Consider the following 204,077-nt stretch of genomic DNA (forward strand, 5'->3'; position numbering starts at 1 on the left):
ATATAGGTTATGTAGTTGACCTTTGGTGTTGTTGCCATTTTTATTAAGTTAACCCTACACAATAGCGATATATTCAGTTTACTCCAGTTATATAAAAGGGACTCATTGTTTCATATGATAGGTTGGACATTAGCCTGCATGATTTTTCTAATGTTGCCCGTACGTTTAATACCCAGGTGCACCATACCTGAGGGGACCCATCTGAATGGCCATTGCCAAGTGATTCAGTGGAGGTTTTTGAGATGGGCATTACAACTGATTTGGTCCAGTTAATTTTGGAACCAGATATGTGTGAAAATCTACCAATCAGAGAGCCGTACAAGAACAATTTATTTAATTTATTATTTAAATGGTACTGTATGTATATATATATATATATATATATATATATATATATATGTATATATGTATATATATATGTATATTACTGGTGATTCGTTCTTTGTGAACATGAAAATCTTCTCTTTCTTGAATATTATTGAATCATATATGATTTTAAAAACATTCTCATATAAGTCAAATCAAGTTTATTTATGCCTACAAAATCACATATGATGTGTCAGTTGGCTTTACAGGCCCAGGCTTAGAGCCCTGTATTGATTTTTTGTCAAGACTCTGTTAGAGAGGTGGAAATTACAGTCTGTGGTAGTTTTTCATGTTGTATTGTGGTGGTGTTGTACTTACCTGCATTATATTATAAGGTGTATCTAATCTGATGCAACCACATAGACAAGCAAGCATTATGAGAGAGTGGAGTGGTTTAAGCTGAAAGGGCTGGTCCTTCTTTATGATAATTATTCACTAATTTATCATTTTACAGTAATGTTGAATTTCCAAATTTAAATTGATCACAGATATGAGCTAAGATAGGACATTTTAAAGCTTATCATGTTAACATGAGTATGTGCTAGAAATATATAAATCCCTTGACATATGAACAAAAACAGAGCTAACCTATAAAAGCAAAGCACCACATAGTGTGAATATAAGCCTGTCAGTTTACAGACTAAAAGAGTCCAATAAATGCTCAGAATTATTTCAAAAATGATCTCTTTGTAGTTCATGTGTCAAAACTAAAAGAAGAAAGTATCGCCTTAATTCAAAAACAATCTCTTATTCAAGCTCCGGTGTGATTTCCTGTTTTTGTAATCTTCTCATGAAGCTGCAACGCACACAGATATCAATATACGAGACTATTCTCCCAAGAAAGATATAAGTTGTAATTTGGAGGACTTGTTGGAATATACACACACACTAGATTAGATATGACTATGATCAGAGTGCAGATTTCAACACACTGCGATGAACTTATCAGGTCATCTGATCCCCACTGATCAGGTCATCTGATACCCATAAGTCAGTATCTCTGTCCTCGGTTGCTTTGTCTGAATTACTTCAGCTTTTGGGAACAAAATGAAATGTCATACGTTGCTTTATGGCTGTTCCCTAAAACAAAGCTGTTTGTTCTGCTGGTTTTAGTGTGATTAACTGTTCTCTGCTGCTTCCTGTTCCCTCCTCATATCAACTCCCCCCAGTGTGTTTTTCAGTATATGACATAAATATTCATCAGATCCATCATCTAACTTTAATAGCTAACAGGTTAACCATCTTTATCTATAACCCACAAACTAAACCTACCCATAAAACTTAACATTGTAGAAGTAAAAATAAGTCAAAGTCCAAAAGCACCCAAATTGTACACCCAAATCAATACATCAATACAAATCAATAAATGAGATAGATTCTTTGTTATTTCATTTAAACTGTTGAAATGGGAGCTTATACTCTTATGTTTTATTGTCTTTAGATTATGTAATATTGTTTTATGTTATACTGTCTTGCAGCTAAATGAACAATAGATAGTTGTATTCTTTGCGTCTCATGTGAATGTGGTTCACTGCTGGATCAGCTAATTAAAGTGAGCTGTGAGATTCGGCCTTCAATTTCTACTTCTCAGCAAACAAAGACAGAGAAGAAAATTCCCCAAAGAAGAAACGTAGATAAGGTTATAAATGAACAGTAGGAATACTGTGTATTAATTAAAAGGCACCTCTTAGGATGACAAATATGAGATGTTCTGCGATGACAGAAAATGTACAAATATGATTTTGAACGTCATACATACTTCATACTCTTCCAGCCTAGCAAACTGGGGGATCTGCATTTGCAAATGTGTATTTTGGATATTGCAATAAATCTCTGAAAGACAACTTGCTCTCTGTGAATTTATCTTAAATATCCACCACACTGTCCAATATGACCACAGGGGACACACTGAAGAAAGCATAGCCAAAACATCCCCTGTGCTTGTATTGGACAATTTAAATGAAATAAACCATCTAATTGATTTGGGTATGCAAAAGCCTTTTTGTGCTGTATAAAACTTAACATGGCCAATATTCTCTTAGATATTGTGGTGTACAGATATAGAGTGCCAAACTATGAGAAAAAAAAGAGAGAAAGTAAGATAAATTTAAAAAATAGTCAGACAGCCTGAGCCTTGTCTGTTTCATTAGCACCAGAGCCCTGACTTTAAATTTTGATGTCTATATGAATTGTATTTTGGCAAAAATGTCATATAACACATAAAACAGCAGTGGACACCACAGTGGTTGCTAACACATCTATATGGCTCCCCAGTGCTGCAGGAAGAAGAGATAAAAACCTCAAAACCCAATTTAATTTTCAGAAAAACTATTTTTTAAAACTTCCTTCTTCACATAAAATAAGGTTAAGTGAACATCACGTCCTCCATCTAAGGCTTAAATTAGATTTCATCCTGAAAATGATACCTTTGTAGTTCCATAACCCTTTCACACAAGACTACAAGTCCCAGCAGGGCTTCCTGGTCATATGACAGCAGTGTGTTTTGTCATGTGACCTCGACACGGATCAGTCACTACTCCGTTTCCCCTTTTTCGCAGTGTCACAGGGTCCCAACTGATAACACTTCAATTCTTTGCTGAACATAGTAGACAACTGACTTCATGGCTTTAAAATTACCCTCCGGCTTGTGCATAGTGCATTTCATCTGCTCACCAGGCTGTGTACAACTCTTATATGTCAGACTGTGGTAGACTCACAGCCCCAGCGGCTCACCGGCAGGCCTCTCTGTTCACCGAGTGAGCATCAGTCCTCACGCCGCGGTTGGGTGGGTCCAGCTCGGCCACAGAGGCAGCATGGGCCCGGTCCCTCGCTAGCCTCTGCTGTCGATGATTGAAAGTTACAAAAGAGGGATGAATTATATCGGTGGTGAACTGTTGAGCTTGGATGTCACTGCTACCGGAGTTGAGCTGTCAGAATGAACGGTGAGTTTTGTTGCTTTATTGTTTTTATGTTTGCCACTCACCCATACACGCTTAAAATGTCAAGTCAGGCATGCAAGAGGAGATTGAGAGGCTTGTTAATGGCTTCAATGTTCAGACAGTGAGTTGGGGATTTCTGCTGACTGGTTAAAAGCTAAGGACACTGCAGCCAGTGTTAATATCCAGTTAATGACCCTTTTGATCTTTCAAAGCTTAGTGAAGGTATAATAATAATAATAATGCTCAAATAAAAGCCATTCAACACTATTCAAATGCACTTTCTAAAGGTTTGAACACTCTACACTCAACCACATACTATTCAGGTCCAGTGTGACCACCTGTGACATAGTTTTGTTTTGAAAGTATTGCCTATTTGTTTGAGGCTGTAAACAATGTGGAGTTAATAGAAGTGGGGTCATGACAGGACAGCGGGTGAAGGAAATGACTGTTCCAGCCTCCATCCCTGGGAAAAGTGCCCATGAGCAAGGCACTTTGCCTTGTTTTGAAGACTGTGGTCGATCCTGAGAGCCCCTGGCTAATGTGTATATCAATATATTACATCATAAAGGAGAAACGACCGAACAATAAACATGAGAATACCAAGTTACGTTATTGCAAATACAAAGAAATGCATCTTTTTGCCAAAGAAAACGAGAATTGTAAGATAGGGCTGAAACTATACATTATTTCCATTATCGCAGATTACTTTTTTAATTAATCAGTTATTTGCTTGGTCAATAAAAGGTCAGACTATTGTGAAAAATTTCCAGAGCTCAAGGGGACGTCTTCAGACTAACTCTTCTGACTAACGGGCCAAAACTGAGTTCATACAGTTTACAGTGACATAAAACAGAGAAAAGTAGTGAACTCTCACATTGTAGAGGCTGGAATTAGAGAATGAAGTTTTACTTAAACTTATGATTCAAACCAAATTGATCAAAATCTAGATTATTGCCTGTTAATTGTCTCTTTATCGACTAATTGATTAATCAACTAATCATGTCAGCTGTTTAGTCCTTTGGGAAATATTGCAGGAATACTGCACACCGTAGCAGCTGAATTTATCTATAGATTACTTCATTTAACAGTGACAATGCACATTAATAAACATTACTGTAAATGCACCTGAATTAGCCAAAAGGCTATTGCTCATCTGTAGTGCCTGAATAGTTGTTAAATAATCACCTTTAAAAAAGAATAAGATTAAATTGAAACCGATACTGAAAAAGTATAATAATAATAGAAGCCTGCAGAGCACTAACAATACCTGAATATTAAAGTTTCTCCTTGTGTGCATGCTAAATACAAAATATAAACAAACTGTGGACCCACTTGTAATAACTTTGTTCCACAGCACCACTAGAAGTCAAAAACTCTGCAGGGTACCTTTAATAATAACAATACAAAAAGTCTAATTTTCTCGCAATAAACTGACTGTCGATTGTTCTAGTCACTCTGAATGTTTCTCAAGTGCCGTTGAGTGTGTTTTATTTCATATATTTTTTGTTTGTTTGTATGATTACTTGCTAGGGTGGCATACAGGTGATAATTCTTCATGCTGTAGCAGTTGGAGCGAAATCATTTCTCCTTCATAAACAAACTCAAACAGTGTTTTTATGCTAATAGCGGTGGCCCAGGATGACTTTCTTCAGCTGTTTGTTTCCTTCCTCTCCTCTTGGACATGCATAATTAATACAACAACAAGCAATGACTGGGGAATTACAGTTTGTATTACAGTCATTTTCTCAATCCTTCATCACATTGAATTTGTATTGTGTGCTTTGTTTATCACCTTTGCAGGCACTCAGCAGAGTGATACCAAGAGGCAGAACCTCCTGGAGAGGCTGCTGGATGCTGTCAAACAGGTAAATATATAGTTCACTGTTATTTGTACATTCTTCACTGTATTTGGGAGATAAACTAATTCCAAATTTCATCCCAAAATCTCTTCACTTATTGACACTTTTGACACATTGACACATTTAATCAGCCATGTACAGTAGTAGAGAACTATAAAATAATATGTAGCTACGTGCCAAATTTCATAGCAGTCACCTTCAAAGTGTTAGGAGTGATGCCCTTCTCTGCCAAAGTTTGTTGTGCCTGAGTGTGTGTTAGTTCCTCTCTCTAATCTGTAGAGTCTACAGTACACCAAAACACACTGGAGGAAGTAAAACCGAGCACTATGAACAACTTGTGAACAAAGTGATTTTTTATGAAATTAAGTGCTGTTGTGTTGGGTGGCAAAAAAAGATTAGAATTCAAATGGTATTAAAGGCTCATTTTCTGTTAAATTTGTGTTTTTGGCCACCTTACAATGAAACAGGTGGTCTGGACCATTGACTGCTTGGACTCACTGATGTTAAATTTAGATTCGTAACATGAAATAAACACCGAAACTGAGATCAGTGCTGCAAATCTTAGAAGTCTGGTACCCCTAAACAGTAAAAAACGGTTTCAAGGAACAAAGCCACGACTTTCTTTGAGCATGTTCTCAAATTTCCTAGTCAAGGTGGACAAAATACTAACATCTCACTTGTTTATTTGGCTCACATCACATTAGGAAAAAGCTTACGTGTTTTGGCACAGAGCTTCAGAACGACTTTCCTGTGGTAACCCTTCATGAAAAGTGGCAGTGCCTTTGCAAATCTTGAACAGAGGATTAAAGGCAGCTGAAGGAAGCTGCAGGGAGTCTCATATTATACAAACATCCTGTGTAGTGCACCATAACTACAGCCCGTCAGAAAAAAACAGTGTCTGTTCTGTGGCTATTTCAACAATTTAGACCTCCAAATGTAGAAAATGTGCTGGCGGTGTGCACTAAGCAGGCTAACACGAGAGAAAGAAGTGTGTCAGAGGCATCTATTATCATTCCCCTCATATCTTTCCAGTGCCAAATCCGCTTTGGAGGAAGAAAAGAGATTGCTACAGACTCAGACAGCAGGTAAGAGGAGTCACTTGTTACCCAGAAATTCTTTTTCTGTTATATCTGTGTTTGTTTAGCCCCCAAAAGGTTGTTTGGTTTGTAGTTCCAGCTCACTTGATGCTGTGGTACTTTAGTCTCCGGTATGTGCTTATCTGGCATCTGGCAACACGCCAGATTGGAGAGTGAATTTCTCCACTATTAAATTATCTCAAAATGAAATTATGAGATCTGTATAATATTTCCTTTCATATCCAAGCAGTAAGAAAGTTCTGTTTTTCTAAAGTTAATGAAATAAAAAAAGAAAAAAGGGATATGTAGGCAACCCTGTGCTGCTCAGATCTAGTATTAATATTGTAGCTACAGTTTTTGAACATTAATTACCGTTCAAAGTTGAAGTAGTTCAGCGCATTATAAACAAAAGTTTATAATGGATCTCATAGATTGATATGCGGAAACATGAGCACAGTGTGGAATGTGGGGTTCCCTTATGGGTGGAAAAATCAGCTTCCTTATTGTAATGTACATATATGTAAAATGGTACTTCTAGTGGAGCTGTGCATCCATAATTTAAAACGAAAAACACTAATAGCTCTTTCATAGCGCTTGTATCCTGAAAACTAAGCCGTCCTCTCCTTCTCTCTGCAGGGTGATCTGTCTTTGCGCCCAGTTTGAAGCGGTGCTGCAGCATGGTCTGAGGAAGAGCAGAGGTCTTGCCCTCACTGCCGCCGCCCTGAAGCAGGCCGCGGGCTTCAGCAGCAAGGTTGAAGCAGGTACAGTGCTCAACTGGCTGTGTGGTCCTTTAAACTCGGGTCTAAAGGAGGAAATCGGGGGAAGCAACTTAACATTAGCCTCCAGTGTTTACCTTGGGGAAAAAAAGGAGACCTGAGGAAGCTAACCTTGCTACGGGGTAGCTCGGCTCAGCTGGAAGGAAGCAGATGTGTCAGTGGGGAGCTCCGAGACACAGGATAACCACATACACACACACACGCACACAAAGTCTGGCTGTGATACCAGATGGTTAGGGCCTATAGTTGATGAATGACACTTATAAGAAGGTCTCTGCTTCCTTGTTTCACTTTCTCTGCTGTGCTGCCCTGTCTGTCTGCGGTGGCACCTGCTGCACACACACACACACACACGCACACACTTAAAAAGTACATGTGCTGTCATTATAAATGCATGTTGTAGATTCAAGCGTTGTCCACACCCACTTAAACGCATTTTAAATTCTAGTCAAGATCTCAAACAGCCTGAGGCATCATGAACAACAGGGACATAAAATGACAGCTGGTACAAAATAATGCACATCTGTTGTAATGATGCAGCCATAAAACACTTTGGATTGAATATTTCATACAATATAATATAATTAATTTGTAGATGTAAAGACGTGTTGGGAAATGCAGACACCTTGCAGTATGGGATTTTGTTATACAGTGTGTAAAGAATACCCCTTTTTTCCCTTTTTATTTCTTATTTTGAGGATTTATCCTTCAATACTTGGTGAGAAATGCATTGTAGATTTGGAAATATTTTCACTTTTTGCAAGAAAGGAGCTTCCAACTGTCCTTATGCTGCTGTATAAGTCTCATATAGTCTTTATTTCTTGGTGCTGAGCGGCATTTCATGAGGAAATGTACTTTATGAAAAGCTTCAGGATTCAGTTTTAGCTGCAGCCATCAAAGCTGCAGAGACATTAGTTTCAAATTACACTAAATAGTTTCTACTGTGTCATATTTAAGAATCCAGCGACTATTAATTCCAGATGGAGGAGAAATGCATGACTTGTGTAATGGCTACCAACTCATAACTATTAGCATATCTGACGGCTTCCTGTATTTCACAGTCAATTAGAAGAAAGGATTGTGGCTGAACTTGTGGATTTAGAGCTCCCTAATGAAGCCAAGCTCTCTGACAAAGCCAGAAATAGCCATAGTCATAATTTTAACACATTGTTTTGAGGTTATATGCTAATCACATGCAAAAGAGTAGCATAGCACACAATCCTATTAATTACCACACCTCAGAAAACTTAACATTAAAACAGGCTCAGAAGCTTTTTTTGTTGTTTTATGTTACATATATATATATATATATATATATATATATATATATATATATATATATATATATATATATATGTATTGTGAGCTCTGAGGTGAGTGTAAAATATGTAGAGGTGACAAGTAGGAAGTCAGGATGGAGCTGTGGATATTTGTTAATGAGAGACAGAAGATGTGCTGACTCTCAGGACTTCTTCACTGACCCTTTAAGTCTATTACGTAACTCAGGAACAGTTGTTTGTCACAGATGAGATTGAACTAATTCACCTCATCTTTGTCTCCTCTCCTCTTCCTCCCTCCATGCCACATTTTTTCCCTCTAACCATTTAACCTCACCGCCCTCCATCCTGCACCTCTCAACTCCTCGTCTGTCCTCCCTCTTCTCATCATCTCATCTTTCTCTTTTATCTCCCCCTCCCCCACCAGAGTTGACTTTCTGGTTCTATGTGAAGGAGCATCTGAACCGCCACGAGCTCCAGCGGTTCTACTCCCTACGACAGATCTCGTCAGAGCTGGGCCGGGGTCGTGCCTGGCTGCGCTGCGCACTCAACGAGCACTCGCTGGAGCGCTACCTGCACACACTCCTGGCTGACCGCCCACGCCTGGGGTTAGTACAGTGTGTGTGTTTGTGTGTGTGTGTGTGTGTGTGTGTGTGTGTGTGTGTGTGTTTGTGGTTTATGGGAGCAGCTTTCTTCTTGATGAAATCACCTCTTTAACTGTAGTTAAGTGAACTTGATGAAAAATATATTTGCATTTTCATAATACGGTTAAAAAGTTTCACATTTTTGCATATTGGTCCGAGTCTCAGTTTTAATGACTCACCCAGACTCCAGAGTTATGTTCTGTACAGCTGGTCTTTCCTCAGGTATGCAGGCATTTCCCCTTTTTGTCTTGATTAGAGATTGTCTTCACGTCCTCTCTGTTTTCTAGCACTTACTATGAAGACTGGGCTTTTATCCTCGATGAAGAGAGAGCAAGCATGCTCCCAACCATGGCTGCAGGTGAGTTTGTGTTTCAGATATGCACTCACTGAGCACTTTATTAGGAACACCTGTGCAATCTAATGCAATCCACTACAACAGTTTTACAAAGCTTATACAGTTTCAGTTTTTGTTGACATTGTCAGAAAGGTGATAACTCTACTTTATGTTTATTATTGAGGTTGTAGTGGGTGTTGGTGGTGTAGTGCATTACAGTGAAAAGTGCTAATATTTTGCAACCTTCATGTATGTTAATGGGGTGGAAAGAATATTAGGAATACTTTCCAATTTAATGCATTCTAGTACGTTCCTAATAAAGTGCTCAGTGAGTGTAGTTTGAAGGGTAAACATACTCCACACCATGGCTGTAATATTTACATTTAATATTTAGCCATTAATATTTAGTGTGGCTAAATGTTAATCAAGCTAGCGCATTACTAAATATTTATTTAGTTTGCAATTTTACTCAAAGGCACTGTATAGTAGTAAACATGCTAATACATGTTATTCAAATACAGCATGCTAACATGATAATCTTAGTGTTCTAATATGTGTAAAGTTAGTATGTTACATGCTAACAGTGAGCATGTAAAGAGCAGAGCTAAGGCGAACAAAGTGTACATAAACCATGATAGTAGTCATTTCAGGTTACTAATAACATTAACTATGTTAACAGTGAGCCAGCATGTATAATATCAAGACTCTGAAACAAAAGTAACTAAATGTAATTCGCTCGTCATTAATTTTATTATTTACACCTGCTCTTTTCCTACTGTGACGTGTCAAATGTCTTCTGTAAAAAGGCCTCTAACAACGTAGCATGCTACAATGGTAATGCTTGTGTGCTAAAATGTGTCTACTAAGTTACCATGATAAATATGCGCTGTTAGTGTGTTAACATGCCAACTTATACTATATTACTACTAACAATAGCATTAAGCTTAAAGCACAACTGAAGCTAACAATGTAGAAAGTCTCACAACATAAAGCTAATCCTGACAAGCTGAGTCTGATGGTTACTTTAGTGGCCTTTCCTCTAGTGCCACTGTATGTCAGGCCAAACTGTATTTTGTCCCCCTTTGTGGTAAGAAAAGCAAAGTTTTGTCTCTAATTTTTTTATCCATCCAAAAATGTTCTGGTGTGTAATGAGAACAACACAACAGCTAGTGTGGACGTATTAAGAAGAACTATAGGGCTGTAACTATGGGATGGGGACTTCTAGTCTTGTTCTTGTACACAAACAGAGCTGCTGTAAAAGCAGTAAATGAACTGACTTTGCAGTTTACTTGTTTAGCATGACTGTGTTTGGTTGGAATTGTAGCGCTAACCCTATTCGTGTTAATGGCCGTGCTTGTACTGTTGAACTATTGATGAGCACAAACTCAGATGAGCACAAACCTTAAAATAATAAGAGCATGTACCACTGATCTTATGCCAGATTTTTGCAGATTTTTTCTTTTCATACACAGGCAGATAGCCTGAGTTCATTTGAAGCTGCCCGCTCTCCTTGTGTGCGCCCAGAAAAGCTTACGAAGCACTTTGCAGAAGTTCAAAAGCTTCATATGATTTAAAACGACTGATCTGTAATGAATTACATTTTGCTCCTCTCTTTTCTGCTGCGCTCTTCAGGTTTGAACTCCATCCTGTTTGCCATCAACATTGACAACAGTGACCTGAACGGTGGGGTGACACGAGCAGGAGGCACATCGGTGTCACACCTCCTCAAGGAGTCCACGCAGGGCATCGGCAGCCTGTGGAAGGAATCGACTCAGGGGGTTAGCACCCTGCTCCGAGAGATCAGCACAGCCACGGCCGTGGTGCCCGGCTTCACCCCCAAAGCGGATGGAGCCTCAGACCCGCTGCCTGTCCTGCCACGCAGCACCTCTGCTGGTAGGGAACACCAACATTTAAGGCGGCACTCTACTGATAAAAAGTTCCAACATTATATTGTAAAGCAAGTTGTTTTTGTGTGTTAGATTCAGCTTTTCTGTCCACCGGAGGCTCAAAATTCTCTGGTTTGTTGTCAGCGGAATCACAGAGAAACTCAGCAGCTGAAGTTTGTCTTTCAGGTTATGTCTGTGATGTTGCTCTGGTGGTCGCTTCTTCCTCCACACTCTGTTGTTGTGTGATTTCACAGCAAGATATTCAGCCTCGTATCATGTAACTACTTTTCTTCCAAATATGCTGATATTTTAAAGTATTTAGTAGTGTGATATTTTATTGTCTGCTTCTCCCTATTGCTGGCGTAACATTGTGGACAGGAGTGTTTTGGGAGACCCACCTTTGACCATCCTTGAGGGCACCACTACAGAGAGTGTGGAAACGTAGTTTGTAGTCTAGGGGAGATCTCGAAAGTCCACCAGATGATGTGTTTTGAGTCACCCGGCAGACTTTTGCAGCTGGATGAAGAAGGATATTTTATTACAGGGTAGACAGAAGAAAGTTTAATGTGATTTATATATATGTACTACCTACATTAGAACCATAGAAATCAATTTGAAAATTGATAAAGTCGTCCTTTAATTTTGGCTTGAGACTTTGAATCTATAACAAAAAGTCTGTCTTATAAACTGGGGTTGTAGCATTTATCAGATAGGAAGGATTTAATGAAAGATGCAATCAAGTTGCATTATGGGAATTGTAGGATTCAGGATTTTGGGGGTGTGATCCGTACTAGGGACTAAAAGCCAGGACGTATTGGACTCTGCTGCTTCGTTTTTGACCATTTTTGGAAAAAAAATTCTCACAAGCCCCCCTACTTTATGGAAGAACAAAACTAAATCACAGGAGCACCTCAGTTTTGTTGCAATAAACTGGGGGAGGACAGAATAATAGAAATCATTTTCATTACAATACGATAAACATGCAATGCATACACATTTGTTGAAGCTTATCAGGTTTGATCTAGACTGTGAGATTTCTTTATTTAACTTCATGATCAATCTGCAAGTGTTCACTGTTCCTCTTTTCTAACCACAACTGACTGTAACTGAACTGTTTTGTTATGTTAAACATAGGAAGTTATCATTTCTCAGTTATTTTTCTACATGATATTGAAGTGTTGGCAACTATGATACAAAAGCAACAGCAAGTTATGAACTCCACTGATGTGATATCTGCTTTACTGTGGGGCTATTTTACTGTATTGTAAGGTTTGTGTTATTTAGTGTGGTGAGTCATAGGCCATGATACTCTGTCTCCAACATATGACAGCATATTGATATAAGCTGTATTTTAATATTGAAGTAGCAAATGTCACAAAAGCATTACAGAACCAGCACAAACATATGGTTCAGTTTAAGCGTGCATAATGAATGCACTGGTAGAAGAAATCTAGTGGATGTAACGCAAGTCGTCTGCAGCAGAGTTGCGCGGCGGTGATGAAGTCCCTTATGAAATGAATAAACGTCCAGGATGTCGGCCTCCTTGTTTGACCTCATTTAGTCATCTGCCCCGGTCGGTCCCACTGGGACAACTCGCACCGTTTTCTCTCCATATGCTCTGCTCAGTGGGATGAACGAGCTTTTAAATTTTAACTGTGCGGTGCTAAGTTTCCACTGGAATGAATGTAAATGAAATTCTAAGTTGGCTAGCCAAGGTGAGAAGAGCTATTCAGATTATTCAGCGGTAGACGACTCGCTAATGCACAGCCAGGCTTTTTGACTCTGAAAAGGAAGAGACAGTGGAAGCACATATTGCACAATTAGAACTGCGCTTTTAGAGACCTGCAGTAATTGAAAAAAACTTAAGGTGCTGATGTCTCCAATACTAAACTTTGCTGCATAGACATTTGGAGGGAGCTAGTCTGAATTCATTTGAGTTTCACTTTATTCAAGATTGTGATTGAGTTTTTTGTTCATTCCTTTTTCATCTTTTTTTTTTTTTTTTTTCCACCCAGACTCCGGGCTGAGGAAGGAGCGCCGGAGGAAAAAGAAGATCACCAACATCATTTCCTTTGATGATGATCTGGACGGAGGGGCGGAGGATGAGGAGGAGGGAGAGGAGGATTCCCAGAAGACGGGCGCGATGAGGAAGAGCCACACTGCTCCCGCTCAGAGCAGCGTGGAGGAAGGAATAGACCCTCTGGAGCCGGCCCTCTCTGAGTCGCCGGCTCAGAACGGGCTGGTTGACCCGGGCATCGTCAGCTGGGTGGGATCGCCCCATCCCTCTCGTACGCCGCCCACACCCGCACCCACACCTCCTCTGCCAGACAGTAAGAGTATAGACAACGAGGAGGAGGAGGAAGAGGAGGAGATGTATAAACCCAGAGAACAAACACAGGAAGAAGAGAGGATCAGCTCTGATCAGTGAGTTAGCTGAATGTCACATTATAAAAAGTAAACAAATTTCACATTTATTAATCTGATAAGTAAAAGAAATGAATGTGGGCTTGGAGCACAACACCCTTGGAGGTTGTTCATAAAATGCTTGTGAAATTAAAAAGGAGATCATAAAAAATACTACATTTGTTTCTCAAAGGTTTTTTATGTTGAGTTGTCAAATTATGGGCTGCTACATGTCATTATCAGGATCCAAGAGCCAGTTTCCTCTCTGGAAAACAGAAGTATTTTTTAATTTGAAGGCAAAAGCAAATACAGACTGAAAGCAGTCGAAAATCAATCAACATTATTTTATTAGTGTTTGGTTCTTTGGCCAAAATTCATAACAAATTGTAGTGTTAGTTCACTAAACATTCCCTAAAAAGGACAAAAATCACTAAAAGTTAGATAGGTAAGACTAGAAACGTAACTAAAAGAATGTGTTGTGCAGTCGGGGCTTCAATCCAAAATGTCAACACTTGACTTACGAGGCAGAACGGGACTGAAATGCGGAGATTGATTACACGGGAAAAGGCCACATCCAAACCGACTGAGGGTGAAATTGTCTTGTTTTCAGGGTGGCGGTGGTGGGGAGTCTACCCAGTGTGTCCACGTGGAGCCCCATACAAGTGATAACAGACCACAGAAGCTCAGACATTCTCATTCCCCTGAACCCTGCAGACCCTCAGCCAGGTACTACACACACACACCAAAACAAAAGCAGACTCCTTCACCTACAAGGAAGACAGATGAATATTTAAAACACTTCCTGATGTACTGATGCCAAATCTGTGTATTGAGTCTTGACTGCCTTTAGCCTACACTGCTGCACTGATTCCACATTTATGACCTACATAATACAATATACATACATAACATACATTTTTAATTGTATAAAAATATATAAATACAAGGTTTTTACAATGGCAGCTTAGTGAGCCACATGTGCGTTAAGATTCTTTTGTGTTTGTTTGTGTGTTAATGGCTTCAGTTTAGGGATAAGTTGCCAACATCAGATATAATGTAGGGACTTTCTCTATTACTTCACACCTTCACTTTCACTTCTACTTTGTGCTAGTGAGCTCCGTCGAAGACACGGCTGCATTTCCTGCTCAGTGTGAATCAACAGGACCGGTTGGAAACTGTGAGAGCAGCACATCGCAGCTACCATTCAAGTAAGCAGCTGTTCCAGTCACATCTGACGTGTTGCCGTCTGATTTATTTGCAGTGCGCGGTAACCGATCATCACTTTTAGTCACAGGGCTGCACAGGAAACTCAAGCCACTGTGCTTTCACTCTGTAGATTCAACTTTCTTTCCAAAAAAAAAAAATAATTAAAAAAAAAAGTCAGACAGTCAAAGTTTTTTCTTTCTTCATGCGTTCCAGTATGGAGTCCAGTCCACCGGCGCAGTCTGCTCCGCTCACCAACGCGCTGCCAACATCTGGTCTGCCAGAATCCATGACAGTGGGTGAGTGTCTCTCTCTCTTTTTCCATGTGTCTGTCTCTTACTATTCTTCACTCTCTCACTTACTCATCTTGTTCAGATTGTTCTCAAACCTGTTCTGTGGTATGAATCATCATGGATTATGCCACATGTGAGGCAGCATCAAGGCAATGTGCAAGCAAAATATCATATGTGAGTGATTTGAAAGTCCAGTCAAGTTTGAGTCAGATAATTTAAAAAAACAAAGCTTTATTTGAAATAAATCGAGGTAGGAAACAGTATTCCAAGCTTTGTGAGAATTAAGTCAAGTATCAAGAATCAAGTAGGGACTAATGCGGCATAAGTTGCTGCAGGTTAATTTCTCTGCTGTGCTGAGGATGAAACAAATCAAACTTAAAAATGACTTGGACATGATAGCAAAAATCATGAATCCTGTTGTATGAATCTCCAGTTCCTCTTGTGGTTTTATCAGAAGACAATCTAATTTTAGAGTGTATTCATAAGAAGTCCTGACATGTCTCTATCTGGAAATGTAACCACAGCTGTAGTCTGTAGCAAATTAAATCAAACCTCAAATCTCACAGTATTTCTTTGCAGTTAAAATGATCTAATTGCTATCAGGGGAGTCCTATGAAAAGGGAAAGTTCCCTTCTGCATTCCCATGATATCATATGATCCACCAGGTGGCACTGCTGCTCCAGTGTATGGATGTGTTACCATATATATATATATATATATATATATATATATATATATATATATATATACACACACATTCACACTCACACACTCATATGCTGCCTTCAAAGGCTTTTTCTTGTGAGAAGAAGAAGAAGAAGGAGAAGAAGTCAGCTTGTGTGTGTGAATGCCTGATTTCAGATGTGGATAAAAATTCAATATTCAAAAAGCACTTGATGAGCATTTGATGTGTGGTGTCCTGGAGAGCGGTTGATGGTCTGCTTCACTGCCCAGGAGATAGTCAGAGCTTAGAGACGCTCACACTTGGATTCAGGTTGTGGGAGTGTGTTTGAAGGAGGAGGAGGAAGAAAGGGGACAGAGGGACGGGGGAGGAAAGGTGAGTGGAGCTGGCTGTGAGCGCTGCAACTGAGCTACTGTCCAAAGTATTAGCCTTTGGTAGGAAGAGTTCAAGGGGTCACAAAGAGAGCTGGTGATCTAAAAAAAATCGCTGCTGCAGAGGCTGAGAAAATAGTCTTTGAGGTTCAGAGCTCCGTGAGGCCTTAGAACAATGTAAAACGGCAAACATCAGTCGAGGAGAAGGTTTTAGTTGAAAGACAAATCCACCCTGAAAGGCTGTGACATCACTGTAACATCCCTGTAACATCGGGTTTTGGTGTCAGACCCTCAGTATCAAACAGCAAGAGCTCCTCTCCAGACTCCCTCACATCCAACAATCACACAAAAGGAGAAATCCATCGCGGCGGAGGCAGAGATACCAATTTCTACGCCTACTGTCGGCTAAACGCACCAGAATGCAACGCAGCCAAAACAGATTTTTTGCATTCCGAGCAAACGCCGTGACTTTTTCTCGACTGGTAAAAGCTCGCTCTCTTGCTCTCGCTATCACTGGCTCCGTTGCTTTTGCTCTCCTCGCCTACTCACGTAACCTGCATCAACAAGCACATGCGCCTTCTGTAGGGGTTGTGTAAAGTTGGAAAAAAGTAGGAAACCACAGAGGAAGAAGACGAGGCAGGTTGAGGGAAAGTGACTCGGAAGAAAAATTGTTGGAATGTACTTAACATCACAAACTGATGATTTTGTATGAATATCTTGCTGTAGACCTTGTCTCTTGAGCAAGTTAAACACAATTAAGCACTGCTCTTATCTGCAGCTCAAACAGTATTCCTCACTAGTTCTCATACATATATCTTTATAAAGGCAAAGTTTAAAGGGGCACGCCATCACATCATTACATATCAAGTTACTCATTAGGAGGGGTGCCAATAGGTGTTGGGTTTGAAAGAAGGCAGCGTTTAGGAGGACCTATGGGTCTAATGAAAGATGCCGTTAAGTTGCATTATGGGAAATGTAGGATCCAGCATTTTTGGAGCTTGACCCATACTATGGTCTAAAAGTCCAGATATCTTGGTCTCCGTTGCCCATAACCCATTTTTAACAGTGTGAGCGTGTTAGAAATTAAAATGAGTACTTGATTGGCTCATATGCTTACACAAGAATAATAAGATGTTTTATGGAAAGGAAAATTTGTAATTTATCATTACAGTGTGTGTATGTTTGGTTCTAAAGAATAGTAAAAACAGCTAATGACAGTGTTTGCCCTTCTCGTGATTAAGGCTTTTTAAAACACACACACACACATGCAGATGATTCCAAAGCAAGCTGGATTTTTACATCCCTGCACAGGTGAGTGTGGGAGAGGAATATGGTGTTAGAGAGGAAGAAGCATAAATGTGTAGCTCAAGCTCTCGCTCAGTGATTTCCATCCAGATCTGACAGCGGCCAAGCAGTCCATTGATTGGAGAGTATGGAGTCTATAATTCACAAGGCACCTCGATTACATGGCCTAGCTCTCTGCTAATGCATCTATTATTGGAACAATTGAGCAAGAGCGTGTAGGTTCCGGTGGAGCCACTCATACACACACACGCGCACACACACACACACACACACTTCTTTTCCCAGTAAAAGGTGGCTCTTGCACGTATGAACACAAAGGTGCACGCATATGTATTTACACACACACATACACACACACACACACTTGTGCTGTAATTTGTCCCCCAGTGAGGACAGAGGGGCGTCTAGCTCTACTGAAGTCCCTAATGGCTCGTCTGTGGCACCCGCTGTGAACGCGTGGTCGGACTAAAGGTCACTTTTATTTCTGGCCTGCTGATGTGGAGAATGGAGCTGTGGAGATAATAGACTTCCTCTTTTCTACTCTGCTCTCTGTTGTGCTCTTCATCACACTCCTCCTCTTTCTCCTCCTCCTCCTCCTCCCCCAACCAGGCACTTAGCTCGGGGCTGGAGGAGACCTACTTGTGTCTGGGGCTACATCGACACCCTACATTAGTTATGAGAATAGGGTTGTGGTCTCTGCATGTGTTTGTGTGTGTGTGTGTGTGTGTGTGTGCACGTGTGTGTAGATGGTGAAATGAAAAGTGCAGGGTAGATTAACTCCTTGTCTCATGGTTGTTATTTTTGGAAATGTTGGTAACAGCCGTAGTTAAGGGCTTTGAAACCTTCATGCGCACCTCCAAGTGTAACTATGGGGATGAGTCACTGTGCCACCACACAGTCAAGCCCAAATCTGTCCTTAACATCGGAGATTAGCATCACCCAGCAGCTGATTGCTGCCAGACGTTGGCGGTGGCTGATACGGTTCGACTGACTGATGCGTTTGAGGCTGAAAATGATATGGAAAATTTTAGACTTTAGTTGCTGATATGTTGTTCAAATTTGACCTGTTTTCATATAACAAAATAACCAGTGGGGCAACTAACAATTGTGTCCATTATTATTTTTGTTATATTGATTGATCATTTTGTCTAGTCATTCGTGATAGAGTCCAAAGTGATGTCTTTTGTCCAGTCAACAGTCCAAAGCCCAAAGATATTCATGAAAAACAAAAGGAAAGCAGAAAAGTAGCACATTTGAGAACCTGGAAGCAGGAAATACCTTGATTAATTGATTGTTTACTAAAATTGTTGTTTACCAATTGACTAACTGTTTCAGCACTCATCTTGAGGGATGTCAATGATCAGTGTGGAATCAAAATGTTGATGAGCTGTTGTTAACACACCTTGAGAAAGTTAACACTCGTGAACTTGGTCAGTGTCTCATCTTCTGAGACACAGTTCTGATGAACTGTTTGCTAACATTCCAGTATTTTAAAGCAATATCAGCTCACTTCACCAAAGTTTAGTCAGAGTAACTTAGAAGAGGTCAGTCATTCTAACATGTTTGAAGCATACGGAAGAGGATTAGGGCCACATGAAAAATTTATTTGAGTTCTGACTTTAAACTCAGAACTCTTTTTAGAGGAAGGAGAAGTAGAAGTAACATCTGAAACATTACTCAGGAATTTAGGAGGAAATTCCTCCCTAACTTTGGCAAATTATATCAGAGATGTATGACGGTGACAACCAACGATATTTTCTAGGCTGGATAAAGAAATACAGTAAATATATTGATTTAACTTTCTTTACCAGCTACTGTGGCTTGTAATGTGTAAAAATCCAGCTGGTTTGAACTGAACTGTATGAGCCGAAGTGACCAGCAAGAGGAAGAGAATGGTCTTCTTTTCATGCTGACAGTAATAATAGTGATAATTATAACCCAGCTGACATTAGATTTCTGCTGGATAGAGGGTTTGGACTGAGCATGAAGGAGGACACAGTCCTTATGATGCTGCTGATCACACAAGTAGCACAAAACGGATGATATTACTTCTAGTTTTCTAAAAGCTCTACTGCAAATGACAGTTAGATATTCAGCTGACAATTCATACAGTAATTGTGTTTTTAAGTTGACATTTAGAGTGTGTGTTCGTTGCCGCCAGACACATTAGCATGTAGCTGAATTGTATCGTAATGGTCGAGTAGAGATTACTTTCGTATTTTCTTGATAGATACGATGGTTTAATATGAGTCAAACGACTGTAGTGTTTTCCTCCTCATACACTGCATTTATCTTGGATTAATTTCTTTGATGTTTTATAGTAGCTTCCAAAAAGTATATTTTAGCAATAAACTTGTCTGAACGTCAGATAGATATCGTTCTGTATAACTTCTGTCAGGGGAAAAAAGTAAAACCTGATTTTATTGAAGCAGTTTATCTTTGGGATGGAACAAAAGTGCAGCATTAATCCAGCGAGTGTGTAGTGAAAACGGGTTTATGTCATCTCCATGTCTGAAGACTGTAGGTTATTAGTTTGTGCATATTTCAGTGTGTAATGTTGGTGTGTGTTTTATGTATTTAAAGTAGTTTCAGTGCACAGACGTCTCACTCTGATCTCTCTCTTCTGCAGTGGAGCTGCGTCAGGCCATTGTAGCCATGATGAACAGGAAGGACGAGCTGGAGGAACAAAACATGTGCGTTGGGATGTATCCTCCTTATCTGCTGCTCGCAAACCCCCAAACACACACACATACACACACACACACTCAGACTGAAAGAAGATATTGGATGACCTTCTATTAAAATAGTGTCAGCTTGTTTTTTTTTTAAACAGAGACGTTTTTGTGCTGACTCGGGCCACAGACTGTTTTGTTTCTAGCAATAAGCCAACAGGGGTTGTGATTTACACTGATATAACAGCTGCTAAAAAGAATCGTTGAGCAAATTGCAAAACACAGTTTAATAGAATTCTGTTGTAATAACCAACAAAGACTGTATTACGTTCATACGCCTTTGTGATTGATCATAATTAAATGTGAATCTTCTCCCAAGCAGTTTTATTGATTTTTGTGATAAACTGATTTGTACTTAGACATAAAATTAACAGTGACACAGTTACGGATGTGTGTTTCTTAAGTGTTTTATATCAGAGCTGAATGCAGCTCAGTTTGTCAACTATTTCTGTAATTGAAGAGGCTTTGTAATGTTGTTTATCTCCTGTATATAAAAATAACAGAACAAGAACACTCAGTATGTCTAAATACAGACGATTAAGTTCATACAAGAAGTTACACTCGAATGTATTTGGGACAGAACTGCATTGTTTAGTGTGTATTTCAATCTGTGACATGTGGTCTACTTGATGTATTTGGCAGGTCTCTTCGCAGTCTGCTGGATGGAGAGATGGAGCACTCAGCAGGCCTGAGGCAGGAAACTGAGCTGCTGAAGAAGAAACTGGCTGAGCTGGAGGAGAGACATACAGCTAAGGTCCAGGCGCTGGCCAGGTAAAAAACACTAATGATAATAGAACACATATTCATGCCATCATTTCTTTGAGTTTTATGGAAGATTAAAGCTACACCAAAACCGTAATCTGAGGTTAGGGTTCTAACAAAGCAACAAAGCGTCACATCAACCCTAACTAACAGTGCTGATTTGCTCAAACTAACTTTTCATCAAAGAGGAAGTCACAAATCAAAGCTGGTTTTGAAATACACATACAAAACTTCCTCTTTAAAAGTCTGTTTAAAAAAATCTCTCCACCAATTATTGCTGAATGTTCTTAGAAAAGATTTTCTTTAAAAAATGTAAACTCCAAATAAACTACCACACATAAAGTCTGTAGGGGCTTTAATGTCTTTTATCACTCTGTTTTTGCAACCATAAACCAGTTTGAATGTAATACAATTTGCAGGTGCCTCTAAACAACATATGATAAACCTAAGACAGTTTTGTGCAAGATATAAGTAAAGAGCCTAATTTTTTGAAGACATCTAGCAGAAACATTTAGTGAAGCGGTATTATACCTCATGTCCAGTAAATGCTTTTAATCTTCAGCCTGAGGACAAAAGTTATTTGGATCACACTTCCCCTATTTTCAGCAGCTGAAAATCAGAATAGCAGGGTGATGTTTGTGAGAGGAATTATTTCAAAGCAGAGTGCTGGAGATGTAATTGCTTGGCATCATAATGGTTGTATTATTGGTCCTACAGTAATATAATGGCTGTTTTGTGCTGTGGGACAGTACACATTTTCCAAAATGCAGTTTTTTCAATTTTAATTGCCTGGCCTGTCAGTGGTCAGTCCAAGCCATCTGAATAGAGCTTTTTCACAGCGGACATTTTGACTTGTCATAGCAGAAAATACACAGGTGTCACTAATAATGTTAACAATGGCTAAGTGGGGCACAGTCGTTATTGACAATGCAATATCAGCATGGCTCTAGCAATGGCAATGACGGTCTGTTCGTTGGCCCTACACTTTGTTCCAGACTGAAACATCTTGACTACAGGATGTATTGCTGTGATATTTGGTACAGACATTAAAGGTGCCCAGATAATAAGTTGTAATAACATAACCTGCAAAAGTAATGACATTACCATCAACCTCAGCTGTGTTTAGTGCAAATTAGCTGCTGCCATACTAACATGCCAAACCCAGATGGTGAACATGGTAAACATTATACTAACTAAACACCAACATGTTAGCCTTATCATTGTGAGCATGTTAGCACGCTGATGTTAGCATTTAGCTCAAAGCACTGCTGATTCTAAACCTATATTAACTGATTTTTTTTGGCTCTTTGCAAACTTATTTACACATCCAGCAGTTACAGAGCAGCATTATCATTCATTTGGAGTCGTGTTTCTGTCCACCTGGTGAATATAAATCCAGCATTCTCTTACTCTCCTTAAGCTCTGTTTTTCCCCTCAGGAGTCGGTAGAGACTAGAGAATATCTGGCTCTTTAGCTGCTAAATGCTCCACTATAGCCCCATTTCCACTAAATGTTTCAGGTACATTGAAACTAGAGGCACTAATCTCAGGAACTAAACTTGAAACTAAAAGTCCCTGTTGTGCAGTCTTGTTTGCGTTTCCACTGCATCTTAGGAACCAGGTAGATCATGTAAATTAGTCTCATGAGGAATTTAAAAATGATGGCATTATTTGAGACACAGTATTAACACATGAAGAAACAACACCACAGATTTGTCCTGTTGTTCTTTGTATTTACTGCTCCATGAGTTGGATGTTAATGAATGAATGAAAAGGAGAAATGCAGAGGAGGAAAATGACACTGAAACTAAGAGCTACTGTCTCTACAGTGAATCATCAGCTGAGTGTTTGATGGTTATTTATTTCTGCTTTAGAACGTAACGACATGAAACAATCAGAAAATAACCTTTTATTTCTCTCATTCACTGCTTTGTTCTCACTACCGCTGCTCCCTCTCCTTGCTTTACCACCGCCGCTTTCTTTCTCTCTCTCTCACTCACTGGTGCTCTCAGCTCGCTCGCGCTATCTATCTCTTTTTTCTTTTTCTCTTTTCTTAAAATGAGTTGGGAAGCAACAATGCCTTACTTTACTTTTAATGTTAATAAACAAAGATAAATGTCCTCCTCTCATCCTAAACTGGTCTCAAATCGATACTAGAGTACCTCCTTGTTTTATGAATGAAGCGGAACACAAGTTGAAGCCCCGCCCCCAAAGTTGCTGTACTTTTGGAAAGTACTACCCCCCCAAGCAGATACTGTTTTGGGGTCAAAACAATCTCCCTGGAACTTAATTTAGACCCTGGTGCCTTGGGTGGAAACGCAGGTAGAGGAACTCAATTCCTCAAAAGGTTCTCGGTCCCTGAGGGAAAGTTCCTGCAGTTGAGCTAGTTGCTACCTGTGTCTGTTTGCCGTTTGATGCTAAGCAGGTAGTGTGCAGCAGGTTTTTAGAGCTTTTAGAGAGAAACAACACTATGAGAGCTGTGAGAGTGAACCAAAACAGTAAAGTTGCAGCTGGATAGCTAAACAATGAACTGAAATTAGCTATAAAGCACCATAAAGCCGAGGAGAGCTGTAGACACCTCTCACATTACACATTGTCATTTGATACATTATGATAAAAAGTATCGATTATAGCCTCTTGAGTACAGTGGTTGAATGGTTGTAGACTTAGTCTTGTTAACCTGGATGAGTCAAAATGTCTGTAGTCAAAGATAACAGCGCTTTAGCGACTGCACAAACGAGTCATTTTGCGATCTTTTGTTTTCCCTCCATTTATTTGTTATTGTCCTGTGTATCTACAAATTTAAACAAAAAAAACTTTTCAGTCAGCACACAGCATCAGTAAACATTGTGTAAAAGCTGTAACAGCCCAGAGGACCTTCATGGCTGTGATTAAAGCTGCTTTGTTGCTGATGATTGTGCTGGGCTGTGCTTCATATACCTACAGTAGCTGCATCACTGTTTTACATATAATCACAGTAATTACCGCTACACCAACTAATGGCAAGAGCCTTACCCAGACAAGAAAAGGACCTATATTTGTGTAACTTTCAGTGTCAAAGTCTCCACATCCAGTTCACCCAGCTCATGATTAAAAGTATTGGAGAATGGATGAATGCCAGAACAACAGAAAAAACTTTTCTCCTTGCAGACTCATTGCGCAGTTACATTTCCTTCCCTAAATCACACATACAGTGGGATCCAAAAGTCTTAGACCACATTGAAAATCTGTAATATTTCCACATAAACATGGACATAATCAGAAAGTTTGAGGATTCAGAAACATTTAAAAACACAAGAAGTTATGACATTTAAAATGAAGAAGAAATATTTAAAATTCTGCACTATTTCTTGCAAATGTTTGGCATTGACCACTTAACTTCTTTGTACAAAAGGTCAGATTTCCTTGAGTTGTATCCTTAGGAGGTGCAGCAAAAAGATGGCTGCCACTGTGTTTCTCTGAACTTGTGGCTGGTTTTCTATCTAACAATAATCTGAGGAATCCTGTCTTGAACTCAGAATTTCTGTTGCTGATTGAATTAAGAAGAATCTAAATTGTGGACATTACTAGTACCTTGTGGAGGTTTCTGGCTCTGTCCTGCTGAACTTTGGGCCTGGTAGGCCTTGAAGGCTGATGACCAAACCATGATACTAAAAGCTTCTAACAACACCACTGAGGAATATGTCACCATGGCTCAAGTGTGTGAATTGTTGGACCAGCAAAAAGACTTCTACAGAACTTTGCTTGAACAACAGGAAAAAAGCTTCAAAACTTGTGCATAGATCATAGTTGATTCTTCAAACAGGAAGATTGATGATCTGTCAAAGCAAGTCTATGATCTCAAGGTGAGTCTAGAAAAGACTCAAAAGGAACTTTTAAAATGTAAAACTTGGTCCAAGAACGGTAATGACACCAGGACAGATTTGGACACAATTTGCAAAAATTTGATCTCAATCTCAGACAAGACAGATATGGAGGGCTGGTTGGTTTATACATTATATGTGCAGTCTTAAATTTTCTACATTGTTTACTATTCTTATGACTCTTCTTTGTAGTATGCAGAGGGAGTGTATTTGCTTTTGTACGTATTACCCTAAACCTCCACACAGTAATTCAGATACGGTAATATAAGTGAGCAATACAGAGTGTATAATGCTTTATGGTCCATAATGTGCCTTGTTTTTCCCAGAACTGCATTGCTTCTTGCCAACTTTGCTCGCACATCTTCAGCACATTATTCTTTACACACACTATGGACTACAACAAATCTGAATTTGAAGGCCCTTTGATCCCTCTACAATTGACTCTTACAATTTGGATGTTGACCCAGACCTAAGGTTTTTATTCAGCATTTAATTCCTCTAAAATCTGTAGTTTTTATAATGAAACCCATTTGTTTCTATGCCTTTCTTTCTAACATATTCTAGACTTTTCATCTGAATATAAGAAGTCTTTCCAGCAACTATGACAAATTCATTCATTATTTATCTTCACTCAAACATGATTTTTCTGTTATTGCTTTGTCAGAAACATGGCTTACAGGGGACTCGAGAAATCTTTAAATTATCTAAATACACTTCAGTTCACAAGAGACAATAGATCTGGAGGTGGAGTGTCTCTGTTTGTTCATGGCGACTATGAATTTAAAATTAGGGATGATCTTTCTCTGAAGTCAGATACGGCTGAGGTAGAATCTGTTTTTTTTTTTTTAGAGCTCTCTGGTGGGATGAATGTTATTGTTGGTTTTATTTATCGCCCACCTGACTCCATCATCAAAGATATTAATGAAAGTTTGTCCAGTTCTCTTGACCTTATAAACAATGAGGATAAACTGTTATATTTTAAGTGATTTCAAATAATAAATTATCTTGTCTTGTATTCAGACTTGTCAGATCATTTTCTCATATTCCAGTACTCTTTAATCAAGGTTAACCTACCAAGGAAATAATGCACAAAAGAATTATGAGCAAGTCAAATATTTCAAATTTTAAAGACATGCTTGCCAGTATTTCATGGGATGATCTATATGAAGAAAATAATGCTGATTTTGCAAAATTTTATGAAAGTTATTGTCTTTAGTTTTAATGAATGTTTCCCGAATGGCAGTCCTACCAAAAAATACAGTTAAGACTTCAATAAGCCCTGATTTATTGAAGCTGCTGAGGAAAAAGAATAAACTGTACAGAAAATATGTCACAAATCCTATTCCTCTTACCCATGGTGTTAATAAATCTTATAGAAATAAGTATATTCATTCCATTAGATCTGCAAAAAAGAAATATTTCAGTGAAAAGTTTCAGAGGTGTTCAAAAGATATTAAAACCACATGGAAAGTAATAAATCAGTTGCTAAGAAAAAAAGACTATCCCCGAGTTACCTTCAGTCTTTTTGGATGGTTAAAATTCTCTCAACAATCCATTTGATTTAGCTAAAATGATTTTTTTTTATTAACATTGGTTATGAATAAGCTAACAAAATGTCATGGTAATCCACTGGATTTTATTCCAAGAAATGTTCCTATTATCTCTTCTTTTAAGCCCCCTGATATCCAAGAAATAGGCGACATAATTATATTATAATTATAACAAACAGGTGAAATATTGCAGCTCACATCTTTTCTTTGCCTTTGAAAACAGGTGTTGTATCAGAGGATTAGTTAGAGTTATTCCTCTGTTTAAAGCAGATGATTCATGTTGTTTTAATAACTATATACGCATACCTACTCTGTCATATTTTTCAAAAATATTAGAAAAGATTATATACAAAAGGATTGTTTTTCAACTAGATTCTAATTCAATTCTTTACACCAGTATGGTTTCTGGAAAAATCACTCCACTTATATGGCTCTGCTTCACCCGATTGACAAAGTTACCTCATTATATTGGAAAAGTTGCATAAATATGGTTTTCATATGGTTTCATGATACTACCTACAGAGTAGACAGTTTGTTTTTGTTAAGGGTTTCTGTTCCAACAAAGCCAGACTACTCTGTGGGGTTCTACAGGGGTCCATTCTTGGACCATTATTATTCCTTATCCATACTAATAATTTGTCTAATGTCTCAAATATCCTTTCTCCAATAATGTTTGCAGATGACACAATCCTTAAGGATGCTAATGTTGGTTTAACTGTCTGCGCTACATGATTCAGATTAATGAAACTATCTTTGAATATAAAAAAATCTAACTATCATTTTCAGTTGATGAGAGTTTGAGTTGGAGAAATCAACCTGACTATCAGTCAAATTTTGTTTCTACAGGAACGTTTTGTTAGGATTGCAACCCGATCAGAGTGACATCTCATCTGCTCCTCTATTTAAAAAACTCCAGATTCTTACTATTTATGACATCAATATTTCTCAAATATGCGTTACATATACATTCAAGTGAAGGGAATATTCCTGGGCAGTTCAACACTTACTTTAAAGCAAAATCACCGGTCCATTCTTACTCAACTTTTCAATCTTCAGATCTTCATCCTACTAAATTTCTGACTTGGACAGGTCAATTTTTGATGAGACTTAGGTGTACCAAATTATGGAATAGCTTTTCCCACCAGGAAAAAAACTGTTTCTATATAAGAAGAGATTTCACTGCTGTTTTGTAACTGCTTTTCCCCATGTATTGTTGTCCATGTATCCATGTTTTTCTTAATTCACTCATAGTGACACATATCATAACTATTGCTCAGGAGTAAATACAGGTGTGTAAACCAATATCTCCCTCACAAACATACACACATGCATGCACACACACTCAAATACATCACACACTCACATTTTCTGCTTTCATGTTGATTTTATTATTGTTGCTGTAATTTATATTTTGTTACTATTTGTTTGCCCTCACTGTTATGTTGTCATGTTATTTTCTGTATGTGAATTTTGTGTTCTATATAACACTATGAAATTTTAACATTTAGGTGGAGGCTTCAGATAAGCCCACTGGGTTTTCTTCCTGTAGTAGTAAGGTAGTTAGAAAGTTATCACGCTGCAGCCCCAGTAAATAGGGTTGCAGCGTGATAACTTTCCACTCTGTGAGTATAACAAACCGCTGTGCAGTGTTTTTCTGATCAGACTTTAAACGCAATAATCTGTTACTCCAACCGGACTTGCTGGATCGTATTTCATTGTCTCACTGGCACTTAAAACAACACGCCCACACCAACACAGCCCCATGTATTGTTTTACACAGGACTGTTTTCAGTCTGAGGAGTTCCTGTATGCAGACCTGGCGCCAGAGGAAAGTAACTGGCTGGGCTTTTGGTTTTTAACCTGGTCCAACCTGCACAAACTTGATAATCTATATGATTTTGAAATGAAGTTTTTGTACCATTTCATGATTTCAGACTTTTGCACCCCTCTATACATGCACTCTCTCCCAATAAGTGACCACCTACAGTTTCCCTGAAAGTGAATTGCGTCATCTCACCATCTACAATTGATTGCCTATATGCCAGAAGTCTTCAGTTGAGGTCTGAGGCCTTTAAATAGAGGATTAGTCATCAGCAGTCTAAACAGAAAGCCCCAGCAGGTCTGTTTCCAGATAGTAGCCTCCTACAGAAAGTCAAGGCACCAGCGAGGATTGATCGAGTACAAGTTAAGTGACTCACGTTAAGTGAGAAGGGACTTCTAAAGCTGATGGGTTTGTAGTTTTAAGAGGACAGTGCAGCAGCTGATGGGGTTTTTTAATATATGATGATTCTCGTGTTCACATGGAACATTTTAATGGAGTGGAAATGGCAAGAGAGGTAGAGATGGCCTCACGACTGCCTCGCTCTCCCTGCAGGTGACTGTGACATGCAATGTGCATTTCCACACATGCACACATGCGCACACACGCACGGACACACAAAGCCTATTCTATAGTCAGCCGCTAAATCTCAAGTGCTGCTTTTCCTTCTCAGCCAAATCTGTCTCGATCAATAGCGGCTATAAATACCACTGAAGGAGCAGCTAGCCACTGAATGAGGGCTGGAAGCTGTCAGCATCATTCAATGAAAGAGGCTACTGGCAACGGTTGCTATGTATCCCACAATTCTTTGTGATTCTCCTGCACTAAGGGTGAAATGGGAGTCAGAAAGCCTGACATAAAATCTGACACTGAACGGTAATATCTTAACATGTAAAAGGACTGTTATCTTGGTCACCGACCGACACCTAGCTGAAGTACTTGACCGCTGTTGAGCTAATTGAGATGTTATTTGAGGTATAATCTGCACTGACTTTGACAGGGATCACTTTGAGAGAAAAGACATTTTTTAGGTTAAATGTTTATCTGCAGCACCAGATGGTCCCGCTGTTTGAGGGAGATGCCGCCAGTCAGCTGCTTATTTTAGTCCTTTTCCTAGTAATAGTACTTTTATAGCAGAGCAGCATCCAAACCCAAGGAAGTGGCATGTGTGTGTGTGTGTGTGTGTGTGTGTGTGTCTTAAGCCCGGCTGTATATGGGGGTGGCAGAGGATGAGCGAGCCGCCATAGATAGATTTCAGCTGACGTAGACTCCGATAGAGGGGAGTGGGCTAAAACAAGCTGCTGCTCACTTAGTGAGTTACTCACACACAAAAACTGAGATATACAGAAGGACCCTTACTCACAAACCCCTCCAAATATAACATGAAGATGTAAGACCCTTGCTCACATGTTGACACATACCAGCCCACATCCTCGCTCCCAACTTGTAACAAATGCTAGAAACCCAAGAGCCCATGTAACAATCCTCCACTGTGTTGGTATACCGGCTCAAAACGTCCTTACCAGTTCTGTTCTTAAAGGATAATCTGCAAAATCCTCAATGTGTTTGTTGTCAAACCAGTTTTTCATTGCATTTCCAAAATCAAATATCACATTTGTCATTGTCTGAACACCTCAATGTCAATATTGTGACAGAATTTAGATGATGACTATTCATGCTTTCATAACATTTCTACACACAAGAACAAACCAGTCATTAGTAATGTGTATATGATGACTAAGCAGGTAGAGACATTCTCTGTTCATTTTACTCAGCTACAGCTCTGTTATAAATTTAGAACATTTGAAAACATAGAGAGTTGACTGTGTCTTTTTTCCATTCAAAAACACCAACAGAGTGGTGAGTCTTTCTTTAGATAAAGGATCTAGCTGATCCTGTCATGAAACTGTCAGACAGGCAGTTAGCAACTCAGTTTATAAGCAACTTTGTCTTGTCAGTCAGTGACACAGACACAGCTGAATCAGCTATAAAGTGCAGAGCTGACAGCATTAGGGGTTGTCAGTCACATACAAAAACTTTTACATTGTGCACCAGTGCTTGTCTTTATTACCATAAGTGGACAACTGTGTGGCAACCACCAGTAAATAAAACAGCACTTTTGAATATTAGTGTATGGACTTGCACAAGGACACACATGCATGTGTGTGAGCGTGAGAGCAACGTGAATCACACTCATGACATGGTGTCACGCTATTTCACTGGTGGCGGTAACACCAAGAGACATTGCACTATGCCAGCAAAGGTAACAAAGAAGCTAGATAGCAAACATGTATATAAACAATACAGATTTTAAAATATTGCAAAAATTGACTTTTCAAATATTTTTTGAAGAAGGAAAAACATTCAACACACCTTTTAAGCTCGAAGGATACAGTATTTTAGTGAGAAACACTGAATATTAAAAAACTTGTTTGTTTATAAGAAAACTCCACATGGTACCTTTAAATTAAAATTACATACTGGTTAGAAATATTGCAACTAAATATTTCCCTCAGATTGTTCAGCCCTGCTTTTCCCACTTGATATCTAGCCTCACATCTCAGTATCAGTATGATATCAATTTATCACACAGCAGCTTTTATTCAGATATTCTCGCTGTCAGTGATCAACACCATTTAGTCATCAATAAATAGTTGCTTTAGAAATAAATGTCTAAAACCAAAATTACTTCACATTACAAAAATGTCCAGAATGTCTAACCCTCAAACTTGTTCCCCCAAGGATAGCAGTAGAGGAAACACACACACACACACACACACACACACACAAATACACACACACTGTTTCCCCACAACTATTTCTTGTCCCCCTTTTTAGACATCAATTGGCAGTGCAGAAAGCAGGCCTCTCGCAGCAGGAAGATGGGAAGGCGGCCAGTCGAGTGGGATTGGGCTAGGAAGTGGTACCTCGTCACTGGGAGAGGGGGCGGTTGGACAGGCGGACACACACACACACACACACACACACACACACACACACACACACACACAAAAGAAATGGGAGCAGATGCCTTTTTCTTAGCTGGCAGAGCCACTGTCTTTTCTCCAGGCAGTCTGGTACGGCTGATCTAAGAAGAGGCAGAGAGAGCTGCTGTGAAGTTTGCCTAGTTTACTTGTTGAGAGTGTTTAGGCTCATTGTTTTCTTTCTTTGGGAAGTCAGTTATGTCACTTTACCCAGGTGGGCCTTCTTCTGAAGTCTTAACAACCCAGCCTTGCACCCCATAGCCTTGTTGTTCCTATGTGTGGATATATATATGTGTGTGTTTGTGTGTTTATACAGCTCTGGGCATTGAGCCTTTGGAAGTGTGACACAAGAGTGTATGCTTGAAGTGAGTTGAGGCTGAGCAGTAAATTGCACTCAGGAGCATTACCCAGTGACTGAGCTGTCTGTCTCTAAAGGCGTCTTTGTACCTCTCGCTTACTACTTCCAAACAAAACCAAACCGTACCTGAAGAACGGCCAATTTTGCCGTGTTTATTGCACATTAAGACGACTACCAAGCACGGAAATAATAAAGGAAGTGGTGGAGGGAATATAAAAGAGAGAAAAATCACTCTAGGGCCCTGGGGAGGAGCGCGGGTCTTTCCATGCCTCTATATTTTATTGCAGGGACAGTGGAATGATGACAGGAAACAAAGGGAGTGAGAGATGTGGGGTGACATGCAACAAGGGTCCGCAGCTGGACTTGAACCGCAAATGTTGTGGTTATATGGCGTGCTATATATTATATATATTATTAGTCTGTTATTTGCTTTCTCTAAAATACACTCAAACTTTCTCTCTTTCACACAAATTATTCACAATTTCTTTATCTCTCTAACGCAGTTTCACACTCTTTCACCATCTCCTTCATTTGCACACAAAACAGTAACAGTGTCTTTAAATCTATCTCTAAGGCACACAGCCTTTCTCTCACTGTTTCTTTTGTGCACAAAACTATCACAAACTCTTTCAAAAAATCTATCTTCTTATGCTCAAACACTGTTCATCTGTCTCTCTCACTTGTCTCTCACGTGGAAGAAGATGAGATGACTTCAACAGTTTTATTGACCAACGTAGTTAAAAGGCTTATCCTCTGAGCAGACATTCACACTAACAATCTTTCTGGGTCAGACTATTGCCCTTAATGAGAAAGCAGTTTGTGGCTGGTCCCATATCAGCTGGACGAATGATGCAGTTTCCGCAGCGGAGATGCCGAGCAAGTATTTCTCTTTCGACAGACTCATTTAAAACTTTACCGTCCCTTAAGGCGGAGAAGACACTTACAGTTTCAGATGAGTTTCAAACACTCACCATTTGCAGCGATCCAACATTCACTAGAAGCAAAGCATCAAACAACTTTATGGGTCACTCTCAAGTGCAAAACATCAACAGAGCTCCAAAGCTGCAGTTTCTTGCTACAGTTTTGGGGTTGAGAAAATTGTATAGTGTTGTTACTCTTAAGGGGGATTTGAACTTTTAGTTTTGTTTGGCATCCATCATTCAGGTTCTGTCCTGTGAGTTGTTGTAATGATGAGTGTTGAGGAAGTCAATGCAAGTCCATTATCCTAGGATTGCAGCCTAAGTGGGTACTTAAGATAATAGTATACATATACGCTGTGTAGGACAGGCAGGTTACTCACTCGTCCAAACACATAAATCAGAATTCATTAAGGCACAGAACAGAAAACATGTGATGTTCTCCTTTGCCATATAGAAATTGAGAACTGCTTCCAATTTCTGGAGGTTGTGCCGAGAAAAGTAGTCTATTAATCCACAGGTTCTCACCCTGGGGGTTAGGCCCCCCGAAGAGTCACAATATCAATCTAAGGTGACACAAGAAGATTAACAAGATAGGAAAAAACAAGAAAAAAACATTTCTTCTGCACTAAATGATGCCCAGGAATGTTGGTCGCTCTTGACAATCGGATGGATTGCCATGAAAGTTCATAGCAAACCTGTTCAGATATTCTGTCCAGATATTCATGGTCGCCAGACGATGTATCCCGATGACATTGGTGATCCCTGGTTTTAAGTGAAATGTCTCAAGTATTGGATGGCTTGCCATGAAATTTGGTACAGATTATCAGGATGAGCTTAAATAACTTAAATAACTTTGACTTAGAGTTTGACATCCTCAGACTCTAATTTTAATAGTAAATGATAAATGATACTGTCTTTATAAGGGAAGATCAGTCATTGGTTGAACTGCTCACAGTTCACAGAGATATTTGTGACAAGGGGTCAGAAGTAGGCATTGCTTGACTATAAATGGTCACAATCCAAAAAGGTTGGGAACCTATGGCTCTATGTCTCAGACAATTTCAATCAAAAATGCCAAACATTTGACTGTTTTTAGCATCTCAAATGTGATGATTTGATGCTTGGTTGCCTAGTTGGACAAAACAAGCAATTCGAAGACATCGCGCTGGACTCTGGTCCATTTTCGGACACTTAAAAGACAAAACGACTCATTGTTCAAATGTAAAAACAATTGGAAAAAAAAATTGTAATTAAAATACTTACACATAGAAGTATCGACCTAAGAGGATGAAATGAGATACAACAAGAAAAACATCCTGTGCCTTTGAGCCTTGATGGGAAACTTAATGCATTTTCTGCTCACAATAAAGGGAGGCACAGAGGATAGATGAAATAGAAAAGGAAGAAAATGAATGTCTGAGGATGTTGAGGCATGTGGAAAAGAGTTTGCCTGTCAGTGTTGAGCAGGTTTATGTCTTAGGGAAAACCAGAAACGCTGTGCTGGATTTACCATGTGGTGTCCTGAGCTGCTGTGCGACCAGAGGACACAGACGGTTTATTTTACACCTCCAGGTCCTGTTTTTATCAGTCTGCTCTGAATTGGATTTGAAACTGCGCTGTGCATTTGAGGCTGTTGTTTGAAGTATAAAAGAGCGATGTTTTTTCATATCCTGCAGAACACCTCTCTATTTACATTGTCCCATTGACAGCTCCAATAATATCAGCTGACAGCAGCCTGTGTACATTTCCCACTAATTTCCCTCAAGACCGTTTATATTGTACACACACGTTGTAATGTAGGTGTGATCTAGACCTGCATCAGAATTTTGTCTTGCACAGCTGTGCTTGACTCCATCATCTAGTATCATGATGTAGAGAATTTTGTCTTCTGGTTGTTGTATTTGCACATCTTTTCATATCGGAGGTGGTATACAGGGAACATGAATATCTCTTTATGCAAGGAGTCATACATATGATTAAACTCAGGGATGCTCCAGGCGATATAAGTAACTCTTAAAATGTGTCCTTGCTGTAAGCAGTGTGATTTACTTACATAGGTAGAATGTCCACATTAAAAGGTATCACATGTTGACCAAAGATTACCAAATTAAAAAAAGGTAATTGTAATAAGCCCTTAAAAAACTGATCTATTAGTTAGATCTGGTTAATTGATGTATCTCATTACCAGTAATAACCTTTTAGTGGTGAACAAGGCTGAGGCTGATACAGTATATTCCACATGGTCACATTTTTCCTGTTCAAACATTCTTTGTGTTTTTCATTTCAAGCGGTGTTTTCTGTCTTAAATGATGCAAAGAGCAAGCACATTACATCAGCGGACAACATTTCAGTTGTATCAGAGTGATCAATAATTCAGCAAAATGTGTTCATTATCAGGCTGCTGAAAATAAAAATTCAGTCTCCAGCACGGGAGCAACACTTAAATTATTGTTCCTTCAGAGAATCGTTTATTCACCGCAATGAACATTTGCCATGAATAAACGATTCTCTGAACAAACAAGGCTGAACAAACTGAAGTGTTTTACTACAACGACTCGAATTTGCAGTATTAAATTGTGATGCCCAATTAGAATGTATGCACATAATGGACTGCAAGCAATGTCCATTGTCTTTTTAAAAACACAGACTGATGAAGCAGATGTAGAAAGAGCTCACAGTAGATTCAAAGCAGTGATGGCACCGGACCGGTGGTACAGTTTTCACTCAATTCTCAGCATCTGGTGAAGTTTGTTGACATGTTGGATTGATAACCCTGTCAATCCCAAACAGATATATTGTGTTTTATTGTGCTGTAGAGTTCTAGAGATGGAAATGGAAAAGCGCTTTCATAACACAGTGTTATAAAACCAAACACTGCATCATAATAATAAAAGCAGTATTAATAATACAGATGATAGAAGCAGGAGTAATAGTAAAAGACCTTTTTCACATCAGACATTTTGACATATTATAGCAGAAAAGTTCAGGTGTAATTACTAACATTAATGAGATCCTGGTGCAGACCCATCGGTTACACCTGTGCTTTTCCTGCTCGAGTCAAGTCAAATGTCTGCTGTGACGACTTATTGAATTAGTCTTGAAGCTACATTAATGCTTTGTTGGCCAACTGGGGGCAGCAGAACACACTGTAAACACAGCAGTGACTCATTTTCACCTTCTAAGTTGATATGGCTAATGTGTTGGCAAACAGTCGCCTATGTACACATCTAGCAGATGCAGAGCAACATTAGCATTCACATGGAGTCATGTTTCTGTTCACCTGGTGAATGTAACTCCAATATTCACTCTCCTTTTAGCTCTGTTTTGGTCTCCACTATCTCCTGAGGGAAATATGTGTCTCTTTAGTTGCTAAATGCTCCACTATGTTCACCAGCTAATTGTTAGTTTTTCACTGTCTGCTGTTTGATGTTGGGCAGGTAGTGTACAGGTGGTTTTTCAGAGGTTTCTCATAGAAAACAGTTGAGGCAGGAAACGGGGCTTGTTGCAAGCAGAATTTGTTGGCTGTAAAACCAAAACAATGAGCTGAAAGATGCTGAAAAGCTCTGTAGAGCTGATGGGAAATTCAGAATTGGGTGATAATTCTCTCTGGGTTCTTCACTACAAACAACCCCTTTCTCATTACATAGTCATTTGATCCATTGTTAAAGGGGACATTAACACACAATCTTACACACTGGTCCTTTAAAGGGGACATATCATGTTTTGTACGATTTTCAGTTATTTTTTATAATGACTTGATGTTGGATGTCTATGTTAAACATGGTCTAAAACTTGAGCTGAACGTGTGTAAAATGCCGCCTTCAAGTCAAAAGCCCAGGGCTTCAGCCTGCTCTGAACGCTTCATTTGCAATGTTAGCTCAACTTCCTCCTCGTGATGACATCAGATTGTTCGCGGATACCCACAAATGGCCGTCTGTTCCGTTGTTTGCGTTGTCCACTCATATATTTCGGATCAGATTCAATGAAGTTTCTGTTTTGAGAAAAGAATAGAAGTGAAATCCTACTACTGTTCGTTTATGTAGCCTCCAGAGCAGGAGGAAGTTTCCCAAGGGGCAGTTTCCAGAAGCTAACCAATCAGAACAGAGTGGGCTCATTGGGAGAGAGCCTTAAAGAGACAGGAGCTAAAATGGCCTGTTTCAGACAGAGGCTGAATTGAGGGGCTGCATAAAGAGCCATTATAAGATAAATAAGGAGTTTTTAAACTGTAAATCATGCAAAGATATTCCACTAGAGCCCCAGAATATAAATAGAGACGTAGTAATGTGCATGATACGTCTCCTTTAATATAAAAACATTGTGCAGCTTTAATAGTGTCTTTAAGTGAACACATGTACTGTAGTTGTGTGCTCATGGAGATTGGTGTTTCACCTTTGTAAAGATGACATAATGTTTTCTCCATGTCTATGTCTGTCAGAAACTAACTGAAAGAGACACATATAACAAACAAGCTGCAATGCCATTTGGTCATTTGCATAAGTGATGGAGGTATTAATAAGTAAAAGCTCTACATTTGCTAAAAGAACATTTTAACCTGAGCGTCACGTATCAAGGCCAGTTCACTCACATTTTGTTAAAGGCTGTAATCTGCCTGCTGGTGTAACAACAGACACGTTCTCAGTAAAATGAGCCTCGTCTGAATTATCTGTGTGTCTCCCCGAGCCGCTCCACAAGCACACACACACACTTAGAGCGAGCGGCGTGTATTAGCTATAATTTAATCAGGCTGGAACAGCGTCTGGGCAGCGGGCGGTTCTGATAACAGCAACGTGGACGGCTCCTCGGAGAGCTCGTCATGTGGATTCAGGAGGTCTCCTGGCAGGCGCCTCCTGTGATGGTGGGGAATGAGGGCTGATAAGCAGGGCACCAAAAAATCACCCGTGGAGAATGAGGGGTTGGTAGGGGTGTGGAGGGGGGGGGGTGGCGGAGGAGCAAGACAAAGACTGTTAAATTTAACTGCCAAGGGCATAAAGCCACACTCCAACTCTGATTGATTTCCTCCCCAAAGTCGATGATGTTCAGCCAGTTACGGCTTGTAAAGAGACTGCCTCTGTCTCTCACTCTGTTTCTTTATCACTGTGTGTCTGTGCGTCCTCATCCGCAGTCCAAAACACACACACACACACGCCACCACATCTCTGAGCAGGGCTTATGTAGGACTGTAGCTTAACCGGGCTCAAACTCTGACCCCATTCACACCTTGCATTAACCTGTGTATTCTACACAGACTGTGTCCTTATCTGATATGTCTGGATTACATTTACAGGTGCTATTATAAAATACACCTCTGAGATATTGAACACTGAAATCCAATTTTCCAGATTTGCTCTTGCTTGCTTGCTAAACGCTGGTCAGAAGGTGTACTGCTGCCTCTTTAATATTACATGAGTGGTAGGGCGCAGAAAAAAGACTATCATGGAGAACCTTCTTGGATACTGTAGATACATTAGACTCCTTACAGCATGTGATTTTGGTTTTGATCATTATGTCGTAGATGGGGATGTGTTTGAAGGTACTACACTTTATGACAGCTCATCCAATGCATATGCAGTATTTCCATCCATTATATTATTTCTGATATATTGTTATTTTGATCTCTCATTATTTTCTTTTTATTATTATTTATGTGATATTTGCAAAGTTCCTTGGGAACAAAATGCATAATTGAATGACAAAGCACAAGTGTAATCTTCCTGATGCCATTATAAGCTCTTGGATTCCTTTTGTCAAACTTTTGCCTTGATAGAAGTCTAGTGAGCAAAAGATTGGCTTTATAATTGAATAATCTATGTAGCCAAAAGTAGGTGGACTCCCCATCAGTACGCCCATATATGATTGCTGAACACCTCTTTCCAAAACGGGCATTAAAATGCTGCCTTAACAGCCTTCAACAACATGTTGGATCCTGGTTGTAGGGATTTGCTCCTGGTTAGACACAAGAACATTAGTGAGGTTGGGTATTGATGTTGAGTTGTGAGGCCTGGCTCACAGCGGGTGTTCCAGTTCAAGGTGCTGGTGCTGGAGGTGGAGTTGAGGTCTGGGCTCTGTGCAGGCCAGTTAAGTTCTTCCATACCAAATTCTGAAAATAATTTCTTTACGGACGTGACTTTATGTTCACATGCTTAAAAACACCTTGGCTTGCTTGCTCTTCATCCATCAATATCTTGAGTTTGGGCTAATAAATAACTTCCCAAGCTGCCTGTCAACTATTTGCTTTGCATTTAGATTCACATTCAAAAGTCAATATCTGTTTTTGTAGCTCCTATATATGTATAGTTTGAAGATACATAGCTGGATATATCTCAGTTCACCAACAGAGCTGGTTTGGATGGTCGGTTCCTCAATGCACAGTTGGTGCATTTCCACCTGAAACGTGATAATAAATTGGTGTGAGGATGATCACCGGCATGACTGCACTTCTGTCACCGCAGGTTTGAAATACGATTCAAGTCACATCTCTGTGAATATATCTGTCTGACCACCTGGAATAGATTTCAAGTGTTTTATTTTCATCGTTCCTCAGGTGACAAGAAGTCACAACAAGTTTCACACCGTCTCCCTCCACCACATGCTGTTATAAAACAGGGAAAACAACTTCCTGTCACTGGCTTGTCGCAGCTCCCAGAGTTGTTGGACAGAAAATGTGGCCTTTGTCACTTTGTGCATGTCTTGAGTGTGACAAATAAAAATCTACAGATCTAAATGCACAAATCTGCTGTAGTCTAATGAATTCCAGTAAAGATATTTAGTATTAAAATTCCTCCATATAAGGTACTGTAGTTATAGCTCCTTTATTGGTTATATGATCTGTGTGTGTGTGTGTGTGTGTGTGTTTGTGCAGGGAGAATGAGGTCCTGAAGGTCCAGTTGAAGAAGTATGTGGGGGCGGTACAGATGCTGAAGAGAGAAGGGAGCCAGGGCAATGATGGTAAGCCACACACACACAGCCACACACACACACACACACACACACACACACACTCTGAATGATTATGACCTGAAATTAGATTTCATATCTGTGTCCCAGTCCATCTATTTTGCTCTCAAACAGAAACGCTCACAGATGCACACACAGAAAAATAAGGTCATCAGTTTCCTTCACATCCCAGACCGGTTCTGATGCATTTCTCAAGGGCTCAGATGACTAACCTCCCTTTTTACGGTGTGAAGTCCTGTCAAACAGAGCGAGCATCTTTCCCCTCTATGTCTCTCACTCTGACTTATCCCTCTGTTTTTTTTTTTTTTTTTTAGTTTTTTTGTGGATTTGATAACTTTGACTTTGTTTTCCCTTTGCCTGGGGAATGTAAGCGGTGCTCTGTGTAAAGACTGGCGAGATAAGCCCCTGCTGTATCAAAGGCAAATAAAATGAACATGGCAGATTATAGAGGGCCACATAATGGCTAATTGCATTTTGGGGGATAGAAGGGAAAGAGCGGTTATCTGTGACGCCCCGAAGGGTTTATGTGTTTGTGAAGGGGTTTTTGTATGGTTTTGTGAGGCAGATAGGTAAAGAGAAATGTAGATTTTGTTATATCTAGTTAATGATGTTTTCTTTTTGGAAAGTGAAGCCATAAGAACAAGCAGGGGTGGACTTTACTATTAGGCAAGGTAGGTGACTGCCTTGGGCCCCTGACTAATAGGACCCCCAAACAGCTATAGATTTATTATGATGTTTAAATTTGAAACATATAAAATTATGTTTCTATTCTAACTTATTATACCCTGATATTATGTACAAAAGGGCCCCTAAGCACTTTTTTAAAAAATCACTGTCAATGTGAGAACCCTCCCGCGCACTAAAGATTAATGAATGAAGAGCTGCAACCCCTGCACACAACTCAACTCCTATATTGCTAAGGAGGCAGAAACTTTTGGAGATAACGTGCAATTCAGCACAACATCAAACAGTGGAACAGAGTTATCACAGTGCGCATTTCAAAAGAAAAAACAAAGGAAAAGTAAAGCAATCATTGGAAAACTCCTGAAGGTGATCTGCTTTTCTGTTGCTCCCCCTGAAACAACTAGCAGTTACTGACGTTTTTTTCCTGTTGCATCGACTCATTTGTTTGATGATGGGAGCGCCGACCCTCTTCCCCCCCAAACCCTCAGGAAAACAGACAAAGAGAATGATTATAATATAAGAAAAAAACTGCATTCAAGGAAGAAGGAGAGTTAACTAGTAGCCTATAAGAAATGAAAACTGCTTACAGGATAGAAGGAGAGAGGAGTGCAGCAACACTACAACACAATACTGCAATATAGAAATACTATATTACAAGTCAGTGTCCTGCATTTAAACTATTACTTTATTGCCTTAAGAAACATTTGAATGCTAATTTGAACATAATTTGAAGTTGGTTCTTTACTGAAGGTTTACCAGCTAAGTGTAAGCAAAGCTAAAGGTGTCTAACTAGCAAGAAGAAGACATAACATGTAAAAAACAGCCTTTGAGTTAGCGGGAGACATGTTTCTCTTCTTTGGGTTGAGATTTCCCAACACCTTGAGTTCAACCCTCCATCAAACTCCTTGTAAGATGGCAAACAAACAGACTCCCAAAATGTTCAAGAAACAAAGCGGCATTGTTCAACACTGATTGTCATATCACCCAACGAAGCTGTTATGAACAGATTATTTTACTAATTGCCCAAATAAGTTTGGCAAACCCGGGGTTTTGTTTAAAACCTGTCTGATCTTCTGACTTGTCACATTTCTTTCTTTCTTTTAATTGATGTTCTCAGATTTCAGCAATACACTTGCTAAACACAAGGTTAGTATTAACAAATGGAATAATGGCCAAATATGACAAAAAGTAGATCCAAGTTGTATCAAAATCCCTTTAACATATAACATTACTACAAGCCAATCTCCCAAATGTTTCTCCTCAATGATGTCCTTCAAGACACACGAAAAACCTCACCTCACCCAGAGACAAAAAACTTTATATCTTTTATGAATGGGATTTAGTTTTTATATATATATTTTTTTTTTCATTTTGAGTTCAAACAGTCAAATAATGTTGTCAAGTCCATTGACAACCCCCACTTGTTAGGCAGGCACAGACCCGTGCAACTTCGGCCTACAGCAGCGTCATGTTTAAAACATCACAACGGCTCCACATTTCATCTCTCCGCTTCCTGGCAATTACTGTGTTCAGCCTGTCAAACAAGGCCGCCTGGCCCGCTGACACCGGAGAGCACAGCGGGGAGGAACACTGAGGATAGGAGATGATTGGCGCAAGAAAAGAAATGATGACCCCCCGCTCCACCCCAACACACACACACACACACACATGAAATCACACATGTATTATCAGGAAATAGTCATCACCCAACCCGACTCCATAGCCTTGACAAACCTGTTGGGCCTTAATGCTTTTCTCTTGAGTTTGTAGCTTTTTCTTGTTGTTTTTTTTTTTTGCCCTTCTTGTCTTACCGCCACCCGTTATCTTTCTCCTTCTTGTTGACTTTTCATTCTCCCCTCATTTGTACCCTTTCCCTTTCCTTTTTCATCCCTCCTTCCTCCCTCTTGTCTTTCCCCTCTCCCTCCATCCTCGCTCCCCTCATCCCGACAGGCGTAGTAATTCCCTCTCCACAGCGGCGTCTAAATGATTTCATCCTCCTTCGCCTCTGTCTTCTCTTGCTAATGATGTGCCTCGTTCCATCATACTTTGATGTTGACTACCAGAGTGTGCTGGTGTGTGTGTGTGTGTGTGTGTGTGTGTTGGGAGTGGAGGAGGAGGAATAATGTGTGAGCAGTTTAGGGGAAGCAAAAATCGGAGGAAGGAAAAAAAAAAGAGAGAGAGAAGACGAGGACGAATTGATACACAAGCGCCTGTTTTTCATGTGCTGTCAGCATGCTTCCCCGTGATCAGCGCGCTGCCTCTCCTGTCTAATGATAGCGCCGCAGACGTGATCTCTCGAACGCTCCTCAGGCGCTGTCAGCCCCACTGACATCCCACAAAAGACGTTTCTCCTTTCTCTCTGTTTCAGAGAAGCGATAATTATTGTTTCCTGCGTGATGCCTTCTAATTCTGTTTGTTTGGGGGATTTCCCCCTTTCCTACTTATACTTGCATACGCGAGAATGTTGTTTGTGTTACCTTGTGTTCTTTTATATGAACGTGGATTACAAAACTGCACAGACGCGTGTGACGTACGTGCACGAACCCATTTAGGAAATCTGCCGTTATAGTCAGAGACAGGACGCACGTATACCTTACATGTCACATTAGCACAGATCCCATTTGTGCGACGTCAAAGTGAGTGGTATGTTTAAATGCTTTTAAAGAGGTGTGTGTGTGTGTGTCTTTGTGCAATTGTGTGCGTATGTCATTAAGAGAAGCCATTAGTCAAACCCCACAGGACTTGTAGTGTAACAGTGACAGTCATGTTTACTGTAAAGCAGAGTCAGATAAAGAGAAATCTCCCGGGACACACACCGAGCAGCACATGCAGAATTATCACACACACACATATATATACACACACACACACACATGCACTAGCCAGTTTTACACAGTTCCTGTGGGTCTTGAAGATTCTTAAAGGTTTGTGCAAACACAGTAAGTCTGCACATGTTACGTTTTCAACATAAATCTGTGGCCGGAAGAGCAGTAAATGTTTTTTATTCGTTATATTTGTACAGATTTTTTGCTGATCCTACTTGGAGGTCAAAGCCGCGCAATAAATCTCAAATGCTCCACAATGCACTGATGTTGATGGTGCAAGTTAAGTGTGATTTTGCTTTAAAACCATTGTCAGATATGATAAAGTCACACTCCAAAATGGTTGTGTGTGTTTGTACACCCAGCTTCATCGTATGCCCCGGCTCCCTGCATCACTCTCTAATGTAGAGGTCCCAGTGGGCTTCAAACACAGTCAGACTGGATTCAATTCAAAATGAGGTTGACATCAACAAAGTTAAGACAAGTCATTATTTATTTATGTAGCCCAATATTACAAATGTATCATTTTAATTTACAATCTATACAGCAATACAACATCATCTATTCTTAGACCCTTGATTCAAATAAGGATAATAATTCTCTTGAGAGAATTTGTGAGAAAACACCAATGCAGCCCATGATCAGAGCTGATTGGATCCGCTGTGACAAATTACTTATGCTGACCTCCAGATCCATGACTGAGGTGGCAATATACTGGCACCCCGCCCGACTCAATCTGATTGAATGTAATTCGGTTCCTGCTTGGCTCTGGAACTGACTGGACCCATGGCGACCTCAAGTCCAGTCAATGATCAGTATTTCACAACTTGAAGGAAAAACCTTTGTTGGATTTTTGTGTTGATACTGCAACAGTTTCAGAATACATTAGGATTTCTTGTATCTTTAATTTCAAATTGCAACCCTAACAAACTTGAAAGTGAGTTCTTACATTTCATCAAGCTGATGTCCAAGTAAACTTGGCAACTCTGCTCTCAGGCTCTGCTGTGTTAGGTCACTAGAAGAAGGAGAAGCTATTCTAGTGTTGACTTAAGTGAGGTGAATGTTTGAGAAACAGTAAGGGTTAAGGACAGTGTGACTTGAGATAGAGTGCTGTTGTCTGAAGTCAATTGGTGCAGTAATACAGGGTCAAGACTGGTAATAAGGTCATTGACTGGATAAAAAAAAACAGTTTTCTCAGAGAAGCAGCGCCGTCTCGCTCTCGGTGAAGCTTTGTCTCTCAGGTGATAATGCTTAAAGGCATTTCATTCTCTCTAGGGGGAAGTTTAATGTCTGGCTGGTTGACCGGCGGGTGTTTGACTGACTGCTTCACCCAGGAGAGTTAATTCTCTGGGGGGAGGGGGGGTAGTCACCAAACCTGGAGAAACGGGTTTCATCCCGCTAAGATGGCTGATTGCTGCACGCCGTCAGCTGAAATTGGCCTGCAGTGCCGTATATTAAAAAGATTGGCCTGCCAGCGGGGGGGATAGGGATCAGGAGTTATTAACCTGTTAAGTGCTGGCTGGGCATGCCGAGGAGATGGACAAAGGGTCAGAGGGCAAGTTAGTCTGGCAACATGGAACTCCATCTCTTCTATTTTCTTGTCAAGAGCTCTGTGATACCTCTATTTCCTCTCATTTTTATCTATTCATTCCATTGTTCTGTTACTTTAATACTCCTTTTTTTTGGTGTGGAAACAGACAAAATGGCAAGGCATGACCTTGAGATATGAAGACAAACTGAGAATAGATGATTTATTTGTTCTAACCATTCTTACTACTTTTTATTTGACTTGATAAAAAGTGATTTTCTCCTTTATAAGGTTCTGTATGACTTAACAGGTGGGGCATCATTTTAATTCATCCTCCTGGAGTTCACTGAAAATAACTTCTTTTCATTCAAAGATTTATGTTTCTGTACACTCTGTGTTTCCATTTCCTCAATCTTTTCCACAGTTTTTATGATTCATATTCTATGTGTAAATAAACTCCTCTGTTCGTTTTTTTTCCCCTTGTCCTTCTCACCGGTGTTTTTCCCAGCAGGATCAGACGTGTACAGTGGCAGACCCGCGCCTTGATTCATTCTGCTTTTCCCTGTCACTGCGTACGTGTTTAATTCATCCATAAATAAACCTGCTGTGGACAGGAGCTTATTCATCTGCAATAAGGAAATGGATTACACGGCCATTTAAAACCCAATAAGCTTCCCTTGCTGCGCCTTGGTCTCTCTTGCTTTTCCTCTGACAGCCAGTGGCCTAATGAGTGAATGAGAAGCATTTGTCACCGCTGCCTGCCCTGATAGGAGTGTGTAACTTATTCATTACACCCATAGATCTGCGTTTATTGTCCCTGTACGCTCTCCGTTTTGTCCTTGTTGGGCCTCGGGGAGGTCAGGCATCTGCTCTGAGGTGTCAGCAGTGTGTGTGTGTGTGTGTCCTGTTTTGTTTATATGCACAAGCTTATTGAGTATGCATCAATATGTGAAGGTGTGTGCGCACGTTAATAAAAAACTTTGTTCATATTGCTTTTTGGAGCTGATATGTCTTTGTTAAACCAATAGTATAGTGTGTGTGTGTGTGTGTGTGTGTGTTATTAGGGAGGTGGATTTTCATTACTTGTTGACTAATGAGTCGCTGGGTGTGTTCGGGGGGTTAATGTAAGAAAAGCAGGTCACAGTAGCGAGAGGGGAGCTATTACTAATAAACAAATTTGTGTAGGTATGTATTTTGTCAAGGCAAATGTGCATATGTACGCACGTTCATATACTGTATTTGTGTTAATTGCGATTGTGTGGATTAGGCCCCCCCCCTGGAGCGAGTGTTGTTTAGGCATGGTGTGTATGGACGTGTGTGTGTGTGTGTGTGAGGTCTAAATTAAACTGTGCATTAGTGGCTGTAGGTGGGTATGAAACTATTGTAACGAGTGTGTAAGTGGTTTGTGTTATAAAGTTATTTAGGCCCCAGTAGGCCGACTGTAAAAGAGCAAATGATGAGTCATTCTCTATGTGAGTTGAGCTTAATTGTGCCCACACATTCAGCCAGAGCCTCAGATCATAACAAGAGAAGCCGGGGAGCAGCTTACATTGTTTAGCCTCTCAGGTCTTAATCCAACAGATTGGGCATGTTTACCAGCTCAAAGGTGTGAGGGACTTTCATTTAATCAGCAGAGGGGGGTCTGTTTGTGTGTGTACATGACAATTACTTCAACAGACTGTTTATTTACCTGGCACGAGAGGTGACATCGCATTATGTTTGTCCCAGGTGGGGCCAGGTGGTCAACGCCCGAGTGGTTTTGCGTGCGTGCGTGTTTGTGTGTTTGCGCGTGGATTTATGCGTCTACGGCGTCATATCTCACAGGCGCTTCCATGTGGGCGCAGCAGGGGTGCGTGACAGATTTCATCACCTGGACGGATCGGTGTTAATGAACATTTTAATCATCTCGCTGAATGCCAGAGCCTGCTGGGTGTCATCACGTCCGCCTTTTTCCAAAGATAAATATGGAAGAGCACGACAGAGGAGGAGATGTACTTCAGCAAGGTGTAGATTCCCATCTGATGAACTTTTGGGCTCGCTGTAGCAACCAGATCTTGGCATTTGTTTGAGTTATTGCCATTTTGTTGAAAAAGTTGATAACCCAAATATTACCATGCTTGGTTGTCTCCACTGTGACCTGTTAAGAAAATGTGGGTTTTTTGGTTATATTTGTCTCATTTTAGATGAAGTGTTGATGTGGTAATTGTCTCGTGTTGGAGATTTGGCTCAGGTATTTTGAGATTTTGAGATTTTTTTGAAAGTTTTTTACAACCTGTTGCTTAAGTACAAAGATGTATTGTTTCATATTGTGAATTTAATGCCTGACAAATAGGTCCATGACCTAAACATTGTGTCTCTCATAAACTGGTGACAGTGTGCAAGAGTTTCCTCAGTTGTCAGTTAACAGAAGTGTGGTCACATGATAACAGGTGATCGTATATGGTAGGAAGGCCTCAAAGATGGTCTTTGGCATCAAATGCGGATTTACTCCTTGATCTTTCTCCAGCCACCTCTTGTCTTGTAGCCTATGACCTTTGACCCCAACCCAGTTGTGATGCTGCGTTCTTACTGTTTTTGTTTTGTTTTTTTTTGCTCAAGCCAGATAAACAATACTATTGAATTTTCACCTAAAAGTTATCGAATGTGTGAAATTTCAGTTAATTTTTTTTTTTTTTGCTGAACCCGTGTAAAGTGAGAAGAGGCAGAAATGCATTTTTGGTGCATTTTTTTTCTCCATATGACCACAGTATGAGACCTTGACTGATTTATCCTGCACTCCTCCTTGTTCCCTGCATTTGAATGAAAACCTGTGAGCTGCACCTTCGCCCATAAGTGTCAATTCCCCCGGAACAAGCTTCCTACTGTTGTCAGGGAATCTGTCACTGTCTCAGTTTGCAAATCCGAGTAGCTTTATAAATACATTTACTGTCTTGGAAGAGCCTGGAATATAACCTTAGAGTAAAATTACTTTAATGTCCCCCTAAAATAGCAGGAATATGTGAATCTAAGTGAAAGCTGAGATCCCTTACTTGTTTCAACTATCAAATCATCTCCAAATAGGATCAGAGGAGAGCTTACAGACGTATGGGGGGATTTTTAAGCTTTCAGGCGACTGAGGCATTGAGTGCAAAATTTAAGAGCAACACAATCTAAGGAAGACGGTTTTAATATTTGTGCTTGTTCAGTCCTCTTGAAGCTTTGTAATGGAGCGAGGCGTCCGTCTCAGAGACCGGATTAAGTCAAGAGAGAGCGGCTGCGAGTCTGCAGAGAGAGGAGGGGGAGGGGGGGGGGGGGAGCCTTCAGGTGATGCATCTGGAGATTCACCTCCTCTCTCGCCTCGGGGTGTTTTGGAATTCACACGCGCACACACACACGCACACACACGTACATATGCACACACATGCCTCCAGGCCATTACTGTACCTGGCAGTCTCTGCAAGTTCCATATTGCCGCCCGCCAACCGCACAGGTTTACGCGAGTATGTGTGTGAGTACGTAGCACTCTTAAACTAGCACACATACACAATATCCCTCTTTTTTTTTTTTTTTTTTTGAATCTCTTCCTCTGTCGCCCCCCTCCTCCTCCCCTCCTCGTCCGCCACCTTCCACCTCTATCTTGGGAGTGATTACATCTGGTCCCAGCCCGCCTGCCTTGCGGCCAGTGTAGGAACTGGTGCTGTATTAGCAGAGGCCAGGCTAGCCAGTCATTTCCTGCATGACTGCCCGCACTGATGATAACACAGCGCAGACTTACTTTAGCATGCAGCCCGGCGGGTTGGGGGCTAAACGGCCCAGGTTGCAGAGAGCAGATGTCGGGGACAGAGGGGCGACATGACGGCTGCTTGTTATACCGGCTGTTGTTTTATTCAGACACATGTTTTGTTGTGGCGACGGCGCGGTGGAGCTGTGGGCGCGTCATCACTAAGTACAGAAGGAGAGTTTGAGGTTGTTCATCTGTATTCCGGGTGCCTTGTTTAAAGGGGGGCGGTTTTTAATTACAACAGCAGCTGTATGTCGGATACCTGCGGCTGTCCTACTGATTTTCACAACCCTTCCTCAATGCACCGTGAGTAGGAGGTGGAGGCTTACAAGTACACCCTAGTAGCGACGATGTCATTGGCTCGGTTCGACCGAGGGGGATATTAATCAGAGCTGATCGGCGCACTGTGACAGCCAACCTACGTGGCGTCCCACACACGGAGCTGATAATGAAATTGTTGGAGCATCTGTCTCTGTTGTCCTTCCTCCTGTTAGTGTTGTCTTCTTATGCTAGTCATCATTTTTGGTTGGGCGTTTGAGGCATTTACAGGACAGTTCTTATATCTCATTTTGGGCTTTTTGACTATATTTTCATTCGTGACTTATCTTTAGGGCAACAGATGATAAAAGGATGCCCTTTCAATATAATAATAACTGCAGTAGTTATAACTGTTGCGTCAACATGGTGGGATTGTTCTTGTTTTGTTGGAGTATTCACATCCAAAATGATCTGTATCTGAATTTTAGATGAACTATAAATTAACTGCAGCAGATGTTTCCCAATTTTCAAAAGCAGGGTTGAATATTAGTTTGAATGTGGCAGGTAATTTTAATGTTGACTAGTTTAGACAGCTGAGATGTGTGGAATCCCCATTTATATCAAATTTGCCTTTTTTATATCCGCTATTTGTGAAGCAGGTGGAATATATATATATATATATATATATATATATATATATATATATATATATATAATATGGCCTCTGCTGTGTGATATAGTGCATTTGCTTATTTTGGCTGAATGTTAAATTTCATGAAAGTGTGAGAATGACAAGGTAGACAGCCTCTGCTTTAACACACCATGCTAAAAACATTGATAAACTAAAAATTCAGTCCGTAGAAGGGAGAATAAGATGTAATCAGGTCACGTTTAGCATGTTATTCAGTTAACAAGACTAACAGCTTTTCTACAGCTAAAGCCATTTTACGCCTTTGTTATAGCCACAGTAGAGAGATGACAGGAAACAAGGGGCGAGAGAGAGCGATGGGGAATGACACGCAACGAGGATCCACTGCTGGAATTGAACCGTGGACTTTGTGGTTATGTAGCATACGTCTTAATCAGTAGCTCGTGGGCAAGCAGTGAAGCATATTTTTCATTATATGTATGTAACTACAGTAATTATGTTTTGGGTTCCTGACTGTTTTCAAAAAGTGGGTGACCTACATTCAAAAGCTGCTGCTGCTGCTGCTGCTGCTCTGCTAATACATTGCTTTCACTGTGCAGACTGTTTAGACACTGTGAGAGTCTACAGCCATGCTAGCAACTGTGATAATGTCAGCATGCTGACATGCTCACAATGATATAGTGATACATACTGATGTTTAGCAGGTATAGTATAGCGTGTTAGCATGCTAATATTTGCTAATTAGTGCTTAATGCAAACGGGTATGGTGAGTTAGTTTTGGAGGTACTTGACCACAAACCAAATTTTGACCTGATGATGGTGAAAGTCAAGGGATCACTAAAGTTATTCATCCTGAGGGAGACATGAATGTGTCAAATTTTATGGAAATTCATCCAATAGTTGTTGAGGTATTTCACTCAAAACCACAAACTTCAAACTCATGGTAGTGCTAGAGGAACAGTCAGGTGATCACCAAAGTCATTAGAATTCATTGTCTGGGATTCATGAACGTCTGAACAAAGTTTAATGGTAATCCATTCAATAGTTGTTGAGATATTTCAGTCTGGACCAAAGCAGTGGAGAGCCATGCTGACGCTGTGGCTAAGAATGGAAGATTTTGAGTGCTTTCGGGCTCGATTGTTTGAATTCCTGATTGTTGTGTTGCATTTTACTGGAGGGCAGCAGTCCCTGCAAACGTGAAGGGAGATAATTGTACATTGATGTAACTTATGATTAGAATTGATTGGTGTGGTGGCAGGAACAAGGAAAATAATGCAGGTTTGAAAACTAATAATTTATTTTATCCTCCTGGTCTTATCCAGAGTCGCTTTCAGTGAGTACTGTCCTTTCATCAGCGAGATTACAAGCAGACAGTACGAGGACTGGAAAGGTCAAAGTCAGAATGACATGTAAGAGCGCTAAGGAAATGGCAGAAAATAGAAGCTACACAGAGAAACATATTTCCAATTTATTCAGCTCACCGGCATTCCTGTTATGATACCGTAATAATAAGAATAATAATGACAATAAATTTAGTACGGTGCCTTTCAAGGGACCAAAGGATGCTGATCAACACAAAAGAATAATTCTTCTTGTCTAGTTTCAGATTTAGTCTCCAAATATGTAGGAGTAATCTGTTTTGAGTGATATGTCTCGGCTTGATTATGAGTTTTATTTTTCTTTTTTGAAGCACTGCTGGGATTTGGATATGAATATTTAGAGTCTTACACAGATAACTATCCATGCTCGTTTGGAGCCTTTTCATTTGGAACCCCATGGAGCCTTTGAGAAGCCGCAGCAACTCTCCCCTGAATATGTGCCACCAGCAAACCAGCAAATCTCTATCTGTTTATCGCTGCCTCATAGCACATTTCACCCCCTCCTCCCCTCGTTCTGAATTACCGGTTCCTCTTCCTCTAAACCCCCGCCCCCCCCCCTTCATGTATGTGTGTACAAGCGTGTGTTTGACTAATGTCTAAGTGTTTATCTTGTTAATGTGCTATGTGATAACAGCCCAGCTCTATAAACAACTTAATCCTGCTTCTTATGTGCCAGGGAGCACCGCTCTCTGCTCCTTCAAAGACCTCAAGGCTTAAGGGTATAGCTGCAGGTGAGTGGGGGTAGGTGTGCATATATATATATATAAATATATATATATGTGTGTGTATGTGTGTGTGAGAGGCTGGTGGAGTGGTGAAAGTAAAGGAAGATAAAGTAGGTAAGAGGGTAACAGTAGGTGTGTGCAGAGGAGGATGAGAAGCACAGATTGAGATGAAAGTAGCAGTCAAAGAATTTTGACTTCAGTAGCAACTTGAAAACTTAAAGTCAAACTAAAATTAAAATTCATTTTTGCCAAGAAATCAGTATATATCATCTTGTTTGTTTTGACTTGTGTACTTCAATTTTGTGATAATTACAAAATTGTAATTATCACAGGCCTATCATCATAGAGCTGCAACTGATTATTTTCATTATTGATCGCTTGATCTATAAATCATCAGAAAACTAAAAAATTCCCATCACAATGTGCTAGAACACAAGATGACGTCATCAGATGTCTTTTTGATCGACCAAAAATCCGAAACCCCAAAATATTTCACTTACTATGATGTAAGACCAAGAAAAACAGCAAATTTTCACATTTTAAAACCTAGAAACATCAAATGTTTGGCATTTTGGCTGGAAAACGATTAATCGATTATCAAGATAGTTGCCGATTAATTTTCTTTCGATAGACTCATTGATTAATGGACTAATCATTGCAGCTCTAATTATCACAAAGAAGAAATTAAACTATTAGTTATTTTTCTGCAGTGACAGTGCCCCCGACGTTAATTTGTGTTTTCCAGGGGCGTGAATATTTGGTACCAACTGACACACTAACCGTTAACAGTTAACTAACTGTTGTTAACTGTTTGAAGACACTCTGTATGTTAGTTACTCCACGTTGTGATTCACCACTGTGTAACATACAGAGTGTTGAGGTTAGGACCACTTGTTGCTGTGAGTTTTGACAGTCTCGTCGTTTGCCGTCATCACCACGTTGACAGAGAGTCTCCTAGCAACCCTGGCTCTCAGATGCCAGACAACTGCTGCCATGGACAATAACCACAGTATTAGTTTTATATTTCCTTACAAAAAGTGGAGGAGAATTCAAATTTCAGTTCAATGTCACAACCGAAACAGCATGTTATCAGACTTCAGAGAACATAAATTCAGTTAAAGACTTGATGGACTGTTTGATGAGTATTGTAGACTAGAACTGTAGATCTGCAATTTTTATAAATATAATTTGAGTTTTTCATCTAAACAGGTACGCTTTTACTCAGCATGAAATTTTCAGCTTGCAGAACACGTTTCGTGAAAGACTCAAAAGTACGTAAAATTAAATATTGAATTCAATCTTTTCCAACGGCATCAAAGTAGTATTGACATTCACAACCTGTCTTGAGGATACAAGACGGAGGAGGGTACAGGGCGGAGAGGGATTAGTGGAGATGGAAAGTGGACTGAGCGAGTAGGAAAGCGGGATGCTGCAGTGCTTGTTATCCTAACAACTTCCTGACATCCTTCTCATCATCACTCCAGAAGGCTCTTTTGTATTAGTCGAAAACCCGCACTGAGGATAAGGAGAGCTCTGTAAAGGCCTTTGCGGTGCCTCTTCTCATTCCTTCTTCCTCCTCTGGGGACAGGACACTGGCTTTACCTGTTTATCCAACCATATGTACCACCTCACACTCAGAATACTGATGAAGAAGTGAAAGTCTGCCAAGCAGGGTATTCTGCAGCAGCGCGGAGGAGATGAGTCATTTGTCAAAGGAGGACATCAATTACTTAATTGATGTCCTCCTTTGACACTGACATGCATCAAGGGTAATCAGATTTTAATTTGTGAGCTCAAGAATGAATAAGAACCCAGGTGTAAATACATCCAAGATGCATTGAAATATCAGGTTATTTGCAGCACCTGCAGCAAAAAACTGTTGGGATACAAGTGAGTGAAACATGCAGTGGATTTGACATGTGTGATGTAAGAAGTCAATGGTACATCTGTAAGAGTCAAAGCCAACACTGACATATGATTCATCTGAGCTGCTATAATCAGTTTATAAATCTGAATAGATTCTCCGCTGAGAGCACTCATGGCCCCGTGGATGTGATTGAAATAAATATAATTTCTGATTTGGTCCATGTCTGATTATGATATTAGTTCAGATGGACGGGTTTAGAGACGAGGGTTTTGAGATTAACTTGATCCCCAGTTTGTCTCTAGCATGACAATTAGGTCCACATATTTTTGGATTTTAGTATTCAAAATTAAATTACAATATTTGCTTCCACAATCTTGCTCAGCGATCTTCATCTTACATCATCTGTGTTAAAATCCACATGCATACAAATGCAGTCGTTTTCTAGTGTTATAATGTTATTACAGATGTTGTTATGAGATTGATTGAAATATCTCTAAAAAATGGAAATAAGGAAAGAAGTGGAAGAGCTTAACTTGGCACAGATATTCAAATTGTGTACACTCAAAAAAGTGAAAGTGCTTTAGTGAAACCTCTGGGGTTCCAGGCTTTGAAACTCGCTGAGGGTTCTCTGACAAACACTTCAATCAAAAGCTTCATGAACCCTGATGACACCGCACATCCATTAGTCTCTAATGCTGCCAGCCTCTTGAAGGGATCTTAGAAAAGACTTTTAAAGGAATAGTTTGACATTTTGGGAATACATACATACATCTTTTGTCAAGCGTTAGATAAGAAGATCGATACCACTTTCATATCTGTACACTAAATATAAAGCTAGAACCATAAGCTGGTTAGCTTAGCTTAGCATAAAGACTGGAAGTAGGGGAAAGTAGTAGACTAACTGTACTACATGTTTTTCCTGCCAAAAAAGGTTCCAGACTGACACTAATGACACTAACCATAACCCAGCATAATGCAGCAAAGAAGAAGACTGCAACCTAGTAAACATGCATGTAAACAATGTTGCTTTCAAATTGTTTTTTATGAGGAAGGAAATGGATTTGACACAAACAACCGAGGTACAAATACCGTAACTGTACTGTAACTTTTCACGAGTCACATATGAATGTTAAACAAATTTCCTACTGATTTCCAGCAGAAATTTGAAGATGTGTTTGTCTGTCAAGCGTTCTCACTTGCTACAATGTTTGTCTAGACAACAATCGTTCCCTGGATGTCCTCAATACAAAAGAAAGTGTTAAAAGTCTCTTTGCTCTAACTTGTTTTAGTTCTTTTAGTCCCTTGTATATGAGTTTTACTTTCACAGTTTAACACTACATCAGATGTAGACACTTTGGGTTCATTAATGTGAAATGTTGACTGAATTCAAAACCAAAACCTTCATTATGGTGTTATCCTCTACAGTACATGCCCCCTGCTAGTCACTGTTTCCTCTCAAATTGGGAAACTCTGTCGCTCTGATTAAAATGAGTCCTCAGAATTAGCATGTCCCCTGCACTCAGTATACATGCAAAACCCCTTGGCATCTTTTATCTTAGAATGAGAACAAAACTGCTGAAGATTAAAAAAAAAAAAAGAACTTTCTACAACATAATGAAGATAACTCACTTGGAGGGAATTCACTTAGTGAGAACAGATTTTTTTTTTTTCCTTCAGAGCATTTTTCGGACTTTCTCCGTCAGTGAATCCCACTGTGCTATAGCTAACTCAAAGAAATACTTGTTTTGTTAAAGTCCTTTGGAGTCTGGATCAAAAGCATTTTCATAGCAACTCAATCTATGATTGAAATATTAAATACTGGCACCGAGCCTCATGCAATCTCTTTCTCTCTCTCTCATCTTCACTCTCTCACGTTTATTCTCTTCCTCACAGCCTCTCTTGTTGCATTAATAATCTATGCTAATGCGGAGCGGATGTGGAAATATAAATAAGTCGCTGTATCTATATTTGATCATCTTCCGGACCTTTGACCACCCATGGAAAGCAGCTGTAGAGTAGCAGCTGATGTCGGCTTGTCTTTGGAGCCGCTGCCATGACTGAGCTGTTGTCACAGTCACAATAATAAAGTAAGTCGAAAGGGGGAAAAAAAAGAAACACAAGTGTACACTTTAGAGTGTTTTTGCTTCATTCCTCATCCCTTTCATTCTCTGCATATGTGAAAAGCTTCTAAAGTGATGCTTTTTTTCTTTGTTGTGTAAATATGAATATGAAAAGAAGTGTCAGGATGTTTTGGAGGAAGCTGTTGACATCAGAGAAGTTGAAGACTACTTCCTGGAAGTTCGCTACTTAATGATTGTGAGTATGTTTTGCATATGTCAGGAACGTAATGCACATCCCTTGCATCAACACAACAGCAGCAGGGGTCATCTCGCTGTTTGAACCGCTCGCAGGCTCGGATGTCGGTTTCTTCCTCGTGTTTTCTGGAGGACTACACCGCTGATTAAGCTAGACAAAGAAAAATCTTGGGTGTCTGCAGATAAGTTGGCATGATTAAAGGCCACCTAATAAACTTTGACAAGTTTTGCTGTCAGAGCTTATTAGCTACAGCGCACTGAGCCGCTTTGTGGTTATGAATGAGGCAGGCTCATGACTCACACACAAGGTGAAGTTGAAGAGTTTACAAAAACAAAATCTTAACACGGCACAGTTGTTTTCAAGAGCAGTGAGTGAGGAGCAGCTGGTGCTGATTGAAAGTTGCTCTCACCTCCAGTGATTAGCGATGCCCGAACTTCAGTGTGTAATAGCAGCCTCATCTCCTGCGTAATTGGCTCTGGTATTGATTAAATAACGTATGCAGTCGGTAATGTTTGTTTAGGAACTCAGGAAGTGGAACTTCTTTGGTTCAGGTGTTAAACGTCCTCTCGTCCGTGGCGGTGTGGTGTGAATGGCAGCTGTATGATTAAAGAAAATATGCATATGCTTAAGATATTCTCTCCTCTGTTTGATATCAGCAATTTGTAATACTTAACACATTCTGGGAGTGTTTTTTGTAATGACATGTTGTTGTTTATTTTACTTGCTTTGCTCGACATGCCTCGCTGAGTGATTTACCCGAATGGATTTTGACATTTAGATAACATTTCTGATCTTGTTTCAGATTCATGTAAAACTGCAGGTTTTACTACCAACTTTCAACTTTCTATTCAAGTCATTGTCAGGTCATATGGAATAAGTGACTCGTGTGATCATTCAGCTGTTTGCTCTATGTGTAGGTGAAGAGAACGATACCATATGGGCAAGATCATGTGAGCTCCTTTACATCAGGAGAAAATGAAACTAGCACCCAGCGCTGGACGACATGACAACAGATATGTGCAGATTAGATCACATACAATAATACAATTTTGCTGAAATCTGATAAATGATCGTATTAATTACGACATAATAGATATGATATGATAATATATATGATAATATATTTAAATCATCGTCCAGCTCTAGCTTCAGCTCCTCTGGTTGAATATGCAACATTTCTTAGGGCCTGTGTTGTATTCTGGCGTTCTGAGTCTACACATGAAGAGAAACTGGCATGTTTGAGGCAAAATGGCAACTCTGACACCAAATCAGTTGATACTTCCGACTGCTGAAATACTACCAAACATCATTTCAAATACGGTTTGTTTCAAAAGCCCATCTAGGGATGGGTATTGCAAACTAGCTTAGGCTATAAATGCTGTGGTATGTGGCATAAGATCATGCTATATACTTGTGTCTATACAACATTTACTTGATTTAGATGAGGGCTTTGGCTTGAATTATTTTGTTACCTCACAGCAGAAGAAGGGAATAAGAATAATTTTGACCAATAAAATAGATGTCTTCTGTCTTGACTCCAGAACTCTAGAGATAAAGTCAATTTCAAGTGTAGTAAAGAGAATATTTACTGTATGTCTGTATATAATACTTTCCATCAGTGACCTGCAGTTAAAGTGCATTGTTGTTTTGTTCCGTAGATGCTCCAGTTATCTTCACTGTCACCAGCAGGCCAGTATCTCGTACCCATAGATGGCAGTGTGCCCATGAGTCTCCAGCATGGCGTCTGTGTGTCTACTGGTCTGTAATGGTGCGAGGAGAAGCAGACGACCACTGACAGGCCTCCGTAATGTAGATTTACAGTAATGGCCTGCAAGGAAATGAGATGTACACTGTTAAATAGTTTGGAAAGACATCTTGCTCCGCTCTGCCGTGCGCTGACCTCGCTCTCCGAGCCGGCGAAACAGATCATTGATTTGATAAAGGCTTTGACTAATGATGCTAGTGGAGAGAGAGGACAAAGAGCCAAAAAAAGCTGTCACAGTCTGTCTTTTTCATCTCTGCTCTTTTTTTCGAGACACGGGATGAAGTGATCTGAACCTGTTGAGAAGGCCGCGGCGGCAGTGAGGTTGTACATTAATGAGCGCCAGTTTGACACATGCTCACACTCTGTCCACCTCTTTCATCCTTCTACCTGGGGACTCAATGTGCTCGGATGATGGTGATGATGAAGTAGAAAATTTCATTAAAGTTAAAGCTGCTATAGTGATTTGAATAGCAAGAATAGATAAAATGACCGTGTGATGTGAAAGGGGTCGCTCATAGTGATGAACCTACAGAGAATTATCACCAAACTCAACATAAGCTCTGATAAAACCACCACCAACCACCTGCCCAGGAAGTTAACAACTAGTTGGTGAACATAGTAGAGCATTTAGCAGCTAAGAGCCAAATATTTTAGCTAAAATGAGTGTGAATTGGATTTACATTTGTCAGGTGGGCACAAACAGGTTTCTAAATGACCGCTAATGTTGCACAGTCTCTTCTAGACGTGTAAATAAGCAACGGTGTGCTAACAAGTTTGCTATATTAACTTTATAAAGTGATAATATGTCAATATTGCGTTTACAGCTTGTTTCCACTGCCCCCAAGTGGCCAAAAATTGAAGTTAAACCTGCGTTAGTTATTCATAAACACGACAGCATGTCATTTTCTGCTTCTCTTTGGCAGTGATCATGTTATATTTTGAGCTGTTAATATTTCATCCTTTTTAGCACACAAGACCTGTGTCTGGCAACCTTTCGATGGGTCACTGGAGACTGGATCATAAAAAAAACCCAGATCAGATTATGTATTAGCATGTGTGTGTGTGTGTGTCCTCTCCTGGACTGGATGTGTTGATTTGTATTTCTGAAGTGAGCACTACCCTGGCTCTCTCCTCTTTTCTTCTTTCTTTTTTTTTTCTCATATCAGCATGTGTGAGACAAAGAAAGAGAGAGAGAGTGATCATGACACTGCCTTCACACTCGTAATAGCCCACTGATAGCATCAAAATCAAAGACTCTGCCGATCCTGATATCAACCTCTGTCCTTTTGCTCTCTCTCTCTCTCTCTGTCTTTCTTTCTGCGCCCTCCCATTTTTTTCCATTATCTCTCGTTCTTGGTCTAATTCTAAGTCTTTCATATCTCCCTCTGTCTCTCTGTCTTTCTGTCACTCTCAGTAGGCTCCCTCTGTCACCATTCCTCTGGCTTTCCCTCAGCTCTAAAATAGGAAATGTCTAAATTACACTTGCTAATAGGTTGCAGCAGCACAGTCTTCCCTCCCCCCTCTCTCCCTCTCTCTGTCTTCCTCTTTTTAATTTAGTGTTCGGGACAGAACACATTTCATGTGATACTAAATGAAAGGATTGTTCTTATCAACTCATGAAAGAAGAAACTCCTCTCCTCTCTCCTCTCCTCTGTCCTCCAGATGGGAACATCAATTCTTAATGCTCATTCTGCCACGCTGGTACCCGTCTCCCCCTCGGGCGTACAAAACCAGCACAGGGCACCGTCTCTAAGACTCAGTATCTCGCTTCGCTGTTCTCAAACACCTACAAGAAGATCTAGTCTTCTCTTTTTTGAATAAACACTCCTGAGACACCTGAACCAAATCCTCATTAAAAGTATTCCATGCAGCAGTAACACATCAACAGATCATAACAGATTCATTTTACGTATTAGAATGACTGCTCTCAATAAATGAGACCCTCATGCAAGAACCACTTGTACGAACAGATTTGTTCTTAAGATGCACGTATGAGTGATTTAAGAACATTTGTGGCATTCATCAATTTTCTCGTACTTAGACTTCATATTTTTCTAATTGTTTCAGGTCTCCTACTGTCACTCCTGAATTTGTTATGTGTTTGTATTCTGATTTCTGACAGCAGGACTTGAAGCTGCGCAATGTTTTTACTCTTTAAGAACTTTTTGTGAATGAAACTCGCCCACAAACATAGCGCAACATGGAGCCTCATATGGCCAATTTAGGGCTGTGGATTATGATCACATCTCACGAATGTGCACCTCCTCATGAACAGGTGGCATTCATTAGGCTGAAACGCGCAATTTACGACAGTTTTTTTCAGGCCGTTCGGAGAGTTTTTTGAATCCGACTTGGAACACTTGTACGAGCAAACCTCACAGAGAAAAGTAAGAGATGTTTAGGAGGAAAATACGAAAATGTTCCTGCATGACGCCCAGTGACTGAGAAGACTGGCAGCCTGTTTGGCCTCTAGTGTGTATTTATGCTGATGGCTCTGATTTTGTTGGAGCTTAGCTTCATTGCAGAGTGAGAGAGAAGGCGGAGAGGATTATTTTATGACACAAAAATAAAAAGGACAGTTTGTCCAGAACAAATGGTTGTTCACAAAGGCAGATAGTAACAGGAGGAACAGAAAAGTCAGATCTGACATGTTTGTTTTGAAATAGTCTGAAGGAAAAAAATTAAAGCTCTGACTAATGTTTATTTTCAGTGAAGAACACCTCAACTCCAAGTGAAAATGTTGTTTTTGCTGACCTCTAGTGGTTTGATGCATCAGCTTACTGCAATGTGTACTCATGGGTGTGTCGATACACTGTGACATCACTGCTGGTTACAGATGCAACACTTCTGACCACACCCACACCCATAAAGATGAATTAATCAGTTTGGTTTTAGATGAACTGGTGAATTACTTAGTCTTCAAAATGTCCACTAATATCTGGACCTCTAATTAATGATCATGTCTGACCAACAGTCAAAAACACACTAAAAAACCCCCAAAACTAAACAATGGAATTGAGTTCATGAAATGAAATAAAACTGAGAAATACAGCAAATCATCACATATGAGATGTAGCCAAGAAATCTTAAGTATTTTCACTTGATGCATAACTGAAATGGTTAATCAGTTGTGAACGGTCATTAATTTATTTTCTGTAGATCAACTAATCCATTAATGAACTCACTACTGATAGTACCTAACACAATAATAAAAATACAAAACAACAAACTACTTTGACAAACAATTTAAAGTCATTTTTCAAGCAAAAATGCCAAAATTTCTCTGGTTTCAACTTCAAAATGTGAATATTTGCTGGTTTTCTTTGTCTTCCATGACAGTGAACTGAATATCTGGACTATTGGTTGGACGAAACATGACATTTTGACTTAAACTCCAGGGCATTGTATAGAACATTTTAGTTGTAGCTCTACTACCAATATAACACAGCTGGCTAGTCATGTCTCTCCTTGCTACATTATTCATTATTTTCCACCAACAATCTTTTGGTCCCACAAATGTAGTTTTAGTGTATTTTCTGTCAAACCAGCAGTGGAGTCAGTGGAATGCAGTAGATGCTGTTACCTCAATGTATGTTTGGGTGGCGATCCATGGTAGACAGGGTGGCGAGATGTGCTCATTTATTATTACAGTATGGCTTCATGTTGCCTTTTAAGTGCGCGAAAAACTCGGCAGTACTACACCTGTAAATGTCAAGGCCAGATGTTTCCTGGTTACAGTTTTTCCTGTCATGGTGATGTGTAGCTTTTATATGCATTTTATATCCATTTTCTTCTGTCTACACAGTGACTTTTGATCTAGTTTTGTCAGAAATTAGGCGAATCACATACATGCTTTTATTCTGAGAGTTAAGTGGCTGCTCTGCCCAGAAGTCAACGTATTCATTCCTTTTCCATCCTACAAGTGTTTTAACCTTTATTTCACCAGGGGTGGCTGACTGAGCAGACTGATTTTTTTCATAAGCAACATACTAAAGCTCACATGATGATTCAGGGCACTTCGTCAGTACTTTCTGAGAGGCGAGATTGCCCCTCATTAACTTTTTCCACCCACCATTTTTCCATTTTGTTCTGAATTCAAACCCTCAAATCCCCAAATTCCTGAAGCTACATTTGTAGGCTTCTTAACGAGTCTCTGAGCTGCTTCCTGTACCTGCTATCTAATTGTGGTCTAGAGGTTTTGCTGCTGAGGCGTTACATAATGTAGGTTGTTAATAATTTGACCCCTTTAGCAATCAGTGTTAAATGGTAGTTGGTCAGTGGGCGGCTCATGCTTTAACTGCTGCCTAAACAGAGAGCCGCAGCAAAACGAATGGTCTGTGTGATTAACTTGGATGTTAGCAGCGCAGTTGCCCTTTAACAGCACAGCGACTATTAACACAATAACCAAAAAGCTATTAGATTGACTTTCCAAAATGGCAGTTAATTAGTGTAGCAATGCTTCTCTGCTGTATGCATGGTGGGAAAGGTGAGAGATACTTAGAGAGGGAAAGACAGTGCTGGCACACTGCGTGATGTTGCAGCTGCTGAACACTAACGAGAAAAGCTGCTTCACTTTTAAGTGACGAGAGGAGAATGAAGCGCCGGGCGGCTGCTGACGTCACCGGCGGTTTTTTCGTAGCCTTGGGAGTCAGGAAACCAGCTGTTCTGATGTCATGGGGAACCAGACGTCGGATTACAGCTTTTCACTAAATCATCCTTTTTATACCCACCAACTAGATTTATCACCTCTTGCTGTCTTTCGCTGGCATCGCTAACACTGCTGGAGGAGATTTGCACGTCTAATCTCACCCATTAAATTTTGTTGTCACAATTTTGTATGGTTTTACAGACATTGCTAGTCCTTTTTTCACACTTAAGAGCTGTATCGACTGAAACCTAATTTATTCAGGGACTAGACTTTCTTTGATCTACAGTATGGCTGTCCAGCCACACATTACAAGACACAGGTTGGGGATACTGCATCTGCTCTTTCAGATGTACACTGAAGAACAAAGGAGCAACGCGCTCAAAGCGCAAGATTTTTTTCATCTTGAAAGTAAACTTTACCAGACATTTTCTTATTAAGTTCCTTTGTTTGAGCCTTAATACTGTTTGAGCAGATTAAAAGTTTTGTTGTGCACACATCTGTCTTTGTCTTATGTGTACTCTCAGTACAAAGGGAGGGCCACATTGACATAGATTGAACTAATTCATTATCTCTTTAAAATCCTTAAAATTGCATCTACTTAGTCTCCCTCCAGAATCTATTAATATGCAAAGGTTTTTCATTTTCAAAAGTTTTAACCGCTGGATACAAGATGTCTCCTACTTCACTGAAAAGTTCATTCTCAGTGTTTGTGCACCGGAGGCTTCAAGTTTCCACATCACACTTGTAGAAGTTGTATACTGACCCTTGATTGGCTCCAAACTTGTTATGTCACAAATCATGCTTGTAGGTACACACCAGACACACACACATTGAACAGCCTCTTGGTGCTAAGCTGCTAACGTTAGCTCAGCTACAACATAGGAACCACACTCAAACAAACAAAGGGCCATGAATGGTCTTCTAGTGACTGTCAAAGCTCCAGCTGACTCTTATGTTGCTGTTCATCTGACCGTCACCAGTCTGTTCAGCGCCTCCATAAGGAGGTGGAGGGTAGTGGTGAGCCAAAGTAGCTGAATCAATTCTGAGTTAGTGTTGATCATCTAATCAATTCATCGAGTAATCATTGAGAACTATTCCTTATTAATGAATGAGCTTCTTGACTGTGGTCCAACATAAAAAGGTGAATGATAGTTCAGTTCCTGTTCTCTTGGGGGAAACGGTGTCCTCTCAGAATACAGATATTGCATCAGGCTGCCCTCAGTGTATTTAAATTTGAGTCTGTTTGACAAAGACCTGAGCACACCCACACACAGCACAGCAGAAACAGCAGCAGGTGGTAGCTGGCAATGGGCTAAAGACAGTAAGACAGTGTAATGACTTGTAATGTGTGAAAGATAAACCGCAGAGAAGTCGGCCTATTACTGAGTTAATAAACTCTGTGTTACTTGAACATTTTTCACTGTGCTCCTAACTTTCTTTATGTGCTCCTAAATGAAAAAATTTAGGAGTACTGCTTGGGAAAAACATTAGCGTAGAGCCCTGTGAGATCATTTATTCTTCATTCAATCTCCAAGTCAGAGAGTGTTCTTCCTCTTTCCTCACAGGATTCAACAAAAAAACATCTGAGAGAGTAAATACCTTTAATTTGCATTGAGAGTGGTTTTTCATAAAAAATTTTTTAAAGCTGTGTACTTCTTCTCTCTTGACTAACAAATAGACGGAGCTTCATAGACTGACAGGAACGCAGACAGACGTGTTCTTCAGGCAAAATATTTTCAGCCAGAAAGTCAAGTTAAGAAACTTAGTCCCCAGAGGCTACAGTTAGCAGATGATATTTATTTACTTTGCGGCATTTCTTTTCTGTGAAACTAATGTAACTTACTGTTAATAAACGTTGTACATTATCTGACTATTAAATATTATTTTTGAACGATTAGCAGCGGGGGGAAAAAAGATTAAGGTAGGTTGTAATCTTTACTCGCGCACTGTGTTCGTAAATTATTTTTCCGGTTAGCACATATTTTTAGGGGCAAATGTGAGTGAAATACTCTTAGTGTAGAGCCCTGTTTCAGGACATCGCCAGGTGTGATTGTATGCTTTTGAACATGTAATGAAGTCTCAAATTGTGGACTCTGCTACTACGAGATAAAGCCAATACTGTAGAAATGACAGGTAGCAAAAGCCAAGAAAACATCCCATATTGTCATGGGAATAGATAATAAGCTGGGTGCCCTCGGCCTTTCCCTCGGTCCTTGAAGATTGGTCGGCTCTCTGTTTAAGTCACTAACATGCCTCTTGGGTGATCTCATCACAAGTGGACATCTAATTACATGGGTGAATGCACCGAGAAGACTTTGATGACGCACTGTAGTCACGGCTGTATAAGTCTACATACAGTAGTAGTAGTCTCAACAGAAGTGTGTCACCGACCTCAGTGAAGGTTCACACACATCCTGTTAAACCTGGCTGTCTGCCATTGTTACACAGAGCGCTTGACTCTGTTACATTATCCTGCACAAACTAATTGGGAGGTTCCCAGATTAAACAGATTCTTTACTGCCCAGATCATTTTAGAATTACAGAAGTTGGAAATTGCTCTCTTGGGACAATGGGATTAATGTGGCTACACTATACATAAATAGTACATAACTGTGATATCAACTTTTGCTGCATCGCAACACGATGTCACCCAGCATGGAGCTGCGTTGGCCAATCACATACATGCAAGCACAGATTCCTGTTGGATTATTTTGTAACGTGAACTTCGTGTTCCTGCTGTTTACCACATGATCGTCATGATAAAAGACAGAACAGTTGCTGCCATGATAATATCGCAGACTTTAAAAAGCCTTTGAATCTATAATCTGTATCTTCAACTGGATTTCCTCCATCGTATTTCATTGTCTCACTGGTATCCGTAACAACACAGCACCTTGCATTGTTTAAACACAGGGCTTCGATCTGAATGCAGTCTAACACACGCTTGCATTGTCACATAGATGTTTGTAGCACAAAGTGGCCCAACAGACAGAGGAAGAAGTCGACAGGACTTTGAAGGGGCTAAAACCTGGTTTGGGGTGGGTTTTTGGGCGTTTGGGTTTGCAACGAGACCTCAAGTCTGTAGCTTTTCAAGGTATCAAAAAGCCAGATGGACATGTGATTAGGGTTGGTTATTGTTTGTGTTTTTTCCTATACCGGTGCTAAAATCATACTTTTAAAACAGATGCTTCATTAAATTTGACGCACTCGCTTTACACACAATTGTTTTTAAACATTTGTTGCACGTCCCAGTGTTGGAATCCTTTCTAGTGAAATACAACTACACTTTAGACCGTGAGCTTCAGGCATTTTGACTGTTAAGGTAGCTATTAGCCAACAGTAGGCTACCTGCTGCCATCAGAACAAGTGTAATGTTAGCTAGCCAAAGCATGTGTGGTGATGCTTCTGTTGCCTGCAAGGTCCGTTCTGAAGCACCAGAGGGTGAATATTTCAATTGACAGCTTAGGCATTTAAGTGGCACCGAAGTCTGTGTTGCGATTCGGTCTGGTAGGTACCAGTCGTATAGGAACCAGTATAGGAGACTTACAATAAAGAAATTGTGAGTTTCAACTCTCCTCACCAGTTCAGTTGCAGGTAAAGTGACGACCATTAATGAGCTATTTGAATGAAAACTAAAATTGGCAAAAAAATAAGGTCTGATGTATCAATCCAACTTGTAGTTCAAGACCTTATATTGCATTTTTGGTCCTCTTGTAGTCTTGCAGCATGGAGAGAAGGCTATACTACTTCTTTTTTACTATAGTTTCAATATCTATGACACATGATTTATTTCACATTACAGTAGTTTTGGTTTGGCACAAGCTCAGTATGTTCCTGACCTGTCTAGACCAGGAATGCAAGATGTCATCTACAAATGAAACTGTGTGCATTAATGTGCAGGCATATACAATATTTCCTGCATAACTGAATATAAATGGCTACACGCTGTGTTATGTGAGTGCTTTTGTCAGTCACTTAAACGGCTGCATATTGTGTGTTTGTGACTCACTTTGTAAGTAAACGGATGGAACCCGCTGTACGTGAGTATTGTTTTAAGCAAACTTGTTCATGTTTTTCATGTGATTGGTTCTGTAAATGTGCGAATTTTGCCATGCATGAGTGTGTGAGCGCTCTGTGAATGCTTAATAACTCTTTTAATAGGTTGCAGCAGATTGAGCTGTGATGCTTTCCAGCTGAGACATTTTTGGGTCAGAGTTTTTTTTTTTTTTTTTCCCTTTTTTCTAATAATTGCTTTGATCACAGGAATAATTAGGTTTTCTTCTTTTCCCCACCGCTCAAAACCCACACACGTTAGCACACACAAGCACCTGCTCACACACATTTCTCTCCCATCCTTCAGTGTACAATGACATACGGTTTATAATATGAAGACAGAAGATGGAAAGATTGAAGTCCTACCTTCAGCTGCTTTAGAAACAGACAACAAAACGAGTGAAGATTTAGCAGGAAGTCAATCCTCTTGGTGCACACAGCCAAGATAATGTGAATTTTAAACATAACCTTTGCTTTAACGTGCCATTATAAGCAGTAATCACTCTCTTAAAGCTCCTCCTATTTGTTGAATAGATCTGGGCATGCTGTGCTTAATGTGGAGTCTCTCAAAACCCAAATTCAATTGCGGCACCTCCTGCGGTGTTTCTTTCCCCTTGAGTCTTTTTATCTTAGAGGTACAATCATATCCTGCAAAGAAGTTGGATTTCAAGTCTTTTGTTACTAAATAAATTAAGATGGAATCGTGATCACTAAATGGAAGCAAAACGCACCATTTAGGCAACAAAAACACATTTATAGGACCCTCTTTGCCTCGATATTATTGCAATAACTTCATCTTCCGTTGAGGTGAAGTAAACACACGGCAGAAAGAAGACATTTCTATCATATTTCTAGAAATTAAAAAAAAAAAAAAAAGTTTGGACCACCATAGCAAAATGGCTTATTTTTTTGCTTCTAACAGAGTTTTGACACAACTGAGATTCCCCCTGCGGAAACTTAAGCCATCAAGGTACTAAATATGCGCCGAATGAAGAAAGTTTTTCCACAGGTTTAATTTTGTGAAATGAGATTTTTCACGGGAGAGTTTTGGGGGAGGTGAGCTGTTCTGTTTTATATTCTGCATGCATGTGTGTGTGTGTGTGTGAGCTTATGTAAATTTCACACGGGTATGAAATCATTTCATGTCTCTCTTTGTGTGAAACATGTGCTCATGCATGTGTCTGTGCATTTGCATTATTGACAGTGACACATGCACACCATAATCCTTTAATTGTTCTCCTTCAGATTAAGAGAATATTTGATTAAGCGTTTTACATGCCTTTACATTTCCCATTAAAATTTATCAAATCATTCCATTACATGTAATCTGAATATTGATTGCCAACCCCTCCTCCTACATGGACAGTGTCCCATCTTATCATTTTCATCATTCTCTTCTTGTGGCTCTCACCGCATTTCACACTGCTTGCACGCGGCTGTGCTCTCTAACCCCTGCGAGTGTTCGTGTAACGCTGAGAGGTGTGAACGCTAAACAAAGGCTGAATGCTTCAGATTAGAGCAGATGATATAATGAAACTTTAATAATCCCCATGGGGAAAAACTGGGTCACTGCAGAAGTGAAGAACAGAAGTCAAGAATAGAGCACATGGAGAATTGAAGATAATAAGTAATTACAACCGAAGAACATATTGCGCTGAGGGTAAAACACAGAATAAGTAAAGATAGGGCATATTTGTTGGCGGCAGCAGGTTAGAAATAGTGATGTTCATTTGCACAGAGCTTACACCATATGTTTAACACATATGTTCAAAGACTTAAGCCATCCTTGTTATCGTATATACAGATTGGTATAGACACATGTGACTGCGTCCTCCAGCTTGAACTGTTTCATAGAGCTGAAAAGATAATTTTGTCAAAAAATTAGACAAGTGTTGAATTCACATACCAGTTTGCAGCTTGTTCAGGTTTACTTGTATTATGCGCTTGTCCAAACAATCATCCCGTTGATTTGATCAGTTGTGAAGTGGATAGTGTTTGATTGCGGACTGAATCTCTCATTATAACCTCAGCGTAACATAATCAGATTGAATCGTCTGAGTCCTTCTAAATGTGACGGATGAACTTTATTGATCCTGGCAGCTAAATTGGGTCATTATTGTAACAGCGATTAAAGGTGTTTGTTGGAGAATGTAAAACAAAAAGATTTTCTGATTCTCTGGTGATCCCTGATGGAGAAATTGATGTTTCTGTGTGAGGAGATTTTGTATCTGTTGGAAAGCCGTGCTGATTCAAAGAGACTAACTAATTCTAAACTAAGAGAAAAGAAAATGATTTCCCAAAGATTTGATACTTCATTTTTTTTGTTTCTGAGTTCCTGGATCCTTCTACGGAGGCCAGGAGGTGAAATTGAGATGAAAAACGATTTAATGTTTTGCGCTCTTGAATTAGTAATTAGTGCTCTCGATTTAATAATTTGTACGCTTGGATTAGCACAAATTACTGTTTTTTTCTCAATGGCACCTTCCCGTAACCTTCATCGTTGACAATTTTTATTTTTCCACTTGTGTGCATCCTCTTGGTTTACAGTTCATTATGCATGCTGACAGCTTACTATATAGAGTATACTTGGGACACAGTGTTTTTTTTAAAAAGTAATTATTAGTTTAAAAATGAGTTTTCTAAGAGAAAGATCTCTGTAATCCATTTAAGATGAATTGTTTTATTGATATATTATTTCAATTTTGTCAAATTGGATGGTAAAATTATGACTTTCTGCACCTTTGTTGTGCTACAAGCTGTTAAGAGAACACTGACATATTATTACCATATAAAGTTGTTACATTCAACCTTTCAGCAAACAGATGCCTATTGATACATCTATCAAAATGGAGCAACATTAGCATTCATTCTGAGTCATGTTTCTGATGAATTTAAGTCCAATTAAGTTTGGTGCTGTAGGGAAGAAACCAAAGTTGTGGGCAGTAAAACCAAAACAATGAGCTGAAAGACACTAAAATGCTCCGCAGAGCTGAGAGGAAATTCAAAAAATTTTTCAATAGTGAAGAAAAATGTCAAGTCTCAAGCCATTCTGATGTGTGTTTTCTTACCGTTACAAATGTTCTGCATGAGTACAGCCATCTTTGATGCTGTTATGTCTCCAGGCTTGAGGCATCTTGTCTTGATACTCTGGATTTCTCTTTATTCCATTAAACAGAATTTGTTCACCCATTAATATTCCTCACCATCTGCCAATATCTGATTTTATTCTTACAATTTATATCTTCGGTATTGAGCTGATTCTTTTGAGACATTGTTGTAAAGGAGCAGGTCAGTGTACAGTCAAAAAATACAGTCAAGTGAAATCATCCACACCGTTGCACTCCTACATTACCAGCAAAAAATTGCTTTCAGATTTCTATTCAAAGGTTCGGGACATAATTTGACCCTGTGTGTATGTTGTGAAAAAGGATATTCTGGGGCAGAAGAAAAGTAGTCGCCTACTTTCAACCACTTTTCACCTTTTGTGTGATGCAGGGTTGGAAACTGGCTGCGGTTTGGTTGTGATAGATGGTAGATGGCAGTGGTTTTCTGTGATTGGAGCTATTTTGGACACTTCTAAGAACAGAGATAAAAAAAAAAGAGAAAACGCTCAATGAGCACTCTTGAAATGAAAGTAGAGCAATACACACAAACAGCCCGATGGTTTCCAAATGACAGATTTGAATGTGTGTGTGAGGGCAACGCTCTTTTTTACTGTGAATATGACTTGATGGTTCAATTAAAACATTAACAAGGTGCAGGGTATTGTAATTTCACTTGATAATCCAAATCCTCTCCATTTGATGCCTCTGAACATTTAGCCGTTTGTTCAGATTTCTCACTATACTCTGTTCAAGTGAAATTTCTTACTAAGCTCAAACTAAAAGTCGCTGTTCTTTCGCTTTAATTTTGCCCACGCAGAGACAGTCAAGACAGGCGTGGAAAAAGCTACTATGTGTGCATGTGCTGTATGTGTTTTTATGTGCGATCAGGATGTCGGTGGTTCCTCACTGGTGATAAGCAGCCCGGCACAGAGCCTGCTGATTGGAGCCATCAAAAGCGAGGAGAATAGCAATTTCCACACCTTCTGCCTCACGTGTGTGTGAGAACGAAAGTCTCTCTGAGTCTGAGCTTCTGCTGTTTGTCCCGTGTAATTTGGAGCGAGCTGGCCTGGTCTCCCCCGCTCTCTCCCTTTTTCTTCCGCAATACACATACATGGATACACAAAGGCCTCTGTTATCTGAAGGAGGGGAACGCGAGAAATGAACTATGAACGATTAGAAAATGAAAGAAGATTGTTTTTGATTAGCACTCGTTAATTAACTCAGTCAGCCGCCTGCCTGCTCCCTAGCCAGCCCATCAACAATGTATGGCCTGACTGCGTGATTAACTCAACTGTGTGTGTGTGTGTGTGTGTGTGTGTGTGTGTGAGAGTGAGAGGAATGCATGCTATTGTTCACGTAGCAAGCCACAAAGACATTTTTTTCTTTTTCTCGTGATTTTTGATCTTGTAGGTTTATAATGAAATACAGATGAACCTTGAGCCCCAATTTACTCTGACGTCTCCCTGCGTGTGTGGTGCGCACCTTTTTCCGCTGGTGTGTGTGTGTGAAAAATCTTTTTATACATGTTTTCATTAATATGCATGGTGGAAAGTGGCTGGCCTCCATAACATGCATGATTAGTGGCATGGGACCGCAGTAGCACCACAGCACGGTGCGCTGCCAAGTCAAATTGAACGGCAATGAATGATTGATAAGCAGAAAGCAGAAATTAAAGGAGAGATGAGAGAAAGACAAAGGACGAGAAGGAGGAAGATTTCAAAGGTAAAGTAGGTGAGGAGAAATTGGATGAACGGAGGTTGCATAAGAGTACAATGGAAGGAATACAGGAGTTAGAAAAGAAAGAAGCCAAATCAATACTGCATAGAGGAGAAGGCTCAAACAAAACAAGGACATGTTTTTTAAGTGAAGAGAGATGAAAGAAAGTTAGGGGCACAAAAACAGAAAGAACAAAGGACGGGAAGCAGGAGCTGGGAGGGATGGAGCAATTTCATAGGAAGATAAGATATGGAAGACGAGATTCACAAGAGCCCCAATTTCACAGTGGTGTGAGTGCCGCGGGTTTGTGCTGTTACGGCATTACAAGGAGGGCTTCACTTGATTGCGCATTAGTCCTATTGTGGAGGGAGCCCCGCACATGTTTTATTGAGCAGGTTCTCCGCGGCTTGTGGAGCTCCTCGGCTGGAGAAGGATGGACGTTTTGTTTGTTCTCCAGCCCGCTGTGCGCTCCGGGGTCGCGGATGCAGAGCCACGTCTCCTCACTGCTAATGGACGGAGCAGTATTAGTCAAGTGTGTCAGCTCCTGCCCCCGCTTCCACAACTACTGGCACCCGGTGTTATTATCACCCGTCAAAGCCTCCACTTTGAGAGGGATATTTCTAGATTTCACAGAAGGGTTAAGCTACATGTTCTTTCTAACGGGAGGTTTCTGCATTCCTGCCTTACTGCTGTTTTTGAGCGTTACATGAGGAGCACAGTGTGGGTTGTATATGAACCGGGCTGCCATATGTGATGTTTAGAAGGTCACACTGAATTAAGCTGTCTCCTCTCGTCTCTCTCTGACCTAGTCCTCCCAGTCTCTGCTCATCCACGTTTCACCCACCACTTCTGTGGTGAAGCTCTCGATCTCTTGACCTGCAGACTGCAGGCGGTTTCCAACAGCTTGCCCTGGACACCCCAGGCCAGATATGTGAGAAACACTTTGCTTCAGAAAGGATTTTTTTTTCCATAAAGCTGCAATGTACATCTGGTCTGCAAGTGGAAACAATTGAAATATGGAGGATGCACTGAATGGAAAAATCCCAATTATCTTGCACAAATATAAATGCCATACTTCCTGTCTAGTTGAAACAGATGGGCACGCTGAGCACCTTTATTGATCATGTGACCTCTTCCACAAATACTAAAGATTCATTCAAGACATGTATTGTCTTGGTATTCTCAGTATTGATGACCACCTTTTGTTGCTTTTCTGCCTCTTTAAGAGTCGTTCACTGTTGTGGTCTGAGGGGAATCCACCCTGTTTGTACAGTAACCAGTATCTAGTATGTATGATAGCCATCTCACTGCAGCTCTCACAGCTCTGTGCTCATGGGAGTCTGAAATAACACACAAGAAAAGAGAAGATGAAGGACTCTAAAAGGCTTGGACAATTGGATGTTAGTTTTCAGTAATAAACTGGGAGCCAGATTTACTTAAGCTTTTGTGCTTTTTGTGTTATTCAGCGGCAGATGTAACGCATTCAGCTCCAACCACAGGAAATGTATCTATCAGACACACCAGGCTGGAGTCTGCATGTCATTGGAGTGATTGTCTGCCTCATTGTATACGCGTTTAAGGGAGGGTCACGCAAATAATAGAATAACAGAACATGTTAAGAGGTTGATTATGTATTCCGTTGGATTTACAAACTTCACGCAATTCGCGACTATCAGTTTTGCCTGTGAAAAGCAGGCAAAGCGCTGATCGGATTTACATGAGCCACAAGGACAGTTGTTTTATGATTAATATTTTTAGTAATAGTAAATTTAACTGCAGCCAAATTATACATTTTTTATAATCAAGATAGTCACGATATTGTTTCTTTCCTGAACTTAATGAGTATGAGCTAATGAGCTCCTCCTCCCTTGCAGTGTGTGTCTTGGACGGCGGTCCAAAGCACCGTCCAGAAGCTGACTGTGTAGTGAGCCACTGTCTTAATAAATCAGACGCTGAATACACAATCAAACACATTAAAAACCATTTTCTTAGTCATTCTGACTGATTTGGCAGTATAAATTAACTTGCTCATGTTTTGATTAACATTACCTCAATCTGTGCCAAATAAAATATAGCCAGTTGCAAGACTGTGTTACTATGGAAGCATAAGTACAAGTTGATTTAAAACGTACTCAGGCTAGCAGAGAATGTATATTTAACAGAGCTTCATATTTGTTCATTAGTGTTATCTGAACTACTACGTACATAATGGGGCGGTTGTGGCTCAAGAGGTAGACTAGATTGTCCAGCAGCTGTTTGTCCCAGCTCCTCTTGGCTCTCGATGGCCAGGCCAGCGCCTTGTGTAGTAGCTTTCCACTGTCGCTGTGTGAGTGTGTGTGAATGTGCAAATAAGAGGCCAATTGCAAAGCGCTTTGGATAAGAGTGTTATAATGATGCAGGCTGTTTACAATAATCAATTTAATTAATATTATGAAGGGGCCATATTATACCTCTTTTCCACAAGTTAACACAGTTCCCTGGGGGTCTTAATAAAATGTATCTGAAATGATTTGGTCAAAATACCACAAGGATCAAGCACTACAGCAGCCTTCTCATCCTGTCTGAACAGCCCTGTTCAGAACGGCCTGTTTGAGTGCCTGTCCCGCCCACCTCAACCCCTCCTCTGCGGGATGTGCTAGTTGCCATGGCACCTGTTGAGCTTGAACCCTGGAGAAACATGGCTGCCGCGGGGTCCATGAGCGGTTCAGCAAACACACCAAACGCCACGTGTTACTCGAGCAACTCTGACCGTAGGATCATTTGTGTTTAACAGTCACCGAATAATCCCCAACCAGTGCAGTGATGTTACTGAAGCTCAGCCTGAATGAACCTAAAATAAACTTAGATTTTGCTGTGGTTTAATTGCAATAAACAGATTGTTTATACACATAGATATCTACATACCATGTAACTTTAAAATGATATAAACTCACTGGCATTTAAGATGTTTATTATTGATGGCAGCAGCTGAAGTGGTGTGCGACTGCGGTATTAACTTAGCTCCACCTACGTAGAGAATCGAGTTTGAAGATAAATCCACTTAATCCCAAAAGTTAAAAAAATAAACTCCTCCTGCTGGTAATCTGCTCTGGATCAGAGCAGAATCGGGTGTTTATTCCTCCAGAAGATGAGACAGCAGCAGCAGCAACGCAGGATTCTCCAGCTCTGCTCTCCAGCTCTTTCCTCCAGAGCTGGCCAGCACTCGCTCTGTCCCCTGGCCCTGCGATATGTGCAAATTTTTCACCCTTAGCTTAGCTTAGTTTAGCCGGGTCCCAGCCGGCGCTTGTGAGAAAAACATGGCGGACCTCAGGAAATTTAGTGGGTGGAGATAGAGGCAGAGATTGGGGGCGGTACAATTTCAATGAAGCCCCAGGTGACATAAGGGGCACCACATCTGCATGGCTTGTTGGATAACAAGAGTACAGAGCAAGCCAGCCCACACCAAACTGACTGGGTTGTCTCATTTTAGTTTGTGTGTTAATAGGCACATCAGAGAGCCGAAAAAAATACACACAAGCACTGAAAAAGTGAATTTTTCATAATACGGTCCCTTTAATAATTTGTATCATAGAGCGGTTTTAAACTGTCAACGCATGAAAGATGGCCAACAGTAGTAATAGCAAAACCATAACTTTGATGTACTGTTGTCTGCGTGCTGCTCGGTTGAACATTCAGCCCAGTTTTTGGGGAAATTCTACTCGATGTGGAGATGAAACCAATGGCCTGTGTGTGTGTGTGTCTGTCTCTCAGCGGACCTCCTCACTAAACTGGCTCATTATCTCACACGCTGTGATCATTACAGAGATGTCTCGGGAGACACACACACACTCAGGTGAAAACTCAAGGGAGGCAGACTTTGGGGAATTGGATGGTGCAGCAGCACACACACACACATACACCAATAAACAGTTTTATAATATCATCTGATACTCTTTCTGCAGCAGTTGCACTCATATGTAGCTCAACATTTCTGAAGTTTTCTACATGACACACACACACACACACACACACACACACACACACACACACACAGAGGATTGCTGACGGTTGCTTTTGCAGTAACAATTTGCCTCAGCTAAGAGTTTTTTTTACCCCCTTAAGTTGGATTTCTGTTACCTGACACATTGATAGGCTCTTAATAATGAAACATACACGAGGTGTGTGGGCGAATGAGAGAGAGAGAGAGAGAGAGAGAGAGAGAGAGAGAGAGAGAGAGAGAGAGAGAGAGAGAGAGAGAGAGAGAGAGAGAGAGAGAGAGAGAGGAGAGAGAGAGAGGGAGTGAGAGGGAGAGAGGGAGAGAAGGAGAGTGGTGGGGGGGATGAATCAGAGAGAGGAGGGGGCATCCACAGATGTTCCTGACTCTAGAAAATTGGGCAGACAGCTGGTATGTAATAACAAAACTAACTGAGCAACACTCCCCAGCAGCTGTGTGTGTGTGTGTGTGTGTGTGTGTATGTTTGTTTGCCATCTATCTGCCATTGTTCCTGTTTCTGTGTGTGTGTCTCCTTGGATTCTTCTCTGACTGTGGATCTTTCAGTATTTTTTTTTTTTTAAAGTATGTATATATTTTCATTCTGTGCGTGTGTGTGTGTAGTGAGTGTGTGTGTGCATGGCATGCATGTGTGTTCAGTAGTTTTCTAGGCTATTAGGCTGCTGACTGAGGTATACAGTACAGAGCTATTGGTGGGCCAGAGATAAGCTTGGGGATTGCTGTGCCGCTGGGCCTTTTGCAGGAGCCATGATAATGCTCTTCTGTCAGCTTCTGTGTATGTGTGTGTGTGTGTGTCTGTGTGAGCGCATGTGTATTTACAACTTTCTATATGTGCATGTGGTCTTGGTATTCCACACGTTGTGGGGATGTAAATCTGTTTACACAGTCATGTTGTGTGGGCTGGTTTGTGTGTGTGTGTGTGTGTAACATTTTTGCCGTGCCAGTAATTGTAGGTTGCAGTATTACAGAACTTTGACGTTTTGGTTTGAGTTCTGTGTATTTCTGTTTGTGTATATATGTGTGTGTGTTTGTGGTTTTGTTCCAAAGTGTGCTGTAAATTAGTGCAAAAACAATTAGTCCATTACAGGGGACCTATTATGCTCATTGCCATCTATATTTTTATTCTGGGACTCCACTAGAGTAGCTTTGCATGATTTATGCAGACCTTCAGTTCAGCCTCTGTCTCTCACAGGCAGTCTTAGCTCCTGTCTCTTTAAGGCCTGCCTCCTGATGAGCCCACTCTATTCTGATTGTCCAGCTTTCTGGAAGCCTGCCGAGGGGCAGCTGTATCAGAGTCGTGTTAAGTTACCACTGATGCAAACCCAACATTTTCTGCTTTATTGCTTCATATTAAAAGCTTTTAAATGACTAAATAATGGAAGACTTTTATTATAGGAAATGAAACGTGTTCCTCACTGAAGTAGCAGAGCTTTGTTAGCAGCTGCTATTCTTCAATAATAACAGTTCTACATAACACCATATAGAGATATTTGGAGCTCTTTGTTCAGCAGATCAGTTAGAAATAATGCAGGGAGGAATAGTACAAGCAGAAACAGCCACAGTGATGATGATATTTGATGAAGAGCTGCAGTCAACCATCACACCTGGTAAACAACAGGTAAACAGCTTATTTTACTTTGCCCTGCTGTGTAATGGAAAAACACTCACAGTGTGCCAGCTCGACTGGCTCAACGTGACTACCCCCAAAACAATGGAAAAATGCCATAATGTTAGCGGAGCACAGCAGTGAACTCGTGCGCTGTGTGTGGAGCAGATGACCATATAAAGAAATCCATCACGAGCCAACGTTGGCTTGGGCTGAAAGGAGAAGAAACAGTTGGAATCGGAATGTTCAGAGCTCATTCATACGTTTACGTCATTATTTGAAACTTTGGCCACGTTTAATAAGAATATCCAACATTGAAACATTATATACATGACTGAAAATAAGGAAAAACATAATAGGTCCCCTTTAATTTATTAGTTGATTGCAGTTTTGATATTCAGTTAAGTTAAAAGTGAGGAGTTGCAGCTTTTCTTTAACTCGTGTCATTATAAACTGAATCCTATGAAGCAAGTAGTAATAACAAAGATGATCAGCAGCCTAGTTGAAAAGTCTTACAATGGATGGGATTGTCAGTCATGAGGCAGCAGCATCCTGGCAGTCACAGGAGTGGGTCTGTTCATAAAATGTTACAATTATGAAATTCAAACTGACTCTTAACACCCGGGACTAGATGTATAAATGATGTGTACACACAAAAACCATGCAGATAGTCATTTCCCACACATAGAGTGTTATTTATAAAAAAGGATGTTCGCACCTCTCACAGACTTCAGACCAGGCGTGATATGATAAGGTTGAGATGGAAAAATAATGATGAGATGGCATCTAAATCTTAGAACATTTCGTTTTGATTGTTAGCCAGCAGTAACTGTTTTTTTTTTTTTTTTTTAAATTTTGTCCTCTACATAGTGATATATAAAATGTCAATCAAAGCCTGATATATAAACCAAATTTAGATTTTTTGTGATGAATTTTATATTTCTTTCGTTAGAGGGATCATTTTGTTACCCTGTTTATGTTCTTTTCATGTTATCCATGTGAAATACTTTGTAAAGTCTGTTTTGATTACTGCGCTGTAAACAAATGATCTAACATTTATTATAAAATAATAATGATGATTAAGGTATCAGCGCCGATAGTGGTTTATAAGTAAATGATGACTTAATGATGCGTGTGCCATGAATAGCCACAGCTGCACGTAATGACAGCTGCTCCGGCATTGTTGGAGAATCGTGTCGATGGCAACAACCGGTAAAGTTGTACTTCTTCTTCTTTGCTGTTCTTTCATTGTCAGGTCCCATGAGTGGTAGAACAGGCAGAAGCATTGATACATATATGAGTTATTAAGGGAGAAGAATGCATATATGCAAATTTTATGCATCTGGGTCCCGGAATGGTAAAATGAATTTAAAACACAACAAAAAGTCAGTGTTGATTAAGGTTTCTAATTCAGTATCTGATCCAGAAGCACTTATCAGTGGCAGCTATCATAAGAGCGTATCAACTTTTCTAAATATGAAGAAAACATACTTTCTTGTTTATTTTCTTTATGCATGAAGGACCGTCCCTCATGAAAGGAGGAATTGCCAATTTCAAAGAGCTGATATGCGATTCCGACATTTGCGAGCCTCTTAGTTAATGTCGGTCTTTTCCAAACTCCAAACTGATTTCTCCTTCAAATCTTTCTTCACCCTCATGATGGTTTCCATCAAGCTCACCAAAAAGTGATTTGTAAAGGTTAAAGGACATGATTCTTTACTGTAATGGCACCCAGTCATACTCCCCCTTCTCTAAACATGTTCTGGTAAGTTTTCCTTGAGCAGGGCCACCCAGGTACCATGCTGGTACTCAGTGAACATCCCCAGGGTAAATAAGAAAAAAGTATCTGTGGTGGAATGGGCATCAGTGCTGTTATTTGTATATCTATACCTGCCTGTTATTCTCAGCAGCTTTCTCCCCTACGGTTCCATCTATGTGGAATTACAATGATCTGGCTGCCTTCATCAATACCTGCCTCACTCTGTCTAGACATTCAGACACTTGCTGGGGGTCCACTCCTTATCCAATCACAGTCCAGCCGTATATTTTCTAAAGATCCTCCCTGAAGAGCCATCACCACAAGTTTATTTGAGCTCTGTGGAGCCTTTGGACATGCTAAATTTCTGTCTGTACTTTATTTTCCCTTTCTCTCTCTTTGTCTCTACTCGTATCTCTTTCCCTGTCTCTCCCTTCTAGCCTTCAGTGTGTTTGTCTGGGTGTTAGCTGTGCATGGCGGCGGTGAAATAACGGTGCTAATTTGCTTTTGCGGAGGTGAAAACACAATCCGTCTCCCACCCACCCCTCTGCGAAGATACAGAGCTCCAACTTCTGCTAAGTTCTGCTGTTCTTTGCTGAGGCAACCCGATTACTTGATGTTTATGGGCTCAGAAGAGCTGCTCTAGGCTCCGCCGTGATGACTTCAGCCGGTTAGCGAACTACAGTAATGCAAAAAAACACAATAAGCTCCGTCTGAACAGAAAGAGCAAAACAGGCGATGGGTGACAGAGGGGAGAAGTTTATGATTTCGACAGAACAGTAAGAAGTTTTCTCAGAGAGAAGAAAATGTGTGTTTTACACATTATCTTATAGTGTATTCATGAACCAGAGTATTTGTGAGCTTATGCATCTTTCTGTGGGTGTGTGTTTGTATGCATTTCCCTTCATGATTGTATGTTCTCTGTAATGTGCGTGACTCATATCTATTTCGGTGTGTGACATTAATTAAATAAAATGGGGATTCATGACTCTTGCTTGGCTGTTAACGTGTATATTATATAGATCTGCTGCTCCCTTTGTATTGTTCTCTCGCTGCTGAAACAAAAGCACCAACCAGCCGCAGGTGTCACAACTCGCTGCACAAGACGACACAATGTGCATAATTGGCAGAAACCCACTGTTTATAATTGGGCGTGAAAAGAGTTTTTCCTTGCAGTTTGTGCCTCTGACATGTCACAGCATCTGTACATCTGTGTAAATGTAGCTGCGCTGTCTCTCTCTCTCTCTGTCTCTCGCAGCTTTGTCAGTGTTGCGGTCGAGTGAAGAACAGGCCCCTGTCCCTCAGAGTAAGTGCATGGGTGACATTGAGGAGTTGGCCGCCAGCTACGAACGCAAACTCATAGAGGTGAGTGCTGTCTTTGGTCATTTCTTACTACTGTGTACTCATGAAGCAAATGTTAGACTTCTGTGTTCCAGATGTTGATTTTTGCTGCTGGGTAACAAATGATCGTAAATTGGAGAGTTGCAAATGCAGAACATTTTGTCTACATACTATCTACAGCATATGCTTATTTGCTTTCTTATCTTGTTAGATAAGAAGATTGATACCACTCTCATGTCTGTTTGCTAAATATGAAGCTGGAGCTGCAGGTGATTGGCTCAGCATAAAGTCAAAAAATAAAGTAAAATTTATTTATAGAGAACATTTGAGAACAACAGGAGTTGATCAAAGAAAAAAATTAAGATGCAGTAATTAAAACAAAACAAAAATAATAACAACAATTTTATCCTAATATTAAAAATTAAGGGGAATCAAAGGCAATTTGGACCGGTGGCAGGTGGAAAGAGCTAGCCCTGAGTCCCCGCTGGTTGCCAGGCAACCTCACTATAACAACAAGACTTCAGGAAGTCACTGGCTAGCACATAACCCCTGTTAAACCACAACTTGTCATTTTTACACTTCGGTTTTTGTACGGATTAAACAAACAAGTATTATGAAGTGAGCTTTAAAGGTGCTGGTAGGTGTTTTTGTTTACATGTAGAAGGAGCCAGGCTAGCAGTTTCCCCCAGTTTCCAGTCTTTATGCTAAGCTAAGCTAAAGCGAATACATGTATTTCCAAAATTTCCAAATTTCTTTGTGAAATTATGTCACCTTCATATAATTACTATACATGAATAAACCATGGTTTAGACTACTTGTAGGTTGTTGTTTCTCAAAATTACAACCATAGAAACCCTGACTGCCTTTGGTTCCAAGTAGGAAGTTGATTTTTCAGTCTAAGGTTTATCCTGTTTGTTTTACTGAGGAGCACAAACACGATTTTTACTTCTGCACTTCACTCTTTGTATCATCTGCCAGTGCCAGAACCTTAGACAGCTTTAGCTGTGTTTGCTCAAGAAGAATAGGGCAATTCACTAGATTTCTGCCAAAGTCCCAGCTGCTGCCACACAATTTAGCAAAAAACAGTGCTGGTGCCAATAATCTTGTGTGTTGACAGTAATTTAATTTCTGTGTGGTAATGATTTATTGATGTCACAGAGGCACTAGGAGCTTTGCATAGAGAAATACCTGAATAGGTACATTAGCAAGCAAAGTTTAAGAGAGGATGATAGAGCATGTTATCAGGTTTTTTGGTCTGTTGAGAGCTGTTTAAGGGAATGGAAAATTCTCACCAAACTACTCAAACTAAATAAAGCAGAATTGTACTTTCTGCAGTTGCATTGATTTAAAACTCTTAACTACACCAAGGGCTATTCCCTGAGCAGGTTCCCCTCGAATATATTGATCACAATGTATGTGGAAGATCTTTTAATAATTGGATGTTGGGCATAAGGTTGCCAACTGTGTGAGTGATGATGGGAGTGTTTGTCCAGTTTGCTGTCAGACTGACCAATGAAGTAACAGCTCCAGTGAGAGTGACATCAGCAGAGGAAAGTAAAGGCAACGTCTAGTGAGGTTTGTGTAGGAGGAAGAGGGGCGTCTACATCAATAATTAATATTTTATATTTCTTTAATAAGAAATATTTCCGCCTGTGTTTGGCCAAACCATGTTTTCACTTATTCATGCACACGTATGTGTGATACATTTTTAATGGTATTTACTTATTTATTTGTTGATTTGCTCGACTGTCAGTCTCAATGGAGCTTTCACAGTGAGGCTGGAGGACTGTTGTGGGATGCAGGCTCTCCCCTGGTCCCAGGCCAGCCAGGCCTCAGTGGCTTTGTTTGAATGAGCCCGTCATGCAGAATGCAGGTGTTTTCCTTGTTCATGATATGTAACAAGTTGTCTAGCAGAAATATTGTAAAATGTTACAAAGTGGCTGCAGTGGCAATGCTAGTGCTGGCCTTTTGGCGAATGATATCAGCAAGTGTCATGAGCACAAAGCAGAGGGAACAAGAAAGATGCGCAGCATGAAGGAGATACAGGATGTTCTCATTATCGTTCACCCACCGCAAATGTTTTCAACAATCTGGTTTATTGGGAGTTGACATATCACTGAAAAGGGCAGTGAAACAGTTTTGTAATATTTGTATGAAATAGGTAAGAAAGAAGAAGACAGAAGAATGTGTGGCTTCTTCTGTGTTTGTCTTCATCGAGGGTCAGCAGCACTACTGTCAGCCCTGATGTCAGGATTCAGAAATTGTGTGATTTACATGAGTAGCTGTCAACACTCCTGATTCAGCTGTCTTGCTTCAGCGACTGAGACAAAATCTGACTGACCAAGTTATTGATTTTTGAAAATGTCACATCGAGCCTTGTTGGATACATACAGACCTGCCAGACACAAATAAATATTGGACGAGGCTCAGCCTTCATTAACCTGGGAAACACGCCCGTGTTTGTGACCTGGTTCAGCTTTTAATTTAATGATGGCAAGGTGTTGTATTGACTAACTTTGTTTATATTTGAGCCAAATCTCAAGGTGCTTTATGCTCTTTTCCTGCTGTGTCCTCATCTGCTCATGTGTCCTGCCAGGCTGTGAACTGTGCCCAGGGCAAGAAAAAGTCTCAGAATAAATGATCTAAATGAAGGACATATAAAAGTAGGGTGAGGCAACAGGGCAAACTTTTCCTGTTGGTCACGGTCAATGACCGACAACAGACAACGGCCAATGAATTTGGGTTGAGGGTACAGTAAAGAGTTTTAAACACAACATCTGCCCATGTGAGGTCTTGATGTCAGGTGAGTTGTTCTGTGTTTTGAAGGACATTGTTCAGGCACAGAATATCATCGAGTGAAGCCTAATAAAGCCAGTTCCTTTTGAAATTACTGATTACAGCACTTAAGGAGTCAAATGTGAAGCCTTCAATGCTGATAAGGCATAAATATAAAAGCACTTTTTTTGCTGATTTAGATCAGCAAAAAAATCCATTGTTTCTGGTTTCCTGATGAATGTAAGTCCAATATTCACTCTTTACCAGCTCTGTTTCAGTTTCCACTAACTCCTGAGGCTAAATGTGTTGCCAAATGTTCACCAGCTAATCGCTCGCTTTACCTGTCTGCTGTTTGGTGTTTGGCAGGTAGTGTACAGAGGGTTTATCAGAGCTTTTTTTATGCTGGAAACATTGCACAGCAACAATGGCATTGCACATTTTATGGATTAAACCAGCTCCTGTAGACAGTTGCGCTGTGCATTGTGCTCCTTTCTCCTCTTCATAACATAACGTGAAGTGCATTCAAATATACCATTCTGCTTGCATATTTTGGCTTGGTATATGGCCCAAAAGACTGGGCCAGATTATCCATGTATTGTATCGGGTGAGTTCTCGGGTGCACCGGCCAATTTGCTGTGCTGGGGGCACCAACGTGAAAAAAATAAAAACATAATGAGTTTTCGTGGTCAGAAACGGCAGATACACCATTTATAAAGCCCTTGATTTAGCTTTTATTCATTATTATTCATATTAATAAGAATATGAATAATAAGAATAAGAAAACAGTTGAATAAGAAAAGTAGCCGCTGCTGTGTGTCTTTCAGCACCATGGAGGTGTGGAGAGAGAGAGACACTGTTTATTTCAGTAATAACATTAGTACCCTTTATTGCTGATAGACAATATGTTCAAAGACCTGTGTGGAACAAGTACACCTTTGTATCCCTGCGTGCTATGGTTCATACTTAAGTTTTATTTTCTGTTTTACAAAGATGAGAAGGAAAATCAAGTCCTTTACAAATGTTGTAGCCTATCTGCCGTTTCTACAAAACAAACTCTCCTTTCTCCTCCTGCCAACCCCACAAGATTTCTGACCAATGAATGCAGTGACAGCTCCCGCGTGGCTTTTGTTGTTACGTTTTGGTTCGCTCTGAATTTTGCTGTGTGAAACCAAACGGAACCAAAGGGAAAATGCAACAAAGTAGGAACTCGTCCACTGACTCGAGCCAAAGCAAACAAACTATAGGTGTGAAAACTCACTAAATCATGCTGTAGAGCTGCAGGGCTCTTGGAGATAATCATCTATGCCCTTTTCACATTATAAGTTCCTTTACCCCTGGTCTATTTGCAAATTACTCCAGCTCATGATTAGTGGTATGGTATTCTTTCTCTCTAACGTATTATATAGTTGAACCTCTGAATTTTCACAGGTTAACTTGCATTTACAGATTAAGAAACTTTGCAAATTGAAAAACTTTGCTAACTATGTTAGAAGTACGGCTCAGTAGTTACCTCTGTCACCTTAAAGAAAGTCTTAACCAGCAGAGCCAACTTTGTGGTGTCTTTATGTTCTCTTCATGTTTTCTTTTTGGTTTCCACTTGTAGGTCAGGTGATTTGGAGAACTGGTAAATAGGTGTGAATGCGAGTGTGGCTGTGCATGAACATGGTTAATATACAGTTCAGTGCAGGAAGGAATCGGGGAGGAAGTGTGCATTTCTAACTGAGTGATTCCAAGATCTTCTCCTGCTTCCATCTTCCTCACTCTTTCTTGCCTCTTCCGCTCTCTCACTCCTTGTCACTCCTTGTTTCACATCCCCTCTTTCACTCCTCAGCTGTGACAGTGAGAAAGTGATATTAGGTGCGTTCACGTAAGCGTGCCTGCGTTCACCATGTGCGATGTGCAAATTCCCATCCGGATGAGTGGGATTTCTCACATGAAACTGCACGGATGTCTGATCTAAGTGGGTTTAAAAAGCTATCAACAGTGGGAGGGCACTTTAACGTATCCCAATGGAACAGGCCTGTCTGAAATGAAAGACAATGGTGAAAAAAAGAAATCGAGTGAAAGACAGATGAATGGATACAAAGATAAAAGCAAGAAAGGAAGAACATGAAACGTACAGTATAGAAAACCAGAGAGGATGGAGGCATAATGGTCACATTCTGTCGTTCTTTTGTGGAGAGCATTTTAATTTTCAGCTTTATCGGGTGGTACTTTTCATTGTGTGTGCGAGTAATAAAAACAAATTACATAATGCAGCGAACATGTCCGCTGAGATTTCTGGGACGCAGCGAAACTGCATGACATTGATCTGTGAGTCTGGAGTGATAAGGGAAAGGGTAGGCAGTTAGTGATGTAACACATCCTCTTATCAGCGCACACAGGCTGTTGGTGTCATGCTGGAGGTATACAGTACAGAAACCACCTCCCTGAACCTATAGGCCTGCAAATCATTCACACTCACCGGGATATGACTACTGATTTTTCATTACACTATGAATTGTAAAACAGGAATAATAGCTGCATGGATTTGGCATTTTGTTTTTATTATTGTACAGTATGTTGTGCCCTTTGTACAGAGGAAATTTTAGAGAAGGAGGCTTTCTCAACTAGATGAAACAGAGACGAAGGGAATAACCGCCTCTCAAACTCACCTGGAACCTTTTAAGCCACTTTTGGCAGTTGTGAAAGAGATGTTCAAAGACTCTTTCTGAGTGAAGTCAGGGTATATTTGTGTTTTAGAAAAGCAAATTTAAACCCTTTTAAGAACTTACTAATGCTACCTACAACTGGGTTAAATACTAATTGAAAAAAACAACCTCTAAATGAAATAAATCAAAATTACGGCAAGGACAGATCACTAAATGTCTATTTGAACATTTTAAATACACAAACACATATACGACCATCTGTCATCACATGTCCGAGGTTCCATATTTAATTCACACGATGAAAGCTGAACCAACTCCATGACAACTGAGCAAACTCTTGCTGAAAAAGACTCTGAGATGCAGCTGCGTCTCACTATAAAAAGGATAGAATGAGAAAATTCTTTGAGTTTATCAAAGCAAATAAGACTAAAACAGATAATTTAATTTTCACGCTTGTGTATAAAACTTAATGGGGCCAAGTGGAAGTGCAGGCACTGTAATAAAAGAAAAAACAACTGCAGGTGCCTCTCTTTTAGTTTCAAATTAAACTAATCTTGACATAGGGTTTTTAAAATTGCCTGAAAAGCCTTAAAGATGGATGCAGTGATTTGTATGACTTATCAATCTCTGTCTGAACAGCAGGTCTATGTCATAGTTTACTGTACCCTCCAGAAATAACAGACAGATTTTGAGAATAAAATGGGTTAATCGGCTAATTAGAGCAGAGATCCGACAGAATTGTCTGAAGAGATAACATCACTGTGCAAACTAATACTCGTTTTGTAGTTTGTCCATTTGGCTTGTGATCAAAATGTGTTGCAATGCTTGACTACGGATGGAAAAAGGCAGAAATCTCAGCAGCATGTGTTAAATAACCCTCTCAAGCCCATGCAGATGCAGTATGTAATGCCCAGTTTTCGCTATGGAATAATCTTACTCAAAGCACCTTCACGTTTAAATCATGAGAAGCCGCCTTGATGATTAAGGTAATTTAGATTTAGAGGAGAGTCGCTTGTGCTTCAAATTGAGGCCTCATTACATCATATAGTAGTGCTGTAAACTAACTCGTCTGTAGCTCAAAGGCTGGATCATCCTAACCCAAATTCTCCAGCAGATGTCTGACTCATATCCAATAAGCTAACAGACTACATTAGGAGTCTTGTGACCATAGGCGCCTGAGCAACGGAGCAAGTGGAGCAAATGCATCCCCAAAAATATGGTTTTGCTACCCCACTTTTCAGCAACTGACAAAAACAAGTGATAAAGAAAAAATCACACATTTTTGGACCACACTTTGAGGTGGTTCAGTTGAACCTGTCGCTGATTAATGGGAGCAGGCTGGCAGCGCAGCGAGAGAGACGGACAAACAGAACGGAGCGCAAAAGTGTCTGAATTAACAAACAGTCAAATGTTCAGCAGTGGAAAGAGACTTATTTAGACCTCTACAGACTATTTGCTTTAGTTTATGTTTTAATCAGACTTTGGATGGAATTATTTTTAAATATGAGGACACATCGCTCCGTGTAATGAGCTCATATCTGACTGCTCTGCGCTGTGCTTTCATTATTATGATTATAATAATAAACAGGTGGGATTGGAATTAGACTGTGAGGCCGTTTTATTCATCCAAAGTGTTTTTACTTTGTTACAATTGTCAGACTTTGAAGGTGGCCTTGTGAGTATTGAGAATATCAACCCTCAAGTTTAACATTGTTTAACCAGGTTTAATTATCCAAATCATATTGTGATGTGTTGTAAATCTATTTCATTTATATAAACTGTTTGTCCTTGTTTGACCTTGATGATGGCCTAGTAGCCTGTAATTTACAACCATTTTAGGCCACATAGTGTTTTTATAAATATAATTTCAAATATGAAATAGCCATGCTTCTAATAATTCTTTGTTCCGATCCATACAATGATATACTGTTCTTGGTTTTCATAGCAGCCTCAATCTAACTAATCTAGACTAGTGCAGGTGTCTGTTTCTTCACGTAATCCAAGAGGTTAGGTGGTGTCGAAATGCAGGAAATTTGTTTTAAATTTTTTTTCTGTGGGGAGGACCTCCTGACCCCTCCACCAATTATGTGTCTCTCCAAGTTTGCCCCACAGTTACAGCAGATATATATATTTTTTGTTTTGTTTTCCCATGGTGTATTTTTATATCTGCTGTGTTGTATTGATAAGTCGAGGGAGGCTGCTGTTGGAAGATAGAGAAGAGATATGGGTCGAAACTTCCAGTGGGATCAAGGATTCTCTCTTTGATCCGCAAGCTCATTAATTAACCATAAACAACATCAAGAACAAGAACAACAATTACAAGCCACCGACTCAGAAATTCCTCTGTTCAGAGCGGAGATGCAGTAATAACCGGGAGAACATGAACCCATATGCCTGTAAAATGCCTGTTGTCTTTGCTGTGTAATGCAAGTGAATGTGACCCATGCAAAGCCAAAATACTGCATAATGCATGCTATTCTTCTCAGAATAATGCAGGTGAAGCTGCTTTGAAGTGTTCACACATGCTCAGAGTACAAAGGCCTTATTAAATTCCCTTTTACTTGAATTATTTTTGTGTTTTATGAGAATCTGTATGAAGATTTCTACTGTGTCCAGATTTTTGTCCAGACACTAACACATACTCTCTAATGTCTTTGGATACAACAGCACAACGCCGTTCTGTGTTTCAGTTACAATTCATGGGCTTTTTTTTTTTTTTTTGGATGAATGTTTTAATACCTACAGTACAGTAAGACCATCACACCAGTATTAAATCTTAATGTTCCTGCCATGGGGGTGTATGATGGGCGTCTTTGTTAAAGTCATACATTTCATCTCTGCTGCTTCTACTACTGAGCTCAATGAGGCAATAACTGCTGAAGTCACTCATGATGCTTTTGAAGCCATGCAGTAGAAGTGTGATACGTCAAAGTCTGTTAAACAATTCTTTAATAACACCAGTGGCAGATTTACTACTCAAAATTCTTAGCAATTTTTGCTAACAATGGGTCCTTAATTTTTGGCAGAAGTAAGCAAAAGCTACTTTATTCTAACATAACCTTGTTTGACTGCTTAGCTTACATACTTGTTTTGTTAATAATTTAAATTATTATTATTATTAATATTTGATACATTTTATTGATGTTAAGGTTACAAGAGAAAAGGCATATATGAGTTTGGCTAGCGTAACACGTAACGTAATCTGTTGGTTAAGGTTGTAGTGTAAATATCCCCAAATCCAATAAAGAGCAAGACAGAGCTGCTAACATTACCCTAAACTTTTATAGCATCCAGGACCAGTTTCCACACAGTGAGGAAATATTATAGTGGATGTGAATGGGTCTTTTTTAAAGACATAACCTGTAACCTAACAAACTAAGGTAGTTACATAACTATATACTTCTTGGCCATAGAAGTAACTAACTAGCTTACAGTAAGCTAGTTAGCTTACAGTAAGCTAGTTAGCCAGACATGTTGCAGCATACGTTAGAGCAGATGAACTCACTATCCAAAGTTTGACTGACCTGCTGTGTCTACTCACAGTTGCTATGCTATGATTGAACAATCTCTGTTCAGGGTAGAGGTTTAGTAAAAAGTAAATTATCATAGAGATGTATTAGCTACTAGTCCACAACAAAACAATCATAAATCACAGTCATTTAGCCTCATGGAAGCACAGACTCATGCATAAATAAATGAAAACATGGCCATGTGCTGCGATAATCCATAACTACTGTACCAGAAGACTGTCAATTAATTCCCTGTCTTCATACTGGCAAAGTTCTGTCGCTGTATATTAAAATTTTGGCTCTTACTAGTGGAAAGTGACAACTTTTTGAATGTAAACCTAATCTTAATCTGTCCCAATACTTCTGCGATGCGTAGACTGGGAGAACATGCATTAAGTCAGGGCTTTAGTTCCCTTAATGTTCATCCGGTTTTGATGAAAACACCCCAAAATTAAAGCTGACAGACTGTACTTTAACATTGTCATCACTGCGGCGTTTCGAAGTAATAATGCTACATAACCAAAAAATGTGTGATCCAAGTGCTCATGGAGCTCGCTGTGTGATGCGGCAGTGACAAAGAGTCTACGTCTGTACCATGGGCCAGATTTAGCCTATTCTATAAACTCCCATTTCTGTCTTTTCTATTGGTCCATCTGCTGCTCTCATGCGCTCACACTTCTTAACTCATCTCTCTCTCTCTCTCTCTCTCTCTCACTCGTATCTGTTTTTTCACCTCAGTTCAGAGTGGACAGCACAGCTTGCGATGTCTATATTGGTCCTCTCTCACACTCCTTTTCTTCCTTGTTTTCCCCTGTCTCTCAGCCATGTCTCCTCCTGTTTAGGAGCAGCTGTGTTGAAGTGAGTCAGAGAGACAGATAGAGACCCAGGCTGCGTTTAGATTTACATAGTAACCCCGAATTGGCTATGGGTGAGGCCTCATCCAGTTTAAGATGTTTAAATGAACCTTTGATACCCTGCGACTGGGTCTCCCTTCTGCCATGAATAAAAAAAAGATGAAAGCCGTGCTGTCCTGTTCACTATGAAATCCCAGTCGTAATATGAACACTAAGTACTGCCAGCCATTAGGTTTTATTTAACATTACAGTACATGATATTACTGCACATCCTGAAGATGTGAATATTCCATTTTTTAATAAATGTTTCTATTGAATTGGAAAGGAGACAGTGCCCAGGATTTAACTTGATGAAATATTAAATCAAATAAGTATTTACATCAGAAAGAGTTAAAATAGACTTTTGGAGTGTGTTTGGGGGAAAAATGCATACCGTATAATGGTGAAACTGGTCCCAGTCTGGATGAGGATCTTTGTTATACAGTACGTCAACTTTCAAGTATGTCTTCTTTTTCAAATATGTTTCCAGCTGTTTTCAACAAACAGCAAAAACAGTCCAAACATGACCTCTAAAAAACATGATTTGTGTGTTATTTAAGTTTCCTGCTTTTTTCGCCACAGGGCAGCTCAGTTTACTGTCATAGAAACAGGAAAATATCCACATTTGAGAAGCTGGAAGCAGAGAATTGGACATTTTTCCTTAAAGAATGACTCCAAATGATTATCAAAATAGTTGGCAACTAATCGATTAATTGACTCATTGTCGCAGCTCTAGTTGTGTTTATACACAGTTGCTTCTGTATCTTCTGCCCTTGTCATGCTGCCACTTACCGATACAGGCCTCCACAACACCAGAAGATACAACTTAACATTAAGAATATGAAGAATGGAGGTGTCCGGGTGTACTTAATCCCAACATCCCCGGTACAGAGGTCATAGCACCCTGATGAGGGCAAGATAGCCCAAAAAGGTTTGGGGAATCAATTACCGTGCACTGGAGAAGAGTTGTGCAAGGTATTTTAATTTTGATGACACTGACCCCAAACTGAGCGAGTTGAGTACTTAGGTTGAGAAGAGTTTTTACTATGCATGTAAATGTTGCAGCTGTATGACCCTGCATGTATAAGCTCTCACTCTCTGTCCTTTTCTTGCCCCTCGTCTGTCTGCCTGAACATTTCTAGGTTTCATATTCTCCCTCTTGTCTTCACCTCATTTTCTTTCACCCCACTCACTGTATGCATCCCTTCTAATTACAGTTATTAGGTTTTGGGTCAGGTATACCACTGCTGCTCTTGCTCTCTGTCTCTTTTTTGGGAGGTTGTGTGCTCAGCCAGAGCTTTCTTAGCCGCCTTTTTATTCAGGCCAGCTCTGCTTGGCGCAGCTCAGATCATATGAAAGGGGGGAAAAGAGAGGAAGAGGCTCACAGATTCTGTAAAGATGGGAGAGCAGAGGAGAGGAGGAGGATAAGGCATTGTGTGAAGGAGGAGATAGTGTGTGTGTCTGTCATAGGCTACTTTTGGGGACAAATTTCAGACTAAAGACCAGTTAATTGGGGACGGCTGGTTCAACTGGGGACAAAAGCCGTGTCCCCAATTGGGAAAAAGCTGATTTTTGGGTCAGTGGTTACGGTGAGGGTTAGGATAAGTCTCCAGGAAATGAATGTAAGTCTATGTAATGTCCCCAAAAGTGACCTAGGATAACGTGTGTGTGTGTGTGTATATGCACGGTTTTGAACGGCGTGAATGTGTTCATGTGAGAGCGTTCGGTCAGCATCACTTGTGGCAGTTAGCTGTGATGACTCCAGCAGTGCAGACAGTTACATCATACCAAGCAACCCTTCAGGCCAAACAAAATGTCTGCTAACAAACAGCAATTTGCATCACTGCTCTGATTTGGCCCCATTTTCAGCCATACTAGGTCATAAAACCTTACTACACATCAGATACATTCATTCTGAATGTATGCAAGAGATTATATAATAATCACTATATACAAATGTAAGCCAGTAAAAGCTAAACTGAGCTTGTATAATTTTTTTTTTTTTTTTTTTTTTTTTTTTTTTTTACAAATGTTGCCCAGTATTTGGTTTGCAATCATGTATAAAACATGAATGATTGTTTTGGAAGTACAGTGGGCACTGAAGCTGCTTATACGTGGAGTGAAATTTAAAAATGTCTAAATATTTGATGTGTTCTGTTGATCCTTACAGACTGTTTGAGTGTCATACAATTCAACAACAGTAAAAATGTCTTTGTATTTTGGGCCATTTACTGTAAATTGTACAGTCCCACTTTGAATTGAGTAACCAATTTGTCTTTGTTGCATAGAGAATAATCAACATAGATGGTGATGTTAACTGCAGAGCATACGTTATATGGTACATTTGTCATTATTAATCATACTGGGAGATGATGTGTTGTGATTAGGGTCAGTTCAGAGTTATTTTTTTCCTTTCACAGTCCAGTTTCAGCCCTCTTACTCTCGCTTAGTTAAACTTTGTATACTGTGATTAGTACAAATTATATCACGTCCATGAATTTTATGAAGAGAAATGGCTTAAGCTGTGGAAAACCATAGTCCGCAATTACCTTTTTGAAAACGTGTTCCCAGAGGAAGTATACTGTATGTTGTCTGAGTTTTTGCAAGTTTTTTTTGTTTTAAATTTCCACAGTCCTCATAAATGCAATGACTAATGCCCCATTCATGCCTAAATAAGAAAACTAATTGATTGCAAAATAACTTAATTCCTGTAAAATAAGCAATTAACTTTTTTTTTAGTTAAAAAAGTTAGTTTTTTTTAAAACAAAGTCATGTTTATTTTCAGTGTTTATCACCAAAACACATTCTATGTATCCTCGACATCTAAGAAACATGTTGAATACTTTTCCATCCTCATAAAACATTTGCAAAGCTGATTGTTTACATCCGTGTTTGCTAGCTCTGTCTTCTCTGCTATGTTTCTTGGCACATTACTGCCACCAACAGTTAATCAGTGGAATAGCATGAGGCTGGCAGCAGGAATGTGCATCATGTCGCCCACATGCTCAAGCTACAAAGTATACAAATAATAATAGTAATAATAGTAATACAAATAACAGCAGAGGAGAGAGCCACTGATTAAAACAGTGCTTTACAGCCTTGCTAGTTGGTCAGAAACTTCACAGGGTACCTTTAAACCTTCCATACTTAAATGTTTCTTCAATTGATTGGTTAGTCGTACGCGCTTTAACTTGTGAAGTTTCCAGGCTAAACCCATGACAAGAATAATGTACTTCTGTAAGGTGATGGAAGTATTTACCTGTTTAGTAATTAGCTACATGAAACTGGTTGTTTAGTCACATTTTTCCAGGTAGTGAGCTGTGAAATTTCAGTATTTCCCAGCTCAGACGGGTTGTAAACATGCTGCTGATTTTGCTTGACCCGGCTCCTCAGGCGAGACATTGCATCACATTCTGGTCACTTTAGCCCCTGATCTTTGATTGTTAGATGGCCTTGGGGGGCTCCGTGTCTGAGCCACACAGCTGTGGCTTCAAGGCTCCAGGTTGGCTGTAGCCTAAAGCAGACAAGAGCAGCCTGTCAGGCCTCTACACAGTTGACTTGTTGGGCTGTCAGCTTTATTGTGATGGTTTTATGGTTTCACATCGAAAGCTTTTCAACTTCAAACTGCACCGGCTTGAAGGAAATTATAAACTAGTCCATCACCTTCAACACTAACAAGTTCCCGTTCAGGTCGTGAGTGTCAGGGGAGAAAAGCTTAGCTAAAGTGGACACACATACACCCCCACACACACACACACCCATCCTATGACGCACAAATCTGCAGTACTGTTAGAATTAATATAATTTTTCTTGCTTGGGATCCAATTTAGGTTATTGTTTGTTGTTATTTTGTATTTCTTGTCTTTGTTGTTTAATCATTTGTGCAATTAAACTAAACTCTAATCCTAACTCATTCTGATGTTGCCCTTTAGCTTTTGAAATGTCTCGACAGCCACTCTGTGCTGTGCTGATCTCTATTTTTTCATTTATTTTGCTATTTGAATGAGATTTTTCTGCAGCCACTAATTAGCTCTTGTCCTGCAGATATTTATTGGCTGATGCAAGCCTGAAGCGAGCCTTTGGGTGGCCTTGACTAGGGAAAGGTCAGCTTGGGAGTGGGATAATACAACATTGCATATAAGGTCCAGGCATGAGTGAGTGAAGACTGAAAGCTACTGGCTGTGCATCCTAATGGCTCTGCCTTAATAACAGTAGAGAAGATGAACTTGCCTGTTTCAACAAATTGGCAATGCTAGCACGTAGCCACACAGCCACTCCTTAATATAGACCACCGTAGAATTAGCACACTCCAATACAGATTTACACAAGCCAACACACATGTGCGCTCACACACACATACCGTACTGTACATGCCGACGCTCGCGCACATGCACTGCCAGAGAATGACAAACTGATTAGCTCCCTCTCACTGAGAATTAATTGGGTTTCTTCACGCTTAAAATTAATTCCCTCTTTTATAATGTCCTATTTAAGAGTTGTGGCGCCTAAATAAATAGAGGTGATGAATGGCTGGCGTGTCGAGGACAGTCGGGAGTGTTTTACTGCTTCGAGGGCCCGATTCATGGCTGTGCATTCTCAGTTCCTTGATTTGAAAATGACAAGAGGTGAGGCACGCCTGTTGGACCTGCGCACAGACTAGATGAATGAGATTTAAACTCTAAAGTGTGTTCGTGCGTCCCTTTCCTGTCATTCATCATACCATTTTGCCTACTCTTATGTCGGGGGTTTTCAAAAACAAACATCAGGGCTCTCTGAGGATACAAACAGAAACATAGAGGTGTCAGTTTTGGGGAATGAATTTTTGAGCTGGAGACAGTTGTGTTTTATGTTCAAAGATTACCATCAGCTGTGTTTTATTGCTTTGCGGCCCTATCTGATCCTGTGATTTCTAACGTCTTTGTTGTTTTAGAGACATACAGATATTGACTGAGCCCATAGGTATACCGCTTTTATTCAGTCGGAATAAAAAGTGGCAAGGCTGGGGATCAACGCAGCCCAAATGGTTTTGATGTGAATTTCTCACGGTCTTAGTTTAACACTACACAGATTTTTGATATGAAATACTTTTTATTATATTTCATTATTTCTCAGACACTCCTTTTTTTTTTTTTTCAAGAAGTATTGAAACAATTATAGCTTAAAGGGATTGAAGGCCTTGTTGCAACTTGTTTATTTTATACTTAGATTACTGCCTATAGAGCTCAGGTTGTATTTGACAGCATAGAGATTTAACAGCCCGCCTGAGGACACACACGCTGTTATTTACTTCATAACTTCTGAGCGGCAGTTAAACAGTAATATCAACAAACAAAGAGAGACTGACCCACAAATCAAAGTGGAAACTTTTTTCATTAAAGCAATCACGTTGCCTTGACGCTAGGAATTGTTAAGAGTATTGATTTATAGAGGCATCAGCTTATTGTTATTATTTATTGTATCGTCAGTGTTATTTAGCAGGTTGAGTTGTGATGTCTGATGCTTTACATTGAGTGAAATATTCATACAGTTCTTCAGATTCTGCCTGGTTTGTCCAATTTGTTCAACATTATCACTCTGTCACCCCAAGCTCAACACCTTCCACTTATGAGTGAATTATAGACATAAGCAGTGCAGCGACAAGTAACTGGTGCAGTGCTATTTGGAGAGATCACACAAGACAATTTTTTTAGCATCTTGTGTGAAATTGACTTTAGGATTTTCTAATTCATTTTAAGCCATGCTGCTCGTGTCTCCCAAATGCACAGCAGACCTCCTGATTCAGAGTGTGATAGGAGCTCCTGTGGCCTCGCTGTATGGTGATGAGTACTGCAGTCTGGAGTGAGGAGTAAATGTGATTTCACTTTTGCAAATTAGGGCTTCTAAAATACTGAATCCTGGGGAGCTTAAGCTAGTTCATTTTTATATTGCTCCTTGTAGGTGCAACAGCTTAAAAGGCTATCAGTAATAAATAATCAAGGTTTATTTTACTATAAATAATAGAATTTAACTTGCATTAAATTCACCTCGGTGCACCACCCTTCGAAAAGGGTAAATTGATAGCCGATTAATTAATTTAGTCTCATCAAATATACTAAACTATCCGTTTGGAACTTAATAACTACAACCAAAATTACCATATTAATAACTAGTAAAGGCTGAAGGGTTTTGGAGTTTTGGCGGAGGTTGGCAGTATTCACTCTTGTGCAACATTAAATGGACCAGCATGTACGTTCAAAAGCATTAGGGGGAGACAAAAGGAAAATGGCGGCTTAGAACCAAAATGGCGGGGGTGAGATTGCGCGTTTGTGTGGGAGGAAATAGACGAAAGGGAAGATGGCAGACTTGGACCCAAAATGGCGGTTTGGACCCAAAAATGGTGGGGATGAGACAGCACATGTGTATGTTTCTTTCTGCCATGTACGGCATGAACACGTGTGAAACAAAGAAAGTATTTCCTCTCAGAGTGCGTGGTTGTGTTTAAGGCCAATTCAAAGTTTATGCACATGATCTGTGTAGGATAATGGTGCCAAGTTAGAAAAGAGATTAGCTTGCATGCAAGTCCTCCGAGTACGTGCGTGAAGCATGACTAACATTAACTTAGCAGTGTAGCTACCCAATAACCTAACTATGACAAAACATAACAACAATAAAGCTTAGTGAATAACTGCAAACCAAATCAGTACATGTACATTGACAAAAGGTAAGCAGTCCTGTGCTGAGCTGTGTACACCATTATGCTACGCTATGCCTGGTTAACATGACCAGTCCATGAAGGGAGAGGGTCCCTTGGTGTTTTTGTTAGCTGTGCTGCTTTGTTAGCTGGCGATTCTGTCTCAAGAAGAGACATATTTGATATTATTTGGCCCTGAGGCACACGTGTAGTCCCCACCTTTGGAGCAGACTGTTTCTGTGTTTTTGAAATCCGGTTGTCATGGCAACTGAAGGTTTGAAACTACTTTGATACCATTGCAGAAGACTCAGTACTGAATTTTATACAATTTTGAAACACTCACCAAAGAAGTAAAAAAAACAAAACTCTTAAATTCAACTGCTGCATCACCTCTAGAGGGCATCGGTGTGTGTCTGGGTCATAACGGTTAAGGATTGATGGACAAAGCTGCAGTCTGGCTCCAGACTGTGACTGAAGTCCGCCTCAACTGGGTGAATAAACTGGAGCCAGGAGGAAAAAAAATATAGAGCTGTTTTTCTCACAGAGCCAAGAAGAATGGATTCCCAGCAAACTTCAAAATCCCTGCGCTAGAGTTGGTGCTTGGCGACCAGCAGTCTCAGGTTCAGTGAACTGCAGGCTGCTTGTTTTCATGCAGACAGTTGACAGTAAGAATTAAATAGATGGTCAGCCATCATGTTAGCATAGGTCACAACAACTACTATCATCAATTATTAATACTCAGCACATAGATTCTTTATTTAACCTTTATTTTTCAAGAGATAACACAAAGTATGTGTGTGTGTGTTTCCCATTCAAGTGAACGGGAAAGTGGTCTCAGTCTTTTGGACCCTACTGTATGTGCAGAGTTTGACACTAGAAGGCTGTTTTCACATTTGTCTGCTGAAAGTGGAAATTTTCTCTGTGCTCACCAAAAATTTAAGGTGCGTCCCTACAAGCGTGATTTCTGACATCACAACTAGTTTGGGGCCAATCGTTGTCCAGTATGCAACTTACACGACTGTGATGTGGAACCTTGAATCTTCCAGTGCACACACACACTGAGAATGGACTTTACAGTGAAGTAGGAGACATCTTGTGTCCAGCAGTTAAACTTCTCAAATGAAAAATATTTACATATTCACAGATTCTGGATTTTTTTTTTTTATGAGGGAGAAGGAGAAGATGTCATTTGAAGGATTTTAACAAGATAATTGATGTTTTTTGTGAGAAAAAAACATATTAGACACAGATTATTATTCAAAGTAGAGTATTTTATCTACATCTTACAACACGTCTGGAGGGGATCTTTAGATTCACATAGATTAACCAAGTTTTGCATACTCACACCGGAGCGAAAACTGTCTCTTAACAGAGTTGAATATGTATGATTTTTGTTTGAGTTATTCATATTAAAGCTCTGCTGCTCTCAATATTGACTGTGTCTGAAATATACTACTGTATAGTGCCTGTTCTGTTCTGGTCATGAACGATTTTTCAATGTGATATTGTTGTAATATTACATTTTAGATGGTGTCAAAACAGAGCTGCACTTTGACATTTAACTCTGGGTTTTATAAATCGAGTTCATTATGATCATCATCATTGTTGTTACATAAGAGGCCTCTCCTCCTCCTTTATGGGCATGTGTGGGCTTCTAAATGGGATGTGAATAAGTTAATGTATAAAGGTTGGTGTTGGAGCAACAGAGGCGCAGCGGCTCGGCTCACCTATCAGCCAGCGACGGCGCTCTGCCGAAGCGGGCTGTGATAGCAGGTGTCCTCCATACAGCACAGTGTGTGTCACAGCTGTCAGTCTCCTGACAGAGACCTGTCCACACTGTCCAGCCTGGTTAGGCAGACAGGCCAGGGAACACATACACACGCACACACACATACACACAAACAAACACACACACACACACACACAGAATAGCCATATTTGAATGAGCACATACACACAGATGTGAATAACACCATGTCAAGGTTAGTTAGAGCTGAAGACAATTGATTAGCAGGCTGGCAGGAGTCTGACTGTTTAGGACATGAACTGGTTTCACCCCCTCACTCTCTCTCTCACTCTCTCTCTCTCTCTCTTGCTCACCCCTCTCTCCCTCCATCCCTCTCATCTCTGTCAGGGGTTTCACTGTTTCACAGAATCTGTCCTGCTGTCAACATTCATTACATCTCACCTGGAGCGTTCCTGCCTTTTGTGTGTTAAATGGAAACTGAGAATTGAATTTTTGAATGGACTCACACTATATATATAACTTGTTTACATGGTTTTCTATGGTGCAGTTTTTTGACATAATTGTGGAATGCTCTACAGCATGATTGATTTCGATACCTTTTTGTGTGTTTTGTTCCTATTTGTGTGTGTGTCTGTGTGTGTGTGTGTGTCTGTGTGTGTGTGTGTGTACGTGCGTGCGTGCGCTGCAGGTGGCCGAGATGCACGGTGAGTTGATAGAGTTTAATGAGCGTCTGTATCGCTCCCTCATGGCCAAAGACCACCTCATTGTCCAGATGAGACAGGAACTCATTGACCTGAGAGGACCGGTGAGTAACTGGACACACATACACAAACACACACACACACAAACTGATGTTTCCCCTCATCTAATTTCTCTGCAGGTTTCCTCTTGCCCCCCCCCCCACTCTCTCTCTCACCCTGCTATTTTCTTGCCTCTCCCTCTAGTGATTTTGTTTGACTTTTTATTTCCACTTCCCCTGTTTGTTTTGGCAGATATTCCTCTACGGTCAGTAGCTGCCAATAACAGTTAACTGCACTTTCCTGTATTCTCATTTTTGGTCAGCACTTCTGCACTGCATTTCCCAGAGATATCAATCAAACACTTTGTTTAGTACTTAATATATCTACTTCTCTGGTGATGAAATTTTACTCTTCTCTCTTTTGATGTCTGTTGATCAATTGTAGCTATCAGTGCTATGCTAACTACCCACTTCTTCTGTTAAAGGGCTATTCAAACAAACTACTTTTGCCTCATACTTTCAAAGTTGTCTTGTACAATAATGACAAACAGACACAGAATGCCAACATCTGGTCATGCTCAGGGGAGCTCGAAGCAGTCTGGACACAAACACACACACACACACACCATCCATGGTGTGAGTTAATGCAGCGGCAGTGATGGGAGCCCCGGGCGGACGATAGGACCTCTTATCCTCAGCTTCAGCCCTGCTCTGCTGGACCGCTCACTCTGTGTGTGTGTGTGTCCATCTTTGGCTCCTGATTGCTACATGCTTCCAGCCCCCACGAGCTGCTGCAGATGACCAAACCCTGGTCACTTTCTCTCCACCTCTATACCTCAGTGTGTCTCTCTCTCCACTTCTCACACTTCAGTTACTTTCATGGTGCATGTGTTTGTGTGTCTGTGTGTGTGTGTGTGTGTGTGAGAGAGTGTGAGTGTCACTCTTGGAGCATTTGATTATAGCCTGGAGGTAGGAGACCCTGTGGTGACAGTGTTTTAGCCCAGGTTTAGATAGTTTGTCAGGAAGAGCTGAGAAGATGAAAGGCCAGCTCTGGATGACACACACACACACGCGCACACACACATCCAGATGACCAACATCTGGACCTGGTCATGTTGTCCCTCAAGGGACCTGGAAGCATGGAAGGAGTGAAACAAATCATAGGCTTGATGAACTCACACACACATCAACAAACAGATACAATAGCATCGAGGGTGTCACATCTGGATAACCACTGTTATCCGACAGCAGCGGAGGACACTAACAGTGTCGCACACAACACATATGTGCCTGTAGAGGAATTCCAGATGTGTATTCCAGCTGAATAAACAGTATACTGCAGCACTTTCTACTAGGTGATCTGTGTGTATGCGTATGTGTGTGTGTGTGTGTGTATATGCTATATTTATATATGAGTTTGTAATGTATGTGTAATGAATCTCTCACTTTACTATCGATCTCTCTTTTTTCCAGGTTCCAGGTGATTTAAGCCAGACTTCAGATGACCCCAGCCTCTCAGACTTTGAGACGTAAGAATTTTTCTTTATCTTCTCACTTACACTTGTTCCCCCTGATCTCCAAGAAATTATGTTTATAGACAATTAATTTGCAGAAGCAAATATGTTTCGAAAGGCCAATAAGTCACATTTTGAATTATATTTTTATAAATTTTATCAATCTAATGAGGAAACATTTTTAATGAATATATTACTTTTGTTTTCCCTACAATGTCAGCTCTTGTATTACAATATTTTTCAGTATGTATAGGCACTTGTAGCACTTGGTTAAAGGAAAGTTTGACATTTTTGGAAATATGTTAATACAGGAGTTAGATGAGGAGATTGACACCACTGTCGTGTCTGTACAGTAAATATTTAAACTTATGCAGCAGGTTAGCTGTAGCGATGGTAAATATAAAGCTACTGCCAGCAGGTGGTTAGCATAGCAAAGCACAAATACTGGAAACAAGGGAAAACAGCTAGACTGTCTCTCTGTTAAAAGGTAACAAAATCCACCCACCAGCACCTCTCAAGATCACTAATTAACATGTTTTTATCTTGTTTGTTTAATCCATACAAAAAAACAGAAGTGTAAAAAAAATGACTCAGTCTTTGTGCTAAGCAAAGCTAACCTGCTGCACAAATATGAATATTTCACATGCAGACATAATATTAATAATAATACAATTTGTGTTAATGTAACATGCCATATTACCGCACTCCCTTCACTCGAACAAATGTTGTCACTGAATATAATCAAGGCAATTATGCTTTTTTGTCTAAGTGTATGTGGTGAAACAAATTAGTTGCATATAAACATCCTCTACTGTCTTTTTCTTGCTCCATTCTTTTTATCTGTTCTCACTCTTACCTTCGGATTCTCTCTTCTTTTGTATCTTGTAAGAGCTAACATCACACTCTGGCTTAATCAGTCCGTATATCCTAATAAAATCTGCTCTCTCAGTATAAGTTATTCTTTCTCTCCAATTTACTAAGTGAGCAAAGCTTAAACACTGTTTGATTTCATATATTCATTCATTCGTTCCGCTCTCAGTTCATGACCAAATTAGATTTGGAGGTGTTTTACCAGAGTGAGCTGTAATTTGCTGTAGCTCTCCAAGCGTAGTGCCGACACACTGTTGATGTTGCTGCTGCCAGTGATAATGATAATGATGATGATGATGATAATGGCGACGGCAGTGAGGATGGTTGTTGTTTGTGTCACTCAGGGCTCATCGCGCTCTCATCAACGTGTGGATCCCCTCTGTGTTCCTGCAGGGCAGAGCTGCCAACGCCTACCACGTCTATCAGGTAAACCTTGACATGTCTGTTCGAGCAGTGGATTCTGTTTACCGGGCAATACTAGCAAATAGAGTCCTCTCATCATTCTGTTTTTACTGAGGTACACATGTAAACAAAACAAAACAAAAGAGGGACAGGGTTACAAGTTCATTAAGCCAAGGAGTGAGGGAACAAATGAGCAAGCCCTGATATAATCCTACATTTACCAAAGTTTGTATTCATACCTCATCAGCAGCAGCATTCATTAGCATCGTTGCTCTCAGGGCTTTTTTTTCCCCTTCAACTGTGCTCATGAGGTTAAACAGAACATTTAGCCTTAGATTGGGATAGGCAGTGACAAACTATGGGGCTTTTTTCTCATCTTTATTCAAGAGCGTGGTCTTTTATATTTGAGAGCGTGATTTATTGATTTCACGTTCAGATTTTGTAATTCTTTCCCTCAAACCCTGCCCTCACACTTAAATAGCCCCAGCTTGTGCTTAGATTTGCTCTGCTTCTACTCAAACTGTATGCTTGCACTCAAATATGTTGTTGCTTGCACAGATTTCCTGCTCCAGCTTCAGCCCTTCTCCTAAACACTCAGGCTGCTTCTTCTTGTGCACTTGTGAAATGTCTGCTCTGCTCCTGGATTGTTTGTGCAAAAACCCTGTCAAAATCCCCCGACCAATAGAATGACAGGTGTAGTGTTGACCAATGAAATGATCCCTGCCTCCTTGTGGGCATGTTCATTTTACTTCTTAGAGTGTCCCGTACGGGCGGTTACTCTTTAACTGGGTTCATCTCATCTGTGTAGCTCAGGTACTGAAAAGTGAAGCCAATGTGTAAGTGCTTTAAATCTGCAATCTATCTAATGGCCAGCAGGGGACGACTCCACTGGCTCTGACAGCAGACGTTTCATGAGCGCACAGAAGCAGTCTGAATGTGAGGAGAAGGGCTGAAGCTGGAGCAGGAAATCTATGCAAGCAACACTATATCTAAGTGCGAGCATACAGTTTGAGCAGAAGCAGAGCAAATCTAAATACAAGCTGGGGCTATTTGAGTGTGAGGGCAGGGTTTGAGGGAAAGAATTACAAAATCTGGATGTGAAATCAATAAATCATGCTCTCAAATTGAAAGACCACGCTCTTGAATAAAGATGGAGGAAAAAAGCCCCATAACAAACTTGTTTTTAGTGTGTGTTTTTGTATATGGTTTTGCTATGTGTCATTTCTAGCCATGCTAGTTGTGCGATTCTATGGATGGCTATGTTGGTTAGTCTGTCATTTGTGGTTTTAAGTGAAATATACAACAAATATTTGATGAATTACCATTCAATTTGGTGGAGACGTTGGCGATCTGACTTCTCCACTGGCACCATCATCATTTCAAAGGCTTTCATTTTTTTAATACCTCATCTGTAGCTAATACACAAATATTAGCATGCTAACACAGTAAGCTAAGATGATGGCCATGTTAAACATTATACTTGCTAAACAATGTTTGGCATTTTTGTTGTAAGCAAGTAAGCATGCTGACGTTAGCATTTAGGCCAAAGTATTGCTGTGCTGTGCTTTGCACACCCTCACAGAAGCACTAGTGTGGCTGTAGGCTCTTAGTCTCAGACTGGTTCAAAATGTAAGCCTGTCATGTCAATAGTAAAGCAAAGTAGTAAAAATTAGAAAAAGTTAGCAGAGGACCATTATGCCCAGAAAAGGACTGGGACCCCTTAAAAAACAGCCTTCTTGCAACCTCTAATCACAGTTTGCAGTCATTTACCAGTTGTGATCAGTTCAACCAAAGAGTGACCTTTTCTCTCTTCTTACATAAAATGACCTCGTAATTTGCAGAAAAAAGGTGAAGATTATAATTTGGTGCAGCAGAAATACATTTTTTCTTCTATTCTGTCCTCTGAATCATCTAGCAACCCCACAGATTTGTCCCATTTAGGGGGTCCTGACTCCCAGGTTGGGAACCACTGGTCTAGAACATAATGTCATGTCAGTGTGCCAAGAAAAGAAAATGATAAATAAAAGAAAGTTTAGTTAAAGCCTCTTTCTCACTGATCTTTTCCATCACAGAGGAACAGCTTTAACATGACAGCCACTTCTTTTGTTGCCTCCTGTTACAACATAACTGTGTCCGTTGGTAACTCAAAGGCCAAAGCTTTTTTAGACCTAATTAATCCCAAAATGGGGACTGCGCTTCACGTCCGAGTTTGTAATCACGACTTATCGCAACTTCTGACATTTACACCAATGAGTTTCACACAACTTGACTTAACTAAAATACTGGTTCCTGAGCTCTGTGCCAGGTACTTATCTAAGTTAGGTGTGTTGGGAACTGGACTCGAGAGCGGCCTAACAAACCAAACTGCTGCTGCCTCTTGTACCTGTCACGTTATCGAGCAAAGTAGACAACGGTGGCTCATTCCCTCGGTGACTGTTTTACAGTGTCTGTCACATTAAAAAGGTGTTACACCTCGGCTCTCACACTGCAGCTGTCCCCCGGTTTCCCCCCTTTGAGACAGAAACACACACACACACACACAGATTGTTGCACTGACACACATGGATTGTAGTGCAGACACAGATATAATGCACAGTGGATAGAATACACACACACAGATATAAGAAAATACTAAGACACATAACTTCTCAAAGGTATTTACAGAAAATGATAAAAATGCAGGTTCATGTAGACACACACATTAATGTGCACATATACAGATACACATGAGAAACACATGCAAGCACAGGTACAGTAGTAGTAGTACAGTAGTAGTAGTACAGTAGTAGTAGACACACTTCTTCACGCTGTACAGAAACACTTGTCAGACAGAAACACACACACACACACACACATACACGCGCTGTGCTTTTATCTACTCTGTAGCCAGGAGGTACAGCTGTAACGTTAGTCAGGGGAAACCATATGGGACGGAAGAGACAGGTGACACATTCTCAGCTCTAGCTGATAGTCAGGACTGGCTGACTCCCGAGCTCAGCCCGGCTCAACTTATACATAATAGATGTAAATTCACAACTCAGGGCTGGTGCTGAGAGCTGTCTGACACCTTTTTGTGTGAAATTATCTCCGTCCTTGTGACAGGACAGAGGCATGACGATGGCAAATGAGATTCATTGTTGTAATTTCTCATGTTCCCATCACTCAACAGCCTTGGACCCACTCGCACAGATTTGTGGGTCAGTGTTCCTCCTTTGTGGACACAGTGGCAAATAAATCTGATATTTTCTCACCAAATGTGATGAAAATTATTTAGAATTAGCATTTTCTGCATTGGTGGCAGTAAAAAGCTCTGTGGAAAGCAGCTCACATTGAAATCGCAGCACAGTGTGGGGAAAGTGACTTGTTCCCTGCAATTTGGCAGCTTATTTATTCAGTAGTACTTACAGGTGGGTGCATCATGATGGTGCTGTCATAAAAGCACAGATTCAGAGAATTTGTTACAGGCTGGTGTTGCACCAACCCTGTATAACCCTAATATGAGTGTGCCCATTTCCTATCAACACATAAAAGAACTCAATTTCTTCTCAGTGATTGGTAGATATTTTTTTATACATGATAATAGAGTCTAAAAGTATGTGAAACAATTTGGAGTATGTAGATATCATGATTGCTTTGGGCAATCCTCAGTGCCCACCTGCAGTTATTAGAATCATGGATTGACTCCAACATCAAACCTGAGCATTTTCATGTGTTGCACTGATTGAGTTTAATTTCTCCTTCTCAATAACGGTCTCTGTGAGACCGCTGTCCAGCCCTGGAACTGGTATAAAGCGCAGCCCATCTGGTGTATTGGATACTTCCCTTCCCAGAGCTATATTCGTCTAATGGCTCCCTATGGAAACAGCTTTTGTTCTCAGACAGGCTAATGGATAGCCAAGGTTACTGGAGTCATTGTTGTTAAGGTGAGGTGGTTGTGGTGATTGAACACCGAGCCAACAGCCTGAAAGACCAGAGAGTATCATGGGGAGAAGGCAGGGGTCTCTATAAAATACCCTCAAGCGGGTGCATGGGCTTTTTTTTCTCAGTCTTTTTCACATTCTTGCACACACATATGCTTGCAAAATTGAACCAATGATGAGAGAAATGAGCCATAGCCGAAGCTAGAGAGGGTTTTTGGAGGCTTGGAGAGTGAATGGGATTTTAGAAGCCGATGCCTAAGTTAGGTCACAGCAACCTTGTGGTTGAAAATAAGCACACTAACAGCCCTGTGCTGCCGCTAAGCCCACCCAGAGAGGAGGAAACACCCCCTCTCATGTTGTGTGTCCCTAAATGTCTGCTTCTTCCTCTCTTCTCTTCTTCTCTTCTCTTTCAGTCGCCCTATCCATCTCCCTCCCTCAACCAGATTGCATGGCATTATGGCGAGGGTATAACTGCTTGTACTCCATTTTCCCTCTTTGCATTTTTTTTTTCAGAGTCACTTTTCTCTCCAAGCTTTCTGAAATGACTTCCATCTAAAGCTCAGTAAGGCTTGTGGATGGATGACGGGAGACAGATGGAGATGGAGAGCGGGAGACTGATAGATTTGCTCCATTATCAGCCGAGTTTTGCTCTTTGTGGCACGCTGTGCCTCTGGGCCCTCATCCCTCCGTTGCTCCATCCCTCCCTGTGACTCTTTTTGCCGTCTGAACTCATAATGAGAGAATTATACCAGTCGCGGAAAATCAGTGTCTCCCTCCCACCCAATACCAACAATATAGGCTATTATGAGAGGAGGGAACGAAGCAGCATTTGCACGCCGTCAACGAACACGAGGAGTCATTTGGTGTGCGCAGGAGTGTCTGTGTTTTCATTACCTGTGTATTTCAGGCTGGTATTGTGTTGTGAAAAGAGCATCGGTCAGAAGCTGATTAGGAACTCTTCTCTTTTCTCAAGGAATGAGGTGGCGGCCATCCTACATGTTGTCAGGGTCTGCGGTGTGGAGTTGTGTGTGCAATAAGGACATTAGCTAGAACTCAAATACGGATAAAAAGTGACAAACTAAAGGAGAGGTATTTGGCTCTAGGGATGGCAATGGGTCTATTGGTCAGTTGACAACTTTGGTCCAGACTGAAATATCTTAACAACTATTGGATGGATTTCCATGATTTTTTGAATAGATATCTGTGGTCCCCAGAGGTTGAAGCCCACTAACTTTGTTGATCCCCTGACTTTTCCTCATGAGGTTTACATGTGTGGTTTTGAGTGAAATAATCCTTTACAACAACTGTGTGGATGGCCATACAATTTGGTACACACATTTGTGTTCCACTCAGGATTATTTGTAGTAACTTTCGTGATCCCTTAACTATTTTCATTTCAAATTTTCATTTGTCCAACACTTTGGTTTCTGACCAAATACCTGCAAAACAAATCATTCTTAGTATTCCTAGTATTCCTAGTTCTTAACATTCTTTGTGGCAACTGGTCCTGGCCAAGAAGTAGTCCAGCACATAATCCCTGTAAAGCAGTGAATTATCATTTGTCCACTTTGTTTTTTGTACAGATTAAACAAACAAGATATAAGGTGTTAATAAGGGATCTTTAGAGGGGCGTAGGCAGACTGTCTGGTGCATTCTGTGTGTGTTGTGGGCATCAACTGACGCGACGCTACACAATGCGACAGGTGTGTGTTGCCTTCTCCAGACATTAAATTCTCCCTCCAACAAAGTTTTTTTCCCCCACATATCTTCGTCATCTTCGAGTGTGACAAAGGTAAAGTCAGGGCTTGTCACTCACCTTATGTTAGTATTCAATACAACATAAAAGCCTTCAACTATGAATAATGCCATTTGGCTCAAGGTATTTTACATTATTCTTGTCAGAAGCTCTCCTGCTGAGAAACTCACTGCTGCTATGCGGCTGTCTTATACGAGCTTTCAGGTCGTTGATTTCAAGGTGTCGTACCTATGGGGTCATAGCAGTAGGAGGCATATACTTTTTGCAATAAATGCAATAAAGTTTTCCTCGCTAACAAAGAGGAGATAATTGCGATCACTTGCCAGCTTAGTCTTACAGTCTGACTCTGCTTTTGGAGACTAATTTTACAAGTTGCTCGTGGTGTGAATTCCTGATAAAAACAGTTTCCTTTGCAGTTTTAGGCAAACATCTTCACACCTCTTCCTGTTAGTTTACACCAGAGGAGGGAAAAAAGGAGCTTTGAAAGGCTGATTAGTCACTACTTAACCCCCCTTCAAACACACATACAGTGCAGACACACTAACATTAATGTTAGGGAAGCATGTGGAAAAGTTTCACTTTCCGCAACTTTTAATCACTTGTAGAAAAACCCGAAAACCATTAATAGAATCACAGATAAGTCAGCTTCATCTATTTCCTCTTAATGCTTCAGCTTGCAATGGAGCTGGATTTTATTTAAGAGTTTTGGCCCAACAAACTCATTGTGTTTACTGTCCCTTTCACGGATTTAGCCCCTCATCATCATCCATCTCTCGACCTCTCTCCGCCTCCCACTTTTCTCTGGTTTCTTTCATTATCTCTCTCTGGTTCTTTTTCATCCATCTGTCCTTTCTCTCCTCTTTTCTTCCCTCACCTCTCTCCCTCTCCCCAAGTTTACCCCCTCTTTTTTTTCTTTGACCTCCTCCCGCTCTTTTGTCAATCTTCTCCCAATCATTTTCCATTCACGGTGATTAGATAGGTTTTGGAGAGTGGCGTTGCTCCTGATGATGAGTTCCATGGCAAAACGATTGAGACCCTCCCACCTCCACAGCAGTTTGACAACAACAATGAATCACGGATTTAACCTTGCACCACTTCCCAGATGAGACAAAGATGAACACTTCTTAGATTTATTTTATCCACAAAGGTGAAAATGAGGGACTCTTCACTAGAAAAAAAACAATTTTGTTCAAATCAGTGTGGCATGGTACCAATGGGATGCAGTGTGAATGGAATGTACAGTATGTACATTACAGTATATAGAAATGTTGAACTAGCACCCCTGATCCACAACTCACTGGCTGCTTTACATATATACATTTAATAGATATACTGTATGTGCATATATTCCAAATGAGCAATTCTCTTTGATCAGCAAAAAGCTGAGCCTATAATGTCCACGCGAAGTCAGGGACTCACTGCAAACTTCTCACTGTTTTAATTATGCTAATAAGGCTGGATAATGTCTACTATAACTTTTCTCTTTCCTCTTTCTGTCCTTCACTTTTTTCCTTTCTCTATAGAACTGCACTAGATTTAAGATGTATTGTACTGTAGGTAAAAAGCATATGCACACTCGTGTCTGCTGCATTTTTAAAAGGCACCTTCGTATTATCTTTTTATGCTTGTTGTCATACATACAATACAGTACAGTACCTTTAACTGTAGCTGTTTGTGTTGCGCTGGAGAAAGAGAGTGAGAGATCCCAATTAATAGCAGTTACATAAACCATCTTTGGCTTCCCCATGCCTCCCGAAGCCTTTAATATGCACCATATGAAACCACATAAATCAGCCACTCAATGAATAATTGAGACGTCCTCGCTGACACTCTTTCAGATGTGTGCCCTGCTGCCTGCAAAGGACTGCCGTCCCCAGAGAAATGCAGTGTGGGAAATGTATTAGTACCTGTAATTTCTATATTAGCCATTGGGTTTGGCTTTGGAGACTTGTGGCTGTCGAGGGGGTAAACTTTACATCCAGACCCGCTCAGTGTTAGTCGTGCTGATTAGCCAGAGGCTAACCCCGCATGGTGATGGGCCGCCTTAGCTATGCAGATGAGATAATACATCCATATGTATTAATGTGAGCTTTGAGCATGTATGTGTGTAAGTGTGAGCGCATGTGTTACATTCAAAGACAGATGGATGTTCTGTTTTTAAATATGGGTAATGTTGATGATCTCGGGTGCGTTTTTTTTTCTGTCTGCTCGCTGTCATGCACATACAAGAATCTGTGTGTGTGTGTGCGCGCGTATGTGGGTGATTATGGTTGGTTGGTGACAGAGGGAGATAACTATTGTGTTGATGATGGTAATGATAAATGTTTTACAATGATGATGATGATGATAATTACAATCGTTGTCTTGGTCTTACATCCATCAGTCATAGATTAAACCCCTCATGGAGGCTGCTTTTACCGCACGGGCACCACATCAACTTCAGCATCAGCATGATTTACATTACATTTCCATTTTAGGCACTTAAGTCAGTGCCTCTTATCCAGAGCGATTCACAATGGGAAGGTTGAGGTTCAATGTCTCGTTCAATTGCACTTAAACAAGATACACAGCTGTTGATGGACGTGTACTGTGACTTGAATGTTACAGCCAGTCTATCAACTACTACTGCTATGAGAGCAACACTTGTACAATTTTAAGCAAACTAATACAACAGCCCTGCAATAAACACCAGATCTTCAATAGTGACTAACAAATACTGGATTTTTGAGGCTGAAACTCATATTAGTACTTTACAATAATAAAAATGTGATGACACTTACAGCTGAAAAGATTAGTTTTTCATAGATTTGTTGATCATTAGAAAAACAATGGTGTTTCAAGTTTCAATTTCGAGTAAAGATGACACATATTTCCTCCATCTAGCTTCACAATTGTAAATATTTCCTCTCTTTTCCTTATGAGGTAGAAAGATTGAACTGTTAGAAGGGGAAAAAAAGCAATTTAATGATATCATCTTGAGCGTTAGGAAATTATTCTGAGCATTTCTCACTGTATTCTGACATTTCATAAACTTAACAACTAATCAATTAATTAAAAAAATAATCTGCAAATTATGAAATAATCAACAATGAATATAATTAGTTGCAGCCATAACAATATGTCAGCAAATATCCTTTTACTGTGCTTAAACACAAAACATAAACAAACATAGTGATGTCAGAGTGAAGATATTTTATATTTGAAATAAAAATTTTATATCAAAGATAACACTAACAGTAGATCTGAGAGTACAGTTAATCTTGAAAAGTAAATGTCATTGAGATTCAAATCTTTGAAATAATAATTATAAAAAACAACAACAAAAAAACTCACTTGAACGTCTGTACAATATACAAACAAATTCTACCAATAAAACATTTATCTGAGAACATACACATCATTACTGATATATCTGTGACACGGGGCCACTGTTGGCTGATAATTTTGACTTTCAGATGCTCAAGAGTCAAAGCTTTTATTTGTCACATGCTCAAATTGTTGTTGTCAATGCTCTACTATTGAATGATTCAATTTACATTGACACAGTCAGAAAGGTTCAAATTCAACTCTATAGTCATTTATGAGCCTGAGATTTTTGGTGTTGTTGTGTTGGACTGTGTGATAGTGCACTCTAATAAAAAAAAAAAAAAAAAAAAAAAAGAAAAGATGGTGTCTAGGATGACCACAGAATGATTCAACACATTTCTGACACAATGACAAAAAAAACTTAAACATTATAATTCTCACAAAGGTATTGCAGGGCTTTGTTATTGGAATCCATGACGTTGTACAGGTACTGATTTCATTGTGTATATTATATACCTGTAAAGCCACACCGCTTTGATTTGCAAGCTCTGAATCTCTGAACAGCCTATAATTTAGGATAATGGTAATTAGTTCAGTGAATTTTCCATATTACGGCACCATGCATCGTACTTGTACTATATTGAGTTAAGGCGTCGTTTTGCTGGTAAGTGCTCTGATCCTTTTAATCAAACAGCATCTTTGTCTCTACATCATCTGGATTTTAACCCCGCTTAAATTTAGCAAAGCAACACTGAGCTTTATGGGCTCTTGAAGGGCGCCCGGCAGTCAGAGCTGAGGTGAAGTCCTGCTGCGGCACTTCATCAGCAAGCCGCCCTCCAATAAAAACTTCAAAGATGTATCGTTAGCAGCTGGAAATGTGATGTGAGAGGTGGGATGGGAAGTCAGCTCGGCCCCTCTCTCCCTTTGGGGATAGGGCAGCAAAATCGGGATTTGGCTGGTTACGGTGTTGTGCCCTCGAGGGAGTCAGGAGGGAGTGTGATGATCTCTACTTTAGCCTCAAGACATCTGATTAGATCTCGGGATAGAACGTAATTTGTCAGTCCGCTTAACCTCCCCTCTCTGCTCTGCTCTCTGTGCTCCCTCTACCTTGTTACTCTCAATTTTTAGTTACCCATTTTGTTTGTGTCTCTAATTGTGTGCCTCTCCCTCTCATGCTTCATTTTTCTCATCACTCAGCTTTCACCTCCCCTCTTTCTTTCTGTCTCAATTCAACTCTGCTTTGCTCTACATCCTCCACTCCCCGCCCTTACTCTCAATCATTTGCTCACTGGCTTCCTTACTACGCTCAAAGCCAATTCTCAGGACTTGTCAGTGACTCATTCATTCACATGAAAGGGGGAAGAGAGAACGAGTCTCCTACCGTGACTGAGTTTTTAGTCAAGTGTTCGAGGAGGGACGCACAGAGAGGAGGAGTGGGAGGGAGGGAGTTGACAGGAGAAGGGGGTGGGAGATGAAGAGAACAGAATAAGAGAATCAATCGTGATAAAAGACGGAGATAAGAGCTGCGGCATGTCCTCCCACCGGGGCGTCACAGTTTTTCCAAGGTAGCCTCCAACTTAGACGTTGAACGCTCATATCTAGTTACCACCCGCAGGTCTTAAAGAACTTGTGCTGAGTCCTCAAGTGATAAAAAGCTTACAGTGTCGGTGTATTGATGGCTGTTCTGTGTGAGGAGGAGAAAGAGAAGCCTGGAAAATAGAAAGAGCTGTTTTCCATCTGAGCCTTAAAAGTCATATTTTACAATGAGGGCGACTCGATGAGCAGTTAATGTCTGACGTTCTGTATCTGAGTGTGTTCTTACCACTTGCATTCGGACTTTTTCACTGACCTTAAATATTGACCATAAATATTTCTCCTCTTTGTGGACAAGACAACATAACATCAAGCACCATTGTAAATTCTGCCAAAAATTATATATTAATATTAATTTGCAAATCAACAAGACAACATTTGTGGGTCGTGGGTCATTAGTTTGCACTGCAGTATTTTGTCAACTTCCTTTATGATGAACTTGTCCGTTACATCCATAGAGGTTTCAACTTGTGATTGCTTTGTCTTGTCTTGATTGTTGTCAATGATGACGTTAACGTGTAAACATGTTAGCAAGTAATGTTTACCATGTACACCATTTTAGTTTAGCATGTTAGTATTTGCTAATTTGCACTAAACACAAAGTATAGCTGAGGCTGATGGGAACATCACTAGTTTGTGTATGTGGTCATAAACCAAAGTATTGGACAAAGTCAAATGAAGAGCTGCAATGATTAATTGTTTAGTCGATCAGCAGAAAATTATTCTGTAATGATTTTGAGAATCAAATAATGGTTTAAAAGCAATTTTTTTGAGCAAAAGTTTGAAACACTCACAGGTTCCAGCTTCCCAAATGTGAATATTTTCTAATTTATGATAATAAATTGATTATCTTTGGGTTTTGGACCATGGTTAGACACAAGAAGACATTTTGAAGAGTAGCTTGGGCTCTGGGAACTTGGGATGGACTTTTTTTTTCCGTTAGTTGGAGCCCTAGTGCAAAGTGGTAGTCTTCAGTGCTCAGACTATGTGGACATCTTCAAGTCCATCCATCCATCCATCCATCCATCCATTTTCCGTTACTTATCCGGGACTGGGACATGGTGGCATCAGACTGAGTAAGGAAACCCAGACATCCTTCACCCCAGCAACACCCTCCAGCTCCTCCTGTGGGATCTCAAGGCCAGGAGAAAATACCAAACTGTCGGAGCACTGCTTGCACTGGTTGTTGCACTGCCACAAAAAAAGGGCTCTGAGGCTTCAGCTTCTGGGGACCATAAATGTCTGTACATAATTTAGTAGCAATCCATCCGATAATAAATAGATATTTCAGCATGGACCATAGTGGTGGAATGACTGCCTTTGACAAATTATCCCTAGAGCCACGCTGCTAGCTTGGCCAGACCTCTTTTAAAGGAAAGAAATGTTGCAAACTCTGCATTCAATCAAACATGACCCAGCTTTATAGCAGTGTTTGTAAGTGGCATTAAATTACCTCTGAGTTGAAGTCCTTTTCCACAACTACATTATTTTGACTTTCCACTGTATGTATTTAATAGAACACATCTGTTTGCATACTGATTATGTTGAAAATGTACACACAGTCTGCTCACCAGTGCTCATGTTTATGTCCACAAAATGCTGTCTTTCAAAAGCAACAAAATGCACTCAGGGACTGGTGGCAGGGAGAGTCTTGTTTGCTGATGTTTGTAGAGTGATGTGACATTTTCTTCAGTTCAAATAGTAAAATAGAATGTTTGACAGGAAGGCTTGGTTAGTCAGTAAAATGTGTGAAAAAAAACTATTTTTTAGTTGCTGTTATTACATTCTGATGAGAAGGATCCGTGAGACACCAGATGCTTCCCTTTTCAAAACAAATGTGATGTATTAATGTGTTTGCCACATTCAGTATTCCTAATTCTAGGAATATTTTCACAGTAGACAGTATGTGGATGGTTAAATAAAGAATAATGAATGTAATTTTAGTAGGTATGTTAAGTACATGCATGAAACTGTGAGCTCTTCCTGTTAAATGTCTTGCTGTAGGAGAAGAAGTCAAGGGTAAGGTAATTGGTGAGGCAGATTCAAGAGGAGGTCTTTTTCTCCTCTGTGTTTTTAAGAGCTCACCTCCACCTCATAAACCTCCAGCAACCTCCCTCGAGCAGAGACGGAGGGTGTAGGACACACTTAAGGTGAATGCCTTTATTTTATCTGACAAAATAAATATCTCAGCTTTTATCTGTGGACAGGGAGTAGTTAGCCAACAAAAGGGTACGGTTCAACATGTAAAAACGCTTCATATTCCCCTGCAGGAACTACAACACCACCAAATCCATGAATCAAGTTACTCAAAAGTGTACATAGCAGTCTGTTGGTGTCCAATTCCTGGCCCATCCATCTATTTTTCTTCTTTTCTCTTAGTGGTTCAACTATAGTCGCTCCTTCTCTTGAATGTCTTTAGTTCCTCCTCCTCTTCACTTTTCCAACAATCCCTCCTCCCTCCTCCTCCTCCTCCTTCTTGTCTCTTCCTCATCTGCATCCACTGGCTCCCCTCCACACAGTATCTATTCTTTAGGATGTCAAGAGCAGCAGCATCGGAGGAGGCTGAGCAAAACTCAGGAGAGACTCAGCAGCCGTTTCTCTGTTATCTGTTTAGGAGCGGCTTAGATTGCCACTAAATGAGAATAGCTAGTCCACCTTAAAGGTCAGTCCACCTTAAGTAAGCTGGCCCAACATCTGAGGGAGCTTTGAACTAATTAAACCTTTAATATTTATGAAAGCAATACAGTTGAAGTTACGTGAATAAACATTTACAAAAGAGAGTGAACATTTTATTTAGAATATTTTTTAAATTGCAATGCTTCCTCTATTCAGGCTCCTATCCATAACGTTAACTACTTCTATAGAGGACAGAGCAGTTTTGGTGAGCAGGCATATGGAGATGCAGGGTGTGAGATCCATGGAAAAGAGACGGCAAACCAGTTTGTAATTAAGGATTTAAAATTCACTCGTCACTCGTACTGAGTGGGGTCAGTGGGTGGACGTGCTGCTCCAACAGAAACGTCTCTAAATGCATAGTAGGAGTATTTATGCACTGACAAATAACTGTAAACACATTGCAGTGCTACGTTCACCGCTATACAGCTAACTTCATAGTCTCTCTCTCGACCACACACTCGCTGCACACACCCTGCCATTGGGAACACCGGGAGAAATCCTGTGCACCAGACCCCCCCCATCGATCATCCCTTCATTCACAGATATACGATCTGATTGCCAATAGGCAGAGGCCTAGTTTGCACACAGTTTTTACCACAGTTATCCTGCCTGTCAGATCTGGGAACAACAGACCAGGGTCTTCTCAGAGAGAAACAGCAGGGAGAGAGACATCATTATCATCTGCACTTTCTGCAATTCTCAGCTGTGGCTCACAAATGCTTCTAGTTCCACCTCCGTGTTGGAATACCCTCAGGCTAAAGATCCAGTTAAATGTAAAGCAAAGAAAAAGCTGCAATTATCCGTTCACAGACTTCATGTTTCAGATCTTTGCTTCTGAAGTTATTTCACGGTATGCAAGCGCTTTTTTCCTCAGGAAGGTGCCGTGCTGTGTCTGTGGCCACAGCGATGTTGGTTTGGTGGGTTCGGTTCCCTTTATGTGTGCGGTTTGCATGATCTCTACAGCTGTAGTGGGTTTCCATCAGACGCTGGAATTTTTTCCCACATTTCACACATGAAATTAGAAATCATGCATTGTTGTAGATGTGTATATAGACCTGAGACCAGCTTGAAGTCACTGATGTGTCAGCTAATGGGGATCTTAATAAATAAATTAAAGCACAGGCTAGCCCTTTTACATCTAAGCAGGCTGAGGAAACACAGAGAACAGCTTTTATTTATTGTCACTATCCAGGCATAGTTAATGTCATTTGATAACTGTCATCTAACATCGATTGATCACTCACTGGAAGGACATGTACCAAAAATAGCACATAAAAACACAAAGGGGGAACTAATTCACTTGCTCTTTGTTGACCATTATATTTCCTCTGTCTTTTCTATAACTTTTTATTGTTGTGCCTCCTCCAAAAGTGAGGATCCTGTTCTCACTCAATAATATTATGTCTTTAATGTAACCACTGATCTAAAGGAATTGGTCGAATTCATTGAAATGAGCATCTAAAAAAAGCTCTTCCTTAATCTTTCAAGGTACAACAGAAAACAAACAACAACCATTTACATGGGAGATACATTTTTGTGATGGATGAAAGTCCTATTTTTTGAAATAATATGGCTGACAGTCGACTTCAGAAGTGCTTAAAATATGCATAAAGGAATAGTTGACAATTGACAATTGACAAGTGACAATTTGTGCAACAACACGCTTATTTAGTCGCTTTCCTGCTGAGAGCTGGATGAGAAGATTTATAGTTTTCAGTCTCCAGCAGTTGCCTGATTCCACTGTACCCGCCCCAGAAATAGTTTAGCACGTAACACAACTTATTGTTTGTATACTTGTTTTTTGTAAAAATGAAACAAACAAGATATAACTTTTCAATTAGTGATCTTTAGAGGGGCTGGTAGGCAGATTTTATTGTCTTTGAAAGAGCGGCATGTAAAGCTAAGCTAACCGGTTGCTGGCTGTAGCTTCATATTTAGCATATGGACTCACGTACCAGAACAGCGCTGCACAGAGACTCCCAAATGCTATTGATTTCCGAATGAAGATCCATTCAAAAAATATTTTTTTGGCCTGGCGGGGGTTCTCGTTGTGTCATTATGGAGAAACAGATTCAGTAAACGTTCAGTACAGTTAGACCCAGCAGTCTCCATTAAGTTTGGCGAGTTCAAAGTGGTGAAAACAACGGGGGTGTTTTGAATACACAATTTGTTAGTTTGTTAGTTGACCAGCAGACTACAGCCCTACTAACCATACTTCTATTGGTAGATGAGAGAGTTTGATTGTGATTGTCACCTGATATATCAGCAGTAAACCGTAAACAGTATAGACAGTTCCTCAGACTGAAGTCAGTGAGTGCTTCTTTGCTCTTTTTCCTGCTTGAATGTTATGCATCGAGTGAGAAATCCACTTTGTATAAGGTGGAGACAACTTTCTGACCCCACATTACTCTCAAGAGGCCAAATTGAAAAAAAAAGAGTAATAGTAGTTGAGAATTTTGTGAGAAACATCAATATACCAAAAAAGTAAATTGAAGCACTTCACCACTGAAAAAAAAAACCCTTTCCTAATATTATAAATTGCTGATACTTCAGTAACCAAAGGTGGATTTTTCCTCTTATGTTGACTCATTGAGGTCATATTTTCATCAAACGTATTATTATGCTTTCTCAGATATGCTCATAAGCCATTTAAATACCGACAAAAGGACTGTGTCCATCACAGTCGAGCTTTCAACAACAGCCAAAACCCATCAACCTTTTTCCATGAGGTCCCTCTGAACCATGATTAGAGGCCTTTCCCTCGTTTGAAGACGGCTTTCATTGGAGATATCAAAGCACCGGTGCTCAAATATTCGCGGATGCTGCAGTTTGGATGTCACCAAGATTTTTGTCAGAGATAATAAAAGACTATTTGTGATTAGTCAGGAGGAGGGAGCTGGTAGCTGTGTGCAGAGGCTAATGTGTTGCCATAAATAAGTATGCCAATGAGACGGTGTAAAGTGGATTAAGCTCGCTGTGCTAATACTGCCATATGTGAGGAGCCATTTGATGTCTGAGAAATTACAGACACTATGGGACTGATTCTATCGTCAAATCTTTGCTAATGCAGCCATTAGTGGTTAGTATATAGACTCAGGAGACATATGTGCTTGTATGCAGCTATATAACATGTAGAATCAGTCAGTGGATGGTTTTTCTTCTGTTCATTTTTCCATCTCTTTGCCTCTGAAGTATGATGTTTTGTTTGTTTTGTTATGTAACCTGTACAGTTATGGTGAAGACAGTTTGATTCTCTTTGGCTCAAGATACATAATATTCTATGAAATCCCACAGAGAGGCTGCTTTAAGGCCTGTGAAGTGGCCTTTTGGAAAGACCAAAACCAATTAATACACTGTATTAATGCACATTTGGTGCACTAGTAAGTAATCATGGCAGCAAGAGGGAGTATAAGGGACTGACTCAAAATTCCTTTAGCACCACCAGCAGTTTCCAGTTTCCACATATGCAGTGAAATATCTCACCATCTACCAGATTGATTGGGACAAAATTTTGTACTGACAGTCATGGTTCCCAGTAGCTGAATCCTAATGACTCTGGTAATCCTGACCTTTCCTCTAGCGCCACCATGAGGTTCACAATTGTTATTTGAGAGAAATATCTTGGATGAAACTATTGGATGGAGTATGGTACAGACATTCATGTCTCACTCATAATTTTGTAATAACTTTGGTGATCCCCCGACTTTTCATCTGGTGTCATCATCAGGTCAAAATTTAAATTTATTCAGTGCTTTGTTTTATGATGGAATACCTGCAAAATGAATGGTGTTCCCAACAGGCTTTGCTGTAGTTAATTAACTAATGTTGGGATGCTTACATGCTAAACAAAGGCAAGGTATTTCAGCAAGCCTATATGGAATATTTAATAAAACAAACCTTGCTTTGCTCACTTCAGCAATAATGTATGAAAGAAATTACAAACCGTCTGGCCCTCAACTTGCTACATTAATTGCTCAGTGTGGCCTTCACTTGGACTCTGACATGACTGTTTTTACAATGATGGAGTAATTGAGGCAGGCATGCTGATATGAGTTTGTGGACAAGCAGGTGATTGAAATCTCAGAGTGCTTATTTATTAACATGTTCTCACACCCACATTTAACACTTGTGACAAGGCTAGCCTGAAGTTGTGAATTATGAAATATTGATCTTGACTCTTTGTGAAAAAATTGTCTACCTGAACAGTAGCCAAACTGCCTTAGTGACATTGATTGATTTCATGTAATTTTCTGTGATCTATCAAAAGCTGACAATGTCCAAAATGGGAATATCAGAACTTCCATTTGCTTTTTTTTATCATAAATTTCAAAATAATCTCACACACACTTTGACACAAAGTCAAAGAATCTTTCAGGTGTCGCAATGCAAACATTCGTTATGGTCCAGGTTAGTCAGCTGAGTCTGGAAGAGACACACACACACACACACACACACATATGTATATATGTTTGTCTTTATATCCTCGTGAGGCCACTCATTGACATAATGCATTCCCCAGCCCCTTACCCTAACCTTAACCATCACAACTAAATGCCTAAACCCAAAGTTTACCTTAAACTGAACCTAAACCCAATTCTAACCTTAACCTTAAAACCAAGTTTTAACCCTCAAATTGCCCTTTGAAGTTGTGAGGACTGGCTGGTTTTCAACTGAAATTGGTTCTCTTTACGATAGAAAGACACACACACACACACGCACATATATATATATATATATATATACATATATAAACTTGCCACTCTCACCCCCCTCCCATGGGGGGATGGTGGTGGTGGTGTGTCTTCCTCAAGGTCGGGTCCTCTACCAGAGGCCAGAGGCCTGGGAGTTTGAGGGTTCTGTGCAGTATCTTAGCTGTTCCTAGGACTGCGCTCTTCTGGACAGAGACCTCAGATGTTGTACCTGGAATCTGCTGGAGCCATTTTCCCAATTTGTGGGTTACAGCCCCCAGTGCTCCAATTACCACTGGCACCACTGTTCGCTTTACACCCCACATCTTTTCTAGCTCCTCTGTCTAGGTCCTGTCTGGTGTGGTAGATCCCTGCCTCTATGTATATATATATATATATATATATATATATATACACAAAGTCAGTCTTTCTGCTAACTTGCAAAAAAGAAGTTGGTAAAAACTTAGATGTGCTTCTGTAGGTCAAACATAAAGTGCAGAGATGACAAGTATTCAGTCCATTAGTCGCTGTGTCTGCTCTCATCTTGTCAACCACCTCCATCATTCAATGGGTTCTGGTCTTTCCTTTAGTGCAGCTGCTCTTAGTACAATAAGGAACAAGATATATCAACCAAACAGTCACACTGGTCAAACCTAATCCCTAATGTGCAGGTCATGCCCATAAATTACAGCCATCTGTATTAGATGTCCTTAATCAAAAGGCAGTTTCCATACAGGATATACTCACTAGTGTTTATACCACTGTATAAAAGTCATATCACCTTTAAGCATATTATTCTACTATTTCATGATTATTTTTTAGATCAGTGATTCTCAAACTTTTCACGTCAAGGACCCCTAAACTAAAACAAATTAGACCGCGGACCCCCATTTGATAAGATTTTGTCCCAGGGTCCCCCATCTGATTCAAGGCTTTTGCTTATTGTTTTATTACAGAAAGTGTATGAAATCTGTGAACAAAATAGTCAAACATTCTGTCATTATGTTACTAATGGATATAAATATAATGAAAATGAATTATTCCCCTTTTTGCTGGGGACCCCCCAGAGCCCCCTCAAGGACCCCTGGGGATCCCCCGGACCCCACATTAAGAACCACTACTTTAGATAAAATGAGCGTTAATTGATAAAATAGAGTCAGAGAAGCAGGCATATATGGTTAGAAAAATACATCTCTCTTTATATACATTCTTTCTCACCTCCCACTCATTCAGCAGCTGTCTGTTTGAATAACGGTACATGATTTCAGATCATTAATTCAACCATATGTGAAGTATCATTTTGACTGATATTTTTTCTTAACATTAACAGTGTCTAGACGTGTCTGTCACCGATGCTGTAATATTAAGAACGAGACATTTGGGACAGCTAACAAAGCTCCAGCTGTCAGTCTCCTCTTAATGGCTGTCCAAAATGTCACATTTTATATTTTTGCCATTTAACTGAGACTGTAGAGGAGCGTGTGTGCTGACAAAAGATCACTGGGTAAAGGAACAGGCGCCTCAAAACAAAACAAAAATGGTGTTATTATCTACTTGCTCATATGTCAGTCAAATCTTCTTTGAGGTTGACAGCTTGAACACAGAATTTACTGAGAGCTCTGTAGCTCTGACAGTTTGTTGTTTGCAGGACAAGTGCATGAAATTACATCAAATGTCTTTAGAACTGTAATATAAGTCTTCTAGTGAGTCCAGAATGCCTATATTAATCTCAAGCTAATCATGGTATAGAGGAAACAGTCAGTCTTTTTTCCTCTGTTTGTATTATGGCAAACAAGACAAGAAAACTAGTTGATTCTTTTACATTGCGGTCTCTTTGATGGTCCTACAAACTACAGTGAAGTTTCATGTTGGGTTGAACTAAATAAGGTGAATACAGCTCTTTTCAGACATGGGATACGTTACATAACTGGCTTCATCTCTCTGTTAGAATGATGGCTTTTTGTTATTCAGACAGACGCAGGTGTTTTTTTTACGTAAATGCTCGTTACAGCTTCATTCAAACATGACCGGACATTTACAGAAAGGCTACATGCTTGCGTGATGTTTGGTAGCTGGTGCGCAAGAGAAAGCAGAGTTCGAAATTAATGAAAAGAAGGTAGAAATGTGTTTTCTGTTCTCTCACAGGATTCATCATCAGTGGATTTCAAAACATATTTTTAGTTGAAGCTGTGATTAAACACTAAATTAAACATTAAACACTTATCAGCGCGAAAAATTATTTTTGTAACTGATCTGACATAAGAAAAACCTCCTCAAACCCTGACTAAAAAGTAGCTCACAGTGTTTTGTGGTTTATTAAAGTGATTTTAATCTCTTTGTGCATCAGAGATGATAATTGGGTGATACATTTATCACAGTGTTCTTAATAAGATGTAACAAGATGTGTATTAAATTTCTGTTTGTGTATTTAACCTTGTGCTCCTGCCGCTTTCACGTTAATATGCAAAAATGCTATTAGCTCCGACGTAGTTAGATTGCCGTCACGATTTTTAGGTAAAAGTGACTCAGGTGCTCATTTAGACATGAGAACAACTTGTAAATTTGCCATCATGTAACAAGGTGCATGTCTGAAAGAGGTTTAAAACTCTCCATTTCCACAGCTGCTACTGTTGTGGTGCATTAGGGTGAAGCACTTCTGTCCCAGCTGCTCCAGTGGGCCCAGCAGTCTACCACACTGTGGTTGTACTGGGCAGCTCAGAGGGAATGTGTGTTTCACAGTGTGAGTGTGAAGCTCAGCACTCCTAAGCACACAGTATTTATGCTCAGTCAACTTCATCTGACCCTAAGCCTACAGTAAGTGAAGGCTTAAAGAATAAAAAGTTACCCCAAGGAAAGATAACTATGGCCGCATTCAGATAAAAAAGACCTCTAAAAAGCTGCATGAAATCCATCATGGACACTTTCAGGACTATGTGGGGTTTGAAAGGGAACATGTTTTGACATTCTTGCCTTTGTTTACTTTATTTTTTTCATTTGCCCAGTAGGGGGGATCTATGCCTACCTACTCCTGGGTCGATTTTTAAATCGATTTCTGTTTTTATGTACCTGAATCAAGTCTGTATGTTTTTGTGGTCAGGCATTTTGAAATTGAATTCTCAAAAGCTGCTCTGCTCTACCTCCCTCTCTCTCTCTCTGTCTCTGTATTCCCTGTTTTCTACGGTGAAAATGGAGCCCATCTCCTGCTCTCTTTCGTTCTCTCTTCCTTGTAATAGGCTCATCTTTCCTCCTCTCTCTGTGCTCCCTCTATCTTTTGTGAGTCTGAATAAAGCAGCTAATGGTGCATGGAAATGGTGGCAGCACAGTTATGTCTATAGACAGACTCTTTCTCTGCTATGTGTTGCAGTATGTAAGTGAAAATACACATTTACAAGGATGAGAGGAAGTCATTCTTTCACTCATCTCATAATTTTTTGTAAGGCACTGCGAGAGCTTAATGACAAATATGTGAGGTGCAAAAAAGCATTGTGATATTGTTGTGTTTCTCATTTTTCCTTTTCTAAAAATCATATATTATAAGAGAATTCTGTCAGTATTAATTACAGAAACACTGTCTCTTGTATTATATTTAATTATTAATTTGAGAACTGTGATGATGGTTGACTGATGATGATGTCTTTTCCTCAGGTTTACATCCGCATCCTGGACAATGAGTGGAATGTGTACAGGCGTTATACTGAGTTCAGGGAGCTCCACAACCACCTGAGGTCCCAGTTTCCACAGGTGGACACCTTCAACTTCCCACCCAAGAAAGCCATAGGGAACAAGGTGAGCTCACTGAAACCAGTTTGACTGACTGGCTGTTGGCCTTTTTCTCTGTGACGGTGTCTCTCTGTTAACCCCCTTCTGTAGAGTAGGTGAATGAAGAATAATGTCTGACCTCCTGTTGATAATAATAGTATGACCAAAATGAGCAAAAAACCAATGAAAGATAAGATGGTTGTGTTGTTTTTTCTGTGTAAGTACACTGAGAACCACTAAACTGGAGTGAAATTACTTGTATGGAAACATACTTGGCCAATAAAGACGATTCTGTTTCTAATTACAATCTCTACCCCCCTTAGTTACTGTTGATTCATGTACAGTACCAGTCAGAAATTTGGTCACACCTTCCCATTAACTTGAATAAGAAAGCATGTCCAATCTGGTGCTGTACTACTGTCAAACTTTCCATTCTCACAGTTTACAATCTCAGTAATTGCAAAAAAGCAGTTTCTCATTTCTCACTGTTAACTATTAATTTTGGCGGCTGAAATGACGACTGTAGCTGGCAATATTAACATTAGCTTGCTAGCCAATTAAGCTAATGTTAGCTCCATGAGTTAGTTAAAAACACTGTCTCCAGCTAACTGTTTTTAAAAGCAAGAATGCAAATGTAAAAGGGGTCTTAAATATACATTTGATGGCTAAGCACATTAAATTGTGCTAAAAGAAAAACTAACAGAGAAAAACAACTCAGCATCCTTGCCATGATGATCCTACTTATCTTATATACTTGGAACTAAGACAGAGGTTAGGTTTATGCTTTATTCTTAGTACTTACTCTGTATTTTTCCTTTTCCCTTGTCTTTGTTAAATGAAACGCTATCATAAACTTCCTTAAATCCAATACAGAGCAGGACAGAGCCGCTAACACTAATGTGTATCCAGGACCAGCTTCCACACAGGGAAAATACTACACAATGGATGTGTTATTGTGAATGGGGCTTTTCAAATATAACCCATAACCCCACAAAGTAATGTAGTTAGCTGATGAAATACGTCTTGGCCTTCCAAAGAAACACTGGATTAGATTACTACTGTAGGTACAGTAGTAAGCTAGCTAGCTGGCCATGCTTAAGTTTTCCGTTTACATTAAAGCGCGTAAACACACAGTTTAATCCATTCTTTACACTTTTGCTTCTGTATTATTGGTTTTGGAAAGGCTAAAAACCAACCTCCAAACTCTTTAAATGCAAAGTCTCACTCTTACTACATGTGAAGGAATCCAAAGCTCGACAGGGCTGCATTTTCATAGTTACGGTTACTAAGACTATTAGTAACTATTGGACAAATGCTATTCTGGGGAACAGTTTAGCGAAAGCTAAATTGAACCCTACTTTGCCATAAAAAAATACTATCCTCACATGACTTTCACCAGTTTGATACTCCTGAGTGTTATATATACCCATGTAGACATTTTTATAATTAAAATTCATATCAGGCTGTAAAAATTTATGTCAGCAACTGAAACTTTATATCAGCTTACAAAGGTATAAACTCTGCTGGGCAAATACAGTAAAGTGGTAGTCAGATGGGTCAGATTCTGTTTTGATGACACACACCGAATCTCACTCTTCATGTACAGGGGGTAGTTGTTGCCCCGGGAGAGCTAGGAGAGCCCCCATCCTCCTCTCTCCTCCTCACCCCTCTCCTCGCTCCCTCCTTTTCATCCTGTTCTCCTCTGTCTCCCTCCAACCTTTTGGAGATAATTTGGTTCTGACCCCGATTCTCTGGCTGGTTGGATTTGATGCTGCCACAGCCAAAAGCTGACTCCCCACCTTCAAAGACACTGCAGTTTCACAGCTGGAAACTGGACTGAACGCTGAGTTGCAAGTGCCACGTATGTGACGAGAGGTCGAGTGTGTATCGTATATTCCTCTGCGTGTGTGTGTGTGTGTGCGCATGTGGGTCTGGATAACTGTGTGGGATCATGTGGAAGCGCAAGTGTCTATCAAAGGCCTAGACAGCCAGTGTCATTGTGTCCTAGAAAGCTCTCTGAAAGCCCCATTACACCACAGGTTTGTGTGAATTATTGGTTTTCACCGTCTCCAGGAAGTCAGCCATCACTGCAGAGAAAGCGGTGGCCTGGCTTTGTTACTCTCTGACCACATTTCAAAGCAGGAACACCACACACTGCTGGAGAGACGAACACACACTGAACCCTGTAAACTCTAACGGATGCATCAGAACCACTTAACACCTGAATTTTTTTTTTTTTTTTCCCCCCCTGATGTCCAACGGTTAATGTTTTCACCTTGCTGCAGTGTGGTCAGAGGTACAACAGACCTGAAACTTTCAGTTGGAAAATTTCAGTGAAAGGATTTTCAGAGCTTAATATATGTTACAAAGCCAAGTCACCTTGCAGTAATTATTTTCATCTCATAGTATGTTGTACTCTTTTTATAGAGTTCTTTTTCTTTTGTGCTGTTCTCCTCTTTGTTGAGTTTTCACGACATTTTCTTTCTATGCCCAAATTACCTTCCTCTTTGTTTGCTGTCGTGTTTTTATTTTTTGTATTATTCTGAAGCGAGCTGTTTTTATGAGCCTCTTGAGGTCTCTTTTCCTCACCCACACAGTTTGTATTTGTTCTCGCTTTTTAACGCTTTTTTATTACTTTACAAATATGCTGTGCCCACAATAATGGTGTTTGAGTCATGTAGCACTGTGGACAACAGATTTGAACATCCTTCAGCCAATTTGATACTAAAGAGCCTAAAATTATGTAGACAGAACCTAGAATCTCTTTCCATCACAAGGTCACATGGTCGGGTCAAAATCCCTTTTGCATCCACATTACATGGCCAATAAATATCAATTCTAATTTGGATGTCTGTGGCTTTGTCGTGAAGGACTTGGGGCAGCTCTGGGGTTGGCAGCGTTGCACAGTAGTCCCATAACTGAAAGCTGACAAGATTATGCCTCCACACACAGCCTGCGCTTGTCCTTTGGCAGTCATGTACTGTATCTTGTCATAGTGTCTTTAAAAAGGTTTCACTAGGCCCTAGATCCCTCCATTGGATGTTTTTGTGTGTCAAATCATAAATTGCAGTCCAGTGTTTCAGTGAATCTGTTAATTTATCAGTCATGTTACACGAATAACACAATACAAATTTAATTTCAGTTGACTAATTTGTGTTTCACAAGGTTACGTTCTCGTCGAAGGACTTCTGCCCTGCTGTGATCGTCTGCTTAATCAGTGATAGTGGCAACTATCTGGCTCAACTAACTGGCTCTGTCAAGGTTAAACCTGTTCTGTAGTAAAAGACATTCTATTAAATTTGGTGCAGTCATGGCTCTGTGTGTGTGTGTGTGTGACCATAGTTAAATTGGGATTGTCAGCAGTAACAGAGAAATCCCACATTAATATTTGTCTGTCATTCTATATGCTTTGAAAGCTTTGTATCGGCCCTGCTCACCCTATAGTGACCTGAATAGATGGTAGGTTCCAGTTCAGTGAGGCTGGGAAGGTAAAAGGTCAGTCACTGGTCTACAGGACTGTAAGAGGAGGGAGAATAGGCTGCAGCGTGCTGTGAGGCTGCAGGTTTTAGCTGATGCTTTTTCTTTCCTGCAATTTTAAGTTATTTTTGTTTCAATTCCCAGGGTTTTTGCCTCTGTTTCATTAATATTTATGTTGATAAATTTTCAGTTTTTGCATGTACTCTGGCCTAAATATATGATAAGACATAAAAGGGAGAATAACTCAAAAATCAAAAATGAACTAAATGTAAAAACAGATATAAGTTAATTGATGAGGGCAAGATGAATTGCATCCTATATGGAATGTAGTAACAAAATGCCATTATATGAAAGACAAGAGTTGCAAAGTTACAGGCGCTGATTTGATAAAGTGAGTAGCCTAACGTTTTGGTTTTCTTCTTATTAAAACTGCCTTTCCATGAGCAAAAACTTTACAGTCTGGTTCTCTTCTAAACATTTACTCAAAGTTGGGTATACAATACCCGTCAAAAGTCTGGACACACCTACTCATTCAAGGATTTTTTTTTATTTCTACTATTTTCTACATTGTAGAACAATACTGAAGACATCAAAACTATAAAATAACACATATGGAATCGTGGTATATAAAACATGTTAAAACCAAAATATCTTTCATATTTCAGATTCCTTAAAGTAGCCACCTTTTGCTTTGATGACAGCTTATTATTGGCAATGTCTTGCACCACCTTCATGAGAGACCTGGAATGCTTTTCCAACAGTCTTGAAGGAGTTCCCACATATGTTAAGCACTTGTTGGCTGCTTTTCCTTCACTCTGTGGTCCGACTCCTCCCAGACCATCTCAGTTGGGTTTAGGTCAGGTGATTTTTGAGGATTTTTGAATTACTCATGCATCAACTCTCAGACAGAAGCATGGTAGATGGTTTTCCTACTGGTTCAGTGGTGATGAAGGGCTGATGATGAGGAGCATCCTGGGAAGTGCTGAGCAGGGCGAAGCAGACTCAGTGATCCTTTGGTCGCCAGGGTAACAGCCAGATGATGAATCGTTGCAGTAGGTTCAATGAAACAGCTTCGGTTCACTGCTTCTCAGGTGGATGCATCCAGTCTCAGACTAGCTGAAGCCACGTAGTGGACACACACACACAGCAGAGAAGTGTCTCGGTCTCAGTGCATTCAGTGGCAGGCTGCAGAGTTGGATGTATGAAGCTCTAAACTAATCAGAAAAGTCCTCGTAAAAGTCTTAAAACAAAGTTTAACTACGCCGTAAAAAGAGGAGATTACAAAAATAATAGATTATCCAGATGTCAGATGGCACGGCTTGGCTTCTGCTTCTTAGTTGAGTCTCTTTCTGGAGCTCTCAGCTCCCAGTCATTAAAAAAAAAACAACAACACCTGAAATGCCAAGCCATCTCGGCTGCAGGGCTTAGTAGAACAAAGAGGAAGCAGCAGCGGTCAGCGAGGTAAAAAGCAGAAGAGGATCAACAGCCGCCTGACAAAGAGTTGTAAAAGCTTTTATAGTCTAGGAGGCGTGTTTTGAAAGAAATAGGATGCTTGGCGCTCTTTTGAGGGGCCGCTTTGATTACTAATTAATTCCTTTGTGTGGAGAGAAAAGCAATTGGTCTCCAATAAAGGGGAATAATTGTATTCCTATCAGATATCTGAAAATGATGCGCTTGCAAATTGAATACTCACTTGTTCTGTTGTCAGTGTCGTCAACACATCATGAAACAGCGGGAACACTTGCAAAATTGTAATATTGATCAACCACATAAAATACAGAATGAAATTAATAAACCTTCATTTTCTATTCTGTAATTAAATCCATAAAGAAAGCATTATCCTAGCAATCGAACCATAGCTAAATAATACAATACACTGGTTAATATCAAATAAATCAAATGCAATAATATGTGTGACTTTTAACTAACAAATTTTGAAGCAGAGTTTGAATTTCCATGATATCAATCTAATTAATAGTTCTAAAACACAGTAAAAGTAAACATTGGTTAGATAAGTCTAGATACATATTTTTACACATTTCATTTCTGACCAATTCAGACACTTATTGTATATAAGTGAAAAGAGAGGACTAAAGCAACTCCAAGGAATGCACCTTCTCCCAAAATGTATGACTTAAGATATAGGAGCTAGCAGAAGAAGGGATCCTTATGCCTTTAGGTCAGAGGTCATTGGGTCCGTGTGTGTGTGCTCCTGCACCTACACAGACAGACTGTTAGGCCAAAAGGAATCATAATGTTTTTGAAAAAATACAATTTTTCCTCTTATATTCCTGGGTTAATTATCTTACACCATGCTAATTAAATGTGCCTTGAATTCTGAATAAATCACCAACAGTGTCACCATCACACCAAACCACACATGTAGATACCATCTGTTCACCTTCACTGTGTCTCACAAAGACACGGTGATTGGAACCAAAAATCTCAAATTTGGACTCATCAGACCAAAGTACAGATTTCTGCTGGTCTAATGTCCATTGATTGTGTTTCTTGGCCCAAACAATTATTTTCTTCTTATTGGTCTTTCTCAATAGTGGTTTTGCAGCAGTTTGACCATGAAGACCAACAGTCTTCTTCACACTCATACTCATATTCACTCTCTCACAATGTTTGCACTTGATGATATTTTTTTTATTTATTGTTTTTTATGTATTTTACTGTGAGTGATGAATTTAAGACTAATTAAAAGTCATTTTACTTTCACATCTTTGTATTTATTCTATTAATCTGTGGTGTAGAGTTATATGGGGGCCGGGGGTGTTGAGGGTAGGCCATTTGCAGATACCCCTGAAAATCTCCCTCCTTTTCACAGCCTAACATTGGCAGGTATGAGATGTGTCTGCTGCTTGAACTCTGGGAAGCATTGATGTGGGCTCTAATCTCAGGTGCTGTTAATTGGTGATTTCTGAGGCTGGTAACTCGAATGAACTTATCCTCTGCAACAGAAGTAACTCTTGGTCTTCCTTTCCTGGGACGGTCCTAATGAGAGTCAGTTTCATCATAGCGTTTGATGGTTTTGCAACTGTACTTTAAGGAACTTTCAGAGTTCTTCAAATGTTCCAGATTGACAGACCTTCATGTCTGAAAGTAATGATATACTGTTGTTTCTCTTTGTTTAGTTGAGTTGCTCTTATCATAATATAGATTACTACAGTAGTCAAATAGGGCTATTTGCTGTGTACCAACACTACCTCGGTGCAACACAACTGATGGTCTCAAACACATTAAGAAGTCAAGAAATTCCACCAATTAACTTTTGACAAGGCACACCTGTTAACTGAAAACCAGGTGACTACCTCATGAAGCTGCTTAAGATATTGCCAGTAGTGCACAAAGCTGTCATCAAGGCAAACTGTGGCTACTTTGAGGAATCGAACATATGAAAGATATTTTGTTATCCATGCCATGTGCAACTGTTTTGTTATGACTATACTGTGTGCTCTTTTTGTGCTCCATACCATGTGATCATGGTCCTGGGTCAAAATGACTGAAGCTTTTAACAAAGTATGGACTCAGTTGAAGAGAATCTCTCATACATTACAAACTAGTGGATATTTAGTCCTTCAATCTGCAAAATTAATTAAATTTAGCAATTTGTTCATATTTTCAAAACCATATTCTCCCAGAACAGAAGTTTTGGAGAAACTTTCTAGAAAAAACAGAGCTAAAGGCCTCAGGGCCAGGCTGAAATGAAATGAGGGAGCAGGTGGAGGGCTTTATAGCTTAAAGATTTGATAAGTACCAGATTGGTGAAGTTTGTGTATGTGTGTGTGTGTGTGTCTGTCTAATGTGTATGTGTGTACATGAAAAACCATGAATTTATTTCTTAAAGCTGAAGCTGAACATCAGAGCAATTGTACACTGTGTGTGTGTGTGTGTGTGTGTGTTAGAGAGAGAGCGAGAGAGGGGCTGAATTTGTTTTGTGTACATGCCTGTGTGTGTGGCTAGGGGATAAGTGTGTGTGTGTGTGTGTGTGTGTAAAACGTTGCTGTTGTCAATGTGTGTGTCTGTCAACTGTGCGTGTGTGTGTGCGTGTGTGTGTGTGGTTGTCTTAGTAATCAGCAGGCCTGCCACGCTGAGTTTCCCTGTTATTGAAATCCAGTCAGTGTTTGTTTCTGGCTCTCTAGGAGCGCTTTATAGTGTCGCCAGCGGTGAGGGCCTTCTCTTCAGGTGAAGTGGGGAGCAGTGCTGCTGTAGGAAGCTGCAGTGAAGCTAACCAAGAGATTTTCATCAAACAACAATACTGACATTTTAAATGGTGCTAAAAATTCTGGTACAAACATATACTTCAGTTAAAGAAAGAAGCAGGGGGGGTTAGATTGTACTTGTACTGTAGTAGGAATTTAAAAAACAAATATTTTACAGAAGAATTGAACCTAATTTGTTGCTTTTTTGGTATATAGATAATGATACATGTTGTAAAAAGCTGAATTCATTTAATTTTGTCTTACATAAAACGCCACTCAGGCTATGACCAATAGACATAAAACCTGGTTTCTTCCCTGGTGATGTTATGCCAGGCCTGCACTGCAGCTATCGTCACTCATTGCTTGTTTTGGGGGCTTTTTGCCTTCAGTCTGGTCACATGAGACCCACTCCCCACACATTACTCCAAATAATGCTACTAGTGGTCAATGTATCAGTCAAAACACAACAAAAAGCAGGGTTTTGTCATCTAAAAGATACCAAGTAAAGAGAAAATGCTCAATTTATGATGATGTGATGAATTTATTGACTTCCAATTTTGATTGAACACTTTTCAAAACATTTAGTTCAGGGCTATGAAAAAGCCTGTGTCGATAAAAGATGTTACAGCTTTGCATCTCGTCTCTTTGTCCATCTGTTTCTGTCATTGTCTTCCTCTCTGTTTGTGTATTTGTATAGCTTTCACATCTCTGCCTCTGTTTCTGCTGCCATCTTCCTCTCAGTCTCTTTCATCCATTACAAAGGGACACTTTAACTACAGAGTTTTGCAAAATCCAAAGCTGCCTTTGACACACACACACACACACACACACACGCACACAAACACACAGGGCATCTCATTATTATGTGTGGCTAATGATGGAGAAATGTTAATGGCAGTGCGCCGTGAATGTCTGCTTTGTGGTTGCTGGAGTCAGGATGAAACACATGTCAGTGAACTGTCAACGGAGATCAGGTAGCAGCAACAATACACACCACCTGCAAACTGTAGTAAATGTCAAGGATTCTCTCAGTTTTATTATGCCTGTTAACATGCTCACACACACACACACACTTCTCAAAATGACTGACAGCAGAGAGAGACATAGCTAAAGTTGTCAAAGAGCATCAGCTATGCTATGGATTAAAGTCATTAGAAATCCTATGGAAATTTGCCTTGCATACCTAGCACATGTAACAGCTAACCTGCACACACTCACACATACGTTTTGTGAGATTATCTATGCTAACACTTGACTGACTTCTCAGGCTGCTTGCGTGCCAGTGCCCTGTGATTCGACTGTATAGCTAATCTCCTGCCTTGTGTGGTGTCAGGACTCATCACCAATGTAACACAGGAACATGTTGGGAAGGTGAATCACATCAGATGTGGGCTTTAAACTCCATGAATCACATGTTACATCTGACAAGACAGGATTTTGGACTAATATAAAGTATGCTAATCCCTCTGTTGTTTTTACTGGTTAAGTACACAGCTTTCAACCTTTCTCCAGTCACCTTGGGAACCTTCGCTGAACATTGTGCCTTTTCGTCCGGTCAACTTTTTATGCTGTAATTTTTTGAAAATATAAAATATGAAGAGTTTGTGTTTATGTGTGCAGACAATTCTTTGTTATCCTCTTCTTATTGTTTTAATATTTTAATTTTACTTAAAGCCATTTACCTTCTACTCGCCTACAACTTCCAGGTCAAGTTGCAATGACATTTACTTAAAGTAAAGTAAAACATTACTAAAGATATTGAACCATTTCCTTGAACTTATCTATGTTTATCCTGCAGCTGTTTGACTTCACACCTTATTTTAGTTAATTTGGAATCAGCCAAATATCACAAGATGCTGAGGAGTTTTTTCTCCCACAAATTTGGATCTGTTTGTCTCCCCTCCATCTCTAAATTGTGCATTGGATTTTCCTCTCTGAGCATATCATGAGGTCACTTGAGAGACGCTCTTATGGTTGACTTCTACTCTTCACTGTAATTCCCAGAAATGGAATAAATTTGGGCTCAGGTCTATAATATAACATTATCCCTCTGCCTTAATGAGGCCAGAATGATACACAGGTTTCAAGATTGATGTTACCTCAGTTTCACCTTGAACGGTGAAGCAAAAATAATGTGAAAAGTGAATTATATGTAAACTCTGGAAACAATTTTCAGAAGAGCAGCTTCATCATTAAATGCTAAAATGTACAACTCCAGCTCCAGGTCAAATCATTCGGTAAGTGAAGTTTGAAATTGTGCGGCTGACAGTTGACAGACATTACACTTATTTATTTATCTTCAGGATTAATGCAGGATAGATGACTAAAACATGGAGCCAAATGGTTTATGTGTCGACATTTGGGATAAGACCTCACTCTAATAAACCGGCTCATATAAAAACGTTTTGTAAATTAAAATCCGCTGCCTTCAGATTATTTTCTAGTGTTCATTTTACTCTTATTTACTTTTTTTTTTTTTTTAAATCATTTTACTCCTTCTGAACACTCACCCTCTCCTTTTTAATTTTATGTTGCTGACTGTGGCGCTTGGAAACCAGACACCTTAAGCTATCACTATATAATTAACAACCATGTAAACACTGTTGAGGGAATCATCATTTGGATTAATTTCATTCAGGGGAAAGAATTGGCTCATGTCACAACAACCGGTGGCAGAGTCGACCCCTGACAGTGGTAGCCGCGGCCCCTGCGAGGCCTCGTCACCATCAAGACTTTGCCTTTTTGACTCATTTGCGCAGCTGTGTCGAGTACTGTTAATGAGCTAATGAGACACTCCCTCTCCGCGGCTCCAAGCGCTTTGGGCAAGGCTGTCCAGCTGCGTAACCTAACAATACAGATGATGTTACACACACACACACAGATGCACACACACCCCATCGCCTGTGATAGCTCTTAACCAGCTGATTTGTCAGGGGCCTGGCCAGGCATACAGGCTAAATGTTCCCGAGTCGCGCCTGTCAAATCCCTCCTGATGTTAACGCTGAGACAGAAAAGGGCCAGAATGATGAAATCAAAGCCACGTTGTTGTCAGACCCCAGAGTCCAGCTGTCAGGTTTTTCTCACTGGCTGCATCTCATCCAGATTTTATGTTTTTTTGTCCGAAGGCGGTTTGCCGTTCTTTTTTTGCTCTCTTCCCCTCAATATCAATTTCTCTCATTTGCCCACTTGTATTACTGTCTCCCCTCCTGCTCACTCAAATCACACTACCGCCTCTGGCTTTGATAAAATCGCTTCATTTTTGGTGCGGGCTTTTATCTCTCTCTTTTTTTCCATCCAAGGCCGCGAACGGAGGCGCTGTGATTTTCTGTTCCCAGGAGCTACAGATTAAAAGAGAGACGCAGTGTAAACGAATTTCTCGGTGAATGCTGCACTGTGTCTTCCACTCTCAATCAGCATCTCTGTGTTGAGTAAGCAGCGATATCAGACTGTTTTAGTGGATGTATTTTTATAAGCCTTGACATCAACAATTGCAGACAAATCTTATTTGCAGGTGTATTATCTGCTTGCAAATGCAGGCCCCTGCCTCTGATCGCCTTGAATAAATTCAAAAGCGTATTTGACTTGAAACTTTCAACCAGAGAGGGCAGTTACACGCTGTGTTTCAGCATGGTGTTACTCTTTAACAGCACTAACAAACACTAAGGCAGTTGACATCTGCTGATGAGTCAGATCTGTTATCAAATATATTCATCACGTCACATTTCCTGTAATGTTGTGCGACATTTCTGAGAAGATGTTTACTTCAGTTAATTGAAGGCAGAAGTGATCATTAACATCAGCCAATCATGTGCTCCACCCATTAACAATAATACAATATTTAAATCTGCACAGAAATGCTGACTTAAACATGATGACTTGTACACTGGAGGGTTGAGGCAAGATGAAAACAATGATTAAAGCTAGTAATTGATTCTTTTTGACTTCTTAAATACCAGATCTGGTGAACTGGAGTGGGGTTCCATTGCTTTTTGATCATTGTGATTACAGTAACATTATATAAGATTCCCAAAAGGTAATGATACCAGAAAAAATGGCACTTATACAACCACCATTTGCCCTCGGCAGTCGCCCCCCTTTATACAAGTGAAGAGAGAGAGAAAGGAGTGCCAAGGCTGCCCTGATTAATTAATCAGAAACTACAAAGTGAATTATTAACCAGTCTTAGCATGTTGTGTTCACATATTATGCAATATACATGTTTTACGCTTTTAATTATGACAAGGAGACATTGTGGAGGTCTGGTACGAGCATTCCTGAATTGCCTGTGATGTTTTATGCATGGCGCGGACCCGCGGCTTGGTGAGTGTTTAAACGCAGCATTGAGAGAACAGCCTGTTCAGCCCCGCTGTGGTCCAGTGTGGGCTGACTTGGTGGAAAGTGTTGACCTTGTTTTGTTGCCAGCGTGTACCAACGCTGTCCACTCTCATTTAATTCAAGTGTACTGCAGGCTCAAATCAGCGCTCAGGTTGATGTTTGAAGTGGTGACCTGGGAGATTCTCTTTTAAAATGTAAAGTTGAGAAACTTTTTTTCATTTGTCTGGGAAAGACCTCCTATCAGGCTAATTAGAATGCAGGAAAGCCTTTTATGAAATGTTTGCTCACTGTCTGCTTGTATTGCCAAGACAGCAGCTTATTATGCAATCAGCGCGTTTGGACTGGGACCACCGTCACATGGCGTCCCTACATGCATCCTGTCTCTTTTTCACTGTAGAGAAATGAAACAAAAAAGGAGCCGCAGCAGGAATAAATATTTCTGTAAACACACAGCGGGATCGAAAGTATCGGTCAAGCACATTGATTTTCTGTTGGGGGGTAAAAAAAAGTGGTTGATACTGTAGGGTGTAGTTACTTTTCACTTCTGAAAGTGTTTTTTTTTTGTTGCCAAGCACATGTAGTTCTTTAGACATCCTATTTTTTTTTTCATCCCCCAGAATTGAACGCTGTAAAGCTGGCAGCAAATTCACTGAGCAGTTGTGGAGACCCCGACGCATATGTGACTATTTTACGCTTCTCTTCCATTGACAGCTCCCCTCTCCTGCTTATCTGTCCTCTCTAGGAAGTGACATTTAGCTGTGGTGTGTGTATGTGCATGTGCATACACACCCTATCTCTCTTTCTGCCTTTACATGACCATCTCATGATCCCACATTTCATGGTACATTTCATGCACATAACCACATGAGTCAACATACGCCGCTCCAAAGTATATAGAAAAGTGTTATCTTGCAGCCAGAATCAATGACATATAGAGGTGAAGGGAGCAAGAATCTACATAAGATGAACTATCTATAGCTTCCTATGTCTTCTCTCATGCCACAATGGTTGTACAGGATGTGTGTTGCCTCTGTAGAAGACAGAAATAGGCCAGGAGATGCTTAAATAAAGCCTTTCTCACCTTTATGCCGGTACGAAATGTACTTTCCCGCATGGATAATAATAATAGACTGATTTAGGCTCTATGTCATATCAGTATAGCGCTGTGTAGGGGAGGGGAGGAACCAAGGAGAGAGCAGTGTTTAGATAGATGGATGTAAGCAGACAGACGGAGAGAGGACAGGATCAGCGTTGTACCTGCATCAGTATGCCACAGTAGCTTCTGCTCTGCCCTCGCTGTTCCTCTCTGCAAACAAGAGACAGCACCTGGCCTCTTCAGCCCTCCTCTCTGTCTCCACAAGAGGATGAATCTGTCATGATGTCCATTAGTGTTATTACTGTTCTGACATCCATGAAAGCAGTCAGGGTGTCCCTTACTGTGTTGACATAGCATGAAACCGGCGCTGGCATGCACAGCCTAATCTGACACATCAGATTTACCCGCTCCTACCCCGTCTATTCTACCCGGCATGCAGCAGAGTCGAGGAGTTATCCACTCCTACTCCCCTAAACTTACATACTTATCCACTACTTGCAGCGACTGTGAACCTCTTATGTACTCCCCCATTTTAAAAGTTCTTTCCGGCTGCCGCGGTGCTTGACATCTATCTACTTTTTGGTGGGTTCAGAGTGGCAAAGTGTGGATTTAATGTACAGCACATCTAATATTCAGCTCACGAGTCTGTGGAAATTGAGTTGACATTTGCGGAGGTTCTTCTTATTTTCCACCTGTTGTGATGCAGGGCTGTGCTTGGAAACACACAGTATGATGCATTAGTAAATGAGTAACGTAATTAGCTCATTCCCTTACATTTTTAAAGTGATGAATAAGGTTGCATGCAATTGTATTTGGTTCACTATAACATGTCAAATCTTTGAATGACCAGTAGTCTCTTTACATGATTATTCAGAGAGTTGATTTTTTTTCTTCTAAAAACGTATCTTGTTTCTTGACTCATACTGATCAAATTTAAAATATTTATTTTGATGCTCCTTGGCACATGGGTGGAGTATAACCTGAACTTTTGTCCACCTCTGCAGAGACCAGAGTTCAGTTTCTTACAGAGGTGTCTCTGCTTATTGACTGTTTGGAAATGGGAAGCCAGTGAAGGATCATGTCTTTGTTGCTCTGCTAGGGAACAAAGAGAATCACAGCAGTGATTGACAGTTGGCTCACCTGCTGCTCTCCCTGGCTCCGGGACGCACACTGAATCAGACTATTGTCATAATATTTCAGTAAGGTTAATGTTACTTGATTATGAGACCTGACCTGTTAGCACAATTTAGCTAAAGTAGCTAATGTTAGCCCAAGTATGCATTGCTCAGTGTTCCCAGTAGGCTAGCGTTAGCTTTGGTCCGAGGTAGTGGGGTGTGTTTCCAGAACGTGAAAGGCAACATCTTGCACTCTTTAGTGGGAACGTCCTGGCTCCAAAGGGAAAAGATGGCACCAACTATAAGCTGCAAAACAAAATGTTTTGACAAAGGAGCACCTGAACACAGTTTTATATTTTTGCCAATTGTGAGCTCATTCTTTCAGTGAATATCAAGTGTTATACATCATATGATTCAGGGGAACCTGCTCTTTCTTTCTGGTGCAGTGTAAAGTCACCATCAAGCCATCATCAAAAAAAAACACCCAGTGAAAAAAAACTTGTGTTTTGTTGAATAACTCCATAGTCAACCAGGACATTTTTCTTTTCAACAGGAAAAGTTGTATTCAGGTGTTTTTTGAGCTCCATGTGAAGTTTGCTGCAAATCTACCTTTTTCTCAGTGAGTTACAGCCATTTATCTGCATATCGTCCAGGGTGTTTTTTTAGTCGACAATGTGACAGTATTTACATTTTGGTGCTGTCTTTATATTTTGGTCATTATCGAAAATAGACAACCTAATCTGTTGATATATGGAGGACTGCAATCGTTTACTTTTTGCACAGTGAGTGCACACAGTGACTCGAGTCAAGCCTATAAGCTAGCAAGTTTCTGTTCCCGTATCACGTTATTGCACGCACTGTAAATTGGCCCTGATGGTCGTAAAGGCACTGTTCAAGATGCCTCGGAAAGCTGAGAATCTCACAGTTCAGACAAAAAAAAGCTCATTGATATCGTAAACTGTTCCCAAGTGATTTAATGTTTTGTAGAACATGGCCTAATGTAGCGTTGACGCTACGCTCAGTTCCAGAGGGCTAATGAAAAATGAAAAAGAGAGAAAAATGCGGAGAAAAAGCAAATGAACTGCTGATTATGCACCACAGTCCCCCAAAGTAAGTAAATAAACAAGAAAGGGTAAAATACTAAGTATTAGTGTCAAATTATTGTTATTATTTCACATAAAAGTGAAAGTAATTGACTCTAAATGTACTATTTCTCTATATTTTATCTTAAGATTGTGTTGTATGTCTTGCTGTAAGCCAATTTTCTCATTAGGGCCAGTGGAGAATTTCATCATATGTATGTAGAAAGCATTGTGTGGATGTCACTGCTCCTGGGAGAAAAGCAGGTAACTTGTTGAAAACAAATGTGAACAGCCCCCATGGGCCTCTGATTTTAACAATTTATAAACTGACAGTAATTACATGGCACTTGTTGATTAATGAATGTGAACCCACATCAGTTCAGAGCTTTAATTGTGAATTGATATTTGACACTGTGTTATTAAATGCAGAATGTCTTCAATGAAGTGTCCCCTTATTTTCCCTTTGGTTTCCCATGGATGGATGTTCCACAGCCATTCAGCCCTGGTACCATAAAGTGTGTATTTTGAGGCAAGACAATGAAATTCACTCGGGACTTGGATTTTAGATCAAAAGAAAAACAGTAGTTTCAATTGAGGAAAATGTTGGCCTCCCGCAATGGCTGTTTGTTCCCGTCCCAAGCACCAGAGAGTAAAACGGAGCATTGCCCAGGCTTTGTTCTCAGCCTTGCTGGACACCGATTAGCCATGCTAGCAGCGGCCATGTGGCTCCATGCCTCTGCAGAGTCTCACAGTGAGGGAGGTCTGAATGCTCAAATGTCTGTGCCTGGTTTTTCTTCAACATCAGCAACCAAATCACAAAATAAACACAAATGCTAAATGTATTTTTAGTGGGGTTTTTTTATTGAATGTGGGCCATGGGCGATATTGGATTTGAAAGCCTGGTCATTGGCAGTGTTATGGACAATTTAGCCGGTTTTAACTGTAACCACATAGTTCACATGGACATGAATAGAGGATTTGATCCTGTTACAGCAACAAGACATCATCATTCCAGAGTCGCAAGTCTTTTAAGTCATAATATGCAACTTCTTGCCCCGAGGCAGCATGTGATTGTGAGACACATCTTCCTCCAATTGAGCTCTCTAACTTGAAACATTGTGCCTCATGCATGAATGTTTTCTTATTTTTCTCTTATGTTTGTTCTTGCAAAAAGCAATAAGGGGAAAATAAGACAATTCTGTGTGGGATTCAACAATCTCTGTTAACTGCCTGAACTTGTCCGAAATCGCTCGTTTAGCCTGATGAATGCCACCTGTTCATGAGAAGGTGCGTGTTTGTGAGATGTGATTGTTAGCAGAATCCACACCCCTAAAATTGACATATAAAGCTGCATGTTCTACTCCCTTTGTTGGCGAGTTTCATTCACAAAAAACTTTCCATCGCGTAAAAGCACATTGCAGCTTCAAGTCCTGCTTTCAGAAATCAGAAGGCAAACGCAAATGTAGGAATGACAGTAGGAGATCCGAAACAACTAGAAAACATGAATCGAGCTAACATGTCATCATAGCAGCTCTTCACTGTGACAGAAATAAAGAGGGAATGTTAGAGTTAGATGCTAAAAAAACATCTTTCATAAGCAAAGCACTCCTTGATGGGAGTTGGTCATGTGACAGAGATATTAGAGGAGACTATCATAGTCTACAGGTGATGTTACACTGTCAGCTGCAACACGAGATGATGCTGGACAGAGACCTGCAGAGAGACACAGGAGCAGCAATTTTAAGAATGAATCTGTTTGTACGAGAGGTTCTCGCATGAGGCCCGCTGTTTGACTTGAGGCTGAGGAAAGCTGCATGTGTACAGCCAACAACATGGAAGAATAAACTGTAATTAAAAGTCAAAAAAAAAAAAAAAAAAACACTTATCCTCATCCTTAAAAATATCCCACTGATTTATTATTTTAATGCGATAGAAGAAGTTGAATGTTGCAGCTTTAACTTCAGCTTTCAAAGCACCATTTGAAGAAAAACAAAAACTAATTGGTTGTTGTCTCTCTTTGTCCTTCTGTGTTTGTGTTTCTCTCTGTCTGCAGGATGCCAAGTTTGTGGAGGAGAGGAGGAAGCAGCTGCAGGGCTACCTTCGCATGGTGATGAACAAACTGATCCAGACGCTGCCGGAGTTCACAGCCCGCCCTACCAAAGAGACCCTGCTGTCTCTGCTGCCTTTCTGTCTGTAAGTGGACACACACAGGCGTGTTCAATACAGGATCTGAGCTTTTATGTGAGCATGTGTAGTTGTGTGTGTGTGTGTGTGTGTGTGGAATAGATGCCAGTACATGCGTCCAGGTGCAAGGCTCCTATCTGTGAAAGATTGCTGACATTTTCAACGAGAACAATCAGGAAATGTGATAAAAAGAAAGGAAAGAGAGGAAGATTCAAAGGTGTGAATCCTGATTTTACCACCGCAGACATCCAATTCTATACTTACACGACCTCTAAAACGGAAAAAACTGTCAGTTTTTGGCAAGAGTTTCATATCAATTCAATGAACGACATTTTAGAAAGAATTAGCTGCCACAGCTGTAGTGATAGTAGCAGTTACAGGATACAAAGCGGGAGGATTAATGTCACTGAAAATGTCAAATCCCTTGTAAACAAACTTCCCTACGTTTTACACTCATACACATATTCACACATACAGCGTATATGTTCTGTCACGCACACATCTTCACACACACTCAGAGACACACTCAGAGTAGCATGTGTGAAAGTGCATGATGCCTCGGCCACCCACCTACCTACCAGGCTACATCAGAAAATTAGATGTTCCAGTCATTTCCTGTCAATATTCGCATCGTTTTTCCACTCACTGCGATCAGTCAGCGAGCGTGACCTGTCACACCGTCTGACTGGAATGTCATTTCCTCTCTGGAGACATCATCATGAGTCATGACACCAAAACAACAACAACAACGTAGAGTAATTTACATAGACGTAAACTCCTCGCTCTGTGGGCTTGTTTAAAGCCAATGGAATTTTTATGTTTATAGCTTTAATTATTTTGATGGAATGGAAGTTTTTGTTGCTAGGAAAATTATATCATTTTACAAGGCTTTTCAAGGCATGCCACACAGCAACAATATTATCAATATTTAATATTGTACGTTAGTATAGTTACAAAATGAGAAGTAATTGTCCAAAAGCTGTAGTCCAATAGAATAGAAGTGGACTCAAAGGCCTATAAAAACCTCCAAAGCACAGACAGCTCATTAGTCTGTGGTCTGTAGTTGGTCTGCAGCGAGAGGCTTAATAATTATGTCTCTCTTTCTCATATCTCTGAGCTGAAATGGGAACTTTTCTATTGCATGAATGGCATGAAGTATTAAGTGTCAAGCGAGCTGAGTCTGCTCGTGACATCATGAGACTACTTTCTGCTGTTCCTCCCACATTACAGTATTGTTTTTTCAGAGTTAAATCTATCTTCATTCATACAGTATATAAGTCTGTCTTACAGAGATACTGCATGGTGGTCTACTTGGTGGTGTAAAAAGCCTAAATGATTTAATCCTTGTTATTGGTCAAAACTCTTTGGCTGTTGTATTTAAAAGTTAGCGATAAAGTTCAGATGACGCAACAAAGAAACAACAACAGCGAGATTGCATGACGACATCTTGAGGATCATATCATCTAACATGTTTCACAGAGGCTACAAACATATCTGCGTTTGATGAAGTTAAATAGCGACAGCTGACAGAGAGTTGATAGTTCAGGACTTTCACTTGCATATGCAGCTCTGTCATGGCCTGTTGTGATCTGTGCTGACACTGGAATCCTCATTGCTGTGACTCAATGGAGTTGGAGCCGACATTTGATCAACACAAATCAACAAACCCTTATAGTCTTGGTTCGTGTGTGTGTGTGTGTGAAACGCTACAGTTTCTTGCCACAGAGTCCCTTTGTTATGATGTTACTCTGAGGCCTGCCAGTGTCACGATACTTGATGTTACTGATGTCACAGATACATGATGTTACTGATGATGATGTTACTGTCTTGTCTGTTCAGTTGGTGTGATCAAACCTGTGCTAGTCTTATAATGAGGGATGAAAGCCTGATTAGTGTGGACATCAACGGAGAGGGAAGTGGAGAGGAAAGTGAGAATACTGCCTGACCATAAGTGGAAATCATACTTTGCAAACAAACAAAAAAACAATTTGTCAAATATGCCATACATTGCTTAGACACTCATAAATATTACAAATGGGTAAACGTCAGATCTACTTTTCTTTAAAGCAATAGGTCACATTTTGGTAAATATGCTTATTTGATATGTTGCTGAGAGTTACAATGAGATCAGTACCACTCTCACAGTTGTACTGTAAATATTGAGCTACTGCCAGCAGCCGGTTAGCTTAGTACCTTAGCTTTGCTCAGCATTTAGACTGGAAACAGGGAGAAATGGCTAGCCTGGCGCTGTCCAAAGGTTAAATAATCTACCTAATCTGCCTCTTAACTCATCATATTTTATCTTGTATGTCTTAAGGCATAAATCAGCATGTTGTGGTGTTGGGGAGATTATGTGCCAGACTATTTCTTGGCCTGGAGCAGTAACTTCCTGGAGTCTTAAGCTAAGTTAGCTAGCTGCTGGCTGTAGCTTAATATTTAATGAACAGACATGAGAGTGATATTGATATACATATCTAAGTCTCAGTAAGAAAGTGAATAAGTGCATTTCACAACATGTTGAGTGTGTCTCTATTTGTTATTTGTCTGCCATTATTTGTTTAAAGCCAATTATCCTCTGGACCTCCACAATACCATCAGATGTTGTTACTGGCAGATTCGTGACACAATGGCAAAGGCTATATAAGGGTGGAGAGATTAAAACATGAGATGGCAGATGTTCAGGTGCATTAAGAGAATTAAAAGCCAGTGGAGAGAGAAAATGACAGGAAGCAGTTTAGTGAGAAAGATGAAGGGAAAAGGGCAGCAGACGACGGAGGGAAAGAAAGATGGGAGGGTTCACATGGGAAGGTCTGAGGAGACAGAGGAAAAGGGGAAAGACAGATTGGACTTCAGCACTCCCGATCTCCTGCTGAGGCACTCGTTGCTCAAAGGCCAGATGGATCTCAAAACTCCTTAATGATGCTGCAGTGACCTGAACACCTCATAAAATTAAGGGGTAGTTACTGGTAATGAAGTGAATTATTATGTTAGTTTCAGTGCCATAAAGCCAAAGATAAGTCACTACTTTGTCACCTCTTTGAAATATTAGATTGAAATTAAGTCATTCAAAAACCTTATCCCACGCCAATCCTCTGGTTGAGTTTTGTCATAATTAGTCACTCAGACTAATGAGAGAAAAACGTACTTGGAAGGGTTCCCACTGCTTTGATTAAACTAAGCAGTGGTTGATGAAAGCACTGACATCAGGCCATGCTATTTGATTATACTTACCTTCACAGATAGTATATAAAAGTAAGAGTGAATGGCATCTTGTGTTTTCAGAGGATCAAATAATTGCTCCTAAGAGAAATAAAACAGGATGCACTGGAAGTCAGTATACCTGGTGTATCTTTTCACTTGCACTACACAGTACCTACATATCTAATAACTAATGACATTTCCATCAGCCTTAATTGTACATAATATTACTAACATATTGCTAAAATAATATAGTGAACATGACAAACATTACATCTGAATATCATCACGTTAGTATTGTTATTGTGATCATGTTAGCATGCTAACATTAGCATATAGCTCAAAGCACCACCATTTAAGTACTACTTCACAAAGCTACTGGTATGACTGTGTATTTTTAGTCTTGTTTATTCTTAGCCATGTTGGCTTTAAAGTTGAGCATCGAGGAATTAATGAATGTCAAGAATGACAGTTGAAAACCCTGGAAAAAGCTGGTACTGCAAGTGGACCTTGAGTTGGGATTGTTTTGTCAAACATAGTTTTGTGTATTTTGTTAATTGTATTTTCAATGATGATCACCAACTGAAGGTGATCATTAACTTAGTTCTTAGTTAAACACTACCACTGATATGTAATTTATTTTTAAGTAACGGGTCCGGCAGTACTAAACGTTTATTTGTGCTTGAGAGCTGTGATGTGTACAGATCTCTCTGTGTCTCTCCACACTCACTTCTTTTGACTTGCATGCTGCAATTTTCCTCACTTGTCTGGAACAGCAACGTGGTCACACCTCTCCATAGATTTGCTACCACTTAGTATGCAGCTTGGCCTCAACGCATTTATGCTTTACTCAGAACACAAAGTACACACACTCAGTGTGGGCTCTCGTCTTATTGACCTACTGCCTCAGAAAAAAAGTATTGCGGACCTTTGTTTCACTGTCAAGAGCAGTTTGACTTCAGAATGAGGATGTAACCTTTTATCGTGCTGGCTGAAATTTTTGGTGTGTCGGCTTTACGTGAGAGGCTTACTGTCTGTGTGTATGTGAAAGGAAATACAGACGGAATAGTTCATTATCCAGCCTGTACTTTTCACAGCACCCCACCTCCTGCTGTTAGACAATCAATTTGATGCATGCTTTTGTTTGTGTACCAGTTTACTCTAATTATGCTCCTCTGCAGTCAAATTATTAATATTCCAGCAGTGCCTGGGAAAGTTATTATCCTGCACAAGTCAATATCATGTCCAAATGGGGGGACAAGCACATGCTGAGAGCCAGAAAAAAATCTATAAGCCTAATTAATTTAGGACATTTAGCTACTTTACCCAGTTTGATATGAATAAATGAGATGGCATGCAGTTTCAACTCTACATGCTGCCCCCAATTTAGTATGATTTTTGCTGATATAACTCCCCGTCGCATCACTTTTTGGTCAACCTTGGTCACATTCAAATTGTGTGACTGCACTTGATTGAACTCGCCTGGTGCCGTGGAGATACGGCAATAAGAGCTGCTGCTCAATGTACATTTTTTACCCAGAGGAAAAGGAATAATGTTCACCATATTAACAAAGTTCAGGCTGCTCTGAGATTGGCTCGTCATGCTTTCCCCCCCAAAGCAGTTTGATCTTGATGGTTATGACACGGACACTTTGCAACCATACATTTTTTATACCTAAGTTTGACTTGTGCTTACATGGTAGCGCTTCTTCCACCTATCTGCCCTTTTCCACACCACACAGCCTCTCTCGGCTCTTAAGGCCAAAACACACCGCTGCCGAACGGCGTGTGTCAAAAGAGCCGCCCTTATTATTTTCTATGAATAACCCCCACACTTCATGCCACTGTCCTGTCCTTTTTTCCAAAGAAAAAGATGTTTTGTACTTCAAGACAATGTTGGCCCAACTACAGACGTTATTTACTAGTTTGTTGCTTGCTTTTCACTGTACTTTTAATTATTTCACTTGTGCCTTCATCTACAAGGGAAAAACTAATTAATTGTTTGTTGATCTGCTGCTTTTAAAACATAATCTCACTGCTCAGATTATTATTTCTTTCAAGTTATTAATCAAAAACTAGACAACTACAATAGCCAACTCACCCATGGCATTTCGTTGTCCCATGCTGTACTCATAGGACTGCAGTTACATCCAGTTAACTATTATATTGATGCGCTGCAGCACAACACTTCCTGTAGGTGCTAGGGGCGGCAAGTGATGTGCGTCATATGACACACCGTGGTGGAGTGTTTTCAGCTTTACTGTGCTGCTTTTTCAGCGCCTGCTGCCTCCCATACAACCATATGGCTTGTGGTGACACTTGTAGCCAAAGCACCTCACCATGAGTGCATTTATTTTTAGGATGTGTTGTCCGAGTGGGAATCACACTCCTAACACAGGACCGCCCAGATGTCCCAGATAACCTTAATCACAACTCTACCAGCTGGGATGCATCATTAAAGAGGCCAGCACTGTTGTTTTGGACATCAACATGGAAATGCCCTCTTCCTCTGATCTTAATATTTATTGAAAATCCCTTTCTAAAAAGAAGCACTTGAACTCCCCACTCCTCTGACACAATCATTGCCTCATCGTGAAAGATGTCTTGGGGATGAAATGCTTCAGAGGTAGAGCAGGGGACCACAAGGTGTTTCAGACAACAAGAAAGCATTTAACCCCAGGCATTCAGTCTCCCTGCTTTGCTTTTCCGTCCTTTTGACAAGTGCCTCTCATTCATCCTCATCGTTATCTGATAAGACTCAGGGATCAAGGGTTCACATGTTGTGAAGATGGTAGTCATGGTAACCAGGGTGATGATGTCATCAAGTGGCCAAGATTATTTCCTCCTGAGGAAAGTCTGGGAAGTCTGAACAGCATCACAAGATCTGAGATTAATGAGATCTGATCTGCTGTGTGTCACAAATAATTCCTTCCTGTGGTGAGAGCAGGGATAATGAGGGTTTAGATGTGGATAATATTAAAAAGGTATTAAAAAGGATATCTGGAAAGCTGACCAACTAAGTGCTGCAATGAAGACAGCATATCAATAGTTTTTTATGTCATTAGAATTAATTTCTCATCTTAGCCGAGATGTTCTCTCTCTCATAACTAAGCATGGTAGGCCTGCCTCTCAATGTTGAGACATTTTTTATTTTGGAAATATGTCTAAAAGAAGAAAGAAACCAACCTCCAAACTTCTTAAATCTTTGTTAAGACAACTTTCCAAAAACAAAAGAGCAAAAGTGTAAAGAATAGATTAAGCAGTGTATTTATCTGCTTTAATGTAAGCTACAAACGTTAGCATGTCCAGCTAACTAGTTTACTTTTTACGGTAGTAACCTAGTGTTATTTCCAAGGTCAGGAGTTAGCATATCATTAACTAATAACATTAGTTTGTAAGGTTAGAGGCTGTGTTTTTAAAAAAGGCCTGTCACACCTAGTACATACTACATGTAGTATTTTACTATTGTGTGAAAGACACTCTTTAACGCTATCATAGTTTAGAATTATGTTAGCATTTCTGACCTACTCCTTATCGGATTTGAGGAAGCTTACACTCCAGCATCTGCAGGTAACATTACCTGAGATATGTTATGTTTGCCAAACATATCAATTCTCATCCTAAAAGCTATTTCTCTTGACATAGTGACAAAATGTTTAAAAATACGAACAAAATGAGTATGTAAGCTAGCAAAATGGGGTTGCGTGGGACATGCAGCTTTAGTTATAGTTTTGTAGCATGATATCATGTATGTAGCCATCAAGTGCATATTTAAGAACCCCTTTTAAAAACAAAAACAAAAAACAATTCAGCTGGAAATATTAAAAAGTCAGCTGGAGACAGTGTTTTCAACCAACTCATGGAGCTAACGTTAGCTTAATTACCTAGCTAGGTACAGCTAATAAAATCTGCCAGCAATGGTAGTCATTTCAGCCGGCAAAATCAACGGTTGCTTGTTAGAGATAAGAAGTCGTCTTTTGTCTAATTCAGCCTGAAATCAAGGACCCTTTGTTTCAAAAATTACCAAGAATTTCAAGTGATAAATCTGCCACTGTTGTCATCGTAGACTGCATCTGAGCTGTGTGAGAATTGAAAGCTGGACAGGCTTAGCAACAGCCAATTTAATACGTTTCTGCACTCTCTGGCCACATCATTAGGTACACCTGTGTTTCAGTTTTTGTTGATGTTGTCAGAAAGGTGATAATTCTACTCTATGTTTATTATTGAGGTCATAGTGGACGGTGGTGGTGTACTGGGGTGCATTATATTGAATAGTGTTCCTAATATTTTGTGCACTCCAGTAACACTTTTCATTATAACGCACTCCAGTACACCACTACCCACTACGACCTCAATAACAAACATAAAGTAGAATTATCACCTTTCTGACAGTGTCAACAAAAACTGAAAATATATAAGCTTCGTAAATGTAGAATTTATGGCAGAGCCTGGTTTTCCAGAAAATGTTCTCTGGCAGAAGGGAAATGATGCATTTAAGTCTCCAGATGCAGCATCAGTGTTTTGTTTTGAATAATAAACTTGGTAATAAACTTAACCAAATGTTCATTTAAAGTCTTAAACTCATTTCTTCTCCTTCCCACTGTTCTCTCTCATCCAGAGACACTCCCCAGGCCAATGACGGCGGAGCCAAGACTCCCCGGTCCAAAACGTCATCCCGCTTCCCCAGACTTGGTCGCAGCCGCAACCAGGAAACCAGACCTGAACCCCAGAGTGGCGACCTTTAACCCCAGAGCCTTTGAACTAATAATCTCTAGTCTGAGGATAACAACGCTCCTGGGTCCACCCTGGACTGTGACACACAGGCTCACAGTGTGAGAGGACATTAAAGGCGTCTAACGGACCTTCAAAGCCTTACAGATAAAAAGCCTCAGCCAAGGTGGGGAGACGGATGCGTTCACATCACAGGACTGTCTATGAGAATATGTAAATGTTTCTGTGTGCAGCCTGGCTGAGTAAAGGATAAATGACTCCCCAGAGGCTGCCTATCGATGGACCCAATCATATAGCACCTCTTACCTCACTGAGAGAAAGAAAGACACTATAAACTGCACATGGACTCACATGGACTGCCCTCTCTTATCTCATACACCATGAGATGACGGGGATGTGTTTTATTTCTTACTATGCTCAGTTTTGTAGTGAAAGTGTATCATGGTCACAGTGCCTACAGTGTTTTTGTAGCTGCTTTCCTGCTCTGGGAAGGGAGGGAAGGGTACATAGAGAGGTGAAGAGGGGGTACATTAAAGTATTCTCTCTGGGAATGAAATTTATTTTTCAGCTAATGTGTCAGCATTTTGGTGCCATTACATTTTAGACAACGATGATTCACAATCTCTGGCATGGACCACCAAGCAATGGGCATTCCTTTTTCCTACTTCGGTTATTTATAATATTATGGCTATTATAGATAATAATCTGCAGAAAGTGTAACATATCTTGATGTCACCAGAGAAACAGTAATCATCAAAAATATATTTTAAAATCCACATGATGAACATATTAAAGGATTAGGGTTAAGCACCACTGATAACACAAAAATCGGTTATTGAGAAATTTCACAAATAAGCATAAATTCTTGCTGTTTCCTCTTAAAAATATCTTTTCTCACATGCTCATGTCTTAGATTAGTTTCAAGTATCTTCTGTGATGTGTAGGATGAATTCATGTCAGAAAAATTTACGAGTTTAAAGGAAGGGAAACCTATTCAACAATCAAAAAAAGTTGCAAGGTGTGTTTCGTACGGTTTACCCCACACTATCGTACATCACATAAATAAGGGTCTTCATCAAAGGTGGACTGGCTACGATAAAAAAAAAATGTTTTAAACTAATGCTTTTAACTAATGTGTCTTAGGATTTAATGCGGCGTTACAGTGCAAATGAATGTTTTAACGATGACTAAACACTTGAAGAAAAGCTGCTTGTTAGAGTGCAAGGAAAGGGCTGCTGAGCATCAAGTGTGTGTAAAACAGAAGCTCATGCCATATGTACAGATTACCCAAGAGTAGGCAGAGACTATCTTCAAACGAGGAGTGACTCGAAGGGTTTCCGGAAAACTTGAATCAAAGGGTCGGCTCACAAAATGGTAGACACTGTTCACCGTCTATGAGGGGAAGTGAACAAACACTTGTGGGTTTTTAATTACGCTGTTATTCTATTATACAAAAAGACCCTCACAAGTATCCGACTTTTAGTAAACACTGCGATGTTGTCAGGAAATTCACACAGGGATACCGTCAGTTTTTGTTTTGTTTTTTTCATCAGACTTCCCTGAGACCGTTCACAGAATAAAACCGACCAAAACATCGACATGGGAAAGAAAAGAAGGTATAGCAACAAAACTTTCAAATGTTGCTTTTTAAGAAATTGTTTCACATATTGACATTCTTACTTTTTCTCAGTCTGACAAATGGCACTGTTGCATCCTATTTAGACGACATGTAATGTGTAAACATGGATTTCTATTAGTCTTCTTATTAAAGACTATACTCTGCTGTGATACAGTGAAACAGGTGATATTTTTGGTGTAGCACTGCCTTATATGCACTAGATCCCACTGCATTGGACTATATTGTGTAATGCTGACAACATTGTCACAGTCTCTCCATTATAACAATAAACAAGTAGCCTTTTCATAGACATCTTTTACAGTGAAGGTTGGGATCCATTTGTCTCTGGGACCACTGGTGGATCTATCTTCTCTGCACAAATATCCATATTGTAGTTGAGGTTATGCACAGGATGACATCGATCTCTGAAAGCTGTGTTGAAAAAAACCCTGCAGGACAAATCTGGTGCTATTTTATCTTATCTTTCTCTTATTGTTGGCAAATCCCATGAAAATACCAAAAGCAACAACAAATGTAACCTACTAACAAGAATTGTCTGTAGCTAGGTTTCCATCCAAATTGAGTACAGACTTTCACAAAATTTCCAGAATTTCTGTGAAAGAAAATTTGAATTAATACACGTTTCCATCCACTGCAGTTTTTCAAATATTTGGAGTTGGGTCATCAAGATAAGTTGCCATCAGACAGCCCTTTCCTTTGGCACTACATTTTCTCAACCGTAAAACTTGGTATTCCTACACATGTCAGGCACTATTATGCCGCACATCAGCTGTTTGGGTCAGTGCATAGCATATGTAGGATTATGGAAGTTATATGGTTTAGAAAATGTAGCGCCAAAGAAAAGCGCTGTCTGATGGCAAGGTAAAGCGGTGAAAATATTCTAAATATAGCGTACACTTAAACTGATATCGTTTTTTTTTTTAGGTGGCTAAAATTCGTTTTGCTGCTGGCCCTTTCCACAGCAGTACATTGCTTAGCTTCCGTGCCGGTACTTCCACCTGCTTCTCCAAATGGGTGGGGTGTGGACTGCCATCTACTGCAGGTAATACACTGACTATGGATAACTACCTCACACAACCCCACTTCAAAAATTCCGAACTATCCCTTTAAACCATTTCAGAAAAAGGGGGCGCAATGAGATGACATAATTAAAACAGCACCTGTCACAGACATTTCTGTGTGTTTCACGTATTAATTTGAGGAGAGTTACAGTCTCTGTCAGCATTTTACATCTCTTCAGTAGAGTGGAAACGTTCGGGGTAGGTTAAGTCTCATGCTTCATGTACGTCATGATTTAATTGCTAAATCTGTATCCATTACACTTTGCTTTTATCGATCTGCCAACTTTTCCACCTCAGCCAAGTATAACTTTGTTTTTTTGCAATATTTTGAGTTTTTTTCAATTTTTTTGCATTTCCACTCTGTTTTTTTTATGTGCAAATTGAAAATACGAATAAAAACTGGTTGATGGAAACACACCTAGAGTAGTCAAAGCCAGATAAAGCTTATCTCCCTGTGCCAAAGACCTTCTATGATAACAACATATCAATGAAGACATATTGTTGCACGGGTTGACATGTCCCTGAAATTAGCTCCAACAAATACACAGTTTACTCCTGAATGAGGACGGCTTGCTAAAAACTAGTTTTAGGAAATGATTAAGCCATTTTTACAAATTCACAAATATATTTGTGATTTGGTTTCATCTTCAGGAGGAATGAATTAGCTCAGGGACAGACAAGCTGGGGAAATCAGAAAGTGCAGAGAGACGGGCAAAAAAAGGTCGTTTTTGGTCTTTTCATGGCTTTTGTTGATGATATAAAAAATCTAGATATATTTATCACCAGCCTTATCCTTTCAACCAGGAACTTCCCTTTATTTTTTTTCCAGATATCTGAAAGATAAATAATGTGCTTGTCTCTAGTTTGAAACAGGACTCTAAGTCAATATTGTTTCTCCTATGGCTTGAAGCTCTAAATGCTGAATATATCTCAGGTGCTGTTGAGAATGCACAAACACAAGCCTTTCATTGATAATACCAAGAAAAAAAGAAGAGATTGTTGTTCAGAGAGGTTCCTGGTGGACATGCAGGATAACCCTTTCTTGAGGTTTTAAACGTCGCCATGATATGATGACAAGCATCAATATTCTTTCAAACAGCTCCATCTCCTTCCCTCAGCATCCTCTGGACGCTGGCAAAGGAAGGAAATCTCTCTGTACTGTACCTTGAGGCTGGTGATCAGAGCGACGACAAGCAAAAGAAGCGGGATTAGTTTATTGAGATGCAGCCAAAGTGTTCTCTTGCAGTATGCCATGTCTGTTCTTATGTACATTTCTGTCCTTGCCTTAGTCAGCAGTCAAGCCTTATCTATCAGTGTCACATCGAAGAGGGGCTGAACAATAAAGTACAGTGTACATACATTACCGAAGCCTGTGTCAGTGTTGTGATTGGTAAACTTGTTGCCTGTTTTTATGCATGAAGGCAAAAGGTCATTTGGCAATTCTGCTGTATGAATAAGCTTTTGTGTGTGAGTGCATGTCTATTCACAACGACATCTGTGCATTCATGCATGTGTTGGTACATACAAGTGTGCATAGCGAATTTAAATACAGACAGGTGTATAACTAAAGTGTGCATGTGTTTATGTAAAGAGATGTACGCGTCAACGCACGCATTATATTCTGCATATGTACTGTATGCATTAATGGATGGATAGATTCTGAGAAATCCATCTTCGGAGCATCTGTGGCCCTCCATGCATCTGTTTCGCTTGTCCGGTTGTTTTTTAACCTTCACTGCTTCACTAAGCGGTCTCTGAGCTTTTATTCAAACCACCCAGCCATTTTTGGAAAAGACTTTTTTTTTTTTTTTTTTTTTTTGCTGTTTCGGGTTTGCTGTAGCAGGTCGGTGGAGAGAGGAATGGCGAGGGTGTACAAAATGCTCGTTGTCCATTGACCAGAAAATTGGTTACAAGCCCGTTTAGGATCTGGATGGCTGCTTTTGGCAATGTTAGACAACATACACACACACACACACACACACACACACACACACACACACACACACACAACTGGCTGCATGCAAGCCAAGTACACAGAGCGCTGACACAAATATCTAATGTTTCTGTTGGTTTTAATAGAAAAGAACAAAAATACAGTAGAAAAGCCAACAGGTGCCTGGCTTAGCTTTGTCCAACATCAGTTAAAATCTGTTTAAAAGTGTGAATAACTTTAATAAACGTTTCAGAATATATACAGGCCAGCTTTCTTATGTAACTATTATGATAGGTGTTTTAAGTTTGGTAGATGTGGATGTGTGTAGGAAGAGATTTTAAGATGGGAACTGACATCACACATCAGGGGTGGTTCTAACTTTATTAACCACTGATGAAGCACACCTGGTGGACACCATAAGGGTAACTGTGGAGGTGATCCCTCGGAGGTTTGACTTGTTGTTTTGCACTGTGTAACAATTTGGATCTTTTTATACACCCTTAAAATAAAAGCAGAACTGCTTGCATCAAAAGAAGAGCAGAATGACCAAAACCAGAGGAGGCTTCCCAACCGGATCTGCTACAATCAGCCTCACAAGAAGGCAATGCATCACGTGGATGATCAGAGTCCAGCTCTGAAGCTATAGATGAGGCAAACTTATTCTCCTCTCAGGCTGGAGAAACAGAATGCACACATGAGGGACAGATGGGAGTACCTTCATCATACAGAGCTCAGGCTGTGAGCACGCAAAGTGAAAGGTAGGCCACATTTTCAAATTTTGGATGATTAAAAGTCATTACAACCTATGTTTCCGTGCTTTTACATTTTATTTACTACAATTAAAGTAGTGGATGTGCAGCAAATGATTTGAGCACCTGTTGAGCTCCTTTGCCCCAAGTGAGCCTCTCAGGGTGGCACTTCCTCGCAGACTGTGATGAACCAATCAAATGCTTTAGCATGTGCAGTAGATAAAGTTAAGGGAGGAGAGCTAATGACAAGCACTCGTGTCAATCCTGTCTATGTCTTCATACTCCTTCATATGTGTGTGAATATTTTTGCCTCACAACTGTAGCAGACTCGTGTGTGAGTATTTGAGTGTGTGTCATATTTGTAATTTGAAATTTAAGTGCTGTATTTATCAGACTATTAAAAAAGAAATGTTGAACTAAAGTGAGAGCAAAAATCCTTGACTTTTAATCCAGAGACTAAAAGCTATTTATCACATTTCTTCAAAATGCTCTTTAATTTAAGAGAGCTGCAGAGGTCTGACTTATGAATAGATGTGAGGTGAGCACACACCTTTTGAGTGACAAAAGCAGAACAGTGTACATATAATTTAGAATAAGATAGTTTAATAGATGTTACATCACTTTTTTTTCCTGCATTCATAAGGGGTGCAATCAAGAACAAAGAGACAAACAAAATCAGTGTGAGCTCCTCACATTTAACTTTTCTTTTGCACTTCCACTGAAACAGCTGTGACACACTAGATAAGGAAAGGTGTGCTGTGTCTCCTTTTTCTACCTGACTGGAAGCTTCATCCGCTACAGAGAGCTGCTCTTGAGCCAAGACTGTCCTCGTGGCGACGTCCACCAGTCAAAATATGAATAAATTTGCCTTGCTGCACCTCGTCCCCTTTTTCTTTGTCTCATATTTTCTTCTCTCCTTGAGGGTATGGAGGTCCTTCTTGGCTCGTTTTACAGGACTGCATATAATTACCAAGCGCTTACCTTTGTGTGAGGAACATCAAGGAGACGGAAACCCTGGTTTAAACAAGGTCATTGTATAAGCAGTCCTCCTATCTCTACAACGCACAATACTGGCTTGGCATCGGGATGCATGTTCATTATAATGATAAGGAACAGACTGATGTCTCAAGCACCCTATAGACAACAGGCCCTTTAGGAAGGAGCTTCCTAATAGAAACCAAGATTAGCATGTGCTTTATATTTATGCTTGCTAGGCGAGGAGGAGCAGATGTTCCTCAGAGACTGTGGAGTCTCCATCAGCTTTGCTGAGCTGCGTTGATCTGAAGCGCTTGTCTCAGTAATTACAGTAACTTTTAGCTTGATGAGGCATTTTGATAGTTCATAGAAGACAATTTTCAATACTGTGGTTTCCTGATTTAAAAAGTGGTGTGGTCTGCCATGTGATGAGCAAAACCAAAATTCCTAAAAAGGACTTCTCAAATGAGTTAAAATGATAGTTTGATTATAAATACCACAGTGTACAGTACGTGTATAGATAACACATACTTATATGGTTAAAACTACCATCAATGGAAAAATCTATTATAATATTTGACATTTTACACGTGGTTAACATGTAAAAATGTATATATATAATTAAGACATGAGTTTAACTAAATGTTTTTGATTTAAGCACATTTACACACAGGAGAAGGGTCAGAAAAAATGGGATTTTTTTCTTCATTTGAATTATGAAGGAAAGTACTTGTGACACTGACATTCAAGTTCAAAATGGTCAAAACCAAGTATCAGGAATTTAGAGAAAGAAAAACTATTTTTTTTTATCAATTATAAATCTGAACTCTATTACATTGAAAATTAGATATAATCAAAACAATTTTTTAAAAAAGTTTGATCATTACCAAGTGTCACAACCTGGCTCCTAGGCTGTGACAAAAAACAGAAACATAATGGATATTGAATAATAAATTTAATTTATTTATAGCAATTTGGTAGAATTCAAAGTAAATTCATTTACAATAAATTGGTAAAAAAAGAGACATTTATTTACAGCAAATGAATAAAAAAAACAAAACAGTTGATAGGTTGGTTGAGTCTGTAATATCAGTAGTGTGTAGGGAGAACAGAAGCCACAACGTGGTTGTCTGTGGGGAGAAGAGTTTTCATCTGGACTGGTTGTGCACGCAGGATCCAGGTGTCTCTCCTGCCACTGACTGTGCTGCCTTCAGGTCCAGCCTCTGCAGACAGGAAAACACTGAACAGTATCAAAGCGCACAAGCAGTGGAAAAGTCATGAAAAGAACAAGCATTTATTATTTTTTTTAACATTTATTATTTATTATATATATATATATATATATATATATATATGTATATGTACAATTAAAATTATAATAGACTTAAGCAGTTGATAAAAACTGTTGTTTGATCAACTGCTTAACTGTTGTCCTAGCCGTCACAGGAAAACAGAAGGTGGAAAGCGCCTGTGATCCTACTGAAGAGGCGTCTAAACCAGCCGTCCTGCTTGGCGTTGTCAAGACACTGAACAGTATTCAAAGTGCACAAGCAGTGAGGTCATGAAATGAACAAGCATTTATATTGTATGTGATGATTCTTTACCAACTGCATCATGATTCACTGAAGGAAAGAATAGAATTTCTATCACATAATAAAAGCTTGCATGTTCATTCATTAAATATATACACAATTAAAATTATATAGACTTAAAACTAATAAGTTAAGCAGTTGATAAAACCTGTTTGATCAACTGCTTAACTGTTGTCCTAGCCATCACAGGAAAGCAGGAGGTGGAAAGCGCCTGTGATCCTATTGAAGAGGCGTCTAAACCAGCCGTCCTGCTTGACGTTGTCCTCTGGCTGGACGTCGGCCTCTTTCAGGTCATTCTCCTCCAACGCGGCCCACTCATGTTCTGACACTGCAGTTAGAGTTGGGACCCTTCGCCGTCGAAGAATGCCTCCTGGTCCTGCTGTCTGACGTGTGGAAGGCTGCCAGCTCACTTCAGGCTCAGTCTCCTCAGGGTCTATCGTAATGCAGACGTCTGGGCGGGAGCACTGAGGGGGGCTGTGGTAAAAAAGAGGATGCCGCAGAACCTCCAGGGGTTTAATACGCAGGTCTGCATCCAGCTGCAGCATCCTCTTGACCAGGTCTACGAAAAGATGCTGGTCGCTCTGGTGTCCCCTCTCCATGGCCAGGACCTGCTCGAGATCATCAAGAGACCCCAGTCTGATGTATCTCGTCTCTTCAGCGTAGAACCCCGTCTCATACGCGAACTCCTCTGGCGTCTTGAATGTCCACCGTGGCTGACTATTCCGCTGTTTGTGGAAGTAATAATCTGTGCCCATTCCACGATCCAGCAGATAGTCAGCTAGCTGACCCTGGGTCTCCATGATGAAGTTCAACATGTCGTAGTCTGTTTCCCCAGGATACAGAGGACAACCTGTTGCCAGCTCCACTGCTACCAGTCCTAGAGACCACATGTCGATGGCCTCGTTAAATGGGATGTGTAGCATGATTTCTGGTGCCCTGTACCATGTTGTTTGTACACAGGCACCAGCTTTAGCTGCTGACACAGGACGAGCTAGTCCAAAGTCAATCAACTTGACTTTTAGCGGCTGCTGCTTTCGGTCCACAACCATGATGTTATCCGGTTTGAGATCGGCGTGCACGATTCCGATCGATCTCAAATGGGACAGGGCTGTGGCCAGCTGATGCACGACTGGACTCAGCTCTCTGATGGAAAGACCCTGATGATTCCTGTCTGCCATGTAATCCCGCAGGCTTTGGTCAAGAAGTTCGAAGTTCAGGCAAATGTGTTCTTGATCAAAGAAGAAGCCATTCCACCGAACGATGTTACAGGTGTCTGGATCCAGACACCGCAGCCTCTTCAGAATGGAGATCTCCAGTTTTGCCTGACAAACGACCTCGGGGTGATTCTTGTTCACCTTCACAGCCTCCGTCCTGCCAGTTTCAGTGTTGCGGCATTTGGTCACGAAACCAAAGCCGCCCTCGCCGAGGAAAGCCTCCACGGTGTGGCATCTGCCGAGTGTGCTCCCTTTAAAAATCTGCAGCTTGTCTGTATGGAGGGAGAACAGAGAGAGAGGATATGAGTACATCATGTCACACTTTAACAGGACAGCAAATAAAATAAGTAATTCAATAATATGTATCAATTAATGTCAGCAACGTTAAGATATAAAACTCAAAAAATGTTAAGTTGACAAAATGTTCAACACATTCATTAAAATGGTCTAATTGTAAACACTTGGGTTAATATGTTAATGAGGACACAGATAGATAAAGTATTGGATCACTGATGTTGATCAAGTAAATCAGCAAAATAGTTCAATTCACCTGACGTGTTCATTGTGATGTTGATGGATGGTCTTCGGATATATTTCGAGACGTAATTGAAGTGTGCGAACGTAAAGACTTGATCGTACACAGTTAACGTGGTTCTCCTGTTGCTCTCAGGTTGAGATTCTGTCTGGTTTGCAGTTACTTATAGATTCTGTATCTGATTGATTCCTTTGTGACATGAGAGAATTTTATGACATCACTGGGTCATGGCTTTGTGACATCGTTTGCTTTGGCGTGTGTGTGTGTGTGTGTGCGTGTGTGTGTCTGTGTGTGTGCGTGCGTGTGTGTGTGTGTGTGTGTGTGTGTGTGTGTGTGTGTGTGTGTGTGCGTGTGTGTGTGTGTTCATGTATGCATCTATTCAAAAAACTAACTTTAAACCCATATCAGGCCATTATTATGTTAAACCTATCTACAGTACACAGGCCTTGTATGAATTAGAGCTGATTCAGCAAACATATTTGTTGATTTCAGTGCATTTCTTACAAGAGTACATTAAATAATGAATTCTTATTGATGTATCATATGTCTCCATGATTTGTTGTGTGTGCACTATTCTTTATTAATACTGATTATAAAACGTTGATAAATCACTTGTTACAATGGTGCGACTGGACTTTGTAGTTCATACAAATTGCTTTTGTTTTGCAGACATGACTGTGTCTCTTACACAGAATTCAGTATTGTGTTGGAAGTGCATTCATCATGTTAGTACATTCAGAAATTAATACTAATTAATTAATGTTATATAAATATATTTGCATCCATTCCTTTCAACAAAAGACCTGAAATAAAGTGAAACTACCTCAGACGTTTAATGTAAACTTTGAGTTTTTATACAATTTCTTTAACATCAGTGAATGAACAACAGTGTTTGTTTCAATACTTTTGTGGCATCTTTGCAAACATCAGTTTAATGTATGTGTTTTATATGAAAATACATAGTTAAAAAAGGGGGTAAAAAAGGGAAGAAAACACCATAAAATGTAAATAGAAAATCATGAAGATCCTCTCAGAGTCTTCAGCTGTACAGCTGTGCTTTTTTCCATTGTTAATAAAAAAAATATTGATCAGTGCCGCCTTAATTACATTTAGGAATGTCATCTGACATTAGAGTTCAACCTCACACTCTGTCTTCCTGTCATGTTTCTGCCATTAGATTCTTGCATGTTTTGCATGTGGTGTAAATAAGAACTTCCAATAATGTAACTAAAGCTGGAATATTTAGGTGTTGGTTTGATTATGATTCCTGTGATCATGCACATTTTGTGGAGAGTGACTGGATTTCTATTGTTTGCCTAATTGTTTGTACAACTATTTACAGGCTAATATAAAGTTCATATTACATTTCAACATTATCTTCAGATATTCAGAAAATTCTTACTATTTGCATTGATGAAAGAAGTATTCAGATCTTGTACTTGACAACTGTGACAACAGGACAATATAAAAATAAGTACTTACAACACAGCAGAATGGCTCTTATCAGACTAATTATTTTCTCTTTATTGGATTATTATTAGTGATACATTGTATCAGCAGCAATTTAATCCCATGTAATACACATGTGTTAGGTAGTTTAATATTTAACCATGCTTAACTAAAAAAAAAACTCATCCTACTATATGTTTTGTATGTTAAATTTTCTTAGTAACTAGTTACTAAGAAGTGTAGTGGAGTCAAAAGTACAATATTTCCATCTGGAATGTAGTGTAGCAGTATGGAGTAGCAGAAAATGTAAATACTCAAGTAAAGTTTCTCAAAATTGTACTTAAGCACACACTTAACATACATGCAAGTTTTAGTTCTGATGCTACATCTGAGCTGATGCGAGTTCCCAGACTCCTTCAAAAGTCTCTGCTGTCATTGGCGGTTCTGTTGTTCACTCCACGCAGGTAAATCTCACCTCCGCTCACCTCTCACTTCCTCTCCTGCTGCGGTTTAAGCAGAGCTCCGAGTTGTTCGCATCAAGCTTCTGGGTTTGATCAAAAGAGCGCTGCAGGCTATTGTGAAAGCCTGTGATAGCTTTGAGAGGTAGGCAGCGCGCGCTTCAGGATCTGACTGCATTGTGAAGGGTATGCAGCCTGCAGGTAAAGGAAACAAAGTCAAATGAGAGGACAAGGACAAAGCAAGGCCTGGTGAGATCCAGCAAAATGTTGCTTTTCAGCAGGAGCTGAAGAAGTCCGTCCTACCTGCATACCTATAACATTATCTTCATATTAACATGCTATGTCACATGCTTACTTGCTTTATATTTCTCTATTCTTATCTGGGCCCCAACATAGTGAGAAACAGCACACCCATTATCTAATTAAGTTGATGTTAACAGTGATGTATGTTGCCTAAATGCTGAAGAAGTTTATAAACAGCTTAGGGATAAAGCACACAGTTTATTTCCCATGTTCCCAGAACTGATAGCATATGAATTAACATAATCCATTACAGCTTAATTTGGGATTTCATTCAGATAAGATACAAGAGAAATGTATCCTCTGTTCGGAGCCTTAGGTGATCTATTTTCATGATCCACCCCCCTGCTCCCTGTAACTACAGGTCATGTGAACACTGACATAAAAGGCAGCAGTCGGCACTTGATAGAGAATAAATTGAAACAGATTAAAAGAGACCAACGCAGTGTTATAAGATTCAACGACAGGCGGCAGAGGGAGAGCTGGAGGAAAATCCTCTGAAGGGCGGTGCTGTCCGTCTCTCCTGCCTCATCGCTGAATAGGTAATAAACAGAGGCAGCCAATGACTGGCTGAGTAAATACAATGTGCCAAGCTGGCTGGAGTCTCAGAGGGAGAGCGAGTGAGCTGGTGAAAAAGAGAGTGTGAGGAAGCAGCGAAAGGCTGGAGGAGAGCAAGATGAAGGAGGGAACAGAGAGAAGAGGTTTAAGAGAAGAAGAAAAAATTAAAATATAGGAAAAGATGAAAGAGAAGAAAGGAAGGGAGACAAAAAAGGAAAAAGTGTGTGAGAGAGAGCTCGAGAAGGTTGTATTGTGTGTTGAAAGTACAGAGGAGGAGAAGTTCACCATCTGCAGGGAGCACAGTGCACCTTCATTTCATCCTCTGCCAGCTAGAGAACAGGAGCCTCTGAATATGACAAAAAGTTGTCTATTCTCATATGCTTGTTTTCTGACTAATAATTCAAAAGCTGAGAAAATTAATAAAACAAACAGCTGGGCTGAAGAACACTCTGCTGGAAACCAGACACAAAGATGGAATCACAAATAGTATAAATTCAGAAGCTACTGCTGCACGGAAACAGGAAAAGGCACATACTCTAGTTTTGGCATTATATTATTGAGTTCCACAACCCAACAATAAAGCACAGTTTGTCTACATATCCATAATACTGACACTGAAAATTGACCCGAATGTAAAATAATGAAAAATATATAATCAAATATCTCCCTACTGCAGTGATTCAGGATGCGTTCAGGCACAGCAGTGCTGTATAGGTTTAAAAAAAAAAAAACATGGTTGAAATGCCTCCTGTGTAGACAAGCTGTAAGAAGACACTTATCAAAGCTCACACTTTCATCAAGGAACTGACCATTTATGACAGATGGTTACACAGTTAGATTTGTCAGAAAAGGAAAATTACAGCTTAGCAAAACAACACATCAAAGCTTGTATCACATAAGGAGGAAGTTGGAGTGGTAGAGGGAGAAACTCAGAAACTAATAAAGTTAGTAAGTAAGAGCAAACATCACAAAGCCCTTGAAAATAAATGTTGCATTATGAATCAGCAGAGTATTAGTGAGAGCAGACAATTTGTAAAGGCTGCCTCCAGTAAAACACTCATATGATTATTATTATTAGATTCAAGATAGTTTATTGTCATTTTCTTGTTTATTTGCATACACAAAAAAAATGAAATGTTGTTCCACCCAGCCAATAGCAGTGCGACAACAACAGAAAGGATAAAGAAAGTACATGTCTCAGTTCGATGTAGACAGCTTTTGCATGTCAACGAGTGACCAGCACTGATTGGGGAGTTATATAATCCATTTTGCTGTCCAACATTAGGCAGCATGATTGTTGGTACTGCCGGTTTGTATGGGTTAACAGTTAGCCTAAGTTGCACTCCTCTGGTTCTGTCACACCGTTTTCAATGTTTCCTCTCCTGTGAAACTCCAGGCTAGGCCGTGGTCTCCTTTGGGCCCATTCGGCGTAGCAAACCAAGCACGCGCAGCTGATTTAGCTCCCAGCCAGTATTTCTCATAGCAAGTCTTTATTACGAATGTCCGAAATGAACTGGCAATCATAGACATATTTCCGTTGCACTCTACACGATGACACAGACATAGACGTAGACATGGACATGACAAGTTCTGACTGCATAGTTGGAACTTGAAGAGGCTGCTGCAAATGTCGGTCACGCCGCCATCAAACCAGTTCATGGAGAGAGAGAGAGAGAGAAAGTTCCAACAACAAGGACCTTCATTTCTCTTATATTCACAAAATAACTGTTATGTTAGCTAACTGAACTAACTGTTCTGTTAGCTTCCTCAGTGCAGTTTCTCCTTTGGAAGGTTGTTAACAGTGGTAAGTAGCAGTTAGCAATTGACAGCTAGCTAGTTGTTTTGATTTTAGATCATAAACTTTATATAAAGATGGATTTAGCGACATATGACGTTACCCATTGTTTTGCATTGGAGCTGGTTTGAAACCCAGAATTGCGGCTTGTAGTTGGTGCCATCCGTTCTGTTTGGAGGCAGGATGTTCCAAAGAAGGATTACAGGATGTTGCCTTTCACACTCTGGAAACATGTCCTGCTAGCCTGCTAGCTTACTGGGAACACTGAGCACTGCACACTTGGGCTAACGTTAGCTACTTTAGCTAAATTGTGCTAACAGTGCAGGTACCATAATCAGGTAACATTAAACTTAGTGAAATATTGTGACAATAGTCTGACTCAGTGCGAGTCCCAAGCCAAGGAGAGCAGCAGGCAAGCCAACTGTCAATCACAGCTGTCAATCAACACCCACATAGCAGACATCAAAGCTACTATTAAGCTACTAAGTCTTAAAATCTTATTAATGGACCAAAAATTTCTCAAATGACCACCAGCACACTTATTAGAGGGTCTGAATTTAGCAAATGACACCATAATTGAAATTTATTGAAAGAAAGTCAATAAGTTGACATTTATTGACAACGAGTTTTGGAGCGAGCATCTAGTGGCCGTCTGTGGTATTGTACTTTAAGGTACTTCCGCGTCGGCTTCAGCCTCAAGCCATAGTAGTTGCTAGTTAGTTTAGATGTTACTTATCAACTGCCAAACAGACAATGCATCAGTAATCTAATGATACTGAGCATGAATGAGACAGATAAGCTGACATGAGCTCTGCCTGAACTAACGTGATGCTCCATTTCAGTGACATTACATCCTTAACAAAGGATTAATATCATTTCATAATAAAGGAAAAACTGTGAAAATGAAAAATCTGTCATATTAATTTGTGCTGCCAGTTTATTAACATTAGTCTGAGGTGCAGAGAGTCACAGGTACCAATTTAGTTTAAAGCCCCATATTTAGCATTTATCAGCAGTATATAAACAGTAATTAAATGGTTTATAAGACACTATAAAACACAATAGTTATTTTTACAAATGTCTTTACAACTGTAAGTCCTCCTTATGGAACATTCATAACTGAAGCTCAGTTGTAATCATCACTTGAGTAGTTTTAAACATTTATAGCAGTTTACAGTCTTAAACTTGACTCTGTGATTTGTATATAAGCAATTAACGAATTAGTTAAGACACATTAAAATTACCAGCCAGTGTATATAGTCTTTTGTCAGGTCTTTTATTGGCACATTTCTAAAGTCAGGAGACTCATGGTATACACTTTTTGGTGCTATACTATACTATAGATCTCTTTCTCTGAAGACCTACAGTTTGTACAGTTAGTCCTCCACATCTTCACATTTTCCCACTTCCACTTGCCATGTTTGGTGTGGCTTTAGCACAGCGTGTGTCTACTTTAGATTTTTTCCCCCTCATGTTATAGGATGTGTGATAGCATGTTTTTCAGTTTTGTACTTAATTTCTCTTCAATTTTTTGTTTTGGAAAGAAAGACATTTAAAGCTACTTGTTTATTTTTGAAATGCTCAATGCTGCCACTAAGAAATGTCTAGTAACATTGTGTGAGCATCATTAACATCAATTATTCATAGCTAGTTTCACTTTAACTGTTTTTATACAACATGAATAAGTATTAATTAATGAATGTACTAACATGATAAATACACTTGCCTCAGGAAGTGTTTCCATCATAATGCATTCAGTTCTACATAAGATGCACATTCATGCTCAGCAAAAACAAACAGCATGTATTATATAAACTACAATTACAAGTCACACGCTCCTGACAAGTCATCTATAATTAACATTTTATCAGCGTTCAAACGTGCCTCTTGGAACAGACTCCAACTCTAGAGTACACAGTTATGCTCAACAGTAAATACCCACTGATTTTGTTGTATAAATAAGCAATGTCCAACAGCAGATTCGTGGAGAGTGATTCATAGTTACAAAGTACTTTGCTTTTATACAAACAGAGGAATGGAGGAATTGATGGATACACATGCTCAAATAGGTTGAATTGTTCAATACTGAATTCTGTGTAAGAGACACATTCATGTCTGCAAAACAAAAGCAATTTGTATGAACTACAAAGTCCAGTCGCACCATTGTAACAAGTGATTTATCAACGTTTTATAATCAGTATTAATAAAGAATTTTGCACACACAACAAATCATGGAGACATATGATACATCAATAATAATTCATTATTTAATGTACTCTTGTAAGAAATGCACTGAAATCAACAAATATTTTTGCTGAATCAGCTCTAATTCATACAAGGCCTGTGTACTGTAGATAGGTTTAACATAATAATGGCCTGATATGGGTTTAAAGTTAGTGTTTTGAATAGATGCATGCATGAACACACACACACACATGCACACACACATGCACACACGCATGCGCGCACACACACACATGCACGCACGCACACACGCACACACACACACACACCAAAGCAAACGATGTCACAAAGCCATAACCCAGTGATGTCATAAAATTCTCTCATGTCACAAAGGAATCAATCAGATACAGAATCTATAAGTAACTGCAAACCAGACAGAATCTCAACCTGAGAGCAACAGGAGAACCACGTTAACTGTGTACGATCAAGTCTTTACGTTCGCACACTTCAATTACGTCTCGAAATATATCCGAAGACCATCCATCAACATCACAATGAACACGTCAGGTGAGTTGAACTATTTTGCTGATTTACTTGATCAACATCAGTGATCCAATACTTTATCTATTTGTGTCCTCATTAACATATTAACCCAAGTGTTTACAATTAGACCATTTTAATGAATGTGTTGAACATTTTGTCAACTTAACAACATTTTTGAGTTTTATATCTTAACATTGCTGACATTAATTGATACATATTATTGAATTCCTTATTTTATTTGCTGTCCTGTTAAAGTGTGACATGATGTACTCATATCCTCTCTCTCTGTTCTCCCTCCATACAGACAAGCTACAGATTTTTAAAGGGAGCACACTTGGCAGGTGCCACACCGTGGAGGCTTTCCTCGGCGAGGGCGGCTTTGGTTTCGTGACCAAATGCCGCAACACTGAAACTGGCAGGACGGAGGCTGTGAAGGTGAACAAGAATCACCCCGAGGTCGTTTGTCAGGCAAAACTGGAGATCTCCATTCTGAAGAGGCTGCGGTGTCTGGATCCAGACACCTGTAACATCGTTAGGTGGAATGGCTTCTTCTTTGATCAAGAACACATTTGCCTGAACTTTGAACTTCTGGACCAAAGCCTGCGGGATTACATGGCAGACAGGAATCATCAGGGTCTTTCCATCAGAGAGCTGAGTCCAGTCGTGCATCAGCTGGCCACAGCCCTGTCCCATTTGAGATCGGTTGGAATCGTGCACGCCGATCTCAAACCAGATAACGTCATGGTTGTGGACCGAAAGCAACAGCCGCTAAAAGTCAAGTTGATTGACTTTGGACTAGCTCGTCCTGTGTCAGCAGCTAAAGCTGGTGCCTGTGTACAAACAACATGGTACAGGGCACCAGAAATCATGCTACACATCCCATTTAACGAGGCCATCGACATGTGGTCTCTAGGACTGGTAGCAGTGGAACTGGCAACAGGTTGCCCTCTGTATCCTGGGGAAACAGACTACGACATGTTGAACTTCATCATGGAGACCCAGGGTCAGCTAGCTGACTATCTGCTGGATCGTGGAATGGGCACAGATTATTACTTCCACAAACAGCAGAATAGTCAGCCACGGTGGACATTCAAGACGCCAGAGGAGTTCGCGTATGAGACGGGGTTCTACGCTGAAGAGACGAGATACATCAGACTGGGGTCTCTTGATGATCTCGAGCAGGTCCTGGCCATGGAGAGGGGACACCAGAGCGACCAGCGTCTTTTCATAGACCTGGTCAAGAGGATGCTGCAGCTGGATGCAGACCTGCGTATTAAACCCCTGGAGGTTCTGCGGCACCCTCTTTTTTACCACAGCCCCCCTCAGTGCTCCCGCCCAGACGTCTGCATTACGATAGACCCTGAGGAGACTGAGCCTGAAGTGAGCTGGCAGCCTTCCACACATCAGACAGCAGGACCAGGAGGCATTCTTCGACAGCGAAGGGTCCCAACTCTAACTGCAGTGTCAGAACATGAGTGGGCCGCGTTGGAGGAGAATGACCTGAAAGAGGCCGACGTCCAGCCAGAGGACAACGCCAAGCAGGACGGCTGGTTTAGACGCCTCTTCAATAGGATCACAGGCGCTTTCCACCTTCTGCTTTCCTGTGACGGCTAGGACAACAGTTAAGCAGTTGATCAAACAGGTTTTATCAACTGCTTAACTTATTAGTTTTAAGTCTATTATAATTTTAATTGTGTATATATTTAATGAATGAACATGCAAGCTTTTATTATGTGATAGAAATTCTATTCTTTCCTTCAGTGAATCATGATACAGTTGGTAAAGAATCATCACATACAATATAAATGCTTGTTCATTTCATGACCTCAGTGCTTGTGCACTTTGAATACTGTTCAGTGTCTTGACAACGCCAAGCAGGACGGCTGGTTTAGACGCCTCTTCAATAGGATCACAGGCGCTTTCCACCTTCTGTTTTCCTGTGACGACTAGGACAACAGTTAAGCAGTTGATCAAACAACAGTTTTTATCAACTGCTTAAGTCTATTATAATTTTAATTGTACATATATATATATATATATATTTATATATCTATATAAATATAATAAATAAATAATAAATGATAAAAAATAATAAATGCTTGTTCATTTCATGACTTTTCCACTGCTTGTGCGCTTTGATGCTGTTCAGTGTTTTCCTGTCTGCAGAGGCCGGACCTGAAGGCAGCACAGTCAGTGGCAGGAGAGACACCTGGATCCTGCGTGCACAACCAGTCCAGATGAACCCCCCCCCCAGACAACCACAATTTATAATGAATAAATGTATTATTTTAGTCTAATTTACTGTAAATTAATTTGTTATTTTCTACCTATTTGTTGTTAATAAATTTAGTTTAGTATTCAGTACCTTGTGTGTCTACTGTTTCTGTCCTCTGTTTTTTAAGAGCCCAGGTTGTTGCACTTGGCAGGGATCAAACATTTAAGATTTATGATGAATAAAAATACATATTCTTTCTTTTAAAAACATACATACATTGTCTGAACCGTTCAACACTTTATCATTTTAAGTTTAAAAAAATCCCACTTTTTCCTCAACCTTTGGGGAAATGAGGCTTAATCAAAAGTATTAATATAAACTCATATACACATTATATTATCATTATAAACACTGTTTTTTGTTGTCCTGCACTTGGCATGAGGGATGAAGATGATCCTGAAGCATTCCAGTTAAACCTTCATTCAGGATTTTCTCTACCTGCTTAAGTCTTTCTTGGGTTACAGGGGATGAAGCCAATCCCGGCATCCATTGTGTGGAGGGCAAAGACCCTCCCTGCAGGTGGTGATTCCACTGCACAGACCGACACGCACTTATATGTCTGTCTATGGGCTGTACGGGCTACATCCACACCCCTGCACTTCAAGGTCAGTTGTGAATAGCTTAGAAGACTGCTTACATCTGTTCAAGGATACGACCTGCACTGCTAACACAAATTGGGATTTCAAAAAGACTGTGTCCGCAGTGTAAGAATAACCAAACCATCACAGCTGTTGTCATACACGCTTCTCTTGAACACATTAGACACAGTCCAGTAAAGGCTTACAAGTGAGTTTTCTTTGCTCTCTATTTTACTGTTAATACCAAGTGTAAATGGGGTCTGTTAGAGACACATCTGATCATTGAGCTTGACAGCCTGACTGCTGTTTCCAAGTTCAAGAATAGGTCAACATATGTGAGAAGTTTCAGAGGTGTTTGAACATCTACAGTTCCTTGTCAACTGCAAAAACTCAATCTCCTGATGAGGACTGTGATACAGTTGAAAAATGCAGAACAATCAAGAAGATGGGCATGGAGTTACATAAAATAGTTTTTGTCAACATTTGATCTTTGTCTCTGAATTCAGAACTCGGCTTCAGTCGCCGATCCACCTGTCTTTGGTTTGTTTAAGAAAACTCACTCCTAGAGGGCGCCAGGTTAAAAATGAGCTACCAGGTCACTATTTATCCAATGTTCCTCCCGCTCTCTGTGCAATGTACTCATTACCTGGCCCCAGATTTGCTGTGAGGTAATTTGATAAAACATATAAATATAGGAATACATAATTACTAAACTGAAATAATAAAAAAAAGGTTACAGCCTCAACATTAGGTGATAAAGCAGGCACTGCAAGGACAATTTCATGTCAGTGGTACACATTCCCAAACACATTTAAATTTCCATAAACCAGGGGCCACCAGGGGGACGGCATAGAGGTTCAAGGCGCCAAACCAAGAAAATCAACGTCTTCAGTTCGACTCTGGTCCTGGACCTTTGTTCCCTATCTCTCTCTCCCCCCTCATATCCTGTCATCTCTCTACTATCAATATTTTAATAAAGACATTAAATGCCCCCCAAAAGTACTTGCACTGCAAACCATTTGTCACACATTAAACAAGGAGCTTTTAGGGACGTGCCAAGTTTTTCCACCCAGTGGACTCTATCAATAACGGAGGCTGAGACCCCTCAGGACAGCCTGATTTGAATTCTGCTTTCATGCAATGAGTAAGAGGAAGACGTGGGAGGAGAATGGGATTGTAATTGGACACTTAATCACAGGAAGTGGTGTTTTACGGCCAGAACTGATGACCCTTAATAGAAGTGAGGATAGTGTGTAGTGGTGGCGGAGGAAAGAGGATGACTGTCTTTTATTACCTTGTTGCAATGGGCATGGTCGCACTTGTAGAAAGTACGAGAGTTATGGCTGAGTTTTTGTTCTTCTCACCCCTCCCGCTCTCTTACTCTCAGTCCTCTCAGTCTCCCTCTCTCTTGTCTCACCTGGTCCCATTTTCTGGCTACAAGAGGACATTTCTAGTAGTTAGCTTTGAGGCAGAAATCGCTGACCCCAGACAGTGACCCCTGTCATTACCACCGAGACCTCTGTTCTGCCGGAGCGCACAGACAGAAAGCAAAAGAGGGAAAAGAGAAGTCGGGAGGGCACAGACAGTCGAGCAGACTGGGTAGAAAATGAAAAAATATGGAGCACAGGACAAGAGAAAAAGAAAAGGAGGTGAGAAAAGAAAAGATGTGAGGAGAAATAGGTAATGAGATGAAGTTAAGGAGACAAAGAGGAAGCAAGTGATGAGATGAGAGGAGGAGAGTGGGTAAAAAAAAAGAAAATTGAGATCACGAGATTGAGACAAAAGATGGAGAGAATGGACATAGAGAAGCTCCCGCCTACCCTCCTCTTCAGGAACGGAAATGGAGCGTACAGAGGAGACAGAATTCAAAGCCGCTGCCGCCATACACGCCACAGCAGATCCATCTCATGCGCGCCGAACGAAGGTCAGCCTCATTTGTTCTCCGCAGAGACAAGGGGGTCCTTCATGTGACGAAAGAGAGAGATAGGGAGGGCACAAAAAGGATGAAAGATGAGGCTGTCAGTGATGTGAAACATGAAGGTTGATTCCATCTCTTGTGTTCTTGTCACAAGTGGACACACACACACACACACACACATAATTGACAGAAGGGAATACATTTACTGTCAAACAGGTGCTTCTCATGAATGTGTAATAGTTTTTCCTGTGCAGTGCTGCATATGAATGGGATGTGAAAGGACGGCCTTCGGTGGAAAATGACATGGTTTGATGGCATTCGGCAAAGTTCTTGCCTAAGTTCTTTCTCCCTGGGTCGCTATTCAAGACTGCACAAGGCTACTTTTGCAATGTCTGGAGCCCAAAGTGACAGTGAGAACTTATGAATTATGATTACTTCAAACCCAAGAATGCTTTCGGGGTGAGAAAGTAATGGGGGCCTGGGGTGAAAATGTAAAATTGAGACAAAAACTGACTTCCTTTTTTTCGCACCTCACAGTGATCACATTTCATTGGCTTCAGTGTCAAAACTGCTCATATGAGTTTAGTTCCCTCATGAGCCTCTTTGACTGATTCTTTTTATATTCATCTTGAATGAGAAATATGTCAACATTTTGTCACACAAACCACTGCAGCAAGAAAAAAAAAACACAACAACAAAATAACCAATAAGCTTTTCTTTCTCAAAGTTTCTCACAGACAATTCCAGTTATCAAACACAGATGTGACTAATAATATCAGTTAACAGTTGCGTTCTATTTAGCGGTGCATGCTGTCTCACTGACATGTCTCCTGTTACACCTAGATGGAACAGAGACATCGTTAACACCTGTGCTTCTCTTGCTATCAAAAGTCAAAAGCTACAATATGTCCCATTTTCATACAACTAATTCTAAGCAGGTTTTGAGTGTGTATATAGTGTGCTCACACTAGAAAAGTGACTCAACTAAATGCCTTTCACACCCATACAGGTGTTTCCACTTACTCTGGCTGATTAGACCAGAAATAAAGTGAAATAAAGCTAACAGGAGATGTTAATCAAGCACACTCTGCACATACTTGCCAATATCTGAGAAGAGGCCTATTCAGCCAAATTAATTAAAATCACCATGGGTGCACAGGGCCTTTAAGAATGCAAACAAATGCTTGGTTTTTCAGTGTTCTGTTGATGGACACCATATGCCCATACATCATATCGCAGTTGCAAAAGCACAGGTGTAAATGATCAAATTAATGATGGCTGAATTCCATTTGGCTGCATCAATGTCAGGGTCCTGGTACTGTGTATACAGATTTTTTCCAGCTGTTCCCTTATCCGTTTCTCTTCTTCTTTCTATGAGATTCCAGCAGGCTGTACACTGTGAAGTGTGTAATGCTGCCCCCCACACTTGCAGATTTTCCCTCATCTGTTTTTGCTGTGCGTAGCATTGTGGTGTCCATCATAGCACAGTCAAAAATCAGCTGTATTTAGTCTGCATTTTGTCTGGTTTAAATATACTGAATTTTGTCACTTTTGCAGTGTGAACACTCTACATATGTGGATAAGCTCCTCATAGCTGCTTAACATTAAAACAAATTGTGTATGGTGGTGAGACAGTTTTAAAAAACAATTTTACTAAGCTTTCCTTTAAATGTTGCAGTTGCGTTTTGATTGATGCCTGTTGCTGCACATGTTGCATAGTCTTCTGTTGGTACAAAATAAAACCTTATTTCCTTATTTCTTGTACTCTATTCTAACTGCAAAACAGTGTACTTTGATGATTATACAATTAATATATATGTAGTATGGAGATAGGAAAAATGTCTGCTGTTAGAAAGGTTGACATAACAACAATGGAATGATAGAAGAAGTTAGTTAAAATGGCATCATCCCCACACAGCTGCTGCTAGATAATGATTTAAAGTAGAATAAAAATATTTCCTAAATCATGAATAAATCTTGTATAAAAACTAATTATTCTGCGGCAGGTGCGGTGGAGAGTACAAGCTTCATTTCTCACTCTGTTTAAGTGTCTGTGTAGCTAACAAAAGAACTTGAGGATTCAAGGTTGAGAACATCTTGAAAGCGGCGAGCATTTGCTGCATGTTTCACAAGTGATTCATTTTCCCCATACCACATAAACTATCACTGAATGTTAAGTGTGTTATTAAAAAGGTATATTTATGCACACACAGCTCCTGAAATGCAAAAAGTAACAGATTTTCCTTTGGGAAGAACATGGATGGCAGAAGTTTCCCAATTACTGAGTCATAAGTGGAATCCTTGTGATTTACTGCCATGAAAGATGACATGCTAAGCTGTTAAATATAACGCTCTTAGTACTGTGGATTCCCTCCTCGCCTACACAAGGCTTCCCTCACATGCTGCAAGTGTCGCTGCTTTGTTGGAAGACGATGCATCTGTGTGTGCTCGTGTATGCACTTTTCTGTTACTGTTTGTGTGTACATGCTTATTTTAATTTAATTGTGTGTGTATGAGCGCCTGGGTGAGAATTTTATTGTTTGCTCATGTGCCCAAATGGTATATGTGTATGTATATGTGTTGCTTGTGTTAATTATCTTTATTTCTCAGCAACAGTGGCAACTGCTGCTATTTCAGAGCAGTGCAACATCACACCATCTCAGGTCGGCCAGGCTCCTTGTCTCATTTTCTCAGGTAATCCTCACATTTTTTTTTAAATATTTCAAGACAGCATTATCACAGCTAACAATTGGCTGTTCTGTTCCATTTTTAACAGATTTGTGACTGTTTTGCAAGACAGGTGGCATTTTCACACAGACAGGTGACTACATCTAGCATCCTTTAATACATCAAAATTATGTCAATTTATATCCCATTCATTATAAGAAACCTCTGTTTGCAGCTGCACCAACATTGACTTGAGAATGAGACTTTTTATCCTATGCTGGCCTGTCTTGCAATACAACTACTACCAAACTGCTTTTTGTCTAGTACAGCACACATACATATCTGAAATCAAAATCAGAAACCATAAGGGAGAAATTTATATTCTAAATTCTTTGATTTCAGCATGAAGTTTTTATTCCGATACAGCAAATCCAATCTTGCATAAAGTGATAATGTGGCGTTTGATCATTGGCAGAGCAGATGGTCACACTGAGCCTGATAGTATCCTGCTACACAACACAAGAGCCACAGACTCTGAACAACAACCCACATTAGCTTTCATGCTAAAGTCTCCTTCTTATCTAACGTACAAACATGAACACGTCTTGTCCTGCACCTTAGTTTGTTGAACGATCCACCAAACAAACATTCAGCAGGGAAAGGTTCACAGCTAACGTTAGTTAGCATGCTAGATAGCTAATTAGCTGCTCAGATGCAGCACTTTAGCATTAGAAAAACTCACTTGGTTTGGTTAGATGCTGGTTTGATCACAGCTCTTCTAAATCCCTGTTAGCAACGCACTGTCTGTCCATGACTTACACTTTGTTTACTTTGTAGTCTGCCAGCTAATGAAGCTGAGACAAAAAGGAGCATTTATTATATTTCCCCAAATAACTTCTTTCATCCCATCTAATGATACAAAACTATTATCAGTACTAAATGACACAATTATTGAGTCATTTGTTTTGTAACTGATATTATTGAAAGTACAGTAGCTCCAGCTGTGACTCCTGGTAGCAATGACATTGAATGTGAATGTACACACTATGCTGTTGCAATGTAAGTACTTTGGCTCTAGCAGGGATCATTCGTCTATCCCCATTTTGCCAGCCTCTCAGATTACATAAGGCTCTCTCCATGAACCATAGTGCTCTATAAAACCTCCAGAACTCCCAGCGGCTCTGTTGTTGTTGTTGTTGTGTGGCAATCCGCTTGTGTGTCTGTAGACTCCTGAGAACCAACTGAGTCATGGGAAGCTGGAGGAGCTTGTGTTATCGTTCATTATTCATGTGTGTGTATATATACACATGTATATGAGAGGAAAAAAGTAGTGAAAGTAAAGGAGACAGTATGGGGAGAAGACAAAAGCCCGAGACAGATAGTGAGATGGAGAGAAATAGATAAGAAGGAGAGAGTTTGCCTTTTTTCCAATGAGCCTGGCAGCCTCTTCTCCTCTGCTCACTTGTGCCGTTTGTAGTGGGAGTAATTACATGCAGCCCAGGGCAGAGGGTGTCTCCTCTTTGTCTGATCTGGAAGACAGCCACTGCTCCACCTACAGCTGGAACAGGCCGTCTCTGCTCCAACTTGGTGCTAGGGATTAGAGAGCACATAGCAGGTACAGCCGGTCCAACACAAATCATATAAGGTAGTTGTGTGACCCTGGGGAGATCTGTCAACAAGAAACAAACTAGTTAGACAGCTGCCCTTTGATGAACAGTAGCAGTCCAGTGTTTTACTGCAGGATTACTGAACATGTGTCTTGTTTGGCTCAGTCCCCAAGAGGACAGTACTGAGATAAAAGAAAACTCAAAGAAAAGTTTGGCTTCTAGATATTTTATCAGAAAAAACATGTGTCCCTTTTTTGCTTAGTCACGTTTCCTTTATCTTAATGGAAAACACAATGAAGAAAGAAAAGATGCACTTACTGCAGGTTGCTTTGGGCAAAAGCCTCTGCCAAATGAATTCAATGTGATGTAGAATAAAAAAAATCCAGGAAAAGATTTGTATGAATCCTCCATTTCAACGATGTAACATTTGTTGTAAACACCAAAACTTCTGCAAAGATTCAGAGGATGGGAATGCTTCCTTTTTATGCTTCCTGTGTTTCCTGGGCTAAAAATGGTTTCAAAAGAGTCAATTAAGCACCCTCTGTAATCATTTACCAATTTGTAACCATCACGTGTTATTTCAGACCCTGTCATGTCTCACCTGTCCACTAGTCACCCCTGTTGAGTTTCCCCACTGCCACTGATTACCTGAGTATGTCACCTGGCTGCCCAGCTGCCCCGGATCAGTCATTAGTTACTCCAGTATAAATAGATGACAGTTCAGCACTGTTGCTTTTCAGATCATCTATTTTGCCTTAGCATTTCCACCTTTGTAACAGCTTGCCTGCTTTTCCCATTTTGCCTCTGCATGCCTGTTCTCACACAGAGTAAAATATCACTTGTTCTCACTACAGACTTTGCCTCTGAGTCTAGCTCCTCTGCATGTGCATTACATCAGCTTTTTTTTTTATCACGGCTGCCAATCAGACACCTCTGGCTCAATTCACTGTTTGAAACATTCTTAATCAAAAAACACACTTAGCCCCGTTTATAGTTCTGCACTGCTGATCATTTTGACTCTTTATGACAGAAGTAACATAACAAGAACTGGTCTTACAACAAGTGGTGATGAGGAGACTAAGCAGCTCAGCAGTTTGGGAGCTCGCTATTTCATTAAGGGGTGGGGTGGGTGTGTGTGTGTGTGTGTGTGACTTGTTTAAGGTTCCATTAAAGGCCCTGCATGCCTACACAGGTGTTTTGACTTAATCTGGCTGATTAGACCTCTGCTTAGGTTGAAGATTGGTGGAGGTGTGCTGGGAATTACGTAAGGTCAAAAGCAGACAAGTGACCTTCATCAAGCCTTTTTTGAAATGCAAAACTTAGCTATTTGATAAATTTAACATAAGTGAGTGTGTGGGAGTATTTTTTTTTTTTTTTTTTTTTTTTAAACTACTGCTCCCCTATCCACCTGTTTGTTTACATGTACGGAAAGACCTCCATCACCAGCATTTTGTATAGTAATAAAAATGGTGACTGTCAGGTGTGATTTGTCCTGCCTTTCAAAAGGTGTAAGAACACTTATATGGTCATGTCCATTGACTGTAGACTGTACACGCTAACACAGTCCTGAGAGGAGGACTGATCAGGACTAATAACTGAAGACACCTGTTCTTTTTTTTTTTTTTTTTTTTTTTTATCCACATCCATCAAGTTAACTGACTTTCTGTAAGGGTTAATACTAGAAGTTGCTAAAAGACTCAACTGTGTTGGTTCAGTATATTGGCAACAGTGAGTGTTGGGCATACAAGCACAGCATCTCCAGAGAGGTGAGCAGCTGCAAACCACAAGAAGGTCTCGATGTGGATTTGTCACCTGAAATCAAGAGGATTAGGGAGGGCTATTGACCTAGCATTTAGGAGGTCACTATGAGCTGTTTACTCAAGAAGCCAGTGCACTGTGGGGAAAATCTTGAGCAAACTCATTGCAGCCTACCTGTATTGGAGACAGATAATGTGAAATATTGAGGAAAAATTGGAAGACCAGAAACAATTGATCAGCGATCAACCATAAATGCATTTTCTGTATTTCATTCCTAGATACTTTTTTTTTTTTTTTTTTTTTGCTGTGTAGTTTCTTTTCAAGAGACGATAACCTCCCCTTAACAAAAACAGTTCGCAGCTCATTCAATATCAAAATGTCTTAAATGTGATTCTTTAATGAAAACATTGCATTTGATTTTTTTTTTTTTTTTTTTCTTTTTTCTTTACACTGCCATTCAAAGGAAACGGCTGAAATTCTTTTTAAATTTAGTCAGTATTTGATGAAATGACAAAAACTTCTCAGGTCAAAATTGAACATGTTTTAAAACATTTGGGAGGGCACATAAAAAAATCTTTCTTGCCATCTGTAAAGGTCTTGTATGAGGAAGTTTGTCCTTCTGTCTAGTTAGGGGTTGAAATGAATTGTCAGTTTTATTGAGCAGCTGCTTCATATTGCTTCCCCATATTCCTGACTCATTTCACCGTGACATGCAGCTTTAAACAGGAAAATTAAAACCCAACGTTAAAGCAAATCAGATGTTGATGTATTTGAAAATCTATAATTACATCCGTTTTTTTTTTTGTTTTTTTTTTTCCTTATGATTGACATGCCCTTGTGTTTTAAGTGTGTTCGCTCCCTGTTTCTGTCAGTCAGCTAGTGTGTGCGTGTGTGTGATCCTCCCTGTTTTTGTCCCAGGAGACCGCTGAGTGTGTTGACAGTGTATTTAGGGAGCTTTTAACTCAATATACGCCTCAAACCCCATGGCAACCAGACCTTTTATTCCTTTGCACATCACCATGGTAACACTGATGTTCATTAAATTTCATCCTCTCTTTGAAGATATTAAGACAAAATGGGGAGAAAAAAATTCTATTTAAGTAAACAAGCAACTTTAACCCTAAATGTCGATTCATCCACAGTGTTGTCTTGTACGTAAATGTCCTGTTTCAGTTTAGAAACTGAACAATGGTTCTGTCTTGGGACATTTGTATTTGTGTACTTCTACATACTGTAGATTCCAGCTTCACACTGTTGCTGTCGCCTCAGCGTGACACACATACACATGAATGAACAGAGTTAGCTGCAGGAACATTATGGTCAAGCAGCTGAAAGGCCGACTGAGACGACCCTTTGGGAAAATCAATTTCCATACATCTGAAGTTCTGTGTGTGTGTGTGTATCTATGCGTGGTGCAGATGCATCCTTGTGTTTTTATTCTTCGCTCCCCACACTCACAGGAATTGCATTAACTTCTGACAGATGTGGTGATCACACTGCTGGGAGAAACTGTGTGTGTGTGTGTGTTTGTTTGTGTGTGTGTGTGTGTGTGTGTGTGTGTGTGTTTGTGCGGAGAGAGGTTAAAATCAACAGTGCATTATAAAAGTAATGCATTTATTCCATATAAATGAGCAGGAGCGGGACCTTCCAAGCAGTGACACACATTTACATTACTGTATACACACATTTGCACAGACAACACATCCTCATAATTAAATGACAATATAGGTCTAAAATTCACCCGGCAAAAAACGACCTATAGTTATGTTTACACCATCTATGCCATAATGTGCTCCAGAACGACCCATAGGACCGTAATGTACCACTTTCCAAAACTGTTACAAATCCCTCAGCAACAGTAAACACCACAACGATATGTTTCTTCAAAAAAATGCCTCAACTCGTGTTTGGAAACATGACACTCACAGTTGGAAACAGGAAGTGAACATTGGTCTCCTGTCGCAAAGTCCACTTTTTGCCATCTAACTATCCCCCATTACCTCCTAATAAGGCAAAACCATCTTATAAAGTCACCTGAACTGTGTCACTTCCCTGAGTCATAATTACCATGGCTGCTAGATGGCGTAAACATAATTATAGGTTGTTTTAGACCAATAGTGTTTTTCCATTGGTACTTTTGGCCACGCCGAGTCAAACCGTGCCATGCTGATTTGCATTTCCATTACCAGTTTAAATGTGCCAAGTCGTGCCCGAGATGGACCATCTCTGGAGTTGGGCCAAAGCACACCAGACCCGTCTCCAAGTGGGTTGCAATGACGTCATGGGTATGGAACGTGGATTGGACCAGACGACTAGCAATTCGCATTCCATAGATGGGCTTTGTCATCATTAAGGGACCGAATCATCATTCAGTGACAATTCAGCGGCATGTTTAAAACCCTCCTGTGCCGGACTATAACATATACCAATATAAGACATAACTATTATAATGACATAAAATGTTGCATGACGGCATTTCTAACATCGGTTCCTTGTGCTGTGACACCCTGGTGGGCTTGCTGCATTAGTTCAGGGGGAGGTGGGCAGTACCTTTCCTGTCTAAATATTTCGATGTCTCACACAAATTGTACAGAATACAACAGGTAATAGTCATTTGTGTCACAAAGTCTAATTGGCAGTAATTTCTTTTCATCAAACGCCACCTCCCTTTCAACCTCACAAAGGCGTTCTCCACCTTACCTTGCTGACTTTGTAGATGCTGATTTGTTGTTGTGCTGTCAGACGTTGGGTATCTGCAAATGGTTTGAGGAGCCATGGCTGTAGAGGATACGCACCATCTCCAAGTATGTAGTATGCTATGTTTTACGCACCTATGGTCCTTTTGAGATGTGGTGTGAAGTGTCCATTTGTGCCACACTGCCAGATGTGAGACTTCCTTAGGACTCTGGCATCATGAACACTGCCTGGGGGTCCAGCTGACAGTCTCTTGCCATCCACCACAGCTTGCAGGACAATGGAGTGCCAACCCTTGCGGTTAAAGTAGTCAGCAGAAAATTCTTGAGGGCCATAATATGTATGTATGACCCATCAATAGCTCTGATGCAATGTGGTACCTCCCCACCTCTGCTTGAAATGCTGCACCAACTGAGCCATTTGTGCCTCGTCCAGAAAATGCACAAAATCAGTGAGTGAGACATTCACTGCAGCGTAGAATTCAGTTGGACATCGCCACACTGCTCACTCCAAGTGGGCAATGCTCTGGTACTCTGATGTCATTGCCAACTACCACAAAGCTATCGCTGCTCGTTTTGGCACAGGTACACATATGGAAAGTAGTGTCCCTTTCGCTCTATGGATGGTCCGACTTTGTAGCAAAGAAACTCAAAAGTTTCTTTTGACATTCGGAAGTTACGGCGACACATGAAGGCTTTCTAAAACCAAAAGAAACAAAAGATTAAACTCCTAATATGCAGTTAACTTTACATAGCATGGTATAGTAGCTAACATTATCCATGCCAGCTAACTTATGTTACCTAGCCAACTTAGCTACATGTAGATACAGATTATACAGCCAAATCGATCCAGTAACAGTTACACAATTTGCACAGAAAAAGTGAAATAGGAACAGATATAACTGGATCCTGAATATGATGACAAACAAGCTGGTTTATGTACCATCTGAACAATGCGTTGCTGTTGGTGGCGGAGGCTATACTTGTAAGCAAGCATAATTTTTTAAATTTTTTATTTTTCTTCTTTCTGTTGCCATTCTCTTCAAAAGTCGAATGGTAGCTTCCTCTTCTCTTCTTCCTCTTCTAGATGCATTTCGTCATCCCGTCTCCATTTCTCAAACAATAAGTGGTAAATGCCAAGCAAAATCGTAACAACAACCTGAAGATCCATGATGATAAGTGGTAGTAAACAGCATAGAGTGCTGCTTTTAAACATCATCCACTCAAGACAAGCATGTCATCAGTTAAAGACACACCTTCAAACTGGTGGCCCTGTTGTAATGAAGATGCAAATCCTTTCCACGCTATGCTGGTGCAAACCGAGTCGAACCGAGTCAAGCCAAGCCAACACGTGTGTATGGAAAAGCCCTGCCATGTTGTTGTTGTTTTTCTTGTGATGACAGGCTGTCACAGATGTACAGTGTATATAACACCCACAAAGACAAGACCACACACACACTCCACTCCTCATGTGCTTGAAGGGGCAGCTGCACCTACATAGGGCTCGTTCAACACAGAAGCAGAAATGGAGTCTCTCCTGCCTCGTCTCTGTCAGCCTCCCTCGACTCATTACAGTGAAGCCACTGTACAACTGCAGCTGGGGACCCCGGAAAGCTATGTTTATCTAAAGAGGATAGAGACGGATTGAATATGTAAAGCCAGTAGCTAGTGGAATACCATCACACTGATTACTCTAGACCAGCTGAGAGTTTGAGATGGATTCTTTATTGCTCCTCTTACTGAGGTTTAGTGGGACGGTAGCAACGCTGGGGTAAACAGCAGGTGACTGTGTGTGTGTGTAGTGGTGGTGGGGGGCATGGATGTTGGCTGGAGAGAGTATGATTCATATGCATTACACCTACTATAAGCTCATGGCCACCAAATGCAGACAATTACAACACAGAAGAGCTTATTTGTGGTGTAGGAGCTGGTTTGCACATGTATTCCTTAGTAAATCGTATTCAAACCATGTTCCAAGTAAATCAGTGGAGTATTAATGGGAATATTTGGTGACATAATAACAATTTAATGTGACTTTTTTGACACTGATCAACAAAAAATCATTTAATGTCAAAGTGATCTAAATCATCTTAATTAATGACTGATATAAAATACTTGTTGACATGAGTATTCACCCCATACAAGGCAGATGAATCTTTGGCAGCAATAACTGTATATTCTTCTTTGCAAAACTGCTCGAGCTCTGTCAGGTAGCATGGGGATCATGAGCATCCAGCCACAAAGTCTTGAATGGATTGAGATCTACACTCGGACACGCCAAGACATTAACATTCTTGTTTTTAAGTCTTTCCTGTGTGGTGTTGGCTTTATGCTTGAAAATAAATCTTCACAGGTTTCTTGAAGACTGTGTCAGGGTTTCCTTCAGGATTTCCCTGTGCATTTCAGTTGGAAATGGGACATGAACAGTGATAGCCGGTTTAAAGTCCGATGCTTTGTTGATTGATCCATCCACACCGACCTCTGACCTCCACTGACTTTGTCACTAAATAATGAGGTCATCCGATTTCCTCCTCTGCTCCCGTCATGCTGTCAATTACTACAGCCACTAAGGGCTTCTGTCACTTAAACGTTAACATGTAGTTTTGGGCCACTGGCCAAAAACAACTGGTCCTGTCATTTTTCTTGGGAGGACAGTCTCATCCATTCCCTGACTGGTGCTTTGCATTTGTCTTTTCTTGGAGTTGCCCGCAGTGTTCCTTTGTCTTCAAAGGTTAATACTACTCAATCAAAGGTTGATACTACTTCAGATACAGGTGTATCTATACCACAATTAATTGAAACCCCTTGACTACACACAGGTTATCTCAAGTCAACTAATGATGTGACTTGAAAACCAATCGGCTGCACTCAGGGTGAATACTTATCCAAACAGGTATTTTGTATTTAGATCACATTGGTGAGATCTGTTTTCACGTTTTCTGTTGTTCAGTGTCCAAAAAGTCACATTAAATCTACTTTGATTTAGTATCTAATATACAGACCTCAAATCAAGGAGTGGAAAATAAACTGACTGCAGACACAGGAGAAAAAGTAAGGCTGATGCCTTATTACTGGCAGAGATTGTTTTTTTTTTTTTTTTTTTACAAAAATGCAATACAAATGGATCATAATTCAACAGAAGTTCATTGGAATGGGCTAAAATTGCAGGAACAACCAAATAAGGAACTCAAGGGGACTAGAAATGCACTCTGAAATGACTTGTCTAGAAAAGCATTAACGCAAAAAATCTCAGATTTTTTTTTTGTGTGGAAATTGTTTCATTTGGTCATGTGCAAATTTGGAGAAGCAGACTGAGACACTGATGCCATAGTTGTTAGCAATCTGAACTTCTGTAGTCGGCTGGGATGGCAACTTTGATCCTTAATTAGCTGAAGAAATCTGCAGAAATCCTGTATCTTTGCCCCCTTGTTCTCATTATGCCTGCTTGTCCGTATACAGTACAATGTTTTCAGACACACAAGGCTGACACACAGCCATTACAATACAGACAGGAAAACACAGTTCATACAACACGTGAAAGTCTTACTTAAATTCACAGAACTATATCATCCTCAATTACAGCCTGGAGCAGTTTTCCTTTGATGTAAACACTGAATAACCCCTTAGTGAATACACACACACACACACACACACACACACACGAACTAAGAGAGCTCTGATTATAATAGCCTTTTTTTAGAATCCTATTTCTAGAGTGAGGAAGCATGAGAATCCCTTCACCATTCATTGAGGCCCGTCCTCTGAAGTATAGTCAACAGCAGCATGCGGCGATTAATTAGAGATTTGTCTCGATGAGGGGAGGTTTGGGAGGCAGAAGGATAAAGCAGGCAAATCTGCTGGCCTAATTAGGGGAATTTAATTTCTCACAGGCTCACATTGACTCAGACCTTGATGAGGCATTTTCGGGAGAAAAGGGGAGTGCAGGGAGGGAGGAGAGTAAGCAGCTCGTGCCTGTCCGTGATGTTACATGTGGTAATAGATGGGTGTTGAAGAAAGATTGCCAGAAGGGAAGTGAGACACTGCAAAATCATGTAACGCCTTGACAAAGGAGCTCATCAAATGTGCTCATGCGTTCCCAGAGAGGGTATTTTTCTGTCTGCAGTTTTAGGGGCAAAAAAGTTGGAAAGTTTTGTAACCTTTAGACATGGTGATTAAGGCCTGTATTTGTATGGTGTTTGACTGACTCTGATTTTGACATGAAGTCTGAAAATGACATAGGAGATAAGAAAGCCTGTCAGTTATACTGTGTTCAGGTCATATCGGAGTTCATAATCATAATTATGAATATCCAACTTGTAAATATCATTCACGTCAATATCTAAGGTGTCATTACAACTGGGAAACCTTGATTTTTTTAAAAAAAAATTTTTTTTTGAAAGCTACGATATATCCGATTTGGCTGTTGATAATATGGAAGTACTTGGGGAAAAAATGGATGCCTCTCCTCAACCAAAGACAATGTAATTAAACTCAAAATGAATGAATATGGTGCTATATTGTCAATGCTGTTTTAATCATCACACATCCAACTCAACAGTCCTGATAACGTGAATGCTCGCAAGTTGTTAACATGGGAATCCTTCCCATATTTCACATTCATCCCATATGACATGAATGTGGCATCAATGGGGGTTAACTGGCAGACACAGACAGCTGACAAATTAAAGGAGAAACTTGAATAAATGAGTGGAGAAACATAACGAATGCAGATGCTTTCACACGGATGCACTGCATGGTACAATTAAGCAATTAACATCACATCATGCTCTGTGGTATGTATAAAAATGCCGAGCAGGACCGGTTGATTCCAAAGAGGAAGAAGAAAGATGTAAGTGACTTTGAAAGAGGGTTCATTGTTGGAGCAGGGTTGGCAGGAGTTTCAGTCACAAAGACTGCTCAACTGGCTGGTGTTTCAATAGGAGCAGTGAATAAAGTGACATCTGCATTTAGATCTATGGGAAAGACATCAGTAAATAGGGTTGGAAATCGTGGTCGACAGAGCACATTTGATGACTGTGCTTGTGCATTAGTGTGATATGTAAGGAAAAACAGAAGAGCAACTTTTCTTGACCCCTACAGTGAGGGGATCTGGTGGCTCTGTTATGCATTTTGCTTATGGTTTGGGTCCACTTGTCCCTTTAGAGGGAAGGGTCACTGCAAATCAGTACAAAGTTGTTATGAGCCATCATCTTTATCCTTTGATGAAACATTTCTATCCTGATGGGAGTGGTCTCTTCCAGGATGACAATGCCCCACTCCACAGGGCACAAGGGGTCACTGAATGGTTTGAGTATGAAAATGATGCGAATCATATGCTACGGCCGTCACCAGTTACCAGATCTCAACCCAATTGAACAACTATGGGAGATTTTGGAGTGACGTGTTAGACAGTGCTCTCCACCACCATGATCAAAACATCAAATTAGTGAATATCTTTTGGCTGAATGGTGTTCATCCCTCCAGTAGAGTTCAGAGACTTGTAGAATCAATGCCAAGGTGCATTAAAGCTGTTCTGGCGACACATGGTGGCCCAACACCTTAAGACTTGTTGGTTTTTCCATTAATTTGTCACTCGTCTGTATCTCTGCAGTCAAAACCAAAGACAAAGGTCAATCCCCAACTTGTTTTCTGCTGGTTGAAATACTTTTGGTTACTTCAGGTTAGGTCCAGTCTGAATATCTGAGCAACACCCAATGTGTTCTGTCTTTCTAACAGCGAACTCACAGGTTATTTAACTCTGCAGAACTTTTTAGCTCATTGTTTTAGATTTACAGCTTACACGTTTAATGTATGGTTCGGTCTGAATGCTCTCATTAATCCTGTTTGCAGCAGACAGCTGTTTTCAGCAAAAAAAAAGCTGTAAACTCACAGTGCACTACCTGCCCAGCGATAACTGATTAAGTTAGAAAAATACAAGATGTTCAAGTTACTTTAACAGCCACTCTAAGGAGTTAATGGAGAACAAAGAGAGAAAAAGAGAGTGAATATTGAACTTATATTTTGTGAATATGACTCTCAAATGGGATCATAATGGTGTTCTGTCTCTGCTGGATGTGTAAGTAGGCAATTGTTTTCTGTTGGAGATTGTGTGACCCCCCAAAACGGATTAATGCAGCATAACTTGTCTGCACTGGGGCACTGATTCCAAAATCAATCTGGTTTTTCAGGAGTACTTTCTTTCTCATTTAAAAGCAAACCATACTGTAGAATGTCAATGTGACCAAAAGAAGCCTTTAGACAAATGATGTCTTCCAAAACAAGACACCATTCCTGGCCAAGAAATAATTTGGCACACAACCCCTCCTGTAAAACAACAAATTGATAGTTTTACACTTTGATTTTTATCTGGATTAAACAAACAAGATATAACTTGAGCTTTAGAGGTGCTGGTTAGGTGGATTCTGTTCTGTCAAGACCAGTCAGGCCTGCCATTTTCCCCCTGTTTCCAGTCTTTATGCCTAGCTAAGCTAACTGGCTGCTGACTGTGGCTTCATTTTGAATGGACCAATGTGATAGTATCTATCTTAACTAATTCTCAGCAAAAAAGTCAGTTATTTTCTAAAGTGTTGAACCACTCCTTTTTCAAAAATAAATGAATACTAATAAATGAGTGGGAAGCATGTCCTGTCCTCCTTTCTTCAGTTTTATAACCTTCCCTCAAACTTTACTCAAAGTTTGTAGTTGCCTAAAACTAACTTAACCTTTTTTTAATTGAAGCTATTTTAGACAACAGTCTGTTATTTTGCAATCAGTAGGAAGTGATGGGTTTTCCTTGAGCTGGCAATCTTCTCATTCCTAATTCAAATTCCAATTTACCAAGCATATTATCAAGCCTAAACCTAAAGTGAATTAGGTTTTGGGGAAAAGAAGGCCCCCAAACAGCAGGAGACAATCACTGAAGTTAGAGTCTATTCCATCAGGAAGATAGATACTGATTAGAACAGAAACAAATGGTTTGTTTATTGAATTAGCTGCTTTGGTGGTGGGAGGACCAGACAGAGATGGAGAGAGGAAGACTTGCAGCGTCAGGTGGAGGTAATAGAGGAGCCTATTTTTAACAGGAAAGCTCAGTTCATCTGTACTTACATGTCAACAGGGAATGAAACAGCAGTAGAGCAAGGCTCATCTGAACTGACAGAACAGCAGCTGGGCTCGTCTGTCTCCTTTTTTACTGGAGTAAACAGCTCATACTACAACATCTAAATACTGTAATTAGTGCAGGTCCACAAACAGACCTGACCCTCCTGCGCATCCTTTGCCCATCTGTGAAGATGAGTCATGCCGAGTGTGTAAGGAAGCATTAAAGTGATGCAGTCAGTCCATATACATTACACTAATAGCACCCAGAGGACTGCTAAAGAGAACTCTAAAGTAGAAAGGACTAATATTCTCTTTTAAAGACCATTGGCCTTTAGTGGCCAATGGAAAGGTAACTCATCATTGCTCTTGCTCTCTCTTTCTTTCTCACACACACTTGCAGACAACCACACACACATATGCAGAGCCTAATGTGTTCTCGACCTAATAGCTCTTTCATTAGTGCCAATCCAAAGACAAATGGATTCAATAAGCAGCCCAAATCTATCTGTCTGTTTAGGTTTAGAAACATCCCTGCTCCCTTACTCCCTGCCTGGCATTTATGTACTCTGAAATGGCTGGAGACAAGGCAAGAAAATAGATGAAACAGAGGATTGACAAAAAAGGGCATAATGACATAAAAAGGGCTAAAGGCGACAAGCTGATGTGAACAGACTGTATGTCAAGATGCTGTTACCACCTTTAACAGGGATATTGAAAGAACCGTTATAGAGTTAAAACGAGTGCATTTGCTGGCAAATGAATGAGGATTGTGAACATTGTTTGTGTGGTGTCGAGATCATTTTGAGAGTAGAATAATAAGTGTTTTTGTTGGTTTAGCATCCTACACAGCTGAACAGAACATTCTAAATATTTCTGTCCTGAGATATTAATGAGACACTCAGTTTCAATACCTTTTGTGATGCATTTATGGAAGCTATCAAACCAAAAGTAATTAACGCTTTGAATATAAAAGACCCAGTTGCATGCACATACTGTACATTCATGCACCCTTGTCCATGCTTTTCAAAGATGAGCATCAATGGTGTGTGTGTTAATTACACATCTTAAACATGTGCAGAGCGAACCAGCATATTGGTGACACGCATCCGTGGACAGCATTCGGGGAGTCTCTAATCGAGTCTCCGATTCCAATTTCCCGGCGATGCCCTCTCTTTGAACAGGGGTCAAGTCTCCTTCGCTAATTTGTTTGCCTGCCAGAACGAGAGGGAGTCCGGCTGGCACAACACCAAGGGGTGGCCCTGGCAAGTGTCAAATTGCAGAGCGTGACGGGTAGCTTTTTCGAAGAGCTGCAGATCTGTGGGTCTGAGTTTCATCTATCAGTGTGAATCACTGTTCCTCAAAAAGCTGCTAACTGACAGAAGAAATTCATTAGTCTGAGTTTCATGTCTAAATGCTGTTTTTGGAGGCTTTCCCACCCTGTCGAGTGTGAAAATGTTGGAGGATGCATTTGTGTATGTGTGTCTGTGGTGGTGTGGGCAGGATTGTGGGCGGCAGTGTGGGAGAGGTATGATTGGTGTGTGTGGGTGGGTGGTTCGGGTGGTGGTAGGGGCTCTCTAAATAACAATGGTCTGTCTGAAAGCCTGGAATAAGATACCCCTCTCTCCTCTCTGTGTGTGAACATGCCTCTCTCTCTGTGCTTATGATGTGACAGGACACGAACAAAAGGATTTGGTTAGAATTAGTCAAGGATTAGACATCTATTTTAATGTCTTTTGTCGAGTCAAATGTGTTATATGCCGCCCGAATGAAGTGGGCCAAGCCGCGGTGCTGCATACCAAGCGATCTTCGGTGTACTGAGAAGCTGAAGAAGCAAATGCACGCTGTTGGATGGCGCAAAGCAAACAGCATACCTTTAGATATAAATCAAATAAACTTATTCATGACTTGTTGATAGCCTCAAAAAATAAGTGCTAACCTTTTTTCTTTTCTAATTCTCTATTTTCCTGTATGTCAGAACCTCTCAGAGCACCTTTTTTGCATCCTTCGAAACTCTTTGCCCCTTTTTTGAGGGCCCTGTTTCCATAGCAACTAGGACTGGGGTGTGTGTGTGTGTGTGTGTGTGTGTGTGTGTGTGTGTGTATGTGTGTGTCCAGCTCGACTTGTTGCATTTTGTGATGCTCACAAGCACCGAGCTGTGCCTCATGCTTCAGAGGACAGCAGCACAGGCTAAAACACAGCAGTTGGTGTGTGCTTTCTTTGCAGCATAACTGTCATTTGCACAGTTGTTTTTTGTTTTTTTTTTTCACACTTGGACACTTGATTTACACATACAGACACACACAGCACACCTGTAATTGCTGAAAGCTCCTGGACTGCCAAGTGAATCTACTTGGTTATTCTCTTGGCTTCACATAGTGTTTTTTTTTTTTTTTTTTTTCCTTGTTGATCAATGCAGCAGCAGTTTCATTCTGCCCAGCATCATGTTTACACACTGCAGTCAGTAATTTGGAGGCAGAGCAACATCTCTCTCAACTTGCCAGATATCACAGTTTACTGAGCATAGCATCTCTCTGTCTTTTTTTCCCCCCTCACTCTCTATTTTATCCTTTTCAGACTTAAATCTCTACTTCTAGGTATCACTCTGTGTACATGTATTCCTCTGCGTGTTTAGCCATTTATTGACCTGTCTATCCCTCCCTCCCCTCTCCTTCAAACTTCCCACTTTCTTCCCTCATCACCTCAGTTTCACTCATGTCACTTCCCTCCCTGCCTGTACCCACCATGTGCCTCTCCCTCCTAACCCCCCGCCCACAACGCTGTCTCCCAGACTGTCATTTGTCACCTGTATCTCCCGTTGATGATAACATCTGTCTGCCTGTTGATAAATCAGTCGCCTGCCATAGATCAAAGTGCAGAAAAGCTCTCAGATACAGGTAGCTATCGTTGTCATCCGTCCACCTGTCAGAGCTAGCCCTCCCACCGTCTCCTCCTACTCTTCTCCTCTGCTCCACTGCCCTTGGTGGCTGACCCTAAAATCAGAGAAAGATAGTCAAACACACAAGCGTACAGCTAAATGCAAATACAGTACTTTAATGTCCTATAATGCAATGACAGATACAGTAGTATACAATAGCAGTGTTATAATTTGCAATGTCATAATTGCAGGTAACCTTGTCAAAATACAGTAAAATGTGTCTTATAATGGGCTAAAAATGTCAAATGGAAACAAGCCAGTGGAGGATAACACCACATATTGAATATTAGCTATTATAATTTCATAAATTTGGTGATATTTAATGGATGATGGACTAATAATACACTCATTCATTTTTACATTATGTAACATAATAGCAGAAGATTGGGCTGTTAGTAATGAACATTTCAAGTCCATTTTCAGTCATATTTTAATTATATTTAAACCATTATTTCATTTTGTACCAGTTATTGTGTTTGCAACTGTACTGTGCGAAAGTACAATGGGAAGTAATAACAAAATGTGTTTATTTGGTATAAACTTTTCAAAGAGTTTTCGTATCGCAGAATATGGTGCATCGAAATATAATGTAGGTCTATTTACTGTGTGAGTGAGTTTATAAGGAGCAAAAAAATATACTGTAGCCTAGTTTATTGCAGCATTTTGTCATGACCAGATTAAATAAAACTAAATATGGGTTCCAGAAATTTAAGTTTACATTAGTGCTGTCTGTACAATAAATCAGGAAACAAGTCACCGCAACACAAGTCACCAGACACTGCTGGCATGTACTAGATGTATTTTACTAAATGGGTTACATATCCATGAAAATACATATCCAGTGCTTGAGTTGAAAATCAATCAGACGCTATTCTAATGTACTGTACTGTATGAACAAAGTACAACTTGCTGACCACAGTGCAGGAGCCCAGCGTTGCACTTGCTGCTTATTTCTAAGTCAAAATAAAACAATGACAAAGACCTTGGTAAGACACCGAAAGAGCACCGGAAACATGCAACTATGTGAACATCAGACCTAAACTGGTCACATCATCTGGAAAAGATTACTTAGGGTTACAATGTTCCCCCATTAAATTACCATTTTTTTCCTTTTTTGTATTATTTGTGAAGCACTTTGTAACACTGCTTTGAAAGGTGCTATATAAATAAAGGTTATTATATTACTATTATTATTATTATTATTATTATTATTATTATTATTATTATTATTATTATTATTATTGTCATGTGACTAAAATTCTGTACTTAGGTCCATGATGATACCTACCCAGTTGCTGAGGAAAGCTGTGGCAATCAGTCAAAAGCTCAAGGTGATTTTAGACCGCTAGAGGGCAAAAAGTACACTCTAAGGCTGCATTCAGACCCAAAACAACCCTGCATTAAAACAGTGTAAGGGACTATGTTGATGGGGGCGTGTTGTTTAAGGTACTGGTGAGACGATGAAATATGATCCAGGAGTCCAGATTTATGCATTTAATAGGTTATCAGACGCCAAAACACTGCACAGAAGTTTGTAATACTTACAGACACATTTTTGCAACTCTGGAAAGTTATCATGACGGCAGCTATTTTATCTTTTGCCACAACAGTTGTGAGGTAAACAGCAGAAACACAGCATTCACGTTACAGTAGTTGACCAGGAGTATACACTTGCATGCATGTGATTGGCCAATGCAGCACCTTGCTGGATGACATCAGCAAAAGTAAAAGCAGGTCCAACTTTTTGTCGGACGACCCTGTGTTGGCATCCCCATTGTGTCAACGTATTGCAGAGCTTATGTTGGTCTCAACACCACATACAACACATGGTCAGCAACAACCTATAATTGGATAACATGATAGAAAATTGTTGCCTAATACATCCACATCCAGCAGAGTCCTATTTTCTAGCTACCTGTTGAATGTGAGGTTTTAGCCCGGGTTTTGCTTTTTTTGGTACAGTAACTCTGATTTCCCATGTTTTCCTCATCTTCCATGTTGCTCTGGACAGGTAACACACATTAAGCATGAACTTGTGTGTAAAATAAGGCAGAAGTCCCAGTAAGATTAACAGGTACATTTAGTCAAGTGTCATCAATTACATAATAGCATGGTAAGCTGCTCACATTAAATCTGTGTGGTCCATTTTAGCTGATAATTATCTGTTAATGCAAGGAGAGATTTGAGACTGCATTATGGAAAATCAGGGTTGTTAGGATAATTGGGATGTATTGGCTGGGCACAGTGTTCGCCTTTAGCCAGGCGCAGTGGGGTGTAGCTCTTTTGGATGAGACCAGTATTTGGCATTCAGGTGGACAAGTCCCACACTTGGCAGTAAGAAAGGAGCCAGGCAGTGTGACAATTAGGCTAATGACGGTTGAGAATGGGCTCAGTGACTGGCGTGGAGTTTGATTGTTGTGGGATTGAGTAGGAGGAGAAGCAGGACGGGAATGGCGGGGATATGGGGTTGTTGTAAAGACCTCGGCCCAGTCAGGTGTGCCAAACAGAGCAGAACAGTTGGCCAGGCATGGTACAGCCTGGGACAGCACAGCTTGGCTCAGGGCTGATGTGACCTGCTGCCACTTCTAACAGCTAGTGCGGGAAAACACAAGAAGAAGGAAGATGGCCTGAAGGGATTGGGGACTATAACGGGAGGGATGAAGGCAAACAAGAGAAGGATAAGAAACAGAGAGAAGACAGAAGTGGGAGGAATTAGAAGCAGCAGGGGAAGTGGTGAGGAGAATTAGGAGTCAAGACGCAATGATGGAGGGGAGGATGGATCCAAGAGGAAGAAAGGGAGGGGGGAGTCAGTGGGTAGTAAACTCAGCCAGAGAAGTAGCAAACTAGAGAAGGAGTTAAAATGAAAATTAAGGAATGTGAGCCCAGAGTTACCCCAGAGAAATGTGAAATTGTGTTGAAATTCATCACAGCAGGACTTCGTATCTCATGTAACAGTAGCACAGTACAGAATATACTGTACATTTAGAGCATAACGTTCCCCTACAGACACAAATGTGCAAGAACCTGAAAATTATTTGTTTTTGTTATTTTACAAGCTCTGTTTTGTTGTTATGGGTGAAGTTCTAGATGTCTGCCTGGGTCTAAAACCGAGACCTGAACCTAACCCTTACCCACGCCTTTCAGACCTGACCCGATAGAACCTGCTTGGACCTGCAGAATTTGAGACCAAAACCTGACCCAAGGCTATATTTTTGTTAATTTTATTTCTTCTTCAAAGACAAAGTTATATGATTGTTTTGGCAAGGCTTTTCCACACATAAAAAATAACTATCCTTACAACGGCAAATACAGAATGACACAGCAGCCTACCAGCCTAGCAGAATATATAGTGTTACATGTTCTACCAGCTGATTAGCCATGAGTTTATTGGCAATACACACATTGCAGTCAACTACCAGCATGTAACACTGCAGGATCTCAAAATAATAAATTATTTGCCTTACTGGTTAGTACATTAACGTGGCTGGTTATCAACTTGCAACACATGACACACATCAATGAAGCTAATTTGCAGAGAGTCAGTGAGCGAAAGAGAGATAAGTCTCGGTGTCGGGACCTGTTAGGTTTGTGACAGGATGCTGAACTTTATGTAGTTCTAACGATGGTGAGCATTTATTTTGATATAATCAGTATCAAATTGCTTTGTGTAAAATGAGAGTCGATCAGTCTGTGGATTCTTTGAGCTCCACTGAGCATTTTATCATCTTTCAGCTCACTGTTTTGGTTTTGCGGCACATTACATTACTGTTTTGATTCACTGCTCTCATCTGTCTTTTCTTCAGAGAGCAGGAGGCAGATATGTTCAGCAAAAGTTTGAATCAACCCGCTTTGTGCTACCTGCTTAATACCAAATGGCAGCCAGACAAAGTTAGCAACTAGCTGGTAAACATAGTGGAGCATTTAGCAGCTAAACAGCCAAATATTTGATGGAGATATAACTCAGCTAAAAGGAGAGTTAATATTGGACTTGGACTCATCGTTTCTCCCTATCAACTTTATTTGGTGATATTTTAATGTTGTATTTATAGCTTGTTGCGCTGCCCCCAAGTGGCCCAGAATTATTTTAGTAGCATAAACCTAACACCATGTGGGACACAGGACATGAACCCTAGTCTGTGTTGTACAAGATAAGGTGTAGAAATGTTACTATTGAGTGTAATCCAAACAGAAATAACACTTCCTTTTTATTTATTTCTTTATTTGTTGCAGTAACTGTTGCTGATGCCACAAAACCATCCTCCTGAGGGTTAGAGGTCAACAGGTGGTTGTGAGATCGGCATCTCTTTCATCCCTCCCTGTTGATTATGTGAAACCAGCAGTGGTACGAGCTAGACACGTATCAGCCAGTGATGGGTGACGATCAATAGGATTGAATTAGCTGCAATGCACTGACTGGACGCAGGAAGGAGATCCTCTGCTGGGTATTCTTGATTAGATTGAAAATGTTCTCATCTCATTTGAGGCTGCTTCAGATGGTAGTTCCCAGGTCACCTCTGATAAATGTCAGAATTTAGTTGATGACAGCTCCCAAAGCCAGTTTTAACTATGACATGTTCATCTGGAGGATTGAGGCAAGCAGTTGGAAGACAGACCATTCAGCAAACTATGGGGAGTGGTTTATAAGGATGATGATGATGATGATGATGATGATGATGATGATGATGATACCATCAACAACCAACAATATTAACAGACAATGCTGTTTTTTGAAATTTTTTTGAACTAATCTAAACTACAGTCTCTTAGTCCATTATTCAACTGTAGGGGGTTGATTTAGTTGAAATATTTATAATTTTCCTTGCAATTAACAATAATACCCTTATGATATACTAATTAATATATACCTCCCAACATATAATACAGTGGATTCAAAGGTAAATTGATATCCAAATGTTATCTCACTTGTAATAGTCTCTTAAGATTTCTGCAGTTTTGGACAATCCCCAAAAAATATGTGCATGATACTGCTGTTTTAAGAATTTTAATATCTCAATTTCTGAACCTCACGAACAGTTTAAATTGAGATATTGCCCTCCTGAGAAAAGCTACAGTAGCAATTGTTTCAGCAAATGTCCTGAACACTGAGGGAGGAATTTGCAGAGGATAGATGGCTCAACAAAATGCTGTTCACAACAATCAACATTGATTTCTATAAACCATCACCACAATTGTTCCCCAACCTCAATCAAGTTGTCTTTGTGCCCAAGCCAAACAAAACCTTAACCATCACAGTGGATTCAGAAAATGGCTTTATGTTCGCTATGGTGATTTATATAGTTTTAAGTGGCACTGACAAATGCTTAGACCTGCAATCAGTGATTCTCTTGGCTACTTAAGTGTAGTGGAAACAATCTTTGAACACAAGTGACATATTATCACCCTTTAAGATGTTTAGCAAATAATTATCACCATTTAATTTACACAATTAGCAGATCATTTTGAGTTGTGTGTCTGGCCACCTGGTGAATGTAATTCAAATATTCATTTTTTTGGTCTCTGTCAACTGAAGGAAATATCTTGCATTTAAGTTGTTGCATGCTGCACTATGTTCATCAGCTTGTCATTAACTTGTCTGCTGTTAAGTGCTGAGCAAGTGTTGTACATTGAGCTTTTAGAGCTTTTCCAAAATCTGTGATGCTACATAGAGTTGAAAGTTGCAGCCTGGAAAACCAAAACAATTACCTGAAAGGTGCTAAAACGCTCCATAGAAAGGGGAACTGCAGTGTCTGGTTATAATTGTACAGACCAGTTTGTCCAGTTTGAAAACCTAAACCAAATCCCAGGAACCGACCAGTTGCACTTCGTCCAATCAGGTGCAAGAAGAGCTAACATTTTTAATTAGCACTTCATCTGATAAAGGCTGATCTAATCACTTTTTCATATATTTGAATATTAATGACACCACTAACTCAAGCTTACTGAGTCTTGACTGACCACAGCGAGCAAAGCAACATTCGTGGGCTGGCGGCGTGAGGTTCGTTCCAGAACACACAAACAGGATTAACTGTCTAGTGTCATCCTGGTGACGATTATTTGCAGTAGAGTGGGCTGTTTGTCCACTCATAGAGTTGATATGGCTCTGAGGCAGCTGTTCAAATGAACTATGATAGGTGAGGACTTAATATAAACACGGGTACTGTTGATTTTTATAGAGGCAAATGAACACTGTCAAGTTTGCTGTTATGAGTGTCCTGGCTATTGCTTATACTCTGGTTAAAGGATAATACTAATGTAATTTTATTTTAGTACCATTAATGTGATGGTTTTTCTGCAGTTTGAAGCTCCTGCGCCTGCTCTGCTGAAGGTTTACCGTCATGGACTCTGTTTCTGGACTTTTTATGTTTTGGGGGTTTTGATGTTGCTCTGTGTGTGTTTTGAATGTGCTCAAATTGTTTGTGATAACTGCATTTGCCATTTGTGTTTCTTTGTTTAGTGCTTGAGCTTGTTACTATTTTTCCTATGAATCCAAAGGGCTTTCACAAAACGTAGATAGAGGATTAAGCCAAGATTTCCAGTTATCCTGGCTAAATTTAGCCAGGACTTGGTTTCATGAAAGCAGTGGCACATAAGTTACCATGGAGATTTATTCCTTGCAGCTAGCCTGCTCCCGCCCAGGCTAACAGCCAGGCTTGATTAATCCTGGTGTCTTATCTGTTCAGTCAGCATTCACTCTGATCTGAAACCATGCGTTTGTTACAGTTATTCCATATTTTTATGTATTTTGCCTCATTTTTATTAGCCTGCGTTAAATTCCACAGGTACATCTTGCCATTCAGTTAAGTACTGTTATTATTTTAACATTATGAACATTATTATTATGATAATTATTCATGTGATAGTCATTGTTACTGTTATATTGTGTTTATGAAGACTGCTAGAAATGGCTTAGAAATGGCTAATAAAGTTGCAAAAGTGTTTTCAATGAAGTCAGTGATAAGGGCAATATATAAAGTCCTATATATGTGTGTTTCTTCCTTTACAGTGGCGTGCCCTTTTTTTTTAGATGACGTCATAGATGATGAAGCAGGGCTTTCTGACGGGAAAGAATGTTTTGGGACAGGTTGGACCCGTTGGCTTTTCACAACGACTACCTGCATGAGTGATACAGATTTTCTGGGGATGGCATATGCTACTTGTGCCAAGATAGGGTCCCAAGATTCAGCACCACACAACACATAGCCATGCCCTGACCATCCCACAAATGGTCTGTATACTACAATTTTTTGCGGGTGACATGTTCTTATATGCAGTAGGAGAAATCTGAGCAAAGCCACTATTTGACACTATTTGCTTAGAAAGGTATATTTGGCATTGAAAGCATTGTCGCACATCTTTATTACCTTCCTTGGCCACAGAAGAATGTGCTGCATTAAAGAAGAGTTCTACATAATTGCTGGTAACATGAATTACAGATTAAAAAATAAGTATTACTTTAGTATTACAGTCACAGTACTCATTTTGTGTTACAGCTTTTCCTAATGTTATTGGTGCGCTGGACTGTACACACTTTTGGATAAAACGCCTTTCAGGTGCACATGAAGGGGATTTCGTGATCAGAAAATCCTTCCACAGTTTCAATAAGAATGACTTATGGTTACTACAACTGCAAAAATTAATTCTGTGCATTAAATGACCTTAACACATCTGTTTCAGATGATCTGTGATGCTGACTGCATCTTCAGTAATACAGCGTCGATAGTGTCAAAAGTTTTACTCTATTTATATAGTTGTAACGGTTACACTTTGTGTTCTCAGATGAATTCTCTGGCGTGTTGCTGGGAGACAAGGGTTATGTCTGTCCCCAGACCCCCAGCAGCAGCACAGCACACACACAGTCTTGCCCATGCAAGAACATGGGCCTAAATAGAAATGGCATTTCTTTTCAAGTCCCCCCTCCAGTGCCTTCACAACTTGAGGGTCACCCCAGAAAGGGCCTGTGACATCATTGTTGCCTGCACTGTCCTTCATAACATTACCCATCTCAAGGACGAAAGGGCTCCCAGAGTGGCCTTGGAGGTGGACTGGGACAATGCTACAATATTTCCCGATAACATCAATGTCAGAGACCAATACCTCATTAATTATTTTAGGTGATTTATTGTTTTTTGGTGTATTCTTCAACAATAAAGGATCATATATGTTACTCTTCCATGTGTATTTTATTTGGCATTGGTAGCACACAGTTTGTGGTCATTAGGTTTCATAGTTGTATAATCCTCCCAAATTATAGTCCCAGTTCACTGGACCAATAACTATATAGTGTACTGTATATTCATGAAACAGTCGGGAGAGGACACCACAATGTGTTTAGACCTTTTATTTTGCCAGGATCACTTGTCTTCTGGGAGCTTGGGAAAGAAAAAAATAATTCATTGTTACATTCATGCTTACACTTTTCTCTTTCTAGTTTCTGGATTTTCAAGTCCAATTTCCTCAGTGTCTTTCTTTTTATCTCCATATCTAGGTCCACATCCCACAGTTTTTCTTTGTGATATTTGACTCTCACATCTGCCAATTATGTTTGTTTTTTTATTGTGTGCCGTACAGACATCTGACAGTTTGTGAATTCTGTAAAACACATCATTTAGCACAGCAGGAATTGTGCATTGTGTGTATGTCCTTCAGGTAATACTCATTATGTTGCCAGGCTGGCCCTCAGGCTGTGTCTGGGTCCTGTAACAAACATATTTTGATATTTTCTATGAGCACCACATCACTAACTTCTTATCCATTATGGACCAAATAAGTATTTCCACAAGATTGACATGATACCTGTAGTCTTCTGGAGTCCACCGACACAGTCTCATCATCTGCTGCAGAAGTGCCTTCACCCTGCCACATTCAATAGAACTTGTATTGACAGGTGCCAAGTCTATGCCTTTAATGTATAATACTCACTGGACGAAGTTATTGTCTGATGGCTCCAAAGTATTAAGTGTGTTGCTAGACACTGCAAGCCAATGTCAGTCAGTCCACTTAACACCACATAAATGGTTGATTGTGTTCTATGTGCAGTAGTACTGGAATAATGTACCTTGTATGAAGAGGGCAGTTTCTGTAGGTGGGACAGAATCAGTGGCTGCCCAACCTGGATCCCTTCCAACACAGGCCTCCCTTGGTGTAAGTCAAGGGCCAGCTCCTCTGCTGGGGTGAATTCTGGGGTTGTTGTGCCACCCCCCATGCCAGACAGATGAGCCTTTTTTTAACTGCTGAAATCAGCACAGACAATAGAAAATGTGAGCAGGCACCTCCTAAGTAATTTATACACCTCATTTGTACTCAACAACCTCGATAAATTGTTGATTACAATTTATCGAGGCACTTACCAGTCTGCAAAATGTTCTTATATTTAATCTTGACTTGTTGCCAGGTTCTCTTTTGTCCAGTCATGTTTGTTCTGAATGAACATTAATTGATAGGATGTGTAACAAAAAGAGTAACAAAGAAAGAAATTACACAGCTGCTAGAACACGTTACATCATTGCACGGCAATATCAGCTATTCAGAATGTTTTCTTTTTATTTTTTTATATATATATATATATATATATATATATATATATATATATATATATACATTCATATATTCATATATTCATATATATATATATTCATATATATATATATATATATATATATATATATATATATATATATATATATATTCATATTCCAACAGATCCCTACAAACAACAGAAGAAGGCAGTGGTGATAGACTTAGCAATCCCAAGTGACAGCAACATCAAGAAGAAGGAACACGAGAAGATCGAAAAATACCAAGGGCTGAAAGAAGAGCTAGAAAGGATGTGGGGAGTAAAGGCCACAGCGGTGCAAGTGGTAATTGGAGCACTGGGGGCTGTGACCCACAAACTGGGAGAGTGGCTCCAGCAGATTCCGGGTCTCTGTCCAGAAGAGCGCAGTCCTAGGAACAGCTAAGATACTGCGCAGAACCCTCAAACTCTCAGGCCTCTGGTAGAGGACCCGAGCTTGAGGAAGACACACCACCACCCCCCATGGGAGGGGGGTGAGAGGGAGATTTTTTTTATATATATATATACAATGTATGTAATGGTTAATTTCCTGAGTAACATTAACTTCCACTGCTCACATTTTAAGGCAAAATGTACAACTGTCAATTTGTGAAAATGGCAAGTAACTCCTTAAATTGTATAATTATGAAGATTTTAGTTAAGCAGTGGTTAGTAAATGTGTATTTTTAGGCTACTTACTCATTCAGTCGGCTTGCTTTTTCTCGCTGTTTTATTACAGCGGCAGTGTTTCCTTTTTTACATATTATATGCTTTGCTTCCTCATAAGCTTTCATTAGTAGCTGTTGCTCACTGGGTGAAAAGTATGCATCTTTTCCATTTCTGCATCAGTAATTCTGTAACCGACCTTGTGGTCTGTTGAAGAAAGCTGTGAACATGCATTTATCCAAATATCTTAAACCTGTCTTCACCTAATTGCGCCTCCTCAACCTGGCTTGGCCAACGTGAAAGGTATAAAGCCAGGATGCAGACTGGACTAGGGCAAGCCTCGTTCTTTTCTGTTATCCTGAATTTCTGAATTCTGCTTTTGTGAAATAGCCCCAAGGGCTCATGTGTTCTTTAGTTTTATCTCCATCTTGCTTTGGTTTTATTCTTGACAGTTTGTAACCTTGTATTTTTCATGTGTTGCTGTAGTGCTGCTCTGGCTGTTTTCCCCTACACCCCTGTTCAATGTTTAGTCTCGTTAGCCTTGCCCTGTTTGTTGCCTGCCACACCCTCGTTGTCTTCTTTGTTAACCAATCCTTGTGTTTCCCTCCTTTTCCAGTACCTGCCCCACTCCAGCTGTGTCTTCCTCTGTGATTAATTCCTTGTGTATTTATACTTGTCTGTTCTCTGAGTTCTTTGTCAGTTCGTGGTCAATGTATCCTGCTCTTTGCAGCTGTTATTTTTGCTCCCCGTGTTTCAAGTCAGGCAGTTCTGTTTTTGTCTTCGTCTGCCAGTAACCAGAGTCTGGTAAATAAATATTTTCTTCAGTTTTCTTGTCGCCTGCCTGTTGTTTCTGTATTTGGGTCCTCTTGCGTGCATAACTGTGACATTTACTTCACCTCCGGGAAGTGTAGTCTCATTATTTCACACGTCCGTTAAAAAGAACTTGCAGAAGCTTGCTGCTGGAAGGATGAGCATAATGCATTGTTTTTAATGAGACAACTATAGTTTTTAAAAGTGAAAAATCAACATCTTGTCAGCGTGCCAGAGGGTGAGCTGCCCACCAAACTTCAGCCAAACCTCCTAACAAACATACTGTGAAGTAAAACATAACTGGGAATTGGATTCTACTTAATTAAATCACGTTGAACACATCAGAGGAAATACTCTTGAGATGCAGCCAGTGGGTACGTGCAGCCAGAAAAGTGGTAAGTTGAGCTGAACAGAATAAGCTGGACTGGATAGAAGGGAGTTTGGGTTTACATTAATATCCTCTGAAGAGCAAATTCTTTGAATAGATCACACGGCAGCGGATACTCGGTGGCTGCGGTAATGCCTTCCTTTTCCAAACCATTCCTTCCTCAGAGCTCCACTCTCTCCAGAGATTCATCTCCACTCATACCTGGGTCTGCACAACGGCTCCCTAGAGGAGACATTCAAGAGAAAATCTTTCCAGGAGTTTCTCTCTCCAAAAACTTTTTTTTTTGTCCGGTTCTTGAATTATTGAAAAGGCAAGTTGAGGCTCTGCTTCTGCATTCAAACTTTTTCTCTCTGGTAGTGGAGGAGGCGGTGGTAGCGGAGGAGGGAGAGGCTGTTTCGGGTGTCTGCCGTGTGTTATTTTCTCTCAGCCATGCCACAAGCTGGGTATCTGCACCCAAAGCTTAGTATTAGAATTAAGGTTGAAGATATTAAAAAGATTAATTCGGCCTCACCGAGCTAAGTTCCCATTTAGCTGGGATACTTTTATGTAGCTCTCCTCTCCCCTGCTCATCCTGAAAATGCCCTATTCGTGCAGATGTTCCATTATGAGCCTCCTACACACAGGCACGATGATGGAGGCACAGAGGGTGTGTGTGTCTGTGTATTTGAAAATGACAAAGCTTTCTGGGAGGGAAGGGAGGAAAAGGAGGAAGGGGGTAAAGGAGGAAGAAAGACCATGAGGAGAGCATGTACACAGAAATGAAGAGTGAGAGAGGTGGCTGTGTGAATTCAGGACCTCCAACTGTCAACTCAAACACCATTCACAGACCCATTCTCTCTCACGAGAACAATACACAGCCCAGCATCCCATTTCACATGCAGTACAGTGCTGTTGTCTACCTCAGCCAGCCAAATGACCAACCATCCAGCCCTTTGTTCCTGGCTTTTTCCCTTTTTAGAAAGCAGAACACAAACATCTAATACAAGTCTGTTTCTGCCTACTGCTTATATGTAACACAGTCTTAGGAGGAGGAAAAACAAATTCACATACAATATGAAAGAGCAAAAAGATGAATGTAGGCCAGTCAGGAGAGGCGAGTGTTTCAGATATAAAGCTTTGATAGTAAAATGAAGATGGCACTTTTTTAAAATTTTTGGCACAGACTCTTCATTATGGGTCTGACCACCTGACGGCACCAGCTAATCATATATCCTCCACTAAGTTTGTGTGTAAAGTGATTCTTAAGTTCTTAGTGACTATGAACTAGTTTCAAACTTGTGATTCACTAAATCAGGTTGCATCATTTAAACTGCAACCTGAAATGTCTTCTCTAGTAAAGACTTTAGTGATGTGTAAATTGATAAGTACAAAACATCTGTAGCTGGATATAGCGCTGCCACTCAACCTTGCTGCCCACTTTTTCCAGTGGCCACTTATGATATTGCAACAAAAAAAATCCCCTGCAGCCCAAAAAGCATTTTCCCCATGGTCATTTAGTCTTATTGGCATAATGTTTTGTAATTTGAGATATATTGTTTTTTTCCTGTGAAATGTAACGTAAAGTGTCAGGTCAGATGTGTCGACCATATTCCATTTGACCTTTTTTACTCCTCAATTTAAATGGGCCATATATTAGCATACTAACTTTAGCTTAGTTTGTTCATTCCGCTAGCTTACACAACAGTTCCACGTGGCAGTTAGCAGGTGTAAATATTTAGCAACGACTAATCTTTATGTCAGAACTAGATTATAACTGGTTTGAACTCATGAACAGCTGGTGCATCTGGCAGACAAAGTTGGTGAACACAGTGGAGCATTTTAAAGAGCCAAATAATTTTGTGGTGGATACTAAACTAGAGCTATAAAGAGAGTTAATATTGGACTTATATTCATCAGGTGGCTAGAAACACAACTCTAAATGAATGTTGCTAATCTTTCTTCTATACATAACTGATAGGATAATGGAGGATGTGAATACCACTGTAGGACCTATCATAGAGAATCTGATTGATTGATACCTCTAAGTACAGTATGAAGACAGTATCATGACCCGAAGTTTGAAAATTTGCTCTTCATTTTTATGTTTTTAGTTTTTTCCAGGAGGGGAAACAAACTAGTATTTTCAGTGGAGCTCTGTTAATGACTGTTACAGAGACGCTGGAGCTGAAGTCGGAGCAGTGTCTCACAATCAAAGGAGAACATCTCCCCGACCTGTAGCCTTGTCTGACCCACTTCAGCTCTGTGCTGCACATTCACTTCCCTAATTGCCCACCTGTGGGCACCCTAATTGGCTTAGTACACTGGTTTTAATCAGGGAGAGTACCACGATTAAGACCCCAAGAAAGCCTCCAGAAAGTTAAGACATGGAAAGAAAGCAACGTGAGAGGAAGACAGTACAAGAAAGAGTGAGGGACTTACAGCACCAACAGAGTTAGACTGTTTAGTAAATGAAAACAAAGTACTTGTGGCATTTTGGGCTACCTCACACACAAGCGAGTACTTAATGATGCGCATTAAAGCAGAGATTTATTAAGGAATCTGTAGAAGGCCATTAGCTACGCCTTTGATTTATTCATCGGGGACTGAAGCAGCACAATAAATATGGAAATAACTCCTGGCCTTTTCAGACCACAGCTCAGGGGAACACCCGACCAGAATAAGAATTTGGATCCAGAGGGTGTTGATATCTTCTTTGGAGATGAGCTCATGATAGCTACTTAGAGGTTTCTGTCCATGCTGGCATAATCATTGATGGCAGAGGATTGCAATAAATTCACTTTGCTCCAATCCACTGCACTCACATAAAATCTTTGCAAGTGTCTGCTCACACAACCAGTTTGAAAAATGTAAAAGCATAATGCAATTTGAATTACACATAATGCGTTTCACAGTAATAGTTTTTCTCTGTCTCTCCACCCAGTGAGCTAAATGCAAAAAAATCAATTTATTCATTTGTTGATATGTAAAGTCAAAAAGTCAAGTGAGGGATCGCCTTGCTGCCAGTGGAGACAAGATGTTCTGCCCTTCCAACCAAGTTAATGCCTATAAAGCCTGAAATACTTCAACAAATAGGGGTTAGTATGATGTAACTGCACAATAATGAAGTCATCTTCAAAACTGATCTCAATATCGTGGATTTCTCCCAGGAGAGATTCATCATCTGGTAGATTTTTAATTGTTTACAAGCCGATCATGTCAAAATAAATAATTTAATCTGTGTTTTAACGTCTGTGCATGTAATTAACTAAGGGTTAATTAGGGCTTGAGAGCTTCTGTCCATACTAATTTAATGTGCCTGTACTGTACTTCTGAAATGCATGAAGCTCCCTGCATATACTGTATGTACGCATTCATGCACTCTATAGCTCCTACAGTTTAACAAAAGGATATTTTTTTATGAAGATTAGTAGAATCTTTTTTTTTTTTTTTACCTACTTTGCCTCAGCCTACATATATTTTTTAAATGACTTTGGTTAGTGATATACTACATTTCCCAGAATTACTTTCAACACACCCTCAGAGAACGGGAGTAAAATATTTGCATGTAGATTACATTATTATGCCATGGTTAACAACTTATTTAAAATGAAACATGCCTTGTGGTTGTATTGCATTCTGGTCTATTGAGGCCACAGTTTGTATACACATTGACATCTCTGCCTCTTCTACAATGGATTTTTAGATTGGAAATTTAGATAATAGTCTCAGATGAAGCGACACTAAAATTAGGCTTTTACTGATGATGAAGTTGTCCAAAGTAATATCTAATATGCAATATAAATGAAAAAGTACACAGTCACTGTTGATGTACTACAAAATGCACAGGTTTCTAAACCCTTGTTGCAGAGGCAATAACATGTTATTCTTACTGCTCAGTGTAAATTAACTCATTAGGTATTTATGAATGACTCAAATCAAAAGTAATTCCA

At 40.1% G+C, this 204,077-nt stretch overlaps 2 protein-coding genes across 7 annotated transcripts; one reads left to right on the forward strand and one right to left on the reverse strand.

The window, feature by feature from the left end:
- The first annotated feature begins 2,890 nt into the window (after nt 1-2,890).
- On the forward strand, nt 2,891-152,282 carry snx29 (sorting nexin 29). 6 transcript variants are annotated; one of them, XR_006399360.1, is made up of 22 exons: nt 2,891-3,308; nt 5,106-5,170; nt 6,197-6,249; nt 6,877-7,001; nt 8,721-8,901; nt 9,225-9,295; nt 10,904-11,164; nt 13,173-13,581; nt 14,171-14,286; nt 14,672-14,768; nt 14,980-15,062; nt 20,044-20,107; nt 20,789-20,917; nt 39,261-39,346; nt 79,241-79,347; nt 98,257-98,373; nt 99,781-99,836; nt 101,036-101,117; nt 122,678-122,818; nt 140,158-140,297; nt 148,105-151,115; nt 152,036-152,282. XR_006399360.1 is itself a non-coding variant. In XM_044337314.1 (21 exons), the coding sequence occupies exons 1-21, from the start codon at nt 3,302-3,304 to the stop codon at nt 148,229-148,231; spliced, it is 2,517 nt and encodes an 838-aa protein (XP_044193249.1). In that variant the 5' UTR covers nt 2,891-3,301; the 3' UTR covers nt 148,232-152,282. The 6 variants fall into 6 exon arrangements, 1 of the variants encoding a protein (XP_044193249.1); XR_006399359.1 differs by having other exon boundaries at nt 148,105-150,898; nt 152,017-152,282; XR_006399358.1 differs by having other exon boundaries at nt 148,105-150,898.
- A 3,232-nt stretch (nt 152,283-155,514) lies between these two features.
- LOC122971696 (homeodomain-interacting protein kinase 2-like) lies at nt 155,515-170,013 on the reverse strand. The gene is made up of 4 exons (XM_044338439.1): nt 169,876-170,013; nt 159,623-160,017; nt 157,931-159,545; nt 155,515-157,652 (listed from the first exon to the last, which is right to left on the reverse strand). Exons 3-4 carry the CDS (start codon nt 157,941-157,943, stop codon nt 156,343-156,345), a joined length of 1,323 nt encoding a protein of 440 aa, XP_044194374.1. The 5' UTR covers nt 157,944-159,545; nt 159,623-160,017; nt 169,876-170,013; the 3' UTR covers nt 155,515-156,342.
- Nucleotides 170,014-204,077: the final 34,064 nt, after the last annotated feature.

The sequence above is a fragment of the Thunnus albacares genome, chromosome 20 (assembly GCF_914725855.1).
Source record: "Thunnus albacares chromosome 20, fThuAlb1.1, whole genome shotgun sequence".
Lineage (NCBI taxonomy): Eukaryota > Metazoa > Chordata > Actinopteri > Scombriformes > Scombridae > Thunnus > Thunnus albacares.

What these genes read in the sequence shown, in the direction of transcription:
- snx29 (XM_044337314.1), top strand. An exon ending in TGCTGGATGCTGTCAAACAG is followed by an intron (nt 5,171 to 6,196) that starts GTAAATATATAG and finishes ATATCTTTCCAG; the next exon opens with TGCCAAATCCGCTTTGGAGG. An exon ending in TCATTGACCTGAGAGGACCG is followed by an intron (nt 98,374 to 99,780) that starts GTGAGTAACTGG and finishes TCTTTTTTCCAG; the next exon opens with GTTCCAGGTGATTTAAGCCA.